Raw genomic sequence first — 287,098 nt, forward strand, 5'->3', positions numbered from 1 at the left:
TTTAGCCGAAAAAAACCGACCATGTATAGTAAGGCGTTTTTGGACGAATTTTTTAGCCGAAAAAACCGACCATGTGTAGTAAGGCGTTTTTAGACAAAAATAACGACCATGTATAGTAAGGCGTTTTAACCCGAAAAAAACGACCATGTATATATAGTAAGGCGTTATTAGCCCAAAAAAATGACCATGTACTGTATAGTAAGAGGTTTTAACCCGAAAATAACGACCATGTATAGCAAGGTGTTTTAACCCGAAAATAACGACCATGTATAGTAAGGCATTTTAACTCGAAAAAAACGACCATGTATAGGAAGGCGTTTTTAGCCGAAAAAAACGACCATGTATAGTAAGGAGTTTTTAGATGAAAACAACGAACATGTACAATAAGGCGTTTTTAGCCGAAAAAAAACAACCGTGTGTAGGAAGGTGTTTTTAGCCCAAAAAAACCCGACCATGTTTAGGAAGGAGTTTTTAGCCGAAAAAAAGCGACCATGTATATAAGGCGTTTTTAGCCGAAAAAAAGGACCATGTATAGTAAGGCGTTTTTAGGCGAAAACAACGACCATGTATAGTAAGGTGTTTTTAGCGAAAAAAAACGACCATGTATAGTAAGGCGTTTTTAGCCGAAAAAAAAGGACCATGTACAATAAGGCGTTTTTAGCCAAAAACAAAATAACCGTGTGTAGTAGGGTGTTTTTAGCCGAAAAGTAAACGACCATGTATAGTAAGGTGTTTTTAGCTGAAAAAGAAACGAACATGTATAGTAAGGCGTTTTTAGCCGAAAAAAAAGGACCATGTGTCGTTAGGCGTTTTTAGCCGGAAAAAAACGACCATGTATAGTAAGGTGTTTTTAGCCGAAAAACAAAAAGACCATGTATAGTAAGGCGTTTTTACCGAAAAAAAAGAAACGACAATGTACAGTAAGGCGTTTTTAGCCGAAAAAAACGACCATGTATAGTAAGGCGTTTTTAGCCGGAAAAAAAACGACCATGTATAGTAAGGCGGTTTTAGCCGAAAAAAAACGACCATGTATAGTAAGGCGTTTTTAGCCGAAAAAAACGACCATGTATAGTAAGGCGTTTTAACAAAAAAAAAAATGACCATGTAAACTAAGGTGTCTTGAGCCGAAAAAAACGACCATGTAAACTAAGGTGTCTTGAGCCGAAAAAAACGACCATGTATAGTAAGGCGTTTTTAGACGAAAACAACGAACATGTACAATAAGGCGTTTTTAGCCGAAAAAAAACAACCGTGTGTAGGAAGGTGTTTTTAGCCCAAAAAAAACGACCATGGTTAGGAAGGAGTTTTTAGCCGAAAAAAAGCGACCATGTATATAAGGCATTTTTAGCCGGAAAAAAGGACCATGTATAGTAAGGTGTTTTTAGCTGAAAAGTAAACGACCATGTATAGTAAGGTGTTTTTAGCTGAAAAAAAACGAACATGTATAGTAAGGCGTTTTTAGCCGAAAAAAAGGACCATGTATAGTAAGGTGTTTTTAGCCGAAAAACAAAAAGACCATGTATAGTAAGGCGTTTTTAGCCGGAAAAAAAAACGACCATGTGTAGTAAGGCGTTTTTAGACAAAAATAACGACCATGTATAGTAAGGCGTTTTAACCCGAAAAAAACGACCATACATATATAGTAAGGCGTTATTAGCCCAAAAAAATGACCATGTACTGTATAGTAAGAGGTTTTAACCCGAAAATAACGACCATGTATAGCAAGGCGTTTTTAGCCGAAAAAAACGACCATGTATAGTAAGGAGTTTTTAGACGAAAACAACGAACATGTACAATAAGGCGTTTTTAGCCGAAAAAAAACAACCGTGTGTAGGAAGGTGTTTTTAGCCCAAAAAACCCCGACCATGTTTAGGAAGGAGTTTTTAGCCGAAAAAAGCGACCATGTATATAAGGCGTTTTTAGCCGAAAAAAAGGACCATGTATAGTAAGGCGTTTTTAGGCGAAAACAACGACCATGTATAGTAAGGTGTTTTTAGCCGAAAAAAAACGACCATGTATAGTAAGGCGTTTTTAGCCGAAAAAAAAGGACCATGTACAATAAGGCGTTTTTTAGCCAAAAAAAACCCAACCGTGTGTAGTAGGGTGTTTTTAGCCGAAAAAAAAACGACCACGTATAGTAAGGTGTTTTGAGCCGAAAATAACGACCATGTATAGTAAGGTGTTTTTAGCCGAAAACCCCCCCGACAATGTACAGTAAGGTGTTTTTAGCCGAAAAAAACCAACCATGTATAGTAAGGCGGTTTTAGCCGAAAAAACCCCACCATGTATAGTAAGGCGGTTTTAGCCGAAAAAAACCGACCATGTATAGTAAGGCGTTTTTAGCCGAAAAAAACGACCATGTATAGTAAGGCGTTTTAACTAAAAAAAAACCGACCATGTATACTAAGGTGTCTTGAGCCGAAAAAAACGACCATGAACAGTAAGGCGTTTTAACTAAAAAAAAAGACCATGTATAGTAAGTTTTTTTTAGCCGAAAAAAACGACCATGTATAGTAAGGCGTTTTTAGCCGAAAAAAACAACCATGTATAGTAAGGCGGTTTTAGCCGAAAAAAAACGACCATGTATAGTAAGGCGTTTTTAGCCGAAAAAAACGACCATGTATAGTAAGGCGGTTTTAGCCGAAAAAAAACGACCATGTATAGTAAGGCGGTTTTAGCCGAAAAAAAACGACCATGTATAGTAAGGCGTTTTTAGACGAAAACAACGAACATGTACAATAAGGCGTTTTTAGCCGAAAAAAAAACCGTGTGTAGGAAGGTGTTTTGAGCCGAAAAAACCCCACCATGTATAGTAAGGCGGTTTTTGCCGAAAAAAACCGACCATGTATAGTAAGGCGGTTTTAGCCGAAAAAAAACGACCATGTATAGTAAGGCGTTTTAACAAAAAAAAAACGACCATGAACATTAAGGCGTTTTAACTAAAAAAAAAAAGACCATGTATAGTAAGTTTTTTTTAGCCGAAAAAAACCACCATGTATAGTAAGGCGTTTTTAGCCGAAAAAAACGACCATGTATAGTAAGGCGTTTTTAGACGAAAACAACGAACATGTACAATAAGGCGTTTTTAGCCGAAAAAAAACAACCGTGTGTAGGAAGGTGTTTTTAGCCGAAAAAACCCGACCATGTATAGTAAGGCGGTTTTAGCCGAAAAAAACCGACCATGTATAGTAAGGCGTTTTTAGCCGAAAAAAACCGACCATGTATAGTAAGGGGCGGCCCGGTAGTCCAGTGGTTAGCACGTCGGCTTCACAGTGCAGAGGTACCGGGTTCGATTCCAGCTCCGGCCTCCCTGTGTGGAGTTTGCATGTTCTCCCCGGGCCTGCGTGGGTTTCCTCCGGGTGCTCCGGTTTCCTCCCACATTCCAAAAACATGCATGTCAGGCTGATTGGACGCTCTAAATTGTCCCTAGGTGTGAGTGTGGGCGTGGATGGTTGTTCGTCTCTGTGTGCCCTGCGATTGGCTGGCAACTGATTCAGGGTGTCCCCCGCCTACTGCCCGGAGATGGCTGGGATAGGCTCCAGCACCCCCCGCGACCCTAGTGAGGATCAAGCGGTTCGGAAAATGGATGGATGTATAGTAAGGCGGTTTTTGCCGAAAAAAAACGACCATGTATAGTAAGGTGTTTTTAGCCGAAAAAACCCGACCATGTATATAGTAAGGCGGTTTTAGCCGAAAAAAACCGACCATGTATAGTAAGGCGTTTTAACTAAAAAAAAACGACCATGAACATTAAGGCGTTTTAACTAAAAAAAAAAAGACCATGTATAGTAAGTTTTTTTTAGCCGAAAAAAACCACCATGTATAGTAAGGCGTTTTTAGCCGAAAAAACCCGACCATGTATAGTAAGGTGGTTTTAGCTGAAAAAAACCGACCATGTATAGTAAGGCGTTTTTAGCCGAAAAAAACGACCATGTATAGTAAGGTGTTTTTAGCCGAAAAAAACCGACCATGTATAGTAAGGCGGTTTTAGCCGAAAAAAAAACGACCATGTATAGTAAGGCGTTTTAACAAAAAAAAAAACGACCATGTATACTAAGGTGTCTTGAGCCGAAAAAAACGACCATGTATAGTAAGGCGTTTTTAGACGAAAAAAACGACCATGTATAGTAAGGTGTTTTTAGCCGAAAAAACCCGACCATGTATATAGTAAGGCGGTTTTAGTCGAAAAAAACCGACCATGTATAGTAAGGCGTTTTTAGCCGAAAAAAAACAACCGTGTGTAGGAAGGTGTTTTTAGCCGAAAAAACCCGACCATGTATCGTAAGGCGGTTTTAGCCGAAAAAAACCGACCATGTATAGTAAGGCGTTTTTAGCCGAAAAAACCAACCATGTATATAGTAAGGCGGTTTTAGCCGAAAAAAACCGACCATGTATAGTAAGGCGTTTTAACTAAAAAAAAAAAGACCATGAACATTAAGGCGTTTTAACTAAAAAAAAAAAGACCATGTATAGGAAGTTTTTTTTAGCCGAAAAAAACCACCATGTATAGTAAGGCGTTTTTAGCCGAAAAAAACGACCATGTACAATAAGGCGTTTTTAGCCGAAAAAAACCAACCGTGTGTAGGAAGGTGTTTTTAGCCGAAAAAACCCGACCATGTATAGTAAGGCGGTTTTAGCTGAAAAAATCCGACCATGTATATAGTAAGGCGTTTTTAGCCGAAAAAAACGACCATGTATAGTAAGGTGTTTTTAGCCGAAAAAAACCGACCATGTATAGTAAGGCGGTTTTAGCCGAAAAAAAACGACCATGTATAGTAAGGTGTCTTGAGCCGAAAAAACGACCATGAACAGTAAGGCGTTTTAACAAAAAAAAAAAGACCATGTATAGTAAGTTTTTTTTAGCCGAAAAAAACGACCATGTATAGTAAGGCGTTTTTAGACGAAAAAAACGACCATGTATAGTAAGGTGTTTTTAGCCGAAAAAAACCGACCATGTATAGTAAGGCGGTTTTAGTCGAAAAAAACCGACCATGTATAGTAAGGCGTTTTTAGCCGAAAAAAAACAACCGTGTGTAGGAAGGTGTTTTTAGCCGAAAAAACCCGACCATGTATAGTAAGGCGGTTTTAGCCGAAAAAAACCGACCATGTATAGTAAGGCGTTTTTAGCCGAAAAAAACGACCATGTATAGTAAGGTGTTTTTAGCCGAAAAAAACCGACCATGTATAGTAAGGCAGTTTTTGCCGAAAAAACCCGACCATGTATATAGTAAGGCGGTTTTAGCCGAAAAAAACCGACCATGTATAGTAAGGCGTTTTAACTAAAAAAAAAAAGACCATGAACATTAAGGCGTTTTAACTAAAAAAAAAAAGACCATGTATAGTAAGTTTTTTTTAGCCGAAAAAAACCACCATGTATAGTAAGGCGTTTTTAGACGAAAACAACGAACATGTACAATAAGGCGTTTTTAGCCGAAAAAAAACAACCGTGTGTAGGAAGGTGTTTTTAGCCGAAAAACCCGACCATGTATAGTAAGGCGGTTTTAGCTGAAAAAAACCGACCATGTATAGTAAGGCGTTTTTAGCCGAAAAAAACGACCATGTATAGTAAGGTGTTTTTAGCCGAAAAAAACCGACCATGTATAGTAAGGCGGTTTTTGCCGAAAAAACCCGACCATGTATATAGTAAGGCGGTTTTAGCCGAAAAAAACCGACCATGTATAGTAAGGCGTTTTTAGACGAAAACAACGAACATGTACAATAAGGCGTTTTTAGCCGAAAAAAAACAACCGTGTGTAGGAAGGTGTTTTTAGCCGAAAAACCCGACCATGTATAGTAAGGCGGTTTTAGCTGAAAAAAACCGACCATGTATAGTAAGGCGTTTTTAGCCGAAAAAAACGACCATGTATAGTAAGGTGTTTTTAGCCGAAAACAACCGACCATGTATAGTAAGGCGGTTTTTGCCGAAAAAACCCGACCATGTATATAGTAAGGCGGTTTTAGCCGAAAAAAACCGACCATGTATAGTAAGGCGTTTTAACTAAAAAAAAAAAGACCATGAACATTAAGGCGTTTTAACTAAAAAAAAAAGACCATGTATAGTAAGTTTTTTTTAGCCGAAAAAAACCACCATGTATAGTAAGGCGTTTTTAGACGAAAACAACGAACATGTACAATAAGGCGTTTTTAGCCGAAAAAAAACAACCGTGTGTAGGAAGGTGTTTTTAGCCGAAAAAACCCGACCATGTATAGTAAGGCGGTTTTAGCTGAAAAAAACCACCATGTATACTAAGGTGTCTTGAGCCGAAAAAAACGACCATGAACAGTAAGGCGTTTTAACAAAAAAAAAAGACCATGTATAGTAAGTTTTTTTTAGCCGAAAAAAACGACCATGTATAGTAAGGCGTTTTTAGACGAAACCAATGACTATACATGGTCGAGGTGACTCCGCAATCAGATCAGCGTTCAATGTTAAGATTTATTCAACCAACCAGCTCCTCGTTACTGCATTACAATCATCGCGGCATCAAAAACATTTAATGAAACAAAACAAAACAAAAAAAGGCAGCAGCTCATCACATTCCAAACAATTCAAGGACACATTTTTGGGTTGGGAAGAGTTTTGCCCAAGATTCATTGTGACATCGAGTGCTGAATCGCGCGTACACACGCACGCTGCTACACACAAAACCTTCAAAAACACATCAACATCTTAGAGAGTTCATTCATTCTTAACCAACATGTTAGAAATCATCGAGTGTTCATTTAAAACTTCAAAAGTAATTTATTTACTACAGTTCACACTGCACATTCTTCATGTGAGATGTTTTTGTTGGGTAGTGTGCTGTGACATTTTTCGAATGTAAAACGTAACTCGGCTCAATAAAGGTTGAGTAAGTTGTATACTAAATAAAAGTTTCAGTGCCAAGGGGTCCAAGACAAAGCTGTGACGTAACAAGGACGAAAATAATTTGCCCTGGACAAGGTCAACTACGTTTGAATACATTCCTAATACTTGATCACAGCAACAAAAACAGCAAGAAAAAAGAAATAGTCACGACACTAAGAGCTGTGCATTAAGGCCACACTGAAAATTAAGAAATTACATGACAAGAAGCCTTAAGGGGCGCAGTACAAAATGCAGCCATCCACCTTTTAAACTGCATTTGTTGTTCAGCATGTCTGAGGACCCCAGACTGGTCGCCAGTCAATCACAAGGCACATTCTGTGGATAAACAAGAAATGACTCACCCATTCACACCTTTGTGCAATTTAGTGAAACCAACATGCATGTTTCCAACGACGGACCTCTGCGGCAGAGGCTGTATTCCTGTACATTGGTATTTGAATTTCACTTAATACAATACCATAATTGTCTGCCAAGACGCACAAGATGCTCTGCTCTATCACACAGCTGCAGTGTAGGATGACTTATTTGATGTCAGATTGTTTTGCCTTGAGTATCGTAGGCTGGTATCGGCAGCCTTCAGGAGACCCCGATACCTTGACATAAGGCCGGTATTGGCCCAATAATGATCCCTGGTGTCGTTAAAATTATTGCTCCGGTAAAACAGGTTGAATTTTGCCATTTTATTTCTTGGGAATAATTACATCTCTCACTGATTCTGAGAAGATAATAACTTTGATTTGAAAAATATATATATAATGGTGTATTAGGATGTTTTCATGTAAAGCGTATGAAAAATACATTCACGAGAGGGAAGTCAGCAAAGGTCGCACAGGGACATTGGCCCAAACATGCCGACATGTTTTCCACCCTAACCACTTTAATTTGCTTTCATGTGGCGTCTTCACACATTTCCCCCCCAAATAAACTCAGCCGTGATTTACATAACGTAATCGCACAATGCACAATGATTGCAGTTGTATGCATCCTAAATTTGGAATATGTGCTCAGCGCCCTCCTTTCAGCTGTGGCAATTCGGTACAATTGCCACTTCCTTTGTGTTACTATGACCAACGATGAGTCATCATGAGGCGAGGGGAAGAAAAAACCCCCAAAACGAAACGCCCTAATGTGCTGTGTGTTATCTGGACGACCGTGTCTCTCCCCTGTTTACATGACAACAGCGAAACATGGATGAGCTAGTGTGGCTAATGACACTTAATTGTGGCTAGGAGAATTTGATATGGTTTAGCCACATTGCTGAAAGGGTTTCATGACCCAGTAGAGGATGACAGAAAAAAAAAAAAAGACTGAATCAAAGTTCCATACAAAAATTTGGCCGTAATTTAAGTCGATTAAGTAGCAAAGGTGTCGGAAGAGTAGATTTATGAATGCACGTGTGCGGATGTCCTCAACTGTCCCAGTCTCCACTCTGTGCGTCCTCGTCTCCTTTGTCTTCGTCGTCGGAGTCGGCCGACACCTTCTTCATCCTCATCATGGCTGCTTTGATGCTGCGCTCCAGCTCGTTGTCTTGCCTGCCGCCGAGCATGTCGCAGGGAGCCGGAAGCACCTAAAAGTTGACAGCCAGTTAAATTTGAGAGAATTTTCTGAAGGGAATGCAAACCCGTATGAGCCCTCTCAGCTTCATTTCCTCCTTGCGCTGGTTTTCGGATGCATTTTGCTTTGAGTGTAACGTTTTGCAATGTTTTGCAATGTATTTCTATTTAGACTTCCCAGTAAACCGGAATGCGGCATCATCGGCTTCAAGCCGGATTTTAATTAAGACTCCGAGGTTCTCCAGCGGAGAACATCTGACCTTCTTCAAGGTGACCCCTTGTCGGATGGCCGACATCAGGCTGCTTCTCTGGTCCCCGAAGGCGGGAGGTATCGGGGGCGCGGGGGCCTTCCGAAGCCGGCTCTGTCCACGCCGCAGCGAGGCTAACACTTCATCCATGGGTCCTACAGCAACAATGCAGTTAGTCTTTTTGTTGACAAGCTTCATCCTCCACAACGGCAAAGACAAGAAGAAGCTGGAAGGCTGCGTTTTGGTGGTGGTGGTGAAATACCTCCTGTTTTCGAGATGAAAATGCTGTCATATTTTTGAGATACAAAGTCAACATTGAAGCCTTACCGATATTTTGTGTGAGTGTGTTCTTGGCTGCAAAAGGAGGTTCTTCTCGGTCACAGAGCGGCATGGGTTTATCCTCACGGGAAGTGCTGAATGATGATGGTGGTGGTGGTGGTGGACGAAGAGGAGGAAGGGGTGGTGGCGGTGGTGGTGGTGGGGGTGTAGAGGGTACAGTTGCGGTTTTTCCAGATAGAGGAGGTGGTGGTGAAGGGTAGATTTGGACTGGAACGTCTCGAGGCTGCGCTTTCACCGGAAGCGTTTTGCGCCTCGGTGCCGTGCGGATGGAGGGAAGCCCATCAGAGGAGGGAGGCGGGCCGAGGCTGATGATGGAGAGTGGCTGGGAGGGGCAAGACGACTCTGTGGGAGACCTCCGGGACTTTAGCACATACTGACCCGGTCGCTTCTTTGGGGAGAGGAGGAGAAGGACAAAGAGACAGATGGTGAAGACGGGAAGTTGCACAACTCTTTGTGTAGTTTTAACTTAGCTTCTAATTGCAGGAATGGATGAATTTAATTTGGCATCCACCAGCAAGTGAGATGTTTTGTGTTTTGAGTTAAGGGCATGAACCAAATTCAACTCTTAAGTCAAGGCACCGCTGTACCACAAGAATGACCACAGTGGGAAATGTCAAGTAAAATTGAAAAATAACAATGAAGCTGACGATTCAATTTTGATAATTTCTTACTCTCTACGACATTATGAACTAAGATAGCTGAAAGGGGGCGTGTCGTATCTACCCATTCATATCTGTGGTAATGACATCATGAGTAATCATAAGGTAGGTAGTAGCACAGTGCAATAGTTGATCTCTCTCTTTTATTGATTGTGCCAAAACCTAATTTTCTGAAACATGGGTCACTATGACTCATTTTGTGATGTCGGGTCGCATACAGTATCGAGTTTTTGTGCAAATGTTTGTGGAAGTGAGGCCATCCACATCAGAACTATTAATACACTTTTTGAATTGATAATGACAAACAACTGAAAGGCGGGTCTCTCCCTGATGCTTGCATCCAGAACATGAAATAAGGGATAACCTTCAAGAGGAAGCCTTGCAGAAGGGACAAAATAAGAGCAGGTTGAACCTCTTTGAAGGATCTTAATCTGTTGACAGTCTTCTCTCGCTCCTGGTCCACCCACTGCTTCCTCCTCTGCTCCTCCTCCTTCCTCTTCTCTCGTTTCTACAAACAACAGCAAGAGAGAGACAGAGAGAGAGAGAGAAGTTGAAGGCGACACTGCGGGGAGACAGACAGAATTCGATTGCGGCTCATTAGGAGCCTCTGCCGACGTGGGAGTATCTCTCTGACTGTCTCGTTGCCATGGCGACATACCAAGTGGACCTGATGATGCTGGGCGAAGACTCTGGATCTGTGCTCGGCTGTGAGCTGCTTCTGCTTGTGGGCCTCCACACATTGATCCTACATAAAACACACGCATCATGAAAAAAAAGTCTTTAGGTGCAGTTGTTGGAAGTCTTGTTTCATCACCGTTAGTTTGAACAGTGTGAATCAAGTCGACATGCGGTTTTCGCGAACGGCCTCAAAACGCTGTTCAGAACACTGCAGGACGTGTTTTTTCCATTGGGAGGTTGTTTACAAGTGCGAGGTTCAATCGCCTGATGTGTAGCAGGAAGTCACCAACTGTATTTTTATTTTTTGCGATTGTTCTGATTTAGTCGTTTTTGGCCACGGAGCTAGGTGGGCCACAGACAGGTAGGAAAAAAATTACAGGTAGCCGAGTGCCTCCTGCAATTTTTTTTCCTTTCCTTTTTATGATTGCCAGACCCAAACGTTTGCTGATTTTTTTTTTCTTTTAAATGCAGTAAGTTGTTATTATTTTAACATTACCACAGCAGATAAACATCATGACAACGTCACCCCCCCACCAAAAAGAAAACAAAACAAAACCAAAAAAAAGGGGTCAATTTTTTTCAGATTTTTCTCTCTGTTGTAATTTATATCACTATTGTTGAAAGCATTAAGAAATCAAAAAATAACTTATCATTGTTTAGGTTTTAATTAATCAACCAATTAATCAGTTATCAGAATTTGATTCTGCCAAATATCGGAATTGGACTTAAAAAAAAAAATCCTGATCTGCTGCGCCATATAAACTTTTATATATTGCGCCTCCCCCCAATTTTTTTTTTGGGGGGGATGCCAGAGGAGAGCGCAGTACCCGGCGAAAACCCACGCAGGCACCTCTCTACTGTGAGGCCGACGTGCTAACCAATCAACCATCGTGCGACCATGAAATATAAACAATTCCTTTTTTTTTCTTCTACAAAGTGGGTTGCGGGTTAGAAACTACAGAAAATTTGGAGGCATGCTGAGATGACAGTTGAGCACCAATGTCCTAGGTACCTATTACTACTTTTCTATTGGCCAGGGCTTCAGTGCCATCTTATGGAATTTTAGGATGTAACAGAAAGAGCCCCCCCCACCCCACACACACACACACCTCCAAAACAACCCGATGAGTACAACAAATAACTGTTTATCGGTTACACACACAAAAAAAAAAGGTTTCACTGAATAAAACATATGTGCTAAAAACATGACCACTTTATATAGTGAAAAAAACAAAATGCCCTTTCATGCCCAATGGTCATTTTAAAAAGTCAAAGCGATTCACTCGCGGCACCTTTTTGTTGCGCAGGTATGCTCGCCGAGCACAGATGTTGCCTCTCTTGGTCTCCAGGTTCTGGAGACGTTTTTTGAGCTGACGGATGGCTGGAGGCTCTGTGTGATGAAGTTCTGTGTGAATCATGCTGTGGAGCTCCTCTGGATCCTCGCAGACATCGTAATAGACCACCTCCTCCTTCAATTCTAAAACACATTCCAGGTCCAGTCAGCAATTTCCATCACAACCTTAGTTGACTAGAATCAACACGTGATTGCGAGGCTTGAGGTTGCTTTAAGCCCCGTTTCAGACTGTTGACAAAGGTAGCAAAATGTGCATTCTTGTGTCAGGGTTCGCCAAACGGTCGGCAGACGTTCGGCGGAAATTTTGCGACACGAAAAGTACAGGCAAACGTTTGGTGACCGTTGGCGACCTTGACCACACCCTGATGAACCTTGACAAGAACGCACTATTTGCTAACTTTGAAAACACCCACACTTGTTCGCAGCTCAGTAGGACGGGAGCTTCAGTCGAAGCAAGGCAGCCTCAATCTCATTTTCAAATCTATCATCTATCCAACCCACTTTTATGGAATAATTTGCACCTTAATATTGACACTTTTAATGAGGATACAGCACCAGAACTTATCCTCCATTCCTACTTTGGTCGTACTAAATGACAGTAGCTCACATTTTGACGTCCTCACATTATTCAAAGTATTTTCATTGACACAGTTTTCTGTTTGAATAAAATGTCATTTCAGTGCTGTCTCGTACAATAATGTATAATAATTTGCAAAAACATGAATGCTATATGCACTTTTTTCCAGGCACTGTATTTTTGCCGGGTGTGTTTTATAACAAATATGATAATTGTAAAACTCATCATGCAGATGAACCATTTCGGCTTTCAGGGGAGCAAAAATGCTTCTACACTTTAAGTGTTGGCAACAATGCAAAATAAATTAAGTCAAGTGATCGTGTCACTAATAACTAACTTTTTTTTTTTTTTTTTTTTTAACAGACGTTTGTGTGTTGAAATTGGGTTGAAGGGTCTGGCAGTTATGTCACTGGAGCATCTGGTACTATTATGCGCATTCAAATATGCGTTCTTGACTTCATCGTTTGACCTAAAAATGTGTCTGTTACTCATGTGCAGCACGAACACCTCTGATCTGACGCCGCAAGGTGTCTGTCTGAGTCACCAGCAGCTGCTCCTCGTTTTTCAGGATTTCAAACTTGGTGTTGTACAGTTCCAGTTGCGTTTCATAGAACTGCAACTCCAGCCGGTCTACGGTGTCCTGCTGTTGGTCTTGCTCGGGCGCTGAACCAGTGTCATCTGTCTGGCTCTGGTCTCTGCCATACAAGTTGACAAACTAGAACAAAACATAAAAGAAGGTAATGTCAGCTTCATGAATTATGCATGACCCATTCTGTTGATAAATGCATAAAAATCCCCTCCCCGCCAGTTGTCTGACCACTTTGCAAAAAAAAAAAGCGCAAGGATCTTTGTTTTCAAGTATTTTTTCCAGATTTCCTCAATCAGAAAAAGTTATAACACAGACGTTCGTAAATGAATATAGCTCTTGGATTGAACTCATTAGTCTGAATTTGATTCGTTTTTTTTCAGGCTTTTAAAAAAATAAGTATGTTTACATGGCAGCTCAATTCCGATTAAAATTTTTGGGGGCGGGGCGTAATGTTCGAGAGCCGACTGACATAATCCGTGAATCTGCAAAGTTGTTTTGACGAACAGTGTTGTGTCTATATTGGTCTTTTATTGAATCCCATTGGAAACGTGAATCATAAAGTTGACATACGTGGTGATGGTAATAATTCAACCACGCAGATGGCGTCATTTATTACGTGCGGTAATGATGTGATGTCATCCTAAGTAGACATCTCCATAAAATGAGGAGATTGAGGAGTGTCGTCTCATTTCGCCAAAATATTTCTATCTCCTCCCGCCTTGCTACTCTGGCAATATGACACACTTTCAAAGCGTGTTCATGTCGGCTGAGCTCTGCCACATACAAATGGAAACTGACTGGAAATCAGCCTCCAGCTTCGAGAGTGATTTGATTTGAGATGATGTGCTGCTCATTCCATGCACACGCACGCACACGGGCATCATGTTGTGAAATCAGCAGGTGCATTCAACAGAATCGCAATCGGTTATTTTGCCAGCGGTGATTGGGTGTAGGTGTTTTTCACTGATCTCATTAGCAAAAGAAAAAAACCCCCCACATACGCATAGTTGCAGACACAGCCAGCATCATCAAATTTGTAATTTAAAGAGTGTAGTGAGATGTTATGCAAGGTAAATGTGTGTACGCTCTGAATTTTTTTTCCTCAAACTCAGATTCAAACACCCAGCAGCAGCAGATAAGCTCTTTTTCAAAAATCTTTGATTATGGCATAACAAATACACAGCCATGTACTGAGACGACCGGTGCAGGCGCGCGCACACACACACACACACACACACACACACACACACACACACACACAAAGAGTCCTGAAGTCATATTTTGCCATACCAAAAACCTAAAAACGCAATACAGAGAGACACAAAAAAATGTACCCACAATCCAAAAACACACAAAAATTCTGTCTTACTCTCCCAGGCAGGTTTTGGAGATGCAGTAATGGGTTTTTTTGTGCTTCCGAGAGTCTTTTGTAAATAGATGAAAGGTCGTTTCATAACCGACGGGGACTATCAGGTGAAAGAGTGAGTGTGACCATCTCCAAAGCCTTGCCACAAGACAACAGAGCGGTGTTGATTCCACATGGACAGAATGTGCTAGAAATCCAGCCGCCCCACCCAAAATTTAGATCCATCGGCATGCTATTCATGCTAAACCAGTGAGCGTGATGTTCACCTCTTTTTTGATGCTGGCTTTCTTGCTGTTCAGACACATCTCAGTCGATCTCATGTGTTGCAGGGCTTCTTTGGCCAGGAGGAAGCGCAGTTTCTCCAGTCGGGGAGCTGCAGAAGCCCAGGCAGCGGCTCCAAAGCGATGCTTATCCTCCTCCATCTGCTTCACCATACCTGAACATGTACGGTATGTGCACGAGTCGGTTATGCATGTCTGCATCTGCACGACATCTCATTCCTCTACATTTGGTTGCGCTATACAAAATAATCGGCCTAATTTAATACAGTATAATATAATGAATACGGCCAAATCAGTAAGACTTGATAACATTGTAATGTTCCTTACATACTTGAATAAGGAGGCCAAACACTGATGAAAATTAAAACAAAAATAATATATATACACATATATAAAATTAAAAAATCTCTTTTGTTACCTACTTTATTTGTATGTGTTGCTGCTCCTTGTGTGTTTATAATTATTGTAACATTGATGCTGATTTCCATTAGCCTGCCGTCACTTGATTTTATGTTAGCAATGAAGATGCCTACTTTTTTTTGTCAGTTTTACAGCACACAAAGTGAAAAATAGCTTGAAGCAAGCACACTTTGTCTTGGTTGATTTCAAAAAGCCATTATGGAGCATCAAGTTGTAGGACATGACTGAATATTATGTGTATGAAGTTGCAATGGAACCAGGGACTGCAGTGATCTATTTGCTGCATGCGGCTGTAAAGTGAACAGAATTCAGCTTATTAATAATAAAGTGATTAAACACAATGAGTCACCAGCCAACGCCTTTGCAGTCTGCGCAAAGTAGGTGACTGTGATATCCTGAATGGACACGACTGCATCTTCCGCTTTGGCCCTCCACTCCTCCGCCTCCCCCTCCAGAGCTTCAATCCTCTTAGGACCCAAGTCATCAAACTCCAGGGACTTCTGCGGAAAACAGCAGTGTGGAACGTCAACTGTTCAAAGCTATTCTAACATGTATGAGAATGCGTTTTGGAAAACTGGTTTCAAACTGTCCGAGTGGCACAGTAGCTGCGGTGTAAGATAAAACTAGAAAATGGAGCTGCTGTTTCAATGAAATGCGATTTCCATAACATTCCAAGGCATTCCCAGTCCAGCCGGGAGACATAGTGTCTCCAGCATGACCTGGGCCATCCCCGGGGGCTCCTGCCGATGGGACATGCCCGGAACACCTCGACAGGGAAGGCATACAGGAGGCATCCTAACCAGATGCCCGAGCCACCTCATCTGGCTCCTCTCGACGTGGAGGAGCAGCGGCTTGATTCTGAGCCCCTCCCGGATGAGCAAGCTTTCTCACCGTATTTGTAAGGGAGAGCCTGGACCCCCTGCGAAGGAAACTCATTTTGGCCGATTGTCATTGGGATTTCCTTCTTTCAGTCACGACCCACAGCTCATGACCATAGGTTAGGGTAGAAACGTAGATCGCCTGGTAAATCGAGAGCTTCGCCTTTCACCTCAGCTCCTTCTTCACCGCGACAGACCAACAATATATCATTGCTTAATTGATGGATTTTAGCGTCTTTAATAAATGAAAGTGGAAGAATTAGGTCCTTCCATTTTTCTGAACGCAGCCCTCAAACTGAAAAATGTGGACACCCCCCTGGTCTTTTAACACCCTCCTTTGGTAGAAAGCAGATACTGCAGTCATGCAATGGAATAAGTCCTGTCAGTGGGTGCCACAGCACTAACGTCAACCCTTCAAGTGGCATGCTTTTATTTACCAGGATCTCCATTTTGTAGAGGCAAGCCAGCTCTCGCATGTCTCGAAAAGGCTGCAGCAGGTACTGAAAGAAGGCAGTGGCCTCAGTGAGCAGGTCCTGGTAGGCGTCATCCTCTTGTGCGTAGATAGCAAGCAGCGCGACCATCCGGTCCGCACCTCCGTGACTCTGCAGCAGCTGAGAGGGGACGCAATGTGTTGTTGAATTGTTGAATCATCCTATTTCACAAAGTTACAGTGCTATATGTCAATTATTACCTTTTGAATATGATGTTACATAATGACACTGGTGGATGCAGAGTGTGTGAGTAAGATTGGAAGGGAAGGAAGAGATCATACGTATAATTATTTAACCCTTATTTTACTCTTTTCTCAATCACTCTGCCTTGGTCAAACGCCACCCACAAGTGCGTGTGACGTCACGATCACCCAGTCAATAAAAGTTGTGAAAAGCGTGCTAAATCGAAGTTGTATGCATAATGAATGACTCTACCTGTCGTAGGTGACCCTTGGCCCTTGACATCTCGTCGTGCATGCTCTTTCTCTTCAACTCCTGGAGGTTCTCAAAGTAGTCATCCGAGTCGCGCTCATCCTGGTAGAATAGCGTGTCGAGCACTATTGTCCTCCCGCAAACGTCGATGGCGGTGCTGAAGTATTTTTCCAGCTTCCGACACGGCGCGTCCGACAGCCTCCGCTCGTCATCCGAACCGTACTTCCGACTCGGGAAAAGTAAATCCCATCCACTGCCGTCTTCGAACTCCGACAAGTCGGGAAAGCAAGGCGCCAAGACATCGCTGACACACATTAGCTGCTGATGGATGTGTTTTAAATTGCTCATCGAGAAGAGGCCGGCCCAGCTGCTTTGATGCTCCCCCGTCAAGCTAAATTCTTCTTTTCGCTTCCGCCGCTGTAATGTCCTGTTGTGGCAGGTGACCGCGAACTTACACTCGATTACGTTCCATTGGACGATAAAACCCAACTTAAACACCTCCGGTTCTTCGAAGATGTTACTTTTTATCGCCACCCATCCGTCCAAGCTGTCCGGGCGCTCACACTCAACGTTGCTCATCGTTGAAAATGTTTGGACACGGGCCTCCTCAAAACTGGGTCTCTGTTTACAACGTCCGCCATTTGCGTGACGTGAGATGCATTCAGAGACCACAAAGAAAATGGGATTTCACCAGCAAAGCTCATGGTCTCATCCAAGCGACTCGCAAACACAAAACGGCGTTGAAATAGCACTGCACATGAGTTTTCAGGACATAAATCATTAATGGTCATTTTTATCATTATTTGTAGTATTATTACTACGCCCACTTTTTGCCCTTCTAAATCTTCCACATTTCTCTACCCATTCAAAGTCAAAGCTACAAACTGTTAGGTCACATTTGACCCGTTTTGAACGTAATGTAATGCAATGTAATTTGCAGCAATCCCACACTTTGACCAATGTTACCCTCACATAAGATGAAATAAACCATTAATCACCGTTTTAAATCTCAGACTTATTACATTTGGGAAAAATCTGGAGCTAATAGCATGATATTCTGTGGCCAACTGTCACAATTGACTTTGAAGCTGGAAAATGGACAGCAGCCTATTTAAGTTTGGATTCATTCATTCATATGGGAGCTATTTATCAGATTTCCCAAACTAGAAATGACATATTCTACATACTCCACATCTCCTGATGGATTCAGACCCTGTCTAAATCCAAGTCTCACATGCTACTTTTCAACAATTCAATTATTAATTAATTAATTCAATAATTCACATGACCTGTCTACAATAAATGCATTCTCTATTTTGAAACTGAGATTAATGGAGGGAGGTGTCCAATTAGCAGCTATAATTTTTTTTTAAATTCTATATTTGTATTATATAGTGAGGCGGCCCGGTAGTCCAGTGGTTAGCACGTCGACTTCACAGTGCAGAGGTACCGGGTTCAATTCCGGCTCTGGCCTCCCTGTGTGGAGTTTGCATGTTCTCCCCGGGCCTGCGTGGGTTTTCTCCGGGTACTCCGGTTTCCTCCCACATTCCAAAAAAAAACATGCATGGCAGGCTGATTGAACTCTCTAAAATTGTCCCTAGGTGTGAATGTGAGCGTGGATGGTTGTTTGTCTCTGTGTGCCCTGCGATTGGCTGGCAACCGATTCAGGCTGTCCCCCGCCTACTGCCCGAAGACGGCTGGGATAGGCTCCAGCACCCCCCGCGACCCTAGTGAGGATTAAGCGGTTCGGAAAATGGATGGATATTATATAGTAGCAGGTATGCATGTTCAAGCAATATAGACACTAAGGATACGTTGTTAAGTTTCCGCATCTTGTTAACAGTTGTTGAAAAAGCACAAAAGGAATAACATGTGATATCAATAGATAAAAATGAGCCAGTGTAAGATTTTAGAAATTACGAGAGTCACTGAAGGCGTCATACCCCTCCAGTATTCGCGTTCAATTTTCAGTCACGTCTGGGGATTTCCACCTTGTGATGTCAGAATGAAACCGAATTTTAAAACCTTTAACCTCATTTTTTGTTGTAAATGTATACTGTATTCAATAAACAACATAGACGGTGTTGGCTTCTATTCTCAGGATGTTTGAGATATTTTTGACATTTGATCAGTGTGTGCCTGCTTCATCTATTTCCGTCACAGCTTCTGCGTGTGTTGCTGCTCTGCTCACAGTTAGTTTGTGCACGTTGGCCTGCAATGGTGGCGTAAAACCTGATTCCTAGCGGTGAATATTCCTCCATTTTTACATTCAGTCCGCATGCATTATCTTACTACAGTACTTTTGTTCAAAGTCTTATTCAGCATTTATTGCGTGTCACTCAGTGTTATAATGTCCTCCCACAGTCATTCGTCATGGATCTGTATGAGATCAGGGGAAGTAGATTGGATGTCATTGCAGAAGAAGCTGAATACCAGGAGTTGAATAGAGACATGGCCAGCCCTCTGAAGAAGTCCCCTGGAGTGAAGGATAGACATGATGATGTGTTTGGCAATGGTCGTATTGAGGTAGGAAGCTGAACTCATCTTCTAACTCTTCAGTTTAATGAGGCAGGAAAATGTTCCCAGTCAGATACAGTACAGGCATTGTAGTGTGCCGAACTGTCTTACTATCAGGCACAAAGAGTGTACTAGTAGCTACTCAAGCTGCTGGATATCAAATAAATGCTCAGGTGGCATTCCACACAATGTCACAAATTGAAAACACTGCTTTCTAGGATTAAAAGTCTGTCAGTCACTTTGTCGCACTGTTGACAGGTGTTGCCAGTCACAAACAGCAACACTTTTAAATGCCCATGTATTTCGAACTAATTAACTTGAATGAAGGAGTCATTTTAAGTTTGTTCAAACCCTTGTAGAGTGAAATCAACAGCACCAGGAATCAGTTGCAAGGGAAGGTGGCTGAGATGGAGAACTTTGCAGGACACCTGGAAGAAATTTTTCTCACTGTCGAGGTAAAATGTTTTCCTAAGAGCAAGAAAATCAGCCATCCATCCATCCATTTTCGAATCTGTTTATTCTCATGAGGGACGTGGGCGTGCTGGAGCCAATCCCAGCTGTCTTTGAGCTGTAGGCAGGGTACACCCTGAACCGGTGAGGCCGACGTGCTAACCAGTTGCCCACCGTGCCACCATGAAAATAATAAAAGATATGATTTCATTATATCTGTAAACAATAGGTGCCAAAGTACTTCGAGGTGGAAGAAAATTGATCAACAGTAGTCACAATTTGGGTTGTACTGCCAGATATAAACCCCAAAAGGTTTCATTTTTTTCAATTTCCTTACAAAATATAAATCCAGTGAAATTTGTAGGTGAATAAATAAATCCTGAGTGCATGACGTCAGGAGCTGTTGGTACGGAGAAGATAGCCAGACTGCTTCATCAGACAAAGCTGTGTCTTTTGCCACCCTGGAAGCATGTGTGACATCATGGTGAAAAGGTCTTGCCAAGTGTTAAAAGCTCTGCAAATGATACACCACGCAGGAGAATTTTGGCAGACGTGAGCAACACTTGGAGCATCACTACACAGATGTTCTTCAGACAATATCGCAGCGTTATGACGAGCGAGCAGCTAGATTGGAAGATGAAAAGAAGAGGAAGCTGGAGGCCCTTTACGCTCAGCTGCTGGCCTGTGGGCATGCGTTGGATGCCTCCAAGGAGCTCATAGAGGAGGCTAAGGAGGTTTATCGGAGCCAGGACAAAAGGGTTTTTCTCAAGGTATGAATCCATCCAGATTCAAATCTGTCTAGAGATTGCGCCACTAATCTTATCTATCCATGTTCATGTATTAACTCATCTCCATTTTCGTTTTATGACAGACAGTTGTTCCAACTCTTAAACGGTAAGCAAGACACCGCCCAGTGTAAATCCATTATCTGAAGTAGTCCGATTTGTATTTATTAATCGGGATAAATGGCAGAATTCAGCATTAGGTTTTTTTGGACTTCATCAGAATTGAGGAGTTTGCCAAAGAGGAGATGGACCTCACACTGGCAACAAATCTTGATTTTGAAACACCACTCGCTGATCTGTCAGATGTCAAAAGCATGATGGACTCCATCAACATCGTTCCAGGTTTGATTTACATTTTGGTTTTGCAGTTTCATAACTGTTAGGGATGTGGGCGGCATGGTGATTGACTGGTTAACATGTCCGCCTCACGGTGCAGAGGTCATGGGTTTGAATCCGGCCCAGGGGAGGGGACGCTAAACTGCACATAGGCTGATGGTCTCTGGCTGCAGGCTCCAAAGTACAAACTGCGGGGGATAATTTTTTTGTGGATCAGTAATGACTGAAATATTGTTGGCCGATCAAGTATTTTCCCATGGAAATTGGTGGCTGATCAATCGGCATGCCTCTAAATGTGTCATACTCGAAAAACACCGCAACCACTTAGCTGCACCCGTTTTGATTGCATGAGAGGGATAAATACAGTTCAGGAAATGCACCACACTTCTACGTCGCTGCATTCAGCCACAACACTAAACATAAACTTCAATCTAATCTTTGCTCATAAAGCACAATCAATACTAAACACTGTAGCCCAAAGCGGATATATACCGGTACTGTTAAAAAGTTATAGGTCAAATGAAGAAATAAACATCAGTCTAATATATCAATAATACTGAGAGGATGAAATAAATGCAATTTGCATGTCACGTGACTCATTAGTATAACAAGGTCTCAGATGTGAAACCTGCACCAATGGGTGGGCTCACTTTTGTTGCGTGTTATTTTGAGGAGACAGATAATGTACCCTCTTGTATCAGCTGAAAACTAACTACAGGTACACTACTTTACATTGTCGCAGAGTGTCATTTCTTCAGCATGGTCTAATGACAAGATATTTTGACAAACTTATGAGTGGGATTCATGTGAGATATTGTTTATAACTATGAAACACTGGCTGCCATGCCAAGTAAAGACCACGGGATGTCCACAGCTCCATCCGCCCCGGTCATCAACCCCCAAACGGCGAACTCGGCCACCCAGACATCCCTTCGTGTATGTTGGAGTCTGTTCTCCGACGACACAGTGGAGTTCTACGAGCTGTACTACAGACTGGTGCTGCAGAATGCGCCTCTGGACAGCACTACTGCCCCACAAGGTACGTCTGCATCTGTATCACAACACCATCTGCATTTGATGCCGTTTTTATTTTTCGAACCAGTTGTACCCATTGCTTTCGCGTCTAGTAAGGAAGGCAAAAGTGAAAGAGACCCACTGCACTGTGAAAGAGCTTCTGCCCGGTGCTCAATATGAGCTCTGGGTGACAGCCACCAACACAACAGGCATCAGCCCAGCCAGTGAGAAGGCCTTATACATGACAGGTAATTAACGAGAAGTCTGGTTCTGAAGTCATGAAGCACGATTACTATATTATTGTTGCTAAGTAGATTTTTATGGTATCTGTACTTGATATGAGTTCTGTATTTATTTTTCTTACATTTTACCGTTATTCCCGACATTTAAAATCAGATTATCTCCTGAAAATAGAATTTTTGTTTGTCCTCAGCCTTCCATGATTGATGCGGTCAGGGGGAATCAAAGCTAAATCTCTCATTTCTCCACAGTTCCATCTCCTCCAGTGATCAAGCAGAGACAGTGTTGCAGCAGCCCGGAGGCTGCTCTCATACGCTGGGAGTCGGGAAACCCCGACCCTGTTGACTCCTATACTGTGGAGCTGACCGAACTGAAAGGGTCAGACTGCAATGAGAAAGGGGTCACTGAGTAAGAGCACCTCATCACACTACATGATTTACAACAGAGCTTCCCAGTTGGGAGTTTTTATCTCCCATCTTTATCTTCAACTGGGATTTTTTTTTTTTTTTAAGCCTAGACTATTGCAGTATGTCAAGATAAAATTGTCGTAGTTTATTATTGGGAGTAACACCTCACAAAACTAATACACTTAAAGTCAGCCATGAATTTTTGATGCAACACACTACCATTAGGCAATATTTTTCTTAACATGCATCACATTGCATGTTAACTCCAGTGTGACCCGTGTTCTTACAGTACACCCAGTACACATGAAGTGGGACCTGAAAAATGTCCAGTCAGAACTCGCCAATTCTCCCTGACTCCCTAGGGCGGGGGTCGGCAACATGCGGCTCCAGAGCCACATGAGGCTCTTTAGCGACATCTAGTGGCTCCCTGGAGCTTTATAAAAATGTTTGAAAATGGAAAAAGATTTTGATAGTAGGCTAAAATAGCTCAAATAGATATAGATACATGTTGCAGCTCCGAAAAAGGAGAGCTGTGGTGTTAATTTTTTAAAACGTACACTTTATGCTTTTAAGTCTCGACAGACACGTCGGAATCCGACTCCGTGCCTTCTCTCTTCTCGTTCGACTTGAGAGGCGTTCAAAGACAGCCTCCAAAAAGGGGAATTTTTTATGATCACTTCACTGACACTAAGAAAAGCAAAAATAATGCACCAAAACAAAAAAATCAAGCGAGGAAATTACAAAATAAATTCTATGGGGGCGTTTGTGAACACACAACAAAGGAATGAATAACCTTCATTGTTTCCTTCATTGTAATTATAGAAGGCTTTTATTTTTTTTGCGGCTCCAGACATGTTTTTTTTGTCCTATATGGCTCTTTCAACATTTTGGGTTGCCGACCCCTGCCCTACGGTACAGTTCTTGAAGAACAGTTCCCCTGACTACAGAAATTAGCAGTATGTACCTGCTGTTAAATTTCTACTTTGGGCTTTTTTCTTCTTCTTCTTCAATGCTTTCATAAACACGGCAATGTTAGTGCTTGCAGAGGACACCAGAAGTCCCGTGGTTATTGGGTTGCTGAATCAAGATGCACTCTGTCCTAAAAAAAATCTATTCTTAGCCTCAGCTCTTATCCTCAACATTCTCCTTTGTTTATCTGGCGACTCCAGAGAAATTGCTACATATTTGACTGGTATCTATCTTTCATTGAGTCCAGAATGTTTTCTAGAGTGAAAAGTCGAATGCCAAGAAATGTTTTCAAACTGTGAGGTGGATATTTGATGAAAATGTCTGACCTATCCTATTGTCCTGATCAGGTCTGTAGTAGCAGTACCCACATGCCAGTGTTTGATTCAGCTTCAAGCAGGTCACTGTTACCTCATCTCAGTGAGAGCGGTCAATATCGGTGGGCCCAGCGACAGGAGTAAGGAAATGCGCATTTCCACCTCTGGTAAGAGGCAACACAGAGCGGTCTCTTCCTAATTGGTTCACTGTTCAGGCTACAGCCCAAGACTATCTGCAACTGTTTTGTTCTTCTGTTGGCAGGGACATTTTTCTATCTTCTCGAGGAGACTGCCCATCCGTGCCTGTCAATATCTGAGGATGGTTTCACTATTTTCTATGGAGATGAAGAGCTGCCAATCAGCGCTATGGCCTTAGATGATGACAACTTCACCAGGTAAACCAGAGAATGCAATTCTTGTCAAATGATGACAGGAACTGAAACTGAATTGAAATAATGCCAAATTAATTGAATTGTTGAAATATAGATGGGCAGACTTCAAATTGGATCTATCGGGAAATGTGGAAGGGCGAGATGAATTCACATCCCCATTGATTTGCGTCTGTCATTAAAATGTGGAAAAATTAAAGATGCACGAGTTTGCCAAATGTGTAATGTTCCCAAGATGTCCTCGATGAGCTCAACAGTTTGAAATTGTTTGAATTAGTGGAGAAATGCAAATAATGGTGGAAATGTTTGAAAAATCGATACAAATTTGGGAGCAGAACATGTGAATGCTCTTCAGCAGAACCATCAGATTTTTTTTAGATTTCCTTTTCAGTGATCATTCTTAACGTGTGTATCAGGTGTGTAGCAGTCCTTGGGGATCTGATTCCAGTGCGAGCTCGGCATTACTGGGAAGTGGAGGTGGATGACAGGACAGAGTTCAGGGTTGGAGTAGCATACGAGGACATTGAGAGAAATTCCTACCTGGGAGGCAACAACACCTCCTGGTGTATGAGACACATCCTCACTACTTCTAGGTACCAAGCGTATTAAATATCTAAGTGATGTTACAGGCTGTAAATAAATCAACCATCTTCTCTTTTTATTCCAGGCACAAGTACGAGTTTTTACACAATGGTCAGAGCCCTGACCTGAGGATCACAGTGAACCCAGTCCGAATAGGGTTGGCTTTGGACTATGACTGGGGCACTCTGTCCTTCTTCAATGTGGATCTGGAACAACACCTGCATACCTTCCAGTGTCAATTTCAGCGCTATGTCCAGCCGTGCTTTGGCCTGGACAGCCCAGGAGCTCTGACCATACACAATGGCATAGAGGCTCCAAAATATGCATTCGTAGAGCATCCTTAATCCCATTCAAAAAAATGACCCAGGTTAAATATAAGTCCTTTGTAGGCGTTTTTATTATAGTATTCCATGGGAACAGACATCCATCATTTTTCCGAGAGAAGAAAAAGCTCTAACGTCCATCTCTAAGTGAGCCGTATTCAATTCAGAACAAATAAAGCTGGCTGGTTTGTGGTCAACAAAAATAAAAATGCCACGCCGAATCAAAGTTCTGTTCATTTTAACACTTGTATGCACACATATTAAAAAAAAAGGAAAATCCACCAAAAGCACACTGTTAAAGTTGGTAGCCGGGGGATGCAATTTCCTTTGCTGGTACAGTAATTATGTTTTTTTTTTTTTTTAATTTCTCTGACGTTTGCTTCATCAAAATACCTACTTTCATATTGAATAAAATGCACTGCATTGTGTTTATGAAGTAGTCGGCGGAGATCTTCCACATTTCTCTGCTATTTGAAAATTCTTGAGTAATTGACAGTCCCCTCCAAAAACAGATGTTTTAATTGCCAATGTATGCCACATGATGGCGGCTTTGGCCCAAGCACAAAAACGGTGAATATGTGCGCGCTCAGCAAATTGCAGAGAATAGATTCCACAAAACTCTGCAAAGAGGTGAATTCGCAAGTAGCGAAACTTGCTATGGGGGATAAAACTGTCGATTTCTTTACTTTACATGACCTGCCTATATCAGGACTGAAAATATGCGTCTTCCATTCAAATGGAATCTGAAGAAACACATTGTCTCAAAGCAGTGTGTCAGAGTGTGAAAGTGGATTTTTCTTTTGGGGGAGATTCAAGTGCATCTCCGGAGGGGTCAAGAGTTACTGCTCTTACTGCTACGCGTCCTCTCCTCTTCCTCGTCAGAAGAGTCTCCGCCGTAGGGCACCAGCCCTGATGCATCCATCACCACTTTGGGCTTCTTCCCGCACACATCTCCAACAAGACCTGTTGGGGCACAGCATAAGAGGCAAACAGAAGGAAGGGGGGTGGGGGGAGAAGATGACCCAAAGGAAACCCATTGAAGAGCCCCATGTTAGCGGTGGTTTACAGTCGGTTTGATCCCCATTCAGCCAGGTCAGGACATTCATGCCAAGCAGGTCCGTGGACATGTGAAGAGAGAGAGAAAACAAGGGAAAGACAAAAAGACATATAGAAGAAGACAATGTTAGTGGCTTCCAAGCAACCGAGAAATATCTCACAGGTCTTCAACTCCTCCTCCATTCATCCACAGGGGTGTGGAGATGCCATTTCATTGAACAGATAATCTCTCAACAGACCAATTCATCAAGACGTCGCACATTCTTCTGGGTGGTAAAAGCACTCGTAAACAAATGCTGCATGTCATTTCGCCAAATTGAGTAAACAGCGGAAATCGAATGATTACACTGGCCAACAAATTTAAACAAAAAAGTCGACTTTCTAAAAAATATTTTTGCGCCGATTCCAGATCAACCCTCGTTTTTCCCTCTTGACCGCATCAGGCTTTCATATTACTACTACGAATAAGAATATTTTAAAGTACATAAGGATATTGTGAAATCAATATTATTGCAATTTTAACAATTCCGTAAAAAAATTCTCAGGAAATAAACATGATTTGAATTTGAAAAATGAACAGACTATTTATTGTGACCTAAACATTTCTAAGTGAGGCGCAAACATTTAAACTTAAGTGTTAGCATGAACTTGCTGAAACAAAAATAAAGCATTCTTCTTCTAACCAGTTATTTTACTCATGTGTAACCATACACGGCCGTGCCATTAATCCAAGCAACAGAAAGACCAATTCAGGCCCTCACCGATGATGTTTATGTTTTAATCAAAATCATGCTTATTTTGAAAGGAACTTGTTGAAATAAAAAAAAATGACGACCATCTCCCTTTCAAGGGATTTACCTCACACATCTTTTTGACTGACTTTTCAAACATTCAAAATTCAATGGTAGAGGCGACAGCTAGCCAGTTTTCTCAATTGGGCCACCTTGACATTCAAGAGTATACTAGGAATGCCACTGGAGAAAAGCGAAGGCTTTTGCCATCAGAAGTACGTGCAGCTTCAATGTGAAAAGGTCCATAAAGAGGTACGCTTCATCTCGCAGAATTGGGAGCAAAGAAACAGGTGCGTACCCGAAGATGCGTCACTGTTGGGCGGACTGCCTGGATCTTCGGTCGGCGTGTCACTCGTTCGCTTCAGCGGGCTAGAGGTGAGAGCAGCAAAGGGAGGCGGCGGGGGAGGCATGAGGATCCTAAAGAGTCGGACAGAAAATATGTTTTACAACCAGAGGTTGTTAAAGAGGAACTACGTGGAGAACTTAAAAAGGACAAACCTCTCTACTGCATTGTCTTGGATGACGGGGGAAGGAAATGTGGGCTGTCGAAGAGCAGGAGCCTCCTGAGAGTGGCTGGCAGGCTGAACAAAAGCCCAACATGTTTATCAAGGTCTATTTTGTCCATAGAAGCATACTTAAAAAAAAAAAAAATTACACCCCCCCAAAAAAATCTAATGTACGGTAACTCCTTAGAGCTAAAGTTTACTTAACCCAAATCTACGGTGAGGAATGGTGTGTCCTCTTCCTTATTTCAAGTGTACCTAGAATGGCCCATTTCGATTTATTGATCGAAGAAATGAAGCAATATTGTGAAGTTTGATGAATGTCCAGCGTTCCCATCTTTGTGTGTCGTCTTGCATTTCCCAGAACAGCATATCCGCAACCCCCCTGGTTAATTATAATGGCGACATGTTAAGGAATGGATGTGACATCACGTCATTGACTGGGCCGTCCCTGGCTTGCATCTACCAGTTCCTAATGAATGATACACCAGATCATTGCTGTCATATTGTCGTGGATAAAATGCGCATTCTGAGGAAAATCAAGAAGAAATGGACCAACAGGGATATACTGTATATTTGAGCCCAAAAGGTCCTTAGATTCAGAATCCATGAATGAAACAGAAAATCTATAAAGGCCAACTTTTAAATTCCCATCGAGTGGGATATGGACTTCCTGTAGCCGTTTCAAACATTGCTTGCCTGTGGAAGTAAATCTGTCTTGGTCATTTTTTTTCTTCTCGCACGGTGACCTTAATACACACCATAGTTGAAAAGGTATTCCCAACCTTAAAAGAAAATATAGTCTACTACCAGTAGGGGTCGCCCACTACGGCTTACTACACCTTCTCTGAGGCAGCTGTTGTGCACTGGCCTCATCTGACAGAGAGTCATGCTTCCTCACATTTTTTTTTGGGTGTTCAATGCATTTTAATGCCATTTAAGGCTTTCATTTTCACAAAATCAATTTATTGATACATGCATTTGGGTAATATGGTAAACAGGCTGTCACTTGTACAGCGCTTTTCTACCTCGGGTACTCAAAGCGCTTCACACTGTCTGTTGCCTCATTCATCTACTGATGATGCAACATCAGGAGCAATCGCGATTTGAGTATCTTGCTCAAGGACACTTGGACATGGTTGCAATGGCCAGGGATTCAACCAACAACCTCTGGGTTGGGAAACGACAGCTCTACCACTGAGCTGACATCAACGGAAATACAATACTTCTCGAATCATATTTTTATTTTTCACTAAGGGTTCGGTGGATCTGCAAATGAACTGGTGGGGTTCAGTAACTCTAACAAGGTTAAGAACCACTGGTGTAGATGTAACAGAATGGAAATGCAAGAAGCTTGAAATTCACATGGTCATGAAGGTCATTTTGTACATTTCGATCTCAAACTAAATAATCATGTTTTTTTTCCCCACAACCACCCAGCTCAGCTCTGCAACATCCATCATCCACATTCAGAGCGAGTGCAGGCATGACTCTTTACCTAACCTGTTTTTCCTCTGTGCCTTCATGGAGCTGCTGATTTGAACTTCCTGCGTCCGACTGAGCGTGTAAAGATCCTACAACGTCCACTGCATCACCGCCACCAACACCCTTTAACACAATATAATAACCCTTACATTTACATAATTCTTTCAAAGCTTTTGCCAAGAAAAGCTGGTGTTGTCATTTCAAAATCCTGACTATTAATAATGATACCTAATGACGTAGTTAACATCGGGCGTTGGCGTACTAAAAAACGCTTGCCTTAACCCATTTTGGGTAGCTGCTATACAAGTATACAATGGTTTGCAAAAGTATTTGGCCCCTTTGAACTTTGTGACCTTTTGCCACATATCAGGCTCCAAGCAAGGACATAAAATAGAATTTTGGTGGGGGGACACAGTTGTGAAGTGGAACGAAATTAATATATTTTTAACATTTTTTTAAGAAAAAAGAAACATTCTTAAAAGTGGACCGTGCAAAATATTTCAGCTCACCTGAGTTAATACTTTGTTGAAGCACCTTTTGCTGCGGTTACAGATGCAAGTCTTTTGGAGTGTGTCACTTTTGAGCATTTAGAGACTGAAATGTTTGCCCACTCTCCCTTGGAAAACAGCCCCAGCTCAGTAAGCTTTGACGATGAGCGTTTGTGCACAGCCGTTTTCTGCTCTTTCCGCAGATTCTCAATTGGATTCAGGTCTGGACTTTGACATGGCTTTTCCAACACCTGAGTATGTTTTTTTAAACCATTCGACTGTACATTTTGCTTTATGTTTAGGATCATTGTCTTGTTGCAAGGTAAACCTTTGTCTCAGATCTTTTACAGACTCCAATAGGTTTTCTTCCAAAACGGCCTTGTGCGGCTCGGTTCAACCTCCCATTAATTTTAATCTCCCCTGTCCCTGAAGAAAAGCAGCCACCATGGTTCAATTTTTGCGCACCTTTTGACTTATATCGACCAATAATTATTGGCCACCAATCAATTGGAGCATCCGTAGCAATTTACATGGTATTGTATTTATGAACAAATTTACAAAAAAGAATATAAAACTGCCATTAATTCAATGCAAACATAGAAAAAAATCTACATATATGGATACAGATCTTTCATTAAAATTAAATTATTGTGTTAGTAGAAATGATATATATCAAAAGTACTAGTGGTATTGGTTACTTGGTATCGGAGAGTATTCGAGAGTTGGGTATTCATACTGGCATCAGTCTGGAAAAAAAATAGCGAACATCCCTATTAAATATTAATAACAAAATGAAATAGTTAATGGTAACATGAGCAAATTTGTTATTTCATAAGTGGATGTCAAACCCGTAGCCCTTCCAAACAATCAGTACCAAAGAAGCAGCTCTCGATTTCAAAAAGGTCAGTGACCCCTGTTTTACGCACGACCAGTGCAGTTCAGTAGTGCTTTAAATGAACCGTTAGTTGATTGGGTTGATGACAGGCAAGTGTAAACAATGCACAGGAGTATTTTCAAAAATTGACCCATCAACAAGTATTCAAACTACCAAGGTTTGCACAAAAAAGCAGCGCTAACAACCAACTACAACATTTTGAATCGTTGTGATTACCTCCACAAGATATGGATTTGGCTTCCGTGGACACACCGGATACTGAACCATTGCCTGAGAAGATGGAGGGGTTGTCGACAAGTTAGAATGACTCTGGGGACCATTTGCATTACTCCAATAACCACCGGCTCCTGGGTAAGCTGAATAGGCTCCAGCATACCCATTGGCTGGGTAGTTATACCAGGAAGACTGGCTAGAGTAATTGCTATTAGGTGGAAATCCATGAGCTGCGTATGCTGAAAGGAAAGTATAGAATGTGGTGTTAACGGCATCCGTCACATACAGTACATCAGTAACAGGCTGTGACCAATCTAATGTTGGACCACTCACTAAAACACAGGATGTGGGAAGTGTCATGACAAGAGTGCAGCTATGGTAACGTCTAATATAGTTCTCAGTGTTCAGTCAAAACAGTGAAAGGAAACTCACGTTGAGTTGAGGCGGTGGCTGTGTAGGACGACTTTAACCGGGTGTGCTCGGCTCTCACCTGTAGGTGGAGGTCATAACAAGAGCAAATGAACAAACACTGCACAACACCAGAGTAAATGGACAGTTGAAATGTATTGTGGGTAGGTGCAGAGCACTCAGGACCTATCTCTGGAGATCAGGTGGTTCACACTACTACTGTTACTCTTGGAGGTATGTATCAGTGACAACTATATGCTTTGATAGCTTCACCTTCTTAAACCCCCGTACAGCTCTCATTCAGCTTCAGGCAAGTGGTCGACTTACAGTTTCCAACAGACTCTCTGCGAGTCGCTTGGCTGCCTCCAGTCCAGCTGCGTTTGGGTGGCTGTAACGTAAATGGCATCATTGTTAAAGCGCGACATTAGGCCAAAAAGGGACAATGTATCAAATGACTTGTTTTATATTGTTATGCGGTGGATAATGCGTTTTTGCAAACTTCACCCCCCCCCCAAAAAAGTAATAGCTATCCAAATGATATATTTCTAAGATGCCGCATTGCACCACGTGACCAACAAGTCAGTGACACATGCCGCACACGCATCCGAAATTGGTGCTGTGCGTAGATGCTGCGCGCATTCTCTTTCGAGATTGGTCTGTTTAATCACCTGCTACGGAGACATATTCAGCTTTCTTCAATTTTTACCAGCTTCTAAACAACAAGCGAAGCCACCAGTGGCATTCTTACCTTGCCCCTCGCTAAGCACACATACTCTAACTTGAATACCGGGTACATTGATTTCTTTGTGGCATTTCCATATAATTTTCTGTCTATGTTGAAAATGCCGCATTGCATGGCATACGGTTGTACCAATTAGCCTGGGAGCTGCTCTGAATGCACATTTCATCGGTAAAAATTTGATTATAGTTTTCTTCTGAGGTATCTCCCCAACTCTTCAATACCACTTTTTTTCCGACCCGTACCAGTATTCACTCTGAGTCATCACCAATACTGAGTACTGATACCTCTACTAATTTTGATAATTTAAGTAATTTAACAGAATGGCAAAATTTTTTTTGCAAAAACCTTACTTCTTGAAGACGATGATTCACCAATCTGCCAACTATTGCCAAGGGCGATTTACTCGATATCAGAGTTACATACATTATAGTTTTCTTCTGAGGTATCTCCCTAACTCTTCAATACCACTTTTTTTCCGACCCGTACCAGTATTCACTCTGAGTCATCACCAATACTGAGTACTGATACCTCTACTAATTTTGATAATTTAAGTAATTTAATTTAACAGAATGGCAAAATTTTTGTTTGCAAAAACCTTACTTCTAGAAGACGATGATTCACCAATCTGCCAACTATTGCCAAGGGCGATTTACTCGATATCAGAGTTACATACATTTTTGCCCCGGGTATCGGTGGCTGCTATCGGCAGCCTCCGCGAGGCCTTGATACCTTAAAATATGCCTGGCGTTGGCCCGATATCTGGTGTTTGTGCTCGCCCATCGCTAATAGAGGGCAAAAAAGTATATTACCTGATGTATACGTAAAGCGGTTCAAAAGACTCCCGTTTGGATGCTTGTTCAATGTAGCCGGAACCTTTGCCTCTGAGGAAGACTCGAGCTCCTGTTTCTGTCTGGATGTGACCCAAGTATGTTCCTCCGGGACCTTCGACCTTTTCATTTACGTTGAATGACGGCACAGACTGTTCCAGGCCCACAAAGATCTTTGTGTGAACAAAGTTCTATGAAGAAAGATTTTCATTGTCAATGCAGATTTTGGCCTGGTACAAGAATACATTTAACAAAATATGTTGTCGGCAGATGCAGTAACCCATGGCTCTCTTCTTTAGACCAAGGATCTTCTCTCTGCTATTTAATTTAGGAGGTGGGTATCAGAGAAGGCAACATAGTCTTCACTTGCCTCACTTTCTTTACCTCCATGCCTAAAGGAGAAGTCAAACCTATTTGTCTTTGTTTATTCCCAAAATATGTTCTGTGCTGCCCTAACACAGTCTTACGATTAATATTGCGATTGTGGGGTATGAGTTAATCAGGAAAATCCACCCCTACCTCAGGGGGCGACCACTGAAAATGACATCGCAGCTGCTGAGGGTTTGACCAATCACGGCTCAGCTTCAGAAAACAGGTGAGCCGTGATTGGTCATTTCCTGAATATTAACCAGAACGGCGCGTTTAGACTCGCGAAGGCACATAGAACATATTATTGTGAAGAAAATTTGTGTTGACTTCCCTGTGAAAGATCTTGACATTGAGCGAGAAAGGCCTTGCTCAATTCTGCCTACCCCTGGATGAGGAGCTGCTGGCCGATGCCCTTGACTCGGTGTTGAGTTGCTGTTGGCTGTTTGGATGATAGGGCGAGGAGGCTGAGGGTACAATGTGAGTGGGGGAATAATGGGCATTGGTTGACCTCCCGAAGCTGCAGATGCTCTCAACATATCCTCAGCGATGATCTCTTTGATTCTAGCGACAGCTTCTACGTTGGCAGAAAAATGATGGTAGAAATGTCACTTGCTAACAAACTTTGTGATATTTATTCTTTGAAGCTAAGAACCGAAGGGGAAAGGGTCCGGGGAATCGGCGCCACTTACTATTGACCTGCTCCTGTGTCTTTGCCTGGACATGCAAATACAAAGGTCTTTGTCTAAAAGGAGACAAATTAGACAGGTCATGGACAACGGGGAAGTTCTGTACCCTTCTGATCATTTTACATGACAGAACATAAGAATGTTGTGCTCAGGATGTCTCCGTGGGGACAGCTCAATTCTACTTCCTGCAAGATGCTGTTGTAACAACAGTCATTGTAAAGAGAAACAATGGCCGGACTAAATTGCGCAACGTACCTAGAAATCGAAGCAATGTTGGTTTAGCATGCTGCTTGTGATGACATCATTACTGTTAAATGTGGGCCACAACCACAGGTCGGTTCCTGTTTATCACCAGGGGATATTTTCCAGACCCGCTCGCAATAAGTGAAAATGCACCAAAGAGATGCGTTGGTGCGTTTGAATTTAGAAAACACACTTTTGAAACACAGTGTTTGAACACACAAAAGACTAATAAATCACATTGATAACATGTATAGTTCATATTGTCCGTATTGTTAAGTCTGTTGACAATAAATGTGAATCTGCAGCTGTGGCTCTCCATTCCCCACGTGCAAGAGCATTACATAGTCTCTCCAGCGTGTCCTGGGTCTTCCTCGGGGTCTCCTCCCGGTGGGACATGCCCGGAACACCTCACCAGGGAGGCGCTCAGGAGGCATCCGAATCAGATGCCCAAGCCACCTCATCTGGCTCCTCTCGATGTGGAGGAGAAGCGGCTCGACTCTGAGCCCCTCCCGGATGACCGAGCTTCTCACCTTATCTCTAAGGGAGAGCCCGGACACCCTGCGGAGAAATCTCATTTCAGCCGCTTGTATCCGGGATCTCGTTCTTTCGGTCACGACCCATAGCTCGTGACCATAGATGAGGGTTGGAACGTAGATCGACCGGTAAATTGAGAGCTTCGCCCTTTGGCTCAGCTCCTTCTTCACCACGACAGACCGATACAACGTCCGCATCACAGCAGACGCTGCACCGATCCGCCTGTCGATCTCCCGCTCCCTCCTGCCCCCACTCGTGAACAAGACCCCAAGATACTTAAACTCCTCCACTTGGGGCAAGATCTCCTCCCCGACCCGGAGGGGGCACTCCACCCTTTTCCGACTGAGGACCATGGTTTCAGATTTGGAGGTGCTGATTTTCATCCCAACCGCTTCACACTCGGCTGCGAAACGCTCCAGTGAGAGTTGGAGAGCCCTGCTTGAAGGAGCCAACAGTACCACATCATCTGCAAAAAGCAGAGAAGCAATACTGAGGGCACTAAAACGGACCCCCTCAACGCTTCGGCTGCGCCTAGAACTTCAGTCCATGAAAGTTATGAACAAAACCGGCGACAAAGGGCAGCCTTGGCGCAGTCCTACCCCTACTGGAAACGATTCCGACTTACTGCCGGCAATGCGAACCAAACTCTGACATCGGTGGTATAGTGACCGAACAGCCCGTATCAGGGGGTTCGGCACCCCATACCCACGAAGCACCCCCCACAGAACTCCCCGAGGGACACGGTCAAACGCCTTCTCCAAATCCACAAAACACATGTAGACTGGTTGGGCGAATTCCCACATACCCTCGAGGACCCTGCTAAGGGTGTAGAGCTGGTCCACTGTTCCACGGCCGGGACGAAAACCACACTGCTCCTCCTCAATCTGAGGCTCGACTTCCTGATGGACCCTCCTCTCCAGCACCCCTGAATAGACCTTACCAGGGAGGCTGAGGAGTGTGATCCCTCTGTAGTTGGAACACACCCTCCGGTCCCCCTTTTTAAAAAGAGGGACTACCACCCCGGTCTGCCAATCCAGAGGCACTCTCCCCGTTGACCACGCGATGTTGCAGAGGCGTGTCAACCAGGACAGCCCCACAACATCCAGAGCCTTGAGGAACTCCGGGCGGATCTCATCCACCCCCGGGGCCTTGCCACCGAGGAGCTTTTTAACCACATCGGTGACTTCAACCACAGAGATAGGAGAGCCCACCTCAGAGTCCCCAGGCTCTGCTTCCTCCAAGGAAGGCGTGTTGGTGGAGTTGAGGAGGTCTTCGAAGTACTCTGCCCACCGGTTCACAACGTCCCGAGTCGAAGTCAGCAGCGCCCCATCCCCACTGTACACAGTGTTAGTGGTGCACTGCTTCCCCCTCCCGAGACGTCGGATGGTGGACCAGAATTTCCTCGAAGCCGTCCGGAAGTCGGCTTCCATGGCCTCACCGAACTCTTCCCACGCTCTGGTTTTTGCCTCGGCGACCACCGAAGCTGCGTTCCGCTTGGCCAGTCGATACCCGCCAGCTGCCTCTGGGGTCCCACAGGCCATAAAAGCTCGATAGGACTCCTTCTTCAGCTTGACGGCATCCCTTACTGCTGGTGTCCACCAGCGAGTACGGGGGTTGCCGCCACGACAGGCACCAACCACCTTATGGCCACAACTCAGATTGGCCGCCTCAACAATAGAGGCACGGAAAAAGTATTTGTCCCATTCTATTCTAACGACCCAAAGTAGGGATGGGTGATTATGGAAAAAAAACTGTAATTGACACTTAATAAAATGATCGATTAAGGCCATATCTCACTGAGCAGCAAATGCTTGGGAGTGTTTATGGACGTAGGGGATGTTTTTTCGTCAGGGTTCTTTATAGGCTGCAAAGACATAAGCAAACAGTTTTTCTTGTCGGCATCAAATTTTGAACACATTCAAAATTTCCTCGCCTTACATAAAAAAAAAGTGCTGGCAGAGAAAAGTGAAATATATTTACAGGTATTTTTGTATTTATAGATAATTTCATAGTATGATTGCAATTCTGTAGGGTTTCTAGTTTTTGGTTCCATTTTAAAACACCACAGATTTACAGCTACATTTTTAGGTCACACCATCGCCTTCAATTGGAGTTGCTCCCTCATTGATAAACACATAAGGAATGCTGGTACAAGCTGCCAAGTTGAATGAATGCTGAATGTCCTATAATCTCAATTGTCTTTATTATCAAATTGTACATACCTTTAGGAGTTCAAGTTGTAAGTTGGGGATCATTATATAGAGGCACCTGTTTGCTGGTGTAATATGCTGCAGTTTACATATGATCTGATTTGTCCACTAAACGTGACTACTGTTGGTGATTGATCGACGAGCAAAATAATAAGTTTGTGGCAGCCTTTGTCGCCAGTGAATCACAGTTTTCAAAAGTAAGATTCTTTGGAAACTCTGCTTTGAATACAAAGATTGTGTATCTATATACATACCCGCCAGATTTTTCCCTTTCAACATCAGACATGAAATGTCCTCTGGTTGATACAACTGCCCCACTACACAGTCGAATCTGAAATCGTGAATCCAGAAATATATTAGCTCAAGTTAGAATCTATTTAAAGCATTTTCAAGTCCAATGCTTCCAATGTTCAACTTCCACAACCTCTGTTCACATACCTCCTCTTGGGTTTTGCCTTTCGTGAGAAGGTCTCTGCAATTTAGAGGCACATCATTTATGTCAACCTCAGTGACAACCAGCTCTTCTGTGGGGGGCAGCACGGGTGCACTTTGGGGTGTCTAGATGAGGTTTAAAAATAAATCATTCATGACTGGATGGAACCATGGCTTGCATTGTTTTGTTTTGTTTTTAAAATAAACAAGTACCAACCTTTGTCAACAACGGCGGGGGAGTCAAAAGTTTTCCTTTTGCCATCAACATGGCATTTATTTTAGCTGCCATGGCGGCAGCCATTTCAACCCCTCCCTGAGGCTCTGGCTTTTCCGCACCAGGCGCGATGCTTTCTTTTTGTTCTGTGAGAGGAAGTGAACTACTTAAACTGGATGCGCTGTTAACCGTTGAAACACAATGGGATATATTCCCACTGTCCCTTTGCTTTGATTGGGCTGGTTGATCCCATCGGCTGGTTAGACACCTGAAGAAGAGGAGGGGAAAAAACACACCCAGGGTCATATGGTTGCTTTTCCAGTTATCAAAGTTGGTTGAAGTGAGCCTGGCATGCAACATAAGCGTGGCACGGTCATGTTATTGATGTTGCCCCAATTTTGATGTTAAAATCTTGAATGTTCCGATCTCGATTTTGATACATTCATGAAATATCGCCCTGCCCTTTGAAATACCATTCCAAAATGGCTGTCTGACAGCTGTGAATCAATTTTCCTCGTTCACTCCTAAAGAGACGTTTAAAAGAATGACTCGTTTGTGCACGTCACAACACCAATGCAGCATCCTACCTGGATGTTGACATCTAAATTACTTACTTGCTAAGTAAATCAAGATGATGGAATACATCTTATTGACTTAGAGCTGGTGATGGGTTGGACAGAGGCCAAACTCCCATGCTACAACCCATGACATTGCCACAGCAAGTTTGACCTCCTCATCCATCCACCCAGCCATCCATTATCCTAGCCAATTATCCTCACAAGGGTCGCGGCCGTGCTGGAGTCTATCGCAGCTGTCTGCGGGAAGTAGGCCGGGTACACCCTGAACTTTTTTTATAGTCGGTGTCTTCAATTTGCCTGTTTTTTTCTATCAAAGCCCCATTTGAGTTGAGTATGATGTCTAATGAAAGAATCCGAAGTTTGAGCCTCCTAGCTCAAGCGGTTTTTGGGTTATGTCCCTTCAAAGTTAGATGCCATGTCCACTTTTGGGACCTGGTAATTGCACTACAAAATTTTGGACCATATTTGGAGGCCGCCCCGTTTTGTTTGACGGTAGTTACAGTCCAATAAATTGCTATATCAATGTATTGTGGCTCTTTCTATCAGAATATGCACTTAAAAATAGGTGTAGTATTTTTACATATACTACCCCTTAAAAAGTGGCTTTTTAAAATCACGCAAAACATTTTTTACATTTTGTTTTGTGTTGGTGGGGTTTATCATATTCACTGCCTCTGTATTTAGAGAGTTTCAAGGCACCCAGACCTCTGGTGTGGGTACAGGAGGTCTCAAAATATGGCTGTGAGACAAAATTAGCATTTTGGACCCCCTACTTCAGGCCACCGGAATGGTGTTTTATCTGTTAATACAGGGTTGGGCAAACTTTTTGGCTCGGGGGCCGACTTTTAAAATTTGACAGAAGGGCCAGGTCAGCACGAGCTATGGTACATTAATTTTTTTTTTTTAAAAACGCATTTGTTGACAGTCCATATCAAACATCAATAGAACAAAAGCATGAAAGTACTGTATTAATATACTTTTTTAAAATGACAACAGTGTTGTTGATGACCTATTATAGCCTGTGCATTGCTGCAGATTGGTTGTGATCAGACGAGTAGAAGTCGAGCGATACAGAGGTCCTAGGTGGTCGAAAAGACCCCCCCCCCAGTATTCTGCAACTTCAAGCCAATGCGCCACCTGGCGGTGAAATGCCTGTCATTACAAGTCCAATTGAAATGAACGCAATCATTCACATCAAACCTTAATTGTGGACCAACCTTCGGCGGGCCGGATTAAAAAGACCAACGGGCCGGATTCAGCCCGCGGGCGGTAATTTGCCCACCTCTGTGTTAATACCACCCACATATATTGACATAAAGGATGGACCATTTTCTATAAATGCGCTTTTACGATATATGACAGCTTTCCATGTATCTGACCCCAGCCACCTTAGTTGGATGATTTGAGTTACAGTTCAAATAGGAAAGAGAAAGGTTAAACCGAGACAATATTCCAAAGACGCATGCTGGTTGCTTTCCTATATATGCCTCAAACTCTAATATGGAAGTGTTTGTCTGCCCATCCATCCATCCATCCATGCATGTGTGAGAGACAGATCAATTTCATTAAAGCAAAGTACAAACAGTACAGAGAACAAGTAATACTTGACCCCTCAAAGGCACCAAATGCTTTATTTGAATGTAAAAATTGTGATACTCCACAAAAACTGGGGGTTAAAAAAGTGGATTTGCACCATCAAATTTTTTTGTTAGAAATCGGTCACACAGTTTCATACATATACTGCTGTTGCCCTGCAGTCAAGCAGAAAGTGATTGAGAACAACAACGATGACTTGCAAGTATTTAATTGCATCTTGTTTTGCATGTAAGGACTGCACGACTGTCCGTGTTTTATGTTATGTGTATTTATTTTACTTTATGTTAACTGTTTTGTTAAGCGCTTTGTTACAGCTGCCACTGTTATGAAAGCGCTATATAAATCAGCATGTATTGTATTGTAATATAATGGTTAAGTATTGGGCCTCTTTTGTGATCACATGGTCACATGATGGTAGCATTCATCTAAGACCTCATGAGACCATTTCTGTCACTTCCCGGTCGTAACTGACTTTTCCGGCAGCTGCCGTCAAACAGGCTGAGGCGGTGAAGGTGTGCCGGCAGCACGCAATGCTCTCGCGCTTTCGTTTACAAAGTTGGCAAAGAAACAAAGAAAAACTCAGTAATAGTAATATTCAGCATGACTAAGGGGATTTCAACTATGTTTGGTGCGTAGGTGCATGCAGCTGAGTGATGAAACTCAGCCAGGTGATTAAGGAGGAGCAGCAGACAAACAAATGGATACAGGCCAATCAGAAGTAGCTTAAGGCCCGACGAGCCAATGATCAGCACAGAGCCAAATAAAGCAGTGACAACGTCAGGCACGCCAGACAGCCAGACAGACAATGTAATGTCAAAACAGCTTCTGACTTCCAGATCAGAGTTCAGGGCAGTTACAGTCAAGCAACCAGGATGTTTGTCTTTGGAATATTGCCTCATTTTAGTCCTTCCCTTTCCTCTTTGAAAGATGCATTTGAACTGTAACTGAAAGAATTTAACTCAATTAGCTGGAGTTTGGTCAAATACAGGGAAGGGGTCATTTATCATAAAAATGGCATCGTGCAACAGCTGGGAAAGGGTTCGGCCTTTGTTATGTCAATATAACGGAGTGGTATTGGGTGTTAATATCACATTTAAATTTCTCAATTGATCATGGTAATTATGGGGATCTGTTTTTACTGCCAGAAACATAAATAGGCAGTCCAAACAACAGCTGATCTACTTTGTCATAAAATATCTAAAAATAGTACCAATATGCAAAGTTGAAGGAGGTGCATAATCAAACTTTTTATTGGCTCAAAATGTTAATTAAACATGACTGTTGATTGGGTAACATGATCATTCCCTTCATGTGCACGCATGATCAACTAGTAGCCTGAAGTAGGGGGTGCAAAAAGGTACCCCCACTTGCCTGAGGGCCCTGAAACTCTCTGAAGACATACCGGTATTAGAGTTCCTAATGATGATAAATTAGTTGCAACACCCCTTTTGAGCGAGGAGGCTCAAATTCCAGATTGTTTTAGAGGCTGGAAGTCCCGCAAGAGAGCAAGGCCAGCGCGCACTGTCCGGGCAGGGGCTCGAGCGGCAGACAATAAAGCCCGCGGGCCTCCCCGCGCACCAAACTTTTACCGGCCGACGTGGGGCCACCATTTAGGGTGATCCCGCCCGTTTCCCTCTTAACAGTTTCTTGCCCTGTCGCGAGTCTCTAAAGAACATTTAATGAGATTTTACGAGAATGACGAGACGGTACCTTACGAGCATTGCGCCCTAGAAGCCACTCTTCTGTGAAAACATCTACAAATAGCAATGGTGCTTTATCAATATTGTCGAAAGCTCGCTTTTATTTCGCTAAAAAATGTAACATAAAACCTTTGATCGTCGCAACCGGATATGTATTTTTAACCCCCACAAGGCAGTGAGAAGTAGAGGGAAGAAAAATAACTTTCCAGGATAACGCAAGCTTTTCCAAGACATTTGACTTTTTTCCCTTCATTTTCCAAGTGTTTTCTATGACTGGAAAATTGGTCAATCATTTTCCAGGACGCACGGGAACCCAGATTCATGTCTATTTCATTGTTTTGCGGGGAAGCGCGTGTAATCGTGTGTACTTTATTATGAGTCTCGGAAACAAACAACAGTAATAAAATCACCACCATAAATCCAAACGTACGAGAACCTGTATGGAAAAGTATTCTCAGTTTTATACGTCATGTTTTAAGAATGTGCAATTAAGTTACGTTATATTTTAGGCATCGTGGTTGTATCACACACGCAGCATGGGATTTCCTCAAATGCTAGCAGGCCACGAACACTCGTTAGCACTGCCGCGGGTCTAAACCATGATCATGATACATTAGCAAGTTGACTGACTTGGTTCATATTCCCTTTCCCTTCTATACGAAGGATAAAAGACACTTACGGTGTTTGCCCGGCCATTCCTGAAGACATAGCAGCACCACTACGTGAACCAGCATGAGAGTTATAAGAGTTTGCAACGATGCTGGACAACGGCCGCAGACATCGCAGACAACGTTGCCGGCGACTTGCTGTGACGTACTTCCTGTGACGCCAGCTTCATGAGCGTGAGCTGGCGGAAGTGAGATCCCTTAGGTTTTGTCATTACGTAACCTTCTCCAGTGGACCTCAACTTTTATTTACAAACCCTATGGTTGTGTTTGGAATCACCCCATATCCACGATAGACTGTAGTAGTGTCTCATATATTGTAGTGAGTTCACCATTTTTTCGTGCTGTTTAACTGTGCAGTCTGAATAGATTACCTATTTTTCCCGCCGTATCACAAAATGTATCTTGAAAAGTGATGAACAACCAATGGTCATTAGGAAAGCTCGTGTTAAGGATGAAGACAGGACCCTGCAGCAAACAGTGCCAACAGATGCCACAAGATGGCGGCAAAGCACTGCTAATGAGGCCCCTCAACTCACTTCAACTCAGTTCCTTGGCACCAAGATATCAAACGATGGAGCCAAAGCAAAACTTTGAGCAAATAGGTTCATTCATCCATCCATCCACACACACACACGCACACGCACTATGCGTCATGAATTGTGGAGATGCAGGGAACATTGCACCACTATGCATATGCGAAGTATTGCACCAATATAGAAAAAACCCCCAATATACGATACCGTACAGCAACACATCACACCACAGATGGACAGATTAATTAAAATATGTTATGTGTGTTCAGTTCTTTATGACAAAACAATATGTTACGTGTGTTCAGTTGTTATTTACAGAACTTTCACCAGCTGGCCTTGATCATGTATGTTTTAATTAGCAGACAGCGATACTGTACAATATTGTATCTGCAAACAGAAATCTAACATGGTAGAAATTTAGAGGATTGGTCCTGGCATTTCTCTTAACCTTGTTGCCTTGGGCAAACCGTTTTAAGTTCTATTTTGTTTGATGCTGTCTTTTTTGTTTGTTTTCAGAGCTTGTAACTATATTCCATTTTATTTACACATTGTATATACACGTTCAATTTTGTTTTCGAAGTAAATGGGGTATCCTATAAATCAAACACTTGAAGTGGTAGAGAAAACCCGAGCTCAGTTTTGGATTCTGCACCCAAAATTCAGTTTAAAACGGCTGTCAGATGTACCTCAACAAAAATTGTGCTGCCCAGTGTACTGATATTTTATTATTGATTGATATGAAGTCTTTTCCTTGTAGGCGCTCATTATAAAGATAAAGCTTTATGTTCATAATATTACCTATGTTGACCATATTACCAGTCAACATAAATTAAAGAAATCAAATTGTCCCACAGACTACAGACGGTTCTATTGGGAAAGCATTTTTACTTTCCGAGTATTGCATCACTTCACAATGGGACGCGAGTTGATCATGAATTCCAAGGCAACATCTGTGTTTCGTTCAACCAAGCTATTTGGAAAATCCCGTGGATGTGATCAAATCTTTTCCCATTAACATGAGATATGCCCACTCCTGTCTACCAGAGGGTATAAATATTAATGACTGGTGATTCTTAATTTAGCAGTGGTGCAGTTAGTTTACCAGCGGCAGATGTGCATTGGGCCATTCCTCTTTCACTGCAGATCTGGTGATCATCATTCAGTATTTAAAGTCTAAATCATGAGTGAAACATTTGTCCCATGTGTTTCAGCGGCAAAATTTGAGGTTTGCTTCCTGACAGCAACTTTGTCACAGAAATAACTTAGGGCAAATGATAACTGGAAAAGCAGTCACATGAGTGGGAAGAGGCACCGCCGTTGAATAATTACTTTTTATTTTTCATTGAACAGTTTCTATTTTTTTCCGTGCCCTCAGACCAAGATGTGAATCAGAAGGAAGAAACAAGACTTCTGATTGAGTGTACAGTTGTGTCATCAGAGAAAAAAAAAAAACTAACATACAAAGTAACCGCCTTCATACGACAAACAGTTATTTGTCGATGGCATTTATATACTGTTTAACAAGGAAATATTCTTCATCAGCAACAATCTTTTCAATGTATATCATTAGTAACCAAACTGAATCCACCTTTGAAGATGAATCTGCTCCCTGGGTCCGCGTGGAAGGATGCTGGAGACAAGTGGCCAGAATAGAATGACGTTGGGATTGAAATCAATGTGAGGCCGCTTCAAAACAGTGATAGACAGTTCTATGATGCACATCCTCCGTCATTAACCAACTCATTTTTCGATATACATGCTCTGTGTGACCACCAAATTCACAGGTATTCAGATCACTATAACGGTTGATCTCATTTGCTGCAAATCCAGTGTAAAAGTCTATAAAAATATTGAGATTTATTTGAACATAACCTGACTATGTTATAATAAAAACTCCAGATGTCTCTTGCAGTTGCACAGTGGGATGTACTGTATAAATATTGTATAAAATAAGGCAAGTCTTTTCAGTAGGATAAACCAGATACAAAAAAAATTATGTGAGGAAAAAAAAAATTTCAAGTCCAAATGGTTTTCACATATCTCTGCTGTTGTCAAATGTCAAGCAGTTTACAGCATGAAACCAGAGAGCCAGGCTTGTTGCAACAATGATTGCATCCACACGACAACTCCTGATGATCAAAAATAACAGCCTGTTCTCCAATGCAACAACCCAACCCGCCGACACGGAGACATTTTTAATATGGTTTACAGTGCAATACAAAAGTCTGGAACTGGTACTGTACTCTTGATAAGAAAATAAAATGGATAATAGTGAGTTCTATCTGAATTGATTAGCTTTGGCTTCCCCCCCCCCCCCCCCTCTCTATTTTCTTATTTCCCAACAAGTTCAATTAGGATATTTTAAATGGAAAATATGGTAAGTCTAAATAAGTGAGCATTCCAAATAGAATGTCATTGTTCAGCTATGATTGTTGCATTATTAGGGTTTTTGTCCACTCCCACATGCCAGTTACGGTATGCCACTTGGATGCATTTCTGTTGGGCACATGGAAATGCATGAGCAGTTATTGAGCAGAGAGGGGAAAAAAAAGTTCTTTCATATTTCAGCCTCCAGGAGCATAAGGAGCAGTCTTGCCTTACTGAGTGAATAAGGATGGAGGATGGAGGCGATTGTATGACCTGACTCGTATTGAACACCTTCATTTATTCGCACCACGTTTCCATTCTCTCCTCCAGTGTTGCTGGCTCATTCAGTAAACAAGCAGTTTCTCGTCAAACAGCAAGGCCAGTTTCACAGCCCCGTATGGTGCACACGGGACTGAAGCTTATCCACGAGGCCTGTCCGGGCCCCCCTTCTCATGTCATGACCAGCTACACTGCAAATGCCTGAGAGGCACGAGAAGTTCCAAAGGGTGCTGTCGTGTGTGCACGTCTGTTTTTTATTTCCACAGTTGTCCTCAGACAAGCTTGTAAGTGCCGGCGATATCAGCGCTGCAGCTGCCTGTCAGAACGTCACTGTGGAGGACTGTGTTTTCCGTACGCACCCACACAACACAAGCAGGGGGAATGCACCGCCTACTCTGGAGGCGGTCGCAGGCTATGCAGCTTTCGCTCATCTAGGCCTTTCCAGTACTTGAAGTTGTTGTCCAAGTGCTGCATAAGATTGGGGAAGTCTGCAAAAGCTGGAGACAGTTCAGAGAAATCGTTTATCATCAGTAATCAGATTTGCAGCTTTTCTTTCGAATTCATGTACAGTATTTCCCATCTGAAATTATTATCCAAGTATACAGTTCATCTCTGCATATTTGTGGTTTGGCATTTGCCAAACTCCCCTCTTTGTGATTTTGGGAGGGTGATGAAAACACACGTCTTCAATAATTGTGTTGTCAAGACAAAGCCCTGCACACAGTATGATACAACGGTCCCTTGAGATACAAGTTTAATTCCTTTGCAATTATCCTCATAATGAAAAACACATTTTTTCCAACTGAAATGAATGGAAATGCTAATCCAGTGAAGCCTCCGAAAAGTCCAGACAATTTTTTATGAGTTTTATTTCATGAGAAAAATATCACTCTATAATATTTGGACTTTATGGGAACATGCATTTTTACAGTTAAACAACAGGCATTTAGGGCCGTAATTTATGGACATTGTGCTGCTCCTTCCATTCATGGAGACAGCACTCCTTCGTAAAATGCAGCAAAATTAATAGTTCTCTACAGAGAATATTCATTATTTGTTAGTTAGCATACAGCAGTCAATCACAAGGTACACATAGACGCTATTCACACTCACACCTGGAGCAATTGAGAGCCTTCAACTGATAACATGTTTAGAACCAAATCACTTTACAGGGTCTTTACAAGTTTCCTCAATAATGGAAATGCACGCATTCCTCTCTTAATAAAGTCAACATGAATAATAGATTGTTCTAGTAATCACAGCCTTACCATCCCAAGCATCAAACATGTCCGTGATGAAGTAGTCTATAAAAGAAATCTGCGACTTTGGGATGCTACATGTGTTTCTGTCAAAGACAGGCATGACCACTGGAAGGCCTTGCCTCTTCTCTTCGTCTGTCTGTAACAAAGACGACAGTCATCATCCACCATCATCATCATCATCACACTGTTCTCACATGTTAAAATTATAACTCATCACACTTTCTTGGGATCATATTTTTCTCAGAAAACAGGGCAATTTCACAGTCCGGTTAAGACTACTGTAATTTTATGGCCAATTACAATGTCTATTCAATGAAACAAGGAATTAGAAAGGAGATGGAATCAAGTCACGCTTATGCAAGTCTTAAGTCGTAACCGCCGCGTCTCAAGCAAGTCACAAGGCAAGTCACGGAAAACTGTGCAGCGATTTCCAAGTATTTCGAAACTATTTCAACATTTACACAGAGCTTGAGCCAATGCCTGACTATCAGTTCCCCTGAACGTTGAATCATATCAGGCTAACTTGAGTCAACTACTGAATGCGTTCAAAAAAAGGCTAAGGAATTTACTGATCTTTACTGGACAGAGTAGTTCTTCAAACAAAAAAATTTGGTCAGCACACTTGTCATTTTTACAGATGAAAGTCCAAACAGCTCCCTCTGCGGGCGGACTTGATGATATGGTCACCGGTCAAACTGCACGAGAAAGCGTAGCAAGGGAGGTGTTTGACGGAGTGACAGACTAAGCCCCCAAAAGGGGCCATTCCTGGCATGAGTTTTTGTCAAGTGAAGTCACAAGTCATCAAAACAATGACTTGATTCGAACGAGTCCAAGTCATAATGACTAAAATTCCCATCCCTGTCTGAGAAACTCTGCATGAATTCAGGAGAGTATTGTTAACTCTCACAACAATATGTGAATAAAATGAGTTTCCTTCGAATGGTGCAAAAGATCATTCAAAATTGTTTGATATGGTCAGGGATATGAGATGAAAACGTAAAACAAAACAATGAAAATGGGAGAGATTTAAAAGGGAAGTCAACTCAAAAACTGTCTTTGCCATAATGCGTTCTAAGTGGGGCCACTAGTCTAAACATGTTATTCCGATTAATATTGTATTTGTGGAATATGAATTGAGCAGCGAAATCCACTACAGTGGACGTCCATTGTGTGCGTTGCTGTCGACAAAAACTGACATGACAGTTGCTCACCAATCACCTGTTTTCTGAAGATGAACCGTGATTGGTCATTACCTGAGCCCTGAGCAACTGCGATGACATTTTCAAATTTTCATCAAAATGGCCGCCCCCTGAGATGGATTAAAAAAAAAATGGTGAAATTTGTTGCTTAATTCATATTCCACAAAGGTAACATTAATCAGGATGCTGTGTTTACACTACTGGGACCGCATGGAAAATTTGGGAGTTGACTTCCCCTTTAACAAACTAAGAAATACAGTCAAACCAGATCACGGGTGCAGCTAACAGCAATCCCTCATTCAAAACATTGTCACACTACTGTTTATGTCACCTGTGCAAAATACTCCTCTGAAATGCGCCCAGCCCATTCTATACACAGCTCCAGAGGCCTGCATGGATTAGAGATGTCCGCACACTTAATCAGCATTCGCTTGACAAGGATGCGATTCTCGGGGGACGTCAAAATGCTTTTCACCGACTCTTCGTCATTATTACCCTGAAAACAGACAGATTATATGCATCAAATTAATGACAACATGTCACATGTACAAGATGTACACCCTCATTTGTTTCAACACTCACTGGTGCAAACCACATAGGCTTTGCGGTCTGACATCACAATTGCCCTACAAGGCTGAGTGTTCACACATAGAGCACAATCACCCTTTTGTCAAATCAGTTGAAAGGTCAAATCAAACAATGAAAAGTTTGATTTGCATTTGTTGCGTACATTTGAAAGAGAAAATAAGCCCTTTATCAGTTACCCGTATCATTCTTTCCTTAAAAAGACAAGACAAGCTTGAAAAGTCTGCGCAGGGCATTCCACACAAGGACGAGAAAGATGATACCAAGTTGTAGAATTCTCTCCTCGCACAGATATATGTGTCTATGGCGACACCAGATTACAAGTCAGATGAACCTCTATTTCTTAAACAGCATTATTTTAACTACTCGTGAGGTCATCTCACCCCGTTCTCCTCCAGGGCAGCCAGCGGCTTGTTGATGCTGTTGACAAATTTGTTGACATGTTCAAAGTGCTTGGTCATCTCGGTGGCAAGCACCATGTCAATGATTGCCTGGCGGAGTTGTCGATACTCATTCCTGGAGGTAGGGATAGGCAAAGATCACAGATTAGTATGGAAGTAACGCGGAAAGTGAGCAGTCCAATCTAACTTCAGTGACAGCGGCGATGAATGGATGCTTTGTTCACACGCCCTCCTTCCCCCTCTCACTGGGGAGTCGTGCACGTGAGCTATTATGCTTTGACTTGAATCATATTAAACCCGGATTAGGTATACAAACTCACAACACTTTAACAACCTGACAGCAGTACTGCATCAGAAAGTTTGGGTTGGAGCGGAATGAGCATATAGGCCATCACCTTATAATTTATTAACATCCAACATATTTGTATAATCCATTTCAAAAAGCTTAACTGAAAGTTAAAGCCATAAATTTACTATTTTTTTAATTCAATTGAACCCCAAATAAGGTTAAAATTTAAAGCACTTGTTTTGTATATCAATCCTGCATTTATTAACATAGAAAGTAATAAACATACTGGAATTGTTCCATCACTTCAACTTTCAAGTCAAAATGGATACCGCTCACCTCATTATAAGGCAGTCAAACCGTATGATTTCTCATGGGGTAAAAAATGAAACCTTTCATGATATAATGGGTTTTTGGAAAATAAACACCCGGGGTCACCATCTTTTTGAAAGCGAGAGGTACTTTGTGGTATTGATTAATGTGAAAGGCTAACATTTTGATGCCCAATAGCCCCAAATAACAAATTGCTCGAGTGACATAAGCATTATTGCGTAAATAATATAACCCCCTGGGTGTCCACTACATGCCTAAATACTGAGCTTCGGAAAAAAGAAATTAAAAAAAATCTACCCCTCCATGAGCCGTCACCCTACCATGGTGAAGGGGGTTGTGTGATGATCCTAGGAGCTAAGTTGTCTGGGGCTTTAAGCCACTGGCAGGGTCACCCATGGCAAACAGGTCCGAGGCAAGGGACCAGATAAAGCACGGCTCAAAAGACCCCTTATGATGAATACAATATACTGTATGGACATTGTTTCCCTTTGCCCCGACACAGGTCACCAGGGCCTCCCTCTGGAGCCAGGCCTGGAGGTGGGGCTCACTGGTGAGCACCTGGTGGCAGGGCCTCCACCCATGGGGCCCGGCCGGGCACAGCTTGAAAAAGCAACAGGGGTCTTCACCTGTGATAAGGGCCAAAAGGGTCGGTGCATAGCGAGCTGGGCAGCATCCAAAGACAGGGATCTTGGCAGTCCGATTTCTGGCTACAGAAACTAACTCGAGGGACTTGGAATGTCACTTCTCGGGGAGGGAAGGAGCCCTAGCATGTGCATGAGAGAGAGAATTCCGACTCGACATAGTTGGACTTGGCTCCACACACAGCTTGGGCTCTGGTACCAGACCTCTTGAGAGGAGTTGGACTCTGGTCCACTCTGGAGTTGCCCATGATGAGAGAGGTGCAGAGCGGGTGAGGGCATACTTCTTGCCCCCCGGCTGAGCAACTGTACATTGAGGGTCACAACAGTGGACGAAAGGGTAGACTCACTCTGCCTTCTGGTGGAGGGATGGGTCCTGACTATTGTTTGTGCCTATGCACCCACTCTTTTCACAAAAGAAGATTTCATATAAAGGTCAAGTTCATTGGGTGTTTTTTGTTGTTGTTTTTTTTTTTTTTGCAAAACCGAAATTAAACAAAAGGATATACAGTATGGGCGGCCCGGTAGTCCAGTGGTTAGCACGTCGGCTTCACAGTGCAGAGGTACCGGGTTCGATTCCAGCTCCGGCCTCCCTGTGTGGAGTTTGCATGTTCTCCCCGGGCCTGCGTGGGTTTTCTCCGGGTGCTCCGGTTTCCTCCCACATTCCAAAAACATGCATGTCAGGCTGATTGGACGCTCTAAATTGTCCCTAGGTGTGAGTGTGGGCGTGGATGGTTGTTCGTCTCTGTGTGCCCTGCGATTGGCTGGCAACTGATTCAGGGTGTCCCCCGCCTACTGCCCGGAGATGGCTGGGATAGGCTCCAGCACCCTCCGCGACCCTAGTGAGGATCAAGCGGTTCGGAAAATGGATGGATGGCTGGATATACAGTATGTGTACTAACCAGTGACAGTAACCACACGGTTACCCTCTGAAGGTGCTGTTATCTAACAACGTGACTAACCATGTTTTGAACAACGCATATTTAAATAGATAGTTTGCCAACAGTGGGTTAAGAATTGAACAGGCGGTTAGAGGTTTTACCAGTGGTTAAATTTAGAGAATTGAACAACTGGACGCAGATGTTAATTACCATATATTTTAATTTTGTGCTGTCAGTGTGCTCTGGCATACCTTTCAATGTTCTTAAATATGTTGCACTTATCATCTCGGGTTGTGATCTGGAAGGCGAGAGCTGCGTGGTGGCTCTCCAGTACAGCAGTGTCATTGTAGAGGATTGCCAGCTCGCTTCCCGCGTTGCACAGAAAGCTGTTCGTGCGGCCCGGGTGGTCCACGTCGTGTACGGTGGCAGCAATCAGGGCAGCCACTTCATCGATGGGATCTAAGCTTTGCTGTTACAGCAAGCCACATGAAAAGCAGAGGGAATATGAACACCGCATGTTACATTTGAGGAAATCCACTTGGCTGCTATCAAAACTAAAAGTGAACATGCAAATGTAATGCAAACATGCCACATCCTTCTATGAAGAGGCCACAGGTTGAATTGTTAACCAAGCATATCAATGGCGTCGGGCGGAATCCTTGTCGGCCTACCTCAAAAATCATCACTTTTCCCCAAAATGCCATGTTCACTCATTAACATTGTCTTGTCAAAAAGTGCAAATCATTTTCAACACATTAGATTGATCATTGATTTGTAAAAATAAAACCCACACGTATGAACTGACCAATAGTATATATTTATGAGAAAATTTGAAATGACCAAATTTCGATGTGATAAAACATGCTTATCGTGACATTTAATTATGGACTGCATTTGAAAGGAACACTGACCATCTTAAGAAAAAGGAGGTGATTCCTATTTCGCTTTCATTATGAATATTCATTCTGAATGTATAAAAAAAAAAAAAATCTGGTGTATATGAACCGATACAATCCATCCATTTTCCGATCCGCTTATTCTCACAAGGGTCGCGAGGGTGTGCTGAAGCCTATCTCAGGCGTCTTCGGGCAGTTGGCAGGGGGGACACCCTGCCAGCCAATCACATATATATATTTTATATTGTCCTGCAATGTTTTGGAAGAGCCCAAAGGGGGACTGGAGTTGAGAATTAGCATTAGTTATAGCCTTTGTATGCAACACACTAGCTGCAAGCTTGTAATTATGTTTGACTGCATTGTCCCTGTCGAATAAAGATTTATTATTCTCACTAATATTACCATACGGTGCTCATTTTGCAGGTTTGAGTCGAAGCAAAATAAGTACATAAATAAATACACTAATCAGTCGAATGACGGCTCATACCTCAAACACCTTGTAAATTGGGTCACTTGGACCTCAGGGCACCTCTGTAGAGTCAAAATGGATGCACGTATGGTTTTGAATGTTGATATTCTTTTGAACCATGATTTATCAAAAGTACTAAAAGAGTTGGGAATTAATTTATGACTTCAACCTGTAATGTTTGTGCAGCACCCACAGATCCAAGTTTTTAAAAACATCTGGTAAGGTAATTCTAGACTGTCATCTCGCCAAAGAAGGATCACATTAACGATCCTCGAGTGAATCAATTCAGTCAGAGCATGACCTCATAATGACCTCATCGCTTGGGCTAAACAGAAAGCTCACAAAGCTGCTTGCTTCACATTCCCTTAATAAGAAAACTCATCTTTCCCATTCCAATTTCAAACTCTTCACCTCAGTCAGAACATGTTAGAAACTATTTGCCATGTTCCAAGAATTCCCACATTGCCAATGCTCAACACTTTTCACAGTAAAATTCAAATATTTACATCACAGATTCCCAAATTTAAGACGCACTGTGTTTTACATGATGACCTTCCCCTTCACATTTCTTCACCAGTTGAAATCAGCCCGAACTTGAAAATGTTTGTTTCATTCAGGACATTTTAGGAAATGTTCCTATTCCTAATGTTTACCCATTTACCACCGACTTTCAAATTTCTAGACCGATTAGAACTTGCAGTAAATCTTTCAGTTAACTCATGACATACTGGTAACTATTGTATTCCTATTTTTCAAAAGACCCATTTAAAATAATAAAAGACATTGCCAACACATATTTTCCTTCTTCCACATTTCTTGACCAATTCCGACCATTCCAACTTCAAACTGTTTCGCTTTATTCGGGACATCTTTGAAAGTATTCTCACCAATACAATTCCCACATTTTCAAAATAAAACTCACAATCTTAGATGATTTTGTTTTTTAATTCACCTGCTCCTTTCACACTTGTTGACCATTTGAAAGCATTTCAAGTCTGATATTGATATATATTACCGGTACATTTCAATTCATTCCAGAGCATTTCAGTTCAGCCTCAGCTCTTCATCATTCAGAAACAATTCCCGCAGGAATTTAATTCTCTACTTTGCCGGGCATAACAAGGAGTGTTCGGTACCAGTTCTATTATGCCGTTAAAAATAGTGAACAAATATCTCAAACAAATGCTGTTCAGTTCTACACCAACTACCTAATGGTAAATATAAATGTGAAACCAACACTACGACTCTGACAGTGTCTGTGTCAAAAGTGAGCATTATCATTTTGGTCAAGACAGAATTCTAGATATCTGCTCTTGTACTGGAGCTCATGTGTGTTATGACTGTCGATCGTGCATTATCAATAATGGTCTCAGATTTGTGAATTTACCTTGACTCTCTCCTTGCACAGAAAATACGCGGTGGCGTGCAGGACATCGGCCGCATGGGAAGAGTTGTGGTAGGAGTTACTGGCGTGGTAGTTGGCTTCAATCACTTGTAGCCAGGAGCGCAAAGTGGCCTCCGGGCAGTTGAGGTACTCACAAACCCCAAAGCGGGAAAATATTTTCAAACCCAAGAAGGTCAAAGGCCTGGAAGGAGGAAATCCAGCATGGCAGTATTTGACCATTTCTCTGTATTCGAAACAAGGTCAGAAATAAAAACAGTTGTCTCACCGTTTCATGGTTGCAGCTTCTAAGTTGAAAATGTCAAAATCCCAAGAGTCCTCACTCTCCATGGTCTGAGCTATACGAGGGGGGATGTCGTTTAGGGAAAGAGGAGTGGCCAGGTGACTGGGGATGTGATGGGGCTCTAAATGACAAGGAAGATTTAAAAATAAATAAACAAACATATCGACTGCTCTTGTGTCCTGCCCAGGAAAACAGACTCAAATCAAATAATGAGCTCCCCTCGAAATGACATTGACTTATTTATTAATTGCAACTCACGTTTTGTGGAAAAGATGTATTCGTTTCCTGACAACCTCCGTAAACCATCCTGCAAATCGTGAAAAAGGAGATGGAATTAGCCAGAATGTACTCTACGCAGAATTAATAAAATACTTTCAATGGTAATTTTTCACTTTTTGGAGGGAAACTGGAACTTCTCAAATATACTGACCCATGGGAAAACATGTCATACTGCGACATAAATTACACAGAATACATAATGAATATTACCTCTATGATAACAAGCTCTATTAATGGAAAAGTGAAGCTAAAATATTTAAGGCATAAAGCTTTATTCTATAGTTTTGTATTTTTTGTTATTTATTATTATTATTATTTATTGTAGTTTATTCAAGCATATAAATGGTATCACTTGTCTTTATTGAAGTCCCTGTAAAGTGAAAAAAAATGTCTTAAAATTTGACACACATACGCACACCACAAAGAGGAATGTGGTGAACAACCTTAACAAAGTTGAATGATAAAGAAAACCATAAAGTATACAGAAAAAATGAGGCTTCAAAATTGTAAAAATTCAAGTAATTCTCTCCGCTCTTCAACGCTGTGTGGGCGTGTCTGCTGAATGCTTTGAAGCCACGCCCCACTCATCTGTCAGTCAAATGCTGCTGTTACAACCTGGAAAAATGGATGCTACTTTTTCGTATGCCGACACATAGCTATAAGTTTCAGACACAAAAATACTGTTTATCCGCTTAAAGCCTGTGGTGGCCGGATTATATCCCCACAACGAGGCGCTCTAAAGTGACCATGCCACTGCCAAGGCCCTGTCCACACTCTCGCTGCCTGAAATCTGTATGTCGCACTTGTGCCTGATAACCGCTGATGTCAACACACGTGCTGAATTTCTTGTACAGTGGGTGACTCATGCTCGGTCCCTGTTTTATCCACATTCCAAAAATCAGGAAAACTGAAATGCTGAAAACCACCTGAACGCTATAGCTCGACAACTAAGTACTGTACAAATCTCGGTGTTTGCGCATTTTTTCCGGCAATCATCTTCAAACATGTATAACGTATTTAGAAATAAATCTTTGAATTACCTTGACAGAGTCCTTAAATGTAACACACCCACTGTATGGCACTGCTATACTATGGCAATGTCGGACTTGAAATATCACTACGGTATCCAAGATATGTCCTCAAGCCATGTCATGACATCAAAACATATTCCACCTCATGTCACCTTTGTATTAAAAGACATAACAGCGACCCGCCAGACTTCTCGTTCCGTCTCCCCCATGTTCGTCTCGTCTTTGTCCTTCTGAACGGGTTGTAACTGGGAAGTAAATCCCTTGTGTGCTTCTTGCCTACATGGCCAATAAATCTGATTCTGACATACTGATATGCAGTCGGTATATTTTAGGCTAAGTACGTTGGCGAGAGAAATGTTTACTTGACAAGTGAAAAAGGAAGAGGAGACTAGCTCATCTTTGACCTGAGCATTGTCTCACGGTAGCCCTGCCTCCGAACACACTCGCTATTTTAAGACTTTCTCATCAGAAAGATGACAACTCCTCTCGAAATGTTTGCCGGGTCCTTTGAGTTCAGTGTCACCGGAACAAGGCCTACAGTTGAAATGACACCGGAGCACGACGTATTCTAATACAACCGCCCGGAAATAAGCATATCATATAAAACGTCCATCCATTCAAGACCATGAATTTATATTGGTTTTTATCAGCCGCTTTCACAGAACACATCTTTTACAGGGAGGGTGAAATGTATGTGTAACCCCTCCCATCCCCTTCTGAATCCACATTGTACATTTCCGAGTTAAGTCATGCTTATTCATCGGATGCGAAGAAGAACAGGATGTTTCCAAGCCTGCACGGGCGAGAGAAGCGAGGTACATGTGCAGCAGGGACAGAGAGAAAGGAGGGGGAGGATTTGGTGAGTGGAAGAGAGGGCGGGCTTTTCTCTTCAGCCTCCAGGAGCACAAAGGACAATCTAACGCTTCCTGGTGGGTTGTTGCCAAGACTGCCAATTTGGCACTTGGCCTACTTCTGAATTTCACCATCGCTTTCTCGTAATGTCACTCAGTGACTCTTTTTCCGGATCTTTCTGCGCCTCAACGGTGAAACTGTTTTTCTCCAACCTTGTCAAAACTATTCGCATGAAGTCAGATGTGCAAAAATGTTTGGAAATGCTGTCATTTGCATTGCAGCCCTGGAGTCGGCAAAGGCCCATTGCAAAGAAACACCAAAGGCTTGATTGACTCCACAAAACCTGCAAAATATGAGGAGAAATAGAAGTAAACACTGTAGATTAAACTAGCACATAAAATGTGATTTATCACAACTGAGAACAATTGCGGGTGTTGTTTTTGAATTTAAATACCGAATCGTAAAGGCAGATGGTTATTGTGGCATGGAGCAAGTGAAGGCAAAATGAGGGGCGATGGGAACAACCGATCATTTCGTCTCATTGAAAGAGTTTCGAAATGTCAGAAACCAAAATTATTTAGAAAGCAATCGTGGGGCTGACTTGCAGATTTGAATCACAGATTTGCACATTTGAAAAACAAAACATTGTAAGGTTCAATGGTAGGCAGAGACAAAAAAATCCCACGTTTTCGGGAGGCGTATATTCAAACAAAACCTGCCTTTTCTTTAATATCTGCCTTCGCATTGAAGAGATGATCAAATTCAACCTGTTCTTTATTCAAACAGGGAGTTGACAATCCGACATCATTAGCACCCACGTGCTTTAAACGTGCAGGTTGTGTGTTATTCAAAAGGGCTCATAACCATCGCGGCGCAATATCCAGTGTCAGTTTCCCAATCTCGCTAAAATCTCAATTTCCACCACTTCAAACTTCCTTTTGCACTCGCAGTGCTCTTCCAAAGTGGCCAAAGTGCAAAACAACAACAACAAAAAAAGGATGGTCTCCACCGTTGCAAATTGTTCCACAATCTTAGAAGCTCATCTGCAAGATTCCCACCAACAGCACATGCTATCTGTTCAGCGTGAACATCCAATTCAGCGCCCGCTATGTGGAATTTTGCTCAATCAGGCTCTTCTCGCCAGACTTGCGTCATACCCTGAATGGATCACCAGTAAAATGGTGAAAAGTCATTTCAAGAAAAGGTTTGCACACTCTAAAGCAGTGTATCCCAAACGGGTCCGTTCGGTCAAGTTGTACGCTATTTCACTGATTGTCAAACAGGCATACACTTTTTGTCAACTGGGTTTTTGTCATAAGTTTATGAATGTTACGTTCTATTGAACCATGTAGCGTACAGTTAAAGCAATTCTGTATAAAATGAAGACTTCTTGGTTTGAGAGCAAGCACATTCAGCATTTCGGTCTTGTTAGGCCTACAGGAGCAGCGCTTACAGTCATAAGTCCGCCAACAAGGTCATTCGTGTGAGGGTCTTCGTCTTTTGTGCCCAGCTGTGGGGAGTAGAGCTCCGTGGTCCTTAAGATCTCAAGTACCCGATCCAAGGCCTCTGCCACAGGCATGGGGCTGCTCTCCTGTGCTGCGTTGATGATGTTTATGACCTGGAGGATGAAATAAGTGTCATTAAAATGAAGAGAAATGTCATTCATCTCTTTCAGACATTTTTTGGAGCTCCATGCCTCCAAAAAAAAAAAAAAAGTGAAGTTCTTTCATAAAGAAAAGTATTGTAAATAAAAAAACAAAACAAAAGCCATAATAAATAGAATTTAAAGACAAACCGGTGTAATGAAGCATAACTGAGCTGAAAGTGACACGCATACTGGAATATTTGTATGGTGGCATGTGCCTTTGAGGGCTTAGTGAGGGACATGAGTTCTGACTCCAGCTCCGGTTGGCCATTTCCCATTGAGTTAGCCCAGTGTGAGCATCGTTTCCATGCTGCTTGTGAGTGTTTTGACTTTGGATTTGTGGCCTTGACTTGATGTCCTGCTTGAGAAACGAAAAAAAGTGCTTCGGCGACTGTCACTCTCCTTTTTTTTTTCCTCTTCACGTGGGCGACAGCATAACTGGAACTTCCTCGTAAATGAACATTTGTCGCACAACACAGCAAAAACAAACGAAAACAAGGTCATGGCTCACAACTTGAAAAACGTCAAATTTAAGGCACTCGTAAGTCTGGCTACTGCTGTAAATTTGCATAACTCAACCAATATTGCGGACAAAAGCTGGCAGTGGGAATTATCAGAGGTGTCTCTCGGGACACGGATCATCCTGGCCTCATGGATGACTACTTTAATTTGAAGTGGAGCAAAACAATGTAAAATGTAATCTTACATTGGTTTCCTATGGCAGGGCCTCCCGCGCACCCACGCACAGTAGTAGGCTACTATCTAACTGCGCTTTATTCTGGAGAGGATGATGCCCACAGGGACTGCCTACACAGTCAAACGATACAGCAGAGAAACTGTAGCATGTCATATGACCCATCTCTGGGGACTTTCTCTGTTTCCTTCCATCCTGCAGACTACATCAAGCACAGAAACAGCGGGTCAGCCCGGTGCGGCATGCTTTCGTGTGCATGAAATGTAGCATTTTATCACCATCCCCTCTTGACATGCTTGCCTGACCTCTAGAAAATTGGATCTATTTCTGGTGGATGTACAAAAAGGGCTCGTGGCGGTGATGGTGGTTTTTATAATCGCAGTGTTGTCATGAGATTCGAAGCATCTGCACACACTGCACACAGATGTCTGAGTCTGAGGCAGCACCTTAGTGATGGGAGCCTCGATCGTCATGGAGTGGATTCGGGCCATTGAGGAGTGCCTTCGCTGTGAGCTCCCTGTCAAATAAAGAAATACAGAAATCAAAATGAGTCATCATATAACCAACTTTTTTGATACCCATGCACTCGGGATGAGTCAAATCAAACAAAACTCGCCTTTTAAAAAAAATATCTGGCATCCCCCAAAGTATTGAAGAAATTCTCGAATAGAACTTTTTCTTTCGTCAAACAGGGAGTTGACAATCCGCCATCCATTGCACACAATTTATTTATGCAAGTGCAAGCTGTGTGTGACTCAAAAGGGCTCATAAACATTGCGGCGCAATATCCAGTGTGAGTTTGCCTCTTCCGCTAACACGTTCATTTCCATCACTTCAAACTTCATTTTGCACTCGCAGTGCTTTTCCAAAGTGTCGATGGCGGAAGTGCCAAAAATAGGGTCGTCTCCACCGTTGCCAATTGTGCCACAATCTTAGTAGCTCATCTGTAACATTCCCACCAACAACGCATGCCATCTGTTAAGAACGAACATGCAATTCAGCGCCCGCGATGTGGAATTTTGATAAATCAGGCCCTTTTAGCGAGAGCCTTCTAATGAGAGTGTTTATGTGCTCCTAATCAACACTTGATTCAAACAGACAACTGGGGAGCGTGTTAGCTTCCATCCATCACTCTCACCGTCGCTCCCCCGAGACGTCGTGGATCTCACGTCCAGAGAGCCTTTCCTCCGGTCTTTGTGCTTACTGGATTGGATGTCTAGGGAGAGAGAGAAAACAACATCTTAAGTAACGATGCACAACCAACTTTTATAAATCAAGCCATCCCCCACCCCTCCACTACAAAAAGGTGACTTTGATTGCGGTGACCCGTTGAAACCTTCTTAGTCAGTCATTCTGCATGTTATTAGTAAAATCTATGCATTCACTTATTTCATATCCAGTTCAAAGTGTGCGATATTTGACAATAAAGTCGTATTCAGTTCAATTCAATATTTTTTCTCATGGACTTCAATGACATCCACAAGTCCCAGGAAATCCCCTGCTCCATGATTTACAGTCAGCCTCAAAATTCAAAGAATCACGCCTCTCTGGTGCTTCTACACTTATTCCCAAGATACGCATGGTGGGTACGGCAGAAGTCAGAACTGCACAAAAAAAGACATGCGAACGAGAGGAAATAAGCCCGAAAAGAATCAGTCAAGCGTATTATTCAATGACATTGACTATTTTGTGTTTACTGGAACACTTATCCAACTAGACCCCGTGGCCACGGGCAGGCCTTAGGGGGCCGGGCCCGCCCACCAAGTTGCTTGTGCTGCCTCACTTGAGGCACAGATCCCTAAAAAGAAACACATTCTTAAAATTTAATTGTTCTCATTGTGCAAAAGGCTTTAAAGTCTTTTGTATGTTAAACTTTTTTAATGGTTACTAATTTGCATTACTTTGTGTCGTGAATTTTGGTGAAAAGCGAGTTCATGTGACCTACGAATGCGCAGCTTGAGGAGTCGGTCACACAGTTGGAAGTTTGGGGCTAGCGTGTCCACGGTGTTGTGAGTTCGTTTGGAAGAGTGCGTTGATGAGCAGTAAGTTGTAAGATTCTTACGCACATTGTTAGAACTGTCCATAGTCTGTTCCAACAAGATGTTTTGTTCAAGTGTTTTAGGCAATGTTTTTCATGTACCCACGTTACCGCGTAAAGATCATGAAATTGACATCTCGCTAAGTCAGGTACCGGAGGTGGCTCCAATTCAGTTTCACAATAACAGCACAAACCAGAAGTGCCCCTTGAATGTTGCTATCTTAACCAAATTTGGTTTCATTAAATTTGCTTAACTGTCTTAGCCTATGTTGTGCACGCTCATTTATTGGTCTATTTTGTATCTTTCTTGAGGAAAAGCACATACAGACATCCTTACCAAAACACTCATAGCCAACAATACCGTACCAATGTTATGTGAACACAGGAGTGAATTGAATGAGAAAAACCCGGAGGAGAGCAAGGAAAAAGAAACACTGGGATACTGGGAAAAATTCTCAGTCTGCCTCAAATGGTGTGAAGACAGCTCACTTACCCAAGTTAGTGATTGTTTCTATTTTTGTGTTAAGAAATGTTAGTGTTGAGTTGTTTATCACTCAGACACTAAAAATATATTTTTTAAATGGGGTTCTGTTTGATTGATGGGAATCTAATGTGCAACAGCCTATCATGTTGCAAAGTAGCGTCAAAGTGTGCGCGTGCGTGTGCATGTGCGTGTGCGCCCTTGCTGATGTCCCTCTGTTGACCTCTTAAGCCGCACCTGCTATCTGGTCATATTTGCTGTGTGGCTGAACGAGTTATTGTTATAGTAGCGATATCTAAATATGAACATTCAATGCATTCATATTTCAAAATCAGAAAAATAGGTTTTACCTGCTTGAAACTGCATGTACTGTACATTCCAATACAACACTAAGGCCAACCATTCAAAAGCCTCATTTCATCTGTGGGTGAAAACTATGGATGAAATTATGTGCATGCGATTCCCAGAATAATTTGAAAACAGCAATAATGATTGCACAAATTCTTGCCTTGATGTTTTTGCCTGTCCTTGCCTGTCTTGTTTTGCTTCACATATGGTAGTGTAAATCATGCCCTTTCTGGATGAGACATATTCTTAGCTTCAAATAATAACAGAAAAGTGCACATTATGGTTTTTGTTTTTAATTATTGCAATTATGTTTTATTTATTTATTTATTTATTCTTGCTATGTTTGTTTTTGTGCTTCCAAGAGGGCAGGCACAAGTCACCACCCTTGTATGATGCAAGACAAAAAAAAAAATGCATGTTGTAACCATATTGGTTTTCACCGATCTTGGCATAAACCTTATACACTAAAAACCAGTAAAAATAAAAAAAATCTAACATTTTACACTTTTCATTTTGTCATATGCTGCAGTGTTCATTACAAACAACACAAAACATAAGAAATGTGTACCTGATGCTGTGGGTGGTGTGCGTGTGTGTGTGTGTGTGTGTGTTCTTGGCATATGAATACAGAGCGGAAGAGGAATGAACTCTTCCAAGCCGTTATTTTATAGCCATGACATCATCTGATACAGTCAGTGACTGTGACTAGCATACAACATGAAAGGAAACGATAACAGTTGCAGAATGATGAAATGTTCCGTCGTGTTGGCGGGCCTTGCTCAATTCAATGCAAAAAGAAAACTTCCCACCCCCCCAGATATTAAATCCCCAACAATGGAAGCCAACGTTGCACTTCCTGCTGACAAACAAAATTCTGACGATGTTGACATGAAAAGAACGTCCCCCACTAATTGCTGATAATGGCCCATGGGAGAGAGCCTCAAACAGTGCAATCTGCACGACAGTCTTTTGAACTGTTGTGCGAAATCTCTCCTACGACTGCAGTTTTCCAACAGAGACAAGTCAACAGAAAAGTTATTTATTTCACGAGCATCTCAAGAAGATATTACCTGTTTGCGACTCTGCTTGCACTCGTTCACTTGATTTATCAGTCTGTATAGACACGTGGAAAAAGAAAGGTGGTACATCAGGTACTTTTCATTCATCAATGACTTGGCAAAACAGCAATCTCATCTCACCTTATTATTATCATTTAAAGGCCTGTTGATAGACACATAGTGTCTTATTTTTCTGCAAAGTGCAAAAGCTTATCGTCAGGACATAAAATCAACAAACATAATAGATATACAGGGTTGCCCAGTTTATCGCCATGAATCAATTGTGCCCCAGCTGCATCGCAGATTTTTTGAAGTCATTTATTACCGGTAAGTGCATTTCTACATGTTCCTGCTGTCACTCACCCTCCCTGTCCGATTACAGGTGTGATGTTCACATTTTGCTGGATGCTGTCTCCATTCTTCTTTTTGGCATAATAAACCCCCTGCCACTCCTAAGAAACATCCATACACAAGCATACACGCAATGAAAAATGCTGAAGTGGCTGCACACACAGGCAAAAACGATAAGCCTTTTCGACTGCATTCCAAGTTAGATCAGGTGAATAATATCTTTCCTCAAAGTGGGTAACAGCTACAGGGCAGTGATAACCGTGATCCAGGTGCAGTTAAACGGTAGGTCAAAATATTTCAGAGAGCACCAAGTTGCTTTTAACGTTCGCAGGAGCACTCCTGGGAGTCCTGACAGCATGTTTCATGTCCACCCTATCCTACCCTTCCCTTTCCTCCCCACCTACAGACTGCCGTGGCTTAAAAAGAGCCTTCCTGCTGTTTGCAGCTCTGAGGCTGACCTTTGCTCTCTGTGTAGTAAGATTACAGCACAGCACAGCTTTCAGCTGCTGCTCTTGGCTACATGAAAGACAGCAACTGCGTGGCCAAAAGTGCAGATTGTGCACACTGATGCGCGTGTACGGGGAAATTTCTCTCAATATAACAACAATCACACTGGATTCAAGTGTTCGTTCCAAAATTGGTGGACATTTTCTGACCCCCCGCTTCATGAAATTTCAAATGATCCATGCACAAATTGCAGAAACATGGGTTTCTTGTGCAAATTCGAGTGGCCCTGAGACAAAATGTAACTGTAGCTATTGTAAAAGTGATTCCTAAATATTATTTAAAATACCAAATACCGCTAAAGCACCCCCTAGCATTTTATTTTTACTCCTGTCCATTTCTCTTGATCAGCAGCGTCCAAATCAAGTACCAGGTCAAATTCATTTTAATCACCTTTTTTTGTATGATTGTGTCAATATGTCTTGCATGAAAGCGCTAAAGCATTTAGTTTGATGACAGACACATTGTAAATACTAGCTAGTAATGAAGCTATGAAGTTGTGTCTCACGGAGAAATAGCATTATTGAGGGAATTTTGCTGACCATGGGAAGACCTACTGGCAGATAGGTTCTCTCCCCCATTTTTCATGTTTTTATTTTATTTTATTTTATTTGCTGGAATGGACTGCATCAACCCTCCATATTATCAGAGAACTTAATTTAGCATGCAGCAAGTTTTTTCCTTGTTCAGTTAGCATAGCGTCTAACCCAGGCAGCATGTTGAGTGCTCTTGATCAAAACATCCGAAAATAGCATCAGTGTAGCATGACAATCAAATTAGCCTTCAAATAAGATTCGACTATTTGATTATAGAGGATTTATTGAGAACTATTTTTGAAATATATTTTCAAGGTGAGTTCCTGTGACAACAAAACATCTCTCAACTCAACTGTATTTATAGAGCACTTTCAGACAGCCATCGCTGCATACAAAGTGCTGTACATCTCATAAAACATGTATATATTTTATGATGTTTTTTCAATGAAAATGTTTGGAAGAAAATGCATAATAAATAGTCAATTTTTCCAACATTTTTCAAAAATGTTGACTGAAATGTCCTCCAATTCTGTTATGACCCATAAGAAAAGCGTCTCCACCATTTAAATACACTGTGCTAAGTATGGATGATTAGATGCTGATTACCTTTCCTTTCCGGATGCAGGAGTTTATTGTTTCAAGGAGATCAGGCTTATTCTTCTCACTTTTAGGCACTTCGATTATTTCCTTCCCTATGAGCTCACCTTGTTGGTAGCCCATAATGGACTCATAGGCAGGATTCACATACTGTGAAGGAAAAGTTCAGAATGAGGCTTGATCATGGAGGAATTCGGTAAACAGTATTTTAAAAATGACGATAGACACATATTTTTTTTTATTCGATAGTGCAGGAATATTAAAAGTCCAGTGAGTGTGTGAAATGCATAACTGAATGTGACAATTATTGAGAGTGTGCTAAGGGTTGAAACAACAAATCAACACTCCATAAGACATTTGCAAGCTGACTGTCTGCCCTGCTAACATGCTGATTTTGTAGAAGTGTTGTGACTTGAGTAGCTTTAATTGAAAGAAATAACAGCATATAGAGTGGATATAAAAAAGTCCACACATCCCTCTTCAATTATTTGTGGTAAAAAAATGAGAGCAAGACACCATTTCTTTTCACAATTAATTTGACCTGTAATCTGTACAACTCATTTGAATTAAAAAAAACTTTAAGAAAAAGAGTAAAAACAATTCGGGTACCGGTAATTTGTTTGCATAAGTGTGCACACCTTCTTATAACTGGGTTGTGGCTTTGCTGAGAATTAACCATTTCCATTCAAACTCATGATAAATGGGAGTCAACTCACACCGGGCAAATTATAAAAGGCCTTTGATTAACCCAAATAAATTTTAGCTGTTCAAGTGGGATGTTTTTTTTTCTTTCAAGCAGAATATAAATAATACAAACTAATCAAAAGGGACGACGGCGAATGCTCATGAGACAGTGACGGCGAGAGAATAACTGCATCACACAAAAGTTCAGCGAAATGCACCTGAATGACTTGATCTTCAGAAGTGATCTCAATGGCCTCTTGGCTTTGTTCTAGAGCTGTGAAAATAGCATTTCCAGCCCTTGTACAGGTGACAAGAGAAAACAATTGTTCATTGTTACCACGTGAACAAAATGACCTGCTGACATCCGAGTGGGAAATTGAATGCACCAAAAACATACCTCTTCAAATATTTATTTTGGATTGGATTTGGATTTGGATTTGGATACACTTTATTGTTGATTATCCAATTAGAGGTTACGCTCGACACTTTTGTCGCCAATCAATCTTATTTGCTTATTTTACCAAGATCTTTTTGAACTTTTTTTTTTCTTTTCAGTACATTGTTAAAGTGCAGCAAGTTGTACAAAAAGTATTGAAACACTGACAGATGTCCATGCAAAAATAGAGAAGGTCAATTTAAGGTTACCGGTACTTCTAATGTTTATAGTAAACTGTAGATAGTGTACACGCTGAAATTTTGCCCAAAAGTAAGAGTATCCCTGAGTTTTCAGTGCAGTAGAACAAGATATTCATGTCTTCCTCCCCCAGGAACGAGTAGTTTTGTGTAAACTAAATAAAAGACAAACATAAAGTTGCTCAACTCACCTTAGTTTGAACTGTGCGAGCACCTCTCCATGCTCCAGTTGCAGCAGCTCGTTATAGCAGGCCATCATATTGGCATTCTCTACATATCTCTGAGGGTCAGAGATCAACAGCAGCACAAATAAATGACCAGTGAAAGGCGACTAAAGTTCCCTTTTTAAACAAGACTCGTGGTATTGCCAGTATATATCTAATGGGACAGTTCACGCCACAAAGTCATGGTATCGGAATCTCTATGCATGCATCTCCTGAGCAAACAAAGATTTGCCATCTACATCACTGTCCTATATAGAGTGTTGAAAGAAGGACTATGAGAAGATTTCATAAGAGTAATACAAATATAGTGTAGGTAGAGGGCAAACACAAACGCACAATGCCTCTCACCCTATTAAAGCCAGCGTTGATCAGAGGCATCACAGAGGCTTCCTCCCTGTCTGGCCTTAAAAAAAAGAACACGGCAGCACATGAGCATCAGCCTGACCAGTGTGTTTCCGGACAGTTATTGTGCCAAGGAATCTATTTCACGGCACACCACCCGAAAAAATAAAAAATGAGAGAAATAGTACTCTATTGAACAAAAGCACGCATTGGTCATAGTGTTTTCAACGAAAAACAAAACAAGTTGTCAGTACCAATGGCAACATAAGATTGTTTGTCCATACATACATAAATCTAAGGCAACATCAGACATGCACACGACGGCCAAACCAGTATCACGCCTTCCCAAAACCAGATCATTACAAAAGCATTATTTGTATAAATGATATTCAATTATACAGTAATCCTCCCTATTTCGCAGTTCGTTTATCGTGGCTTCAGTGCATTGCGGATTTTTTCAAACATATTCATAAAATAAATAAATAAATAAAATATTTTTTAATATATACATGGAGTACAGTACTGTATATGTTGCTCTATGTGACTCGCTGTTGTTTTGCAGCTTCTTGCTGCAAAATAGAACATATAATTGAAAAGAGATTTGTGACCTACCGGTACATAAAATAGTTACTTTTACTGTATTTTAGCACACAGGTAATTTAAAGCATAATTAAGTGTCAATACAATTTGCATAAATATGGTCCCAAAAATTCCACTCAGAAATAATGGAAAACATGCCATTTATCCACCCAACCCTTTTCAACACTGCTTATCCTGAACCGAGGCGCTGCTGAAGCCTATCGCTGCTGACTTTGGGCGGAAGGTAAACGAAGCCTTGAACTGGTTGCAGGTCAGTCGCAGGGCCCATATAGAGACGAACAACCATTCACAGGCACATACACACCATCACTGAATGGGAACCGATCTCACACTGCCTGAACACAAGTCAGGCGAGTGTACCACTACACCGTCATTGACTTAAACATGCCGTTTAATAAAACACAAACTTTTCTTAGTTACCCGACTTCAAAAACGCAACCAAAAAATAAGCCTCATTTAAGGGGCTCAGAAATTACGTTTGGACTTCCTGAAGGGAGCGGTTTGTGTCTCGCCTCCAGCATCTTGTCAAGTGGTGAGTGTGAGTGTTTGTGTGTCAATGTATGCTATTAAAACAACTGAGTGTGCGCCTTCACTGTAATAAGGCAAGTAGGAATGGTGTGGTGTCCTGTTTGTAGATTCAATTGGGGTGGAAATGAAGGAATGAGTGTAGGAATGTAATGTGTGTGCATGGTCCACCTTAGCCTTGTGTTGGCCAGTCATCAATGACGGAGCCCCTCACACAGTGATTAAATATGGGTGTTTGCCATGCATTTCAGTCTTTTTTTGTGTCACATTTTTCTTTACAACTCTGTCAACAACATGTGCCAAATAACCTTTTCAATTCCTTTCTATGAGGAGAATATGCGGCGACGTTTGGATTTATTTCAATGCACTGCTTTCATTTGCTGTGCACCGAGAGGGTGAGAGCAGTGCACAACTGTTCACGTGGGAAGCTTCGAGAGAATATTGGTCTGCAGGGCTGAACTGTAGCACTTGGTGAAAATGTGGCTATTGAGCAGGGGTAGGTGAGTTGTACTTACCTCTTCACAACAGCTACTATCACAGTGTTTTCTGAAGAGCTGACCGCTCTCATTGACCTGAATGTAAACACAGAGAGCCCTTTAGCAAGCCAGCCAACTGTCGGAAAAGCCTGTAGCATCAAATCAATGTATTTTCCTTTTTTTTTTTTTTCACGCTCCGATTCTCCCAAGCAGCTCCAATGATGGAGCGCTGCAGGCCGGCCAAGGCCTCTGAAAGAATGCAGTGTACAGAGCCACTCATCCGCCTGTGGTTTCCCCCAGCCAGTGGTCATAAAGGCCCTTTAGTTCCCCCATGTGAGCCTGAGCGTGTACACTGAACATATGGAGCGGCCAAAATGAATGGAGTTAACATACACGGGCAGGGCAAATGAATGTTTGTAAATGTGCTTTTGGTTTGGGCAGATGCTAAAGATAGAAAAGTGGAATGGGCAGACACGGCTCATTTCTCATTCAGTTTACAGCACCAGTTCACGTGATTTAAAAAAAAAAAAAAAAAAGAGCCCAAACCGGGGAACCCGACATTGTATCGTGAATCCCCCAAACACTAGCAAATGTACTCAAATCCCAGCGGTGGGAGCTAACAAAGTTCAAACACTCTGTAACTCTACTGAAATAGATTTTTCAGGTATGTGTACTTTACTTGTTGAATCCGGACTTCTACTTTTACCAGTGTTTTATAGAAGTATCTGGACTTCGACAGCTTGTGAGAACGCCTGCCACCACTGTCAAATGCGTGCACATCTATTTTTTTTGTATGATCAAGATTTAGAGAACAGCAAACAGCAAAACTTCTAGACTGGCAAAAACAAGCATCCAAACAAAGAAACAAACAACAACAAAAAAAACAGATATCAGGTAAACTGAAGAACTATGTTGCATTATACACAGGTCAGTACTAATACTCATACTTTGGTTCAGCCACTACAGTATTTATTTAAATCTTATTGAGCTACATGAGAGTGTCAATATATTAGAGTTGCCTTTTAGTATGATGCAATGCAAAAAGTGCAACAATGATAAATAAATGGTGTACATCTCTATGGCAACATTATTATTGCAAGCACTTATATTTTTGAATATAATGCTATTTTTTGGAAACGTGGTTTGGGACGGATTACTATAATTTCAGTCCCTTTCAATGGATGAATTGAAAGAATTAAAGTTGTGAGTCACAGTACGTAATTGGTCAACTGACCGGCTCTGACATCTTAAATGTAAAGCGTAGCGGAGAAGTAAAACAGCATGGAGGATAAGGTGAGTGTCCTACCGGCATAGTGCTTCAGCGTCAAAGTGTCTGGAATGTCTGTGGTCAATGATGACGAGGTCGTGAAGCTTCTCGATGAAGCATTCGAGGGCCGACTCGGGCGTCCGCGCCATGCTGCACCTGTAGTTGGCCTTCTCACACGCCCAGCAGAAGCCATTACGCTGACCATCCTCTTTGGCAAAAACTAAAAGTACCTGCAACACAAGAGATGACTCAGCACATCGAGCCTTGTGACTCACTCACTGACTTATTCCTCTGACCTTATGCAATGTAACTACGCAATACTTTTGGCCATTATACGATGCATCCATTCATTATCTATAGAGCGTTTTTTACCCCCATCTTACGAAGGACACGGGTGTGCTTGTGCCGATCCCAGCTGACTTGGGGTGAGAGGCAGGCTATATTCTGGAATGGTCGCCAATCACAAGGCGCATAGCCTACTGACAACAACAACCATGTTGTAAATGAAATACTCACATTCACACGAATGCGTATAGTATTTGTTTGTTCACATGCATGCCCATTCAACAGTACATTTGGGTTGTGCTGTTTGGATGAGTGACTTTTGCACTGTAAGTAATTATTTTCTTTGAACAGTATTGATGACGCCTGAAGTAACAATCCAGTGATGAACAGCGTAACAATTCTTGGGGAGGAAGGGGAGAATTAAAAAAGCTACTGAACATGATTATGCGGAGGTGTTGTGTTGATGCCGGTGGGCAACAGTGAATGATAACAATAGAAGGAATAAAACAAACTTGAAGAATGCAATTGGTGACTAAGAAAATGGGTTTTTTTTAAATGTCATGAAAAGTAGTGATTTGACGATGCAAGGATTCTCCTTGACAGCCACAATATACGCCTGCGACAAATGTTTTACTGTACTGTTTTGTTGAACAGTTTAGTTTAAATATACCGTGTTTAATACTCTTTTTGTGTGTTGCTGTTGTCAAAATTTTTGTACCAAGTGCTACCAAAAAAACAAAAACAAAAAAAAACACCACTTTGCCTCTGCCGTTATGAATAACAGGCGCTGATGGTGTAGCGGTACACAGCGGGCAGCGTGGGATCACTTCCCACTCAGTGACGGTGTGAATGTGGGTGTGAATGGTCATTTGTCTCTTTGTCTCTATATGTGGCCTGCAACTGACTGGCGACCAGTTGAGGGTATAGTCTGCCTTCTGCCCGAAGTCAGCTGAGATAGGCTCCAGCAACTCCCAGCGACCTTATTCAGGATAAGCAATGCTGAAAATGGATGGATGGCATAACATCAGCAGTAATGTGCTACGCATTTAGGAATAGACGATCTCTATCCAAGAGTTCGTGGGCACCATTCTTTGAAAATCACTGACCTCCACGAATCAACCCATCTATGGTGTTTCACATTATGTTCGCATTAAAATAGCAGATTTGTGATAATATAAGATGTTGGTGTTTCAATATGAAATGTGTAAGTGTGTGGAAGGGGCAAAAGTCATGCTTTAAAAAAAAAAAAAGGTCTATGTCAGTGGTTCTTAACCTGGGTTCGATCGAACCCGAGGGGTTCAGTGCATGGGTCTCAGGGGTTCGACGGAGCCTCTGCCACGGAGGTTAAGACACACCCGACTCAAGATGTCAATTAGTTATGACACGCCCGCCTGGCCATTACTGGCTGCAGATGATCACATTACATTGCTTGTCCAATCAGTGCTGCGGGAAACTTAGTTTGCTCAGTAGTCAGTGTGTGACGTGTCGTGATCGTGCGTCATGCACGATTCATCTTGTGCACAATTTAAAAAAACTTATGCATACTTATGTCTAGAAATTTTATTTACTTTTTTTAATGAAAGCGTTTTTTACGTGTGGAATTCATTTTTTTAAAAATCATATTTTTATTTTTCACCAATGAAAGGTTCGATGAATGTGCATATGAACTGGTTGGGTTCAGTACCTCGAACAAGGTTAAGAACCACTGGTCTATATTTAATTTCTTTCATTTATTCCAGGTGTCTCTTTGCAGGTCCATCACAGGTTTGACCCGCTGCCACGATCGATGACACAATTAGTGAAGGTGCTCACGGCCGGCCGTGACCCCGTCGACCCCGTGACCCGAGTCGAAAGAGATGCCTATACGGCACCAAACCCGTCACTGAGAGCTCGCTTGGACTCTGGCAGCAGACTTCCATAGACCCTCTTAGTTGCGTAAATACTGGGCTAGCGATCTGGGCCCGCCTCCAAGAGCAGCGCAGCACTAAGAGTGGATTCATGACTCACCCCTTCAAACAGACGTCACCCCAACTCTTGGCAGGGATCAGACTCAATGCAGAGAGGGAAAAGTTTTGTTCCGCAATTTTACATCACGTTAAATCAAGTTAGGGTACAAAGAACCGATTTTATTGAAGAAGAAAAATAGAGCCACTTTTGTTTGCGCAAGCTTGAATGTTTTGACATGTTTGATTCATTTGGACAATTGGTTCAGGTCTGAAATAACAAAACACGGCTTAAAGTCTAAAGGCAGGCCGCTCTAAACCTGAGAGGAGTGTTACTAATGCAAACCATATTTTGCAATTGAACATTTTCATTACATGCACCACAAAGTGTCTTGCTCGTAAATGCATCACAACTGACAAGCAGTATACACGCAGATTTAGAACAGAATTCCACATTGCGATGTTTGTAGAAACAGTCAACATTCCAACTGCAGCAGGGCAACATATGCCGAGATAAGGTCTTCTTTTTTTTTTTTCCCTAATGTGCGCTGGGATTGGACACATCACAAAGCACTCGAACAAAAACTCACTCACAGAGTATGTTTAACATCAGAAAGCAGGCAGGATTAAAACCCAAGGGGTAAAATGTTAAAAAAAAAAAGAAAAGTCAGTAAAAGAAAGGACAAGACGAAAATGTTGCGGGGAGAAAAAAAGGGTGCAGGCCAAATTGTGTGAGCTACAAGAGGAGTAGGAGCAGAGATCAGCTGGGAGTGACAAAAACAGGAAGGCGTTATCTCTCCCTCGCTTTCCTACTGGAGCGCATCAGACAGTCAAAACTACTCTGTGCACTCCCATTTGAAATTACAGGATGTGTAATTCTTGGATTTTTTTGGATTGGATAAGCTTTAATGTCAAATGTACTGTATGTGTAACGTTACTTTCCATCTCGTCACACTGGCTTCATAGCACAGAAATATCAGACTCTGGTTCAGTTCTCTTTCATTACCGGTACATTGATTTTGGACTCAAATATCCATAATTCTGCGGCAACATGGCACTAAATCGTACAGCAGAAACCTCTGTCCTGAGATGTTGGTCCACCTCAGATTTGTGTTTTGCACACAAGGTGGTACCTTGATTTGTAAGTGCCCCAATTTACAACCTTCACTAGATGTTTGTTTTTTTTGGGCTTTATGCTGTGAGCTATAGAATTTGAGTTGAGCATGACCAAGCTTCAGAAAGGCTGCTGCTCGATATAAGTTGAAAAAAAGGAGAACTTTTGTCTGAAAGCTCCGCAACTCAACCTAAACTGGGTTTAAATGAAGGCGCCCTTACATTCCTATTAGAATGAAAGCATTGACAATGTTCCTTATACAAACACCTCGACTGGAATAAAGTGGACAAATAAGAATGGAAATTAATTTGGATTCACCGAGGTGTTATTTTCATTTTGCCATTCCAAGTGCAGTATGTCATCAAAATAGCCTGGCCGCATCCAATCTCTGCCAACACCGTCTTAATGTAAATGTGACGTTATCGTTCATGCACTTGAAATTTGGCGACTTCCAACCAGAGCTGATTTTCAACAGGGGAGCTTGTTTTTAACTACTTCAACTACTGTTGCTATGTGCGTGTAAAAACACTTGCTGTGCTGAATAGACGACTAACCCCCAGCTTGATTCATCAAGTGATCTTTATAATTTAACATGTTTTGATCTGCGCGTGTCACACGGCAGTTCTGATTAACGGAGTGGTGCATGCACACACCAGATCGGAATAGATCAAGTCAAATGTAAACAGTTGACCAGAGATCGTCAATCAGAATGATTTCTATCAGAATGACAAAAAAAAAAATTCTCCATGTAAATCTAGCTGTAGCTCCTAGGCACAAAGATGCCACACAATATGCCCATCACCCCCGCCAACCCCCCCAAAACCCCCAAACACAAGATGTGTCTCAATGAAGCTCTTCAGGTCACTTCTTGGGTACGAAGATGCCACAAGATGGTGACAAAACACAACTTTTGTTGAAGCTCCTCAACTTACTTCAACATAGGGCCTTCAAATCAAGATGCCAGATGTTTTTTTTAATGGCATTTCTAATCATTTCAATGGGGGAAAATGGATTTGCTAAAACAAGGAAATTGAACTACACGCTTGGTGACGGAACACATTAAACTCCATTGACTACAGGATTTGACATAATTCGTGTTCAAATTGTTGCGACCTCCACTTTTATTTTAGTAGTCATACAGGAGCAAAATTGCATTCGCCACTTTTAAGACAACGTACGGTAAACCGTGTATAATCTTCTCGAATTCATCTTCTCTTTTGAGGCTGATCCTTGTGCACATGCACAAAAGGAACGCGTTGTTTTGCTGTACTAAAATAAAGCGTAATTGCACAGCCACTGCAAGAGGTGGCGGTGGTGCTCTCATTGCCAGGAAGTAGCAACACAAAAGCTTTATTTATTTATTTGCATTCAACATGCGCTTATACAGCACACGGTAAGAGATGCAGTGAACTAACCATGAGAGGTACCAAAATATTTAACAGTGATGAAAAGACATGAGGAGAGAGCTGTTATTTGTCTTAAGTTGATCTATATTCATTGTTTGTTTTCTTTCATGTTAATTAGGATACATTCTTCTCCAGAGTTGTATTTACAACAAATTTATAGACAAATGATGCCATTTATAGTCGCAGCGGTGATTTGGCGCAGTGCAAAATAATTTTCTTCTTACAAGGGGCCGAGCACGAAAAAAGAAATTAATATACAAATACTGCTCTTAGAGACAAACTTGACGGGCATTCAACTTAAAATACAAATGTAAAATAGATCCTATGTTTTATTCCAAAAGGTGATGTTGTAAAACGGCAATTAGTTTTAAGTAGCTTTTTAAGTAACTTTTTAGTAGTCAGTCCGGGACTGAAAATTAGTCTTTTAATTTACCTTGAATCGTTTCATTTGATCATTTTGATCGCGCGTTGTTGGAAATGTTTGGTCTTGACCCAATCCCAGCTGAACTGGGTGCTTGCCAATCATGAGGCACACATAGAAAACCAGTATTCACACTCACATTGAGAACTACGGACAATTTAGAGGCTTCACTTAACCTAAACTTAGCCATTAAATAGCACAACACAGATCCGTCCGCTGATCCATGCTGAGACGGTCACATAACAAAACAAATGTAACTCGAGAAGTTTGTTAAGAGGGTCATTCGTAACTGGAGGTGATATGAAAAAAAAAGCCTCCAAATATTGACAGTGTTGCCAGGTTTAGCCTTGCAATTTTGTCAAAACCTCCCCAAACTTATGAACATCTATTTAATGAAGGCCATTGATCCACGGGAAGTAAAACGCATTCACTCACATGCTGTATGCGTCATTCAGACATTCAATAGGTTTTACAATACCTGAAGTGGGTCTTTAAATAACTTCATTGGTCCGAATTGCACCTCTGTTAATGTGGTCTGAAAGAACAAGAAAAACAGGATCATCAGACACAAATCATTCTAACAGTAACATTCATCCAGCCTTATAGTCCAACACGGCCTTTTGTTTTTGTATGGACCTACAGTACATACAGATGCTGTAAATTGGGAATTTCTCCATTGTTTTCTTATCTTATCAATATAATCATATACTGCACATATAAAACTATGTGGGGGGACGGGGGACGACACCACCCTTGTTTCTTCCGTTTCCTGATCATTTTAAATGCCTACTACAACTAAAAGATACAAAATGATACTTTTAATCCAACGTGCAGTGTGCTATGAATAAATAAAAGATTGCTCACTCAGCCTTTGTTCGCAAGAGAGTGTTGAAAGATAATGCAAAGATAATGACCAGAATATAGAATCATTACCTGTTGAGCTGAAAAATGTTGGAAAAAAACAAAACTCATCACAGTATCTGAAAAAGAATGGTGGAAATAAAACTTCAACTACAGGATACTCAGTTGATAGATATAGAAAATGTGAAAACTTCACATTTATGAGATTTCACTCAATACACTTAACACTATTAGAAGACAATTTTTGTCCGCACGAAATTTCACTTCCTTTCAACGAAATGGAACCCAGCTCAGGGGTTAGTAACCATAGCAAGCAAGCCCCTCGTGGACGGCCATCCCACTAGAATTCCTCTTCTCCGTAAACAATCTACACATGTGGAGCAGAATAGAGGGAGGAATTTCAGAGCATGCCGGGCAGCCGTAAATCAGTTCTTGCTGAACTGTAAGCCTTTTGCCGACTCAATGAGACAACAAAGGGGGAACAAAGCCGATTAGGCCTTGGTGTTGCACCTCTGACGTCATTCTGACACTGGGCCGTTTGTTGGCGTCCAAGTAGTAGCAGTAGTATGACGCTGTGTGATTAAAGTGATGCCCTGTGATCATCTGATCCCTGGCAGACACGAGGACACTGACCGCATGATCAAATCATGAACAGGAACAATGCGTGTGTGTCTCTCTGTACTGTTTTCTTGTTTTTGAGTTAAAATTGGGTCACCGTGGGCATGAAAGACCGACACTACAAGGCGACAGATATCAGAAAATTCAACGTGTACCCTTTGAAAAATTTATTTTCATTGCTTTTATTTTATGACTGAAAATGCCTGAAACTTTATCTTTTATGTCTTTAAATTGTATTTAGATTCATATCTCCAGTAAAATAGGTAGGCGACTGTGCCTCTTCTGCTTACTATATGCGGGATGCATTTATCATTTGATAAAAAGGTCTGTTAAATGTCACTTGAAAATAAAGTATGACAAGATAAGCAGTTGTAGTGCATCTTGAGTATATGTACAGTATATATACTGTACATATATACAAAAACAGACTAACGAAAATACCATTGATGTTGTGGTGTCACAACACTAAGCAAAAAAAAAAAAAAAAAAAAAAAAAGAAGAAATTTGGAGTACAGTGAACCCCCACATACTTATGGTTCATCACCTGCGGATTCATCTATTTGCAATTTTAAAAAAAATCACACACACACACACACAAGGCAAATCCATTTTTTCATGATAACACTTATTAGCAGAATATCCCTGTTTATTCAGGTTTAAAAAAATACCCCCTACGCAAATCAATGGACTTTTTGCATTTCCCTTATTCACCGGCGGGCCCATTCCTGTCCTCCACAAATAGCGGGGGTCCACTGAGCGGGGGTCCACTGGATATGTCATTTTGAGCATTTTTTAAAATTTCTGCAGAATGATACAAGAATTAATATAACAAAAAGTGGAAAACAGATTACAGACATTTTGATTCACCAATATTGTGTAATTTATAATTAGCATTTAATTCATAATATTAAAAACTACTAAATATGTAGAACAGTAGTTTGTTAAACCAAAGCATTTATTAACTATGGCATGAATTGACAAAATGTATTATATCAATCCAACAAACGTCGCTTCATGTCGCCAATTATTTGCTCACACATTTCAAACCTCCTAATCCCTTGTGCAGCCAAGACCACTTTACGCTGTTCATTGTGCTTACTTATAGAGGTCAGAATAGAGGCTGTACTTTCCCTGTTGTCACATCGGATTTCGATGATGTTGAACATGTGTGTCAGAACAAATAACTCGGCCAGCTTTATGAACGATGATTCACAGCAGTCATTCATTTTTCCTGGAGAAACAGAACATTTTCTCCTGTACATGCGACCACTGGTTATGTCCCGGATGGAAGACTAAATCACTCTCACTCTCTCGCTCACTTTCACTCTCACCAAATCAATTTTTTTCTCCCTGATGCCGATTGTTCAGGAATTAGCTGTGGCTCAGACCTTGACGTAAGGAGTTTGGCCACAGGGCCTCCAACTAGCTGAGGCCTAGCAGAGTGCAAGTGCTCTCTCTTCTCTCCATCCAATGAGAGCTCTCTCTCTCTAACACACACAGACATGCCCATTACAATTGCAGCTGCTGTGTGCCTCCACAAATCCCCCCTGACACACAGACATTGCGCACGAATGCAGTGTACACAAATGCTGTGTGTACTGCATCACTGTGCAATGAATCAGCCAAACATTTGCATCCCGTAAACGTCACACTGGCACTGAAGCAAAGACAAAAAAGGCACAGGAAGTGAGCGAGCTAGTGAGCGGCAGGCGGTCCAAACATGGCGTGTAGTGCCCCTGTACAAGCAATGGAGCATGTGACATCTGCTAGTGCACGGCCCAGAAATAATTGTATAATAAAACATATAAATAATAAAAGTCTACGAAGTTCTTACGCAGTCACTTTGTAAAGCGTATTCACAACTTCTGACTAAGACCAGATGGCTAAAGTACTCACACTCTGACCTTAGGTCAAAATAATTTAATTGGATGGAGGTGGAAAAAATACAATGGTTAAAAGTAGTTGTACTGTGTATTTTAATCAGAAAAAAGAGAAAAATAATAAATCAAGCAAGTCAAGTCGACTCGCCACCAAGTTTCAATTTCAAAGTCAAGTCATTTCTTGGCTCAAGCAAGTCATAAATCAAATCATATAATCTAGCTCAGTCACAAAATATGTTGGAGTGATAATAAAAATAAAAATAAACCCATTATCTCTAAAAATGAAATTTTAAAAAACAACATAAAATGAATGTCTACACTTAAATTATTTGGAATGCATGATATTTTTTCATACTAACATTTATGTGAGTTGCAAACCGTTTCGTGATATATACTGATATATTCTGAAACTTTCCCTGGGAGTTCCCCAGGTCATGGGAATCCTGCGGGAATCTCAGAGGATGGGGAGTCAACTTTATCTTTAATCACGGGATTGGGTTGTTAGGTTGGCGGGAATGAAACAAAACAAGAATTTTTTTCTTGCTTTCTTTCCTATAAAAGCAAACTGCGTTAAAATGCAGATTTCAAACTATAAACAACGCAAGTCACAAGTTCTAAAAAGTGACTCGAGTCCCCCATCTTTGGTTGCCGCACCATTTGTGTTCAATCCATTGCTTAAAAGGGCTATAGTGCTGCAACAGTGATGAGATTTTGCGTTAGCATTCAGCTAGTGGACTAATAGGCTAAGCTATGTGCTTGTTTTAAATACACAAGGTGTAACTGTCTTTGTTCTGTCTTTAGTTCGGCAGTAAACTTCAACTGAGGGAGGCAGTAAACAATTTGAAGAATCGTTCATTATCTGCCAAGTGCTGCTTATTGTGAAGTGAATTCACTGCCACCATACAGTGGTCGGATCTCATGGATGCGCTCGCAAGTCAAAGCAAAAAATTGACCGAGCAACGGCTCTTATCTTGAAAACTGAGTAAGTCAAGTCACTCAAATCTCAAGGCACCATTTGTATATTTAAAAACCCGTTTTGATAAGATGTAACAACAACAAAAAACTGTGCTCAAACAAAATAGTTCCCGCATTTATAATGCAGAAGAAGAAACAAATCATATATGGTACGTGTCACAGTATACGACCATTGGTCCTAAAGCAGTGTTCCAAATGAGGTGAAAAAAACATCCTTTCATTTTCTGTCGCACTTGCCCTCATTAGGCTCGCATGTGAGCTTTTGCCTGGGTGAGAGGCGGGTACACACTGGACTGTTCACCGATAGACAAACAACCGTTCACACACACGCACACGCACACACACACTACAGGACAACCTAGAGTGTTCAAGGAACCTAACATGCATGTTTTTGGAATGTGGAGAACCTGGTGAAAACCCACGTAAGTACACCAAAATTTATGAACTGTGAGCCAGACATGCTATGCACTAGAGCACAAGGCTGCCCTGTTAGAAAGTGAGATACAGTAATTAATTATTTTGGGTGACTCTCGGGCTGAAGGCAAGAAATGCTACTTGACGGTATCACAGTAAGTTTAAAAGATAAGAACTAATGCACAGCATGGGTGAAATTCAATTGCTGGAACTGTACCTTCTTTTAGTTATTTTAGGAAGCTCCTTTCTTTTTCTTTACTTTGCTTTGCACTCTCTTAAACTCTTTTGTTTGTCAATGCTTTCTACAAAGTAAGTGTACTTTTAATTATGTGAAGCGTGTTGCGTTACACTGTGTATGAAATGCGCTGCGTAAACTAAGCTGCCTTGCCTTGAAATTTCCTCTTTCAGATACCGTAAATTGAAATGCCTTTAATCTGTTCAACCCCCCGACCCCCAAATAAAAAAACAAAGCAACATCATTTTTATTTTGTTGTTTTGTTTTTAACTAAGGGAATTTCAATTGTAAAATATAAATATAATAACCCCAAAAACATTTTAGAGAAACAAGGATGAAAGGAATAAACTGTTTTTTTTATCAAATGTGATTAAGCTTAGGTCACACACGCTGCAGTATTCACCTTGAATAAAAGTTGTGGCCAAGTGAGTGACAGGATCTCAAACTGAGGCTCAGGTTGGCTAAATACCACACCGTTATATCAGTTCTTGCCTGTGCTCCATGCTCCTTGAGAGTGTATTCATTTTGCATTTGTCATTAACCGTTTTAATGAATTAATAGGCCAAGGTACACGTTTATTTATTTATTGATTGATTTTTTTGTTTGTTTTTACTGAAACGGCAGTTTATCAATCTTGACTTGAATTTTGGCTGCCAAATCCCCCCGCCCCCCCCAAAAAATAAAATAAAATCGGCAGAACATAAGTCAAAGTAATACGGCATACACATATGTGGACTGTACTTTCTCTTCCTCTCATGAGGTCATTTGAGCTGCCAAATAGCTGCAATCACCATCAAGATTTCTTCACGACCGTCTCCCACTATTTCTCACTGAATACTCTGACTGGATTTACATAGCATAGCTCCCTCTGACCCTATATCCTGCTCCCCGTGTATCCGGCCCTATGAATCGCCTCATGTTTCTCGTCTTCCTCATCCCTCTCCTCCTCATCTTAGTCTCGCCCTCACAGACGCACACTGTACCATACATTCTGGGAGAGTTGCTTTCCACTAAAGTGAAAAACAGGAAATTGGATGACATTGTTCGGTGCGCCAACGTCAGCAGTGAGAGATAGAATGAGTAAACAGCTTCCTCCAACCCAGAGCTGGGACCAGGATGCAGGGAATGTTGGGATACCCGCCCTGCTCGAGCGGGAAAATGTTATGTTGCCGCTTTATGAATGGGCCACCACAATATTCTACTATAGCACCAGCCCCAACTAGTAGGCATCTGTCACACACTAGTAGCCTCCTGAACCTTACCAGTAGTAGTTTGTTCTACTGGCGTGCGAAAATGTCATACAGAAGTTGAAGGGAGTAGTGGAAAAAACAATAGTAGTGAGACACACTTGTTCTCCAAGTGCACTGAGTTGTCCTCTAATCATAATTGTAAGAATAATAATAATGATGATCATGACAATAATAATTATAATGATAATAACGCTTAAATACATGCATATTGCATAGATGTCAACCAGTGCACAGTTTTGCCTCACTAGTAACATGCCATTGTCCTTCAAGTAGACCAAAGTGTACTACAGTAGTGTGCAGATATGTCATACAGTAGTGTAGGATAATAGTGGAAAAAAAACCATTAGCATACAGCCCCTTAAATAGTGCACCGTAGTTGTTAGTGCACTGAATTGCCTTTGCTGGAACTCGAGGTTTTTAATGAAATGCTCAAACGGCCTTTATAAAGCAGTTTGGGCATTTTTTCGATATTTTATTCGTACACTATTTGTACTAGTGCGAATCCTTACTAGTAGGACAACTTTAGCATACTATTTAGACAACTGCATGTTACAAAACTACAAAAGCCAGCATTAGTTGAAAATTGTGTGCTATTAGCAGTAATAGTTATAACATTTTACGACTTAACTTAAGCTTCTCTAGTGGTACTGACAGTGTGCAGACATAAACTAGTCCACAATTTTGCCTCACTAGGACCATGTAGTTGTACTACTAGCATGCCAAAGCTATCCAACTCGTGTGCAAAAATGTTACACACTACCAGTATGACAATTGTTAGACAAGTGCAGCGTAGTCATGTCACCAGTGGGCTGAGAATTGCCTTAATAGTGAGGCCAAAGTGAGTACTAGTACAAGGCTGTTCAGCTCCAGTAGATGTCAAATAAAAGCTTCAACAACTTTCCATCAGACCGCACTGTTATTGACTGACATCTCATTTGCTCCGTGCATTCATTGGGAGTCTACCTACCATCAAAGTATAATTGTGACAGTACAATCAGTATTGTCATCCACCCATTAGTTAATGGAATTCATGACCCATATAATATGACCAACAGGGAAGGGACCCCATAACAGAGCAGGCAACCTGGCCAAGTGCCTAGGGCCCAGAGCTAAATTGGACCCTGAGAGAGGGCTGACAATGGCCCATATCAGTGACAAAACAATGGCACCGCTCGAGACACCGCAACAACGAGGCAAGAAGGATGAAAAGTGTGAAACCAATATGAATGAATCAATGTTCCTTATTAGGCGTAATTAAGGGGAACAGTCCTGGCCACAGGTGCGAGCGTACACCATGTACCAGAAAGACAGACTGCTTGCTCACACCGTGCGCAGACAATACAAAAATCGAAATGGCACAATACGACACATCAACCTCATCACATGCTGAGCTACTTAGATCGCATAACACGCAGCCCATGGTGGTTTTGTGTATGTGTGTGTGTGTGTGTGTATGTGTGTGCGTGCGTTAGCTCAGACAGAATGATTCATTTTCGTGTGCAGCTACTTACAGTACATTTGCTCTGAAAGCATCCATCACAATGGCCGAGCAAACTTGTAACACCTCCCAAACATTCCAAGTCAAACATGCACACAAATACATGTAATTCTGCGCATTTGAAGTTCTTTCATCAAAACGGTATAAGGGTCAAGAGCACTGCAAATTCTCCCTAGAATTATACACTACTCACATAATGAGATTGATGTATCGGGTGAAATTGCATCAATCGAAAGTGCACTTTAAGCTTGAGTGGTGAACCCAATGGGACCTCTAAACCTTTGAAAGCATGTCCAACTGCTCAAAGTTTCAGTACTTTTTGCACTACTTGCTGTTCTCCAACAAGGAGCGGGAATGGCTAAATTTACAAAAGGTGTTTGATCCAACAGCTCTTTTCATCATGCTGTTCACGTTTGGACATCATGAGACCATGACGGCACCTCACAAATGATTGTTACCTCGCCATTGTGAGGCTTCAAACAGGATGTTCTCAGAGGGGGAGGGGATACTGAGCTTGGTGTGTTGTTAGCAAGTTACAACAGAGATATATTACTGGAAGAGTCACAGAAAGGCATAGAGGTGGGCATTCTTGGAAATCTTCATGAATGAACATTGAACAGTTGTACAAGTGCATTCAAAAGTTGAAAGAAAATCACCTTCCTCTATGTTGACTTGTCAAGGTTCTAGTGCATGAAATTGCACTCCAAAAGGTAAACGTTGCACACTTTTTGTAAGTACTGTAAATACAGACTATTAACATCAGAAAGTTGAACCCATTAGTCAAAAACTTGACCTTCTTACTCTGCATTGTCATTTAAAGCTGGAAGTTGATTAACCACTAATCCAGCTTCTTGTCTTCCTTTGTCATAACATTCCATTCTACTGTCAAATACCATATAAGAAAAAGTGAAAGTGAAACTGTGAAACAGAGTTATGTTTAATATCAAGTACCGGTAGTCTAACCACAATTTCCAGTCTTGAGATGACTGTCAGTCGAAATACTGTATGTCTTTAACGACTTTGTGGTGCAAAAAAAAACGCCGTGCTGAACAAACTTCAATGAAGTCATTGATACATTGAGTTTTACTCCACTTTCATCTCTCTACAGTCGATGACAACAACCAAAAAAAAAATGTTTCTCCTACACTGTTAGCATAAAGTAAATACAAAATGTACAGTATGTGGTTAAACATGTACAGTATAGATCTACTCAACTGGCCTGATTATTGACCTGATTATTTAATAAACAAAATCACACAGGTGACAATAACCACCTCCCTTGGCTATCAGGAGTTTTTCACCCTGTTTGTTTATGCTTGTTAGCAGGACACGAGGCCGTTATTAAATTAATAAAACACTTTGACTCCAAGTCTACATGACAAGCAGAACCCTACTAAAGTCCTTAAGAGCTAAGCATCCAGTTTGCAAACAGCAAAAAGGTGCTTGTCTCTTATACTGGCTATGCTCCAGCCCAGCTGAGAGCCAGCATACAGCCCTGACCATCGACCTCATCAATGGGCAGACTGCATTCTTCAGAACATGCTGCATGGATCGGAAAGAATTTAAAAAATGTGTAATATTGTTTCTAATTTAGACAGACAAGTAGAGTATACAGTTACTCTTTGTAGATTTGCATCTAACAACTTTGGCATATGCAGTTTGAGGGCAACAATGGACGTCGTTTACATGGCGACCTCCATGCAGCCAGGCAGAAGACTTGAGGTGAGTCACAGGCCTGGCTGAGGGGAAACTAGGTCACTGTGGCTCACTTAGTCCTTGGAATCTTTGTTGTTTTTTTTTTGGCTTTGTGTTTTTATGTCTACCCCTCTTACCAACGCTGCTTGACTGTAGAAGAGCGGAACAACAAGCCCACTGAAATGGTTTGTTACAGTACAAAAATGAAACCCCGCTTATCGTGTTAAAGATCCACCCACAATAGCTTGAAATACAAGTCCGTTTTAGACCAAAACCTTCAGGCATATGCTAGGGAAGAAAAAAAAGTCACGAAAAGCCTACTAGAACAGCTGAACTTTATTTGTGGCTAACCAGCAACACATTAACATAAATTTGAATGTGATACTGAACACAGTCACATCAGTTATTAGAGGGTGGGCACACTTATGCAACCACATCATCTCAATTGTTCATTTTTACTTCCCCTCTTTGAAATTAATATTTATTATTTTTCTTTTTCCAACTGAGCTGTAATAGTGGGAACATTTTTGAAATTAATTACCCTGGTCTCAATGTTTTAATATCACAATAACCAGTAGTTTAAATGGTTATGTGTCGACTTTTTTTAAATTTTTATGTCCACTGTTTATAAAACACCACCGCAAAAAGTTCTGGGGTCACCTAAGGATTTTTTTTTTTTTTAGAGAGACGTTTGTTTTGTTTTTTTCAATGAAGATAGCATTAAATTAATCATGTCTCTTGACATGGTTAATGTGGTTAAAAAAAACACAGATTTTTGTACATTGTGTTTTCACAGAAAACATGCAATAAGCTCGGTGACCACCCAAATTTTAAACAGTAGTATATGTATTAAAGTGCGACTGTTTTCCAGTGGCACGATTGTCTGTTCCCAGTATGGCAACAGCTAAGCAGTCACACAAAAGCAGACATGTTTACATACACATAGGGTGTATTTTGGGCAGAGCCAGCGATGACCTTTATTCTGTGTTTGGTGACATCGCTCTGCCCTCACCAGATAGCGGCCCATTTCAAGCATACATGAAGATAAACACACTTGCACAGAAGACTGAACTTGGCCAGGACTTCAATTCTGAATGACCTTGAATGACATCTGAAGCTTTAAAATACAAGCTTGCAGAAAATTGGCAAGTTTCCTCTCAGTGAATAGCTTCAGATCAGACAACTGTCTGATTAGTGCGGTTGCAATAGGTTGGGAACGTTTCGGGAAATTTCAGGAACTTTAAATTTATTGCAGTTGTAGTTTGTGGTGGTGTAGACATATTTTTCCGCCATCATGGAGCTAAAAGTAAGAAAAGATGTACTTGCTTTGTAATGGACTCATTGCAATGAAAATGATTTATATAAAAATTATTTTATATAAATAATTTATATAAAAAATATTATAAATAAAAATTATTGATATAATTGAACTCATCACATGAATGTTTTTTTAAATAAATTATGAATTGTTGCTGTATTTATTCGGGCCTGAGAAATGACCACTGCGAGATCCCTATTTCAACAGAAAAAAAAAAAGTAGCTCTATCGAGAGTGGAAAAACAATCCAAACAACTGTGAGGGCTGAAACATGCATGAAAGCTCATGAAAATTTGGACATTAGAATTTGCACATTAACGCATGTTGTACCACGTACACATGCACTATACAGTATATACGAACACACACACACACACACATGGAAAATTTACAACTCTGAAAATTTCAGCAATTTAGATTACAGACTGTTGATCTGACCGAATAAACGACAAGAAAAATGTCAAGCACCTGCATGTGGTTATCCTGAGTGCAAGAGTCTACGCACAGTGTTTGTGGTGTAATCTAAGCAGTGTGACTGCCTCTTGTATACATTGTCCGTGACATTAAAGTTCGCCCTGGGTTTGTGATACTGTCTATACGCCAGCCTGCATACCCTGTGCCCATAGTGGCGCCAGTGTGTATGTGAGCAGCTGAGGCCCGGGATATGGGCCGAGTATTGGGGGCTCAGAGACTGTGATCAGAGCCCCCACCCCCTAGCCTACAGGGACACGAGAAGCGCCACAGACGCTCCATGAACATGGAACACGGGAACACAAAAGCATGCGCGCTTGCTGCATTTGAGTACAAGTGAGGAGGAATTTTAGGGTGCTTTCAAGTGAATAATGAAGCATTAATGGGGTCACACACATGACTGCAATTTGGTTGTCCCAACTCGTCTGTGCTATTGGCTTTAATTCAACAACCATGTCCTGCAGGTACTAGTGTTGGTGAGAAAATGCGCCACTGCAATAATTGTTGCCAGGCTGGCAGGACAATCGAGTTCAATCAAGTTTTGGAAAGATTTGGAAAAACAGACAAACCAATATGAAACCACCATTCGGTGCTTCCATTGTTCAAATTTCTGTAATGCAATTTCCTTGAATAATTACTCAGATGCCCGTGGAATGTAATTCATATAATTTGGAAAGCCCCAAAAAGTTTACAAACAAGACCGACTACAAATACAAAGTAGGCGACAATAAATGCTTTAAAAGTGCTTTTAAAGTGAAAATAAACAGGTCTTCTAAATTTGGCAAAGCATGGAGAAGATTGTTGTTGTTCACGACCTTGCCAAATTTGAAATGTTAAAAACAACAACAACAAAAAACTAAACTAAAACACAAAAGTATGCAGAATAAAGCTTTAAAAAAATCATGAAAAATCAAGCCCTTGTCTGCATTCTTCAATGCTGTGAGCGTGTCTGCTAAATATGTGAAACCACACCCCACTGAAAACTGAATGCCAGACTGTCAAGCATTTTAGGCCTCCACTTCCCAACATGTTTGAGCTGAGAAAATGTATTCAGTGAAAGCCTATGTTGGAACATCTCCCATCGGGTCATCGCTGTGCTTTCCAACACACGAATAAAGGGCGTAGGTTATCTCCACTTGTGGGCTTGCTCTTAATTGGTGGTCTCAACTGCAGCATCACATCCTCACTTGGGAATTTAAATAAAAACAGGAAAACTGCAAAACAGTGACGCTAAAGCTATACAATTCAGAACGAAGTCCCCAGTATTTGCACGTCTTTAACAGTCATCTTCAGACATTTCAGAATTCACTTCACAGTAACGACGTGAAAGATTTTCCAAAAATGACTGTCTGTCAATTCGGAGTCTGTTAGGAATGGCCGCTTCAACCCGAGTACAAGGCATGAAGAATTTTGAAAAATTGGATGAGGAGAAATGTTTTTGGGGGGCATTTTTTGTTATTTTTTGAATGGCCTTTTGGGTTTTTGTCTGCTTTCGTCGAAACTAATTCTTTCAAACCTTCATGTAAAACAGTCCATCCTGATTATTTTACAACATATCCCCAGCGCCTTTTTGTTTTTTCTACCATGACATTCAATAAAGCCATTTATTTACATGCCATATACCCTAAAAACAAATGAAACCTAACAGTGTGCGTAGTAGATTTACCTTAGTAATCAATTGCTTTTCGGAAATGTATTTGTCATGAAGGATTTTAGAGTCATTTGAAGAAAATTCCACAAAGATGGTGACCACTTGTCACGGTGCTATTTACAGGGACTTAAAAGCAAATATGAGGATTCACTCGCAGAATCTGCGTTGTTAGCTGAACAGAAGACAGATGCACAAGAAGCAGAACACTTTCTCCAATGTTCACCTTCAAGGTATTTCCGTCCTTATCCAGATTACTGTGAAATCCCTGTAAGACCTGGACAAGCCTAAGCCATGCAGGGCTCGGGAGCAGCCCCTTACTAAAACCTCCTCTTCTACAGTAAATCTGCCCACAGCATCACCAGAGTCCAATTTTATGGACAGCTTCACTTTGCATTTCTTTCTCTTCACAACACAGCACATTTCTCTGGAAAAACAAAGCACAACTTTCGAGTGTTCCCTCTCAAAACCCAAATTTAGCATGTATTGCTAATTGAGCAAACATGCCAAATTTGTTCTTCTCCACCTCGAGACTGCAGGAAAGCGTCAATGGATTTTGCGAATCACAGACCACTCGAGCATCGGGCGCCTGCAATCAGCTTTCTCCTTCCTCGCATTCTATTTAAGGTCAAAGGTCAATCAATAACGCCAAAGGACAAGGTAAAGAAGCTTGACAACGTCTAAGTGGGGCGCTGGCCGACCCAGTGACACAAGACTTTACTGTAATCTTACCAGGAACCTTTCCATTGCAGCAGGCTCCTCCTCCTCCTGTCCACCATGTCATCAAGACTGCAAGCTTAAAAAAAAAGAGAATTCTTCACTGACTTTGATTGTGTTGCCAGAGTCATATCCAACTGTCTTTATTACCTCCCCTGGCACTGCGGGCTGAGGAGGGGATTAGCATTAACAATACGCCCACTTTGGTCACGCCAGCCCCCCCTCTATGTGCAACTTTACGTGGCTCCACCTCTCCAACTTGGTTGCTTTTGACAATATCAGAGGAGGGCTGAGCAAGAAAAAGCATTATATAATCTCTGGACTCTCCCCCCCTCTTGTTCACTGCTAAAACAGGGGCACTGATGTCACCGTTGCATGAGGGATCAGTGAGTGACATGAGCGGCGGTGCCGGCTCGGATCTTGGCACACAAACACACTTGACACACTCGCACCCAGGGATGCACACGCAGACATGTTGTGTCAGTCAAGTGACGGAGAAAAGTTCTGCCAATGCACACAGAGAAATTACACATCCGTTATGTATCCATTACAGCAGCGGTTCTTTAATTTTTGTTCACACCAAGTACCACTTCAAAAAAAAAAAAAAATAGTTATTTTCCAATTAGCAATTACCACCACCATGACCCACATGAAATTAAAATTCAATTAAAATGTACTCCGAGTTACATAAAAGTTTGTAGCTAAATAAATCATTGTAAACAAACAGCTCTTGAAGATTAAATGCGAATGTGTTGTGCTGAAAAGTGAAGTTAATCGGCGTTTTGGGAAGAATTAAAAAAATAATAATTCAAAGGGGCCACACAAAGTGAGGCGGCCAGTTGCCCATTCTTGCGGTAAGTATCAGTTCAGTGAAAATCAAAGTTCAAATAAAATTTGACCCAAAGTACGTTTTTATCTACGAACACTGACAGACCACTAAATAGAACAGAAATTTGATATTTTCGGTGCAAGCAAGCATTTCAAAGTCTGTTATTATTTGAGAGCATAAACTAAAAAGTTGATCCAAAAATAATAACTGATCAATCAGTCATCTATTTGGGTCAGTGCAAATAAGAGGCAGTTATTGAGAGCCTGAGTCTGTATTGAAATTAGCATTTTTCAAATTGGCAGGAAATCGGCTGATGCTTGCCATTATAGTATACATTTGTGAAAAAATAAAATATTCAGATTCAGTCCAATGTTCTGCATGCAATTCCTATCTTTGTTACTATGGGCGTGTTATTTTATTTCCGATATTAATCAGCAAATTAATCAGTGACTGGAATATTTTTCTGCCAATTACCAGAATCTGCATCAGCCTAATTGAAATACTTCCCGTACATTCAGTGAGACTTTTCCGACCATCTGAAGTTAAACAATATAAATAACGTGTATTGACAGTGTCGTACAAAAGATTACATTCTAGTATAGCTGGAAACAATCTTGCTGGAAAGATGCTGACATCGATGAAGTGAATGGGAAAGTAAAGTAAAACTAGCAACACAACAGGCCTTTGCTGAATATTTGGCAAACCGTATTTAGCAATGCAAATTGTGTTCGAGCACCGAGAAGGATCATGTGAATTGGCAGAAAAAGCAAAACTCAAAGAAAACAAGGTAACATGTACGTGGAGCTATTTGTTAGGTGGTTTTCTTTCATTTATTTTGTCAAACAACAAAGCTGAAAGAAGACAATGGAATGAATGGGGAGATGCTGTTTTAGTTTTGCCAAGGTTTTTTTTGTCTTGCTCGTTCTCATTTGTTGGTTGTTTTGGGACAAAGGTACAATAAAAACATGGGTTTCATCATAATTGTAGCATGAAGGATTGTTTGAAACAAATGATTCATTGCTACGCTTTCCTTTAAGCATGCTATATGTTTTCAAAAAACACCTGCAGATGCAGAGTTTCCACTGATCTGCTGTCTTAAAGTAGCCAATGGTTGAAATATGGTATCATACGTGTACGGTGTGCCTGCTAATGTGCAATTTATAATTCAATGCAAATGCTGGATGTGCCGATCATGTGATTCAGTAACTCTGATTGCGACATCTCATTTGTGGCAACTCAAGGTCCAAGACAGATGCTGTGTGCCACATTAAAATCCCACAAACATGCTTTCTGCCGACAAATCAAACTAATGTAGCCTAATGGCATACTTGCCTCAGTCACTTTATGCTGTTCCGAAAATGATGCTAATGAGCCATTATAAAAAAAAAATAATAATTTGAACACAGAAATACAAAATCAACCCTTTTGCAAAGGTTCGGGAACAATGACGGCTTTTACAACACTGTCTTGCCTGGGACTTTCAAACAGGAAATGAACAGCAGTCTCCCACACCGAAGTCCGGTGTTTGTGTGAGGCGTCCACATCCCCGACCCGCCTCCCCTCCCCTGTCCTTCTAGTCCCCACACGGACACTCTCACTACACAATGACATCATCGGATTGCAGACTCCCCTACGGCCAGGATTGCTACGGCTGAAAGATGCCACCGGTGACTTTGTCTATGCTTGTACTTATGACGTATCTGATCAGATCATTGCATTCACATACAATTTCTGAATAAGATCTTTTTTTTTCCGACAAGTATCTGTAATTTTACTCACTGTAAGTACACAACGTGAATACTTTTAGTTCCTCTGATCGTCGCCGTAGCCATTCACATAAGCAAGGAGACACCCACTCTCGGCTTAAGAAAAGCCCGAGAAGGTAATTGAGTGTCTTCAATTCAGCCAATAAGATGTGGGCCTGTTCACTTGCAGTGCATCCAGAAAGTATTCGCATTTTATGCTCAAGGCTCATTCAAAAAAAAAAAAAAAAAACTATTTTTTTTTTTTTTGCAAAATTCTACACAACACCCCATAGTGTCAACGTGAAAAAGGTTTGGGGGGCATTTTTTTTGCAAATGTATTTAAAAACAAACAAAACTGAGAAATCACATGTGCTGTACATAAATATTCGCAGCCTTTACCACCAAGCTCAAAATTTATACAGGTGCATGATGTTTCCACCGATCATCCTTGAGAGGTTCCCACAACATTAATTGTAGTCTAATTTCATCATGCTCAACACTCTTCTTAGATGGCATGGGAACCTTTGCATTTTTAACTGTGTTTGCAGAAAAAATTGCCTCTTTTTGTGATTACACTGCAAGTATCGAACAGAGTTCTATGTGGTGGCGTATGTGTCTGAAATTTTCCATCCGTCCATCCATTCATTCATTATCCAAACCATTTTATCCTCACAACGGGGATGCAGGAGCCTATCCCAGCCATCATCGGACAGTAGGCGGGGTGCACCCTGAACTGGTTGCCAGCCAATCGCAGGACACACAAAGACCATTCACACTTACAGTCACACCGAGGGACAATTTGGAGTGCTCCATTAAGCTACCATGCATGTTTTTGGAATATGGGAGGAAACTGGATTACCTGGAGAAAACCCACGCAGCCACGGGGAGTACATGCAAACTCCACACAGGAATTGAAACATGCACCTTTGCACTGTGAGGCGGATGAGCTTAGCAGTCAATCACTGTGCCACCCTCCGTAATTGTCTTCTTACAAAATTTGCAGCTTCATGTTTTGTTTTTTCTTTTTTTATTTTGAAGACATTGTGGCTGACTGATGCCAGTTCTCGATGGTTGGTAAAGCCAAATTGTATAAACCCGCTGTTGGCTGCTATGACACAACCGCCTGCTTTGATTTTGATGATGATCTAAAAAACTAGCTCAAGTTCCTTTTAAAGGACAACGTCATTTTGAGGAATAAAAACATAGTCGAGATGATGAGAATATTTTGCGAGTCCAATGGCCAAGTCGGAGTCAAGTCCAAGACAATAAAAAATGGGTTGAGTCAGGACTCGAGTGAGAGTCTGGAGTGTCCCGGACATCAGACTGGGCTAAAAGTTTACTTTCCAGCAGGACACCGACCCGAAGCACACAGCCAAAACAATGAAGGTGTGGCTTCAGGACAACTATGTGAGTGTCCCTGAGTGGTCCAGCTCGAGCCCCGACTTGAATCCGATCAAATATCTCTAGACTGGAGCGATCTGAAAATGGATGTCCACCGACACTCCCCATCCAACCTGATGGAGCTGGAGAGGTGCTGTAAAGAGGAATGGGCAAAACTGCCCAAAGATAGGTGGGCCAAGCTTCTGGCATCATATTCATAAAGACTTGAGGTTGTAATTACTGCCAACGGTGCATCAACAAAGTATGTGTTGTTTTTGGAATTGTTGATTCATTTGCAAAGGACTTTCTACACTTTGTCATTATGGGGTGTTGTGTGTCGAATTTGAGGGAAAAAAATGAATTTCTTCCATTTTAGGGGTGAGGCTGCAACATAAAATGTGGAAAAAGCAAAAGGATGTGAATACTTTCCGGATGCACTGCAGATCCAGTGACTGACATTCTTTTCTGCTTAGTTCCTATTTAAGTGGAGAAAGGCTGTAAAAATGAAGTTGAGTCCTCTGGAGTTTTTCCACGGCAAATTTGCCTCAGATCAGCTGCCAATTTTATTAATGAATGTCCATTGGATTCATGATGAAAAAACTAAATCTAAACGTGTAGAACTTTGAAAATCTTGCCAAGGAAAGTGTCATCCAAGATAAAGTGCTGTGTTGTACAAAGCTTTCCTTAGTGCTTTGGGGCTCCATGAAGGCATTTAGTCATGACCTCAACTTTTGTGCGTTTTTAGCAGTTCAACAGTGCCTTGAGAAACGAGTTTAATTCGATCCGTCACTTTGCTTGTAACTTAAAACACTCATATCTCCAAAAAAAAACTTTACCCATTAGTCTGTTCCAGCCTCTCAAAAAAATCTAGAATTTTGAAAGTTATTTTAATGAAAAACAAATAGCACTGCAAAATAAAATACATCATTAAATTTAAAAAAAACATACTGCAATGGAAATTAAAAACCATTTAAAAAGAATTAAACTATTTCTGTCACAATACACATTGTGCTCCATTCTCAGCTTCTTGGTATGGCAGGAATATTGATTGTTCTTTGCAGAGGATAAAGAGCACATGCCTGTGCGTATTATTATACGGTCTATCTACATCTTTCTGTGCCATTTTTGTTCGGATATGTTTAAAGTGTGGGCAATGCTGCCACCATAGCTACCAAGTATTAGCCCATATACCTATTGAGTTACCCATTGTATGCTAGCATTGAGGTAGCAGAGGCTATTTAGGTATTATATATATATATATATATATACACACACACGCACACACACACACACGCACGGCCTAGTGGTCGACTGGTTAGCGCGTCGAGCCTCATAGTGTAGAAGTGCAGGGTTCGATTCTGGCCTTCCTGTGTGGAGTTTGCATGTTCTCCCTGTGCCTGCGTGGGTTTTCTCCGGGTACTCTGGTTTCCTCCCACATTCCAAAAACATGCATGGCAGGTTAATGGAACATTCGAAATTGTCCCTAGGTTTGTGTGAGCGCAGATGGTTGTACGTAGATGTGTGCCCTGCGATTGGCTGACAACCAATTCAGGGTGTCCCCCGCCTACTGCCCAAAGACAGGTGGGATAGACTCCAGCACACCCCGCAACCTTTGTGAGGATAAACAAAGAAAATGGAAATCAGAAAATGGATAGATGGACACACGCGCACGCGCGCACACACACACACACACACACACACACACACACACACACACACACACACACACACACACACACACACACATATAACTAATCGGACGATCAACGGCCCGTAAAGTTCGGAATTTGGGGTTGGGACACCTGTATCTCAAGGCACAGTACCTGTAGTGGTTATGCCAAATGTGAAGTACAGTGGCGTAGGCATCCGGGTTTGAGACTGTGTTGCTAGCTCAGGACCAGAACGCAAACTCCCACATTTCCAAAAGAAATTTTGAAACAGAATTTAAAGGCATATATCCACTAATTGGAATTTAGACGGAAAATGGGTGATGCAACATGACAATGACCCAAATGGAAGAAGTAAATCGAATTAATGGCTTAAAGAGATGAAAATATGCCTTCTGGAGTGGACCAGTCTTGACCTAGCCCTATTTGAGATACTGCACTGTGACATTTCCATGTTGTGCCAAGTAAAAAATTGAAACGTATGAGTGTTTGTGCGGTATTCCTTAAGAAGTCTGTTTTGCTGGGAGTTGGATGAATATCAGATCACATTTTAGAACCAATTTAAACAGTTATCCAGGTTTCACGTAAGTTTTTCTTGCAACGGCATACAGTATATTCTGAATATTTTCATCAGACCATATAAGAGATGATTGTAGTTTTACTGGTATGTAGCCTCTCCTTACTCCATATGAAAACACTGCTGGAGGCATGTAATTAGGTAAATAATACAAATAGAAAAAGCGCTCCAGCAAGAGGATTGCATTCATGTGGCGGTTGCTTAAGCAATGTGTTACACATGCTCCCCTCATGTCAAGACTGAAAACGCACTTAACCCACCAACGGAGACACTGACATACTGTCATAATCCACGAGTGATCAATCTCAGATGAACTGGGACTTTGAAGCAACAGAGATGGCATGTTCTGTACATGCTGTACTTTTCAAAACCACTCAACAACCTTGAGGCATCTTAGCTGTGCTCGAGCACATGACTTCCCTGTCCCAATTACTAGGTCCATTCATATGAAACAAACAAACAAACAAAAGTGAAGTGTTTTGGTGCAACATTAAATATCTGTGATGCATACATTGCATCTGCATGCATTCTTGTCGACGTCAGTCCTGTCTAGCATGCAGCGACACAATGTGGTACTCGCAGTATAACCCCATACCAAAAAAAGATTTTCTGCGATGTATCGGGTAGCAAAAGAACTGCAGTACAGCATTGGTTGACTGTACTCTGGTTTTGTTGAGTTTATAGCATACTGGAAAAAACAGTACAACGCTATTTTCTTTGCATGAACACATCAAAGTACCAGGAGGAAGTCTTCAATTACTATTCTTTTCACTTATTCATTATGGTTGATCATCTTTGTTTAGATTTTCTTTGACTGGCATGAATGGCCCCTCCTAATGTGCTGCATCATGACTCATTGGTGCAGTCTCTTAAAACTTAGGTCATATGAGTTGACAAGAAATGCAATATGTTTGAAATTGTCCTTGATCATACCTGGCTGCCACGTCAGACACACCTTCATTGCAAAGGTGTCACAATTGGTCTTTGTCTGGAATAAATACCGGAAGTATTCATGAAAGGCAATTCTCACTATATAAAAAATGCAACTTTGAAATGAGCTAAGTCTTCTTTTCACAGAATCTAACCACACAGTAGGCATGTAGACCTTTGATGCATATGTTTTCTAAATCTAGGAAAGCTATCAAATGCTGAATTTATGACACAAACAAATTGTTTTCGAGGCGTTAACTGTGGCCTTCTTGGTAAAAGTTAGTCTCACTTGGGCTAACGTGCCATAAGAGAATATTCTCAGAAGGAAGAGCCCTTCTGTCTCTCTTGGAAAGGCTCCAAAAATAATGCACAAAGGTGCCTTGAGATACAATTTGTTCTGTCACCACGGTCTGAACTCCAACCATCTATTTCTGTTGAAATTAATGGAAACCTCACTAATCCGTTCAAGCACCCCCCCCCCCCCTGCCCCCCCCAAAAAAACTGCTGTTGAATTCAATGTGGAAAAAATCTCTCACTCCATAATTTTGTACTTTATGAAAACATACAGTCCTGACATAATTAAACTACCGGTAATGAAAAAGAATTAAACGGGGCGGCCCGGTAGTCCAGTGGTTAGCACGTCGACTTCACAGTGCAGAGGTACCAGGTTCAATTCCAGCTCCGGCCTCCCTGTGTGGAGTTTGCATGTTCTCCCTGGGCCTGCGTGGGTTTTCTCCGGGTACTCCGGTTTCCTCCCACGTTCCAAAAACATGCATGGCAGGCTGATTGAACACTCTAAATTGTCCCTAGGTGTGAGTGTAAGCGCGCATGGTTGTTCATCTCTGTGTGCCCTGCGATTGGCTGGCGACCGGTTCAGGGTGTCCCCCGCTTACTGCCCGTAGCTCCAGCGCCCCCCGCGACCCTAGTGAGGATAAAGCGGTTCGGAAGATGAATTAATTAATTAAACGGTTTCTGTCACGCTGTGTAAATTAAATTCTGCTCTTTTGGGTGTGCCTGCCTTGGCCACCTGAGGGCAATATAAAACAGACAGACGGAAATACTGTATGTTGTTATGAATCCTTGCCTCTTTTCAGCAACCAATCATATTGCAGTGGGGTATGTCCTGCCTAAAACACCAGTGGGATTCACAATAATATCTCAACCACTTTCTGATGTCATCATTACGGTCCAAACCGTCGTTCTTTGCAAAAAAATAAAGAAAATACGATTGGGAATGCTGCGTTGCTGAAGAATTTCAGTTCAATTCAATACATAGCCGTGTCCAAATCCGTAAATTGTGTCCTCCGAAGGACCATTCGCGGGCTGGGTCCTTCAAAGGTTCCTTCTTATGTAGCTTCCGAGTCTCATAAGTCTGTGTAACTTTACGTTACCTTACAAACGTACCTTTAATGCGAATTTCTCCATTGTGAGACAAATAAAGGTTTTCTTATCTTATCGTCTTATCTTATACTCGTAGATCGTTAAATATATGAAAACCCAACTTATATTTCCTGAAGGCTATTGGTCTTGAGGTTTTTGTAGCAAAAAATTGAACACAAAATCCAAGAAATACAGTACATGTGTTACATTTTTCACAAATGTTCAATATGCGAACCCTTGGGCTACACGGCATCTGTCAAAACGGTATTCCATTTCTTGCCAAACGCGAACAAGCAAATCGGGATCAGAGGGTGTCAGTTGTCCGAGTCTTTAGATCATCCATTCTTATCAAACTCTAAGACACAATGGGGATTCTCCTTTCCATTGAATGGCATTATCAGTAAACAACAATGAAATCAGTGCAAACCACGTTTTACGCAAAAAGTAAAAACAGTGATTGTGACAACATTCGCCTGACAAAACCAGCGCAGGAGAAAACTTAAGATTTCACCTTTCGAGCAAAAGAGGTTTTATGAAACACCCTCCAGTTCTCCTTTGTTGAGTTCACAGTCGCCATACAGCACATGTATCGCAAACGGTGGCTTGTATCTCAAACACTACGTAAGATGGGTCCACGTATCTCAAGGCACCATTGTATTATATTGCGTTACCACAATCAGCTTAAGTCTTAGTACACAAGTGTCAAAGTCAAGGCCCGGGGGCCAGATCCGGCCCGCCACATCATTTTATGTGGCCCGCGAAAGCAATTCACGCGCCTCAACTTCCATGATCCTTGCTAAAATTAGTACCGAAATGTCAAATTTTTATGTATAACAAATAATGTCGAGGATTTTGTGACAATTTTGTTACCCAGTTAACATTCACTCAAACAATAATTGAACAAACTATTATAGATGATTTGACTGATTTCAAAACTTCACCAATTTGTTGTTATTAATATACTGTTTCATCATTGTATTTGCGATATTTACTCCATGTACAGCACTTTGTGTACAGCGATGGTTGTTTAAAACGGTGCTCTGTAAATATAGTTGAGTTGTACAAGTGAAATTGAATTTCACCTTCATACCGGCCCACCGAGGGAAGATATAACCCCAAAGCGGCCCATGACAAAAAATGAGTTTGACACCCCTGTCTTAGTACATCAATAACATACAAGATTATAAAAATAAATAAATAAATAAATCATGAAATGCACTTCCACGTTCTTCATTCTCAGCGTCAACAGGTTGCCTTTGAGTACATCGCTTTCAGTGACAATGTCAGCAGTCACTGATCGTCATGCGCCATAACTAAGCCGACTTATTTCCTAAGACTCATTCAGCTGATGTGCCATGGATGATAAATGGCACGGCCAGTAGCCGGCTAGCGGACAGGAAGGGAGGATGGAGTCAAACTGTAGTTGACGATAATGTTTAAAATAAAACACAATGAGCCACTAAAGTCCTTCCTCAAGTAATAGTTTGACCTGATGGAAATGGTTCAGTAGAGAGGCAGAGATTTCACATTTCAGGCTGGATTTAGACTTTGTGGTTCGACTGACCCAATTTCAGTTTTTCTCTCCCATGTGGCTTCCTTTGTATATGCATCATGGGAGTGTAAGGAGGAGGAAAAAAAAATCAAGGAATGGGATACATTCAGATCCAAATCAGGCCCGTCACTCTGCCAATGTGACAGCAGTGTATGGTTGGCAGAGATAGACCGGATATATCCCTCCAAATGCATTGATACTGTAAATCAGAGATAACCTCTGAAAGAGAATGTGGCCTTAAGATCTGCTGTGTAAAACCAGCCTAATATGAAATGATTGTTTACCAGGGCAAGCAAACTTGGGCGGTGGCCTGACTGATGGCATGCAAGCTTTTTCAGACTCTGTTTGGGATTGGAGGTGCGTGTTAAACAAAGACTGACTTAATTTGAATCATTTAAACATTAAAAAAAAACTCATTAACCTCATTAAAATCGCTCTTTTTAAAGAGTTCCTTAGCACCTGTTCTCACGAAATGGGAGACAATCGAATGACATCATTTGGAATAAAATAAATTTTAAAAACTCATTCGCAGGCAAATTGTGCATGTAAAGATGCATGACGCGTGCTTGCTTCGAGCTGTATGTTACTCCCAAAATGTAGAATAGTGTATACTTTCAGGCAAAACGTTTCATCCAAAGTGCAGTATATTTATATTTATATTGATTTATGTTCACTGTTTTGTTAAGCGCTTTGTTACAGCTGCAGCTTGTAACCATTTCCAATAAAATGGCCGCCAACTACGCTGTATATTACAGTATGAACATTTATAGATGTAAAAACATGAACATGTAATACAGTATGAAAATGCCAATTACAACTACGTGCATATTAAGAAAAAATGATTTTATAATACATGAAACATACAACTGTAGCGTTCCTACTTCATCTCTGAAAACATTCAGTCAGCATTATTTCATAGAAATTACATCAACTATTTATTCATTTCTTTTGAATAATTTCAGAGGGATTTCTAGAGTGATAGAGGGATGCTTTACTTAATGGTGTCAAGGAAACAATAGTTTATATTGCTCAAGAACACAATGTTTGACAACCTATTGAGAGAAAGCAACACAAAAAAAAAAAAACCAACCTAATATCATCGCCGCTTCCTGCCTACGAGGAGCACAGTGGATTAATTCATCACCGTGATAAGCCTTTGCCCTCCCCTGGAATAAAATTACCCAGTGGCTCTCAACAGACTACAGATATGCACGCATGCAAACAATATGTATATTCAGAAAACGTGTGTTTTCTGTATATACACAAACGCGCACACAAAAGTGAAAGACAGCCAAGTGGAAAATTTCAGAAAACAACAATTGTGTCATTTCTTGCTGGATACTTTTTAATGTCAATCATTAAGAAGTTTCCCTAAAGATGATGTCACATCATTTACATGTGTTACATTTGGACCGTCTGCAAGTCACAATCATAACCATCACCACAAATGTCCACTTTATGCTTTATGTTTCAAGCAGGATTAAAGTCAAATATCCACACGGTTACTCTTCACAACTTTGCAGATGCAAAGCTGAGCGCGATTGTCCCAAGTGTGTCTTCCCCTCGATGTTTGTTTAACACAACTGGGATGCTACTTAATGGAGTGGCATGAGAACAACTTTACAACACAGACCACTTTAGCGGTTGCTCTATGTTCCTTGCTAGGCCTTTCGTTCTGTGCGTTTGACTGTTTGTCCCATTTTATAAAAAGCTGAAAGAGCATTGTGAACGTTGCGATCCGTGTTTTCCCCAATTTACTTGACCAGCAGAAGGCCTGGGCAATAATTGAATATTAATTTGAATTGTGATAGACACGTGATCGATATCACTATCACATTTGTTCAATGAAATGGTCGATAAAATATATAAATCAGGAGGAAAACCTTGACCCCCGCCCTGGGATTCTGCATGCTGTGGGCAATAGAATTATAATTCTTTACATGTAAAAAATATATTTGTGTACTGTGCATACAGGAACTGCATGACCCCATGTTGCACAACACAACTCATGTACAATTTCTGTCCTGACTTTACTGCGCTGAATGGAATCAGCCAAGGGATGGATTGCGGACACAAGTTGCTGACAGCGAGCCATGCGCACAATGAACTGAAAGTCATATTGGAATGGTACTTGGACCGAAAATGTTGCTCCACATTTCCTCCTTTTGCAGGCCAGCAAGTGCCCAGAGGTGGATCAAGTGGAGTGACGCATCGGTCAGCGAGAGATCCCAGTCTCCACCACCACTACAACCACCATCACCACACCAACCGGCTGCCGCGGCACGCAGTCGGATCGAAACCCAGCCTCGTGCCGGTGTTCAGGTGGAATTCTCCTCCAGTCATTCTCCAGCATTGGAGAAACCGCGGGTGTTTGCCCACCTGCTCCGCAGCAAGTCCGAGACGCCTTGCCATGGAGCCAACCGCAAAACAAAATCCTCCTCTCACTTTGTATGGAAATATTTGGCTTACTCGGTCCCGTAATCATTTTTATATTATATGATTCATTTCAGTGTCCAGAGTACAGTGATCTGTACCACTTCGCACTTCAAGTTTTTGCGGCTTCAATATTACATGTTTTTCTTTCAAAATTACCTTAAAAATATAATTTAAAAAAAAATAAAATACAGCCATATCAGCAGCCATATTGCATAAAGAAGACCAACATGCATGTTGTTGTTTTAAATAGCAAAAAAAATTATAAATAAAATAAAATTTAAAAATCAATATATATTGATATCGACAGCTATTATCCACTTCATACATACATTTTTCAGCCATATCGCCCAGCTTTAAGCTGCAGTGCAAAATAATACTAATTTAAAAAATAACCATAACAGCTCATATATTGAAAAGCGACTAAATTGTGGCACTGGTAACTTTCACTGCAGTTATCTACACAATCTACCAGCCTAAAGTACACCAGCAATTTGACAAGTTCGCTTCTAGGGACTCACGCCGTCCATTTTCCATTGCGATGGACACTGTTATTACGGTCGCGGGTGAGCTGGAGCTGATCCCAGCTGACTATGGATGAGAGACTGGGTAAACGCCCGACTGGTGGCCAGTCAGCCTTGAGCGCATGCAGATAATCAACTCTGCCTACTCACATTCATATTTATCAACAATTCAGAAACTGTTATTAATCCAACAAGCATAGGGAGAACAGTCAAACTCTACACAGGCCTGAGTTGAATTGTGAACCCAAAAACTCTTCACGGTGAGGCAAACATGCAAATCACTTCTTGATAAACTACAGTTTGTTTAAAGCAACATGTATACCTGGTTACGCACTGTATATGCGAGTGATTTAAAAAAGTTTATGGATAAATGTGTCATCACTTTTAGAAATGTGATGATTTCATGGTGGAAAGTCTACGTATGGGTGAGTGATTCTGCCACTTGCGTATAAGGACAGACGGCACATGATTCAATCAAATTTGATATCCTTGTGCGAGGCAGTGGTGGGAAGGAACAAAGTAGAAATATTACTGTGCTTTTTCTAATTTCCATGCGTCTGTGCTTCATTGTTATTTTTTCACTTGTACTTCCAAGATTTGGAAACGGGTACAGTTTCTGTACTTTCTACTCCTTTCTCAAGAGGCTCAAAAATTTGTCATCTAAGATGAAATCCCATCTTCAGGTGTCATTATTTGCTAATTTTGCATTTCAGTCAGCTCACAATGTTAGCAAAGCCATGGGAATGTGTTGTTTGTAGAGCATAAAAGTCACTCGCTAACTCTTAAACGTTAACATGCGACATGTAACGATTTTTTTTCTCTGTACAAGATAGTTGTAGTAGTACAACCTAGTTTGCAGGTTTCAAGCTATTAAAACAGGTATTGTACGTACCGGTAATTGATATTAACCATTCATTTTTCCTTTAGTACAATTCAGTCTACATGTTTTTATTTACACTTAAATGAGGAGTTTGCAATTCTATCCATCCATCCATTTTCCGATCCGCTTTATCTTCACAAGGGGGTCCTGGAGCCTATCCCAGCCGTCTTTGGGCAGTAGGCGGGGGACACCCTGAATCGGTTGCCAGCCAATCGCAGGGCACACAGGGACGAACAACCATCCATGGGCACACTCACACCAAGGGACATTTTAAAGTGTTCAATCACTGTTTTTGTTTTTGGAATGTGGGAGGAAAACGGATTACCCAAAGAAAACCCACGCAGGCCCGCGGAGAACATGCAAACTCCGCACAGGGAGGCCGGCGCTGGAATTGAACTCAGTACCTCTGCACTGTGAGGTCGACGCGCTAACCACTGGAGCACAAGACTGACAAAAAGAAACATAGTTAAGGACCTCAGGCAGACTGAGAAGTAATGCGGAAGTAGCCACAATTCTGCTTTACTGTTAAGTTTAGCACCTCTTTTAGATTTTTAATTGGTTGTACATCCGAAAATATTTTAAAAATTAACCTGCTAACATTTAGTCTTGCGGTAACACTTACAAATAAGTCACTCGAGCAAAATCGTAGACATGTGTAACACCGGCTTGTTTACATCACTAATGCTAGCTTCGTATTGCTTGTGCTGCTGCTGCTTTGTTGCAGCTGGACAGTGTTCCCTGTAACTACTTATCACCACGACGCACTTTCATTATCACATGCCGTTATGAATGGCCATGTTTGTGGATCAGTGAGGGACACGGCTTTTGAGTTGGGGGCGGGGATTACTGAAGTGAGGCCACATTCAAATCTTGTGGGTTTTGAAACTGCAAACTACCCCTTTAAGTACAAGACTTAAATCAGTACTTCTACTTCTCCACGCAATCGTCTGTACTTCTCAGTAAGTGCACAATGTGAGTACCTTTGCCACGCCTGGAGTGAGGGCAACCCGAAGGAAAAAGTCAAGGCTGGACAAATGGCGCCGTGTTTGGCCGAGGCTTGTGAATGTCTATTTGGATTTAGAAAATGCCCACTATCTCAGGACCTTGTACTTGAGCCTTATCATCCTCAGAACAGCCCAGATGGCACCATACCCTTGACAAAGACTCACGTCACGCTCCCAAAGCTCTATTGAATGTTTCTCACACTGCAGACGCCTGCACGCTGTCTCCTGGTCACCCGAGCTCCAAACACACAGCACGCATTTGTTTGACTGTGTTTTTGCAAGAGGCTAAACTTCACTGTGGCTACGACCAGCTGTGTGTGGCTGGAGAGGATAATTATCATCCTAACAGGGATAAATGTGTGCGCAATCTTCACAACCACAATGACACAAGGCAGGGAACACATGCACGTCGGGATGAGAAAAAACAACATTCAAAATGTTGCACTAAGACAACTGATTATTTCGCAGTTTACGATATTTCCTGAATTGGATTTTCATGGTCAGGGAGCCCGATTTCCACAGGAGAGGTACTGTACTGTGCCAAAAATCCTAGGCAACCATTAGAACTGTGAGTTATTTTAGCATTGCCAAAATTACCTCCCTCGTCTCTTGACTAGAATACAACCAAGAAACCATGAAAAAACAGCTCTGGAGGCTTAAGTTATTTACTGAAACCTATTCCTCCATCCACTGATGTTACAACAGCCCGGCAATGGCAAATTTGCTTGCAGTGGTGGGATGTACAATACATACTTCACTATTGTATATTATATTATAAAAACCTTCAAACTCCCTAGCCCCTAATTTTTGTTTTAGTGTTCAAAAATACTGAAAAAAAATTGGGAAAAAATAAATCCGCAACTAGGTGAAACCATGGGGGTTAAACTGCGATTAAGCAGGGATCCACTGTGCATACTTCTCAGTACTGTATTTGCACATTTTCAGCAAATGCCTTCAAGTGCTGAAAATGAATTAGAAAAAATGTGATAAATCTCTGAATTCACTTCACATGTTCTTCAAATATTGAGTGAGACCTCTTTCTCGATACTCTAATGTTACAATGATGCAGAAACATAGGATAAAAGATGTTAACAAATTTGGAAGGTCGTAGAAGTGTTTAAAAAAAAGCATCTAAAAAGTGAAAGAAAATTTGAAATGTGAAGAAATTCAAAAAGGCTGCCAATTCATTTCACCTACAGCAAAGAGTTGATCAATCAACTAATTGTTTCAGCTCTACTTACTACTGTCACCTACTGGGATTTGTAACTGCTGGTGTTCAATTAAAAAAAAAAAAAAGCAGCAGCTCCCTGGGCATGAAAGTTGTGTGTTCGTGTTTAAAAGGGGCTTTAAATGAGTGGCATGCACACAATTTCCAGCACAATCAATAGCGCTCATTGATCTCCTCTCTTGGCGGTAGAAACAAATCAAAAGTAGCAGCAACACATGACCTCCATCAGATGCTTAGCAATAATGTAACACAGAAAGCACACTTTTCTCTACGCCAACCGCCAACTGAACTCCGCCAGTCGCTGCCATGATCTAGAGAGGACAGCAAAGATGACACCTTTTAGATTCAGGATTAACCATTTCCAGCTGAAGGAGATTTGTGTACCATTAGTCTAACTCAATCAAGAGACTAATTCAATCAAAGGCACAGTGGCCGTCCTGACGTGGGGGCATCTGTCACGCTGCCTTCTCACTACATCCTACGCAGACATTTGGCCACAAAATTCAGCTTGACATGAGCCCTCAAATATAGCCTGTGGTCTGCCAAACAAAATGTACATACAGAAAACATGTGTGCACGCACGCACACACACACACACGAGCACACTCAGGCGCACAATGTGCAAGATTGTGCTTCAGCTCGATGTACAGTACATCGGTCATGACAGAAAAGGACATTTTTCTATGCCCCAACCTTGTGAAATTTGTAATAATCCATGTACTTGTTCTGCCAGTTTTACTTGTCCTAAGACAAAATGTAACTGTATCTGTGGTAAAAGTGATTTTCAAATACCATTGACCAAATAGCTCTTGGATAACACTAAATGGCCTTTTTTTTTTCTCTCGACGGTCCCTCTTAATGACCAACTTACACATCAATTCTAACAGATAAAATGTTAAATCATATTTTTTCTTATTTATGTATGTCTTATTTTTAATTGTTAATAGATTTAGTTTTATCACGGACACATTTCTAAAAGAAGTACCGGTAATTGTGCCGTCAAGTTGGGTTTACAAGAGCTACATGACTCAGCAGAAATGACATCAAGCTAATTGCTCTGGCCACACGTAGATGGTAAATCCTCTCTTGTAATGTTCATATTTTGCAGCCAAAATGGAGTCGGTCACTTTAAAAAAATGCAACCTTGTTGCTTGTAACATCAGGGTTCGAGTTCTGAACCAGCGTGCAATGGCATCTAACACAGCTAACATGTACACTCAATATTTAAATAAAATTAAATAAAATGGTAATAATAATAAAATATCATCAGCATTGATTTGCAACCCTCTTACTTGCATTCCTGTTACTGCATTTAGCATATTAGTAACATTACGTTTTGACTGAAATAAAATATAAACAATATTTTTAAGGTGCCTGAGTATCTGTAACGGAGTTGCGCCAAACATAGCAAAATATCATATGAAAAGAAAATAAGTATCTTATAAAAAGTGGACCACTGATGGTTGAGCTGGACCTATTGCATGTTTTTTTCCCGAAAAATACAAGAAATCTTAAAATGTTGGTATCTGTATTATCTTTCAATTAAACAGTGCATTGCAATCATCACAGCATGAGCGCTTGGCCTTAAATGGAATCGAAGACAGCTTAGACTTCTCAGACTAATATTCTTTTAACAACTCAACATTGATTCCCTTCTTGATTTGTGCCATAAACCAAATCCATCAGTCTTTCTCATCTCAGCCTTCTGCGCAGCAAACACACCAACGTGCATGTGTGAGCTCTTACACAACATGCAAATGAGAATGAAATTGATCATCCCCGAGATGGGAAGCAAATCTCTTTTCGAAGCGTCCAAGCAGCACATCTCATTATGCCACTCTTACTGTAATTATTCATGGTCCAAGAGACAAATGGGACTGTTAAATTTTGTGTTGATGCAACATAGAGTACACTTTACAGTATGCTAGCATCGATCCTTTTTCGGGCCTACTTGCTTTTGTCAGTTTTTCATTTATTGTATGATGACCTAACAAAAGAAGTCTTGGTCTTCTAATGAGAAGCAGTGGAAAGGTGAAGCAGAACCCAAATATGTCCAGTTTAAATTTTGACACGGATTTTAGCTCTGGTTTGTAACTCAACAAGAGACATTTGGCCTCGAAATGGAGTCAAGCACACTTTCCTAACAGTGCAAAAATAAGTGAACCAAACGTCCGAAGAGAGTGGACTGTGAAGATCAATGTCAAGGATAGCGAATTAATATTCGGACCCAGAGAGTGTCTAACCTATAACAGTAGTTCTTATGATTTTTAAAGTACACATCACGTTAGACTTTCCTACAATGAATATACTTATTAGGAAGAAAACAGAATATTCACCTCTGTAAAAAATTGTCAACAACTGGGCATAAGACAATGGAAGCAGAGTGAAGAGAACTCAGGCAGCTGAGAAGAATTAGCAATCATTCGGCTCAAATAAAAGCCAAATAAATGTTCTAAAACAAAGTTCTAGGGAAATTCATGCGAATGTACTGTGCCTAAAAGTTACATACAACTGAATTGGTCTTTCAAAAAATGCCCCATACTAGATAAAAAATACAGTTTACATATTTTAAACCACTGTAAAAAATGTTGAACCAAAATTCCGCCTTTTAAGGTTTTAAGAATTACCGATCTAGATCAAATTCTTCCACAGTAAAGTTGAGGTGAATGAGCTCACGGATTTCAAATTAAGTGCAATCAAATGAAAGTGGCCTTTCAACCTCAAACAAACATTTGATAGAAAACGTGCCTGTGTGTTGCCTCACCTTGCAGCTCAGGGGTTTGAGGGGTAGTCCCGAGACAGGATTTCCTTGATGCTGAGTAGTGTTTGTCTGCTGGGGCGAGTGGGAATCCTCAGACTCTTTTCCACTGTGGTAGACCACCCTATCAGAGATATGAATACTTGAAGCACAGCCCATGCTGCAACCCACTTCAGCCTTTTTTCTGTCCGTTTTTGTGCAAGTGTTTTTTTTTGTTGTTTTTTTTTTACTTTGAGGGCCACCAGGGTGTCATTTGCTCACTTGTCGTTTTCTTTTAGTGACGCAAAATGTCCATCCTCTCAGTTTAAATATATAAATAGATATATGTCATCTGGGCCACAACAAAGCCAGTTCTGTAATTGCTCTAAAAAGAGACATGAATAATGAATTTTCTCTCCCCCGCGGCCCTCAGGGAGACCAGGAAGCCGATGTCCTCTCTCTTGTTTCTCACATGAACTTAATTGGCGATCTTTAATCAAAGCAGCAGTGCTCCTTTGGCGGGTGGAAAGAAAAAAAAAGTTGGGTTATAGTTCAGCTGGACAGCTCAGATCCCCCCAAGTCTCCTCTTGTCACTCGTACCATATCACCATTTTTCATGTTGCTTCTTTGTGCTCAACTTCAGTCATCAAGTAGGCCTGAGCACACACTCTCACTCACACACGCACAAACGCACACACGCACCCACTCTCACACACGCAGTGCAGCCATCGTGCAACAGTTTTATCCATTCCTGCCGTGCAATCTTGCACCGGTAATCGTCCTTATCCACCCTGATGCCATCCAATAATAATTAGAATGCAGAACAGACTGTGTGGTTTTTGGAACAATCTGCCGGCCCACTTCAGCTGAGGACGGTCAAGGTACACGTTGTCACCGTGCTTTGCTCCAAGCCCGAGCCGACCAGCATCATCCTCCTCCTCATCAACAGGCTGGAATATTCACACTGCGCGACATTCATGTGGACACGAGGGTCAAAGCATTCCCAGTGGAGCACAACGCAACTCCCCATGTATCAGCTCCCAGAATTGGCCGACGGAGGACGCGGAGCAGCCAACCGGCGTTCAGGCATCCGCTACTCGCTTCAGGATGAGCCCAACCCGGGAGCTGTGTGTCCGGACTCCTCGGCGTTCCCTCATTCCGGTGGTGGTGGCGTTGGAGGAAAAAAAAAAAGGAGGAGGTATGTAGAGGCTGTCAAATTGTAAAAATGACGAACGTACCGCCTTCTGGAGAATGCCTCCCCCCCCTCACCCGCACCCCCCAAAAGGCAGTATTTGAAGACAAGTTCTCGGTGCAGGATGATTAAAGGTGGCGAGGGCGCGGGGACGAGCGAGAATGAAGCCGCGACATCGAGCTCGTTTTTTTTTGTTTTTTTTTTAGGCTTGTCTTTTCTCTGCCTTGCCTGGCGCTTGCCCTTCCATTTCTTCGTCGCTGCTTGACAGCGGCACATCCAATAAAAGCACCCGCAAGGATTGACCTACAGCCTTTACTGACGTTAATGCAAATGAGGTGCGCGCAGCTAATGGGCGCCGCGCTCCTGCAGCCGGTGGGTGGTCCTCCACGCGGCGTGGGAACTTTGAATACACTCACAAAGCTCCATGCACTTTTTACTCTTGGCGACGCGACAAAATGCCGGAAAAAAGAAATAAATGTTTTTCTTCCTACACCCAATGCCGTTTTATTCTATTGCACTGTAATCCAATGTTGATATCTAGTAGGAGATCTGTGTACGAGTCCACTCTTTGCCTTCACTAGACAATATAGTCCACTAGTAGAGCAAAGTAGTGTTACCTTAAGATCAATGTCAAGGATAGCGAATTAATATTCGGATGGATTTCCAAAAGTGGATGAACCGATGCGCATTTATTTAATATCTTTGATATGCATCTACATGCACAAATAGCAGAACGTTGGCATACACAAAGTAAGACAACTCCATGTTACTAGTGAGGCAAAACTCTGTGTACAAAATCCCAAGAAAATGCCAGATATTAATGGCGAGAAAGAAGTGTACAACGAGGCACGCATTTCAACATGGGAGCAAAGCAAAATGCAACAGCACAGAAAATGGTGAAGACAAATAAGCAATCTGGCATCTTCCTGGTGTGACCACAGAGCTTGAAACTGGCAGCTAATTACAGTTCCTTCCCCAGATGTGCGCCACAGACGAGAAACAAAGAACCCCCCCCCCCCCCACAAGGTACAGGCAAGTGACTGAAAAAGAAACACAACTCAGAGTGACTGCTGATAATTTACAGTATTAAAACCTGCATTCAACGTCAATTTAAAAATTAAACCATCACATTTATCCCACCAAAAATCGACTAATTCAATTTCACATTTTTTTCCCCCCAAAAGTGTGAGTTTGGAAGTTGGCAATATAACCACAATGCTAGGTGGGGGGAAAAAACAATTTAATGTTTCTTGAATAGAAAAGTTTTTTTTCACATAAGTAAATGTTTTTTGTCAAAATTCAATAGCACAGATTTTTCTTGGCTTTTCAATTTTTATTTTAGGGCTCTTTGTGGTATGCTTCTAGTGTGGGTGTCAGGTGAGTTAATTTTTGGTGGTAATTTATGTTGTGGATATTTTTCTTCAGCTTCTGCTAACTGCGATTAAGATTCAGCTTTTACTCGCAGTAAATTTCCAACCTAATCAATTTCAATTGTGATACAGTACTCTTTTTGGGTCACATTTTATGCTTTTCCTGTTCTCAGCATTGAATGCCGGCATGTTTCACACTAGAGGGAGCCAAAGAGTAATTTACATCCAACGTCCAAGCTGTTTATCTACACAAGGGTCACGGGGTGTGCTGGATGGAGCCTATCCCAGAGTTCTTCGGGCTTTAGGTAGGATAAACCCAGAACCGGTTGCCAGCCAATTGCAGGGCACACATAGACAAACAACCATTCACACTCACAATCACAATCACACCTAGAGTCAACATAGAGTTGCATGTTTTTGGAAAAGTGGGAGGAAACCGGAGTACTCTGAGAAAATTGCAAAACCCACGCAGGAAGGCCGCAGCCCAGAATTGAACCCCAAGCCGCTGAAATTAGTTTCTTTTGTTGGGTTTCCGGTCTCTCTCTTGGAGATAGGCAAAAAAAGCTCAGTGATCTGGGGGGGATTCAGAGTTGAGAGGCGCCAGATGAGGTGGCTCGGGCCTCTGATGAGGATGCCTTCTGGACCCTCGTGAGGTGCTCCGGTCATGTCCCACCGACAGGAGGCCCTGGGGGACGATGCAGGACACACTGGAGAGACGACGTCTTTCGGCTGGCCTGGGGACGCCTTTCGATCCCTCCGGAAGCCTTTGAAGAAGTAGCTGGGGAGAGGGAAGTGTGGGCCTCCCTGGTTCAGCTGCTGCCCCCTTGAGGATGCATAGATGGATGGATGTCATGATTGACGTGATGATGTGCATGAGTAAAAAAAGGAGTCCAAGTTGATGAAAACATAACATTGAAATCTGAACAAAAAAAGAAAAGATCATTGGGAATTTTTAGTTCATAATTATTCTGTAAATTATATCGATTCAATCAATAACTTTGGAACTTAAAATTATGTTGTGCTGATGTGTGGCCAGCACGAGTCAAGTGTCCAATGATGTAGCAAGATCGTGGGCCAGACACATCGAGATTTACGGATATATATAAGATATATATATATATATATATATATATATATAGTAGCCCAGTAGCCCATTTTTCATCAAGGTGCTCTGGTTCCCCAGCACCTGACGCAGACCTTGTTTGGCCGGGCGACGTCTACCTCATCATTGTATGAGGCAGGCATTAGCGTGAAGGATCTTGCCCAAGGACCCACACTGGGTGGTGTTATGTGCTCATTTTTTGCCCCAAACGGGATTCGAACCACCGTCTCCCGTATGCCAAATCGATGCCTTACCAGCTGAGCTATCCAGCCGCTTATACAGTGGATGTAGCGGTCCCAAGTGATGGAAACATCAGAAAGAAGGAACCCGAGAAACTCGAGAAATACCAAGGGCTCAGAGAGGAGCTGGAGAGAGCCTGGAAGGTAAAGGTGACAGTCGTGCCTGTGGTGGTCGGAACACTCGGGGCAGTGACCCCCAAACTAGGTGAGTGGTTGCAACAGATCCCGGGAACAACATCGGACATCTCAGTCCAGAAATGTGCAGTGCTGGGAACAGCAAGGATACTGCGCAGAACCCTCAAGCTTCCTGGCCTCTGGTAGAGGACCCGAGCTGAATGAGGGACGGACACCACCCGAGGGGGGGTGAGACGAGGAATTTATGTATACATACATACTGCACTATTTTCTCATATTGTTTGTTCAAACAAGCATTTCACTGTGTCCAAGGGGGCTGTGTTTCAATACGTCTAGACATAACACAGAAAATCTCAACTTTTAACACTGCAGCTATTGTCTTGTATCGTGTATTGTCTATATGCAACGTTCTTGTTTTATCTTTGTTTTTGTTTTACACGCAGTTCCAGGTCGTGACCAATCTGTTGTTCAGCTACAATAGGAACCTTTAACCCTTTCGTATACAAAGTTGCATGTGAAGCTTCTTCATCCTGTTTTTCACAACAATATATCACTTTATTTAATTTGGAGAAATCGCAGTAATGTTAGTTGTAATAAATATACATTCTTGGTTATGTATTTTTTTTTTTTTTTTGAAGTGAGCAAACCACTCTGTCCTGGAACATGTTGTCACAATTCAATCAGCTGACTGCAGTACAGAGGACTAATATAGATTCCATATAAGCTGCAGCAAAGTGAACACATGATTAAGTATACAACTCCTTCAAAGGACATTCTGTTATAAAAATACTTATTAGTACACCAACATCCACAAAAGATGTTAACTCGTCAAATTTTACAATGCCAGTAATAGTTCTATTATTGCACATTTGTCATCTAGGGCATCATTTTTCCTCAGTTAGTTCCTTGTCTTTATACATCAAAGGTTTCCTACTAGTGAGGACAAAGAGCATATTAGAACTTGGACCTTAAGATGGACTTCAAGAATACTGAATTCCAGTAAATGCTTCATAAGAATAATTCAGCACATATGACTGTTTTAGTTACATTTTTGCATTACTGACTTTCACTACTGTATGGCATTTCTGCACACTAGGATAACTTTGGCAAACTAGTTGGACAATGACTTTTTGCTCTGTTATGAGTGCGGGCGGCCCGATGGTGGATTGGTTAGCGCGTTGGCCTCACAGTGGAGAGGCGCAGGGTTTGATTCCAGCTCCGGCCTTCCTGTGTAGAGTTTGCATGTTCTCCCCGAGCCTACGTGGCTTTTCTCCGGGTACTCCGGTTACCGGTTTCCTTCCACATTCCAAAAACATGCGTGGCAGGTTATCGTTTTGCACAGACTCCGCAAATCAGGAGTTGTCAATGACCGATTGGCATACCTTCTGTCAGTATTGACTCTGGAAAATTGTGAAAATGACTAAGATTTGTCAGAATCTGACAAAGAAAATGCCCCCTTGAATTGGGGAGATGGCCACGACAAGACAGCTTTCAACACCACCACGTCACGGCTCTGGCTCTTGCAGGCAAGTATGGCTGTGTACTTTCTGCTAGCTAGCTTGCTTTAATTCAACAATTCATTCATTCATTTTCCGAACCGCTTTTATCCTCACTAGGGTCGCGGGGGGTGCTGGAGCCTATCCCAGCTGTCTTCGGGCAGTAGGCGGGGGACACCCTGAACCGGTTGCCAGCCAATCGCAGGGCACACAGAGACGAACAACCATCCACGCTCACACCTAGGGACAATTTTGAGTGTTCAATCAGCCTGCCATGCATGTCTTTGGAATGTGGGAGGAAACCGGAGTACCCGGAGAAAACCCACGCAGGCCCGGGGAGAACATGCAAACTCCACACAGGGAGGCCGGGGCCGGGATCGAACCCACGACCTCTGCACTGTGAGGTCGACGCGCTAACCACTGGATCACCGGGCCGCCCGTAATTCAACAATTGTAACCAAAAATGTGTTTGGACACAGTTTGTCCTGATAAAAGTCTATTGCTTCTGAGGTACATTTTAAAAACATTGCCCCACCCACCCACCCATACCCTTTTTTGAATTTCATTAAGTGTTGTGTTTGTAAATGCTTGCAAGCGTTGTTTGCGTGAAGCACATTGGGTTGCCTTGTGTATGAAATGTGGTATATAAATAAAGTTGCCTTGCCTAGTTGACCAAAAGTGGCATTATAAGCGAGAAAAACATGACTAGAAAGACAATGTTGTTTTGCTAGTGTGCTGAATCATCTTACTAGTTGTGAGAAGTGCACTAGCTTATGGACTTTAAGATGCATATGAAAGATATCGCATGAATTCTAAAACGGTTTTGCATAATATAGCCTTGATATCGATCTTAAGATACAGGTGCGAAGACAGCATTGTCAGAGTAGTGAGTGCAATTTTCCCAAATCCCAATAGATTGTCATGTCTGCAAACAGTTGCTGAATGCACCGTGCAGAAATGCAGTTGGGCAGCTGGATAAACAAATGAACAGTGCGCCAAAATGGCGGGAGAATCAGGTTCTTCTCAACAGCTTCGAACAACGGAGACTCTCAGCAACTTATTCTCCAACTTTGCTGACGCACGGCCACCCCTCCCAAGCCCAAAGTGTGACTGTGCAGTGGGATTAGGATATCCGGGCCTCGTCATAGCCCACCGGCTGCAACCTGATCGCATTCACCCCGTCGGCGGCTGATACAGGCCACATTGTGACGAAGAACGGGAGGTGCTCAAATAGGCAACGTGCTTGAGCACAATGTCACACACCCTGAAGGACTTGTGACTGGCAGTGTGGGACAAACATATATAGGAATTGTTTATTGGGCTGATTATGCCCTGTGGTGGAAAAGTAACAGAGTATAAGTACTTTACACATCTGCTTATGCAGATTTTTCAGGTATCATTACTTTACGTGAGTACAGTATTTATCCGCTAATAGCAAGAATCTGCATATAATTGACACCTTTATAATTCCCTACAAATGCCACGAGACAAAGACTACTGTACTTTTAGCTCACCAAAGCTACTCCACTCGCGACAGCATATAGTAGTTTCTTGGCACTAAAATGCCACAAGATGGTGGCAAATTGCTACATTTGTCTAAATCACAGGTGTCAAAGTCAAGGCCCGGGGGCCATATCTGGCCCGCCACATCATTTTATGTGGCCCTCGAAAGCAAATCAAGCATGTCAACTTCCAGGATACTTGTTTGAGTCTGAACCAAAATTTCAAATTGTCACATCCATCATAACTTGGAGATATTACAAGCATTTTATCGTTTCCAAACCTCTTATTACACTAACGATGTTTCAACAGTCATTATTTTTGACTTCTGATTTCAAAACTCGGTGTCCATCTATTTGTTGTGTGCTGTGTATGAAATATTTGGAGGTGATTAAAGATTTATATGGTTTCACAAAATTCACAGTCATAACGACGCTCCTTGAGAAACTGTAAGGACAACGTGGCCCACGACAAAAATGAGCTTGACACCCCTGGTCTAAATGAAACTCTCCAACACACTTCAACAAGATTGTGACAAAGCACTACTTTTGTCTCAATAAAGTTCCACAACTCACTTCAACATACCGGTAGTTCTTTGGCACCAAGCTGATACAAGATGGTGAAAAAGCACTACTTTTCCAAATGCAGCTCCTCAATTCACTTCAAAATAGTTCCTTGGCACCAAGACGCCACAAAATAATGCAATGTTTTTAATGATCGGTGAGATTTTCTGAGAATAATGGAGGGTAATTACAAATACATACATATCCGCAACAGGTGAATCTACAAATGCTGAACTGCAAATATGTGGGAGTTCGGATTACTTTTTACTTTAACTCTCTACGTTCGAAAATAGAAAAAAATTACTCTGTATATTTGAATACAGATATTTGCACTTTCTACAGCTACATTTGTTCAAAGATGTCCAGCTTTGAGTCATGATAAATGTGTTGTGTCTTGTGCAGACTCAAAACCACCAGCTTATTTTGTTCAAAACTGATCCATCCAATCTGAAAAGACATACAAGATGTATTTCTTTCAGTTATCATGAGCTAAATTTGAATTTTTTGTTACTCTGTTCTCAACTTTAGTTAAGCTATAGGAACAGAGTTTGATTGTGTAAAAGGTGAGACAACAACATGTACCTGTTTGTGATTTTTGTCTTCTTCTCAGGATGAGCATTAGGTGAGTAAATAAAAGAGGGAGACGGAACGGTGGTCGTCTGGTTAGCATGTCCTTTCACAGCACAGAGACGATGATTCCGGCTCCGGCCTTCCTCTGAGGAGGTGGCATTTTCTCCCTGCGTGGCTTTTTTTCAGGGTACTCTAGTTTCAACCCAAAATCCTAAAACATGCACGGCAGGTTAATGGAAGACTAAATTGTGCCTGGGTGTGATTGTGACCGCGAATGGTTGTTTGTCTATCTGTGCTCTGCGATTGGCTGGCAACCTATTCAGGGTGTTGGGATTAAAAATGGATGGATGAATGGATAAAAAGAGGGAAACTGTTTTGTGTACAGGGAAGGTATCCAAATGAGTCTTGTATATAACTGACAGGATAAAAAAATATACAGTATATATATAAACACGTGTCTTTTTCTTGTACTATTATTAAAAGTACAGGATTTTAATCAGTACCTCTATTATTACCAGTTCTTTTTAATTATTACACAAGTACCAGTATTTGTACTTTGGCCACCTCCTGAATTCCCTGTCTTTCAGGTTATCCTCTGCACTTTATTCAAAGCACTTTTGCACTTCTTGAAATCTTGAAAAGTAGGGGATACAGTTAACCACTAGATGTCAGCAATATACAACACTAAATGCCTGCATCATCATCATTATCATCATCCTTTCACTTTACAGTAATGTCTCCACTGTTCACCCATGCTGTATTATGTAATACTAGCACATGGCATTGGCCTTGTCTTTTATCCTGTAATAACTGTACTGGGAGTGTCAAAGTGCTTCAGAAATACTTAGAGCCTCTGCGTTTCTCTCTCCACCTTGTTGACCTTTCACCGCAGTAACAGTTTCAGAGTAAGACTTGTATGTCAACAGCTGAACTGTTGAAACGGTTCTTATACTCAGTGGTTCGCAAAAATGTAACACCAACTACCATGTAAAAAAAAAAAATTAAGTATCACCATCATGCACCTACAAAGTGGTGCATACAAACACCAAGCTATTTTTACACTTTAAGCTAGGGGTGTCCAAAGTCAGTCCTCAGGGGCCGCCGTCCTGCCTGTTTTCCAGCTCTCTCGGGAGAAACACACCTGATTCAAATAATCAGGGTCGTTCTAATGCTGCTTCAGGGCTGGCTGATGAGCCATCTGAATCAGGTGTGTTGCAGCCAGGAGAGCTCGAAAACAGGCAGGACGGCGGCCCCTGAGGACCGACTTTGGACACCCCTGCTTTAAGCAATAGGTATTTGAACACAAATAGTGGAGCAACATATATAGACAGCTAACACGGGTAAACAAAATTTTGCACTTTTGTTTTAAATCAAAGACGCAATTGAAATGTTCTAGATGAATTTCTTGCACTGGTTCCAAATCATCCCTCATTTTTTTTCTCTAATACATCAGGTTTTCAAAATAAATATAAAATCATGACAATTACACAATGTGTAATATAGTAATATATTTCGTAATATTTATGAATGGAAGGTTAGTTTCAGCAACAAGTGTTTGTTACAATTACAACACATGGTAAAATCATATAGCTCAATCATATCGTTTTTTCGGTCAAACTTAAAAACAAAAAATTTAAATCTGCATCAAATATATGTTTAGGGACACATAAAGCAATCTCTGATTAAAATATTCTGTTGACCATTGTAAAATAGCGACACTTACAGGCATATATTTTTTATCCTCTATGAAGAATGACTTATATTACTTTGGTTGACTGAGTGTACGTCTTGCTCTCTCCATGTACAGTATATCTGTATTAAACTAGCCAAGCCACACACATTAGGAACAGCACAATGTCCATTGAAGGAAAGAAAAAAAGTGGTGAATACTGTTGAATTCATTAAATTCTGTTTGCATATCCTACAAAATTATACTGTGCTATTTTTCTTCAACATTCAATGCAAAAGTAAAAGTAATATAAAAGGTAACCCCGACACCACCACCGGGCCACCACCTTTTGAGAATAACTGATGTAAATGGTAGTAAATTAAAAGTGTCCATTTAGTGGTGGAATATTCTGTGCTTACCTCAGAGTATTACATGGGATAATATTCAGGGCCAAACAGGGCTGTTGACAAACAGATGAGTGATTTGTGATGAGTGGGTTTCCACATCTGTGACAGCCAATGATGAAGATCAAACTGGCAAACAATCCATGGTAAGTCAGCTCACCTGCAAACCTCACGAGGACAAGCACGATAGAAAATGGATGGAAAACTGACTACATTTGACACATAAAACACAAATTGACACACGTGACGTTTTTAAATTCAATTTATTAATATTGCTCAATACAAAACAGCACATGCTTTCCACATTACTGCCCTCCAGTCGCAACAAACATACACACGCACACGCAGACGCACTCGCGCGCAAACTCGCGCGTGCACACACGTGCACGCACGTTCATGCACAGTGTACGCACGCACGCACGCACACACACACACACACACACTGTTTCCTTCTGTAAATGCAACACAAACATGACCAAACAAGCGCATTTCTTTCCTCATTCTGTTGGCATTTCTGCTGTGCAAACAAAAACAAGCGGTTCAGTGAAAATGACTTGCAGCATGTAACTGGCCCAGTTTTGCGACAAAAGAGAACAGCAGAGGCAAAAGGTATACAATATCTGATATGGATTGTAAATATATAAAAACATGAATTAGAGGGAAATCCAAATCAAGAGAAAAATGACAAAAATAAATAGAACTTTGTCCAATCAATTGAAATCTTTACAAAGTGATGTTCCAGTGAAAAGAAATTCATCACGTTTAATGACTTGCATAACAACTTTAACACATTCTTTAAATATAAAAATACTTTGGAAAACAACAGAAGTGTTGAGTGTTCAAAAGGAGGTAGTTCCCTTCCTCCTGTGCCCTAGTTTGATGGCATTCTCATACCAAACTGTACCTTGTCCTCACATTTATTACTTGAAGATGTCAAAGCCAGAAACAATAGCCAGGCCAGAAATGCAGTTAATATTGAGATATATGTTGAAGGAACGTGATAGTGCTCTTGAGCAAATACACCTAGTGGCCAATTTATTAGGTACACTTGACTAGTGCAATGCATCCGCCCTACCAATGGTTTCTAATGTCACAATGCCTTCTAATGAGCACCACAAAAAAACAACATTAAGGAAGGTTATATCTTTCTGACAGTTTTGGTGCCTTTAAAAAAAAAAAAAAAAGAAGAAAATAACACAAGCCAACAGCAAATTGTAATCAGAAATGCATTTGTGTCCCTCAATGTATTTTGGATGCTGATTTTAAAAATGTCTTGAATTTTTTAGAGCACATCAAGTTTTTGAAATTGTTTCATTTTCTGGATTTAAGTTTAACCTATACGAAATTGGATTTTAGCATGTGGTGTAATTTATGACCTTTCAGACTATTCTCTTTGCTGAATCCAACCCTAAATTCATAGATATTGCTAAACATAATCCGTTATTATATACAGTATTTAATAATTATTAGTCAGATGTATGTTTGGCACATCCACCTTACGACGATGCAGAGGTCGTGGCTTTGACTCCGCCACCGGCCTTCCCTAAACTTTAGAGAAACACTCTAAATTGTGATCGTGAGTGTGAATGGTTGCTCGTCTATGTGTGCCCTGCCATTGGTTGGCAACCGGTGCAGGGTGTCTCCTGCCTACTGCCTGAAGACAGCTGGGATAGGCGCCAGCACACCCCCGACCCCAGATTACAAAAATGGATGGATAAATTATTAATAGTAGTATCCTGAAAACCTGATGTGATAGAACATAGGTGTCAAACTCAGGTCCTGAAGGGCCGCTGTCCTGCATGTTTTCCAAGTCTACCTGTTACAACACACCTGATTCGAATGATCAGGTTCATGTCAGGCTTCCGCAGAGCTTGCTGATGATCTGATCATTTGAATCAGGTGTGTTGCAACAGGGAGACTTGGAAAACATGCAGGAAAGCGGCCCTCCAGGACCTGAGTTTGACACCCCAGTGCTAGAAAATCAAGGGCAGATTCGGGATCAGTGCCAAAAAAAAAAATCATCTCAAAGAATTTACTTGAGTCGCTTCATAAAAAAATATATCGACCGGTGTAATCTTTGTATTCGGCAGAATTTATGGTAGAGCTCTTGCATAAGATCAGTGTAACTAATAAAGTGGCTGGTGAGTGCAATGAACCCTCACTATTCGCAAGTAATTGATGACACCCAATTTGGATTGTAATTGCCAATAGACCCCACAAGAAGGTGGTAAAGCATTGTTTCCATTACATAAGGCGGTGGTGCGACTCAGGAGTGGGCAAGTGGCGGCCTGCATTCTGCACCCACACTCTGAGTGGCCCCTCGATTCAATTTTTTTTAAAAAAGGGGGTGAAGGTAAATTACAGTATACCCAAGTTTCCTCTACTATGGTTTTCAGTTGTAATATCACCATTCAGATGGCAGATATCACCAAATTGCATTTGCACGAGGCCTGATGCGCCACCCTATACTACAAGTGTAGTTTTATTTTTATATTGGATGAAATGCAGGACAAACTGAGTAAATAATGTTAAAATTTTGATGAAATGTAAAAAAAGATACATATAAATATATTTTGTCCATCTGGTTAGGAAGTTCGCGGTCACATGGAGCCGCCCAGAAGCGCTGAAAAATTGTAGCCCCCTCCATTATTTAAAGGGGAAGTAAACCCCCAAATTTTCTTTACAATAATAATTTCTTTGCAACCTTCCTTGTCTAAACACTGCATTCTGAATCGTGAATACGTGGGGGTTCACCGTATATTAAAAGAAAGCTGTTTGCACAGGCACTGTAATGCACAGCGACGTCAAATCAAAACAAAACATTCATATTCATTCAGGACATGAAGACCCAATCCGGAACAAGACTTTGGTGCCGACTGTTAGGACTAATTAATATATTTGTGTATCTGTTAGTACACTTTTAAAAATCATAATGGTCACTAGTTTGACACTCACACTCAAGGTGGAACAATTGACTTAATAAAAGCTTTAAAGCCTCCTTGTTAATCTTTGTGTTAAGCTTCGTTAGAGACACTAGGTAATAGATTCCAAATCGGCAATTGAATTAAAATACCATACGGAGGCTCTAATCTTTGAAAGCTCAATAAAAACTGCCTATTTCTGGCAAGGCTAGTGGAAGTAGGACTGCAGTGTACCACGGCGGCGGACGTCAGTAGTCCAGCAGTGGAAGCCGCCACCCAGCGAGTTGGCATGGCGAATGTTTACCTTTATGGTCTTTATACCTTCGGCACACAAAAATCAACCAAAATTGACGTATAACACTGCTCATCGGTAATTGGGATCAGCAATATATCCGTTAAACTCACCGAGGTTCTCGAACATTTTCTGAATGGTGGATTCATTGGCATCAACCATGACACGCTTCTCATCCAGCATCAGAACATTCATGGACAGCCATTTGGAGGACATCCAAAGAGGGTGATCTACACAAACATGCAACCAATGTATTCATGGAATAATGTGTTCAATAATTTTAAAAGTTCACCCTGGTCAGCCTGTCACAGTGAAATATTAATTGAAAATAAAACCTTGCATCAATTTGAAATGTAGCCTGTACTGTCCACCCCATCAGCAAGCTTGTATATTTTGCCGTTTGCATTTACCGGTAATCAATGAAAAAGAAGAATTATGTTCACTTTCAATAACAAAAATAATCATATCTGCTTTTTGTGATGAAATTGTCTGAAGAGCCCCTTATGGTGATATTCACTTGTGTAAGATAAGATGCATTCAACTACAGTCAGTACGCACCATCAGGAATCAGAGGTGTTGGAGGTTTTACAACAGTCCAGCCTGCTTTCTTGAACATGCCAATCTGGGAAAATAATAACAAAATGACTTAGACACCAGCTGTCATAACCTCTAACATTCAAAAACAAAACAAAAAAAAAAACCAAACCGATGAAGAACCCTCTTATCACACATACACAAGGAATATGTAAAGGTGGATGGGATTCAAAGTGGCAACGTGTTTTGTCCTAGCAGACACCGTGCGGATGAAAAATCAAGTCAGGCATATTAAAATGTTGTAGATCCAACTAAACCTGGAGGCGGTCTGTAGTTGGACAGGAAGCATGCAACACTTTGAAAGCTAAACCATGCGTTAAATTTACAAAAAAGAGAGAGAGAGAGAGCATTTTATGGCAATATGAGCACAGTGTGCAGTATGTATGTGAATAACGGGCTCTTTTGAATGTTCTGGTACAAGAGATGGATTACTGAATTGGTTGTTGACAGAAAACTAATATTATCGAGTGACAGAATACTGCATGTCCGCCCGCACAGAGCAGCTTCATTTGACCCTGCCGTGGCCACAAATGTGTCCAAAGCTGCGTGTTTTATTCGTAAAAAGTCTTGACAGAATGAAATAAAAGTGAGAGACCCCCATCAGGAAATGACAGTATGGAAGGGCACGTACTGGCAACCAAACTACAGTGGATCTTTGAGCCTTTGGGATTAGGGAGCCCTCAAAATCTGTCATGCATACCATAATTATAGACAGAAACTTTTTATTACAAAAAAAAAAAAAGTTTCTGTTTAGCCTTAGATAACAAAAAACTGCTTCAGCAGATTTTTCTGATTTACATACAGAAGATAGGAAATTCCAGTCTTACCTGGCGACATGGCCGATCAGGATTTGACAGGACGAGTCCTGGCCCGATGATGTTGAAAGTGGCATCAATGTGCATGGGGTTCGGGTCTTTGAATGAGATGATGTGGATGTTGTACTCCGGGGCCAGGTGACGGCGCATCCACTCGATTCCCATGTAATTTGTAACCTGCATGATGCAGACAGTCGACTAAGTGAGCTTCATTCAACATGGTTGCGCATTAGTAGAACTGAAGTCAAATGAAAATTAAATTAAAGTCTGAATGAGATTTGACGTGAGTTAGACTTCAACCAGATAAATCTGCCAGGAATCAGCAGAGAAAAAGTGTGGATTCCGCAGAGAACACTACTGTTTATGCGGCGAGCAAATCTTGATTCCGCAGTTTGAAAGTTGATTTTCCGTGGGCATTAAAAAAAAAAAAAGACCTAAGATTAACAGTTATAAAGCAAATTAGTGTACGAATGAAGTAAGAATTCTTTTAGAAAATTATGTGCAAAACTAAAACACCGTGGGAGATCCTGGTTTTGAATAAATCAACATCGGTGTGTTCTTTGTCCCTCTAGGGTAGATTTCAGTAATCCACCCATCCACCCATCCATCCATCCATCCATTTTCTGATCCGCTTATCCTGACAAGGGTCACGGGGCATGCTGGGGCAACGTCCAGCCGCGGGGATGAAAACGACATGTAAATCTTCTCCACCTCACTCCTATTTGCACAGGCTGCTTTTAATTCAGTGGAGAACTAACTTTAAAAATCCCCTGGCAAATTTCTGTGGGGACTACATAATACACGAAGAAGAGTTTCACAACTAAGTGACTCAGTAAATTGTAATAATATTTGCAGAGGATAAAGAATATATGCCATTAAGTATGATTATAGTGTTAAGTTTTTGCTGCACCTTTTGTCTTTAAATATCCATTGTGTAAAGCGTTGCAAATGCCACAGCATCAATGCTGGTATCACTAGCCTGTCTATGACATTTTGTATCCAGTGTTAGCATTAAGCTTTAGTAAATTATGGGAGTAGATTAAAAACGTGTAATTCTCTTTGTTGTATGTTTCAACTTTATCGAGGAATGGTAATAAATTGCTTTAAGCAATCACGTAAGAACTGCTAAATTTCTGCTGCTTATTGTGAAGCTCACTGTCACCATTTGGCACTAGTGCTCATTTCTCGTAAGTCGAGGTAGCCCTGTAGTACAGAGCAGAAATGTTTCAGTAGTTTCACTGTTGGAAGAGCACTTAGACTTATAAGTGCAATAAGAGAGTAATGTAGATTAGACTTGTATGTTGCCTCCCTAAAACGGCTGGTGCCCCCACCTTTTACCCACACCCTCATGCAATGACTTAACACACATCCTTTTCTTTTACATCTATTAACCCACCACAAACTGTCTGTGATTTCCTGTAAAGCAAAGGCTGAAGTCTCACAGTAGCAAATTGTCTTCAATCTAATCTTTCAATCTTCACGTTGCAGGCCCCGCTTGGAACGCACTCATATGACTCACAGTCAAGGCCAAGCTGTAGAGGAATAAAGTTACTTGAGTCGCCTCCCCCTGACTGTACCTGACTTCTCTGGACAAAAAGGTCCTTGCCAGCTCGAATGAAATCAGCAGCGTCAAAGCAGGGCTCGTGCTCAGTGGTCACAAATTTGCCCTGAGCAGCCAGCTTGTGTCTGTCCTCAACTGTGCGGATGGGATAGTCCTAAAGGGAGCCAAAACAAATCCAGTGTCATTTAGATTAAAAACACGGAAACATGGTTTGGGCCACCGCTATAAGGCATCACCTGATCGTACAGCTCATCGGCCATCGTGGGTTTGGGAGCAGTGGTCCATTTAGCGCCTCTTCTGAAGTACTCCTTGATCAAAGGCCGGTATGCTCGATATTCAAAGAAGCGAGCCCTCCACGCCATTGGAGCCTCGATTATCTCATTTCCTACAACCATTAGGATATCTCGGGGCATGGCTGCATACATGCCTACAAAACAACATACCATCCTTCATACCACATTTTCTCATCGGGTAATCCTCCCCGTATACGTGGCTTGAGAATTCTCCGATTTGATTGTATTGTACACTTTTTAATAGCAAAACTGGACGGTAAATTTCATGGCTCCTTTATTTCTTAGATTGTTTTGTCACAATTTATAGCGAATATCGAAAGTCTGCATGCTATTGATGTCTATTAAAATGCAATTTGGGAAACAAATGTTTTTTTCTTTGGAAAACGGGGGTAAAATCAAGGGAACTAGACTGCTCGTGTGTGGAGGTCCACTGTAACTGTATAGTTTTACCTCCTTTTGCGTAAAATTCCACTAGATGGCGGCACACTAGCTTTCTCTCATTCAATGTGTTTGTAGTACGTATTTTAAAAGTGTGTTTAAAGACCTTAAAGAAAATGAAGTGCCTTAAATGCAAGAAAAAATTGACAGAGGGAGGATTTGAATAGGGTATTTCTATATCGCAGATTTTACTTATCGTCAACACCAAATATTTAGGGAGGGTTATTTCACATCGGGGCCAAATATCTAAATTTATGTTTAAGTGAGACATCTTGACTGAGAGACAATCTTAGTATGTCGGGGAGGAGTTAAATTTAGCCCGGGTTGTTAGTGGGAAAGGTAATGAGAGAGGCTATGCTGCACACCGGGTGCATTTTTTCAAAATCATTTTGAGAGGATTGTTGTAAATTGAAATTATATGAAACTGTTGCAGGATCATAGAGGCATTTTTTTTGGAGGGGGGGGGGGGTTGAATTTTGCAACAGGGCTCTGTCCTTATGTGCATGGATAAATGTGAGATCTGATCTAATCATAGCCATGACTTGATAATGGGTCACAGTTTTATTTTAGAAATGAAATGCCTTGCATGCTACATTTAGTAAAGTAAGTAAAACCTGCAGTACGGAACAGACTATATATGCCACGTTAAAGAAACAGTTGTCTTTTGTGCTTTGGAATAATAATTGATTAAAATAAGATTAATTTTCATCACAATTGCAAGATGTGATGGCATTATCAAGTACCGGTATTGCATATGCGTGAGTACTCAAATATAAGACTTTTTATTCACACCCTATCTGAAAAAAGTCGGATTGGCGGATGCATAATTTTCACAATAAAAATAATTAGCGTTCAGATGCGTTTCGTGACATGACTCAGCCCTTAAATACATTTACATACATTTATATACATTTGAGATGAGACATTTTTCTTTATATACCTGTACCTCAATTCAACGTTATAGAATACTTTGTAAAAAAAAAAAAAAAAAAAGAAATCGCAACTGACACAGTGCTTTATAAAAATGACAAGAAAACAAAATAATTTCAACATAAAACAGCAATTAAAACCCATAGAACAAAAACATTGAAAAGAAACCTGATGATTGGAAGTCCGGAGTTTTGTATTCCATGGACCAGTCAATCGGCTCTGGTCTCCTCACATTCACACCCTCGTGATGGAGAATGTTGCACATTTCCTCAATCTCAGAAACTGCTTTTTTCAAGTGGTCCGCAGGAAAAGGTTGGCCCCCGTACTTCTGATAGAAGGACCAGTACTTCTCATATGTGTTTGCCTGGGAGGAAATTTCAGGGACAGAAATCAAATCAGTCATATTTTACACACTCGGATTACACAGGTGTAGTTCGGTGTCCTGTGAGTATAATTTGGCGTTATTTTACCAACAACAAACCCCCCTTACTTTCACTTCCACAGTGAAGGGAGGAACACGGGCATTTTCAGCACGGCCCACAATGACCTCCTCAAGAGGGTCCCATTCATTGTAACTGCTAACAGGACACTCCTGCTGTGCAGGCTCAGTAACATGGTCGTCTTCAACCGTCGGCTGTGTTTGAGCAGCTGCGGCGCTGGAGGTGCTCTGGAAGGCCCGCTGCACCCAACCAGTCGCTGCACGGCCCACCTGGGGACGGAGGGGTGTTATTGTGGATCATGTTAGCATGAGGTGAAAGGACTAGTCGTTTACTTTTCATACTGTGTATATCCCAAGGAATATTGACAGAGAGACTGAGAAGTGAAAAATCACACAGCGTCTCAAAAAATGGACATGATTTCCATAGGGCACATATGAGGAGTGACATGTCGCGAGGGCACATATGAGGAGCGACATGTCGCGAGGCCACTGGTTCTCAAGCAAGTAACACCAACTACAATCTTAAAATATCTTATGAAAATATTCAATACATTTGATCATGCCAGGAGAGAAATCTGAAAGTCCTGTCCTTGCCCACTCTTGGCCAAACAAGCTTTCCCGGAGTTAAGCGGATAACCGCTCACAATATAGCTCAATGGACTGCAATTGCTCATTCTGCAGAAGATTTTTGTTGGCCCACAAGGCAATGACACGGGTCGTTGGATACAGGATGGTCTTAAAGCACTCGGTTTCAAAAGTGATTCAAAGGGAATGGATAGTGACTGTTTTGGATCGTATTCACTGTAGGTCTTACTGGAATATTTCATGTATAACACATACCCGTGTATAATACGCCCCCACCCCCAAATATAAATAAATTTAAAAAACTTTAAAATATATTTTTCTCTATTTTTGGTTACAATACAGGGCCCCGATATACTGGTATCCTTTATTATCAGGGTGAATAATATGAATAAATAGATTCCACACAAAATTACTTGCAGATAGCGCATGCACGGAACACAAACCAATGTGAATTTCAGTGGAGATACTCTGATACACATTTATATACCCAAATATTCAGGTTAGAAAAGGGGTAACATTCCAAAACCATGCATATTCAGCAGCTCTAAGACAGAAAATATATGAATATGTATTGTACTGAAATGTATGTATGTCTTTTGTCTTTTTAAAACATATTTGCTTTGGAATAATCAAAAAGTAATTAAAAGTAATCAAGTTATACGATTATCAATTTTTTGGATTACCGGTACATTATTAACTACATATTTTTAAACAGTTAACTAGCAACTGTTTTGGAATCCATTTCTAAAGTAAGCCTCCCAACCTTGCAAGTAACATCCTGAATTTCCTTAAGTTGGCTGTCAAGGAACTTATGCAAAGCCATTTGAGTACTTATGTAGACAAGATCAAGAATATTTAATAAACGGTGAAACTACATGAAAAAAAGGTGTGTTGCATTTACTAAATTTTATTTTTTCGAGTGATTTTACATCACAAGTCATCTGGATTCAGATACATTTTTAAGTCAATGTACAGTCTACCTAAAAAATGTATGTGGATCCAGATGACTTGACATTGATTAAATTCAACAAAAACCTTTTTCAGTGCAGTTGAGAACTACGTGTTACTAATACCAGTGGTAACATTTTAAAATTCAAACAGTTAACATCTAGTGCTTCACTAGTCGTACTTATAATGCACAAATGTCAATTACTCTGCTCAGTTTTGTTTCTGTAATAGAATGTTGCTGTCTTACTATTATGCCAAAGTTGTCCAACTAGTGTGCAGAGATACGGTAGTCATTCTACTAGTATGCCCTAGTTGTCTCAACTTGTCAGGGCAAAGCGTCTACTAGTACACTCACCATAAACTAGATATTAAGTGTAGCATAGTTCAAATAATTCAAAAACATTCAAGGTAAATATATTGGACTTAAAATTTAAATACAACTGAACTGTACTTAAAGAATGCACTGCACTGGATTAAAAAAAAAGTTGAAGCCAGTGTTACTTTATGCACAGTTTGAACTTTTGATTCAGTGTTTCTTTTGTGTATCACTAAAGGGAGCCACATTTTGAGAATCACAATCCTAAGCAAATTAAATTGAAGAGGCAGGCTTCACGTTATTCTAGGCTTTCCATAGACTAAGGGGTTGACCCTTCGGACTGCCTATCGATGCAAAGAAACGTTGATCCCAAAGTACACGTGCGAGTGAGTTTCCTTATCTCCGTTCAGATAGACGCAATATCGTTTTGCTGGCTCAGAAGCAGCTCCGGTGTCACTGAGTTTGAGAGCGCATCTGTGCATCACAGCTGACATGTCAGTCAGGGACACTCTCCCAAAAGCAAACATACAAGTCCAATGAAAAGAAAATATAAAGTAGTGCGCTTACCTACGTGCAAATTAAAGAATAGCTGTTTTCTTTTCTTTTTTTTTTTAAGAAACAAAATACAAACCATGACTCCGATCAGATGGGCAGCCTCGGCCCCTCGGCTCCCTCCTCTCAAACACCTCACTCGCAGCATTATAGCCCAATGGTGATTTAGTGTGACTTCAAAGGTGGCTAGCGGTCCTCTAGGCTCCCTTTTTTAGAATGAAGACGCCTGGACTCTCCACAGGTTTTATAGCATCGTGTTTACGTGCCTGCAAAATCATTGGTCGGCTGCAGGTTGTGCGGCAACGTGACTTGAGGAAAGAAGCATTTCTGAAACACAATCCCTTACACCAGCAAATTCTTATCAACTGGCCGACTGGCGCTAAAGGTTTCCAGGGAGAGTGTCTGAAAATGTTGCAAGAATCATTACTTGGACGGGGATAAACAGCCCCTTTGAAACTGAATGTTTTTGTAAAGGATATCGAGTGAACAGCCCTATGAATGGGAGCTTTGTAATTTTCACATCATTTTTAAGTGTAACATTTTTTTACATATTATGCTCCCTCTTGACACTGTCAGGTGGTGCTGATTTTTTTTAAGATCAAATGGCTTTTCCCTGGGCAGTAGGATACATTATTGTACCCTTTAGACAGAGTACATATTGGTACTCTTACAATTTGTCCTATTTGTAGGCAAATGTGCGCAATAGGGTCCAAATAGTTCTGTATGTACCTTAGGGTGCCCTTCATAAGCAAATCTGTACCTAAAGGTTGTAAGATAACTGACTAGACCAGGGATGGTTAAAACTACATAAATATTCCACTTTCAAAGCAGATGTAAGATGCAATTACATCAGTCATACCAATTAGTAGCACTTGCACCAGTTTTTTTTCCATTAAAAAAGAAAATCAACTTGTCAACCCTGGCAACATACACAAGGAGGTGAAATATTTACAATGTATGGACCAAAATGTGTAGAACTGCATGTGCATGTAGCAGACCTACTTGATCATGAGCACTTGATCAATGGAAATAATAAGGGTGGAACGGCAGTCGAATGGTTAGCACACGGCAGAGGTGAAAGGTTCGATTCCGGCTCCAGCCTTCTTGTGTGGGGTTTGCATGTTCTTCCATGTTTCTGCGTGGGTTTTGTACCAAGTATCCGGGTTTCTTGCCGCATTCCAAGAACATGCATGGTAGGCCGATTGAATTGTCCCTTGGTGTGAGTGTGAGCGCGGATGGTTGTTCGTCTATGTGTGCCCTGCGATTGGCTGGCAGCCAGTTCGAGGCGTACCCCGCCTACTGCCCGAAGACAGCTGGGATAGACTCCAGCATGCCCATGCCCCTCCTGAGGATAAGGGGATTAGAAAATGGATGGATGGATTGAACTAATAGGGACTTTAACGTTTCCACTAGAAGTCAATGTCATGAATTCATATTTTAAAAAAAATTACTGGAAATGTAGCGCAACAGTTAATTAAGACACCAAAGAACTATTTGTAACATCCACAAATGATAATGATTAATATCCTATGATGGAAAAAAAATATCAATTTTACATTGCAATGCAGCCTGGGTGTCATGTTCTGTGTGTGTTTGTTTTGTTTCAGCTCCAGTTGGAGTGAAGGGCATTTCCCTCCAGCAGTCGCAAATGTCCCTTATTTGCAATCAAACCCTGCCATGTCATGGACTGCCAAGCTTCCTCGTCTCGCTGTGGAATTCTCGACTTTGTTTGCTGTTCCTGCTCAAGTGTTGTTTTCGAGACCTCTCAATCTTGTCGTCGTTGTTCTTGCTCCCTTAGTTCCTCATTTTGTAAGTCTAGTCATAGTTTAGTCATTTGAACTTGCTTTTGTTTGTGGTGTGAACTGAACTCATTTCGTTTGTATTCTCTGATGTTACGATTACTTTGCCCTTTGCAAGTGCTTTTTGTTTATGCCTTGTTTTTCCTGGCTCTATGTGACCAGCGATTTTGGTATGGGCATTGTCGGTTTTGTGTTTTTGAAAAGAGACATTTTGTTCGCATCTTGTTTGAGTCTGCATTTTGGGGATCCAAAACATAATCGGGCTCATTCTTGAACCTGATACTGGGAATTCAAAAGTGGCCAAAAAGTAAACAAACAGATTTTTTTTTCTTTTTTATAAGAACAGTTGGTTTAAAGTGTACTAAGTTTACCATCCCTGATCGAGACTACTATTCATGTCTGTTTATTACTTGTTACCCTTACATGCAAAAAAGATGGTGCAGAATGGTCCATTTACCTATGTACCGTTTCTAACCATGAACAAGGACATACAGTATTTGTACCTAGTAGGGCTGGATGATCATGGAAAAAATAGTGATCATGATTATTTTGATTGAGACTGAAATCATCATTCATAAAATTATACTTCAATTTATTTACAAACTTGGTGTTTACTTGACTACAAAAAGTCAACTACCGGTACTCAAAACGAACATCATAGCCTCATGCCAATTCATCCTTGCACATTTAACACTTTATTCTTGAACATGCTATCCTTTTTGTCAAGTAAAAAATAACATTGTAAATCTCATGTGAAATTCAAGTGTCTTGCATTTTTATTCTGATACATCCATCCCTTTCTCCTAAGCATATTTATTTAATCTTATGCTATAATTCTATCTTTATCTTCAAAAATCTTGGGACTTACTGGGCTGACCTGGCAGCCCGAAGATTATATTTTGTACCATTTCATGTCGAAACATGTGCTGGTATGACAACAACAACAACAACAACAAATCCTTGAATATTCAACTTTTAATATAACAAAAAGACAACAAGAACATACATTATTAAGAAAGTAAATATTAGCAAGCAAAAGTAATCGCAATTGTAAAAAAATGAGTACCAGCTGTTCCTGTGCATTTTGGCCCATTAGGGGCAGTGTGGTGCTGTGCATGGAGTACACACTTACTTAGAATTTGCGAATTAGCTCGATTAGTATCACTAGTTAGTTTTCCACGGATTAGGAAGAATTTGTAACTTTAAGTAGTTTTATCTTACGTGTGTTTGTCTTTTTACAGCTTTTGTGTGCCAATATTTGTTGTTTGAAAGAATATCACGCCCAAAGTTGATACTAATTTTCGGTTAACATGTCAGTGGGATATTAGGTTGACTTTAGCATGAGCACTAAGCGTGTTTTGCATTTGACTACTGTATACAATGTGTGAAATTCACAGGATCCTTCGGGCCAGCCAGTATCCAATCTTTGGATCAAGACTTTCACAGGAATTGCACACTTACATTGTCACCTTCAATGTGTGAAGCTGGAGACCTCAAAAGGTCGTGACAGATTGATGAGGCTCCTGCCAACATTGAGCGGAAAGAATTGAGAGAGAAAAATAAAAAGCACACCGCCAATTCTGGAGATATTCCTTTTCAAACTTTGCCTATACCAGCAATCACCTGCATTGTCACTAATTTTGCTGCATTTTACTGAGTCACTTGAATTTGTACTGAAACTCTTCTTGGTTTTTGTCTGAATGACTGTATCTCACTTTACCCCACAGCTACCATAATAAATAAATAAATAAAAGACTGCCCTTAGCAATTCAGGCTAATCATCAGCTTCATCAATCACTTGAAAAGAGAGCAACAAATGGTGGGAAAAGGGAATAGACATAATCAAAGAGGTGTATAGATAACCCAGCAGTGCAGGCGCTGTCACCACATGCTTGACTGGACTGTGCTCACTAGAGTTTCACAACCTCGGCACTGCTGATATTACGTTGGCCTCTAAAATAGGGAACATCTTTTGCTGATGTCCAAAGGTCAACAGAGGCACTGAGATCCCAATAGCATCATTTGGTCCAATGGTCACTTGGATTAACAAGTACGGCTCTCAGGAGAGCACACACGTGCAGCGTGGTTGAACTGTTTAAAGAAAAAAAAACAGTAATAATAATCATTGAAGGCAATGTTTCTATTTATCTGACCACATGTGTGACACGCCGTTTGAGCATTTACAGTACCTGTATATTGTATTAGGTCCTTATACTAGTACACTCTTTGCCATCACTCCGAAGAAGTTTCACTGCACAATAACAACTATGGTGGCCCAGTAATGTTTTTTCCACCACTATTGCCACTTGTGGCAGACTAGTATGACCTTAAACTGGATATCATGGAAACTGAATAAATGATCGGACTGCTTAAGGTCGAGGTACTACATGTAGTATGCTCTTTGTCCTCACAAGTAAGACAATTCAGCACAGAGTAGAATGCCTGTCTTAGCCTCATGTTTGCTCGCGCCTCTTTTTGCCTATTATTATGCAATACAGCCCTACTCGTAAATAAGTAATGACTTTTACGTCAACACTACTAGCCCAAGCACGTGGGCATGCGTCATGCAAGAGTAGCCTATTAGATGGACCCTACCAGTAGCAGCAAAATGCCCACTGGTAGTTTTGCCTCACCAGCTTCCCAACTGGTGATCATTCCATTTCATGTCACAATCAGGAATTTGCGATCATAAATATTTACACTTGTCAGCCTCAGCCATTTTCTGAAGTTCCGGTGCGAAATTCAATCTTAACACACCTCACACCAGGTCAGGATAATCATCCCGTCCCGTAATTGGGTCTTTGCTGACTTCGGAAGGGGTGGTGTGTGTGTGTGTGTGTGGGTATGCTCAACTTGGGTCGTATTATCAGCATGTGTCTACCATCCTGAACTTGGTAAACTTTGACATATTCACGATCATGACACCATCACTTGGTTGGAGCCATTGAATGCAATCCTGACTAATTATGAACAGCATGTGATTGCAGTATCTTTAACCATAATTATTTATCATGCATTGAATTTGTCTGGGGGAGGGTGTTTGTGCATTCTCAATATGAGGAAGGATCCTTTTTATGGGATGCTCAGCACTTTGATGTCTACACTTGCATACCTGTTTATTCTGAAACAGACAGTAAAATGCACTGTAATAATGAAATTGTGGATTGTTATGCATGATAAATCAGATTGTTGAATATCTTGTGTCCAGCCTATAGGATATTATATAATACAGACAAATCTGTTAAGCTTGAGGCCTGTTTAAGGTCATTATTGCTTTTGCCATGGAAAAACAGTGTAGGGCTAGCTTTTATGGTATGTGGGTTATCCTCTGTACAACATTTATGTCTTGTTATGTCGTGCTGCCCACCGCGCATGTTGAATTAAGTAGGAGCTGCCTATTTTTAAAAAGTGAAGTGACTTTTGGCTTATACATTTTATCAATATCAGATAAAGATAACCCAAGTAAACATGAAATGCAGTGAAATGATGATACTATTTATTTGCGGAAAAAAATTATCCAGCTATCGTTCGTGAAAAAAGTACTTGCGTGTCTTGTCAAATCATACATGCAAGTAAATTCACTGTGGCAAGTAAATTTTTTAGGGCCTAAAAAATGCGATTGTCAGTTTAAAAGGGTTTTCGCTGACCACACCCACTCTTTTTTTTTTGCGGTAGTATTTTTCAGCTGTCTGTACTTTAACTAAAGTACCAAGTATGAATAATTTTGCCTCTTCTGCTTTTGTACTAAAATCAATTTTATTATGTGCCTTTTTTCACTTTTATTTCAATAAAGTAATTTAATCAGTATTTCCACCGTGCAGCAGTATGTTTTCCAAGTATATGTACTTCTACGTAAGTAGAGAATGTGAGCACTTTGACGACCTATTATTATTTTAATATAAGTATCTTTACTTCTTACTTCCTACTCCTTTGAACATAATTGTGTTGTATGATGACTGTTTTCTCTTTCCTTTTTACTATTTTACTTACTTTCTGTCAATTTATTACTGTATATGTTTTTATGTTCAATAAACAACAACAACAACTTCTACGTAAGTACAGAATGTGAGTACTATTGCCTCCTCTGCTTTTGTAAATTCGTTTCAGAGTCTTGGGTAGACGAGTTGAATCACTACCACTTTTGTAAGTCAGTATTTGCACTTAATGTTAGGTACAGAATTCGATTACTTTTTCCCACCTCTGGTGATTTCGGAGTACTAAATGCTCCACCCCCTCCTCCACACAAAAAATATTTACCACATTCCCTACTTCGCTACGGGGCGAGGCACTTTTTTTGCCTGGAGCCGTCTTGCGCCTTTATCAAACCACCATGTGGACATATTTGTGTTCAGCTCTTGTTGCGGCTCTCCCCCTCGTAGCTTTGACTGTTAAACGACTTTCTCCGTATCTTTGGGCGGATATCTTATATATCGGAGATCTTGTGAGGATTCTGCTCAAGTTCGCGTGGAGGCGCAGGCGATCCGTCTTCTTCGCTTTGGACCGCTTTTTGGAGCAAACCGTGACGCGACCGGACAAACCGTTTGTGGTGTTCGAGAATGACGTCTACACGTTCGCGTCGACGGATCGGACGAGCAACCGGGTGGCGAACGCACTCCTCGCCCACCCGGGCTACACAGCCGGAGACGCCGTGGCCCTGTTTATGCCCAACGAGGCAGCCTTCATTTTTACCTGGCTGGCCCTGGCCAAGCTGGGCTCTCCGGTGGCCCTGCTAAACTACAACATCCGCACCAAGTCTCTGCTGCACTGCTTCAACTGCAGCAAGGCCAGGGTGCTCATTGCAGCTGCAGGTAAACTTGAAGCCACGAGTGTGTGGTCATGCACATTCCCCTTGCTTTAAGGGATTGAGAGGCCAGCAAGGCCTTCTTCCTGCTGACCTCTACTGTACATTTACAACCCAAGTTCTAATATTTACATGGTTAACATGTAACATAATAACTTAGTTAAATTGAATTGTATTAATTTCATTTCTTAGTATTACTCTTTACTGCACTGCTTGCAGTATCCACTCATATTCCAGCCTTCATGTGCTGCCATGTCAGTCATGTGCTCAGGGGTTTCGCATTGTTGGTGGGTCTGAAATTACACCTCTCACAAAACTTGCAATAAGCTTTTATTCAATTTCTGGTGGCTCAATTGACAGAATAACATCTTCTATAAATGTTCGATACCTGCAACTCCGGTCTCAAGACTTCAAAACGTGACGGCACGGTGGGCGACTGGTTAGCACATGACGGATGTCCAGGGTTCGATTCCGGGTTGCGGCCTTCTTGTGTAGAGTTCTCATGTTCTCCTCATGCCTGCTTTCCTCCCACATTCCAAAAGCATCCATGTCAGGTTAGTGGAACGCTCTAAATCACAGGTGTCAAACTCAAGGCCCGGGGTCCAGATCTGGCCCGCCGCATCATTTTATGTGGCCCGCGTAAGCAAATCAAACATGTCAACTTCCATGATGCTTGTTAAAATCGCTTCCAAAATTTAAAATTCCCATATCTAATAAACAAGAGATACATTGTGAACATTATCTTGTAAGCAAACCCCTCATTACAGTTACAATAATTGTTGAATAAACCGTTATTATTGACTTTTAACATTTTTGGTTTCTGTAATAACGGCCCTTCAAGGGAAACGGTAACTAAAATGTGTCCCACAACAAAAATTAGTCTGACACCCCTTCTCTAAATTGTCCCTAGGTGTGATTGTGTGTGTGAATGCTTGTTTGTCTATGTGTGCCATGTGATTGGCTGGCAACCAGTCAAACTCGCCAAACGCTGATTGGCTCCAAAATCCTAATTGTGCGAAATCTAATGGCGTATGTGTCCTGCAGGCCTGAAGGAAGCAGTCGAGGATGTTCTGCCATCTCTTCGAAAGCAAGGAGTCCTTGTGCTCCTGATGGTCCAAAGCTGTGATACACCTGGCATCCAAAGCTTCTCCGATAAAGTGGATCAAGCGTCAGACGCCGCCATTCCATGCTCACTCAGAGCACACATCACATACAAAAGTCCTGCCGTTTATATTTACACATCTGGGACCACAGGTACTGCAATAGTAGTTCTCATCCCCTGTATTCTAGACAACAGGGTGATTACCATACCCTTGAAGACAACCCTTAAAGGTAAATTGTTTATGTTGTGGGTTGCAGGCCTGCCCAAAGCAGCAGTGGTCAACCAGAACCGCCTTCTAATAGCTCTTGCTGTTTTATCTGCAAATGGTGTTTCGTCGAGTGACGTCATTTATCTCAACTTGCCTCTGTACCACACAGCAGGATTCATTATAGGCTTTATCGGCTCCATTGAAACAGGTGAGTGTACGCAAAGTCTACCTATCATAACACCTCAAGTTTTCACGTCAAATTCTGATTTGGTGCCTGAATCAGTCTTTCCCACTGAATGAAGCAGCTTGAAATTAAGCCTTTCGGTTGGCCTTCCCAAAGACTCGAACTGAACGCTACAGAAAATTCACGGTGAAAATATTTCATCTCATGCTCTCTCCCTCCCACACTAGCATACATAAAAAAAAAAAAACACTTTGGGTTTAAATCCAATCTGAGTGAAAATTCCCTGTATACCACATTCCTTGAAATAGTTCAACCCACTCTTGACCTCATAAGGGATGAACAGCTTTGTTCCCTGGCACGGGACACCAAAGAATCACACAATACTTCTGTCACAACTATTGTGCAAATGCTGTTTTGTTTTTGTTTTTTATCTGTTGTGAGAACAATAATGCCTTTGAAAAAGAAAATCATTGTTCATCAAATTTTCACCATGTTTCCAAGCTTTTCCAAGAGTTTGCAGGAGTATACTGTACTTACAAAAAAAAAAAAAAAAAAAACTACTCGACTCCAAAAAAAAGTTTTGGGTTGAAATTTCATGATGAACCTAAAATGCACGACAGGTGAATTTAATTTGACCTTTTGAAAACACATGTAAATGCCACTGATTTAGATGTTATGGTTACAATAGAGGCGGCCCGGTAGTCCAGTGGTTAGCACGTCGACTTCACAGTGCAGAGGTACCGGGTTCGATTCCAGCTCCGGCCTCCCTGTGTGGAGTTTGCATGTTCTCCCCGGGCCTGCGTGGGTTTTCTCCGGGTGCTCCGGTTTCCTCCCACATTCCAAAAACATGCATGGCAGGCTGATTGGATGCTCTAAATTGTCCCTAGGTGTGAGTGTGGGCGTGGATGGTTGTTCGTCTCTGTGTGCCCTGCGATTGGCTGGCAACTGATTCAGGGTGTCCCCCGCCTACTGCCCGGAGACGGCTGGGATAGGCTCCAGCACCCCCCGCGACCCTAGTGAGGATCAAGCGGTTCGGAAAATGGATGGATGGATGGTTACAATAGAAAACCATTTCAAGTAGCATATAGTTTTTGTTTTTTGGAGGTACGTTGGAGCCCCACGAGAAAAGCCGCCATGCCATGTGCAGCCCTACATATCGCACATAAAAACAACAGACACTGGTTGATCCATGGAGCAAATGCCTGTTGTGAATTTTGCTGTTTAGTTTCTAGTTAGAATCAAACAGCCTCAAGTAGCCTCCTGCAAAATGTAAAATGTACACATCTGGTTTCAACAATTTGGAGAAAGTCAAATACAGTTCTTTAAAGATTATGGTGCGTTTCGTGAAATTTCACACGAAAAAAACAATTTCGTAAAATTGTTGTCAAATTATGTGTATTTAAAATGGTTTGTCAGTGATTTCCTCGCAAATTGACATGCCCAGAATCAGTTTCGGTCAAGTTAGTGAAATCATGTACTTCCTGCCCTCCCAACTGATCATTCCTCCACAAAGTGTTCCGTTTTCTGCTACTGGAATCCAAATGAATGAGTCTTTTGACGTAGAGAAGAAATAATCTGAACAGATTTGATTTAGTCAACGGTGGATTACCTCGACCTTCAGAATTTTTTTTCTTAAAAGGCTAAAGATCACATTGCTATGTCAGAGGTACACGTGCGGTCTAACATACAGTTAAGTCATTTACAGTGGAATTACAGTCCATAGTAGAACACTGGTCAGGGTTGACGCTTCTTAACTAATGTGGCTAAACAGAATAAACAGATCAGAGCCACATTTGTTTGTAGCTAGCCACAACATCACATTTATGTTTTGCTGCTCTCTTGCGACCTGTGGTGCCCATGAGTGCATACGTCAGAGATAATGTGGCTGAAATAACACAAAACACTTCGGGCAAGATGTACTTTTTCAGGTTGTAGGCATAGCTTGATGGCTAATTGCATGTTGTAGTGGTATAAAATGGGTGGAGTAACAATAAGTATAAGTTATCCAGCTAACCTTGAACTTTTTTTTAACTTTCAACAAGCATCGTTGTTGCTTATTCAAGCTTTTAAAAAAAACTTTTTTTTTTCATTTCAGTTAGAATGACCGTCAATTATTCATGCATTTTCAGTATTTGCGACCCGACCTGGTGTCTATCCTCTGCGAATAACAGGGGTCCACTGTATTTCAAAATGATGGGAAGTCATTTAAGGACAATCAGTTCCTACAACCCGTATTTATTACAATGGCAACGTTTAAACCAAATTTTAACTAACACTCGACTAGCCTACACATACCGGTACACTGTATATGGAAGTTAACCACTGTTTAGTCAGATTTAGGAAGGCGATGGTATGATGAAACTATTTTAACACTTCATTGGCCCAATACCACCGTCATAGTTGGGGGGGGTTTGATGACTGATGTTTACGATCTTGTGTTTGGAGGGTCCACAATCATTCTGAAGAGAAAGTTTTCGACCTCTCAGTTCTGGGATGACTGCAGGAAATACAATGTTACAGTCATACAGTACATCGGAGAAGTGATGCGCTACCTCTGCAGCACACCCAAGGTAAAGTTTAAAGTGTTTTTACACTTTCTCAGAAAAGTTCAATTGGAAGTGGTTTGACTTGGTTATAGGAGCTGCCAACACAAAACAATGTCATCTTTTTAATACAATTGTGTATTTTCTCTCTCTCTCTCTCTCTCTCTCTCTCTACTAGCTTAACATTGTAACAATTGCAATATTTTTCACAATCAGAGATTCAAAATGTTTTTTTATAGAACACTATCTTATACCGGTAATAAGGTGAGTTTTGTTGGTCTTTACTGCTCAAAATCTGTATTAACCACAATGACTTTAATGTAAATGGGACATCTCACAGACACACGCACAACACACACAAACACACACACACACACACACACTCTCTAACTAAACAGTAGTAGTGTATAGATTCGGGTTTAACAGCTTGGCACAATATCGCTTGTTGATGGCATCGTCGAAGCTGCCTCAATGCGAAAATGAGGATGGCTCTCAAGCTCTTATTAAAAAATAAAAATAAAATCCGGCGCATCCATATCGAGCTGTGAAACTGGTTTCACCGCTGCTCAGGTAATGCTAAACTAACTTTCTCTGCACGAACTGTAGCTGGTTTGCTCTTGCGGCCTGACACTGTCCTACCACGGCTCCTCTTAAGTCACTAATCCTCACCTCCATACTTGTGACAAGTATCATTTTGTTATCTCTAAAGGGGGATGAGGAGTAGCTGCTCAAACACACTGTGCGAGAAGAGATAACAGGATAAGACAGAGAAAGCATGCTAACCGCTGAACTAATGAGAAATGTAGAGGAAGCGAAACACCAAAATAAGTCCTTAGGTAGTACAGTACACTTTTAACAGCAGTCTGAACCAACAACTGAGCACATAAATGTAGTGTCTCGAGTGGAAGTAATATGACCGCTAAATGTACAATGTTTGCATAAAAGACAAAAATAAATGGCAGAATTATATAGTATTTTTTTAATAAATGAACCCATGAAAAAATACTTTAATCATAATTATTTTTAAACGTTTATATCACAATAGTTATCGTGAAGGGATTCAATTTATATTGTGATCTGAATTTTGGGCCACAATAGCCAGCCCTACTAACTAGCAAACATGATCAAAACACAAACGCTCACCTCACATGCTTCCCACTTTGGTGGAAGTAAGAAGCTGACATGGATGGTATTTCATTGGCAGAGGTTTGTGGGCACCATGCCTCCACTCTGCTTGAAATACTGTATGACATTTTCATTCAGGACAAATTCACATCCAGAATACTGAAAAGTAACCTGCACCAAGCTGCCTTTTGTTACAAATCCTGTCGGAGATAAGTTTCCAAATCTGCACATTCCCACTCCCTCAACTTGTCACAGCTGGTTTACCAAAATAGAAATCGTTAAATCTCGCCTATCAGGTTCCAGCCTTTTGCGTCATAATCAGCAGGGGCATGAACTGTATGAGTTCTTATGGATACATAACCTGTAACTATTAGTTGTCTGTACAATCGTAACCCCTCTTCTGGATCATGTACTCATAGTTTATCTTCCTAAAAGAAATATACAGTATTCATGCATACTATAAGTTGGTCATGCACGGCCATTCAGAGTATCTAATTGCATCACATGCAAGGGAGCTTGAATTTAGCACATGACCCTACATCGGTTGTATCCGGTCACCACTCGGAATAGATGCTGGCCTTTACCCCTGGAAGACCATATAAAGGAAACATGGTTATTGGCTCTCAGAAGTAATGTGAGTGGTCAGATGCTTCAATATTTTTTGTGTGTACTTTCAGTCGATTCAGTGAAGTTGAAGTGTAATTGCTGGCTTGAATTTGGGCCTCACAAGATAGGTGACTACGCAAACAGCTGTTTACTGGCCAAAAAACATGCTTTCTTGTCGTCCAAGTTCCAAGTGATTGGGCCACATGACTGCATTTGCTCCTGAGGCAGCACATGCAAGCTTCTAATCCTCGTCTCCAGCTTTTGAGCATTAATGGCCTGTGTTTATCAGAAAGAAGCTTATTTTGAGCAATATCCTGCATCAAATTTGAAAATCATGACCGGGAGTGGCTAAAGTCAAAGGTCAGGATCCGTCAAGGACCGCTTTCAAATGGTGTTCTTCAAACTTTTGGGGATAAGTCTATATCGGTGATTCTTAAAGTGTGGTTTGTGAAATAAATCACTGCTCAGGCACCATTCGTTTGTATTTAACTTTTAATTTCAGTACGTTTTTATCCAATCTTCAATACCAATTACTACAACTTCCCATAATTGTAATAACAATAATATAACATGTGTTTTGCATAGCTCTTTTGTAGATATGCAAAGAATACAAACAACCTTTCTCAATTTGCAACTGGATATAAAATGCTGTTGAAACCTGTCTGAATTTCCATGCCGTCTCTGCTTGAAATACAGAAAGAAAATGACAAGGACCACAAAGTACGACTGGCCATTGGAAATGGAATCCGAGGGGAGATATGGCGGGAGTTTCTGGACCGCTTCGGGAACATTCAGGTCAAAGAGTTTTATGCCTCCACCGAGGGGAATGTAGGATTTGTCAACTATGCAGGGAAAATTGGAGCCCTCGGAAGGGTCAACTTTGTACACAGGGTAAGGAAACAACTGTGTTCTTTGTCTGCAAATATGTAGTGGAGTATATACTCGTGTGCAGTGTGTATAGTATTTAATAGGGAGTCTCAAAGTGGTTTGTGTACCAACAGCGGTACGCTTGCTCCCTCTACTGGTAGGTGAAAAAAAATCAGTTTGGTCCAGTTCTGCTGCTTAGGTTCACTGTACTTGTATTTAATCTTTATTGAGGTATAATTTTTACTTCATTTATATGTGCAATGCATTTTAATTAAATCACTCTTTGACTTTTTTTTTCTTTGAGCAAAGTGTTAAAGTTCAAACTGCATAATGTTACAGTGGCTTATAATAATATTAAATGTACAGTACTTTTTGGGGAACCCCCCAATCTGTCTCATGTTTGATGAACACTTAAGCCTACATTTTTGGAGGTCTTACTTGGTGTAAAAAGTTCCTGATCTACGCCCTCATAAGATACACAATTTATCGTCCCTTTTTTTCTAGATGATGTTTCCTTACAGTCTCATCAAGTATGATACAGAGCGTGATGAGGTGATTCGAGGTGCTGACGGTCTCTGCATCGAGGCACCCAAAGGTGAGCTAAAGTGCAAAAACGTAACTTTTACCTCAGAGAAGTCAGTATTTAACACTACTGTTTGTCATAATATTTTTGTGAAAGGGGAGACTGGACTGTTGGTATCCAAGATTACCAACATCGCTCCCTTTGTCGGCTATGCCCAGAACGAAGACCAAACGGAGCGCAAGAGACTCCGTGACGTTTTCAAAAAGGGAGATCTGTACTTCAACAGCGGAGACCTGATGAGGATTGACAAAGACAACTTCATTTACTTTCAGGATCGTGTAGGTGACACATTCAGGTACAGCAAAATTGTCATTTTCATGTTCCACTTTGCCAAGAAAAGTGGAATGTAAAAAGATAAGATAAGATAAGATATCCTTTATTTGTCCCACACTGGGGAAATTTACAGCCTCCAGCAGCAAGAATGTAGGCAGAAAGAAGAAACACCCTATTTAAAAGCAGCAGGAAGAAACTTTTCACACTGTTCTCTTTTTTTTTTTTTTTTTTAACTTTTCTGAGTTCATAGGTGGAAAGGTGAGAATGTGGCTACAACAGAGGTTTCTGACATCTTGACACTGACGGATTGTCTCAAAGAAGCCAATGTTTACGGGGTCCAAGTTCCAGGTACGCCAAAAATATCAGGAAGGAAAATTTCCTGCTGACGTCGCATGTGCTTACAGGGGGCAAAAGCGCCCATGGCACCACTCCCAAACAGTTATCTGAGCAATTACAAAAACAAGCTAAAAAGCTTAACAGGCTGAAGCTTTGCACATCAATGAAGAAGTCAGCTCATAGCCGTGAGAACTGATGTGAATTGCACAACGTGTCAGTGGTGGGCGCATCAGTAAAATTCTCCGGTCCGTCATTCGCCAGCAGGCTGCCCCACAGCAGTTCATCATCTGTCCGTCGTTATTTCAGGCCGGCTCAATCCTTCGGTCCGTGACTCAGGCATCGTTCTATTAACGTACCTCCGTCATCTCGAAATTACAGTTCGTCACTGCTATTTTCGCTATTCCCGTCAGTAAAAAAAAAAAAAGTTTAAAAGGCTAACGACACACAATTTTATTCATTCAGAAATAGTTCTGACTACTTTACACAAAAAATATACCATTTCTTATACGGTTACTGTTCCTCCTCCTGCTTCTCCTCCCCAAACAGCCATTTCTCGCTGGGGTATCCCAACAGGGACATGTTCCCCTTGAGGAACACCAGTTTGTAGAAGTTGGCGCCTGCCTGAGGATGTCGCCGGCTTTGAAGAACATCCTCACCATGGCAGCGGAGCTAGGGAGAGGCATGTACTTGGTGAACAAGTGTACCCACGCCTCCCTGTGCTCCTTGGGGAAGAGGGCCCAGGGAAATGGCTTCCCGTCCCGGATGCTGGCCCTCAGCACCACAGAAACGGAGCGCTTGCCACAGGCAAGCTTTCATTATGAAAGCCATCAGGTTACTGATATGATGCAGTGTGGTCACACTTAAATTTCTGTAGTGTGGACGTCTGCCACAAATATTTTGCCGGGGATAGCCGTGCCCCACGGTGAGGATCACCTGCCGAGATGACCCCACCGCGCAGACTGCACAAGCCCTTTCACACTGACCTGTTTGCTGATCAACGGTGTCTCGCCCTATCACAAATTTTGCAAGAAACTTTCATGAGTTTTTACGAGAATAATGAGATATCGCGAGACTGGATAGTTTGAGTATTATGCCTCAGAAATGAAACATTCTTCAATGGAAACATCTTAACGTCACAATTCTTCTTGGTCAAAATGATAGAAATATCACTTATTTTGCTAGAGAGGGAGTGGAAGTAAAACTAAAGTCCTCAGTCGCACTGGGGACCCTGCAGATTGTTTTTGTTTGATTCCTATTTGGAACGAATCATTGGGGTGTCAAGTTCCGTAACATTTGGCATCTCTGTGTTTTGTCACATTAATACCCATTCAGTTTTGCGTTTCAGTGTGTTTGATTTCGGCGAAAAAAATTTTGACTCGCACACTACGACGTGCATCCACTTATTTCGAGGCTTAATTTTTTTTCTGATTCATGGTAGTCAGTCACTTTTCTACCACCCAGAAGTACCATGCGGCCTATTGTTTGCAGACATTTGAGCTATACTTTCAAGTTTTTGAATGAATTTTAATGGTGTTTGTATGTTTTGTTCAGGGCACGAGGGACGCATAGGAATGGCCGCTGTCACTGTAAAGGAAGGTGCCCAGTTCGATGGAAGTAAAATCTATAATCATGTGGTTAGTTACCTCCCTGCGTATGCCAGGCCACGCTTTATTAGGATAAAGGTAAGGTTCATTCACTGTCACTGGCAGTTCTCGACAGTTTTACCTGGAGGGGCAAAGACATGCTTCATTTTGAAAACATTACCAGTGCTAATGCTTAAGTGACTGTGAAATCACATTGACATGCTACAAGATATTAGCATCGACTTTCGAGAGTGATACTCTTTCAATTAAAGAATATTCACACTCAAATGCTGTAGGAACAAACACACACACGAGTAATACAGCAATACTCAAAGGCAACTATTCTTCCTAAGCTGTGATAAACAGGTTACATTAATACAGCTCAATCACAGATTTCTTTTTCTACACTTCTTGTCTGATTGTAAGTATGTACTTCATGTATGCATGGCACCACGTTGCCCCTAAGACGCCAAGGCATGCAAAGCAGCAACAGCCAGTATTTATTTTTATCTGGTTTTCGTAGCTATTATTTCAATATATTCTTATTGTTCTGTGTTTTTGATTTATTTTCTGGTAGTTGCACATGCATGTCACGTCACAGATGTGTTCGGTTATAGGACGCGTTTATTTTGTGTTGAACTAAAACATATAAAGAGTGTATTTAACCAAAAAATTTGAATTGAGCATCATGCCCTGCACTATGAATGGAGCCTGTCTGACCGCGCCATCTACCTGCCGAGATGAAAACGACATGTAAATATAATATTCTCCAGCTCGTTCTTGTTTTAGCGAACTGCTATCAATTCCGCAGAGAGCTTTGAAATCCACAGCATTCCCGCGGGCACGAAATGAAGTGTTTAACATGCAGGGGTGAATTGGCACAAGTTTTGGTAGTTGTATTAATACAACGTTTTTAAATCCATGAATCATCTTTTTTATTGATTGTGATTTCATTTTGACCTCCTTGTAGGATGTGGTGGAGTTGACGGGGACGTTCAAGCAAATGAAAGTGAAGTTAGTGGAGGAGAATTTTGATCCAGGACGAATCCAGGACCCTCTGTACATTCTCGATGACAAGCACAAGAGTTACATACCTCTGACAGCTCAGATCCACAGCTCCATCATAACAGGAAGTACTAAGCTGTAGACCAATTCTCACTCGCACCGCTGGCTTTGCAGGGTGGCTGCAGAGGTCCTTATATTGAACATTCAGCTCAGGGATCCCTGCTTGCCTTTTAACAATCAAGGACCGTATAGAGTCCCGCTTATTAAGAGCAGAAGATGGGAAAAAGAAGTGACCCACTCTGGCAAGTAAAATGATGACACTATAATTTGTACATAACTTACAGCATGTACCAGCAAGTCCTCATGAATAGTCAAAGGTTTACATGAAAAGTAATGCCCAATGGTGTTTGCAGATTCAGTTTTGATAAATCTGCAAATTGTGTTGACCATGACGGTAACTAACAGAACATGGATCAGTGGAGTGTAATCAGATTAATTAGCATATCTGGACATGTCATCATTGTCAAGTGGTGCCTTAAGATACTAGTGACCCGACTTACCGGACGATATGTGTGTTTCGAGTTACGAGCATGGTCAAGAACAAATTCAGGTCGTATGTCAAGGCACCTCTGTACTTTTGACTAAACAGTTGCAGAGTAAAAAAAAAAGATCTGCACGTGGAAAATAATTGTTGGTGTCCCTCTGTTAATGAAAGAAAAGCCCACATCTGTCAATGAAATAACTTGAAACGGACAAAAGTCAGTGGCAGTTTGCCATATTGTTATTGACAAGCCAAAAAGCTCCTGGGAAAATGTCCTTTTGGACAGCTGAGCCAACACTGGAGTTTTTGGCAAGACGCAAAAATGAAGCAGGGCCAGAAAAAAAAAACTGTCTGACTGTGAAACTGGGCCTGCTTTGCTACAACTGGCACTGGGCGTTCTAAATATGTGCCGGATCATTTCTGAAAGCTTGGTCAAAACGCAGGACATGGGTCTTCCAATAGGACAATGACCTAATACAAACATTTTTTTTAAACTGCTTAGAGCAAACAATTGGACTAGTCAGAGGTGGCCTTCTATGATCTGAATTCGGTTGAAACAAACCCTTCAAAAACTGCAACTGGGCCAAAACACTCATTGACAGTCAAACAAATACTTTGCTTGCAGTGATTGCCTCAAACGTTTGTGCAAGAAAATATTAAGACAATTGTACCATTATAGACCATGTCTGTTCATTAATTTGATTTGATTTTAATTCTCTTGAAGCGTAATTCAAAAGCGATGCCTGAGTTTTAAGTTATTTCATTGTCAGAGGGGTACCAACAATTTTGTATATGTTTATACAGTATATTTATATTCTGAAAAAAAAGCATTAGTTTCTGAATGTATATTTTTTATTGTGTATTAAAATGGAACCAAGTAACCAATTAAATACATGGCATGTACTTTTCTTGACCTGGTTCAGTGTGTACTTTTGAAATGCTGAAGGGTAAATCACTACATTTTGACCAATACACAGTAAACGGCGTTAAGTAGCCTTCCTCGAGCGAGCGTTAGTTCTGACTAATTGCTTGGACTTTGCGATGAGGAAGAGCTTTGAATGAATGAACAAATGTTTATTGGTCACTCCACAAGTTAAAAACAAAGGACACAACTAAAGGGTGGGGAGGAAGTTTCAGCTTTTTTGTAGTCCCACCCGCATTATCAACACATTTAAACAAGACACAACTATTTGAAATACAGATAAAACAACAACTCAGATTTAAATAGAATCACTACACTTGATCTTGACATAATTCTTGGCTTTAAGTGAGCAAATGAACATGAGGTGTCAAAACTCATCGATTAATCGGCAATTGATCGATTCTCAGATTAATCTACAATTATTTTTAATCGTAGGTTAAATTTAATTAGTGACACTAAAGAATCCCAAATAAATGACAAAAATTGATTCATAATTAGTAATTGGGGTAAAATGGTTTTGTAATACACTTAACCCTGGAGAACCCACGGGGTCAAATTTGGCCCTAATCCTAAATTAGGATTAAAGCATTCAATATTTGAAAAAACATATATTTCGGTGTTCAGTGAACATATAGCAGTCATTAAATGTAAAATTCATCATTTTCCAAAGAAGAAAAGGGTTCTTGGGTTCTCCAGGGTTAAATGCAAAATCAAATCTTATTTTATCTTTTTTTTTTTTTTTGATTACTTGTTGGAATATTTGAGTCATTATCGTTACTACTCATATGCTATTTATTAACTGATATTATACTTATCCCTAATGTTCTATAGCTAATATGTGTATCAATGAACATGTTTTGAAATGTCATTGAAGTATAGGGGCGTAACATTGTCTTCAAATGGAAGGATATATAGCCAGTAAATGACAATGCAGTGTTTGATCCATGAATGGAGAAAAACATTTCCTGGTTGAATTGGAATTGTTATTTCAAGTCTTGCCGTTCACATTTTGACATCATAAGACAAAGATGATGCCAAACAATTGATCAACAGAGTGCCATCAGTAGGTTGCAACAGAAAGACTGGAAAATTCCCAGAAGTGAAATTTGGAAATAAAAAAAATCATGACATTTTCCCCGCCAGCTTCTTGTTGGAGAGCGCAAAAAAAGAAACAATGAACTGTTCAAATGTAGTTAAATTACAAGTATTACATTTGGATTAGGTGAAATTTCTCCTTACATTTTGTGCGCAGTATGTTTTTACCGAAACGGCCATTACATGCTTAATTGCTTATGAATCGCATGCAAGACAGGTATGACACCTATCAACAGTCAGCCAGGATAGAAGGAAAGGGAGGTGGAGTGGGGAGTAGTGCGAAAGTTCAATGGGCGTAAACAGTGCAGTTTTTTATGATCAAACTGCTCATCTATTGCTGCTCAAATAAACTCCTTCCATTTGATCATCATGCTTGCTTATATTTTGTACACCGCTTTGGCAGGCTTGGCCATCCTCCCGTTGCTCATTTACTGGCGAAAGCCGTACTTTTTGCATGATCTGCGGTATGCAATCACTGCCATTCAAATCGCAAGACAGCTCGTCAGATTCTCGACGAAGAAACCCTTCTACAGCATTCTCGACTGTTTCCTGGATAAGGTGTCCAAACAGCCGAACAAGAAGTTTCTAGTGTTCGAGGAGAGCAGTTACACGTACAGACAAGCAGACCAGGAGAGCAACCGTGTGGCCGTAGCCCTCTCGAGTATACTCAAGCCAGGTGACACGGCCGCTGTGTTTGTGGGCAACGAGCCCCTCTTCGTGTGGCTGTGGCTCGGACTCGCCAAGCTGGGATGTACCTGCGCTCTGCTCAACTACAACATTCGCTCCAAATCTCTGCTGCACTGCTTCTCGTGTTGTGACGCCAAGATTCTGCTCGCAGCGGCTGGTAAGCAGAAACAATGTGATATGAAACAAATGGCCATATATTTTATTTTTATATATATATACTGTATAGAGAGAGAGAGAGTTTTTCGCAAAATTAAAGGATTTATATTTTAATGCAACCATTTATTTTTTTATTTTAGTTTAATGTAAGTATTAGTGTAATAATTGTAACATGGTTATAGATTAAAGCTGATGTTAACAGTTTTTGCTCAAGGGTGCATGCAAACTGTTAGGTACTATGTGCTAAGTGGTCAATAGTTATATAATAAAACTAGGAAATATTTGAATGTGTGTTTTTTTCTGATCATATGAATGGTTTTGGGTAACACTATATTGTGTCTGAAGAAAAATTATGTGCATAGATTATTTGAAATTCACTGTGAGGGAACAAAAAACTATGTTTTACTGTGTTTTATACACATTCAAGTTATAGTGTATAGTATCTCTCTTTTTCCTTTTTTTTTTCTTTAACCAAGAGATACCTATTACTGGCCCAACATTCAAGTTAGGATGCAAGTTCAATCCCAGTGCCAAGATTCAAAGGTCACATACTGTATACATGCATTGTTACATTGGGCTCTTACTTCTTTGTATCGTCTCAGAACTACGAGAGGCCGTCGAGGAGGTGCTTCCGAGCCTGAAGCAGCAAGGGATCCGCGTGTTCATCCTCAGCGAGGGTGATGAATCAGACGGCATCGAATGTCTCTCGGAGAAGATTCGCCAGGCCTCTGACGAACCTCTGTCACCGCAGCTGAGGGCCGACATTAATATCAAGAGCCCTGCCCTCTACATTTACACCTCAGGCACCACAGGTCAACTGCTTATTCTGTCCAAGCTTCTCCCTCTGTGACTGTTCAATTTATAGAAAATGTGACTTAATTTGCTATCTCATAACGTAGGGCTTCCAAAGGCAGCGGTCATTAACCACGAGAGGTTATGGATGGCAAGTTTTCTTCAGTCAGTTGCTGGCGTACGCTCGGATGATATCATCTACATCAACCTGCCTCTCTACCACAGTTCTGGCTTTCTTATGGGATTGTGTGGAGCCATAGAAAAAGGTAACCAGTAGAACCGTAAAGGTTTGATCTCAAGCCGTAAGAGGATGATCATTTGTTTTTCACATTTTTTTTTATTTCACAAAGGGAACAATGAAATTTCAAATCATCTGTTCTGAGTCTCTTATCATGAACATAAAATGTTCTTTAACTCGCCGGGCATGTTATGAATAGCATTTTGATAATGTTAACTGTCATTGATTACTATGGTTGCTCAGGGATGACACTTACCAGTAAATTTCGATGGGGAGGATTGTCGGCTCAAAGCGATGGTTATTTATTTCTCTCACTTTCCCTGTGCTTGTACTTGCATAACATGTGGTTATTTTTTTGTCAAGATTCTGCTAAAAATAAAAATATTTTACTACGTTTATAGTCAATTTCATATTAAGGGATCAATCACCAATTTAGTCGATTCGTGATTTATTTCAGTTTTTTTTTTTATACATTTTAAAACTTTAAATGGGCACTTATCTTAATCTTTGTGCAACATGCGGCTGTCTTCTTTGCCGTCATGCAGAGTGTGCGACCCCCCAAGTTTTTGTAGTGTATTTTTCCTCCAGCTTTTTGTAGATTTCCGAATTGGACAGCCTTCAGGATGTTAAAACTCTGAGCTTCCACTGTACATCAATGGCATATTCTTGTGACAAAACACCTGCTAGATTCTAGCATTGACACTGAGTTTATTCGAGGATAAACCAACAAGTCTATCACCTCAAACAACAAGCAGTTTGCCCCTGTTTGTATTTCAAAGTCCTAACGTTCCTTAGTGTACATCCATACTTGACTTGTCAGTATGTTAATTCAACATGCACTTCTTCACCTCTAGGCATCACTGTTGTATTAAAACGTAAATTCTCTGCATCAAACTTCTGGAACGACTGCAGGAAGTACAATATTACGGTTATTCAGTACATAGGCGAGATTATGCGATACCTCTGCAACACACCACAGGTAACACTCCTAAAGAGTTGTTATTGTTGAGAATGTTACTTGTCTTAACAGGCCTGTGTTGTTTTCTCCCCTCTAGAGAGACAATGACAGAGATCACAAAGTCAGACTAGCTCTGGGAAACGGCATGCGAGCGGATATATGGGCCGATTTTCTGCAGCGGTTTGGGAATATTTGCATCTGCGAGTGCTACGGAGCCACCGAAGGAAATGTTGGCTTTGTCAACTACATTGGGAAAATTGGAGCTATTGGCAAGGAGCATTTCCTCCATAAAGTAAGATGTACATCACTTGTACTGAATCAGAGTCAGAAATCGTCATAAATACATGCTTAGTTTTTTCACCTGTTTGTTTTTTTTTTCCGTTTGTTTGTTTGTTTCCAGATGGGGTGCCCCTATGCACTCATAAGATATGACACGGAGAAAGAGGAACCAGTCAGAGATTCCAGAGGATTTTGCATTGAAGTGCCCAGAGGTTCATGCTTATGAAAATAGAAAGTCCTTCACACAGGTTCATATTTTTCTAAGAAATATTTCATTTTTAACTGAAGGAGAGACTGGTCTGTTGGTGTCAAAGATTGGCGCGAGAACCCCCTTCTCAGGCTACGCCAAGAACAAGCAGCAGACCGAGAAGAAGAAGCTGAAGGACGTGTTTGTGAAAGGGGATGTCTACTTCAACAGCGGCGATCTTCTCAGAATAGACCACGAGGGTTTTGTCTTCTTTCAAGACCGCATCGGAGACACTTTCAGGTCGGTGAATGAAATAAACTGTTCTTAAGGCTCAAATTTTGTTGGGTTTTGAAGTCAGAGCATGTCGTTGTTTTTGTTTCATATTTAGTTTGACGGTAAACAAACTGAGAGTGCCAATCAACAGCTTGAAGCCTCTTTTTTCCCTCTTTTTTTCTGCCTTTGCAAGTCACAGCAAAAAAGTGTCTGACTGACAGTGTGTATCTGGAAACGCTTGTAAGTCGGATCTCTTGTCTCGCAAGGCACCAATTTGTATCTTTGTTCTCATTAGATTCACCTTAAGTTGGCTTGTTACATTTTGCTCCTGTAGGGCAATCCCGTGAGCAAAACCAACCGTTTCTTACTCCCTGTACTCCCTACAATGTTGTTCAGTGTCTGTTTTACAATTAATCACAGATGGAAAGGAGAAAATGTGGCAACCACCGAGGTAGCTGATCATTTGCTCATGGTGGATTGCATCGAAGAGGTTAATGTCTATGGTGTGAAGGTACCAGGTAATATTACATCATCATTGTCTTGTAGAGAGGTCGCTAAAACATATCTGTTGGTTTTGTTTATTTTTATGCCAATGTTCTCAACAAGTCTCTGTTTTGTGGCATGGCCTCTTGAACCTCAACTCTTGCCTTCTATCAATCATTGATGAATGTAGCCATGAACCATGTCATACAGGGAATCGTGACTAGACAAAGATAACCTCAAATTCAAATGGAAACACATGGATTTATGTTACTTTGGTATGAATATGAGCTTATATCTTCACTATTAGGACACGAGGGAAGAATTGGAATGGCCGCTGTGACCCTGAAAGAATATATGGAGTTTGATGGGAAAGTTGTGTATCAGCATGTCAAAAGCTACCTTCCGAGCTATGCAAGACCACGCTTCATTCGCATTCAGGTAAATTACATCCTGCCTAAAGACAATACAATTACATACAGAGGTGGCAGAGGTACGCGCGGTCAACTTAAATAGAAGTAGTGTAAAAAAGAGTGGTAAAAGTATGCCTTCTGAAATGTACTGAAATACAGAAGTTTTTTTTTCACTTGTTTTGATAAATTGACAATCATACGATTGTTGGTTGAAGCACTTATAGATGAAAGACGACAGAATAAAAGTGTCCTTTCACCAGTGCATCAGACACATCATTTATACTTTGTTCCTTTGAATCTTCAAAGACATGAAAAAAACCAATAAATAATTATAAAATTGTTTGCAATCACAGTTTCATGATTTATTTTCATGTATTTCCCTGCAGAATGCACTGCAGGTGACCGGAACGTTTAAGCAGATGAAAGTGAAGTTGGCTGAGGAGGGCTTCGACCCCAACGTCATCCAGGATCGTTTGCTTTTTCTGGAGGACAATCAAGGCTACGTCCCCATGACTCAGCAGACGTTCAACTCCATAGCAGAGGGAAGAATCAAACTGTGAATCACTTTGGTCTCCACTACTCAAACAACTGTGAAATATATAGAATAAGCCACAAAGTGATTAGGAATCTTTGATGTTGCAAAGCATTCAAGAGCAATAATTTCTGGTGTTTTTTTCCCCTCGATGAACATTTTAAAATCAAATGCTTTTTTAAAATAAAACTCTCAAACTAAATTGATACCCAGTGTGACATTCCCTCACTTCGGCACCCTCAACTTTTTACACTACTTGGCTAAGTGCCACCATCTTGACCAAGGCAGAGATTTTCTTCCTAAAAATTACATACTGTAAGACACTGTAACATTTTGCACTGGTTGAACATTAACATTGCAGAGACAGTGCAATTATTTAATTAAAATGCATTGCACATAAGTTAAAGACCCTGCAAAGTGAATTCAGAGATGTGTTTCTAAATACAGTGCAAACATTAGCCATGTTTGAAGATAATTTCAGGAAACGTGAAAACGACTGAGAACAATGACACACTTGATTGTGGAGATGTACCGTTAAACTATTTTTCACCATTTCAACTTTCCTGATTTTTTGGGGCACTGCTCTAATTGTGCTGTGTGATGCACTTTGGAGTCTGGCATGAGTTGCCCCTCACTCAATATATAAGAACTTGAACATGTTTGTTTGCATTACTGATTAGCAAAAATGTGACTTGCAGTGGCTAGCTAGGCCTATAAATCTGACTTGATAGCTAGCGTGTGAACAAGGGCATTGAGCTTGTGTGGTAGCTGGAGAGCGCACTGTTTTGGTGTGGAAAAGCCACGCGACGACACAGTAGAATATATATACCAGCCACTGACGGTATGAAGCAGTTATATTTTAATGGCTCAAGCATGTCGTCATGTGTAGACGTGAGAAACCTCGTTGATGAAGTAGCATCCATTTTTCCAGGTTGTAGAAATGGTGTTAGGTGGTAGAAGAGTTGAGTGGGGTGTGGTTTCCGTGGCAATCAGTGGGCACGGTCACAGCATTGGAGAATGGGCCAATCAAGTTGAATTTTCGCAATTTTGCAACCCCATTATATATATATTTGGTGAATATTTAATCATTTAAATTTGGCAAGGTCATTAATAACACTCTTCTCTGTGTTGTGTCAAATTTACAAGACATAATTAGTTTCCCTTCACAGGGACTTTTAACGCTGGACTTAAATTTAGGAAAATTATAGACTATTTGAATAATAATTCAATTAAAATGTATTACACATAAGAAATGATGCCTTATTAAATGTTTGAAAAGAGTTCCCAAAATGTTGAATGCAAACATTGTACTTTATAAAGTTAGATACAACTGAATTGACCATGAAAAAATGTATTGGATTAAAACAAAAACAAAAAAAGCTGAAGCCATTGTATTACGATACACAGTTTGAACATTTAATTAAGTGAGCCTTTATCACACCACTAGAGGGAGCCTGCAAACCCCACTTTGCGAATTAGTTCCCTAACTCACTAAACCACATTTACAGGAGTTTGGGACCCGCAGTAGTTTCCATGGATGTAGGAGAGACAGCTGTGTGGGTAATGGGTGAAGACGGCATACAGTTAATTCTCCTGCAGGTGGAGATCAAATGTTTTGGCGCCTGAGAGACGTTTAGAGAACAGCATAGCTGGTGGTGACCACCCTGCGCCCACTGATTGCGAAAACTTGGAACACTGTTGACCTTTGTCAGCTTTTTCATGATTTGCTTTCCGACAATCTTAGAAGGCAACTCCGCCATCTTTGCTGTGGGGCCGCCCCCAGTTGTTGCTAACGTTGGCGAGACCACTTCATCTTGAGGGCTCAGCTTTATTTCAAAGGCGTAGCCAGTTCTTGGACCGAGATAGCTGTATGGCAGAGGCTCACTATTGCAGCTCAAAGAGCGCATGGGTCTCCTGGACTGATTCCAAGCCTTGTCAATCCAAAGCTCCACTTGGGCCTTGTCCATCCTTGGGGCAGTCTCTTCAGTCTCCTGTGGCCTGACAACGCTGTTATCTCCATCTCCTTTCGCATTGTCTCCTAACGTCTTCGAACTATCAAGAGCTCGTGTGTCAGCGAGGAGATTGGAAGCAATTTTGGAGATAATGCTCCAGTCTCTGCGGATGTCATCGGTTGTGGTGTGCTGTGACGTCACCGTGAATCGAATGATGCGTTTGGTGTGAATGTCAGCAGGAATGAGGTACATGGCACCAGAGCGTGTCAGCCTCCTCAGCAGCTCCTGGGTTGAAGCATTACCTTTCTACAAGACAAATGCAAAACAGCAGGGTTGCAAATAATTTAACAAAACAGATTCATTTTGTCCAAGGTTTCAGATCATAATCACGCTGTCCTTCACCTGTTGGTGATAAAAAGAACACATTGACTTACCTTTGAACAAGGTACGCCCTGGAAGTTGGTACATCTAAATAATCATTAGCCTTTCGAGAACATGGTGCTCCACAGAGAGGGCTTAATTTAGCTCTTCATGTTTATAGATTGCTGCTTTAATCCCAAAGTGGAACTCCCTACCTTCAGACAGAAAACAACCAGGCCGAGGTATCTCTTTGCAGGAACCTCAAAGTTTGGGTTACTTCTTATCAGAGACTCCAGGAGCTTTGCCATCTCAATACCCTGAGAGGGGGAAAAAAAGTTTGCCATTCAAAACCAGTGGAGACACAATGAAATGCTTCATCAAGACTGGTGTGTCTGTAGGATTTTTCATTGACAAGAGCATTTGTGAGTCAGAGTTCACTGAGAAAAAGTCAGTTTTATCTTGCCCATGCTATTGCTCTTTAATCATGTGGAAAACATTAACTTCAGCATACGTGTCTGATATGTCCCTGGAGATTTTTCAGTCCAAATGAACGCAAGACGAACCAGAGCTTGAGAGAGCGGAAACGACGACTGAGTGGAATCTGCCAGTGCTGCGCAAATAAAATAACAGACAAAACTGAGCACCACGAGACCTGAATGTAATTGTTCATAAAGCGGTCATACCATGAAGTCTGTGGCTGCTTGCGAGTTTTCGTGTCTGAGATAAACGGGGTCGACACTGAACGTCTGTTGGAGTTGGAGTTTGTCCTTGACCCTTGACCCAAACATGCAATAAATTTAGGATTAGGAGACACAATTTACAGACTATTGTGTCTCATAAGATTCTTTAAACAAATAATGAATTCAGTCCGGATGAAATATAGTCACCAAAAAGCCGTGCAGTCGAAATGGACCATCATCCATTTTGATGGGTTGAAGACAAACGAATGTGCAAATTCAATGCCTTCAAGGGACCAGCGTAGCTCTGGACAGAAGTAGGCTGACCCAGCATACGCAGCATCCACATGGAGCCATAGTCCCTCTTCTGCACCTGTAAAATGTTCCAAATCAAACAAACATAAGCAGCACATGTTGTTTGATTGTACAAAAATCATGATCAAAGAATGCCGGAGGATGACTACGAAGACGTACACACTGGTCCCAATTCCGAGAGAGTGTCAAAGGCGCACACCCCTGTGGTTCCCAAAGTGGCACATAGCTGAGGAAAATATAGAGTCAATTCGAGCGTGAATGTATGATAATGATGCAAGTCAATTAGATAAATCAAAATGAAGGAGCAAATGTCATGTACTACTATCCTGTAGTGTTGACATCACGACTGCACATTTTAATCTTGAAAGCCTTCGCAGATGAGGAGGGCAGCAACTCAAAATCTACAGTCTGATATCTGTATTCAGTGCGATCCAACTATTGTACTAGCAAAGCCGTGCTTCATTACCAGAAAAGGGACCAGTCCCCTGCTCCTGTCCTCTTGTATCGCCTGTTTCAATATCTCCCCTCTCAGAGACAGATGCTCATCTGTGGGAAGGAAGCGGATCTTCACGAGAGAGATCTGACCCGCTTTCTCCACTGAGGAGTGCGCCTGTGGACACAGTAAAACATCACTGTCTCGGATTGTTATTGAAAACAGTGGGTTTACTATCCAAGTACTGACCTGATCTGAAGCATAAGCCACCAGTGTTGAATTCAGGACAGAGTCATCCATGTCGTGGTCCAAATCGGCCCGCAGTTGCAGAATTTTGTCTTTCCTGGCTGCCAGAAGAGCCACTAGTGTGCTTTCGCTGACGGTGCTCTAGTCGGTGTCAACACAACAACCTGTCACTTGGGGACGCCTCACAATGTGAAAAGATGTGTAGTTGTAGTCTACCTGGATGATACCTCCTCCCCGGCTCTCACTGTGATAATGGAGGAAGAATTGGGGAAGTCCTAAAGCTTTACAAAGCCAGTCCATCACAGTGATTTCCAACTCTGTGCATGCAGGACTAGAGGCCTATGCAAAAAATAAAAGGCAACACCACAGATTTCATGCACTTTAACCAGACAATTTCTGTCCCATCTTCTGTAATTATGCTCTGAAGTTGAGTCACTCAACATACACGCAACCCTGAACTACTTTTTAACCATCTTGAGGAAGCAGGCTTTTTGACAATGACATTATCAAGCTAATTGCTCTGACCCTGACAACACCTAAATTACGCCGCCTCTTCTATTTTTAATTTCGTGTCTGCGCCTGTAGCGTGAATGGACGTTCAGTCACGGGAGAATCGTAAAACGGTGATGTTTCAAATGGACTCATACTCAGCCACCCTTTCTTCCACTCGTTTTCTGAGTGAGTTCTCATCGCCTTATCAGCACAATGGGTTGATGCATTCGTGCGCTGGGAGAGATACTATACATTTTACAGGAACAGGAAATTTACCCTCTTTTTCAATTTGATATCGACGGTCACATCTTGTTTTCTTTTCCCTTTTCATGTCATTCTTCAGTCCCTTTATTTATTTTCCATTTCTGGTCACTTTAACAAAACAGCGCATTTATTCTTTGTTTTGCAGGTTAAATGTTGTATGTGTGATAACCTTGATTCATGGTTTTGTGTGGATCCCCTGTTTGCTAAGTAGTGGCTATTCATAAGTGTTAATAGCAGTTTACAACAATTTGTCCCTGTTGATTGTCTCAACTAAACCCTTGAATATATTGAAACGAAATATTGAAACTGACGTTGGTACATTCAAGCCATCATTGCGAATGTTTGACTTTTATGCATGATATCGCAAGTACATAATCCAAAAACAGCATGGCAGATTGATTAGGCACTCAAAATTCTCCCGCAATGTGGATGTGAGGGTGAATGGTTGTTCTTCTATGTGTGCCCTGCCCTCGCCTACAGCCCAAAGACAGCAGTGATCGGCTCCACAGCATGCCCGCGACACTTGTGAGAATAAGCGGAATAGAAAATGGATGCATGGATGGATGGGTGGATAGAATGATGGATGTGTTTTTCTTTAAAGCCGATAACATTGGTGATCTAAATAGACCTCCAATTCTAGAATGACCCTAAAATGAGGGGTCTTTCTTTTTTTTCTTGCCTCACCCATGTGAAGCCAACACAGTTGATGGCATCAGCCAGCATGTCCCCCAGCATTGAGGGCCATGATGTCAGACTGGGGTAGTAGGCGTGCATGTGAGGACTCTGCCAGTGAACCACCTGCACAACGTGTCAAAACAATCCTGGGTTTATCACATGCATGAATTCCAAATGAATTAGATGACATGTTGAGGGCATCAAAACTTACTCCCGGCATGATAACCTTCTCAATGTCACCAAAGATTTTCTCCCAATCTTCGGGCTCTGTGGGTGCCGTGTCTGGTAGAAGTTCCCTCATGTAGCCTGGCTTTACATCTGGAATCACTCTTCTCTCCCGGATGGAGCCCAAATATTTTGTGATGTAGTCCACCAACTCCTTACCTAATTAGGGAAAAGATTTAGCGATTGGATAGACAGTAGAGTATTGACAAAGTGTGACTTGTCATTACCTCTGCGGTTGTATTCCTCAGCCTGCATATTTATTTGTGCCGGCGGCTCTTGAGTGGTTTGTTATGATGCTGCAGTGAAGCTGCCTGTGTGGAGTAGTCGGGATCACCTCCCATCTATATAGCCATTATTGGCAGGAGCACGCCCTAAACCAATGACGCATTTGAAACAGAACAAATGTTCTTTCATGATGTCAGTCACGGACTCCAATTTTATTCAAAATGTTAACCGAAACCTCTCTTGAGTAGTCGATCTTTATGAAACAGTATTGCTGTACTGGTCTACTCATTTTGTTGATCTATATAGTATTTAACAGAACACAATGGATTGTGTAGAGCAGGTGAAAATAACTAATAGTAATAGCTTACAGTTATATTGCAGACCGAACTTGGATTGGTAAAAATCTGTGATAGATCATATTAAAAACAAATTACATGTTAAACCTGAAAATTTCAACACGCAAAAATATGTTACAGTCCCTCTAATAATGTGCACTAGTCATTTTACTAATTCACTAAATTGTCTTATTGGTGAAGACAAAGGGTGTCCTAGTACTGTACATGGATCTCAAGCTGGATGTCAAGGATATCCAATCATGCCTCAGGGTTTCCAGAAGCAGAGTAATAATAGGCAGTTGACTCCTGGAGCTACACAACATCTTGTCAAGCCAAATTCAACAACACAAGTGATAACGAGTGGTACACGGAAGAGGATTAAAACCACTGAAGCCACTCTAAACTTTCCTTAAACTTCAGACTAGCCACAATTGTATTCAAAACAAAGAAATGAGACAAATGCCGATAATAAATGTAGGGTTTGATTCCGTCTCCGGCCTTCCTGTATGGCGTTTGCATGTTCTCCCCATGCCTGTGTGGGTTTTCTCCGGGTATTCTGATTTCCTCCCACATTCCAAAAACATGCACGATTACTGATTTTGTTGACCTGCATGTGTGCAGCATGTAAGCGTATAAATCTAATCAATACACATATTGCAGATTTTTAATCTCATTGAAGGCTGAATGTCTGTGAATGTCTATTGTGAGTGACACAAAATACATTAAACCTTCGGCTCACAATATGTTGGAGCAGAGCACAATGCAACCATTGTCCTCCACTTGAGCCCTCATGTCTGAAAGCCTGATGAAAGCTTTCATTTACGCAATTGTCCAATCTCGGCTCCATGTGCCCCCTTGTGACTTCAAAGTGAAAATGCTTCTTAGAGCAGTCGTTTTTTTTTGTTGTTGTTTTTTTTATTATTATGAAAAACCTAGAACTTCTATATTTTTATTACACTGGCTGTCATACAAAGAAAACATACAAAAAATCAGAAAGACTGTTTAACGCTGGAGCCAAGAGATTTTGAATGAAATGTATCCTAATGAGGTATCCCTGAAAGGTCATTATGGCGAATCATGGATTGGTTATCTCCGTTCTGATAAGCAAGAGCCCCAAGTATTCTGAAAAACGTCTTGGATTTTTAAAATATGTTTTAATGTAAATAGTAGGGATGATTGTGGACTTCCGGAAACATCCTTCACCAAAGCTTGCTTTATGCTGTCCAACTGCCCGGTGTCATCCGTAGAGAAAAGAGAGAGGCAAAGTCAACTGTGTTTGATGTCAGAACAGACTTGGAGAAGTAAGATATTCCCAATTGAAGCAAACACATGTTGCTTCTTAAGAGAACCGTGTTCTCGAGAGTCTTCTGTTGGTTTCTTCCAAGTGATGTTATACAATTGGCTCCTATTTACTGACAGCCAGAAAGTGAGAATGGGCCCTAAGGAATACTTTAAAAAGGCTGTTCTTTGTAATAAAAGTGTGTGGGAAGGGAGAAACTGTGCGTTTATAATGCCTCAACAAAATACTGTCATCTGCACATATACCTGTACTTTCTTATTTTGAGCCAGAGAGCTTGATCACAGCAGGTGCCTCCCTGCCAACAAGAGTGACACAGATCCTTACTGAAGCATAAACACAAGTATTTTATGAATGTACAGTATATATGTATGTACCGGTATGTATGTATGTATGTATGCCTGTATGTATTTATTTGTTGATAAAATAAGATAAGATAAACAGTTTATTTGTCTCACAATGGAGAAATTCCCAATTTGCAGCAGCAAAATTATTTCCAAATAGATCTAGAGATACTATTACAAATTGAGTTCCAAAATGGCACTAATGACACTGTACTCTGTTTCAAGACTTTTTTCCCCCTGCATCTAAAAATATTTTGCGCCGGTTTGAAGGTACTCAGTTGAAAAAAAAAATCGCAAGTTGAGAACTACTAGCAAGCATGCGTTGTCTCTGATTCGGAACAAAATTCATTACCTCAAGAGTCTGAAATTTCTCGACAGCGAGAGTGTGACAACAGAAACAATCTTAAAATTGTATTTTAGTATGTTCAAGTCTGTTTAAATACCGGTAAATTACGAAGGGAACAATATCTCCTTTAGGTGGCAGTGCAGCTTGAAAAGTGGCCCCGCCCACCAATCGTTGTTGACGAAGAAGACAAACAAGGACTCAGGAATCAGCTGACAAAAAGTAGCCCGTGTAAAATAAACCATCAAAAGAGGTACAGTGTTTCCCGAAAAAACAGCAAATAGTCACAATGTTTGCACGTGGTCTCCTCTGAATTAGAAGTTCTAGGGAATCATGCTTCTGTACGGTTACTTGGCAAGTGTCCGTGCCGAGTCGAGTCTTAAGTAGCTGACATTAGCTGCTATCTTCTAACTGCGCGAGCGGACAGTTTAGCTGGATAAACAACGTAGCTAAAGCTAGCTGGTTAGCTAACTTTGAAGCGTTGAAAGCAAAGCTCGGTCGTCGTTTCACGCCGCTTGCAGCAAACCTGTTCTTTCTCGCGTCACGCATTAAATAACCGCTTTAACGTGAATTTCGTTTTTACTTTGTATACATAAAGATACAGAGTCGAGCCAGGGCTAATCCCCATTTATTTGTTGCGTCAAGTCCTACCACAACAAAATCTAGTTAAAACATGTTCTACTGTATATAGAATCGATTAGATATACAGCTCAAGGTCCATGTACTAGTACGATCTGGGTCTTCACTAGGAAGACAATTTAGTGCACTAGCGGAACAAGTTTCTTTTCCCACAACTACTTCCCCGACTGTATGAGATTTCGACAGACTAGTAGGACACCGTTGGTATCCTTGTAAGAGTTACTAGTTACTAGTGAGGCAAAAGTGTTCACTAGTTGACAACTGGACGCTACTACTATTACTACTACTACTACTGAAACACTAGATATTGACTAGAATTCTATGTCTCACAAGTAGTAATAGTAGCACACAGAGCTGAACTACTACTGTTTTGCCTCACTAGTAACATGTAAGGTGGCCTATTAGTAATCTAGTGTGCACCTACATGTGATAAATACATACTAGTACATGGACCTTATGCTCGTTGGCAGGGCTGTCAAAGCCACTATCATGGATGTAACTGATGTGTTCGTGATTGATTGAAAATATGAAAGGTCTTTTAGATTTCTTGTGACGGCACACACCACCATATTCTAGGTCGCCTTGTCCAATGCATGGGTGTTTTAACAAGTTCAATCTCTAGCATGACAGAAAAGTACAAAAAAAATAGGGTTGATCAGGTTAATATTTGAAATAAATGCGATTGAAGTTACTGATTTTAGCTTGCTTCACCTATAACACCGGGTGGTAAAAGTACTCTTACAGTTACTTGTAGAGTACTTTTACACGGCTGGAACAAGAAGCTATACAAAAAAAACAACAACAAATGGTAAAAATAATAATAATAATAACAATAAGGTATTCCTTTACATTTAAAAAAAATCGAATCTTTACAAAGTCAGTTGTAAAAACCTCTGCAGTGCCTCCTCTGAACGACCAAAATGTCACAATCCTTATGCTGTTCCACCAGCGGACTGTTGGTGGTCTCAACTGGTGTCTCAACCTGTGGTCATATTCCCCAAGGAGGAAGAGAAGAGCCATTCTCCCTTCCTTCTCATTGGCATTCAAGAGATCCAGAATTTTCAATCCTTCTCATTTCACAGTCAGTCTCCATGAACAAAACTTAATCAAAGTCTTGCGGACTGCAAAAGTGAAAAGTAATCAGAAATCTAAGCGCAAGTACAAATACCTTAAAAATCTATTTAAGTAGAGTTAAAAACGACTCTGTACTTCCCCCATTAGTGATATATTGTATATTTATTAGCTGTTTTGTTGTTCTCAGGTATGGTTGAAGTGTGTGAAGTGCCCTGATTAACTGTGAGGTCTGAGTGAACACAGCCGCCAAGATGCCTGTGGTGTCCACCGGTGCCAAGGACCTCTATTTGTGCACATCGCTCGGTGACCTCAATAAAAAAACTGAAGTTAAGCAAGACAAGATAAGCACAAAAAAGTATGTGTTGATAATTTATGTACAGCTGATACAGCTTAACAAATTGACAATATTCAAACACAATGTTACTTTGCTGCAGCTATGTTCAGAGTGCCTGCAAAATCTTCCAGGCGGCAGAGGAGAGTCGTCTGGACAGAGATGAGGAGAGAGCTTATGTGCTTTACATGAAGTATCTAACAGTATATAAAATTGTCAAGGCAAGACCAGACTTCAAGCAGCAGTCGGTATGGTGACGCCCCAACCCTCCCCCACAATGTTTTGTTTTTTTTAAACAAATGTGTTTCATATACACACAAAAAGTTAGGGATATTTGGCTTCCGGGTGAAATTTCAGGATGCTCCGAAAATGCATTCCAACATTTACAGGTGAACTTTATGTGGCCTTTCTCTAAGCTTTTGAATGCACATGTCGAACTGTTAAATGTTTCAGTACTTTTTGCACAAGTTGCTGTTCTCTAACTTAAGATCTTAACTGCAAAATTCACAACAGGTGTTTGATTCTTGAATCGACCAATAAATGTCCTGGTTGGATCATGAAACCAAGATGACACCTAATAATAGATCAACAGTACCTTGGCATTGTGATGCTTCAAACAGGATGTCCTCAGACGGAAGTGGCCACTGAGCTTCTTGTGTAACAGAATGTTATCAGCAGGTTCCAACAGAGATACCGAGAGACTGGAAGAGTCACAGAAAGATGTAGAAGTGGACGTCCTTTGTCCATATCCCATGCTGAGGACCACTTTATTGTGAACAATGCCCAGAGAAACCGGATGATGAATGCCACTCAACTCCAGGCACGTTTAAGGGATATGAGAGGCACCCAAGTGTCTCGTCAGACCATTGAAACTGTTCACATCAGCGTGGTCTGCATGCCAGAGCATCCGCAAGCGTACCTGACTACATCACCAGGAACAGGTGTTGCATGGGCCAGGGAGCATTTACGGTTTCCATGAATTTCACCCAAAAGCCAAATAACCCTATTTTTCTTTTTGTGAGCAATGTATGATACGTATTCATTGGAGAAAAGTTGTAAAACACATTTGTAATGACTCCAATGTCTGCAGGAGTACCTGACCATGCTTGGGCCAAACAATGTGAAGAAAGCCATCGAAGAAGCCGAGATACTCGCTGAAAGCCTCAAACTCAGGTCAGAACGTTATTGGGAATGTTAAGTGGAAATATATTCTTTAAAAAAAAAAAGATCTCATTTAAACTGTGAACATTTTGAAAGGTATGAGGAAGTTGAGGTAAGGAAAAATCTGGAAGAGAAGGACAGAGAAGAAGAGAAAAAAAGGGCGCAGGAAATGGAGACGGAGAAAGATGACAATCAAAGCTCTCCCAAATCCTCAACGGTAAACAAGGACAGTAATAAGGTATAGCACTTCTCGACTGTTTTATGCGATAGAAGTTTAAATTAGATTGATAGAAGAACTCTTCTTTCCGAGAGTAATGTCAAAGAATAGTTGTAACAGATTTTAAATATACATTTGAATTGCTAACATGAGGCCAGTGCTGTCTCCAATAATGTGTTTGTGTAGTTGGTAGGGTGTAAAAAGCACTAAATCACACTGAGTGCTATGTGGCTAAGAGAGTGGTACGTTCACTACTAATTTTGATTTTAATCTGTTCTGTGACTGCATTCCCACTCTAAATTGTAAATGATTGGCAGGATGCTTTACTAAATCCAATTTCATATAATATACCAATGCTATTGAATTCATTCTGAGGTTTACGGTTGCATCTCGTAGTTACTGAGTTGTCTCACTTGAAATAGGACATTTACACACTTTTCCCATTTATTTCTTTTTGACTATGTCAGGTAAAAGGAGAAGTGAACGACATGAAGAATACCTCTTCAAAAAGTAAGCCGGGGACAAAAATGCTTCACAAAATGTTAGATACAGTAGACATGGTCTATCCTATGGCATGTGGTAATTCGGGATTGTCTGCATTCTTTATGCTGCGTGTCACTTAAATAACTTGACCTGATTGCAGCTGCGGTGGTGGGTGGAATCACAGCCGAGAAACTTTACCACATGATGGAAGACCAAATGATTACTACAATTGTCATGGATGCTCGAAGCCAGAGAGACTTTGTTGAGTCTCACATTCAGGTCCCATCTCAGGCCTGCATCAGCATACCCGAAGATGCCATCCGTCCAGGGTATGATACAAGAGGAATACATCACCTAATTGTAGTGAAAGTCCTGTCATAAACTAGTGTGGCCGCATAGAATATAATATTGTCAAGAACATTTTTGAGTTGACATCCCCTTTTACGGGACATCAATTATTTGTAGAATTTCACGATTCCTAGCAGGAGTTGGTCCCTGTCCCTTGCAAAGTGGGGGTTCCTCTGTATGTCCAGTCCAAAAAAATGTGACGTGATTTTTTTTTTTTGCCCCTTCAATAACTGCCTTATGTTTTCTCCCCCCACTTTTCAATGTTTTGATGTGAATCATCAATACTGGACTGTTTTGATTTTTTTTAGAATCACTGTGAATGAAATTGAAGAAAATCTCCCTGAGGAGTCGAAAGAGCAGTGGAAAAGGAGGGGATCCGTGGACTATTTAGTCCTGTTGGACTGGTTTAACTCCGTGACTGATCTGACCATGGGCATGACATTGCAGAGCCTCAAAGATGCTCTCTACAAGGTAATTATGTTCATGACTTTGGATGTAAAGGAATATACAATGTGACCTGGGATTCTGGTTAAGGTAAATCATTCTAAGAAAAAAGCTCTTTAAAATAGGTATTAAGCAGATGTTTTGTTCTCATGTGCTGTCCGAGGCAGAGTGTCCGCCGCCGCCTCCATTAATTTCTGAAAAGCAACAATTTACATTCCTTGTACTGCCTGCTCTGGGTTCTGTATTTTTGGGGGGACGCTTGGATAAAATCTGGAGTTTCTGAACGGTCTGAGTGAAGCAGTGCGCTGAGAGCAGATTTTCAAATGCATCCAAACTTATGTTAATGGTCTTGTTTTTTGTAAAACAAATTCCTCCAAAGGGAAAAAAATATAATAATATATTTTTTTGTCTGGTCCAACTTAGAAGGAAAAACAATTGCAAGAAACCCCGCAAAATAGCTAGGTAAAACTGCAAAAGACGAGGTTATGATCACAAAGGAAAACCCATGATAGTGAAGCCGTAATCAACGAACTGCAACGTCGCGAGGGAACACTTGTATTTACTAATTTACTCATAAATAATTTGGATACTCCACAGTGGGACAGTATGACCATCTTGCGCAGTGAGCCACTGGTGCTGGAGGGGGGCTATGAGAGCTGGTTGCTATATTACCCAATGTACACAACCAATGCAAAAGTCCGCTCCCCTCGGCACAACATCAACAGTGGGAATGCCTCCGTGTCTCAGTGTGAGTATCATCGCTTACACTACACTATGCGCAAAAAGCTAGCGATTTTTGGGCTTATGGTTGAAATTTCAGGATCAACCTAAAATGACCTATACAGGTGAATTTAATTTGACCTTCTCCAAACATTTTATTGCACATGTCAAACTGTTCACCATTTTAGTTTGGTTTTAGTCACTGACCATAACATTAGGTACCCCTACGCTGCCTGTTAAGATTCATTTTTAGAGCTGCATTAAAAAAATGCTGCCTTTACCGAGCTAATAATGTTTAGGTCTTTGTAGTTTCGTATGTTTTGCTGTTGTACCTCATAAAATGACTAGTGAGTCTAGTTTAAATATTTGTAGTAAATGTGTGTTCATGGAGTTTGATTCTATGGTGTATTAATTTGTATTTTTCTCCAGTAAACCTAAGTTACCCATCCCTCACGGAAATAAAACCTTCAGCACCACCTCAGCCAGAACCTGAGATTCAACCCGAGTCTGTAGAACCCTCTGCTCCCCCACTCATGAATGGAGTTGCTCCAACTGAACCCCGGCCGGCCACGCCACCCGTGAGCACAGAGAGAATGACAGACACCGTTGATGCTCTTTTCTCGAAGCTGGAAGTGAGTAAGAAAGGACCAGTGATAGACACGTCCAACCATCCCTCTTCCTCATCTAAGGCCCTCCCACAGGTATGACTCAACTGTAGACTGATCATCTTGAAGTATCAGGAAACTGCAACGGAACTTGATTGTCCTACCTCCTACGCTCCTTCTTTCTTTTTACCCTTTGTACTGTCCTGTCTCAGTTTGACCGCACCAAGAAGCCACCCAGCCGCCTCTCAGACGAGCCTAAAGCGAGCCTAAATGGACCAGACCAAGAATCCAGCAAGAACACTCCATATGTCCCCGACCGCTCAGCCAAACCAGCCTTCGCCACTACTTTGTCCGAAGAAGAACAAAGTCAGATACACTTGGAGGCAGTGGCGTCGATGGAGAAAGCCAGGCAAGAAAAGGAGAAACGCATTCAAGAGTGTTTGCTAGAAGAGGACAGGCGGAGGAAGGAGCTGAAAGAAAGGCAAGTAAAGGAACAGAGTGATAAGAAAAAGAAGGACGAAGAGGACAAAGGACATCAAGACAAAAAAAGACTAGAGAGACAGAAGGCAGAGGAAGAGGAAGACAAAGAGAACCATGGCTGCAAGGGAAGAGAACAGATCCCTGAAGCACCCTCAAAGAGTATGTCTCTCGACTCGCCTGCCCCTAATCTTATCATCAGCGAAGTAAAGGTAGGTTGTCCACATCAATGACGCTCAGACCATTGCTTCTGCTGAAAGTGAAAATGGAATGTGAAACTGTTGCCTTGAAATTGGATGTTGAGATTTGTTTTGTAGAGTTGAAATTTAGGGGCAACTAAAAGGTGTCGCCCAACCCCATAATCAACTGATTACACTTCATTAAATTTGTGCATTTTGCGTATTCACAAGTCACCTCTAGAACTTTGGTCACCCGCATTACTTTACTCAAAGAAAAAATGAGCGCATCTTAAGTCTACAGAACTAATGGTGGCTATTTGGTTTTCTAAATAGCCACCTTATTCCACTAGAATTACTCTCATCTATTTAAAGTTTAGTCAGTACAGTATATGTATTCCACAGAGGGAGCCACTGACAAGAGCTCGAAGTGAGGAAATGGGAAGGAGTGTCCCTGGTCTGCCAGTTGGTTGGATGAAGGTACCTCACTTTTGAATACATGACACTATGACAGACCAAAACCTGAAATATGTATACCGGTACATGTATCGCATTTATGAATCCCTGTTTCATGTCCAAAGGTTTACCCTTTGTAATGTCAACCTTCTCCTAGTTCCTTGACACTGTGACTGGAACCTTCCGATATTACCATTCCCCAACCAACCGTGTCCACCTATACCCGCCTGAGGTGACTGTTCCAACGGCACCAGCAGTGGAGCAGAAACGGCCGCAACCAGTAGTCCCACCTTCCAATGTAAAGAAAGAGCAGGAGCGGGAACAGTCCAAATTAAAACGCTCCTACTCATCCCCAGACATCAGCCAGGACCTAAGAGAGGAGGCCCAGAAGAAGAGCTCTGCCCCAGTGGCTGCTCCTACAATACCCACCTTCAATAGAGAAACCAAGTAAGGCACTCGGATGTTTACTGATACTCCAGAACAAAAGATAATCCCGGTCATGTGGGTACATGTTTGGTTGGTAGGTTACATGGCAAAAACACAAACTGGAGTGTGTGATATCTCTGAAAGCTGTCAATCCAGCTTACCCAATGATAACTTGTGGAAAGCTCTTCAACACCCCTTACAATGTTGAATACAGCATTTTTTTTGGGGGGGGGGGGGGGGGTCAAAATCCTTTGAATAAATGAAACACCTTCGGGTGAATTATGGCCTTAAGGAGCAGAATTCATGGCACGAAGCAAATGTTTAATATTCAACTTCTAATGGAAGGTGTCCCAAAAAGGTAACTCTCTCTATTTCATTTTAGGTGTCAATCAGAGATTAGAGCAGCGTTGCTAAATTGCTGCCTGGCAACAAGTTTTTCTGTCCTCAACTGCACTTCAAGGACTGTTTGAATTATGGCCATCACACTGTTCCAACATGTGGTATGATTCCGGGTGCCCGCAGCAAGTTTTTCGAAACAGGACGTGTGCTTCACTAACCACAAACCACTGATGAAAACACTGAAATTCCAAAGCACATCCTTATACAAAAAGCCTCTTCAAGGGGAAGATTATGATGCTCTATAGCTAAAAATTGATACAAGTGCATCTTTTTTTACACTCATGAACATCAGCTGAATTGAGCATTTGTGAACCCTGAGTTCCGGTGCATCCCTTCTGATAAGTTTCGCTGGCTTTGCACAAAAGCTTGCATTAGAAGTTGCGTGTGTTCATCAGCGGTGGTTTTAACAAGCCTTAATGTTGCCTGGTTTATTCAGAACAGATCATAATCGTGTAAATTGTTGGAACAGTGTGATAGCCATTACGCTTCTGAAATTAAAGTAGAATGCAACACAAATGATTTTATACCAACTCCTTAATTGTAACATTTGTCAGGAATTAACTTCTTTTCAACTAAAACTAATTATGTTGCCTGGAAAATAAAATGATTTAAAAAAAAAATAATTGAAAAATACCAAATAAAAATAAATAACAAACAGGCCTTTGTTATTCCAATAACATTTACTACAAAAAGCTGGAACTCACTATGTAAGTCCCCTGGAAATAGGCATTTAAACGTGAACAAAACACTTGTCTACCCAGGGAAACAATTTGTATCGCTCACATGCATAATATACATTTTACTGACGGCTCCACGAAATGACTGTAAATGTTAACTTGTCATCTTGGCAATTAAATTATTGACTCTTTTCACATACCCCCCTGCAATGTGCTCCCATCTCGCCGGATCGGAAACACCACCCTGAGCTGTCAAAAGCTGATGGCCTCATGTCTGTCCGAGAGAAAGCTGAGAACAGAATTGAGAAAAGGACGTGACTTTTGGGATGCCTTGTAAAATGTTCTAGTTTCCAAATTTGTGGTAATAAGTTTCCCCCCTCTTTTTTGTTCTTTCATCAGACCTCCCAGTGTTAAAGTGTATTCTAAAGTGGAGCTTGCACGACCTTCAGCAGCCAAAATCCGCAATTTGAATCCAGCTTTTGGAGGCATGGGTGCGAGTTTGACTGGCCTTCGCAATCTTGGCAACACTTGCTACATGAATTCCATCTTGCAGTGTCTGTGCAACACACCCGCCATGGCAGAGTACTTCAACAATAATTACTACCTGGAAGATATCAACAGGTGTGTGGTTCAAGTTCACTCTGTGGAGAAACATTACATCTACAGACACTTCAACAGTTTCTACTCTTCAACATTTTAGACCGTCGCCGAAACATATTTGTTCAAATGAAGAGTTTAGATCCAGAGACAACTAAATCCGTTCTCTATTCTTTCGTCTTTGGATTGACAAAAGGAATGCCTCTTCTCTTGTCCTCTGGGCAGGAGCAACATTCTTGGCCATAAAGGGGAAGTGGCGGAGGAATTTGGCGTGATCATGAAGGCGCTGTGGGCCGGGCTGTACAGGTGTATCAGTCCACGAGACTTTAAGATCACCATCGGAAAGATCAATGATCAATTTGCTGGCTATGACCAGCAGGACTCCCAAGAGTTGCTGCTCTTTCTCATGGACGGCCTCCATGAGGACCTCAATAAGGTAACATGCACACTCGATACAGAGCAAGCACGGGGACTCCAGCTTTCAGCAAAAATTCTGTCATGCAGACTGACATTTTTGAAAACATTACATGTATTTTTTTTCTTTTTTTTTTCACTGGGTTTCATTTTGATGGCAAATTAGAGAGTAAGTAAATTGTATGTGTGTGTGAGTGGATGTGTACCTGTTGCTCTCGTAACATCTGTCTGGTCTGATGCTCATCGGAACGTCTGTGCATGTCGACCCGAGACTTCATTGCTTGCATCAGCTGATCTCCTTTATCAGTTTCATGTGCATTTACATGTGGGGGCGACAGATGTACTGTACATATTGTGGTTCTTAAACTTTGTAACAAGTGTTACTCAAAATAATACGTGGCTCTCCATGTGCCACTGTCATGACCAACAATAAAACACACTAGCATACTTGACATAAGTGTTAGAAATGAGACACGGGTTTTGTTATTGTTATTGTATTGTATGTTATTGTATTGTTATTCAGTATATTCAATTTTATGATGCACCTTAACATGTGCAGTTTAAACTTTAACACAACATGAAAATAAAGAAACTCTGCTTGAATAATGATTGCAATAAATGTATTGATCTTAAAAGTTAAATACAGTCTTTCCTTGCCAAATTACAGCTCACTGTGGTCTCACTGCAGCGCACTTAAAAAAAAAAAAATCATACATACCTAGTTTTACATTGTGCATTATTTGTGGGATGTTGTGCTGATCAATTTTCCTCATAGACTTAATGTTACTGCAAACTTATGTGACAGTAAGCCTGAACCAGGATGACTGAGTTGCATAAAAGGCAGACTGTTCAAAGTTTGGAAGCTTACCATACTTAGTGTCCAGTGCAGAGTATAACAGACTTGCACAACTGCATGGTTACGTAAACATCATTTGCTAATTTAACATAGCCGACTGTACAACTAAACTCTACTTAAGGTCGACAGTGATTCTTTTGATTACCACTAGTGGTGTCGCCACACTTTTAGAACCACTGTTTAGAAAATTCTTTGGTGCACCATAGGACATACCATGCCCAATGGTTCCACCGAAGGCAAGTATGCGCACCTCTTGCCTCTTTCAAAGGTTGCGTCACATCGATGAATTGCATAATAGGTGATGTGCATTCCTCATGACATGTTTTCCGTCTCATCAAATCTTTCTGTATGATGTTCAGACATGTCTGCTATTCGGTGGGGGGCAGTTCCACTCCACAAAGTGTAAGCAACATTTCCACCAAGTGGTACAGTTGTGTTTAGCTCCGATTGGTGTATCCTGATCAGACTTTTGTTTTACTCATCAGCGGAAGTAGGCAGGATTGCAAAAGTTCAGCTACATAGCAGAGGTAATAAATGCATTAAAAGTCAGCATCATGCTGACATGATTGTAAGCAAACAAAGTTTAGCATGTCCTCTTTTTGAAATGCATGGTATTTTTTTAAAATTATTTTTCCTCATCTCGTTCCATTTATGCATTCCATTGCAGCACATCAAATATTTTGTTTTCTACCCGGCCAGTCAATTGACCCAACCCAGTAAGGATGCTGTTAAGTGGGACAGTAAGACATCAGAAATCAAATATGTTCTGACCTTTTCCTATGGAAAATGTGTACGACTGTACTGTATATCAAAAAGAACCAAACTGTACTGCTTGGAGGAAATTGCTTTTTGAACCACATTCAATATGTTCCCTTACATGTTACCATGTTACCATGGCTGCATGCAAATGAATCTGGGACTTTAAATAGGAGTAAAATACAAGTGTGCCTCTCAAGTATGTTTTAAGTTTTATCATTAATCCGTATTCAGCTTTTGAACTTTGCATATGTAAATTTGAGTTGGAGCAGTGTGTGGATAATGCAGTGCTTTGCTTCATGTTCGTTGCCGTGTTTACTCATGCCAGTTGTGTTTCCGTCTGTGTTGTCAGGCGGATAACAGAAAACGTTACAAAGAAGAGGAAAACGACCACCTGGATGATCAGATGGCGGCAGACCAGGCCTGGGGCAAACACAAGCTGCTGAATGAGTCCATCATTGTGGCACTCTTCCAGGGCCAGTTCAAGTCCACCGTGCAGTGTCAGACATGCCACCGTAAGTCTCGAACTTTTGAGACCTTCATGTACCTGTCGCTGCCTCTGGCTTCCACCAGCAAGTGCTCACTTCAGGTCAGTAACATCTAACATTTGTTTGAGGCAACGCGACAGTGCGGCCAATATGCTCACAAGTGCTCCCATTTTTTTTTTTTCAATGTATGCTGGTAAAAATTTGATCCGGTCGCACAGAACGAGTGCATGTTTTAATGCTGGTACCGGTACATACAGAGAAGGCAGAACACACGTCAGGTTAAAACCTTCCTGTATAAATTAAATAAATATCCAAGCCTGTATGTGTACTTTGCCGCGTTGATCTAACGTAACTAGCCCTGTTTGCTCTATAACGGAGGGCTTGCATTAACTTCGGCGCTCATGACCCGCTCTGCATTATGGTAGTGGAGACTGCGCCCTTATCTACTTTCAGTGGTACATGTGGAACTATATGTTAGGTACCAGGACTATTGTAAAACACAAATATGTATATGGCCGGTAGGGTCTCCCAATTATCAAGTGATCGCTAGTCTAAAATGAATGAATGTATGTGTTGTGGCTTGATCACTTGGATCAATCGTGTCATAAAACTGACAGATCCTTGTGATTGAATATTTGTATTATCATTGATAATGCACTCAACTTTAGTGATTCAAACAGATAGGATCATAATGGAAAAATACCATTCAACGTTGACACCTCTCATGTTCAGTCTGACATTTCAAACTCAAACAGAAAAAAAGTCCCACTATGCAGGTAACGTTAATTGCTCCAAATGTCTAAATAATGTGGGCTATCAATCTATAAAATCTGATATACATGTAGAACAACGATGGGGGTGAAATCACATTGCTATTTTACTTAATTACAATCACTGGACCATCGAGTCATTTACTGTATGTAGTAATACCTAATCAAATCACTTGGCTTCCATCCTTCAGTTTGGTTGGGATGTCAAACGTTAAATATTTAATGAGATGTTCTACTCCCCAGAGGCTAAATAATAAACAGCAAATATTTTGGTGCCCTGATAAGTCCTAAATATATATAAAAATAACAATGTGTTAAAAAAAAAAGTTAAATGTTTTTCGCGTTCATTCATCCATCCATCTCTTTTCCAAGCCACGTATCCTCACAAGGGTCGCGGGCGAGCTGGAGCTTGTCCCAGTTCTTGAAAGCATTCGAATTCGTATATCTTATAGTATTTTGTTGAAACCATATATTTATTTAAATTATTTATCTGTCAGACCTCTTCTCACTGCTTTTGACTGGTAGTGGTACTCACTCACTTTCTGCCACCTCGAAGTAAGCTGGCGCCTACACTGTTTACACACGTTAGGTTAAAACCTTCCTGTATAAATTGACGTGTCTTAAGGAAAGGAATATGTGCTCAAAAGTGGAACATCTGCTCTGCATCCCAGGATTGTCTGAGGCTGTTCTCCAAGGAGGAGAGGCTGACGGATAACAACAAGGTCTTCTGCAGACACTGCAAATCTCACAGAGATTCCACCAAGAAACTGGAGATCTGGAAGGTCCCTCCAATTCTTTTGGTGCACCTGAAGCGGTCCGTCATGACATGTGCATCGGTTTGCTGCGAATTACACGACATTGACTTACTTTTTCTTTGCATTACTCCTCATTGGTGCAGCTTCTCCTATGAGGGCAGATGGAAACAGAAGCTGCAGACATCTGTCGACTTCCCTCTAGACGCTCTGGACCTGACCCAGTATGTCATTGGACCTAAGCAGAACCTGAAGAGATATAATCTTTTTGGAGTATCTGTGAGTAGAGCTCAGATGAATAGCTACACCCAGGTGTCACGCAATCAATCAATGCAATCGTCGAATTGATGATACCAATGGGTGTTGATCTTTTTACCCGAAGTACTATGCCAAAAAATACTTACGTCTTCCAGTACCATATCTTTTCAAAAATGTTTTATTATATGAAAAGCAGTACTACTGTTCGACTGTATGAAACTTTATAAAAACATACTTAAATAACAAACTGTTTTTCAGTCAGTGTGCATAGTGCTGAAATAGGATTTGCCCCTTCCTGATTTGTGTTCTTTGCATATGTATCACATGCAAAGGTTTCAGTTCATCAAACCAATTTTAATGTCACACAGACTACCCAAGGAAAAAAAAATGCACCATCTATATGCCAAATGGGCGGCCCGGTAGTCCAGTGGTTAGCTCGTCGGCTTCACAGTGCAGAGGTACCGGGTTCGATTCCAGCTCCGGCCTCCCTGTGTGGAGTTTGCATGTTCTCCCCGGCCTGCGTGGGTTTTCTCCGGGTGCTTCGGTTTCCTCCCACATTCCAAAAACATGCATGGCAGGTTGATTGGACGCTCTAAATTGTCCCTAGGTGTGAGTGTGGGCGTGAATGGTTGTTCGTCTCTGTGTGCCCTGCGATTGGCTGGCAACCGATTCAGGGTGTCCCCCGCCTACTGCCCGAAGACGGCTGGGATAGGCTCCAGCACCCCCCGCGACCCTAGTGAGGATCAAGCGGTTCGGAAAATGGATGGATGGATATATGCCAAATTAATTTTTTATGGCACAGAAAAAAAATTCCCAAACTACCTGTCCCTATGTGAAAAAGTAATTGACCCCCCTTGTTAAATCACAAAGTAACTGTGACTAACGACAGTTTTGGGAAAGCTGAGTTCAATTTCATAGGCAGCACCCGAGCACCACATTTGTTGAATCAAGAAATCCCGTGAATAGAATCTGTCAGACAAAGCGGAGCAGGCTACAAGATCTCAAGAAACAAATGCCACGTCCGAAGAAATTCAAGAAGGAATTTGGTAAAAAAGTTATTTCCGGTCTGGAAAAGGTTACAATGCTATTTCCAAGACCCGGGGGCTTCACCACAGAGGGTAAACAATATGAGGACCTTTATTTGGGCACCTGTGAGCTAACTAATCATGTAGTATTGCTAACGCTTGGCTTGAATTTATTCGTGTGTGTGTGTGTGTGTTTACTTTTATTTTCTAGAACCACTATGGAGGTTTGGACGGTGGCCATTACACTGCCTACTGTAAGAATGCCTTCAAACAGCGTTGGTACAAGTTTGACGATCATGAGGTTTCTGATATCTCCACCTCCTCCGTCAAATCTTCTGCCGCCTACATTTTGTTTTACTCCACCCTGTGATGGAGCCGCGAGACCTGAAGAAGAACACTTAAAAAGGTTGTCTTCCCCCCCCCCCCCCTTTTTCTTCTACAAAGTGGCAGTTGTGGCCACCTGATGGAGGAACGCATGTGTCCATCCTAGAGCTCATAGCTGAAGGATGCCACTAGAGAACTGTGCAGCACAGGCACGCCGTGCAATGCTTCAGCCACTAGAGGACCCTATAGCTGTGAAAACATGCCGGCTGCCCATATTTCTGATCATCTATTCTAGAGACCATGAGAGATGCCGATTTAAGACCACCCTGCGCTGTTTTCATTGTAGGGCAGGCAGCTGCTTTGATACTCCTTACTCATCACTCGAGTGTGTAAACAGCAGGTTCGCACTTACATAGCTTGTACGTATTCAACAAAGCGGATGTTGCACTTGTCCAAATGTAAATATTGAAGATGTTGTGTGACCAATTTTTGTTGGATCTTGCACCGCGGTCGTTGCATTAGGGGTTGTAGTTGTCACTTTCTGATGTTTAACACGACCGGCAAAGGGGACCTCTCATGCTTTTTTTCCTCCCCATCTTCCCCATCATACACTTACAAGAAAAGGTATGTGAACCCTTTAGAATTATGCTGTTGCAGAATGTCATTTTAGGCTACTGGAAGAGGAAATTACAAGGTCTGTCAAGAAAGTTCCAGGACCGGTGACACACAAGCTTCAAAACCAAACTAGAACTGATGTAAAGCCGATACACTCCTGTTCAGATGCCAGGTTTTGGACTGCAAAAAAATTAGAACAAAATAGAACCATTAGAGTAGTGTGGCTTATAATTTTTCACCTTGATTTTTTTTTTTTTTTTCAAAAACAGCTTTTTGAGAGGGGAAGTAAAAAGAAACAATTGAAATCACGTGGTTGCACAAGGTGGTCGTCATCAAAAGAACACCGTACCTAAGACCATAAAGTATGGTGGTGGCGTCTGTGTTTTGGAGCTGATTTTCTTCACCTGGAAATGTGACCTTAGATGAGGTGGTGGGAATTTTCAACATTACTAAATAGCAGTCACTGTTAGGACAAAAACTTGGCTTCTGCTAGAAAGCAAAACAATTGTCAGGAAAGCCCTACTGCATCATCTGAATTTTATTTGGGGTTAATCAGAGACCATTTAAATGTTGGCCAGTATGTGCTGACTGGAGGCTGCTCACAATGCCCAAAGCATCTGACAATTCCTTTCCAAGTAAACCACCACGCTGGGGTAACCTCCCTAATCTCTTGAACTGGTTTAGTGATAATCATTTTTTTTCTTTTTCTTTTGGGTCTCCCACGTCCTCTTCCCCAAGCTGGGCTGTCATGCAGCGCTTCATTGTGAAAATGGAACGGGGGAAAATGTAGTTTGGGCATAAAATTCTTTTACAGTATTGTGACACCAGTCTTGGAATTTGTCTGACACGCCTAGTGCTTCAGAACTTTTAACATTCTTTTCCAGCAGTACACTAATGGGTTTCCACAATGTGGCAGCACAAGATAAATAGCGATCATTTCTCAACTGTGAATCATGCAAATATACACTCGTGGCCTCCCAGAATAGCTTGCTATGAGCGTAATAGGTCCTCTTTAATGTGATGGAAAAGACTGAGTATTCACACTTGTGTAGTATTGAAGAATAGATGGGAACTGTGATGGTTGCCTGTTCATATTAAGCATATTGTTGCTCTTCCACTGTATGCAATCAAAAGGATGCTTATCCATCCACATAGCTTATCCATGAATACTCAACGTTGAATGCTTTAAATTGGCACAGATTCAGAAACCTCTTCTGATTGATGCGGCCTTCTCCACCCCGATAACATTACTTGTGTGAAAGCTATTTGCCATTAAATATTACTGTCTGCATTATAACATCCATTTAGATGACACAGTCCTGGTATTATTGGTTGATATGATGTTTGTTTGTTTTTAAAGGTCACATTTGTAGATTGTGAAATTTAACACTCGTTTTTCATTAATTCTACCTTTAGTCCAGACCTGATTTGACTCCAAAGATGAAAATTTGCATTATTCCTTCGGTCAACACTAGCTCTCCCAATTTGGTGACAAGCACAAAGTATAAAATGGACCAGAGATCAGAGATGTGAAGGGGTTTGACTCGATAATCCTGAAAGTTGTGTCAGCTAGCATGAGATTCAAACTTTTATTTTCCTGGACGTGTTGGACTTTACTGTATGTCTCATTGATTTAAATGTTTGAGTATAACCGATGTAATAACCGACAAACGACTCTAGACTATTTATTAAAACGGCTTTGAATTTTTGGACGTGTGCATGGCTGTAGAGAGATGTTGCTTGAGGGATCCAGGAAGATTGAAACAAAACAGTAGTCATTTATTTCATTTTAAGTTACAGGCCAGGAATCTTTGGCTTTCGGAATGGCTTGCGACTGTAAAGCAGGACGTAGGCGTCTGGAGATTGCACGTGATTGTCATGTAGCTCCCGGACCGCTGAGTCATCGAAGCAGTGCCATGTCCGTGTCAGGGTGTTGTGGCACAGAGCAGTGTAGTGACCCATGTTTAGGTGACCTATGTGATTCTAAAGATAGAAAAATAAATCCTTTAAAGGACAGCGTCTTGACATTGATGTTTGTAGACTATCATGAACAATATTTCACAAATTCATATCTCACATTTTTCGTAAATATTTTACATGACACTTTCCTACAATGAGAAGCACCGTAGTCTGTGCAACATGCAACTCCTTCAAAATAACTCTGCCATCAATGTCCAAACTGCTGGCAACAAGAGTACATCCCTAAAGGAAAATGTCCAAATTGGGCACAAAGTGTCTTAGTTTTGATTGATGAGTTGATTTGTTTGTTTGTTTTTAACCAAAAATACAAGTAATACATTTGAATGATTTGAGATTCAGTGGTTAAATGGTTAACTTTACTGCCATCTAGTGGTAACAGAATGCAACGGCCTAAACTTGAAGCGCGTGCATGATGGTGCCTCAGAGAAACCACACTTCGCAAGCCTACCACCAGTTCAGCAAAATGTTATCCCAAACCACTTCCAGTATTCCCTCAAGCGATGGAGTAAGTGCATTGCATTTGTTACACATGCTGTGGTCATCATGTGTCAAGTTTGTCTCCCTCAGGTATCCGAGGCAGAAAGATGGCGGCAAAACATGGTTAGCCCCCTGTTGGTGAGGCATGTTCTTTGAAATATAATTGGCGATTAATTCACCCGCAATTATATAAACTTTTTTGCATATTATTGAAATTAATAGTGTTTTTTTCAAATGAACATTAAAAAATGATTTCACACACTGTTCCTTTAATAAACAGCGATCGCGGATTTGGAATAATAATCCAGCTCGTAAACAATCTTTGACAATACAGTATATGACAACGATCTGGCGTATCACCTAAAAGCAACTCGTAGGTGCAAGGGAAAGCTCAGTCAACGACTTGACTTCACATCGGTTTTACAGTATGGTGCCTTGCATTAAAATTAAACCAGTGGGATTGCACGAACGATATTTTGACGAATACAGTACAAGACTAGACACAAAGATGGGAAGTCCAGATATTTTTCAAACTTGACGATATTGCTCCCTTTCACCAGTAATACCTTAAAATGGGCGGACCGCGGTCCCATTTTAGCTGAATGTCAATTAAACGCTCAAACAGCTTTCTGTACAATACATTTGCAAATACAACACCTAAGATGCATTGAAAGAATCAACCGAGCCAATGAAATTAAGTTTTACTCACCACGACCGCATAGAGACGATAGGATGTGCAGGAAGTCTTCTGTGCTGAGCTGGACAGAAACAAACTGAGATCAAGCTCAGTGGTGAAGGTAACATTAGTTCTCAGTTTCACCTGGTTCTTTCCTTTACAACCAAACCTGCATAAAAACATCCAGTTGACAAAAGCTGTAATACTGTTACGTACTGTATATTATCTATAAAATCAAATGAGACCCAATCAGGGAGGCGCAAATGGAATTTGTGTGTGTGTATGTAAAAGCATCCAAAGATAACAGTACTGTATCGAGACCCACTCAGTGATTTGTTTGCACTAATTCAATTGATTGTTCGTAAATTATGCTTCCTCCTGACCGTTTAAGGTGCAGCACGAGGATTTCAGGGGGTTTGTCCAGACAAGTGACGAGAGCCGTTTCTTTCCTCAGTTCACAGGCTGAGCACAGCATCCTCTCTGCCCCCGTCAGCAGAGTCTGCTCAAAGAACAGAGACAAGCAGTCCTGCACAAGATGAACACATTGAAGGGATGAAAAGTCAAAAGAAATGTCAGGATCTTACTACCCATGTTGCAGTTTGTTTGTTTTTTGTCTGCACTGCACCTGCAATTGTGACCTAAATCCCAAAAATGTACCTGAATGGAGCACTTGCTGATATGTGTTGGGATGGGTAAGGAGAGCACAGTGAAGGTCTGTGTGTTGTGGGTCTGGTGGTTGCACCGCATACAGACAGTCACGTAACTGAGCGAGCCTTCAAACAACTTGGAAACAATGGTCGGCTCTCCCAGTCCAGTGGCGCACTTTCTATCCTGGTCTTGTATCGGATGCTTGGAGGAATGCGTCTTGCGCCTGCCAAACTGCGAAGGAAAGGCCACCATTGTAATATAATTGTAATTTCTTAGCATACAGTACAGTACACCCTATTGATTTTGCACCGGGACAGTGAGTGAGTCGATTTTGTATTTCTTAGGGGTACATCTTGTGCCAGTATCAAGGCACCTTCAGATCGCTGAATGAATTCTGTTCTTTTTGTGCACTATGATTATTCATATGCTGTTTTACTCTTTAATATTTTAGATTCCCCTATGAACCTGCGCAAAGGAGGTGGAAACAAGGACAGTTCTCCATAGTACCTTCTTTAAGTCGTCATGGAGTGCGTTGAAGAGGAGGAGAAGTAGTTCCTGAGCGTCCTGCTGCGAGTGGTTGTTGAACTGGGGCAGGATGGAACACAACAAAGACCTGGCCTCCACAGGGGCGCAGCTGGAGCTCCTCCCCAGCCACATCTGCTCCAGGAGGCGAACAAACACCTGGGCCACCTGACACTTGGCTCTGAAAGAACAGAGACTGGTACAAAAGACAGCCTGACCACTGTGCTCGTCACCGACACTATGGAAAGCCATTTGAGTATTGAGGTGACATTCTTAGACTGCAAATTTCCCCAATGTGGGACAAATAAAGGCTATCTTATCTTATCTTAGCCAGATAAGATGGATGGCCATGAAATGCTCAAATGGTTTCCCATACCTAAGTGGCCATCATATAATCAGCACATTAATTTCTCCACCCCATTAGTGAAGATTTACAAAGTACAGCAATCCCTCCTTTTTCCAGTTAATGGGGGCCAGAAACCTCCCGCAAACGCTGAAAACCGCGAGGTAGGATAGGTTTAAAGTTTCTATTTGATCAAACAATGGTCTGATTTTACTGAAGAAAAAAACGCATACCAAGCTGACCGTTTTGGCTGTCACTTCAGCCTTCGGCTTTGCTGTCACTGCTTCCTTGTGACATTTCTTATTAAAAAAAAAACAAACAAAACACCTGGGATACATTGCCTCAATGGCGGCAAAGGGCTGGCTTGCAGTTTAACTAATCAAAAACAGTTATCGCACACACAACACTAAGATATACTATGCGAGACAGTCAACAGCGTGACGAGACGCAAGGGAAGGTGGGGTGAGGATGCGATAATGCGCAGCCAATCAGCTCACGGGATAAATCTACTTGTGCTCTCATTGGTCGATGTCACGCCAGGAACCAATCACACGCCTTGAATGAGTGCCCATGGCAGTATACCGCAGTTGAGGCTTGTACAAAGCCTCTTCGTCGTTCGTCATGCATGGAAACCTTCTCTGTCGCACATCAACAGGAAACAATGCATCTTTCCGCAATATGGTTGTTGATATGGCTGTATTTTTCTTATTTTTGATTACTATCTTTTTTTTTAATGAATACAGCGTTTTGGAAAAACCTTGAAGCAGTGTAGCCGCAAATCATGAAGCGCGAAGTGGCGAGGGATTACTGTATATGAATTAGGAACGATTTGTGTATCGTTGAACGAAAAGATAACTCAAAAGCACACCAGACTGTAAGGGAGTGAGAATACTGAAAACTGCAGCATCTTAAAAACATCCACTGCTTACAGTGGCACTGTTTTCTCACCGTGCCAACTCTTTGCGCGTGTCCTGGTGAAGAAGATATTCCACCAGGGGCACCGTGGAACAAACACACTGCAACACGGCGTTGAAGTAGCAGAAGTTTCCAGAGTTGTCCAGACCACACACACCGGGTCGGTCCCACCCCTGGAGTCGCTTTTCCATCCCATGACCACTGCTGGTTGTGTTTTTTCTGCAGGAGCAGGAATAAAAAAAGCTTTAGAAACACATATTGGTGAATTCGTAAATAGTGAACCACGAGTAAGCGGGGAATGACGGTACGATGAAATGAAGATGCTGCAAATTCCTGAGAAAATCAATTGAGATTTTGGGAGAAAAAAAAGTCGTGCTGTCTGCGTCACCATCACATTTGCGCAGGTTACCACAGAACAGGCACCCGTTCGGCTTTGAACATTGTGGAGAAGTCTTAAAACAGTCTCACTCATTTAGATGTGTATTTTTATGGTGCGATGTTGGCTGGGGAGTTGGAAACATTCATTCATCCATCCATTTTCCGAACCGCTTAATCCTCACTAGGGTCGCGGGGGGTGCCGGAGCCCATCCCAGCCGTCTTCGGGCAGTAGGCGGGGGACACCCTGAACCGGTTGCCAGCCAATCGCAGGGCACACAGAGACGAACAACCATGACAGTCCCACCAAATTTAGACAGAGGTAAGGCTTTTTTAGGGACGTCCCTTGCTTATGTCAGCAAGCCCCATTCTAGACGTGTTACAACACCGTGGCTTCGTCAAGCCAGATTTATTTATATACCCCTTAGTCACAAAAGAGTCTCAAAGGGTTTCACGAGCCGCCAGCTAATTAACGACATCCCCTGATCTAAAACCCACAGGAGGGCAAGGAAAAACTCATCAACCCCCCATTTAGAGGAAAAAAAAGAAACATTGCTGTTTGTAGACCAACCTTTGCTTCAGGACATTTGTCAGACATTGCATTTCTTGGTACGATGTGCTGTTTAGCTGCGGCAGGACCGGCACTCCGGCACTGTTGTCCAAACCCAGCTGAGAAGCCAAAGTTCTGGTGAACTGGGTCAACTGGACCTGCCTGCCAGAGCTCTGCAGGGTGTGAAGCACGAACGTGTTGATGTAGATGGTGTGCAGTGTCACCCAGAGACCGGGGAGCAGCACGTCCGCCCGTGACCGTCTCGTGTCGGACGTTGGAAAAAGAAGAGCCGGTCCGGTCCAGCCTTTGAGATGCGCTGCAAGGAGGGATAGCGAGTAGAACTTGGACGCGGTTTCCGCAGGCGCAGACGGCGCCGTCCGAATCTCGACGCCCGAACGGGAGAAGATGTCGACGAGCTTGCCCTCCATCCTGACGCAGATGTCCAACCAGACCAGGTGGCGGTGGATACGGAGAGGTCTGATCAGCTGCTCGACCACCTGGACGACGACAGGCTTCCTCCTGCGTCTCTGAAGCTGCTCTGGGACGTACAGGTACATGTTGCAGATGAAGCCCGAGCTTATATCGTAGAGGAGGGCGAGGTGAAGCGAGCAAGGTGTCTGCTGGCACCACAGTTTGTATTTCTTCACCGCCAGGTTCTCGCCAGGCGTGTATAATCCTTGATAGCGCTTGGTCACGTGGCCGCAGAAGGCAGACAAGGCTTCCAGCTTTTCTCGGTCCTGCAGTCGGCTCAGATGCAAGAGGCAGCTCTGGAAGCAATTCCTCTTCAGGACCCCTTTCCATCCTTCTAAACCGAGGCTTAACTTACTCTCCCCCACGGAGAGACCGTCCTGCAGAACCGTGGAGAAGCAAGTTAGCATCTCCGTATAATCTTCCTCGGAAAAAAGGGCGCCTCGCTCCCTTTTTTGAGCGTTCGAAGGTCGAGGACGCCCGCATCTCAGCGCGGAGCCTCTCCTGATCAGCTCTTGCATGGCTCCTCGATCCAGCACCTCCAGAAGGAGCTCTCTGGCCGTGTAGTACACCTGGTAAGCCGGCCCCGTTGGCTGAGTCCTGCGGAAGGGCTTGACCTTCTTGGATCTGAAGATGTTAGGCAGGCACAGGGTTTCTCTGTGCGAGTCTCCGGGCGGATCACCCACTAGATGGCAATCCTCTGACACCCAGTCGCACTCCTTCACTGATAAAGCTTTCGCCTTCATTGTCTCTTCAGAAAAAGCGTCTCGTGAAAGCGATGCGCTGCGTTTTCCAGGATGGATGCCTTGGCGGTGTGAGAGGAGCTTGCATGGCCCGTTGTACGGTGCAAGGTAAGCAGGTACAATGCCCAGACGGCGAGGGGGGTGGTTGCCTTCTCCCGTAAAGATGTCTGCCAAAGTGTGTACTGTACAAATATCTCTTTGCGTGCTCTCGGTTGATCCATGTCCACTGACGCGCTGGAGAATGCGCTGGGGCAGGAGATCTCCAGGGACCCTCGTGTCCCGGCAACCTGCGAACATAACAATCTGTACGCGGGGTCGCTCCCATGACGCCATTTGTCCTTTTGTGGCTACCTCCTGGGTTTGCGTTCGCTTTTAGAAAGACATCTCAAACTCACACTCCTTTCCATTTTCATCCCCACGGTGAGATTATGATTAGACTTGGGCACTTGTCCCCCTGATCAATGTGATATTTGCAGTACACATCATTCAACATAACAAGTTGATGTGTTTGCAGCAATAGGAAGTCAAACATTTGGTTGATTTCTCCGGAATCTGTACTCAATGTGAGTCTTTTTCTGATGACGTTTTAGTTTCAGGCCCTACGTTTAAAAAAATGAGAACAAGACCAATCATTTCCACCATGAAAGTGACCGGTAATATTGTACAACTCAAATGGGGCTACAAACAAACAACTGAGACAAGTGTGCACACCCTCTTATAGCTCATATGTGGTTGTGCTTAGAATGAACCACGTCAACACACACCCGCCACCCTTTAAATTGCTTCTGATTTAACCCCAAATAAATTTCAGCTGTTCTAGTACGGTTTTCCTCACGCGCTTTAGTTTTATTTTTGTCTTTCTAATAGAAGCTTGACAGTTTTGTTTCTGCTCTTTGCAACGGTTAGTAACTACCTCTTTTTGGTAATCACCTGTGTTGTGTTTGCACCAAATGTAGCCTTTTGGATTTATGGCCAAAAAGTTCAATCTTGATTTCATCAGGACATATTATATTTTCCCACAAACGCGGGCCACATTTTAGTTACCATTTCACCTGGAGGGCGGTTATGACTGAAACCATATAAAGAAGTCAAGAATAACTGTTGATTCAACTATTGTTTAAGTTACTATCATGAGTGGTTTGGTAACAAGAAAATGCTTAGAATATATATCATGTGAGAATTAAAAATGTTGGTAAACATTTTAGAAGGGATCATGGAAGTTGACATGCTTGAGCTGCTTCCGCGGGCCACATAAAAGGATGTGGCGGGCCACATCTGGCCCCGGGCCTTGTGTTTGACACCTGTGGTTTAAGAGATTTTCTTATGGTACTGGACAGGGGAGTGCATCGCTCCACAAAAGACAATTCCGTGTGGTTTTTGATACCGTATATGAAATACTGTAAAAGCACAACTTTCAAAATAAAAGCACAGCATATTTGACATTTGACTTCAACCTCAGAATCACAGTGAGCGCCGAGTCAGAGACGCTGGGTGGGCCAGATGTTGACATCACTGTCATCATAACAAAAGCCTTGAGCCAACGACCAGATTTTATTGTGACTTCCACTGTAAACGACTGTTTATGTGAAATATCGTTTGCGCTGTATTGCCCGTCTGTTAATGTTGTACAAAAGAGATTAATAATTGCAAGGATTTTTTTTCCTCTCCTGGGTAAACTGTCAACACAGGTAGCGAAAGTACGACTCGCACTCTGTACTTAGGTAGAAATATGGTTTACTTGTGTCTTAAAAGACTTCTGTGGAAGTCTCAGGGTCAGACCTCTGGACATTGATTCAACTCTTTTTCTTGGGTAAAAGTAAAAAAGCACAGACACTTAATTAAATGTAATGAAGGGTAAAAAAAAATGTGGTTTTTTTTAACTGTCAATTATATACAAGACCTGTTTTGACAACTTGGTAACTCCCTTACCGAGTGCCCCCTTTGCTGCTTTTGAATGAGTTTGAATGACGCAGCAGTCACAACCACTCACGCTGTGACCTTACCGCTGGTTGAAGTCTTCAAATGTGAGAACCGATGTCCATTTATGAAAGCACTTTGTGTTCTAACTTTAGCGTCCACGCCTGCTGCCGTGCTCTCAATATGGACACGCGCTCTTGACCGATAACTACGTGCGGCCGTAGTTTTGACGCGTCATTCAGCCGCCCCCTCGTTCATTCAGCCGCCCCACTGACCTTGGCCTGCGGTTTATGCTTATGGAAGTATGCATGCTGTGCTAGTATCCGTGGCATCTGCGTTTGGATTTGGAACACAGAATTTTTATAAATGATAACAAAATTCACTGTGGTTATTTTGTGTCAAATGATCTTTTTTTTTTTTTTTTTTAACCATCACATTTTCTAATACTAAAAATTCGAACCATCCATTTCTAACGGAATCATTTTTTACCATTGAATAAAATGAAGTAAAAATCTTAAATTCAAATTCAGATGGCACAAAGATCTTTCACCAAATTTAAATTTAGGCGGCAAAGTTATATCTTGTGCCATCCGAATTTGAATTTAAGACAATGAATTCTTTACACTGACAATTTTTCAAGTTAAAATTTGAGGATAAAAATAAACATTTGTGTTAGAAATTCAAATTGAAACTTTGCAAAAATATGTGCAGGTATTGTGTACTTCCATACTTGAGCAAGGGTTGGAACGTTCTTGTAAAACATTGTATTTTTTTATTGGCCTTGCAGACGAGAGAGCTGCATTACTGACCTCGGTTAAGTAGTTCGTGTGAATTGAGGAAGTTGTCAGCTGATAATTGTGCAGGTGACCCGCATGGAGGGTGTTGCTGGATTTGATTTCAAATGTGACAAGGTTGAGAAAAGGCTCGTGAGTGCGTGGAACCATCTCGCCAGCCAGCACAATTAGGGTCAAGGCGAGAACTTATTAAATGTTTACGTCAGGGAGTCCGAACTCCAGCCTGCACGTTTTTCATTCGCCACATGCATCACAACGTTATGGGGAAAAGAGAAAAATGTAAACAAAACTGAATGTCATCAGACTTTTTTTTTTTGAAAAATCCTGCCACAATTTTTTCATTTTAAATTTTAGGTAAATTTGAATACAATGAGATACTTGTTTTAAAATAATTGATAGCTATCATGCAACTTTATATATTAATTTCACATTACACAGATAACATTTTGCTTTGTCACCAGTAAACTGAGATTTGGCCTTTTTTATTTTCTTTAAATATGTTACCTGCTTAGAGTATGTTGATCCCTTGCATGTTGAATTATTTTCTTTATGTTTGTTTATTCATATATGAGTGCGTTTCGGAAACACAAAGGTGAAGTCGTCCCCTTCTGCTTTCCATTTTGCTGTTTGGGGCCCGGAGCTTGGTAGGCAAAGTTTGGAGATCACTGGTGTTACATTTCAAGTATTTCACAAGGGAAAGTGGAATTGTCCCATCCAATAAATGCTCGTGTCAGGCGGTGCATTTGGCTTGATTTGAGTGTGCATAGCTCGAGGGGTCCTTTACATTAAAAGGGTCTTAAAGTTCAAATAAAATGTGCATCGTCAAATGATAAACTGTCAACATAATTATCAAACAAAATTATGGCTAAGTCAATCTGGGAAACCGCTATCCATCGTGGTCGGTGAGGAAAAACATGACTGTGAAGCCTAGCTTTTCAATTTGGGCTGCAACAGTTGCATGTTGTCTTATTTTTATTAACAGTTCTACCTTGACTGGTTGTCAGTTTTAAAAGTTTGTGTCAGCATTCTGGCCTTTCGTAAGGTGGCTGAACGCTGAAAGTGGCTGGGACCTTTTTGTCGTTCGTTTGAGGCTAAATTACGGATATATACTGTATATATATATTTTTTTTTTTCGGGATTGGATGAAAGGACAGCTTTACAGATGGCCTGGTTAGGGCGGCGCTCCTATTCGGGGCACCTTTCCTGAGAACTGTTTTGTTATGAACACGGCGCCAAAAAAACAACACCGGGCTGCCCTCATTTCTCTTGATAGTCAGCAGCAGCAGCAGTAAAGTAAGGACAAAAGCCCAGTCAAAGCTGATTAACTGAAAGCTCAGAAGCAACGTCAACCTTTGGAATGCGTTTCTTTTCCTGGGGACAGACCGTTGTATAAAATATTACGTCCCATAAATGTGGACTGTATTAACCCACTTTTTTTTTTCAGCTGGTTGGCCTCGTGATATAAAACATTTTTCAAATGGCCTACGGAAGGAAAATGTCAACTTCATGTTTCTTGCTAAATGTTTTTTTTAATTTTGGAAGAAAATCTGTGTCAAAACGTGAGCTTTTAATGGCTATTAAAAAGTACCCCTCAATTTCCTTGCTAAGGGGGACTTCAGAATGCTAAAACTGCAAGCAACATTTGAATGTGGTCTCACTTCACTAATATGCAATGGAACATTTTGCTATTTCTGGCTTAAAGCAGTAGTACCTCTGGGTATAAATTCTAAGAATACACACATTCTAGGTCTCATGTTGGGCAGCACACATTAAGCAGTATTATGAGCCGAGTCGCAGAGGATTGAAATATGAAACTTTCGGAAGCTTTTTAGTTTTGTTTTGAACTGGAGTATTCAGCAAGTCAAATGTGCTCTCATCAATATCTAAAATGGAGAGGATATGGGGGGGGGGGGACAACATAAAACCAATACGGATCTGATATTCATCCTCCCAGGAAAAAAAGGGCAGTTGAGTTTAATACACAAGACTACTTCAAAGAGAATGAACCAATCCACTTTTCATAAATAAACATGGTAAAACTTCAAACTTGGTCCTGGGGAAGGAAGCAGGTGTTTCCACATTTTAATCTAAAACGTCATCTCAAGTGCAACCTCCCAGGCAAATTATAGCGCGTGTGCGCATATCATGTTTCTACACTTGCTCGAGTGACACAACATGCGACACTCGAGAGGCGACATGTTGCAGCCCAAGTTGAAATGCTATATGTTGCTTATGTAATCCTGCTGGTTTCCCTGCAGCTTAGCTTCCATCAAGTGTGTTGATCCAGAGTAACTTTCTGCCCTTTAAATTATCATTATTAATTAAAAAACAACAACAATAGAACATGGAGCAATGAAGAGGCCACCCGAATGTTTGCCTGTAAGTTTATTTTGATATTTTTGTAGAACAAGAGAACCGATGATTACAAAAAAAGTCCATGTGTTCTACATGCTACACCTTAACCTAATTCAGCATGCTTGCCTGAAAAAAGTACATAGAAAAAAAAAGACAATTAAAACTGACGTACAATATACTCAACATTTAACTTTAAATGTACCATTCTCTTGCCTCCATGCACGCAATGTTGAATACACCACATTTAGATTAAAAAAAAAAAAAAAATTAAGACTTTTAGGTGCTGCTTGAAACCATAACTTTCTTCCACTACGAACAGAATGCACCTATAAATAAAAAATATCAATTTGGACAATATTGATGGAAAAATGGAAAGCCTCAACACAGATGAAATTTGCATCCTACCATAAAAACAAAAAGGAACACTTGGACGCCCAAATAGTGCTGAAATGAAAATGGTCTGCCCAATGCCTCGCTCTTCAATAATCACATTGAAATGACACAAATCTTCGATAAAATAAATATCGCACATCTGCTAGAAATAAATAATGATCACTGAAAAACACCTCACTATGTTAAACGCTAACGTGAGACAGAATTCATCGATGAGACCACTTCATTTCTTGGTATGAGGATGGTCGTGGTGTGTAAAGCACTAGTGCGGCTTCGAGTGTCTCTCGCGGCTGTTACCTTGAGGTAGATAACACATTACATTAACGCCTACGATAATGGTTGCTGCTGGCATCATGTGTCACATTTACAGTATGAAAGGGCTGTAAAGGAAGCTTTCGTTTATGTCGTCAAAATGAAACCAAAATCCATCATCGCATCTTCCCTCGGCACACCCCCCCCCCCCGACAGCCAAAATATGAATCCCCGAAACCTCGATCGCCATCCCACTGCCTATTTTCCGTTAGTCTACAGTACGCAAGTGTGCGAGTGACAAGCCAGTTTCAGCAATGAGGGCGTAGACGTAAACCCATGAAGGTCAAGGCTCAGAGTGACAGAAACTCCTTAAACGTAAGAAATCACCCATTTCCACTCTTAAAATTGACTTTAAAAAAAAAAAAAGTATGAAATGATTCAAGTAGAAGAACAAAAACAGGACAAACTAAACCGGCCGTCGAAAAGAGGATGCGTTGCTTTTTCTAGTTAAGATGTTTGAAGATGCTGCTGTAGGTTTTGTGGCTGATCTGAGGGGAGCATTTGACGGCACAGGGGGTGAGCGACGCCTGGATGGATTTCAGAGGCAGCTCGTCCGGGCCCAGGGAGTCCAGCTGCACGTTGAGCACGATCTCGGCGCTCCGGGTGAGGAAGGCCTCGCCCGACTCTCTCTCCCTGGCCTCCGGGGTCTCCGTCTCCGGGGCCGGGCACGACTCCGCGACGCACTCCTCCGTCCGGCCGAATAGGTGGTCCAGGTAGCTGGTGTACGTGCTCTCCTTCTGGAGGTGACCGTCCCAGCACGCCTCGTCGATCAAGCAGCCGTTCTCGGCCACTCGCTCCCCCGAGCCGAAGCCCTCCCAGGGGTGCGCGGGCCACGGGCCGTCGCTACCGACCACCGCCAAGCCGCCGCCGCCGCCCAGCTGGGCCAGGTTGACCAGGCACTTTTCCTCCTTCTCCTGACTAATGGACTTGGACATGGATCCGGAGCGAGGGGCCTCCAGCTGGGAGACGGAAGAGTTGAGCTCGTTGAGGAGGCCCACCTCGCTGAGGAGGCCCACCTCCTGACAGGCCTCCGGCTGCAGGCTCAGTTTGATGGTACTGGCGATGAAGGAGTCAAAGTCGAAGCCTTGCTGGCCGGGCGGCTGCGCCTGGTGTTTCTCCTGCTCGCGGTCCTTCTCTGCGACGCTCTGGGTCTTTTCGGCCTCCCGCATGGCGATCTGGGCCTTCACCAGCCCATTCTTCTCGCACTTGCTCTTGGCCTTGCGATCAGCCTTCTCCTTGCTCTGCTGCTCCTTCCAATTGGAGAGGTCGATGATGAGCTTGGGCTCGTAGTAGTGGTTGACTTCGCTGTCCCGCCAGATGAGGTTGTCCAGGTAGGAGGGGGACACGGCCTTGTAGTTGCATGTGTTGCTACACTGTAGGTCGCAGTATTTGTTCTCGTGATGCTCGTCCGGCCACGACCGCTCTGACGAGAATGGAGTGGAGTAGTCAAAGGAAGGCTCATCCAGGAGCTTCTCTCGATCTCTGTCGGCGTACTTCCGAGGGTCCACCTGCAACACGCAACAGGCACAACGCAAATGAGCAAAGCCAAGCACTCTCGCTGGTTGCTGGCTACCAACACCAATACTGCGAATACACTCCGTCATGAAATTCAACGCTGTGGGCTCCCCACGTGTGACTACTAGCATCGGACTGAAATCGCCACCACCGTTGCAAAAAGCACTCAGGTACTAAACTCCGGCCCCCACACAAACCTTTTTAATTCAAACAACGAAGGTCACCCGTAACACATTTTGGCAGCAATTAAGCGATAGATCGTAACTGGCAAACCTCGTGAATTGAGGCACGAGGAAGCCAAGGTACAGCTGCATAGAATCGCCAGGCTGGCTTTTGAACACTGTCACCATAGCACCAATATGAGAATGTTTGATCGGCGGTTAATATTCAAACTCGCGCACCTGTACCACTTCCTCATCCGTGACATCAGAGAGGGCCCTCGGGTCCACTTGGACTTCTTCTGGGTCATGAATGCTGTGCAAGTGCCAGTCAGCCTCCGACATCTGGCTCTCGTGATACCTGAAAAACAAGGCCAGGGCACAGTCATGAAAAACCGCCACCGTCCCACAGGCAAGGTACTTCCGACTTTCTAATCAACTGGCACTCAGCTAGTTGGAGAGAGAAGTCGACGTCTCAAGCACGCCCGCACCTGTCCCACGTGTGGCTGTGGCTCTGGTCCATGAGCAGGATATCGTCAACTTCATCTTCGATGTGGAAAGGGTGCAGCGAGATGGGCTCATCCAGGGGGAAGGAGTAGTCAGCCATGTAGGGGTGGGCCAGTGCCTCTTCCGCAGTTAAACGATCCATGGGGTTAAAGGTCAAGATCTTTTCTAGGAAATCCAGGGCTGCACATGAAGAGAATGGTGGAAAGACAACGGATACATGTGAGTGATGCAAACTCCATGGCGGTGTACCTCATGAGTGTGACAGTACAGTGAACTGCCAGCTGTATCAGGATTTGTTGTTCACAGATTTTAATTCCGCCTGAATTTAAAAGTTGTGCGCCCTCAGCGTAGTACCACAATATGCCAGGAAGCGCTGAGCTCTGCTGGAAGAGATGATGGGAAAGCTGAGCGGATCCCCAACGACTGTTGTTCCAACAGCGCAGAGAAAAGATGCCTGTGAGTGTGTGTTGTGTACTCTGAATGTGTTACTGCTCCATCCCATCCCATCCATTTTCCAATCCGCTTTATCATCACAGGGGTCGCGGGGGGTGCTGGAGCCCATCCCAGACGCCTTCTGGCAGTAGGCGGGGGACACCCTGAACCGGTTGCCAGCCAATCGCAGGGCACACACACACACTAACAACCATCCGCGCTCACACTCATACCTAGGGACAATTTAAATTGTTCCATTAACCTGCCATGCATGCTTTTGGAATGTGGGAGGAAACCAGAGTACCCGGAGAAAACCCACGCGGGCCCGGGGAGAACATGCAAACTCCACATAGGGAGGCCAGAGCTGCACTGTGAGGTCAACGCGCTAACCACTGGACCGCCGTGTTGCTGCCCCTTGTGTGCTAAAGAAGCAGTTCATCGAAGGCTCATAATTCCAGCAACATCTACGCTCGGTTCAATTCGCCAGTCTATGGCGTTTCACATCGTTAGAATTAAGCTAGCCGACTTTCGTTTGACTCAATTACATGGTTTGGTTGAACATACAATACGATGAAAAGTGTCATTTAAGAAGTCTGGTTTAACATGTTTAAAGCATGTGGTTGGGGTAAAACCATTTCAAAAATGATTGGCACCTTTCCCCAAGTGGGTCTGTAACGTACCCCCCTGTGGGGATTCAGTGCATTTGCAGTAGGTTACTACCTTGAGGACTGATGTCAGGTAGCAGCTTTGCCAGTGGTGTCTGAGGTTTGGACATGTCGTTGCGGATGAAGACGGGTATGACGCTGTGGAGCTCCTGGCGGTCTTCCTCTCGCAGTACCGGGATGGACTCCAAGATCAGCTGCATCTGCTCCAGTTCATGGGCCCCTGAGCGATCAGGCGGATGTTATTATGGAATATTCAACACTTGGCTCCATTTGTTCCAAGCGCAACGCAAGAGTTGTTTGCTTTCTGCTCAGCCCGGAGCGCTTTAAACAAGTGACAGTCGCTTGGCAAATGCAACATGACAAACTCCGTCAACATTTACCTGCAAAGAGAGTTTTACCACTGAGCATCTCGGCAAAGATGCACCCGCCAGCCCACATGTCGATGGCTTTGGTGTAGTTGTTTGGCGAGAGGAGCAGGCGGGGAGACCTGTACCACTTGGTGACTAGACCTTCAGACAGGTGACCCTGCAGCAGAGAGAGGACATGTGGGCACTGTTGATAGAAATCCAGAGTTTCAAAACAACAAAAGATTGGCCTGTAGTGCGTGCAGTGTCCCTCGAGTGTGCAGTTCATTGCAAAAGGCACGCCAACGGGACAAAGAGAGCATAGAGAAGAGACAGTTGAAAAGCTGGAGAACAGACACGTGGGGACCCTGTCAGCACTCTCAGAGCAGGATAATCTCTCACTGTCACACTCGCAGCAATCTACATGGAGGACAGTGAACACAAAAGGAAGTTGGCCCGTGAGGGGAAAACGACACTCGCGCTGGCCTCATGCTTCGGTAGTTTGTGGCGAGGCCAAAATGCTCAGCTCACCACTGAACGAGGCTCCTGTTTCTGCCCTAATTTAGCGCCAAATGCTCATTGCCACGCTATCCCGAGGCCCGCCCTGGCTCTACGACGCCTCTCGCCTTCTTCTAAGGCTGGCAACCAACCAACTGACAAACCAGTCGACCTTAAACGAGGATGCAGGCAGCAATTATGGGTTTTGTTCTGCCATGCTTGTTGGCCGTGTTAACACACAAAGCCGTCTGATGCCAAATGAAAAACATTAAAAATGTATTTTTTACGAAAGGGGGGGTCATCCATCCATTAGCTGAACCACTTCTCCTCACGAGGGTATCGGGCGTGCTGGAGCCTATTCCAGCTGTCATTGGACAGTAGGCGGGGTACACTCACAACTGTTTGCCAGCCAATCAAAAAGAAAATGTTGTGTTTATTTGCATTTACTTTTTTTTTTTGTCTCAGATCCACACGCAAGCTTTCATCACCCCACTTCCGTGATTTGCCATTGCTGTTATGCCAGTCATAAAACGGACTTTCTACAGATAGCTAATTGGATGAAATTACTTTGCATTAAGGGTTATAGAGCCACCTGACACTTTGGCATGCATAAAACAGCCTGCAAATGCTTTTTCACGTGGACAGAGACTACGTGACGACAACTCTATGCACAATAGACTAGAAATAAGCAGATACAACTTGTCAAACCTGTTGAAGATGAACGTGTCAGGTCCACTCGACACCCACATATTATATCGGAGCACTTTTGCCATAAAGCCAGACGGACTATTGAGAAGGTAGAACAGGTCTGGGCAGATCAGTGAGTCGAAGGAGGCACGTGCACAGGGAGATCATCCAAATCCCAGGATGACAGTAAAATTCAGTCAGAGGTGACCAAACCTCTAACATATTTCAATTCCTGCTCAATGTAGCACATCTGTGACCCCAATTAAAAATGCCATGTATCACTATAGTCTTACTGGCCATGTGACCATGATCCATCAGATAATCCAGTTCAGGAAGTCTATTACCGTACTCTAAAATGTTTACAAATACATACAGGCTCGAAAACTTTGGGGGGGGGGGGGGGTCATAAAAAAGCAAAAATCAACTCTGTTTCTGGCTGAAAAAGTGGGTCAAGTGTGTGTGGTTTTGGGTTGTCGATTGAGCTGGATTCTTGTGGCAATTCCCATGATCCCTTGAATGCCAAACCTTTGGGTGTGCCCAAGTAAAAATCCTCTTCATATAACGCTTTCACCATTATATTGCATGCTCAAATGCCCCCCCCCCCCAGAACTTTTTGCATAAAGCACAAGTTAAACTGTCTGAATGCAAAAGATAGAAATTATCAGCAAATACAAAATCAAGAGTCCAACTGAGTGGACATGGAACATGCAGCTTAGTTCAGTTTTGGGTGAAATGAAAGACCGAAGAAAGTCTATTTGGAGGAGGATCTGAGCAGTTCAGTTCAGATCAGATCAGCTGCACGTGAATTCGAGTCATTCTTGACGTTAAGCCGCCAAGAGGGCTGAACAGAAGCTTCACACACATGCACATAGCTTCCTTTCCCACGGCAAAAGGAGAGCTCCAACGCTCCCCGCCAAACCCAGGCAGGATTAATTCAAAGTCATCCTGAAGGGAATCAGAGATTATGATTGTCAGATTTAGTGACCCAAAGTAAATGTCTGTAAAAGTTTCGAATTATTTTTAACGGCAATGGAGGACCAAGGGTGGCGATGTTAAAGTGACTCTTTATGTTGATGAAGTTAGTCAAGTCATGTTTCGATTCACTCGGAAAAGCGAAAGGGTACAGGGCTGTGAAAGTGAACTTGCAAAGTGATCAAGTTCAACTGGCCAGCTGACACTAACACACACCCCTGCCCCTACAGGACGGCTTCATGCGGGGGGTGATGGGTTCATTTTCAAGCAAGCCTCGTGAGGTCTGAAACACGACACGTACTATCAAATGGCCACCGGTGCCATGTAAAGCAAAGTGAGTGGGTAGCAGCGATATCTCCCGACCAGCAGTAGACCACCATTGTTATCACTGAAGAGACAGACCAAACGCAGAAGCTTTGTTTGGAGAAGAGAGCAGACCAGTTAAAAAAAGTCAGCCTGACAACAGCGTTTGTGACGTTGGCAAAAAGTCAGCAGACAATGGCCCAGCACGAAACGGCTGACCTCGGCCAAGCGGCTTTTCAATTTCTTTGCGGCGCACATGCTTGGCATCAGGAAAAGTGCGTCTGTCGAGGCCAAACGCCCATGTGGAACAATGCCAAAAAAATAAATAAAATGCGGCGGGATTATAACAACAATTGTGGGAGAGACGCATTTGTTCCCAGCACACGTGAGTCGTCGTCTTTCTCTTACTACAGCGGAAGGACAAGTATGGTCCCTCCCGACAGCGTGACTCATGTGAGAAGAAATGAGTCAAGAGATGAACATTTATCACAGAAGTGGTAGTTGGCATGAAAACAATGAGTAGTTATAACAAACACCTTTGTGTGAGTCGGCACGATTAAAAAAAAAGAGAGAAAAAGGTGGTAGCAGCCAGGATTCTTTCTCACTGTGCGATGAATGAAAGCTCCAGCCAAAAGGGTTGAGTCACGTGAAGCCTTCAGACACACAGATGACTAATCTGTGTCATGTGCGATTTTCCCACTGCTATGAACGGTGAGAGCAAGTGAACCTCCTCAACCTACATTTCAACATCATGCCACCATATGGGCTTCAAATAGAACCCCCACCACTCCCTGCCATCTCTTTCAAACAATACACACAAGGCCAATAAAAAAAAAGCCTTTCATCTTTGGCATTCCATTCCCTTTCATACTAAAGATAAAGCAACCTGTTATACATCTATAGACAAGAGAAAACACACTCCTGGAGTTTTAATTTATAAACATAACCAGCATCTCATAAGAGAAGAGAGACATCCACGTAAGGAAAGGAACTGTTAGGAATCCACTGGACATCCATTTTGTTCTAGCTCAGGTATCTAAACAAGGTCACCCACATTTGATGCCCTTTTGCAAACCGCAACCACGGTAAACATATTTTGTGGTACGCCCTGAACCGGTTGCCACCCAATCACGGGCACACATAGACGAACAACCATTAGTGCTCACAATCACACCTAGGGACAATTTAGTGTGTTCTATGAACCTGCCATGCATGTTTTTGGAATGTGGGAGGAAACCGGAGTACCCAGAGAAAACCTACGCAGGCCCGGGGAGAACATGCAAACTCCACACAGGAAGGCCAGGGCCAGATTCAAACCCATGACCTGCATTGTGAGGCGGACGTGCTAACCAGTCGACCACCGTGCCACCCCAATACTTTCATATGTACGTTAAAATGTGTTAAGCACAAGTTGAATAAAATTGGACAAATGTTTGAAAACAGAAGGTAAGGTAAAGTAAGAGCTAAATACAAATGTAATTGACAAGTACTGGATTAATAATAAATATATGTATTATTCAAGCTACTTGATGAACATTATGCACTGAACATTTAATTCCGTGATTTTGCATACGCGTGCTATGCATGAACCACACCGGTCTCCATGATTGTGACAAGCACAACAAGCAGCATTCGTCTTATTTTTTTCCACACCTCAACTGTGATTCAGTTGCCAAAAATCCAAAGGCCTAAGACATCATTTAACATTTTGAAAAACAAGAACAAAACACAACATATTCAACTGACAACAAGAGCTCAGTTACTTGTGCATTTCCATGCACTGGGTAAATGATAAACCACATTGTTTTTGGTTTTTATAAATAGCGCGCGCGCGCGTGTGTGTGTGTGTGTGTGAGCGCGCGCGCGTTTATGTGTGTCAACTAAGATATGATTAGCAATGTGTTTTTCAAAAGCTTCACTTCTCTGAGAAGGGAAACTGAAGCGTTACCTCACGGAACCGCACCCCGTCTTGTTGACTTCCTGCTCTCAAACTGCGTCACCCTTGGGATGACCACATTACTGCGTGATAACAAAGACTGCACGGCAATGGGAAGCACTTTGCCTTTTGGTCTCACTGACTACACGCTTCTTCCTTACCTTGTGGGAGTAGTGAGGGTCCATGATGCGGGCCAGACCAAAGTCCCCGATCTTCAGCACCAGGTCCTCCGTGTTGACAAACAGGTTGGCGGGCTTGAGGTCGCGATGAAGAACGTTGGCAGAATGAATGTACTTGAGCCCCCTGAGGAGCTGGTACATGAAGAGTCTGGCGTGGCCCTCGGACAGAAGGCCGCGCTCCAGCAGTTGACAGAGGTCCGTCTCCATGTACTCCTGCACGATGTAGACCGAGTTGACCTCGGTCAGGGACACCACATCTTCGGTTAGCCTGCGACCACTGGGGCCCAACGTTTCGAAAACCTAGAAAAGGAGGCGAAAGAGGAAGTGGGTCATCAATGACATCATCTCTGCAACAAGTACAGTCGTAGCTCGAGACGGAAGATTAATTTGTTCCATGACCAAGCTTGAGTAATCACTGTATGCTGGGACAAGTTGCCACTCTGTGACACTATTCGATGCTTATTGCAGCTGTCTACTTTTAGCCTGTAATGTTTTGATTTTATATTAAATGTTCTGCAAAGCGCTCTGTTACAGCTGCAGCTGTTGTGAAAGCGCTGCATAAAGAAAGATGTATTGTATGATCTTCATCGTAATGTAGTGCTTATTTTCCACTGGAGCAGTTTCCAGCTGACTACCAGTAAAGCGTATCGGTCAGAAATACAGTTCTTGGATTGCGACTGTATGTTTTTACATATTCCACGACGCTAGCTCCCGTTTCATTGTGTGGATCTCACACTCCCGTCTATGTTTGCCTTTCAGGATTGTGTCCTAGTGACTGCCATCAAGAGGTGTGCTCATGCTGTTAGTTCAGCGTTAGCGTCTGCCCACAAATATTTGCAAGTATTGTCATTTTATGTGTATGTTCATTCCAGTGGCAGTGTACATGAATCTCACTCGGAACTCATAAAAACAAAACAAACACCTAGCAACGGGTATCTCCCGTAACTCGTAAATTGGAGTGGTTACAAGTCAAGGTACCACTATATCACACAAGTTTGAGAGCACACGCACGCACGCACACAAAAATACCTTGACAATGTTGTCGTGGTCCAAGCGCCTGATAATCTTAATTTCTCGCAGGGCATGCTTGACACTCTGGGGGTCAGTCAGGATAATCTTCTTCACCGCCACACGCTTGTCACAGTCAGTGTCAACCGCTGAGAAAACCAGGCCGTTCCCTCCGTAGCCAAGAGGCTTCAAGTCCATGTAACGAGAGCCCAGGTCAAAGCCGTGGATGTTCATCAGTGACTCAAACTTCTCGGCCATGATGACTACTTCTTAAGTGGCGCTCTGCTTATGTTGCCTCTCTTGCTGGCTTTACTATAACTTTTAACACCAACAAAGGACCCCACTTCAACCCTCCAAATACTACTGAGCTAATGCCCCCCCCCCCCCACAAATGCAGCCAACTACGTCACAGCTAACCGTCCTCCACCGCCTCCCCCGTGCAGCCGTCACTGTCAGACTAAGGTGTAGTTAACGTTTTTCATCTTGAGTGAGGACAATTTAAAAAGTCTAACACCACTCCTGGTGGGTGGCTCTACTTAACAGAGCAGCTTTTCCGCATAAAGAAATATATGGAATGAATGTTGAGGCCAATTAAAAATGCAATGTTAGGCTCTAAAAGCACATAGTTGCATCCTCACAGTGGTATACATTCAGTGTATAACTGGTCCTGAGCAGCTTCATGGCATATGTGCCAATTGGCACGTTTTTTCCTTAAGATTTTTTTTGTTTTGTTTTCTCCTTTCTGATTAAATTTCCTATGGCGTGACCTGATCAAAATAAATTTTAGAGAGCCTGGCCTTTAGATTGGGGAGTTAATTGTGAGCCTCAGTGATCAGGTGGCTCAAGTTCGCCACAGTCACAATCAAAACTATCCTCCATTTTACTTGGCTATAACCTGAAAGACAAGAGAAAACACAAAAGAAAAACGTAAACCACAAATTATAATATCAAAGCAACTGCTCAGTGTTAAAAACACATGACAGGTTCACACAAGACAATGGTAGGAAAAGTACTCTGTACTTAAGTAAAAATACAGACACTCAGGGAAGCACCAATGTGAGTAAGGTGTACTGTGCTACAGTAGTATATCGGCGATTAACTGATTTCAATTCAATTTCACTGAGGTCAACTACAAAAAAAAAACTGTCGATAAACCTCTGGAAAGTACAGATATGTATTCAAATGGGGGGTAAAAGTCACATTCAGTTACATAAATGCTCAAATACTGATATTTGAAAATCAGTTACATAAATGCTCAAATACTGACATTTGAAAAACCTACTTAAATACAGTAACGTAATGTATTTGTACTCAGGCAAAATAGTACACTTTATTAGAAGTATCCATTGACTACTTACTACAACATTGTTCATACTATAAACAATTTGCAGTACGTTTACCACAAACGAGCCCATTTTAACAGTATTTCAGAAAAGATATTTTATAGTTTTGTGTTCGTACTTCGTTACTAGCAGCTAACCGCACCCGCCCGCTTGGGCTTAGTCGCCTCTCTAAGGGTTTCCTTTGAACTGTTTGATAACCACCCGGCAACCTCTCATTAAATAATAATCATGGGCTCGTTGATCTACAAGAAGCTATTCAAGGATTCGATACCCGAAGTTTATATTGGCGGAGTAATAAGACCAACTGGCGAAAAAATGAAAGGTGAACATTAGCTCGTTTGATCGCAGACTGTGTGGAAATAATTGTCGAATTATGGCGATAAAAGACCCCCCCCCCCAGACCTAAAACACATTACTGATTTGAATGAATTATAGAGTGTCGTGTAAAGACGACGAGTTGAGTGTCATTTGAACGGAATAGCCCACAGCATAGACAAAGGGGCCGTTGTTGGCGAGGGGACTGACTACGTGGTACAAGCTGTCCCACCAGCACAAAGCCGACGTTGGAGGAGACTCTCAAGACGACCCATCGAAGATAACAGCAACATTCTGAATGAATGCGGAATACTCACAGTTCGTATTCGTCGCATTGGAATCAAGATGGATGGAATTAATCAGACCCGGCGGGAATTTTTGTGAGCTCCTACGCCGGAGCTGGGCCGACCTAATGCAATCGCCATTTAGCACCGCACAGACACCAACGGCGCCGTGACGTCACAATGATACCTTCACTAACTGTAGGATATATCAAAATCTCCGGTTCACCTCCGGGCATGAAGGGAAGCAATGTTTTTAAAACGGGGCTGTAAAATTGTGTGGCTGTTAAAAATTGGAAACTTTTCATGGGAATTGACAGATATCTATGGAAATTAACAGAAATACACGGGAATAAAAGGTAGTAAAACCTGAATTGATCAAATAGCCGGTTGCTTCTTCATATAAAATGTCTAGTTGCATAATCGCTTATGTTGTCATGTTGTTATTTTTTGTAATAATATTAAAACAAATTCCAACGTGTGTGCTTGCATGCTTGCGTGCACGTTAGTGCGTGAGCGCGTGTGTGCGCGTGGGTGTGTGCGCGTGTAGGTTTATAGCATTTTAACATTTGAATGTCTCTTCGTTGACACACGCACACACGCGCGCGCGCACACGTACTGTATTTAAGAACACTAGGAAGGCATCAGGATTTTTGAGTGAATTTGAACGCAACACTATGGATGGGCTTTGCGGCCACGTGACAACGCCTGATTCAAAATCCAATGAGATTTTCTTTTCACTACAAATTCTTGCAGATAAAAAAACTATTTTGTGGAATTTAACACTGAGTTCAAAACATAATACAACTGCCTCTGCCAGTATAATCTTGCTATACTATATTCAACTTCAGTCCCCTCTTGCTGAATACAGGCTTTTATTTAGAAAGCCAGAAGAAGATACTGATAGCTACTTAAACTTGTTCTTTTCTTCCTCCAGTGGATTGCTTTACATCAAATTTTGGTCGCATAAATACAGTAGTGAATGAAAAAAAAATTAACCCGACAATAATGTAAGCAGTGTCAAGTGTATTTAGTCATTTGGGGACACAAGGCAAACTTATTCATAGGGCCCGTCACAAAATTAACTGACAAAGTTTACATTTTCACCTCAATACAAAGTCTTCAATGAAGTCCTTAAAACACATTATCGAAATCATGAAACACTTTTACTGTAATTAATAAGCTAATCAATCATTAGCTAATGTAGTTTAACATTTTAACTGCTATAATACATAAAGATAAGTGTATTATTCACATGTTCAAAATAAAAAGTGTCACTTGTATCACTCTCCACTTCATCTTTACAGCCTCCTCCTTGGATGAGACTGACAGCAGTACTACTCTGTTACTGGCAAGATTGTTTGGCTGTTGCTGCTGTCAGTTACGTACCTGTACATCCAGGAATCAGTGTCACAATTTGTTATTTAGCATAAAAATTGTTTTCCTCTCGCTTTGTTTTATGTTGAGAGGGAAGACATTTCATCTGTGCTGTATGTTACACAAACGTACAGCGCATTTGACAATAAAGTTGTATTCAATTCAATTCAAATGATTTTTTTTTGCTTCTTCACTCGGGTAATTCTGCTTTTTAAGCATTTGGATGTGTTTTAAAGCATGTGAATTGTTGCTGCAAAATAATGTCGCAATGTGCTTCCTCTGCTGTTCCAAATGATTGAGGTCCCAAAAATATGTTTGTTTGCTTCCTGCTGGCTTATAATGTTGTCAGATTAAAATGAAGGAATATTGTATTAGCAGTGTGTCAAAGAGGAAAATCCCCCATGCAGGTCTCACACACACACACACACACACACACACACACACACACACACACACACACACACACACACACACACACACACACACACACACACACACAAACACTCACTGCAGTTGGCGGATTTACAAAATCCATCTGGCAGCATGCACGATGCACAGCCTCTTTCTCTTCAATCACCATCCAATCCAAAGGTTAGGTCCACCGAAAACAAATATGGCGAAAGCCAGCCTTGCGTTTGCTCTAATCATCTCTCATTTCATTCACGCTGCACTGGCGTCGGCGTGAACGCTGTGAATGGATGGATGGACATGAGCTGGGCGGGATGGAAGGGAGCACACATCACAGCTGCAGCATCAGCATCATCCGCAAGGCACACCATGTGAGCGAGCATGTGCTCCACAATGCAGATGCCTCAGCCTTACGCAGGCTGGGATGGGCTCAGCTTGATCATGCCCACTGGATTCTGCACAGGATGCGGCAAATATTATTGGTCCATTTTAGAGCAATGTTTAATACTGCATGGACAGCTGTTGAAAGCATTAGCATCTTATAGTTGTGTCTATAGTCACCTTGAGGTCTATGTACTAGTGTGCTCTTTTTCCTCACTATGTAAGACAGTTTGGTGCCTAATAGAACAACTAGGGTAACACTACCAGAAACTCATCCAACTAGAATTTTTTCCCACTAGTAGTGCCACTTTTGGCCTACTGGTAGGCAATTAAACCGAGTAAACTACTGTGGTGCATTAGCAACATTACTAGGTCTAAGTCAGTGGTGGGCAAACTACGGCCCGCGGGCCGAATCCGGCCCGTTGGTTTTTTTAATCCAGCCCACCGAAGGTTGGTCCACAATTAAGGTTCGATGTGAATGATTGCATTCATTTCAATTGGACTTGTAATGACAGGCATTTCGCCACCAGGTGGCGCATTGACTTGAAGTTGCAGAACACGGGGGGGGGGGCAATCTTTTCGACCACCTAGTACCTCTGTATCGCTCTACTTCTACTGGTCTGATCACAACCCATCTGCAGCGATGCACAGGCTAAAATAGGTCATCAACAACACTTTTGTCATTTAAAAAAAGTATATTAATACCGTACTTTCATGCTTTTGTTCTGTTGATGTTTGATATGGACTGTCAACAAATGCAGTTTTTTTTTAAATGTACCATAGCTCGTGCTGACCTGGCCCTTCTGTCAAATTTTAAAAGTCAATACGGCCCCCGAGCCAAAAAGTTTGCCCACCCCTGGTCTAAGTAGTACACCGGTGTCACACTTGGACCTCCTGGATTGTACTAGTCGCACCAAAATGTCCACTAGTTGTTGTGCCTCCCTGGTAACATGCAGTTGTCCAACTAGTATGCCATATTTGTTCTACTAGTGTGCGGAAATGTCATACAGTAGTTAAAGGCAGCAGTTGAGAAAACATTATGAGTAAGAAACAGTCATTCTACTAGTATGTTGTAGCTGAATTGTCCAGTAGGACACATTTGTGCAATGATTCTTTCTTACTAATGAAGTTTTTGCCACCACTAGTTCCACTTTTGGCTTACTAGTATGTAAATAATCCTTGCTAGCAAACTACTGTGCTGTGCTAATAACCCTACTAGGCTCACTGGAAGGCTGTCATGTGCAAAAGAACAAACAAACAAAAAAAAGCCCTATACATACATTCTCTCTACTAGCGCATTCTACCTGTACTAGTGTGCTGAATTGTCTTATATGGAAAGCTTTTTGAACATTTTTTCAATATCTTTCTTATCTAGCCTAAACTCCATGGACTAGTATCCTCCTTGTTCTCATTTGTATGACAAGTCCGTGCACTAGTTGAATGAATATGGCACGCGAGAAGAACAGCTGTCTTACACTAGTAACTTTTCCCATGACTATGCAATAGGACAGCAAAGGCATACTAGTAGGACAGATGCACTATTTGACTACTGTGTGTATACTAGTACTGCTAATGACATTACATTATAGAATTGTACAAGTTAACATTCGGCGCTTTGCTACTAGTTCCGAGTAGCTGTCAACTACTCTACAGAATTGCCCCACTAGTAACATGTAGTTGGGGTATGGTCCAGATATTGAGTAAACGCTCAAATAGTTTTCCAAAAAGCTGTTGGACAATTTATTTGACATCTTTGATAGTCAATGTAAAGGTTGTACTAGAAGGCCACAAGTGGTACTATCAGTTGGAAAATGTTACTAGTAAGACACCGTCGGCCGACATGTACGCTGATTTATGTTACCAGTGAGGATAAAAAAAAAACACACTCAAATGGACCTTAAGATGAATATCAAGGATATGTAATGAATGTTAAAACAGTGTTCCAGAATTAACCCTTTCATACACCCTGTAACCTGATAATATGATAAGCTGTAGTAACCGCTGTCCCTGAAAGGGTTAAAGGCATATCCAGCATGTCTAATTTGGCTGTTGAGGTGATGTTGACAGTATACAATATACTATAAGAAGGTGTTTTAACCTCATCATGCCTTATTTTCACTTGGGCGCATGGTTATGTAACAGACGCATGCATGCAGGCATGCTACGTGCAACGTTCAAATGACATGTAAATGCAATGCAGGTCACATTGCAAGAGCTGCACCGGATTCTGTCTGGAATAAACGCCTCTTACTCTTTATCCATCTACATGTCCACTCTCTCTCTCTCTCTCTCTCTCTCTCTCTCTCTCTCTCTCTCTCTCTCTCTCTCTCTCACACACACACTCTCTCACACACACCCTCTCTTGCTCATAATTTAATTTCGCATTTACTGTCAGTGTGAATGTGAGTTGGAAAGGCATTTGTCTTTATATGTGACCTGAAATTGATTGACCACCAGTCCAGGGTGAAATCTCCCTTTTGTTCTGAGTCGGCTGGGATAGGGTCTAGCTGTACATCACCCTGAATTGCATGAGCTGTATGGTAAAATGAATGGATGGATGGATAGATTGATAGATGGATATGCAGCTAGTGTTGTATGTTGGTATCACCTTCCACCAAGACATAAAATTGATTAACACAGTCATGTTTTTAGATTACATTTTTTTTTCCACCACCGAAAGTCAGTCCGATTTTTTTCTTTATCTTGAGGTCAAACAAGGCAAGGGGCCCCCTGCTTACCAACACGCTCCCAAGCCGAAACAAAAACTTTTCACCCATTTCCATTGCAGTTAATCAGATATCTCTCTTACGACAGTTGTTCTCGGTTGCTTTGGTACATTTCTCAGATCAGAATTGAATTTCTCAAAATTACTTGTTCATCACATCATTGTCTCATTTGTGTACATCAAAAAACAGCTTTTCATTTCTTTAAGCAAGTTGCAACTGCTTTGCTACCTCCAATGCAAAAGATTATGTACAATTTTCTGTCGTTTCTTACATCATCAGTTGCTTCTGTCCTGTTAATCAACATTTATTCTGTTGAATTGTTTCACACCCTACAACGTTTTGGCATTAGTTCATTGCATAAAAGTCTTTAAATGCAAAATGGATGAGCAATTTCTCATATGTCAAGCATGTTTCTGTGCATTTCCATTAGACTTGTTTTTTCTCTGAATCTTGACTTTTTAACAAAGGGAATCAGCCAATGATCAACCAGTTTTCTGAAACAGCTTATAGCAAGTGAAGCTAATTGTTGTAATGTGGATGAGAATTTGTGGCTCAAAGGAAGCAGGGAGACGACAGTGTAATTCGTAATGTGTTGTACTTACAATTTTCCCTGGGGAGATTATCTTAAATTCACATTTCTATACTTTTTGGTTATCCTTTTCTTTGTGCTTTGCAGTGTTGTTTTTTTTTCTTCCTTTTTGTGTCACGATGAGATGGTTTGTCAACAAATAAAGTGCAAACAATAAAAGGGAAAAGTGGATCTTGCCCAGTGTCTTGCAATCTTCCACACACACAAAAGGTATAACATTCAATTTAGAATACTGAATTTGTCGTCCAAACCTAAGCGGCGGTTTACATCTGAACATCCTTCCCCGAGTAAAGTGTTACATTGATAACATGACTAACCAAGCTGACTGTTTTATTTATACACAATGACACAAAGACTTGTCACTGACGTGTTCAATGACACAAATATTTCCTTTTGGGAGATGTAATAAAGATTTTGAGAAAGAAAATGATGTTTTGCGATTTGTATGGTCTATTTTGAGAAATGCACTTGCTGTTTTACAAATGACAATTCTGATCGGAGAAATGTACCAAAGCGACTGAGGAAAAACTATACAAGCTTGTAAAACGGCTGACATTTGTTACATAATGAATGCAGTGGATTGAAGACACTCTTAACTAAAAAGTCAGATTTAGAGTAAAGATGCCTTGGCACTGGAGTGCTTGCTGTAGATCATCGTTTCTTCGTGCGTGGTCGTGGTTTGCAAAGCAACTACTAAACTGGATGTTGAAATTGTGCACAATGTGACTGTGGCTTAATTTTTCCGTTATTTTTAATGAAGTATATCTCATTTGTTTAAGTGCAGTCCAGTTGTTTTTAACTGGACTGTACAATACAAGTATTGTACATTACATCTGCATTTAATACCTTTAAACAGCTTGCTTTAAAAATATTTATTTGGGTAAAACTTTTATTTTACTTTTAGGTGTAGGACATTTTTAATAAATCATACAAGTTTAAAAAAAACTGTATTTAAGGACAGGGGTAATGTTATCTGTTCTCCATCTAATAATTATCTAATGTTCATCTTTTTTATGTTATCCGGTAAAAACTTTTTTTTAGATTTGCATCGACAGTCCATTTTTTTAAATTTTCAAGTACAGTTCCCTTGTATTTAACTCTTTAGTATGATGCATTTTGCGGGCCTGTTTCTTCCTGCAGGTGCACTGATGCCCATACATGTGACAAAACATCAATACCCTCCTTTGACGTAGGGACGCAAATTGACCTTTTGTGTGACACTGCTGACCAACGCATCATCATTTGTCGACAGTGGCGCAGTCTTTCAAACACAAATATTGACACTCAAGGGGCACCTGAACCTTCCGCTTTATAGTGACACTCATTTCCTGAATAACTGATGTTGCATCACATTCATTCACGCCAGATATGGCCACTTACCGAGGTTGAGGCTCTCCCGATGTGACCGGCACAATAACATGGTCTCTCACTGATCGGTCCACCTAAATGAATCCATCCAACAGTGCAAGCAGGTAGTTAGACAGGTACAGAGCTGTCAGTTAAGTAGACATCCAGTAAATGTATGAAGGTACTGTCAGAGCATTGGCGATGTGTTATCCTACTCCATGTGTCTCTCTATTTGTGAGGTGGAGCTCAATGGAGACTTAATATAGGCCAGGCCAGAGAGGGGAGGAGACTGCTCTGTGTATGGCCTGGCCTGCCAGTGTGTCAGACCTACTGCCATTTGTGTTCAATGCTGCACTTTCACTATGCCAGTGTTTCACAACCTTTATTGAGTCAAGGCACATATTTTACAAGACAACAATCTGATGGCACACCACCATTGAAAAAAAATGTCACCAAAAGTATGACTGAGTAATGCCAGAATTGGAAGACAATTTAGGCACCGGCATTTTTGAAAACGGTCCTTTTATTTTGATCTTTTTTTTTTTTTTTACATAAATGTTGAAAAAAAACAAAATGGAAAAAATAGAAGAGGACTAAGCCTTGGGTCAGTCCAACTAGCTTGATGATGTCATTTCTGCTGAGTCGCATAGCTCACTTTTTTCTCTTCATTGAGATGGCTACAAGGTTTGAGTGGCAGGGTTGCGTTGACGTTGAGTGACACAACTTTCAGTCCTCACGACTATTATTCAAAATATGTCTAGGATAAATCAAAATGTTTACAATGAAGACACGAATAAAAAAAAAATGGAGACAAAAAAATGTACAACTTATTTGATCTGTCATATTTGATATTTAAGAGGGAGCGACAATGGAAAAAAAGCAATTTTAGAAGGTGTTCAAGACCTATTTGGAATCACTTTTATTGGGGCAAAAGTTAAATTTTTGGCCTAGGACAGCAGCAATTTATACGTGTGTATCTGTATTTTGTGCACTGATGTTTTGAAATGGAATGGGAACAGACAGCAGAAAATGTGCTCCATTTTGAGAATGACTGATATACTGAATTAATGATTTTGTCTCATAAATGTACTTACTGTGAAATCTGGGTTTAGTTTAGTTCACACAAACAGGATAGCCCACGATAGTACTTGGTGGCTCAGTTGTTCATTCAGGATGTCGTGGGAACTATTTATCACATTCCAATTCCTGATGTTAAAATTTCCCAATTAAAGCAAAAAATTGACATTCCATCCAAATGCAATTAATTCCACGGCATTTCAGTTGAGCATCAGCTCTTCAGCAGTCACACGTAACGTCTACAGAAAATGCAGTTACATTTTTGCCATATGAGCAGTTCAAAAGATTAGTAACAGCTCACAGAATGATACAGTGCATTTCTACAACACTCCAAGATAAACATAATGTAAAATGAATGCCCTCTTATAATATCAAGCAAATCAATCTATAATGGTTCCCATTACAATGATACAATGTTATCTTCTGCCTTTAATTAATACTGTATATATTGTATAAAGTTTGTTCTTTCTTTGGTTTCTTGCACAGCAGCTATTTGGTTGATCTGTTGATCCAAATCGCCATAGGTGTGTGCTCTACACCCTTTGATATTCATTTTCTTGATGCTTGTGTCAGTTTCGGTGTGGCATTTCTTACATTTCTATCATGCAAATGCTACTTGCAGACAGTCAGAGCAGAGGCCCGTGAAGAACGATGCATGTGGTCTCCCTACCCTCTCTACCAGTCCAGGTCACCCCCCTCTTGAAACCACTACTGTATCTGTCCTATTGCTCTTCCCCGTTGCATTTGACAGCAGCACAGTCTTCAGCACCCTGCTTGTGTGCAGGCAGTATTTGTTATATTATCAAACCAAACCACTGGAGGCATGGCACCGGTTGGCTGTTTTCAAAATATCTCAATTGGCATACATACTTTCCTTTATTTTGGTTGTTTCCCGGGCGGCATGGTGGTGACTGGTTAGCGTGTGTGCCTCATATTGCAGAGGTGCTGGGTTCGATTCTGGGCTTCGGCCTTCCTGTGTGGGGTTTGCATGTTCTCCCCGTGCCTGTGCGGGTTTTCTCCGGGTACTGCGGTTTCCTCCCATGTTCTAAAAATATGCATAGTAGGTTAATGTAACACTTTAAATTGTCCCTAATGGTGATTGTGAGAGGGAATGGTTGTTGGTCTATGCGTCTCCTGCGATTGGCTGGAAACCAGTTAGTTTGTCCCCCGCTCAGTGCCCGCAGATGGCTAGGATCGGCTCCAGCACACCCGCAACCCTCGTGAGGATAAGCGGCTCAGACAATGGACGGATGAATGATTCTTTCCCAAGTCGGCTTGTCACTGCCTACAATACATAGCAGGGGTTTCAAAGTCTTGGTAGTTCAGGGGTACCATGCAGCATAATATGATATGAAGTGAGTCGAACCACTAAAATAATAGCATAATTAATTAAAATAAATCAGGATGCATCAGTTTTTTCAGACCGTATAAGCATTTACATTTGAATACTCGACTTTGAATACTAAGTACCAATGCTTGTTAAGTCATTACTATACGTCATGAAATTGTGATGGCACTCACGGGGTGTCGGCCTCCATTGCTTGCTGAAGTCACAGGTGTTAGGAATGGCAACAAAAAAAAATCAACTCATAAAGATATAGGAATCATTTTCACTCCATTTGACTACACGTAGATAATTCTCCAAATCTAAATTGACTCAGAGATGACACAAACTAAAATAAGAACTATTTTGCGTGTATAAGAAAGAAATTGGTCACCTTCTCTGTCAACGAAATACAAAGTCTATACATTAAACATGCAATTGCAGGGCTGTTAAAGTAGTAATTCATTTATTTTATTGAACTTCAAATTTTTCCGCAGGCCAGATTTAACACAAGTGTGCCGGTTTTGGCCCATGGGCCACATGTTTGACACCAAGCTGATTTATGGGTCATATGGGAAGCCATAAAAAGTAGCCCCCATGAACTTGTTTGAATTATTGTTATTGACCTAATGCTGATTACCCCAATAAAGAGCAATGAGAGAACATTATGTAACAAAGTGTCAGTCAGAACGAGGCTCTGATCGATGGAGTTTTACCATCCAATGTCGGCTCTTATGTAACATCTCATCTGGGTGGATGAGGAGCCAAGGTGCGGAATGGACCAAGCGGGCATAGCATGACTTTTCCTCTTGATATCACTGCACACGCTCCTTGGTCATGGAAGATACCAACCACACAACTCAGGTATTTCACAATGTTGTGAAAGAAGCTCACTCAAAGCACATGTTGTTTCCCCACTCCGAGCAGAGGTGGCACAAGTACTCACACAGATAGATACCTGTGTTAAAAAAAGACTCTGGTAAAAGGAGATGTACTTACTGATTTGACTCCTTTACATAAGTGTAAAAAAAAAAAAAGCACAGACTCTGAAATGTATTTCCGTAACAAAGTGCACAAATGACATTGAGCAGAGATGGCAATAGCAGTTACTTTCTTTACCTAAGTAGAAGCACACATTCTTCGGTTAAAAAAAAGACTTCTTTAATTAAGTAAAAGTTGAAAGGTGCAGTTTGGAAATATACTTTTGTGAGCGGAGGTGGCAAAAGTACTCATCGACTGTACTTAATTTGTGGTACAGACAGACTTACACGTGTGTTAAAAAAACTGAAGTAGAAATACTTTCTGTACTTTGAGTAAAATTGATAAAATGCGTAATGTACGTAAGAGTACACGTGAATTTTTTTAGATTGTTCATCTTGATAACTTGGCACATCAGAATAGCAAATACTCACATACAGATACCTAAAAAAAATCAATTGAAGTACAATCACAAAGTATTTGTATTCAGTTACTTTCAACCACTGACCGTGAGTGACTCTCCACAGCAAGCAGCAAACAACATTCCTGTTATGGTTTTGCATTGGGGCTGATCTTTTAATGCCCTCATTATACTTGGTGACCCAAGCTGGATCACACCTCCTCTCTGTAATGCGTGCAGTCAGCGTGTCATTTTGGAACCTATTTTGCTCTTCACACAGAATTGGAAGATTCCTCCGCATTCAGTGGCTGTTTCATCCCACTCCTCTCCTGTTCCAAGATGCTTCTCTGATCTTGCGTCAGCACACTGCTATGTCACCACAACTTCTCAACATTTCCTCTTTTGAGAACCGCTTTTCAAAAGTTTGTGTTTGTACAGTATACCACACCAACCAATGATCCCTGTTGCAATAATCTACGCTTCCAGTAAATGTTGATGAATCACGCTTTGCCGTAATCGGGGAGTTCTCGTGACATGCTTGAGACAAGAAGGTGGGCTAAGCCTCAGTATTTACCTTGCACGTTCATATTTTTTCACTAATTGATGTAGTCCACCCCCGCTTGCTCACTGTTTGGCAAGTGCAAATTTGTATGTTTGTTGTTTTTATTTTTTCGCTTTTTCTCCATTTCACCATGATACAAAAGTCCACTGAATGGTTTTTTCGGCATTTTGTGAAGAATTTTCTGGGTTTATAAAATAAATAGAATTTTATTTTTAAATGACAATAGGTGTCAGTTATACGAAGATTTTCACAGGTGGGCTGCAATGCTTTGGTGCCGAAACAGCCACAAGTGTGTATAGATTCTTTTCTGCCTATCAAATTGTTCAGTCAGCTCATTGTTTTATTTATTGCTTGGCCTGTCTCAACCTGTCACAAATTTGTTTGGGAAGTTTTAGGTGAGGTAAGTTAATCCTGACAAACTTCCTGAAGCTTAGCTTGATGTCATTCAAACTGTCAGTGTGTGTCAAAGTCAGAACAAAAGTTTGTGTCTGGCGGCATGACAGACGAAGGATATGAAGCTTCTAATCCAGTCCTATCTAAACCGAGCACTGAAAAGCGCACTATTATTTTTGTAAGCATTCAGTTCACGTCGCTGTCCATGCATAGTACAGTCTGCAATGGTAACCTTAATACGGTCGATCCATATCCACTGTCACTGTGGCAAAAGGTGCCAAGAAAGAATCAACAGCTTCTACCGTTTCAAACAGACTGTAATGAATCCACCACCATTCCTATGACGAGTGTTTATCCCACCAAAATATCTGTATCCAAATAGGCACTTCTCAGTGGAATCTTTTCTCCCTCCATCAGTGCAAGAAACATAAATCACTGACTGAAAAAGATCATAAAACCCTGATAGCTATGACAAGAATATAAAATCTGTAATATAACAATGAGTTCACAGTATCAAATAAACAAAAGATGCCCGTCATAAATGGCATAGTCCCTGCCAGTTAATTGTGTGGTAATATCAACACAGCACCTTTTGTAATCTCTCTCTCTCTCTCTCTTTTTTTTTTTTTTTTTTTTTTTTTTACAACCCGCAAGACCGTGTTACTCATAATATTTGGGATTCAAATAAGATCATGGACGTCTTGTGTAATCATTATCAGCATTCTGCTGTCTGAGCATATTTCATAAGGTGTCATTTGTATGCTGTTGATACACCACCGGGTGTATTTTGTGTGATACATAGGACTCAAGGTCGAGGCACTGTCACCACCCAAAATTCCAAACCTCACTGGCCACGACATTAAGTACATCTGCACAAGTGAATGGAAAGTCTTAATAACAAATGCCTGACTTCACAAAAAAATAGATGTATTTTTCACTACTACGGTCAGCAGAACTTGTGTTCCATGGCTGGGGAAGCCCCAAATCCAAGCCAGTCCTTTACCACTGTATTTGATCACATTAGATTCTGAATTTGTATCTAATGGAGTGTGGGATGAGTATAATGTCTTAACTCTATTAAAGAGATGGAGAATGCAATGTTATTTTTTTGTTTGAAATTGCACAGTCATTTTGAAAAGCTGACACTGGGCTGAAATTGAAATATTCAAATTTGGAATGTAAGAGTTGAATTTGGAAGGGTTTGAATTGAGACACTGATGGTGTAATGGTACATATGCCTGATTTTGCTGCAGGCAGGGTGAGTTCATGTGCATAGTTGTTTTTCTCTACATGTGCCCTGTGACTGACTAGCATCTAGTCCAGTCCAGGATGTCTTGAAACGGTCAAGAAGGTGGAGGTAAACACTGTTTGTAAAATATTCAGTCACATGGGAATTTTATTGGGAACATGTAGGAATTTGGCGAATGTCATAAATAGTTGCAAAGAAGTTTGTACTCTTTCAACATATTTTGGTGCCAGAGTTTTTTTTCAATAAAAACATTCAGTATTTCAAAAATTTTTAGCTTGAAAATGATAAGGCATATTATAAATGTTCATCGGTCAAGAAATGTGGAAATATCGCTTCACTTGGAAATTTTATTGTCAATCGTGTGGCATTGTGTGAATGTGGAAAAAAAAATCAAGATGTCTTAAAATTTGTGAATCTTTTGAAGTTTAAATGATTTGAGAAATGAAGTGAGTACAGTGGTGCCCTTAAGCATTCACAGAATTACGTAACCTCTCCACTATCACTCCGCACATGTTTTCGCTCACCAATCTTTATCTGCTCTCTGCACTTAGTTTAGCATCAAACCTCTTACCCCACATCAAGTCACACGGTTTGTGCGTAACATTGATCGTCCTCCTCTGGCCCATAGGTGTTAAACATCAGCTTTTTCCGTTCACTCGCTGGAAACTTCCTGCTGAAGTGAAACTTGCAGTCTTTTGACCTCCATCCTCAGGTTCCATCACTAAAGATGCTACGGAGAGGTGAAGAGAAGCACATTTGACCGACATCATCATCAGGGAAACTATTCAGGATTACGTCTCACACACACTACTAAAACGCTCTCATACACACTAGTAAAATGCCCTCACATGCACTACTGAAATCTTTTCACACACAATGCTGAAATGCGCTCAAATAATATACTGAAATTAAAGTTGAATGAGAATGTTTACATAGCATGAAGGAGAGTGTCTTAGTCGTGTATGTGAGCAAAAATAAAAAAATCATCAATGCATGTGTGTGTTTTAGTAGTCTGTCTGTGAATGTCTTAGTCATGTGTGAGAAAGGGTTTCCGTAGTTGATATGATTGAAACAAATCTCGAGTGTGCGTGAGAGCATTTCAGCAGTGTGTGAGGGAGCATTTTAGTCGGGTTTCTGCTAGCATTTCAGTGGTGAGTCTGAAAGCAGTTCGGTGGGGTGCAAGAGAGCATTTCAGTCGTGCGCATGAGAATGTTTCGGTAGTTAGTGTTGGAGGATGATCAAACAGGGGGAAGTGTGTTGTTGTCGACACGGCGGGATCCCTTGACCGTTCTCCACTTCCCCAGGTCCTCCGCGTGTTCGTTTGATTCGGGCTGAGTTGATGTGCAAAAGTCAGAGGCTGGAAATGGAGAAGTTCTTGCAAGATGTTTTACTGAACGTTCAGGGCACAACACGAATCGATTCGGGCTCCTGTGAGTCTCAGATTTCATCAGGAAGCCCCGAGCAACTACAGTCACACGTACATATAGGCATAGTATGTTAATTATATTAATTAGGGGCGGGCAGTCCTTCCCCTCATGTAAAAATCGGAAACAAAGAAAGTCAAGCAAAGTTCGATTTTGGCATTTTGACAAAGTACAGACCATATCTGTTGGTCCACAAATCTTGAGATTAGGGTTCCTCTTCGAAGGCACTTGACAGCCTTCAGGGACTTTCCCAAGGTGGGAGACGCAAAAGAAAACACTTGGGGGGCTGTTAATCACTCAAGGGGAAATAGGAGCCCAGCTTCACACTACATTCTTTGTTTTAAGCAGCGGATGTTCAGGACAGAGACCCAACAGTCAAAGTCGACCTGTCTATGATACAAAGTTTTAAGCTAAACATATAACATAGGTGATATCTTCATTAGCAAACGCCTTCTGGTAGTTGTGTGAGAGCGTTTCAGTGGCTTGTGAGAGGTATTGGTGACTTATGTCTCGAGCAGCCCCTCACACCGACGACGGGAGCCCGTCGTTCACATGTGACAGCAGGCAATTAATGAGCCAAAATCAGGCTGCTCACTGCACCACTCACTTTGGCTTTTTCTGACTCAGTCGCTGTGGGTCGATCAGCGCACATTTTTCAGTCAGTCCCCAGAATGGCAGCCTTAATGGGGTGCCTGTCTGGCCAGTGAGGGGCCAACTCCGCCAAGTTGTCACTGTGTGCTGCCAACCATTGCATTCTAATGATTGAATGAAATGGTTTCGAAGCCTCTTTTTATTTTTGTTATCTTTGGACTGACACCACTGGCAACCTATTGCTGGGTTTTTGAGACATGTCAAGGTTCGGCGCTGGCAAAAGTACTCGCACTCTACTAAAGTAGGAATCTTTACTAAGTAAGTAAAAGTAAAAAGACTATAGTTAAGGACAAAAGTAAAAACTACATTTTTACTGTAAATCATATGCATATCGTCTGGAGCAGTTCATAATCCATATTTATCAAATAGCGTGACAAACCATAAAACAAAGGAAAGAAAATACATGACACCGGTACTCCCCAGATTTGCCACCTGTTTTTTTTTTTTTTCAGGTCGCGACATATGTCTTTTGCTAGTCCAACTTGGTTTGTTCTGACCAACCAATGATAAATAAGCAGATGGAGAAATGCTGACGTTATTGCGGGCCAGTACCAACATTTCGAGTCAGGCTTCATCAGAGATTGAAGCATTGGCTAAATTGATGTTTTGTTGATATTGAGATTGAGTGCAGCCCTTTTTGTGTCAAAAACAGATCATTTTCCAAGAAACTTGGATAGTGTAAGTTATACTATGTTTTGGAGCAATGTCACGGCCACAAACTGGCACTGCACTGCAGTCGGGGATAGAAAAACGTCTTGCCGTCTGGCAATTTTACAATGCAGCGTCATTTTAAAGACTTGCCTCATTATCCTCCAACATACCCGTAAACGAATGTGAATGAATCCGGAATTGGTCTGTTTGATCTTCCGATAGGCTCACACACCTTATAATTAAAATAAACCAACATGTCTACATGTCTAAAATGGATAAAGATGGAAGCAGGTCATGCCTAAGTCTCTTACGTCATCCGAAACACTTTCTCATCGCAACATGACGTTCGTATCTCCGTACGTGAACATGTAACAGTGGAATTCTTTGTACTTCTTATCACAAGAAAAGGTTGGGGATGGCTGAACTGTGCTGAAAAATATCAATGACATCATCGAAGATCCAACTTCAGCTCAACTTTCAACACTCCCCCCAAACAAATCATTTAAACCCCGGAACTCGATGTGACTGCTCGGTTTCCTGACGCAACCTTGACAAGAGGGATTTTCCAGCCACCCGAGTAGTTGGCCAGTCGTCAACTTTTGATTGTGCTTTGGAAAGCATCAATCATTAACTGGTTTTACTATAACACGACGCAACAGGAAAGGAAGTGGAAAAACACCTGACTGGGACAATGAACCCAGGTTTGTATTGCAAGAACATGTAATCCTCCACCGAAGAATGCTCCGTCCCTTGAACCGTGTGAGGTGCGTGTTCATTGCTCCATCCCATCCTGGAGGCTAGCGTGTGTGATTTAGGACCAGGCCGTGTTTGTTTTTCCAGCTGTACACCCTATGTGGGCTGATAGGCCACAGCATGCTTTTTCAGTCGTGGGTCAACCTAGTTCATCTGTGTCAGCATCATCTGTCCATTTGCTGTACTGAGAAAGATATTGCGTAATAACCAAAAAGCTTTAGTTTTTGGAATATTACTCAATACTACGTTGTATTCCTTTTATCTCAAAGAAATAATAGACTGGGGAGATTATAAAATATGAGTCATTCCAGAGATTGAGGACATTTTATGATTTTTTTTTGTGATAGTTTATGTTCTGAAGAAAATCATGTAAAAAAAACAACTGTATCATTTGAGTTGTCCAGTTCAGCCATTAACATTACAGAGATTTTTTTTTCATGTTCTATAAGTGGCAAAACTACTTTCTTCGTTGTACTTGTTGAGTATGAAAGGATAACGCGGAAGCACAGAAACACGACGATGCCCTAGTTGCCAGTGTGCCCATATTTGGAAGTGCCATTGTAGTACCCTCCCAAAAAGGAAAAATTGAGGATCAAATTCACAAAGAATAAATCGTGGCCACTGATAGCCATCGTCTTTGCTCCATCATCGCGTCAGATTCGCAAAGGGTATTGTGCTAAAGAGATAGCAGCGTAAACACAACGTTTGGCAAAGGAGAGCAATTTGTCCCCCTGGTTGCACACATGAAAATGTAATGCTGGATTTGCGCCAAGAACACCGTCGTGGAACAATGGCAGTTAGGAAGAGAAAGATGACATTTTCAGAACGCAAGCTTGGGGTCTTGACTGCGGAGGTGTGAATGAGCTGTCAGAAAACGTATCAATCGCCAGTTAAATTCACATGCAGATCTCGACTCATACCCACATTTGTGGAGATGTGCAGATGAATTTTGGTGACGAAAGGTTGTCGTTTTCTGACATGAACCGACATTGCGCTTTACAATAAGACTGTCCCAGTGTGAACCCGTTCCTCAGCACTCCAGGCAAGAAATAAAACTGCTTTTCCTTCTAAATATTTGCTCATGAGCACGGCAAACAGTCATTGCTACCATGATCAGGCTTCTGCCCAGTTTACACTCGTCCAAAGACGTTATTTGCTTCACTCAAACTGCATGGAGCTACTAGCAATGGTGTTAGTCAATTAGATGTTTATCAATGAGGCTCATTTGCATAGAGGAGGGTGATTTGTGATTTTAAAATCTCATTTAAATATGTACAAATAACACTGGACAACCTGGAAGACACAGTTGGCTCGACAGCGCAGTTAGTGAAGCATTTCACCTTCTGCACATGCTTTGTAAATGAGATGCTGTCCGTTTGCTCCATTTTTACCCGTTATTGCCACGAAAAAGCCATTCAATCCTTTCGTGAATTCGGTCCTGAGACCTCACTGATTTAGACGAGAAGTTACACCGCACAAGACGTCAAAGAGATACGTCGTTCATTGTTGCAAAAGAAAGCCAGGGGGTTTTGCTCATTTTAAGGAGGAAAAGGAGGAGATGAGTAACAGAAAAGAAGTTGCATTTATTTACACAAGTGCATGCCCCTGTATTTTTTTGCATTGATTATTTAAATTTTCACAGTGGGCAACAGGAAATGTCTTCCAATATTGGAATGAACCAAATGAAGGAAAATGACAGCATCTTCTGTCTTTTCACGTGGTAAACATTTCCGGTCATGAATGAGACAGACACAGAGATTGTAATCATTGCCCATGCATGCACGGATCTGTTCCATTTATGAATGACGGCGCATACAAATACTGTAATCTAGTACTGCCTGATTTCATCACCTTATTTTCTTTATTCTTCATTCAGACATTATGCAAAGTAAGACTGATTGTACCTTCTTGCATTTCTTTTTGTACAATCACAGCTCTCTATGTGTAAGCTCTACATAATTGGTTCTATTACCTAACAAAAAAAAAAAAAAAAAAACCAAGCTGCCAGTAAAAAAATTCCGGTGACAATCAACTTTGTTACATAACCAGTTCCAATTAGTGTGTATCAGGACACAACAAACAAATCAATGTTTTTTGTTATTGTTTTGTTTTTTCTTTAATTGCATTTTTTTTCTTTAATTGCATAACTTGCCTTAGTCATGCATGAGCAACCAAACCCTTGTAGGCTGTATCTGCAAAGGAGAGTTTCATGCGGAGAGAGCTCAGCTTGCCTTCCAAAGTACAAATAAACCAACGTCATGTCCAAGTGGGATGATCACTTGCACAACCATGTGTGCGGACTGTCCAAAACAATACCTTGGCACAAAGCTGTACCTTATAGCTAAACACCCTTGCTACGATTGTTATCAAGTCAGAATGATAATCAAATTCAATTTCTAATACAATATTTATGTGAGGGAAAGAAATGACTCTTTTGTGGTCCAGCCTGAAAGGTGAAGGAGCACAAATACACTTTAGATTGTTTCTAGTTGGGGGCTGTTACCCTGTTTACCCTCATTTGAACAATAATTGAACACTCTTTGGCTCTTAAAATGTATAATGAAAATACAAAGTCTACACAATGCCAGGTTTTGTGATGTCAAAAACATGAAACCAAGAAATACCGTAATTAATAAAGGTTTCCCCACTATTAATGTGACCTATAACTTGTACAAATCAATCAAGAATTAGCACATTCGAACTCACATTAAAGAGGACTCAGCAAACATCTGTCAACATTTAAAGTGCCTTTGATTGACAGCAAATAAATGTCAGATATTCGAATCAGCTTTTCCTGGCATTGAATTTGCTTTCTAGCATAAGCCTGAAGGTTTGGTAAGATCCAAAAAGTCCTCAAGGAAAGGTTATGCAATACACCTCCATAAATAGTCATGAATATCTGAAAAAGTTCAAATAGGATTATTGCACTAAGATAAAAAACATTCCAATAGCTAAATATGGTATATGATTTTGATTTGAATAGAATCTCAGTTTGCAACTGGTGACAGCTGGGATTGTAATGCGTCCCAGGACTCAGTAGATGGAATAATATTCCACAAATAAAACTCATTACCGTCATTATTACTGCACTGTCAAAGCTACATTTTTTTGCTGTTACACATTATTTCATGTTTAACATAAAAAATTTTATGAATGTTAGTAGTGTGGATGCATAAAGACACTTTGTTGGTGTTAAAATGAACACCTTCGGTGTTGCATCAACACAAGCAATGTAGTTGTCCTACAAGTTTACCAACATTGCCCTTCTAGTGCAAAGAAATGTTACACAGTACCGGTAGTAGAAAAAAGTAGGGTCTCACCAATATGGATTTTGGTGAGGCTGATACTAATATTTAGCAGCAAAAATCAGTCAATTATGAAAAATCCTTTTTCATCCTCTCACATATGCCCATTGAGACACAATGTATGTAAAAAAAATATATATATATACTGTATATATATACTGTATATATATATATATATTCATTTACTTATTTATTTTACATACATTGTGTCTCAATGGGCATATATGAGAGATGAAAAAGGATCTAATTCACCCAGAATAATATTCTGTCAGCCATGCATGTCCTTTACTTTCTGCCCATACTTACTGAACTGTGTTTACTGTTTCATGAGAAATCATAATGATATCAATGTTTAATCTGCAAAACTCTAGCCAAGTGACTGCTGTCAGGCTGATCAATAAACACACATGAAAACCTGGACACAACCCATCCAAACATTGAAAATAGCACAGCCACCTTACGCAGCATACATGCAGTTGCATATACGCTTATATCTATATTTTATCTACATTTTATTTTATATTGCATTCTGTACTGTGTGCAGTTCTTTTTTTCTGGAACATTTATTTTGTGCGTGCAATACTTTGTTTTTCTTTCTACACCCCCCCCCCCCCCCCTTCAATTCTGCTGCTGAAGATTGCAAATTTCCCCAGTGCGGGACAAATAAAGGTTTTCTTTTCGTATTGTTATCTTAATTAATGTTATTTTCAAGAGGCCTAATAACGTTCGAAATATTGGTCGGGTTCAAGAAAAAAAAATTACTAATGTCTTTTATGACTGTGCTGAATGGTTTTATTAGTGAGGATAAAGACTGTACTAGTACATGGACCTGAATATAGATACAAGGATATTGAATGAAGCTCAAACAGATTTCCATGTTAGAAGCCGTATTTACAAAAGAACACTGAATTACACTTGTTCAATATACTGGTAGGTAGACATTGTGCCTCTTTATGCAGTGCAGACAAAAGTGGAATGACGCTCTGAAGCTGCACGAAAGCCTCGAGTGATTACATAATGTAAACAAATCCAAATGAACATTTTCTCTTCTCATCTCTTTGAGCACAATGTCTCATTGTTATTGACAAGAGCAATAAAAGGGTGAAAAAAACCCTCCAAAAAAACTTGTGGATCAGACGTTGCATAAAGAATATTGACTGTATTATAATAGTGGAAAACTAACTTTACACACTTAGTGAATCATCTGTAAACTATTGTTATGGTTGTTTATGTCTTGTGACCTGTTGTAACTGGCATATGCTTGTGCAGGAGTTTTTTTTGCCTAACTCAAATTATCCTCAAAATGAGGATAGTTCGAGCGTGGGTTTTTTTTCTCCCCCTCTCCCTCCCTTGTGGTTTCTTTCTGACTTCCGGGTTGAGTGAACGCTGGCGCGTTTGGCTGCCGCTGCTCAACCCGTATTGTGTTTTATTGTTTTTGTTATTGTAAAGTGTCCTTGGGTTTCTTGAAAGGCGCTTATAAATAAAATGCATTATTATTATTATTATAAAAAAAAAAGAGATAACATGATTAATGCTGTGCTGTTGAGCGCTGCACTTCATTGTTTCCAGTATCTATATTATATTCCATGACTTCATCAATCAATCCATAATCTGCTATAGCACTTGTTTAGCCATTAAAAAAAAAATATATCTATATCTATATATATACATGTATATATCCATCCATCCATTTTCCGAACCGCTTGATCCTCACTAGGGTCGGGGGGGGGGGGGGGGGTGCTGGAGCCTATCCCAGCCATCTCCGGGCAGTAGGCGGGGGACACCCTGAATCAGTTGCCAGCCAATCGCAGGGCACACAGAGACGAACAACCATCCACGCCCACACTCACACCTAGGGACAATTTAGAGCGTCCAATCAGCCTGACATGCATGTTTTTGGAATGTGGGAGGAAACCGGAGGACCCGGAGAAAACCCACGCAGGCCCGGGGAGAACATGCAAACTCCACACAGGGAGGCCGAAGCTGGAATCGAACCCGGTACACATGTATATGTATCTATATATATATATATATATAGAGAGAGAGAGAGAGAGTCACAAATTTCCGGCAAAATTGCCATGTATTAAAAGAAAGACAGAATTGACATATGAATAAATAAATACATGCACTGAATCCATTGCAAATGGTAAATGGAGTGCAATGATATTGCGTTTGATCAACGCCACTCAAAACTTGAGCAGTGTATTTCTCAAAGAATAAAAAAAGTAAATTTCCCTCCTGATTGAATTTATTTTGTTCTCACCAGCAAGTGGCATCTCAATGCTCAAACTGCTGAGTCGAAACTTTGAGGTCTGGGAAATAATTGACAATAAATTATAGTATTGTATCATTCCCAAGAAGTGAATACCGGTACATATGAGGAGCGGTGGGCCAACAAAATAAATATACAGAATCAATTCCTTCTACCTAATTTAGCTTTGGGCCAATTAAAGGCTCTGATATGATTTTCAAGTTAAGGCAATACAGTTTTTTCTTGAAGTGAAAAAATACATGACTTGATGTTGAACTGCACCCACTCTTTATCTGTTCTGTTCATGTCCTATGGTATGAACAGCCAACTGTCACTTGGCATCATGTCAGTCACTCACAAACCGCACAATGTTTGTTGCCTACTCTCCAATAGAAAAGACTGCAAATGTTGCCAAAAGCGTTGACACAGCAAAATCTCCACTGTCCCCCTCCCGCAGCTACACTGTGTGTACTTTCGCCCGCCCTCCCCAACCTCCTATAGCTTCATCTACTGCAGCACTGCTTGACTCTCTTGGCAGACGCAGTGCACAGGACCTTTACAGTCCACATACAATGAGAACGAGGAGAGCCAAAGTTATTTGGAGGAATACATTTAGCACCATTACCTCTAGGCTGTCAGACAGGTTGGCGCGAACGACAGAAAGTCAGTGGTGAAGTGGCACTGAAAGGATTGCTGATGAGCGTTTCTCATGTGGAAGCAGTGCGGAAAACCCTTTGCACAGTTATTTGATATCCTTCATATCCAAGGTTCATCTACTAGTTTGATCTGTGTTCTCACGAGGAAGACAATTGAGCGTGCTTGTGGAACAACATTGGCGCAGGGCAACTTTCGTACTTGTTATTAGAGGCAGAACTGTGCACTAGTTGATATCTGCATGCTACTAGTATTACTAATTGTGGTTATTGCTGCTGTAAATTGGGAATTTCTCCGTTGTGAGACGAATAAAGGTTTTCTTATTCTTCGTCTTCTTATTCTTATTGCAATCTTCAGCTTGTCACATAAAATTTTACTTGCTAACACTGAGCGCTTCACCAGTAGCACTCATAGTGCCCAGTCGTGAACTAGTGCAGTTTGCCCACACTCGTAATGCAGTTCTCTAAAAGTGACAACAAAGTGTATATTAATACATGGACCTATTTGATAGCCTTGATATCCAGGTTATGGGCCATGTACTAGCAAACTCTTTGTTCTCACTGGTAAGACAATTCTGTTTACTAGATGAAATACTAGGAAACTCTAGTAGTATTGACATTGTCCTACTAATGGCATTCTTTCCACTAACGTATGACATTTCTGCAAACCAGTCGGACAGCATGCATGCTACGACTACCACTATTGTTGTTGCCACTTGGGAGTGCAATTTACGATATACTGTACCTCATGATATCACTGACTGTATCTTTAATTAGGTCCGAAATAGTCCACATATTGTCATGATTCATATGATTTTGTAAGACAACTCTTAATTAGTGCCGAATATCTTACATATTCTCATTTCAATGCCTGATTCATACAAATTCATATAATCTTGCAAGACAATCTATTTTAACCCTTCCTTGAACAGTGTATAGTCACAATTTTTAAAAATCCATGCCGTAATGTTGAATCTCAATTTTTAAACGTGTGTATGTGATTGTGTGGATGTCTCGGGGAGTGCAATGTATTTATATATTTCATGATACACATAGGGGTGGAGGGTCCTGCAAAATCTCATTGTAACAAGTGTGCAATGACAATAAATTCATTCATTCATTCACTTCTGAGTTTTCCCAAAACTAGTTCACAGTTTTTCCTCAATAGTAGCGCTGGATTGTCACCCCCAAAAAAAAAAATCAGCCCCGGCATTTTGGTTTTGACCGCCCTGCCCCCCGACTGCTTGTATTACAATATGAGAGTGTTGAGCATGTCCTGATCGTGTCCTGTTTGCTTTGTGTTTCAGTCTCAAGCTGGAGTGTGCGAATTCCCTCACCAGCCGCAACTGACACGAATCAGCCATCGTTACCCTCTGCCTTTAAAAAGCCATGCCACACCGACAACTGCTATCGGATTATTAGCCTTGCTCACGACTCTGTCTCAGAGTGCTTCATATTTCGAGACATTCTTGACGTTTTGCCTCACAGTTTCTCGCCACGATTGTTTCACATTGTTTTCGTTCTGTATTCTCTGTTTATGTTCTTCGTGTATTGGATTCTCTTGCCCTTTGAGTTGACAAGCAATTTACATTTTTTCATTCATGTTAATAACTATCTTTTTGATCAAAGTCTCCTATCTGTGTCTACATTCTCATTCTGTCCGGAATTCTTCCGGACATCGAACGGCGCCAGTTACAGTATTTCTAGGAAAATACAACACGAGTGAACGTTAAGCACAACTGCTCCCCCATGCCACTTTTCCTTATCTGCGGCAAAATGCTCACCACAGCCTACTGTGCGTTGTACGCTGATTGTTCATTAGATGTTGCAAGGGAAAAGTAGAAAGGTATGTAACCTCAGATATCAATCCTCTTAAACTGATTAAAGCCTTACCATGGATTGCACTCCATCACACCGGTCAGCATCACACTGGTCAGCTGCCTGCTGTTATGCAACAAACTGAGTTCAGCATATTTCGACAATTGACGCATTTAGATTCATTATGCTTCCATCAATCACTGAACACAGGAGAGATTTTTCGGGTGCATGCAAGTAAATGAAATGGAGTGTGATGATTTGTTAAAATGAGCAGCTGCAGTCACTCGCTTTACCTCGAAATTAAATTGGTTTAAATTTGCAGTCATCCATCTCTTTTTTTTTTTCTTTTGCCCTGGTGACAATAAGGTTTCCTGGTGGGTCAAAAAGAGCATGTGAGAGGCCCACATCACACTATTGTCCCCTCACCCCAGGTATGGCATTTGTCTGTTGTGTGCATGTAATGTCTCTCTAACGTGTCATCATGTAACGCTCTATTTGCGGAAGTATCCATGGTGATAATGATGTGAAGTCATGGAATAAGGACAGACAAACAACAAGTGGATGCCTCAGTGTGGCACAGATGAGTGTGAGCCGTGCTTTGACTGCCAGTCTATTTATTTGTCCACTGGAAGAGGATGAAGGGAGTGGGTGAGTACACAACACAAAATAGAAAGACCTGAGCCGAGATAGAAGAGTACATAGGAGATGTGCATTTATTACTGAGAAATAGAATCTGGGGTCGGATGTTGTAATCTGACTGGATTTCGGTTATTGGATGAGATCAAATCTTGAAAATGTGTTGTTCAAAAAGGAAAGAAGGATTCGGAAATTAGATGAGAACACGTAATCCAATCCTAGTTTTCACCTGCATCAAATGTTCAGTGTTGCTCAAAACATTGCTTGGAGGTGATATTTCAGGATGTCACCGAGTGCCACCCGCACGTTGCAATAGATACAGAGAGAGTGAAAGAGTCACAGAAAGGCATAGAATTGGATGGCCTTGGAAATGGAAAATAAAACACCTGTTGTGAATTTGGCCCTTCAGTTCCTTGTGAGAGAACAGCAAGTTGTACTGAACCATTGAAGAGTTGCATTCCAAACTTTACAGGATATAAATGTCTTCTAAATTTGACTAACCCCAGAGAAGAATGTTAACTTAGCCAAATTTGACTTACAGAATAAATTGTCAAATATATGAAATGAGGTTTATACACACCTTTCTCTCAGCACTTAAAAACCAATGAATGCGTTGAAATCATAGACTGGCTTGTTGCTGGGCTTTTCATGCCGTGACAGTGAAGCGTTCTAAATCGAACATGCCAGCACGAAGCCATCGTACACATGCTGGCTGTCACATAGGAGGTCCCCACATCCCATCGCCCCACACAACCAAACAACGACCAACAACGAAAGCGCTCATTCCAGGTGTTCAGTATATGCTGTTACATAACTGGCAGCCAACGACATGCACTGTTCCCAACAGTGTTTACACAAAAAAAAAAAAAAAAATCTACAGTGGAATGAGTTATCGCTCAAAAACTAATTGGAATAAACAAGTTGGCAGCAGAGACTTTTGTCAACAGATTTGTAATGTTGTTACAATATTCCGCCGTTACGTGATACATGTACAATGAAACTTTCTCACAGGCCTCCACCAAGACCATTCATTCATTTTACGATCCGTTTAATCCTCACAAGGGTCGCGGGGGGTGCTGGAGCCCATCCCAGCCGTCTTCAGGCAGTAGGCGGGGGACACCCTGAACCGGTTGCCAGCCAATCGCAGGGCATACACAGACGAACAACCATCCATGCTCACACTTACACCTCGGGACAATTTAGAGTGTTCAATGAGCCTGCCATGCATGTTTTTGGAATGTGGGAGGAAACCGGAGTATCCGGAGAAAACCCACGCAAGCGAACATGCAAACTCCACACAGGGAGGCCAGAGCTGGAATTGAACCCGATACCTCTGTACTGTGAGGTCGACGTGCTAACCACTGGACCACCGGGCCACCCTCACCAAGACCACACAATCCTTATTTGGATCAAAATCACCAAAGGTGCATATACTGCAAGTGAAAACATGGCATGCTTACAACCTATCAAATGCAAAGATGACTCCCTATGCGCATTAGTGATCCTGCTGTGTGGATTACCCAAGTAAGCAGAGTAATAACAATGTATGTGTGACACAGCCATGGACATGGACATGAGATAATGGCAAAGAGAGAGAGAGAGAGAGAGAGAGAGAGAGGTGGGAGATAGTTTGGCTTGGTGTTGGCAGGCTGGTTAAATAACAAAATAATGAGGTCAGGAGCACTGTGAACTGTCTCGGCGGGCTCTGAAATACTGCAGGTTGGGGAGAGGGGACGAGTTCTCAGGCCACACCAGATTTGATACCTTTCCCTCTCTCCACCACAACACTCTGCACCGCTTTGTATCAACCATGAGCTCATTTTCCCTTCGTACTGCCTCATAGATACAGTGGTGGAAGGTAATGAAGAAGAAATACTTTAGTGCCATTTGGACATTTCTACTTCGGGGTGTACTCACTTTTGTTGCGAGTGCTTGAGATATTTCATGTTATTTTGAGGGGACAGCTCATTCACATGCAGCACACTGACTCCGTTGAGACTCTTGAACAAATGAAATCGCAATCTGTGAACCACACACTGCAATATTTTTGTTTTTGTAATCCTGCTCACTTGAATGTTTACACTGCGCAATACTTGGAACACTTCATTCAACATCACCATTCATAGATATTTTGCATAAATTAAACAATTCCTACTGCTGAACCAAATGTGCTTTTGTTCAAATTGTCATTGTTTTAAATGTATTCCTAAACCCCCTTGCATTCAATTTATCTTTTGTATAATATCATATAATTCTTTTTTTTTTTATCTTGATGTGTTCTGTTTCGTGTCACAGTTGTGTTTTTACTGTGCAGACAATGAATCTTGTAGAAAAGCATCATTTATAAAGTGCTTTCTCATGAAAATGTATACTGTATTTACAAAAATATGAGGTGTGTACAGTTCTCACTTTTGTGATTAAAATAAACAATACTAAAAAATTTGCTCACCGGTGGAATTGCACCATAGATTAGAGGTGATTATAATTTGTGTGGAAGAAGTTGCCAAAAAATAACAGCAACAGGCCACATAAAAAGATATCAAGGGCCAGACCTCGCCCACAGGCCTTGAGTTTGACGCCGGTGCAAAATGGATAGCCCCAATGTGCATGGTAAACATTGATTTAGAACACTTTGCGCCTTAATTCTCGGCCCCTACAGCGGTGCCTCTTGTTTGTTTTTGTGGCGTAAAAAGCACTCAGAACAGCTCCTTACCGGTGGTCGCCAACTGTTTACCGATTAATCTCCACATTTTGAGCTGAACAGGCTGACCCAATTTGCGAAGGGTCAGCAGTTGAGGAAACAGACGAGACGCAATTGTTATAAATGTGTTTATTATGATCACCTGCTTGTACGTAAGGGAAAATGTTTTCACACTGGGGCCAGCTTGCATTCTGTGGATCTGTGTCATGTGTGTTTGAGCTTTGAGGAGTAGAGTATTGTGTTTCTCTTTTATTTATTAGCCTCTTATATAAGCATCAGCAGGGAGAAGAGCCATGCTGAGGGAAGTGACAAAGGCCACCGAGACGGCACATGTTGTACATATTACATTTGATTAAGCTTGAAATTAACCACCGGGAGTTGTTGTTTGAATCGTTGCCGCGATTACATTGTCATCGGAGTGCGTTTCAGGCCTACTAAAAGGACAATTACAAGTGAGGCATAATTGAACTAGTAGAAAACTGCACGGTACTAGTACCGTTCATGAAATAAAATAAGTACTCATTACTGTTAGCACTAGTTGTGTGCAGATTTCAACAAGCCCACACTAGTAACATGTGTAACACAATTGGACTTCTTGTATGCCAAAGATCCCCTACTGGTGGGCTAAAATATCAGACGATAGTACAAAGGTGTCTAACCCAAGGCCAGATCCAGCCCGCCACATCATTTTATTTGGCCCACAAGGGAAAATCATGTGTGTTAACTTTGTTTCTTGCTAAAATACAGAAGTTGCAAATTGTCTTCACTTTAAATAACGTTGAGATATTGCAAGCATTTAATATTTATACACACACACACACACACACACTCATATATTTATATACAGTATATGTAACTAGTTATCCATCAATTTGTTGTGTACTCATCTATATGTGATATTATGAGGCGATCATACATTTATATGGCTTCACGGTCATAATGGCCCACTGAGGGGAATCATAATTACAAAGTGGCCTGTGTCAAAAATGAGATTGACATCCCTGCAGTAGCGGAATAAATGTTACTAGTAAGACACAGCCGTTCTACAAGTGTGTGTAATTGTCTTACTATTGAAAACAAGAAAAATTAAGTGGATATCAAGAATATGGAATAAATGCTCAACAGCGTTCCCTACACTCACGTACGCACTGTGGTGCAGAGAGAGGGGGAAAAAAAGAGTGGAAACAAATGTGTATTTACAGTACGGTAGTTGAAGGACCACCTGGTGTCACACGCAGCCAGCCAGCCAGTCACTATGTCTCAATCGCTGTTGTACCTACGGGGTACCTACAGCATAGAAAACAAACTGTCTTCCTTTGCAGAAAAGATTATGTAACATAGCCAGCCGAGCTTTCCACGGGCCTGTGGGAAGACGGAGGTAGTGATACGGAGAGAAAAATGAGCGGGGGGGGGGGGGGTAAAGCGAGGGCAAAATGCTGCAGCCCTCCCCTCTACCTCATTCACCATCTGTACTGACAGTGGAGCGCTAGCCCCCTCCTTCACTGCCTTTTACCCACCACCACCCTTCCCTTCGCAATGCTGTGTGGAACGGGGTTTACATAACCCACTGCAGTCTGAGCTAGTGCAATCCTAACTAGTATGCCACAATCATTCTACAAGTGGTAGCTGTTCTATCCGAATTGTCCTACAGTTGAGGACAAAGCTGTAAATTTCCCCAGTGTGGGACAAATAAAGGATATCTTAAAGAGTCTACTAGTACAGTCGATGAACCTTAAACTGGATATCAAGGATATCGAATAAATGCTCAAACAGCTTTATGGAAAACTACCAGCATGCTCCGAGCTACTCACATGTTTCAAGAGGTTGCTGTTGCATGACACATTGCTACTTGTTGTTCCTCGTAGTGTTACTAGTGCAGCACAGTAATTTACTTGTAAGGTTTAATTACACTCGAATATGGCACATGAGGCACTAGTAGTGGAAAAACCTTCACTAGTAAGGAACAATCATTCTACTAGTGTGCTGAATTGTCTTACTAGTGAGGATAAAGCACATACTACTACGTTGGCCTTAAGCTGGATGTCAAGGATATGGAAAAAATGCTCAGGTTTCGACCCACTTGCAATCAGATGCGCAGAGAAGACACAGGCAGGCCTAAAATTTAATTTGCTGTCAACGAATAGGAACAATTTACCCTGAACCATTCGCCTTTTTTATAGACTACCCTGACAGCTTTATTACAAATGCTCAACATTTTCAGGAAACCCAATGAGCTCCTTTGTAGATTCAATCTTGAAGCCTTAACCGAGCGAACAGCACTCAGGAGGTCTCAAAGTTGTGTGTGGGCGCCAATGTGGTTGTGTATGTATGAGTGTGTGCGCGTGTGTGTAGCACAAAGACCAGGTTGTCTGGAGGGAGACTGCAGGCATTTTATGCTACTCTTGCCTCATCACATAGTGTTATACCGGTTTTGGTAGTCAGGGTGCTTGTCGTCATTGCTGGAGTGTATATCAGCTGACTATTGGCAAGTGGCGGAGTACACCTGTTAGTGGTTGCCAACCAGTTCAGGCTAGGGCCAAAGTTAAAGGCCGTGGTACAGTTTTGTGGAAGATTTCCTTTTTATTTATTTGTATACAAACACATGCTATATGGTTGATTGTGAAGTGATGTTTTCATGTTTTTTTACAGTACGGTATGTGGGCCAAATTGCCTGAATGTCGTATAATGTTGTACCATGTCGTGCTGCAATATGCCAGGCGGCACTGAGACCTACTGAAAGGGATACATCATGTACTTGAGAACATTTGTATGTGTTGCTTATTCGTGCGTGTTAGAGTGGCACCGTCCCAAAAACCGCCAGATTCTGTGATTAACGATGCTAAGGGGGGTAATAAGTATCTCTTGAAAGTCTTACAAAACTGTTCAGTGCAACAAAACAGACAACTTGTGTGGTTAACCCGCTTCCTGGCAAACTCATTAAAGATCTGTTTACGATCTTAGGACCGTCCATCTTAAATATTATTAATTCATCACTCTCCTCTGGCACTGTAGCAGCAGTGTTGAAGACTGCTCTTATTCGACCCCTTTTTAAGTGGCCAAATCTCGAGCCAGAGAGTTTCTGTAACTATAGACCTGTTTCAAATCTCAAGTATATTGCGAAAATTCTTAAAAAAGTCACAGCACAACAGCTGAACGGCTACATGGCCGCTAACAACAATTTGAACTGTTTCAGTCAGTGATTAAGACCCACCATTCTACTAAAAACGGCATTTGCTAAAGTGACCAATGATCTTCTCCTAACTATGGACTCCGACACCTCATCAATATTATTATTATTACACATGTAGGAAAAGGCCATGGGAATGCTGAGTTACACAAGTCAACTGTTTATTTCTCACTTGGGCTGTACACAATATAATTGAGCAATCACACAATTGTACACACCTACACAGAATTCTCCTTAAAAAAATATACAAAAAAAAATGTATGACTGTTCATCAGCCACGTGGGCCCATAGACTGATGTTCGGTGAAAGAAATTTAAAAAAAAAAAAAAGTTTCATTCATCATCGTCGTCGTCTTCTTCCTCCTCCACTTCTCCCCCCTCCTCCTCTTCATCTTCTTCATCACTAATTACGTATTTCTTGGCCTTCTTTGTAGCCATTTCCTCATCATCCTCTGCCTTTCGTTTGCCTGACCCCTCACCCTCCTGCAATAAACAAATACACATTCCCATCAGGAGCGCCACAATGAATTGAACTGAAGCATTGGGCCTAAATTAGGATGCACAACTATTTCATTAATTACATCCTATTTATCTTTTACCCAGGTTTCGTTTATGCAACTATGGTAAATAAATCAAAAACAGGGCAGACGTTGAATACTTTCACTGTTAACTAGTAGTTGCACATTTCCTGCAGATGGAAAACATGAGTCTGCACTTTTTCTCTGCTTGTTTTTTTCCCTTACTCTCATGCAGGCATGTGGAAAATCTGGATTTTCAGATTGGCAACACACTGCCACCTGTGTGCAGAGTGGCATATGACACTCACCTCATCACTGTCCAGCTTTTTGGCCTTCATCAGCCTCTGGGCCTTGTCGTCATCTGAGCCTTCATCGCTGTCTGATGAGTAGATTCTTGCTCGTTCCTCTGGATTGAGTGAGACAGCGCACACCAGTGGGTGATTCAATAAAATCAATATTCTTAAATTCAAAAAATAAGAAGAATTTGACATTGCGCGAACATGAACCAAAAAAGAAAAAATTGCTAAATTACACCGACAACTGAAAACAACACACCTTACCTGTATATTTTATTCAGAGGAGACTTTTTTTTTTCAAAACCATATGCTTATAGTGTTTGGATACCGAATAGCTTCTCTCAATCTTTTGTGTCATTGTTCTGAACGCTCCTTGGTTTACATTCATCCATGTCGCTGATGTCCCTGTTTTTCTGCCTTATAAGACCCCAAGATTTCAATTAAAAATTTCAACTGCTGTTGACTTAACCTCTCTCCAGTTACATCACACAGTCATACGCCAAGGTTTAAAAAAAAAAAAAAAAAGATCAGCGAATGACAAAAAGTGACAAAGTTAGTGTTAGAAAGTACAGACATCTGCTTTCGAATGTGACGAGCAAAAGTACAAAGTCGTCACAAAAATACTTACTCAACTTAATTAAAGATAACAGAAAAATGTACTTCAGTACTATCACTTTTTTACCTCCCACGAATGATTAGTGCTCACCTCTCAGGCCGCCTCCTCCTTTGTATTTGCCCTTGATGGCCGCCAAGCTAATGGACTCCTCCCCCTCCTCTTCATCATCGTAGCGATCGGGCTCCAGGTAGCTACTGCTCAGGCCTCTCTGATGCTGCTTCTCCCTCATTCTCCTCTGCTGCGACTCTCTGCGGATAGACGCTCGCAGGCGCTCCTCCTCTTTCTACATTGACAGACACCAATTGGAAGCTAAATAGAATCTTTTCAAATGTATTACGTCACTGTTAATGGGTTACTATGGACCCAACATGGAATTGGTGCTGATGAGTTGACGCTCAATGACAAAAATACTTATCATATTACATCATTTCGTAGTCTAACAACACAGCTAGGTGATTCCCAGCGACTGTGCTGCAGCACATCTGTGAGTGAAATATATGAGCGTAAAGCGCCATGTTTAGCTTTGGATATCGTTAGCCTAATAGCGTAATTGTCCAAGTAATTTTTAACTTACCGTGACAATATTAGTAACAAATAACAAAGGTGCTTGCTAAAAATTGTGCTTTTCTTTGTCTGTGCAGACGCTCATTCAGGTATCATCAGGGTAATATGCAAAGCTCGAATGGAGGCAACCGGACACTTCTTGTTTGTTGTACTTTTCTGAAAAGGTTCAAATGATATTAGTCTAACAATAAAGCCATGCCAATGAGAGGCAGCTCAAGTTCTTGGTTTTGTGTATGATGGACGCGATCAGCAGCGTCCTTTGTTTGGGTTGGCTGCACATACATAAACAGAATGTCAGTGTTGCTGACCACAGCCCAACATTATTATGTAAGCGTGCCACAATGTGTCTTTATGTGTAAGCAGCTGGAACGTGCGTATACGCGACACCACTAGCCATTTGGATGGTTTTTTTTCTAGTGGTGTTGAGCGTTCTCAAAACATCAACGGAACAGAATGTGAATCACCTTAATCATTTCATTACGATGAGACTCTGGATCTCGTCCAGCCATCGGGAGGATGCGGATCTTCTGTGTCTTTGAACAACGGTCAGCCAGAGACAAGGTCATCTTCCTGTGTGTGGCGCTGTCGGTGGAGTGAGGCCTGGTGAAGAAAATGGACGCATGGCATTAAGATTAAAACACAGAAAACTCCGGTATTGTTCAAACATTAATTTTATCGCAGATTTGTTGCACGTCATTCTTGTGAAATATAGTTTCTGAAGAGTTCAGAAAAGCCACTAAATATCAGTTAAAGGTGGCTAATTTGGCAAAACTGACCATGCACATGTTTAAAATTGTGAAAAATTGCATGCCTCCTTTGAGAATTAAGTGTTAAGGCAGCAATTAGTACACAAAATCTCCTTGATCCACTAAGGGAAAAAATTAACAATATCTTTGATGAGATCTTAACTTTTTTCAAAAGCAAGTTATGAATCCACTGCGCCTCTGCTGGTGGCAATCAAAAATAGTGCAGTTGTGAAGTAAACTTGGCTAACCATTTTTGAGTCATACTTCGGGCTAAAACTATTTCAAGCATACTTTCATTAGTTTTTTTAAATGCAATCCACCCAGGTTCATAGTTAGACCCATAGCAAAGTGCTGAACACAAAAACGCTTTTGATCGGCACTCTCCAGCGAGTGACGTCATTTACAGAATGCAGAGTTGCGAGTCCGTCATTATAATGCATTGTTGAGTGTCCTGTTAACTGCTCTTTGCCATTGTTATCAAGTTATTCATCGAAATGCCTCAGCGCTGTGTAGCAATGCACTGTTCATATTCAGGCAAACAGTTTGAATGGCCAAAAGAAAAGAATAGGGCCTGTAAATGGACCAGAAAATTGGAAGGATACATTTTCATTCTCACAAAGCGAATGAATTTCACGCTGATGTCAACAAGCATTCTTTGCCCCATCAAAACAAAAGGCAAAATCTAATCTGGCAGGGTACAGCGCTGTTATGCATTCAATTGGCTTTGGATGGCATCCTACTAGTCCCATGGGTTTGACAAAACAGAACATCCAGGTGGACAAGTGGCAGCTGAGAGGATTACACAGACCTGGGCAGCTTGTATAAACTCATTCAAAGACTTGGAACAAATTTCTCAGTGAAGCGTGACTAGAAGCTTCTTCTTGGTGCTTGGAAATAGATTCAATTTGTGTTTTATTAATTAGATCATTACATAGCAGAGGAACCGGAATTAGCGTATTTTCAAGGCCTTTATTTATCATTGATAGCCTAGAGAAGGGGATGCAAGTACCTGAATGTGAGCTTGGTTTTGAACACGGCCTGTCCCTGCAACCCAGTACCCTGACGGATGAACAGGTGGTTGTGGTCTCCCTGGAGAGGTGCTTTGTAAACGTCAAACACTTCATTCCCCAAGTGGAGAGACATGCTGCAGCACAAGCAAAAGCAAAAGCGCAGAGAGTTGAGAGGGGCCAGCAATCAGACGAAGGAAGAGGTTGACAATTAGGACGTACCTCCCATCGGACCATTTGACGATGCGCGCGTTGCTTTCACGTGTTTCGTTTCCTTCCTCGTCACGCTTGACACGCCACCGAATGGTGTTCTCCACCTGGGAAAGGAAATGATTTACTGTCAGACAGAGTTGAGTCAATTTCACAGCATCAAGTCTAAATTTATCTGACTTCAAGGCTCTTTTCAAATCTACCAGGTTACATTTTTACATTTAAAAAAAATCCAAAAGATGCTTACATGAGAAACCAAATTGGCTGGATTTACACTATGGGTTCAAGTGTCCAATTCAGATATAATGTGAGTATTCAATGTTACATTGTGTTTAGTTGGCCGGTCTGACTAAACTATTCATTGGAAAGTGTGCGGCATGTTACCTATAGCATAAAAATAACACAGCATTTGATAACAAACAACATTATGCCTACAGTCGAACATGGTGATGGCAGGGACTAGGTAACAGGATATAGTTTTCTTCCACTTGGCATCACTTCAGAATTATGTTTCACTGAAAGCTATCATGTCATACTAGCCCATAGGCGATTAAAAAAAAAGAAGAAAACAAGCACAGCAATAAGACGGCAAAAAAGGAGGCAACCACACTAACTTTCAACTTTGATGTCAAGTAGGTGGCTGCAAATGGCCCCTGGTTTTCCAGTTTCAGACCACTGTTATACCAAGTTTGATGCTATCAATGTTATTGCCATGCATTCAACTGTTAGCACGCCATCCTAGCCCAAATGCAGAAAAGATGCGTGCATCATGTCCATTCTGCAGTGTCTAGTAGAAAATGCCCTCGGGATCAAATGCTCTTGGTTTATGCAACAGGAGAACAATATGACATACAACACCAAGTCCACATCCGAGTGGCTCAAACAAGCCAAAAATAAAGGTATGTGAGGGCCAGATCAAAATTTGATTCAACTGAAATGCTGCAGTATGACCTTAATTGCAGTTCACAGTGGAAAACTCTCCAATATGATGACAAAGTTACAAACAATCCAGTGAAGAAGAGACGGCCAAAATTCCTCCACAGCATTGCAGGAGACTCATCAGAAGTGATCGCAAACGCTTCATTTCAGTTATTGTGGCAATGACTGACCACTCTCGAACACAATTAGCTAGAGTAGACAACACACACCTTCAACTTCAGCCTGGTGCGTCCTTCTTCATCCAGCATTTCCTCATCCTCAAATTCATCCTCATAGTACTGTGGGTCAAAAGGTCTACGAAGGGGGAATTCAAATGAACTTCGATTCAACATTCAGAAGTTATACTGAAACATATTTTAAGTTAGTGTGAGTACAACGTGTGCCTATTAAGTTTAATTGGCTCTAACCTGGGCTCCACAGAGAGAAAGTTGGGCAGCTTAACAAAGTAAAGGTCAGAGCCAAGGTCGGTGCTGACTTTGGGGATCTCGACTTCGATACGAGTCTCAGGCACAGGCTCCTCCTCTGCCTGCTCCCCTTCCAAACCATCTTCTGTATCCTAAAGAGAAAAGCTCATCAAACTCCGCTTCACTGAGCCATGATAAAAGGGATTAGCCAAACGAGTTTTAGCCAGACGCTCTGAAGGCAAAACAGATTGGTCATTCTCATTAAAGATGACAGAGACGGTAATGAAAAAGTTTAGGTGGATACCATGGGCTGTCCCGGGGTGGGAGGCTTTTCTGCATCACTGTCAGAAGAGATGTCGTCAGCCTCGCCGAACAGGTCATCTGCTACAGACTTCTTGTCTGTGTGTGAGCACAGAATGAACAATCTTTTATCCTCTGACAGGGAAAAAAAATGAGCTGAGAAGTGTGAACACTCATCAGGGTTGTCTTACTCTCATTTGCACCAATGTCACTGTCAGAGTCGGAATCTGAAGCGGCTTTTGCTTTGGCTCTTCTATGGATGAACTCATCTTCACTATCACTTCCTTTTAGAGATTCTGCAAAATACAAAACAACAATTTAAGGTAAGACACAGCAGGATCGATATCAGAGAGTGGAAGAGCTTGTCATTCGGACTAATCGGAAATGAAAGTCATTCAACATTTTCTTGATCAGTGTCTTAGTGACAACTTTGAAAAGCACCTTCCGTTTCTGCATCTAAAATAACGATAAAGATTTGTGAATGAGCGGTAACAATGATCAGCTGTCTCAGTGTTACTAACATGAGGTCACATCGTCTTGATTATAATTCTGGCCACTCTTCTTAACATGCAAATTGTCTTCTAAATACACTATCTGGTGTAGCTTTTTTGCTTGCCTTGAAGAAACACGAGCTCACCAGTCACAGACCGGTAGGGACGTAACAAAATCCGAACGTCTCGATAGGATATATTATAATGATATGAATCTCATGATATGATAATCTGCATGATATAGTGGGGATGTGGGCAAAATAAAAAAAGCTCATGATACGGTCTAAAAACAAAACTCATATTGGAAGAAAAAAAAAGCACCGTTTTTTGTACAGCAACAAACCAGAAACAGCAGTGACAACAACTCAAATGTGTTACATTCCCCTTCATCTGGCGATTAGCGTGGGCTTGCAGCTGGCCAAAACATGCCAAATGCACATGAAACTCCTACCAGACTTTGTGTTCCTGGGCCCTTCATCGTCAGAGTTCTCTCTTTCTTCATCCGAGTATTGCCGCTTCTCCTCTTCATCCTCTGATTGGTCACTCTTAGCCCCACCTTCCCACTTCTCGTCATCTGAATGGTTCTCACGGCCTGACCCTTCTCCGTCAGAGTGAGGGGTTCCCCCACCCGACTGCGGGGTTCCGAGGTCGGTGTGAATGCTTCAACAGAATAAAATGAAGATCCACCCACATTATTAGCTACACCGGTAGAAATGAAGAGGTTTTACAAAGATCAGAATCACTCTCAAAAGTCATAACATCACAAATTGTTGATTTAACATGATGTTTCTGTGATTAAGATTCTTTGTTTGCAGGCAAAAAGGTAACGGAACCATTTCTGTCAATTAAAGCACAATAGGGCTATCTATGCAAAGACAGAACATCTCCTGAGAGTCCATGTGCTGCTGACCTTCTGTCAGAGCGGACACTACCCCTCTCAGAGCGCGGACTTCCCCCTCCCGACATGCCACTGCCTGCCGGGCTTCCGCCATCTGACCGGCGGCCTCCATCTTCCTCGTCCTCTTCGTCGTCTCGATGGCCACGCTCTGAGCCGCTGTGCTGCTCTGCATCGGAGTGTTGGTTCTCAGCCTGATCCGAGTGCACGCTGGCGTCAGACTGATTGCCCGACCGCTCAGACTGGTTGTCGCTGCGCCCGCTGCCACTGTGTTGACTGTGCTCTTCTTCCTCACTGTCGTCTCCGAACAGTTCCTAGGAATAAAAGGATGTACAAGGACTCCTGTCATGGAGAATTGAGCCGCAATACAGCAAGAATTACCCATAAATATAAGCCCCATCCTTTCTTCAAGCTAGTGTTTGACTAGCACTCGTCTATTACAATATTAGTTAAGTATGCGATTATTTCTGAGACTCATTCTAGTCAACTGTCAAACAAAGGTACGCACTTTATTCATACTGGGTTTTCCACCTTCATGGCCCTCCTCTTCATCATCATCATCTCGTTCTCTCTCACTGTCACTGCCACTGCCAGATACATTACTGGCAGAGCGAGGTTGCTCTTGCTCAGAGTCAGATCCAGAGCCTGAAGCAGATTCTGGAGAACATCGGTCATAACATTAGGCACACCTGCACATTCAAATGATATCCAATAGTAATAACTGCTTTAGGAGGAGTCTGTCATTTACTTTTTATGTTTATCACAGTCATTGTAATCACACAATGACAAATTCACAAAACGTCACTCTCCTGTGCCATGTTCAAGGACACCCCGACAGGAAGCAGACTAGCATTTCTCTAAAAGTAAGTTACCTTTTTTTGTCTGCAGCAAGATTAACTGTTCCAATGCTCAGGTGAGCTATTGCTGCTGGTTGAGTTACTACAGAAGATAACTAGCACTTAACGTTTATGTAGATCAAAGAAAGGATCAGGATATTAAACTCATACATCAGCCTCAATGAGCATGACCTCTGCATTTAATTTAAGCAACGTCAAATGTCATAAACAATTGTAGTGTGCTGAAAGTAGGCTAACGCTAAATGTGAGAGACTAATGGCTAAGAAAATTTTATATTTTATCATCTTAGCTTATTGCAGCCCATGTTGTTAAAGTGTTCTCAGAAGGGCTAACAATCACTGCTGTTATTATTAGCCGTGCAAAAATAAATCTTTGACTGGGTGAGCTTTCTCACGTCTTATAAGTAGCGGACGTAAGACAGCTCCATACCTCGTTGGTCATTGTCGCTCTCTCCATCACTACCGAACAATTCATCCATATCCGCCATTTTTCTAAAACTGTGTGAAATGTGACCTACCGGAAGTACCTGTGAAGACTGTCATTAGAAAGATTCAACTTCCAGGGTCACGCCGGAGACGACACCATGCTGAAGTGAGTTCAAAACAACACGTGGGGGCGGTAAAACGCAGGGAATTGATGTTCTTAATATCCAACATTAGGACCATGTACATGTACTAGGCTTTACCCACACTATCCATCCATCCATTTTCCGAACCGCTTAATCCTCACTAGGGTCGCGGGGGGTGCTGGAGCCTATCCCAGCTGTCTTCGGGCAGTAGGCGGGGGACACCCTGAATCGGTTGCCAGCCAATCGCAGGGCACACAGAGACAAACAACCATCCACGCTCACATTCACACCTAGGGACAATTTTAGAGAGTTCAATCAGCCTGCCATGCATGGGTTTTTTTTTGGAATGTGGGAGGAAACCGGAGTACCCGGAGAAAACCCACGCAGGCCCGGGGAGAACATGCAAACTCCTTACCCACACTAGTAATTTACAATTTAGTTCAATAGTCGGTCTGCCATATTACTGGCAACGTTTTTTTTCCACGACTGTATGACATTTCTGAAAATTTGGCACACTACTAGTTAAATCATGTGGTACTAGTGATGCCCTTTGAGCATTTAGTCGGCATCCTAATAGTACAAGTGCGCTCTTTGTGTATGACATTGCTGCACAGTTGTAGGAGAACCTTGGCATAAAAGTAGGACTATTTGTTACAAGTAAGGTAAACTCGTGCACTCGTTGACAACCACATATTACGAGTACAGTGAAGCGCTGGTTAACTAATAAAATGTTATGATGTTACGAGTAGAACATGTTGTCAACTTATGTTGCCTCACTGGTAGTAATACGTGGTTTTTGTAGTAGAAGGCCAAAGTTGTCCTGCTTGCTAAGACACATAGGATACTAGTACATTCTCACATTGTCTTATGTGTTGTGTTGTATTATTTTGTCATTTTATGTTAACTGTTCTGTTGATGGTGGCGCGGGTACCTGCAGCGGCTCCTCTCTCTCCTGTGGTTGAGAGGAAAGAAATTTCATCTGTGCTGTATGTTGCACATAGAGCACATTTGACAATAAAGTTGACTTGACTTGACTTGACGGGGACTTCAATGTTTTTATCAACAAGAATGTCACATGCCTATTAATTGGGCCTCATAGTGTTGCTAGTGCAGCACATTTGTTGACTATCGAGGTACGGTTGTTTACTAGTTGACTGAAGTAGAGAATCCATCCATCCATCCATCCACCAAACCATTATCTGATCCGCGGTCATCAGGTAGTAGGAGGGGTACACCCTGAATGGTTGCCAGCCAATCACAGGGCACACATAGACATAGACATAACATGCAAACTCCACATAGTAAGGATTCGAACCCTGCACCTCTGCACTGCGAGCCGGACGTGCCAACCAGTCGTTCACCATGCCATGAATATTTTATTAAGCGCAAAATACAGAAGTCATTCTGTTATTTCATTCAGCTCAGTTCCACCCGACTTTCAGTTTTTTCCCCTTTAAGGGGCGGGATCTTTCCAAACATTGGTTAAAACACATGTAACTGCGGTGTCGATTGGGTGAATCGTACGTCAGTCAGTAAACCTGCGGCACTCTCTTTTCCCTGTTGTTCCACCCTTGGGCTGAGTCGAGAAATCAAGACACCGTCCTCACAAGGAAGTCCGCTCATCACTCCACCTCGTTTCATTTTCCCCAGGTAAGACCGGCGCGAATGCGTGTGTTTCTCGCTGAATTTGCGGGAATAATCGGAGTAATGTGACACAAACTGCCGCTTGAACGTGTGCCCTCGAGTTGGATGAGCTAGCTTCAATCATTAGCACCGTTAAGCAAATGTTAGCCTGCTAGCTGGCTGCTGTCAGGCTATTTCTATCACATGCCAACTTTCAGGGAATAAAATAGTCTCCGTATAACTGCAGAGTTGTTTATTCCAAGGTAATGTAGATTATGACAGATTCTAATTGTCGTCAAGACTGTCATAATAAACATGTCATGACGAGCTAAACGTAGACGATGAATGAAATTCTTTCGGTTGCATTTACGGAAACTTCTCCACAGAAAACAATTTACGTGTTGCCAGTCATTGGGCGTGCTGTTGCTCACAATACAAGAACATTCGGTTATTATACCTGGCAGAAGTGCTCCATCTAGTTAATTAGCTAAATCGTTTAATATTTATTATTGCTCGTTTCCAGGGATCTGATTAAATTTCAGTTTCAGGCAAACGCAGTAACACGTCGTTTGTCCTATAGTTTCAGTGATTAAGGGTGACTCCCATCATCATTGAGAGCACGGAAGGGCGAAGTGTAAAATACCACATCCAGTCACTAATAAGTTGCAAAATCATATCGCTGTGTTCAGGAATCCATGCACACTTTGCTGTTCGCATTCTACATCTGAGTTCACTCTAGGTGTTATCTGTCTGGTCGTCATGGTGAATGCAGGGTGTGGCCCTTATGTTATGGTGCATGGTTGCTCAGGGAAAGTGAGCTTTCAGCTTATCATCTTACAAGCTGTGAGTTAGCTGCTGTTTGTACCTGCATGGAATCCGCACGCTGACATGACATTCGTAGTGAAACCCGATACCCGATGCAGTGTTGTATTGCAGATAAACAGGCTCTGCAGATTGGATTTGGTTGCATAAAGAGAAAGCAACCTGCTCAGAAATGTTGTGCACAGTGTAAACCAAAGCAGTTATACCGAAATACATGTCTGAAAACAAGCAGTCTTAAAAGATTCAATGCAAATTTATTACATTTAAAATTTAAATATAACAAAACGTTATTGAACAATCCAGATATAAGCAAATGTTTAAGCCACGGTAACGATGCACAATTTAACCATTAAATCAGGGAGTCTCTTGCATTCCACTAGAAGGACCCCATGTAAAACTAGTGGTAGTAACTTTAGACTGTTCGGAGAAATATACACAGCACAGGCAAAGGTTTTGCTTCGCATTTTTTTGTTGCACAAAAAATTCTTTATATGTCAGATTTTTGACTGCTGTACAATTGTAAAAATAAGTGAACTGCTACATATTAAGACTTAAAGAACAGATCATTACCATTAATCATAAACTAAACTTTCTTTAACCCAGGGGTCTCACAGAATTGTCAGAACAGAAGAGACATTAATTCTTGGCTTGTCATAGGCACAATGACAGTTCCATCTTAAAGTTGTTGTGTGACTTTTGTAAATCGGCTTCAAATTGTACTACTTTGAGGTGAGATTATTCGGATTTGGAAGTCCTTTTGTCAAGATGTGGTTTATTCTAAAGTGGTCTCTCTGATAGAACTTGTTATTCTTATGCTTTCACTTTTAGTCTTGGCCAAGCTGAAAGACCAGGAGTTCCATAAAAGCTTCTCTTATATACATAGTACAGTAATAAAGTAGTATGTGTCTTGAGTGCGCAGCTTGAAAGGGGGTATGCGATCATGTTTGTTATTTTGAGGAACACCACACTTCCTGCCTAGTCATTTTTTTAGGAAAGGCTATTATTTGAATTTGTAAATTCTTATTTCGGAGAAGACACACTTCAGATAGCAGTCTTTTCACCTCTGTGTTTGGCCGAGTTAGACTTTATGTATTTGCGTGCTACCTGTGCAGTGTAGTGGAGGATGAACAAGACAGAGACCTTGTGGGAATATAATAAGAGCAACGTGTGGGATGAGGAAGCTGGGCAATTCTAACTATAGTCTTATGTTAGGGCGGTCTACTATAACAAGGGACTAAAGCAAACTTCCTGTTCATCTCTCTGATGTATCTCCAACTAAACACACACACACACACACACACACACACAGACACATACACACATAGTCGTTGGATCTCGATCTACAGATTTGTTAAATCATTTCATTGCTCTACTGTGCCCTCTCCTAAGAATAGATACATTTAAGTGCCAATTAGTGCGGGTAAGGTCAGTGTCAGGAAGGCCAAGGTGACAAATTGAGTTGTGTCGACAGGTTTGCAGTATTATTGGCTTACGGTACTGTTTGCGTCGTAGGATTAGCAGAGATGAGAAGGAGAATTGAATTAATCAGACTGGACTAATGGGTCCTCTTGTTGCGGCGTCTTCACCGTTCATCTATTATCGCTGTCTGCATGCACTAAGATTTTTCTATTTTACTCGGACTTTGTGGTTGCTGTTTGAGAAAAGAGGATAATATCCTGAACGGTATTATTTCAAGCTCATCTTGTCAAAAGAGCATTACATGTGTGTGACTTGTGTTCATCCTGGCTGCCTTATCCTGCACTTTCTCCAAATCCTGAATAGAAATATCATCACACTTTTACCCCAATGTGCTTTTCAGCATGTAGTAACTGACATTTTTTGAGTAGGGATGCATCAATGCCACTTTTTTCAGATGGGACATTTTTGTAGTCCCTTTTTAACCGAAAAAGGAAACAAAAATTGTCATTTTGGCAGTCCATTCATATGAGTGAATCCTAAATCTAGAATCTCGTTCATGCAAAGTTGATGCGTTTCTCCGCAGAAAGATGAACAAAATCTGGTGGACAAACAGGTGATCTGGATAAATGCAGTTTAGGTATGCGCATTACAGCGTTCTCAGTCTATTTTGTAGAGCCGTATGAATGGGGATAATTTTGACAACACTATCATGAGTGGACTAAAACATCCAACACTCATAATACTGTGATTTTGACGATTAATTCACAAACAGTTATTGATTTGAGTTCAAAGCTCTACACCTGCACATCCTGCAGTGCAAATGCAAGCCAGATCGGAATACCATTAAACCCCACGGTGGACTCATTCACTGTATCACTTTGTGAAACAGTTTAAAGCAGTGATCCCCATCCATGATGTTGTGGCCCATTACTGTGCCCGTGACTTTATTGGTCTGAAAATTATGAGCTACAAATATTGTATCATTATAAATGTTAATATTCAAACACTCGTCCTACTGCAGGGGTGCCCAAACGTTTTGGACCGAAAATCGACTTTTCGATTAATCAACTTTTCACAATCGACCCGTTACCGCGCACGCACATACACACGCACGTTATGATGAGCAACAGCCTGACACGGAGGCATGCGACGCTCTTTTGCAGCCTCTTAACTATCATAGCTCATGCGTACCATTTTAAAGTGCTTACCTCCTTACCTTACCTCGGCCCTCTAGATTCCTATTCTTTGCCCGTGCCCTCGGTGAATTGTACACGAAACAAACTCTGAATGAGAATAATGAAAAATAAAAGATAGAGCGCAACACCTCTGATCACAAGCTGCAATTGCAAACTGCTGAGCCCTAACAACTTTCGGTGATACAGGTCACGCGCCACCGTAGGTGAAAGATTTAACTGCTTTATTTTATTTAATTAAAAAAATATACTTTTTGTGAAAATGAGACTGATTGGATGATTAGGGTGCAGTGTACATAAACACAAAAAATACATTACTAACATACACAAAGACACACAAATGGTTGTTTGTTTGTTTTTTTTCTCCTCTACACCCCTCGCGATCGACTTGGGACCAGTCCGCGATCTACCAGTCGATCGCGATCGACATAATGGGCACCCCTGTCCTACTGTATATACAATAAGCACTGTGTGGCAAGTTGACATATTTGAGTGAATATTATCTTGAGTGGTATTATTGCTGTTGAGTAAAGCCATCAGCGTTGACTTTTCAGTTCAGAGCTCAGACTGGTTGGTAAATGCCCCTGCCGTGACTCTTAACATTTCTCCCTAATGTGTTTGTTGTGGTGGTTTAATGGAGCAGGCAAAAGAAAAAGTTCAAGATGGACAGAGGTTGAATTGTGGAGGTGAGTGAGGAACTGAACAGTGCACATCGCTCCAGCTTGTTCAGGAAACTCCTCAAGTGGAGAAATCCCTGACTTGAGAAGTTTCGGGTAAACTGAAAGAATCTTTTGCTCAAACTCACAGTTGAGGATTTTTTTTTTTAAACTGCTGCCAAAGTGTTTATAATGTTGATTTATTTAAGTCGAGGGGCATGTCTTATGTAATCGAGAGGCAGTAAGACGTGATTAATGTTCTCTTTCTAGTGTGATAAAATAGTCCAAGACAACCACGAAGGAAAGTTTAGAGTTAAATATCTTGATACTTTTTGGGAGGGGTTAGGGCTAATGTCAAATGTGGACCAGTGTGGAAATGATGAGGTCATGTTACGTTCCAACTGTGGCGTGGGAGAGTGAGCAGAAAACTGAGGTCTCATCACCGAGTCCCACAGGACAGGCTCTCTTTCCGAAATGTCTTCACCATGCTGCTTTCATTATTCACGCACATTCCGTTCGTTCAAATCTTCCCGTGACAGCACATATGGATTTAAGATTATACGTCACGGTATAAAATATGATACAATAGAGAGAGCCTTTAGCCTGTAGGGTTCACCGAACGAGAGGTAGGCTTCTTCAAAGGAGTGGTCTGTCTGTCGATGTTCTGAGAATGTTGCTTCTTTGTTCCAGCTGTGTGTGTTGCGTCATTGCAAAGCTTAAATGTGCAGCGCCGGCAGCTGTGATCAACTATTGTTTCACAAGGATGAGCTCAACATTGGCCTGTTTTACGAAAGACTTGATTAAATTTGCTGGCATTTTTTAATAAAGGAGTAAGGAATCCACTTAGATATGAGTCTAGGCTAGGCACTACTAGTATAACTCCAGAAATAATGGCCCTTCAAACGGCGATGTTTGGATAATGATAACGATTTATTAGAAAAGTGTCCTATCTGTGTAGAACGGCGGACGTATGAGTTCCATGTCTGCTTCACAGTTCCAAGATTCGGGTTTCACATCTCCATTTCGCCCATCCAGTGTAGAGCTTGTAAGCTTTCCTCGTCACCCCTGCTTGTGTAGGTCTCCCACATTCAAAAACACGCATGTGAGGTTTATTCACTTTGAAGACTGTAAATAGTTCGTAGGTGTAGATGTGAATAGTTGTGTCTATATTTACCCTGTGATTAGCTGGCGACCGGTCCAAGGTGTACCCCACCTCTCATCCAAAGTCAGCTTGGATAGGCTTCAGCTCGCCTCTGACCCTAAAACCAATAAACGGTATCGAAGATGAATGGGAGGGATGGTGTCGTAACTGAAATATTTTTAATGTTGCATCACTTAACCGTTTTTTTCCAGATCACATCACACAATTGTCCTACGAGTTGCTAGGCAGAATTCAGAGTGCTCAGTCATTACTGAACCTAGGGCAAAAAAAACATACAAACAAACAAAAATACAAATTTTACTCCTATTCCGTCTGACAAAAACAGCAAGTTTTATTTCAGTATATGTGCCCTTTTTCTGTTCATCTTCAGGTAGCCTTTTTTCTGTTGTGGAGCGACAAGACGGAGACATTGAAAGAGGGCCTGCAGTCTTCTGTTCAGCGTGGTCGGGAAAGCAGCAGCAAGCATCATGACGTTGTCATTCAAAAAGGACCTGGACAAGTACAAGGATCTGGATGAAGATGAGATCCTTAACAATTTGTCGGTGGATGAGCTCAAACAGCTAGAGACGGCCCTGGAGGAGATGGACCCAGAGGTCGGAGCTGGGTGACAATTGGAGGAGGGGCCCATTGCTGATATAGCATTTATTGTATTTTAATCTACACATCTACTAATGTGTGTCATTGGTCCCCCTCAGAATGCACTTCTTCCGGCGGGTTTACGTCAAAAGAACCAAACTGCAAAGCAAGCCACGGGAAGGTTTGACAGAGAGCGCCTCCTCAAATACCTGGAGAAGGAAGCCCTGGAGTACAAGGACAGAGAGGATTTTGTACCCTTCACAGGGGAGAAGAAAGGTGCGTGAAGCTGAGCAGCATGAATCCTTCTTTCGCTGTACAGTATGGTGATGAAAAAAAGCTGCACAGTTATGATATTTTTATGTTATATTTTATGATATTTATATACTTTTTGTCTTCTACTTTCTCCCTTTCACAATTTTGCTGCCGTAAATTGGGAATTTCTCCCATTGAGAGGCAAATAAAGGTTTTCTTATCTTATATTAAGGATGTGTCAGTATAAAATACGCTTATATGTAATACAATTAATTAGTCAGTGTAAGTATTTCCGAATCCCCGAAAACAACTGTGACAGTTGCTTCTGGAGGCATCAACCTTGTCCCGATGACCTTGAAATTAAAAATCAAGAGAGAGATGTTAACTCCATTGCGTTATTTGTCACGTGAACTGGGATGGAGAGCTGGTGTGTATTCGTGGGTTTGTGGCTGTAGCAGTAATGCAGTTGAGACACACAGCGGTAATTACTCTGCTGCTGTCTGTGTAAGTATTACAAATGCTTGTGCCCTCTTATGCAACATGAAGGCGGGAGTGCGGGGGAGCACCACCATTGTGTGTGGGGTGAGCTGACAGAAGGGATGTAAAGCAGTATACCCATGAACAGTATTTTGCACTCAATTCTCGGTCTTGGCACAGTGATATCTAGACTCAAGAATTTGATTCGTTTCGTCAAAACCGTTATATCTCAAATCGTATTTCCCTATTGAAATGAATGGAAATGCCAGTCATCCGTTACAACCCCACACTGTGCTCCTTCTGCTGTAGGAGCTTTGGCTACCAGGGGGTAGTAGAAACACAGACACAAACAATTACTTTCAAAACTGAGTGACCCAGTAAGCTGCACGAATATTAAAATATGCCTGTGAATATTGTTATATATTCCATCTTCATATGTTGCTGCAGTGTTTGTGTTCAAAGAGCCTTCGGTAAAAGGTTATTACCACCCACATGTTGGCATGAAAAATAAACAAACCTCTGCCTCATTTCAGTCACCCAGTAGAATAAAAAAAAAGGTTTAACAGGACACCAAAGTGGGAAAACAGTAAAGCCGAAGAGGGAGTGGCGGCAAACTATGTAACAGATTTCCACAACTCAATTCAACTGTATTTATAGAGCACTTTAAAACAACCACCGCTGTATACAAAGTGCTGTACATGGAGCAAAAATAATTCATACAACAACAATAAATCAATAACAAAGACAGGAGAAAGCACAAAAATAGTCAAACTAAAACTAACGTCTCATGCTGAGTCATGATTCCACGGTTCCATTTATCATCCCTAGCGCAGTAGTGTCATAATAACGAGTCGACAGGAATTCCCCATTGTCGGAATCTTTTAAAGATTAAAATATTCTCTCAGCTAATGTAGAGGAAATGTGCAGCTGACATCTTGACATCCACGCTGAATCCGCACTGCCTAGTTAGCTATAATGCATCCCATATGTGTATGTGTGCAAGTCCTATGATGACATGGAAAAGTTGAATCATTGCAGTAATTACGTGGAATGTTGCAGTTTCCCTTCCCCTTCTTTGTTTCACCCCAGCTGATAAATTAAAACAAACAGCCTCCTTACGTGCCCCGGAAACCACTGCAAAGGATATTAGGCCTTTACAATTTAACGTACCGGTAATTCTTTTATAATCTATTCATTTTTTTGTTGTTCTTCTTCTCTTTTGAGTTTTCGATTCCCAATTCCATTTTCAATCTCAAAGGTTTGAGGTTCGTTTGCCGCGATTAACATTGTACACATTTTAACTTGAATAGCTGGCAATACAATGTCAATAATTTGCTTCACCTACTGGAAGACATACGCCATTTTTTCCCCATGTCTAGCATTAGGATTCATTGTGATGCGAATTGTGTTTTTGCGGTTTCCTTTGTTAATTTCATACTTGAATCAATGATGTACATGAAATTGGCATTTTTGGGATTGTGGGACCACAAGCCACATTTCGATCTATTGCTCCAAATGAGCAGGCACAGGAAGGAGCCTGATGAGTGTATTTACTGTTTTGTTGGCTCCAGGAAGTGCCAGAACCCCCCACCAGGGACCAGTATGAGCAATTTGATTGGATTGACTGACTTTAAAGGGAGTTTAAAAAGTTAGAAGCGCCTATTTCTTGCAGGCATGTAGCGCTGGCATCCACAGGCTGTCACACAGCAGCAGCGCAGTCAAGATTACAGTTGACTTTTTGTTCATGACTTCCTTCCCTTTCCTCCCTCAGAGTGGTTACCATGGCACCACCATGCTCGCCTGACTGTTCGTCTTAGTTCAGGTCAACTGAGTATTGTGGTGTGGAATGTTATAGCAGAACAACACTGCATGGAGCCCAACCTTTTTTATTTGGCATTTTAAATGGAAACAGCCCAATGAGCCTTATCAATTACATTGTCTCTGATGACCGGAAATGATCCTAAATGAATGAATTCACAACCGTTTGTGAGATTCCTGTGCATTTCAGTCAAGCACAACACATTGTTAGTGTTGCAATATGATGCCATATTGTTGCTGAGAGCACCAGAAGGAGTCGGTTGGTGACGGTCTCAGTCTGCTGCTGTTACTCATATGCTGTGTGTTGGAGGCAATTGAAAACAAACGGGATTTTGAATGATTTTGATGAAGTCATGCAAATGCCATTATAGTAGCACAAAGGAAGAGTTTCTGAGGGTCGGATTTAAACTGAACTGGAATGCTAAATAGATTGATGAATACATACAATTGATAATATTATAACAGTGTGGAGAATGTTTTGTTCATTTGCATTAGATTGATTTTATGTACATACTGTATGTGTAGCATGGAAATGTGTTCAATAGTGAATAGTATGAAATAAGACCTAAATAAGAAAGATAATTTAGATGGATACTTTTCAGATACTTTATTCATCCTATGAGGGAAATTAAATTTAATACAATAAAGATGATCAAGATTAAGCTCCTCTGCTGGTGAAGAGTGTCGTGAGAGGGTGGTGAAAAATGATATCAAACTTTGACTTTAACCTGCTTGTATCACCTTATTAGTTCATTTTATTTTCTTGTCTGTTGTCGGATGGAATCACCTCCTCGTTGACGTGCCATTTCCTCAATTCTTTTTCATTTTCTCTCCCCAGGCAAAGCCTTTATTCCTAAACAGAAACCAGTAGAAACAGGACAGGAGAATGTCACAACCCTTGACCCGGAATTGGAGGAGGCCCTGTCCAGTGCCACGGATACGGAACTCTGTGATCTTGCATGTAAATTGCATTACAGTACTTCTTTACATATACTGGCTCCAGGTCCAAAACACCCATAGAGTCTGCCTCTAAGAGCACAGCTGCACACACTCCCATTGCCACTCATAACTCTTATTTTATATTGTGTTCTACTAGTCCAAATCATACCACAATGTCTTCCAAGACCTCCAGCCCCAGAATGCCTTCCAAGTATACTTTTATTTTAGGTTACATGTCTGTGCATGTAGAGTCATATATGCCTGCCTTTGTTTGCAGCAATCTTGGGTGTTCACACTCTTGTAACCAGCAATCAGACGTATGACGCAACTGGAGCGAAAGACGGCTACAACAGTATGTAAAAATACAAGAAGAATAATGACAACACTATTGATATTCACTCTGTGCAGTACTAGAGGGTAAATAATCCACTGTTTGTTTTTCTCAAGATGTGGTTAAAGGGGAGAAGATGAACCCTGTGTTCGACGAGCCCCCCAATCCAACGAACGTGGAAGAAACACTGGACAGGATCAAGCGCAACGATGCCTCCTTAACTGAGGTCAACCTGAACAACATTAAGGTGCAACACTCACTCAGAATCAACAAGCTTTAAAGCTCAACAAGCATCATCCAACAAGTATGCTACTTCCTTTTTGCAGAACATCCCCGTCCCCACTCTCAAAGACTTTGCCAAAGCCATGGAGAAGAACACACACGTAACCAAGTTCAGCATGGCAGCCACACGGAGTAACGACCCCATTGCTGTGGTGAGGGACGCTGGTCATCCGGGCTCTTATCGCACAGAGTTGCTCTGTGTTCACCTTTTTCCATGTTGCCCTTCCAGGCCTTCAGCGACACGCTGAGGGAGAACAAGACACTGCGAAGTTTGAACTTGGAATCCAACTTCATCACCAGCGCCGGAATGCAGTCGCTGATTGACTCCTTGCGAGATAATGACACACTCACGGAGATCAAGATAGACAACCAGGTAAATACACGTCAGCGCTATCTTAAGTGGCATATTGCAGCTCTGAATATTTTGCAGTCATCTTTCAACACTACATTGTCACTGAATAAATGCCAAGCAAATATACCAAAGTGAAACACATTAGATTATGCATGTTATGCAGTCGTAGTTTAGTGGTCATTAATTTACCTGACTGTTCCAATGATTTGCTGGCTTTAGCTGAAGTACTCGACAATATTTTAACTTTGCCTTATTTAGATGCCTGACAATGGAAACAGCAACTGGCAAAACAGCAGCTTCCAAAACATTTACTTCCTCGTCATATTTTCCACTAGTCAGCCCAACCACGTCATGCTGGCTTCTGTAAAGTGAACCGTAGTCTGATGTGCAGACCTTTTTAAGCTCTTGGAATTGTATTTCAGAGGCAACAGCTGGGTACCAATGTAGAAATGGAAATCGCTAAAATGTTGGAGGAGAACAACAGCATCGTGAAGTTTGGCTACCACTTCACCAAGCAGGGGCCTCGCTCTCGAGCAGCCGCCGCCATCACCAAGAACAATGACCTAGGTATGCCGCAAGCATGCATGTGCACAACACTTGAGATCCTGTTGCAACCTGCGCAGAATCACCCCATGATAGCAAGTCGGGGGGGCGTGGGGGGGGGGTGGATCATGCCATGACAAATAAGTGTGACGTACATGGAGAAATTCTTACTTTCTTTGATACGTTTTAAAATAATCGTAACTTTATTGCAAGTGAAAATTAAATAGTAATAAGAAATGCATAGCACCACAGAGTTCTTCGCATTTCTGTGATATGCTTTGAGAGTGCTTGTCCTCACGCCAGCATGCAAACGATGTCTCTATTTTTATTCCTCCACATCACTTTGCTGTTCTCGATTTGTATCCACTCTTGGAGATTCAGGATAGAGCGTCTTAGATGTTGCTAAAATGATCGTAAGCAAGTGTTTGTACTCTCTTGAAACGGAATTGTGATCAATACTTTGTAATACATGACCGCACATTCTGTGATGTGCACCCCTCACATTTCTGTATGTATTTTAATTCTGTATATGTTTTAAAAAGACAGCACTGAAGAAATGACTCTTGACTGTAATGTCAACTAGTCAGTATAAAATTTGTTTAAGTGTGTAAATTTACAGTTCTCTCAAAACAACATACAGCCATTATTGTCTTAACTACTGGCTACAAAAGTAAATACCCCTAGGTGAAGCTCAGAAACAAACAAAATAACTACAACTAAAATTAAACAAAAATACCCTTTTTCTTAACTGAATCAAATTAAATTCAGAGTGCTTAAAAAATGATTACAAATTGCCCATCCCTGGTCGAGATATGAATGGCTGTGTATTGAGTTATTACACTTATACAAGCTATGCACTAACATTGTACATTATATTGTTGAAAAGTGTTTTCACAAAATATACAATAAGTCAATATTGCAATATTCACATTGAGTTTTACTTTCTATTCCTGTTGACATTAATTTTCCCTTTGGTTTCCGGATACGATTTAGGATGTTCTTGACTTCGAGGCACCAATGATCTGCTCTCTCTTTTAGTTCCTCCTGTTGTCAGAGCTGCAGTAGCACAGGTCTGATGCATGGGGTGTGCTCAGTGCAAGTTAATAGTGACTCCTCTTCACAGTGTTCATGGGACCATTCAGTGCATTGAGTGGCGCCGGCTTAGTTTGTTCTGTACTCACTCACCCACGCTCTTGAAATGGGTGTGAACTTTGACCACGTGCTGACTCACACATTGTTACCATAACTAACAAGTTGCAGTTGAGCATGTAATCTTTTGTTTTTGTTTCATTTAGCATTTGCAGGAGGAATAAGATTTTTTTTTAAAGTTTTACTTTCCCTGCAGTTCGCAGGAGGCGAGTGGAAGGGGACCAGTAGAAGTGTTCACCTGCCCTTCTCCCAGCCAATCACGTCACTTCATCTCGCCATGTGGAATCATTTCCACCAATGCCCTGATCTCATCTCGTGTGGAACAAGTCTTGTGCCAAACTGGGGGGGCAAGGCGCAGCAAAAACATACATCTGAGAAGAAGAGAAATAACTGGAATGAAATGCCCTCCTCTCCTATATATGCGTTTATCATTATTATTATTATTATTTTTATGCTGTTGTTGAAGGTGTACATCGAGTTAGTTTTTAGTCTTTCCATTCCAGCTGCTCCCTGGTTTCAGCCTTGAACTAGTCTGTCCTGACTTTTTACTTTTCTTCTTTTATAATGATATCACATGAAATAACAGTTAACATTACATCGCGGAATCGAAATAAACGTTTACGTTCAGGATCACCTCATGGAACACCAGGGTCATACAAGCAGCTCACACAGCAGGACCACCGCCTGCCCAAAAAAACCCCTCCACAGCTCTTACAAATCCACGCTGCCCTCCGTCACTGTGTACAAACTTCGTCGTAACCGCAAGTGAAGGCACATGTAGGCTCTGTTTTTCTTTTTATTGGCGCTATCTTGTAAAACCTCACAGCTGCTGCGTGTTTTTGAGCAAAGCTTGTTTAGGTAAATCAGTGCCGACCTTGTGCTGCAGTGAGTCTAATAAATGAATGCTTACTCGTCCCCTCTCGTGAAATCCTGTACCCACTTAAACGTACCACCGCATCATGTTTTATAACTCTCTATTGTTATATTTTAACCATTTTGTGTTTTCCCGTTCCTCTTGTAACATGGCAGTTGGAACGATAAAGTGAACAGGATATCAATGTCATTCTGGAGTGAAAAGGTTTAACAGAAAAAGCCATAAATTTGTACTCGGATGTTAAACCATGCCAAAGACCCAACACATGCATTGCTTAATTTGTCTCATTTTGGGTTATGTGTTTATGTTAGACTAGGTTTTGGCTGAAATAGTCTGTTTCTCATGGTGTAATTTGCGAAACATTCCTTGTGTATGTCTTTTTTTTCTTTTCGGTCTATAATCTGTAGCTAAAACGGTCAATGAAGTAACACATCAATGGAGGCGAGTGACATGACGACATGAAATCTTCCCCACAATTTCCTTGAACAGGATGGCCCATCTTTTTGAGCAACTAGCGCAAAAAGGGCAACCGGTGATAAAAACATGTGAAGTAACACGTTTGCTCAAATTACATGATGCGATGACACTGATCATGCTAAGATTTCTCACAATAGTGAACAATGATTAAATATCAACATGCAACACTTTAAGACGAGTCAAAAGGAATGTGAGAACATTGGGCACAACAGTAGTTATATCATCAACATTTATAATAATATTTCTATAAATATCTGCAAGTATTCACATTTTTCAATGATCATTTCTACAACAAAAAAAAAGGAAATGTCAATGTCCATCACAGGTGAGCTGTTTTTAGAACCGGCCTGTGAACACCAGGGTCGTGAGTCCCTCCACAAGAACATACGCAAGTAATTGACTATTGCCAAAGCAAAGCTCTTGAATTCACTTCAAAATTGTTCCTTGGCACCAAAATGATGATGAAATACTACTTTTTTTTTCCAACATTCCACGATTGTCTTGAGCACAAAACCCACACTTGAATGAATTTGCAAATGCAGAACTGCGAACGTGCGCGGGTTCACTGTATAATGTATGAATTAAAGTTTCAGCCTAAGGTACACCCCCCCCCCTCACACACACACCGCACACACACTTTCACTTGACACTCAGCAAGTTCTACCATGAACATACCATTCATTTCTTAACATTCTGTGTGCCCCAAGTGTGTCTCAAGGTGCACTAATCTGCAATTCACACGGCTTAAATGAGCTACTTGAATCTTGTAAATTAATACTGTTTTAGTGTCAGGATCTCAATTCTGGGATGGCATCTTGCTTAAATGTTTCTATCGACCAACATTTTTTTCAACTTGAAATGCCACATTCCTTCAACATGATTTGCATCTGGGTCATGTTGGGTTCTTAGCATGCTCACATCCTCTTGCCTTTTCACAGAAGACACACAGGTGGCCGGCTAATACGCAGCTTCTTTGTTGGGCTTTCTTGGTTGTCTGTGACTCATGTATATGAATTTTGAAACGGCATCTCAAATGCTATGTGCATACACTTAAAATGTGTGTTCAACGCAGAGCTGCACAACTACTGTGGCAATCTTTTTGTACATTATGTTAAAAATAACAGGTGCCGACGGAACATAAAAGACAAATGAAAAAAAGACTGGTGAAACTCACTGCTGAATATATCTTCCAACAATAAATGTTTTTACATTCAGTCCATTTGCTATTGTCTGCTTTTGAGACTTATAACCACTTTGCAATGATAGGAATTCATTTCATGCACGTCTTTTGGTGGGCCTTGTGGTTTGGGAGATGTCCTTGCTGGTGTTCCTTTGCACCCTTTAATCAAATCCAGTTTCTGTGATTGTTTGCATATGCCTGGGAGATGATGTCATTCATATGTATGACTTCATCCTCATTGGCTTTCACTGGGCCTGTGAGGTGCGCTGAGCTGTTGTCAGAGTGGAGGTGAAGGACTTGGGTTGCTAGATCACAAAGAGAACTAAATCATTCAAGAGGTCAACAGATAATGTGTTGATTTGATGTGTAAATCCTAAACAGCACACTCAGACATCGAACATGGCCTTGAATGGCACACAAAGTTTAACAAAAGAGGGAAGAGGGACTAAAAAGGACATTTAGGAAACAATAACTAACACTACATCACACAACATTGTCACATACCGCACTATAACTGTGGAGGGGAAACTCAAAAGTATAAAGCAGTATCGTGTGTGTCTCAACTGAGGCCGATTGGATTAGGAGTTGTAGATTTTGTTGTAAATGTGGCTGTAAGGTCGTGTTCAAGGGTCATTGGGCGACAGTCGAACGCGCTCAATCTGCGTGTCAAGAAAACTTTCATGTGGCTTATTATTAGAAAACTACGACCATTAATTACCACCAAAATTCACATACTGTACACAGCGCAAACTATGGCCACTTCAACCTCTGAAAACAAAATTGCCGCAATATTTTGGATGTTATGGGCATTAAGCATTTTCCTCCCGAGAGACGTTCACTATAGAGCAGTGGTTCTTAACCTTAGAGGTACCGAACCCATCCATCCATCCATTTTCCCAACCCAACCAGTTAATATGCACATTAAGTGAACCCTTCATTAGTGAAAGAAATTCTATATACAGTATATATACTGTATATATATATACAAATTCAAGATATAAAACCCGCATTTATTAAACCTAAGATGTAAAAGTAAATAAAACGTCAAGAGATAAGTACAGTATACTTTTTTTTGTACGACGTACTATCACGACAGTGACATGTTGACTACTGTACGAATCGAACAAGATTTCTCACAGCACTGATTGAACAAGCAATGTAATGTGATCATCTGCAGCTAATTGACATCTTGAGATGGGTGTGTCTTAACCCCCATGGCAGAAGTCGAACCCCTGAGAGCGATTCACCGAACCCCTAGCGTTCGATCGAACCCAGGTTAAGAACCACTGCTATAGAGACAACGTTTTAAAACCTGGCTCAATGTTAGAAAACTATGACCAATCACCGCAAAAAAATCATTTGTATATCTCTAAGCATGCCCACACCAATCTCTGAAAATGTCAAAACAATATTTTGGATTTCATGGACATTAAGCGTTTTCCTCATTAAGCTTGAGTGCGCACATAGGAAGACACGTAATGTCCATAAAAATATTGGTGCGATCGTTTTGATATTTTCAGACATTGATGTGGCGGTTATTGGTCGTGGTTTTCTAAAATTAAGACACGTTAATCTTTTTCTCTAAAGTTAATCTCGATTGGGACGAAAAATCTGCCTATAACTGTACAGTATATCCAAACTACTGTGGCGATTGTTTTCATATTTTCAGAGGTTGAAGGGGGCAGACGTTGAGATGCGCATGTAGTATTTTTGTTTTTATAACGAGTTATTGTAATTTTCTGACATTCAGCCACGTTAAGCTTTTTTTACGACAAGCGTTTTAGACTGTCTCTGATATATATTTTTCGAATAGGGGGAATAAATCAGGGTAATTCCTTTCCAAAGTGGAAGAATTTAAATTGGAATTCCCTTACGTGCGTACTAAAAAGTAATCCCCGATGTGAACTACCTTTGCCTTGCCATTCCAACTACAGAATGTTATAACAAAATAATATAACAAATGCTTCATAGTCAAGATAATTGAAAAAAAAAAGATTAATTGCGCCATCTAGTGCTCGAAATAATGTGACAATTAGCTCAAGTGTAGTACCGCAGTATTCCCGTGGGAGTCAGAAGAGACCAAATGTTGATCAGACGACTGGACAGGACGGTCTGGAACTTAATTGCACCAGAAACGCACGATCGTTCAAATTTCCATCCATCCATTCTCTGTACCGCTTATCTATAAAGTTTAGGTCGGAATCCATCCATCCATTTTCCGAACCGCTTGATCCTCACTAGGGTCGCGGGGGGTGCTGGAGCCTATCCCAGCCATCTCCGGGCAGTAGGCGGGGGACACCCTGAATCAGTTGCCAGCCAATCGCAGGGCACACAGAGACGAACAACCATCCACGCCCACACTCACACCTAGGGACAATTTAGAGCGTCCAATCAGCCTGACATGCATGTTTTTGGAATGTGGGAGGAAACCGGAGCACCCGGAGAAAACCCACGCAGGCCCGGGGAGAACATGCAAACTCCACACAGGGAGGCCGGAGCTGGAATCGAACCTGGTACCTCTGCACTGTGAAGCCGACGTGCTAACCACTGGACTACCGGGCCGCCCTTAGGCCGGAATAAGATTGTAAATTTATTTTGTCATGTAATTAATCTCCCCTAAAACTAAGATATCCCAACACTATTTATTATCTGGCAGTGATGGGGATACTGTATACGGCTTTTTTAAAAATGTGTCCCTAAACGTATTTTTTACGCTGCTTAAAAAAAAAAGTCATAATTTTGTTTTCTACCATACCAGTTTTTGGGATATTTTAGGTTTTTTTGTTTTTAAGTTTGACCCATAAAATCGTGTGCAATACAGATTTTACCGTGGGTTGTAATTTATAGTTGTGATGTTTCAGAAAAAATCCAATTGTTGCTGAACCTAACCCTTCATTTATAAGTGTTACTAGGTATTTTACTATATTAGATATTGTTTGATCATTATTATGAAACGTTTATATGCTGGAGACAAAAAACAAAGGCCGGAATCCATCCATCCATCCATTTTCCGAACCGCTTGATCCTCACTAGGGTCGCGGGGGGTGCTGGAGCCTATCCCAGCCATCTCCGGGCAATAGGCGGGGGACACCCTGAATCAGTTGGAATCATCACAAAAAATTAATTTGGAAAGGTTTACTTGCATTTCTGATGAAAGCAGCCAGAGCAGCTTGAAGGGTCAATAAATGGTTATAGTCAGACATGTTTGTTTACTTCCCTGTACAGGCACATGTATGTGTCATAAACACATACATAACATGAGCAGATATAAGCATTTTGAGTTTTGGGCCTTGTACATGGGAACAAAATAGGGGAGCATATTCAACTTTTCCACTCTGGAGGGTGGTTTAAAATGTTTGCGTATTCAAGCCCCCAAAACGCCGTTACCGTCTAAAGAAAGTCACTTCCGAATTCTGAGCATCCTCATATAAACAGGCCCTTGGACAAAGAGATGGAAAAATTGTTTATTGAGACCTCTCAACTCTTCTCAGCCAATCAGTACAGCACTAATATCAGTCGTTCTTTGCAGGGGATGAAGAATATATGATGTGTGAGTACTGTTATATTGGTACCGCTGTCCTGTTTGTTCGAGCCGTTGGGTTATACAGTAGCACTGCAACATAGATGCTAGTTATGTAGCTGTGGTTATATTTTACAGCGCTCTATAAATAAAGTTGAGTTGAAATAATCAAAACTACATGGATCGTATGGATAAGAATAATGGGCCAGTATGTGCTCCAATAGTTTCATCCCACCATCATAAATTATGAATCAGTCACAGTTGTGTCCCTTGGTCTCTTTGTACTTGGATGCGCAATAGCTGATTTCCATTTGAAAATGAGGTTTTTCATATGTTCTTATGTCCAAACTAATAGAGTCACCATTTGACCATCATGAATGTTGTATCCCAATACTGCCCTCCACAGCAAATTAGACTTCATTGTGTACATCCCAAAGCAGCACCTGCCCTCTTTGTGCTCCAGGTGAATAACACATTAGCACATTTCATCAGCACCATCCAGTGCAGTCGGATCACTATTGTTTACAATCCCTCTGAGTGAATAAAGGATTCTATAACTACTGACTACATTAATTCACGAGGTAAAGCTAATTAAGTGAATTTGGTGATTCTTTTGTGCTCTAAATATTCATGGGGCAGACAAAGCTGAAACAAGGACAAGAGGCAATCGAAATCTTGATATAATTAATAAAAAGACAAGGAGAACATTTAGATATTTAGAGACTTTCCCATCATGGGTTCGCAGTGTTCCCGTAACAATTTCATTATCTACAGTTCAATGATGGGTCTCAGGCCTGCAGTTCTACAATGATTAACTGACTGTTACAACCCCTCCACCTGGGTCTAACATAAGTGTGGGAGTTGGGGAGGAGCAAAATAGTGGTGCACTACAATGTTTCGGGCTTTCTAAAATAAACTAGTACTCTCAGTGTGTGTGTGTGTGTGGGGGGGGGGGGCAAGCGAGTGGTATCACTGGGAGGACATACAGCACAATCGGACAAGATTATACACCCCCAAATACCTACTGCCTTAGTGCAGCCCGAATAAATACTGGAATTGAATGAACCAGAACGAATTATGGCGAAGTTCCCTAACACACCAACGAATCGTGGATACGAATGAATATAGAGTAACTTCCAAAAGTCCACTATCTGAATGCTAACACGCAAGGCAAAATGCCATAGATAGGCCAATGGATCAAGCAACGATGTGTAGTGATATAATGTGTGCACTTTCTGGTGTTTTTGGTGGGGCTAGAATGGATTAATGGCATTTTCGTTCATTTCAATAGGGAAAGATGATTTGAGATACAGTGCCAATATTTTGAGTTACAAGCAAATTAAACTTCTAAGTCAAGGCACCACTGTAAGTACGGTAAGTAGGTGAGGAATAAGTATGCACATTCAATTTATACAGTATGATTCACTTTGTAAGTGATTCATATAGTTATATAGTATACAGTCATACATATACAAATTACAGATAAAACTCAAAAATGAAAAGTTAGCGCAGTTTAAGATGCATGGACTAAGGATGTCAATAAAATGCATTTTTAAAAGTATTATTGATTACCTTTATTTGCCATTGTGTAAAAGTCGGAATGACTGTGCTATAAAATTAAATGTAAAATAATAATTATTACATTGAAAATGAGTAAGAGAAAACAAATCTCAATGCTATATAAAATGATAACAAAACGTGAACTGTTGAAACACTTCCTAAAAATAAAAATAAAAAATCCGATTCGAGCGATGTGATTTTATTTTCAGAGCGTACCGGAAGTGAATTAAAAGTCTTGTCGCTGATTGGACACATGCCGCTTGCACGTCGGTACGTCGACGTGACGGCCAATGACGAAAGCGAATTTTGAGGTAGTGCTCCCCGAAACATGTTTATCCTCTGGGGCTAGCATGCAGAATTCTACCGGGAATGGCAACCTTTGAGTACCCCGACGCTGTCATTTTTATATCCCGGCCGCGGAAGTCGATCGCTAACATTCACTGAGGTCACAAATTCCATATTATATCCAAAGAAGATGGCGGAGTTCTCGCCCGTATTACCGATGCGGGATGGAGGAGCAGGGGGACGATTCGGACAACCTATCTTCCCTCGGTCCAGGTCCGGTTCCGAGTCAGAGAGCGAACTCTCCCAAAGCCTGGCTCGGACTAAGATACGTTCTTACGGAAGCACGGCGAGCGTCACGGCCTCTCTGGGGGAGAAATTCATAGAGCATCGTGTTACAGACAGCGATACTCTGCAGGGAATAGCTCTCAAATATGGTGTAACGGTGAGTTAACTTTGGATCTCCATCAATATTCTGAGGCACAAATGTACTCCCACCCTGCACACAAGTACAAGTGCAGATGCTTGTGTAAATAAAGGACTGCCAAGACTGGAAGACTGATTCAGCATTCTACTTAATTTAAAAAAAAAAAAAAGGTGTTTTAAAAAGTGCTTGACCACAAATGTAAAATGAGTTTTTATTGACGAATTCCATACAATAGGACATTTAACCATATCTCAAAATTTGAGATATGGTTAAGATATATTTGAGACTCAAATGTACTTCCGAGTGGCATCACTTGGAAACAAACCCTTTCGAGTCAGGTGGTTGACCAAGGCAGAGCGATTGAAACAAATGGATAAATAGCTTGGGTGATGATTTACACCATCTTTTCTGACACCAGACTTTGAGTGTGTGAAGTAAAGAAAAGATGTGCGTGGTAAATAGCTTGAAGGTAAACAGCTTGAAGGGGAAAGGGAACGCTGGTTGCATATTATATTTCAGTTGGTAAATTGATTAAAAATAGACTACAGTACGTAACGTAATCTCCGAGGGACTGGGCGATGAATTCAGTAGATAGGAACAAATGTTCTTTTGACGTTGACGTAGAGATGATGGTAGCAATTGGGCTAACATTGTTGTTTTGCAAAATTACTCAATAACAACCCAAACAAACATTTTATACATTTGAGAGAAAATAATAGCGGTAGGTATCGGAGCGGATACTGTCAAGCTGTACTCATACTCATACAAATACTCCAATAGTGCGACACTGATACCACTTCATCAGCCTGACATATATATTACCACTGTTGGGTGGGGTGGAATCCTCGTACCTTCAAAAGTCATCTTTCTTGAGTTACCAAACACAAAGGTTTATTATTCCTTTATATACCGTTGCACACTCATAGCAACATAAAATCACCCCAAAAATTAAGTTCAGTCACGAATTTCACTTGCTAGAAAAAAAACTCATTATTTTGTTTTGCAGTTAATGAAAAAAAATGCAAATGAGCGGACCAACCCTGTTTATTAGGCAGATACTGTATGAATCAGCACATAGATGTACCTGCATGGCTCACGAGGGTCCTTCTACAGTGAAACATCGCAGCGATCCATTTTAACAGACTTTCAAAATAGAATGTACAGTAGGTGACGATTTTGCCAAACAGCTTCCTCAGAATGAGGAAATGGTCAGTTATGTAACACTTTGAAGATATTTTCAAGTTGCAAGAGTGCCAAACGATTTGTTCTCTAGCTATTTCCACCACTTTAAATTGGTAAACATTGTGTAAAAATAACAAAGTGGGGACAGACCAATAAGACCTATTCATGAAAAAATATAAATGTGACCACATTTGGGCGTACAGGATTTCTGCCTGACAGCGACGATATACTGAACATGACATATCAGCGGGATAGAACTACTTTAAGACTCACACGGATGACAACACTTTTAGCCAACTTGAAATTCTGCTGTGCAAGATGCAAAACTCAAATGTCAGTAATAACAAGTTCATACTCTAAAACGTATTTTAGCTGAGTGAAACCGATGCCTTCTTCAATACAAGTTTACATTTTGTTTTTGAACAAAATTCGAGGAAGATATAACAAATTGTCATCACGGTTGCAAGACGTAATGGCATTATCTAGTATCAGTACTTGGTATTGTAATAAACTGAAATGTACCGTAAGTAGTTGTACTCGTTCTCTATAAGAGTAAACCATCAATTTTGAAAATTCCTGTTCATTCCCATGGGAAGTTTCCAATTTTGAAAACTCCCACAATTTTGCAACCCCAGCTTGTAGGTTTTAATATGCAAAGGGAAGTATAATTTCCAGAATGTCCAAGGTAACGTCAGATTAAGTGCATTTGGAAATGATGTGATTTCCCTGTCCTCCTTGCAATGAACACACATTAAGACATTTCCTTCTTCTTTGTCTTTGCCATCACCCAATCTTCCAGATGGAGCAAATCAAAAGAGCCAACAAGTTGTTCAGCAACGACTGCATCTTCCTCAAGAACAGCCTCAACATCCCCGTGGCAGTGCCCAAGCGCTCCATTTTTAACGGACTCTCTCCGGAGTCTCCTGACGGGGACGGCGAAGCGGCATGTCAGGATACGGCGACCGCCTGTGTCGTGTCGCAGGAAGTTGAGGGACCTTCGACCCCGCCCACACCGCCGCCCGAAGACTCCACGACCCCCCTGGCCCAAGTGGAGGAGCTCTCTGCCAAAGACTTCTTACAAAGACTGGACTTGCAAATCAAACAGTCAAAGCAGGCAGCACGCAGGCTGAAAGAAGAGGAAGTAAGGTGAGGTCCACTTACCAGAACCACTGGAATCGTTATTACAATGTACACAATTACAGTAAGACCATCATAATAAGACGCAGTACAAGCATTTGCAAAAACAATTTTGCCGAATATTGCTCCCATTTTATGAGAATTATTAGAAACATCTACAGTATTTGAAGACTGCAATTCAGTTCGATCCTAATATGGTAACTGGGCTGTCACTTGGTTAGCGCTTTTCTACCTCGGGTACTCAATGCGCTTCACACTTGTAAACCTCATTTCCCGACTGATGACGCAGCATTAGGAGCAACTTGGGGTTCGGTATCTTGCTCAAGGACACTTGGACACAGTCGCAATGGCTGGGGATTGGATCCCCAACCTCTGGGTTGGCAGACGACCGCTCTACCACTCAGTCATGCTGCCCCCCTGGAATAACTATGAGCACAATAATAAACATGAAAACCGAAATTAATATATGTAGAGTCTGACAGAAATGGATTCTTGGAGGCCAGTTTTGATATTTGACAGACTAAAATGCCAATAATCATCCAATTATTTAAAAAAAATATATATATACTGTATATACTGTATATATAATGAATCAACCCCTTCGTCCAGTGGTTAGCGCGTTGACCTCACAGTGCAGAGGTACCGGGTTCAATTCCAGCTCCGGCCTCCCTGTGTGGAGTTTGCATGTTCTCCCTGGGTCTGCGTGAGTTTTCTCCGGGTACTCTGGTTTCCTCCCACATTCCAAAACATGCATGGCAGGCTGATTGAACACTCTAAATTGTCCCTAGGTGTGAGTGTGGGCGCGGATGGTTGTTCATCTGTGTTGCCCTGCGATTGGCTGGCAACCGGTTCAGGGTGTCCCCTGCCTACTGCCTGGAGACGGCTGGGATAGGCTCCATAACCCCCCCGTGACCCTTGTAAGGATAAGCGGATCAGAAAATGGATGGAATGGATAATGAATCAGATAACTTTAGTTTCCCTTCACGCTTACAACAAAGGTATGAATTAAAGGAAGAACGTTTGATTGTTTTACAATACTTCCTCCTTTAGTATTTGTTCAACTTAATAACCGAGAGGAATTTTCAAGTTCAAAAACATGTAAAAAAAAAAAAACATGAACTAATGACTTAAGCTTTAGGAATTACTGGCAAAACACGATGCCGTTTCACCTCAAATGACATTTCTTCTACTCCAATGTTTGCTTTGCCATGAAGCGATGACTTCAAAATAAAAAAATAAAAAAAACAGGGATGCCTTTATGACATGTCAAAACACGCCACCTTTGACAGAGTTGCATTTGCGATGGCGTATAGGCTACATTCATTCGTGCGCGTGAATATTTAGTCTACTACAGAGCATTAAATTCAACTGCTAAGCAGTATTGACTGCCCACTGGACGGTTTATTAACACATTTTCTTTGTTACTTAATTGCTTGCCTCACACCTTTGCAGCGGCAGACCAAGGGAGTTTGGCTGCTTGCACATGAGTGCGTATGTAAACTCCATATGTTAAAAAAAAAAAGTGAATTTCAGGCTTAGCAAAGTGCTTTGGACAAGATATGGTTTCGAAATGTAGAAGAAGCACGATTAAGGTGCACTTCGTGGACCATTATGATAACATTCAATGTTACATTTTCTTGGACTGTCAATGACCTGTTTTTCAGCAAAAGTGCAGCTGGGATGGGCTCCAGCACGTTCCGCGACCCTTGTGAGGATCAGGGAATCAGAAAATGGATGGATGGATGGATGGATGGATTGATTTTAACTGCCAACTGAAAATTAAAAGCACAAAAGATACCTACATTCATTTCCTGGTTACTTGAGCTCTGGAGCTGAGCCTGAGACCAAGACAGTTGTTCGATTAGCCTCATACATAATTTACATAAGACGCACGCGCGCACACACAAAAGACCTTGTGACCAGTTCAGAGGCTGATGTGTGTTCCCACAGTGGAAAATTTCCATGAAACCTTGTTTGTCTTCCTCATTTGCAGGAGCAGTGAGGGGAACTACACGGCACCCACCACGTCATACCAGGAAATATGATGGACCGTTGTGTTTACCCGGAACCTTGCTTGTTTGTTTACCTTCCAGCTTGTTACATTTGCCTTTTATTTATTAAGGGTATGCAAGTGTTACACGTCGTGTATGATTGTTTTCTTTGTACAGTTGCGCTTGGAGACAGACAGCATAAGTGGAACATCTTGTATCCAGGTACTATCAATCGATTTATTCACTGCTGCTGTATTAGACCGCCCCCAGCTACACATTCGCTCATCCGTATTTAACCCCCAGTAAAAAATAAATAAAAAAATCAGGTAATAGAATACAGTGTTTCAACTCATTCTATTAGCTCCCTTAAAGCATTTTCCTCAAGATCAGAAGGGAAGCCTCTATTTTTGGAGTGCATTATTTATGTGTGTGGAGATGTTTTTATGTGCTTCAATATTTTATTTTTTATTGTTTGGCCAGAATAAAGATGTACACTGAACAAAAATATAATTGCAATCCTTTCTTTTTGCTCATGTTGTTCATGAGCTGAACTCAAATAGCTGAGTTTTAGGGTTTAATTTTTTCTTTTTTACATATACTGTATAAACAAAAACACACACATCAAATATTGTTCACAAATCTGTCTATATCTGCGTGAGCACTTCTTCTTTGCCGATATAATCAGTCCACATCACAGGTATGGCGAATCAAGATGATAATTTGCCAGCATGGTTATTGCATAGGGAAGCCTTGAGGTGCCCACAATAAAATGCACAGTCAAGTCAACCGGAAGCCAAGCGTTTACTGCCACAATGTATCCATTGTCAAGTGCATTTTTAATGGGTACGTCATGAAGCGGGTCTGGCCCAGAGGTGGGCAAACTACGGCCCGCCGAAGGTTGGTCCACAATTAAGGATCGATGTGATGACTTGAAGTTGCAAAACACGGGGGGGGGGGGGGGGGCAATCTTTTCGACCACCTAGTACCTCTGTATCGCTGTACTTCTACTGGTCTGATCACAACCCATCTGCAGCAATGCACAGGCTAAAATAGGTCATCAACAACACTTTTGTCATTTTAAAAAAGTATATTAATACAGTACTTTCATGCTTTTGTTCTGTTGATGTTTGATATGGACTGTCAACAAATGCAGTTTTTTTTTTTTAAATGTACCATAGCTCGTGCTGACCTGGCCCTTCTGTCAAATTTTAAAAGTCAATGCGGCCCCCGAGCCAAAAAGTTTGCCCACCCCTGGTCTGGCCCCTTTTCTGTGAAATTCAGGTTTGTAAACTACTGTAATGATAAACAGATCCTTGCCGATGGCGACGTTAGAAGAAAGTGTGTGTTGCGATTGTGCACAGTTTATGGCATGAATAAAGAATGTTGTGGCTGACAGTTAATTAAATGTTGCAATTGTAATTTATTTGAGGCATTGCGGGGGAAGGGAGGTGGAGCAGTGTTGTCATGTTGACAGCAAATCACTCAGCCACACAATGCCGTACATGCTGTCTACCATCTGCCTGGTCCAGTCAAAATTGGGACTGTGAAGAGAGTGCCTCTGCAAAGTGGCAGACATCGATTGTGACCATTTGTCCACTCAAGTCTGCTTCTGCTATGACAACAAACTGGAGACAGCTTATGTTAGAGAAACGGGGCTCTCCCAAAAGTGACTTTTGGCTGTGTTATAAAATTGCACATTTTTGAGTGACCTTTTACCGTGGGCAGCCTAAGGCATAACTGCAATAATCATGCTATCTCATCAACTTTGTAATGTGGCACACCAGTGAGCTGGATCTCGGCAAAAGAAAAGTGCTCACCAAACTCAAGACAGATTTGCATTTGAGTTCAGCTTATGTAAAATGGGCGCAAAAACAAAAGTGTTGCATTTATATTTTTGTGCAGTGTATTCAAACCTGTTGTGTTGTCATTACAATGTACGTCATTGCGTGTGTAATAGTTTGAGTTAACTTGGATTGCCATTACTGCATTATTGGGCCTATTAAGCACACTTGCAAAGAAAAGACCGTGTTTTAATTGCTGTCACACAGAAAAGGGAAAAGTCACATATTTACAGTTTGAAATACCTCATCTTGTGTGTCTACTTGGATGAAAATGTTAATTTACAGACCCGTGAAGAGGAATGATTGGTGCGCTGCCTCCTTGTGGGCTCCAGAGTTATTACAGCAGTTAACAAAATTTTAATGCACAAATATATTTTTGTTAATGAAAAGCAGGAAGAGAATAAGATGTCACATATACAGCAAAAACAGAAAAAAAGCGGACATACGCGCATATATGTGTGTGTGTGTATATATATATATATATATATATATATATATATATATATATACAGTATATATATATATATTAGTCAGAGTTAAGAATTAATTTAAGTTAGTTTCAGCATTACAAAAAAAAACCCTCAGTTGATCGCAGTTTTATTTGGCGGCCTATAATCTCTGTTCACATGCAGCCAAATTTCGAGGAGTCACTGACACGAAGGTGGACATACCCACGTTATAGGTAGTTTTACTTACAGTTTTACTTGTGTGACACTTGTTGGATAAATCTAAAGTAACTTGGGTACGTTGCAAAGCCAAATTCAAATATCATATAAATTGTATCTTTGCTCGATCATCGCGGAGCAAAATACCCTGCTCAAATTAACCTCCACAGAGCCTCGCAAATCAACACAGCTGGAGTGTGGTGCTCATGAACAGGACTAAACCTGTAAATTAGGCGTTTTTAAATTGTTTTTGTGAGAAGAATATAAGAAAGATGGCTGTAAAATGTTTTGATTGTTTTCTTCAACAGTTATCTTTGACAGAATTGCAATCAAGGTTCAAAGAAAGCTCTCCGAACAGCCTTTGACTCTAAATATGCTTTCTATTTGATGATTGCACATTAACTGCATGTTTTACTGAGTGAATAGCTGTAACAAGCTTTGTAGAAAATAGAAGTAGAAAAATGTGATTCTTTACGGAAAATTGTTTGACTATTTAGATCATGGTCATTGCTACACAGCACTAATAGCTAGCCAGATAGATAGATAGATAGACAGATAAATAGATAGAATTAAAAGACCACTGCAAAATTATCAGCTATTTGTCTCCTAATATTTTTCAGCACTATACAGTATATAGTATGTTGTTTTAAAAATAGAATAGAAATGACAATGACAAAGCTGGGGATTATTATTCTTCAATCTTGCGGTGTAAATATGGATGACATTATTTTAGTGCCTTGTTTAATAGTTTTATTACATCCTTTCCCTCCCCGCGGTTGTAGCATGTATGAGAAAGTAAGCAGTTATTATGAGTACACTTTACCATGCCATGGGGATCAAGTGTAAGTAAGAAATGAATGTTCTCTTAGTATCTTGATTCAGTTCTAGAGGATAGAGGAGGATGTCACAGGCTGCTGTAGATCCTTTTGATGGTGTCCCCCTCATCTCTGGCTATGATGCCTTTCTCGATGTAAGAGTCAACCTGCTGGTCCATGAAGTCCTTCAGTTTGGACAGGTCATAGTCTGGCACACAAACACAACACAGTGATCGCATTACCTTATTTGGCTTCGATGAGAGGGTCAACAATTCTCAGTATGATGAAGTGCATCGATCAGAAACTAATAATTAAATGGAACTAATTTTAGTGGGAATTTGAAAATTAATGGTATACTTGTTGAAATTGTCAAAAATGATTCGTACCAATGTTTGAGTAGTAGTTAGTATCTACCTGAGAGTTTTGTGTTCAGAGATATTTATTCCTTAAAAGTGAATCATACTCAATTTTCTTTTACATTTTGACAAAAGGTTTGTGAGAATACATTATCAAGGGAGCCTACTGCTTTGCACCTTTGCTTAATAATGTCTTTCAGGCTCAATCAATTGTTGCCTTTTGCCAGTCATTATATCATCACAGATTTCCCAGAAGAGATGTTAACGGTAGCTTGTCAAATAGTGAGCCCACAATGATGAAAAATTCCAAAAGTCAATTGGTTTTAGAAGAGCATATTTGAAAACAATGAATTGGCCTTTATCGTATGTAACTGAGTGTCAAACACAGCATTATTGTCTTAGTACAAGCCGACTTGTTGATGGACTGTTGTTCTGGGCAGGTGCACCTCATGTTGTGGCTCATGAGTGGATCTATGGCCAGTGAGCAGAGATGGAAAACTCACAGGGACTTGTACGGAGGATAGGTCAGTCATTACGACACCCAAACAAGATGTAATCTGTGCTGTATTTATCATTACAGGGGATTGAGGTCAGTCTCAGCATGCACGGTGGCAAAACAAAACATAAGGGAGCCTAAAGCAGATGTTAGACTTCTCGCTAGTAGGGTCATTCCAGAATCAAAGAACATTTTCTATCCTACCTGAGAAATTTCCAATGACCAATGTGCAAAATACAGAAACATGCACGAGTATAAATGATAGTTTTCCTGAAGTAAAAAAACTGCAGCAGCAGCTGTAGTGAAATTGATTCCAAAATATACATTGTACTTTTAACGACCAAATAGCTCTTAAGCACACTCTAGAAGTGGGGGTTTTTGTCCCTCCCTCTCATGACCAACTTACAAATGAAGTATAACATACGAAATAAGGGTTAAATCAGCTGTATTTGTATGACTTTTTTTTTTTTTTTTTTTTTACATTTTTCTCAATTTACATGTGACCTTGTTTCTAAAACCTTTTAGCCATCAGGAAGAAGAGGGAAAGAAAGTCAGCTCAGTCATAATGACATCATCAAGCTAATAGCTTTGACCACTGGTAAACTAACTCTTTTCTTCATATTTTTTTTCAAAGGTTTTCAGCCCCAATGGATTGTTACTCAAACACCCTACCTAAACCCTTTTACTCATTATCTGAAAAAGACATGAATATGATTAAACTAATTATATCACTACATTTGTTCTTGACCAGTGAGCATAACAGTTAACAGAGCTAGCATGTACTCCTGAATCATTGGCATTGATATGGAACCCTGCTTTTATGATTACAACACTCCTAAAATTAAATCAGTCTGCTCATTAAATGTATCGGTATTTAATTGTAAAGGATATATTCTGCACATTTTGAACGTTTTTATTCAGATTCCTGAGTATCTGTAACAGCCAGTGGCGTTCCGTCAGGGCCAGCAAGGCCTTCTCTGCTGGCCTAAACATTCTCAGAAAAGTAAATTTAATAAATTTACTTTTCTGAGAATAACATAAATTTAATTTATTTTATTTTCATAAATATGTAAACAAAATTATTCTCTGTATTCTTTACATTATATTATTTCCACTTAGTCGAGTGGCTTTCAATGTTATTTAAAAAATAACATTGAAAGCCACTCGATAAATAACTTATTTATTATGGTAGAGTTTTTAACCAATCATATTTCAGCTAGCTTGTGTTGTCAGGTAAATTAAACTTGCTCTGGGCCTTCAGATTAAACAGAGCAGGCCCCCGTGCGCTGTAAGTGAACGGGCACAATCAGGTTGCAATAGCCAATCAGATCACGAGTCTCAGACTCGTGGTCTGACTCGTCTGCATACTCGGGCCAGCTAGAAGGCCTTACTTCGAGACTGGCCGTGCGCGTTCGGTAACAGCGTTGCACCAAACACAGCATAATATGATCTGAAAAATAAAATATTAAAGTGTTTGCCCTTGATGACTGAGCTTTACAATGCAATTTTTATGATGGTTTGTTTATATTGCATGGTTTTCCTGAATACATCCAAGATTGTCAAATAAGTGATCATTATTTTGGTGCCTAAAGTATTCTACAATTCTCAAATGACCCATATATATACACAGAGAGAGGGAGAGAGAGAGAGAGAGAGAGAGAGAGAGAGAGAGTAATTCAAACAGGTCAATCAATTCCTACTGATTCTCGACATATCTTTCACCCTTGTATCAATGACAGTTTTAATTTCCTTTGCCCTTTTATTCATCCCCATATTGTCACAGCCATAACCGGTTAGCTTCAGAAATGAGCTGATTGTTATCAGTCCTAGGAATAAAATAAACAATGTTATGATGTCACTAATTAAAGGGCCAGATGACCTACAAAGTAATGAATTTCAAGAAGGAAAACCCCTGTTAATGACGCGCCTCCATTCACGATGCAGCTGCCAGGACACTGTTTGCTGATAACAAACATGACGTGTGTCAGGGATTTGAATACAACATGATTAGATTCTTTCAATCTTGACTGTGCGGAGCCAAGATCCAATAGCAGTATGTGGCCTGTGCGTCCATCTGCTCTTCTGCCTAATCTGTGTGATGTGTAGGCGTAAACAAACACACGCACGCATGCATGCACACACGTGTACACATTTTCAAACAACCTGCCAGCTGAGATTGTCCTAATGGGTGCGTCTGATGGAGTGAACACAATAAATGGTCAGTTAGCTCTGTTTCTATGACACTGGCTGAGGTCAAGGAGACCTTTGCTTTCCGTCTGCTCTTCTTTTCCGACAACAGAGAACATTCAACATAATTACTGGACACTTAATTAGGTACACTTGCACAGTTTTATGACCTCAGCCTTTTGACGTATTTATATGATATCCCTCAGGTTAAGGACCATGGACTTGTACCCTCTTTGGGGAAAAACTGTACTTGTAAACTAATCCACGCTTCTAGTACTACTCTTGACATAAAATTCCACTCCTTAACATAGATATAGAAATAGATATATACGGAACCAACTCCCGTTTTTCATGTAGAATGATTATAGGCAGTATATCCTCGCTTATTCTAGAATGTTGGGGGTAAAAAAGATGTATGGTTAAGTTGGCTGTCTACATGTGTTGCTCCACTATTTGTGTTTCATAACATGGCCACATTGCTGCTATTTGTTACCCCGTTTTATGTGTAAGCATGAACCAACCAAACTTTAAAGACAATTTATGTGGTTGTTTGAAATACACAACGTGTAATTTTCTTAGTTGTGTGTTTAGTTTGACAGTCAATTTAAAATGGGAGTGGTGACAAACAGCTTGAAGTCTTCCTTTAGAACTGTTTACTCTTTGCCAAACTGCAGCTGCTTGTGAAGTGAGATGAGCCACGGCACAGCGCTTGTATCTCGAATTTTGGATCATGAGTCAAAGCAAAACAACTGACCAAATTGCCGTTGATATCTTGAAGTTGGGTCACTTGTACTGTATGTCAAGACACTGCTGTACGAGACTGTACACCATAAGATAGATAACAAGGATATTGGAATAACTCTTTGTAACTGCTTTTCATAGGTTGACATGATGAGTGATTGCACCACTTTGAGAAAACTGGATGTACTCTTTAACTGTGAATGTGTTCAGTGTATTTTCTCCTATTATCAATTGTGTGTCTTCTTTGGCCGAACGGTAGACAGGCAGGCGGGGAGACGGCTGTTGTCCCAGACAACCATCCCACACTAGAATACTAATGAGATGTCCCACATACAAGCTCAAAGATGATCCACAGATAAAACCTTCCTGCCGGTCTTTGAACGTCCTGTAAATCAAGGCTTGTCAAATTTTGTTTCTTTTAAAAGATACCCTGGCTTTTTGTTGGACAGCACCTGCTTCTCCACACACGCTGAATAAAGCCACGGAACGGCCACAGTAAAATCCTTTCTTCATGCAGCTTTCACATTCTACTGTTTGTGGCCTGCACAGCTCGAGCTCATTAACATTTCATTTCCTGCTGTCAAATGAAATACCGCTGGGCATTGATTTTTACAGCAGCAGGGAGACTTCTGTGTGCCAATTAGTTTTCAAGATCAACAGTCACTACCAAAGAAACAACAGCCTTTGCCAAATAACAGAAATAATAGATCTTTGAAGAAAAAGACAGTTTCCTCTTTGTTCAAGTGGAAAGTTCAATTTAGTCTCATCGTTGTTTCCCACTTTCTGGTGTGCAATTTAAATGTATGCAGTTTAGACTCAAGAGTAGGGCACCCTAACATGACTGCACTGTCAGGATGGGTGAAAATGAAAGAAAATATGCTTCTCAAAGTGTTTCATGATTTTGACACCTCATTTTATGTACTTGATTTTTTTTTTTTAATCATTCCAATTTTGCAGCCTTTTTAACAACAGTTTTTTGCAGTGTGCCAAATGTAGAAGATACTGTGTAATGTATGTGGTTTCACTTTACAGGGAATTTAGGTGATTAAAAGATGTGTCCCAAGACTTTTGTCCGTGGAGTTACACACGTCATTAATGTAGAGGAACAAGTGGGAGGAGTTTACTGAATAGACCTTTGTTTCTGAAGATGACAGTCGAAAAAGCGGTAATTGGGACAAACTCATCAAGAGTTTATATTCATTAGCTGTGGCGCAAGCGTCAAGCATCCCTCCAGCGCTCATTTCAAATGCAGATTAGGGACAACAAAAAGGGTTTTACAGGTTTGAGCTCTTCTGTGCCTTTGACCTGCTTGTGACCCGCCGCAACTCTCGGGATCGAGGGGCCGCCCACATGAGACCCTTTATACAACTCACCGTTTTTGCCTTCTTCCTTGTTGTGTTTCTTCAGCCACTCGATGTTCTTCCTGATGGCCTCCAGATACGTCTCGGACTTGCCAGGCCGATCTGTTGATCATGAGCAAAAGAGGCCAATCTAAAAATTTGCTTTTGCTCGTCAAAAATACCATATCCTAATGTACAGTAACTGTGTTGATCAATGAAGTTGTCACGGACATGTTCCCAATCGAACAAAGAGAAATGCCTTTCATCTGATATTTACTGCACAGCATACTCCTGTTTTACTATTGAGCGAGTACAGTGCAGCATTGAGGGACAGCAAATAACGGCAACTGTGATTAGACTTTTGGCCGTCTCTTATTGGACTGGCCTAGTTCTGGGCCAAACACAGACACTGTGCTACGATTGGCTGGGCTGTACGGTCTTATTTATTTATTTATCGACTGCTCTGGCTCTGCTGAGCGGAAAGAAAAGGAGATATTCTGTTTGACTGAAATGACGTCATTTCCAGGTACCGGTAGTTACAGTTAAAGTAGAATGTGCATGTCTTTTTACGTATTGTTCATTTTCTATGCACTCATAGTGTAGTTTGCTCTGGGCCAAGAATATCCTCAATTGTCAACATCAAATTATGATCGACAGATATTTTTCAAATCTATGAAGAGCCCGTTGGACAAAAAGAAATTGTTGCTTAATCCTTAATGCTTCAGAGAAAAGGCAAGTCTCTATTTTTCAGATGTACAGTTTGTGAACCTCTGACTGCTGTTTGACATCTGTTTCGTTTGGATGACAATTGCATGCTGTTGTCCTCTTTTACTGTTTTGAGATTTCCCTCCTTTAACCTCCAGAGATCAACAAGTACATGTTTCTGCGGGAATCTGCTCAAATGTGGTTGCAACGCAGACAGTTCTTGTTATTGTTGTAAACTCCTTTTTGAACAGTCAACACTGTCCCATAAAAGAATGCGTGCACATAATTTGTGGCATGTGCAGGTTCAGGATTCCCACCATTTTCCTTGATTTAACACGACATGTTAAGTCTAAAATCAATTGTAATAGACATGGGTCAAATATAATCTGAAACCTCAGTGCACACAAACTTTGTAGGACCTGTACAAAAGAATTATGTATTTCAAATATTTGTGTACTTTGGCTTAGTAAAAGTCATCCGATTTCAGGGTGAAGAAATGACAATTAGTGGATTTTTATTTCTGTCAAATGTCAAACCGCGTCCAGTTCGTCTTGAACACGATGTAAAGAGTTAAAACATACCATTAAGAATGACGTTATTTAGCATAAATAATGAAAAAAGCCAATGGTTTCAATAGCTATACGGGTTCACATCTAAAGTCTGAAGACAATGTGCATTCTGTTCTCAGCTGCTTTGTGGACTGACTGGTTGATGGCTGATCCTGCTTGGTGGAGTCCTTCAGGCTCTCAGACTCCTTCTGCATCTTGGCAGTCTCGGCCTTGGTGTTGTCATCCTCATCCAAATTCTTTCCCACTGCCCAAAAACACAACACTCATTTAACCCCCAGGCTTTGCTCGAGTTAACTATCCTGTCAACTTAGGCATGACAAAATGCTGTATACACTTGGCCTATCCCAGCTGTCTTCGGGCAGTAGGTGGGGGACACCCCAAACTGTTAGCCAAACGCAGGGCACACATAGATGAACAACCATTCACGCTCACAATCACATCTAGGGACAATTTAGAGTGTTCCATTAACCTGACATGCATGTTTTTGGAATGTGGGAGGAAATTGGAGTACCCGGAGAAAACCCACACAGGCACGGGGGAGAACCTGCAAACTCCACACAGGAAGGCCGGAGCCAGAATTGAACCCTGCACCGCACTGTGAGGCCGACATGCTAACCAGTCGACCACCAGGCCGCCGCTGCTATTCATGCAACAAAATATTAGCTTTCTGCTCTCTTAAACAGGCCCAGATTTCACACTTGGTAACACCAACCATCTAACCAGCAACTAATGAATGCCCGCTGACAAATTTGGACGTTTATTTACCGTTAGGTCCTGTAAAGTCTGGCGGTCCGAGAGCCTTTCCGAGCTTGTTCTTGGTCTGTATCGCAATCATAGCGTCCAGGTTTTCTACAGGCGAGAGAAAAGAAAATTGCATGATGACACCTCACTCATCCCCCCAATGAATTAGAGCAGGGGTGTCAAACTCCTTTTTTTCCGTAAGCCACTTTGGAGTTACATCTTCATTCAGAGGGCCATTATCACAATGAAACAAAATTAATCGTCTAATTATATTATTAATGGTGCACAACAGATTGATGGATTACTAGTTTTGAAATCAATCAACTATAATAGCTTGTTCAATTATGGTCGAAGTGGGTGTAAACATGGTAACAAAATATTGCAAAATGTTATTTATTACCCATGACAATTTACCAGATTTCAGCATGGATCATGGAAGTTAACACATGATTTGTTTCCGCAATCTACATAAAATTACGTGGCAGGCCGGATCTAGCCCTCGGGCCTTGAGTTTGACACCAGTGAGTTAGAGCCTAGCAGGCTCCCTCTACCACTACGTGAAAAAAAAATCACTGAAATAAATGTTCAAACTGTGCATAATGTTACAGAAGCTTGAATTAAAAAAAAAAAAATCCAATACAGTACATTTTCAAGTCCAGTCTTTTATGAGGGTTTGTTTTCAAACATTTTTGGTACAATATTTATGTAACTTGTCCATAAGATGCTTTGATGAAATTTAAAAACAGAATTATATTGAAATACAGTTTTTGATTTTCGTATACATGAAGTGTTAAAATTCAAACTGCGCATAGAGTTGCAGTGGTTTACATTTTTGATATTCACGTTGGTGCTTTTTTTTAAAATTCAAAGTTCTTTGCTAAGTGCATTTAAAGCACAATCTTAATTTTCCTGCTTGAGTCACTCCTCCACAAAGGCACAGTAAATGTAGGTTAATGTTCCTCTTATTTTGCATAAAGACGTGAGACAATTTACTACTACTTCTTCCGATCTCACATTCTCTTAGCAAGTTGCGTTTGCATTCACACCGCCCACTACCACCTGTCGTGTGATTTTCATTTTTTTTTTTTTACATTCTCCTCCTCAGCCCAACATACAAAAACATTGCTTTTTCCTTCTGTGTGTTTTGCTTGTTCTCTCTAATTTAAAAAATATTTTTTTGCTGGGTGCTCAGTGGGTGATGCACCTCGCTGACTCCATGAGAAACGAGGTCAGCTGGGGGCGAGGGCAGCTCGAGTTAACATGTTGCTAGGTGATTGTGAAATACTTAGCAATTATCCCCAGTACCAACCTATGACAACCATATGGCCAAGGCCATCAGGTTGCCAAGGAAACTCCCATCATGTGTAATGGCTGTTTTGTTCGGCTCTACATGGTCATTAATGGCCAGCTGCTCCTCAGGTTTGGCCTCCGTGTATTTCTGTGTTGTGATGATGAACAACCTGAGAGATCTACTTCTGGAGAACTTTTCATGCTCACTTAACAACAAGATAAATCCTCAGCCCGTCAAATGAGTCTATTGATTTTTTTTTTACTCACATAATTCCCTGAGTTGTCTGCTGGCCAGATTTCCTTTAAAGTAACACAACATTATAACTCTACATTAGACTGGACCATAAACACACTCGCACACACACTTACATGCATTCACACATGCTCACACAAAACAGTCACACACACTCAAATATGCCTGCACACTCTCGCACATCACATCATACATTCACGCACACTCGCGCACATTCAGTCTCACACATACATATGCTCATGCAGTCACATCCTTCTAAAATGAAAACAGGTCAGGTTTAAGTGATTCAATTATTAATTTACAAATTATGAGATTAATTTATTTATCAGAATCAGAATCAACTTTATTGGCCAAGCATGTAGAACACAAAATTCAAATTATTATTATTATTATCAATGGATTTCATTTTTTTCTTTCTTTTTTTGTGTTACAGTTCATCAAAACATGGTTTCCTTTTTTGTTGTTTGTGTTGACAACATTTTCACATTACAATTTCATGTTCGTCTTAAATAAAAAAGACAAATGACTGAAACAAAATTTAAAAAGAAAGTTTGAGGAAGAAGAAACGTGATGATGAGCCATGAAAGCAGGTTGGCTATTGACTGAACCCTTGACACTTCAAGTTTTACCCTCAGCTGCACCGACTCATAAGGGAAAGTGTCTTAACACACACAAAAAGCAGAAAAATGCAAACCAAACAAAATATGGTGAAAGGACAAGAACATATAAAATCTTTCCTTTTACTGGATCATGTAATATTTTTAATAATAACTTAAAGGGGTATAATATAAATCTATAGTGTTGTATAGTCAATTACTGGCAACAAATAATCTGCATTAACAGTAAAGATGTTTTTCTTTTGTTCCAAGGCCTCCCCAGTAATTGTCGTTTCAGTAAAGTGGTCTTACCCAGATAGGAGACGCCCTCCTCGGGTGTGATGGTGCCATATTTGACCATCATCTTCACAAAGTCAATCAGCGTCTTCATGATGGCGATGAGCGTCTCTCGTTCCTGAGCGTCTTGACCTGACGCAATCACAAAGCAATCAGGAGCAGAGATGGGCAGTAACCAATTATTGTAGTGAAGTTGAATTGACTTGATTATGTATTTATTTCTTTTAAACTCACTGGTGTGAATGAGAGCATTTCAATTGTGTGTGAATTATTTGCCTGGATGCACTTTATGCATGTTATTTTGAGAATTCTGGATAAACCGACTGACACAATACAGTGCTTGATTACTTTTACTCAAGTAAAGGAGATGAACCAGTCCTCACTTGTACATTTACTTAAGTACAGAATGTGAGTACAGAATGTGAGTACCTTTGCCACCTCTGCACAGAGGAGATACATTGTCGTGCGTTGGCAGTAACAGGTTGCCATAGTGTCGGTATTGTAATGTGGTGTTTGGCTGCAGGGGTCTGGATGATGGGATTATGAATAATTAGGGCTGTTTGTGTGTGTGTGTGTGTGTGTGTGTGTGTGTGTGTGTGTGTGTGTGTGTGTATGTACCTAGATGACAATTTACAAGGGCAGACTAAACAGTGACTCATCCCAGAACACATCATTGCCATGGCAACAACATGTCCAGGTCTTTGTCCTGGCTTGGAGGCAGTGTGTGTGTGTGCGTGTGTGTGTGTGTGTGTGTGTGTGTGTGTGTGTGTGTGTGTGTGTGTGTGTGTGTGTGTGTGTGTGTGTGTGTGTGTGTGTGTGTGTGTGTGTGTGTGTGTGTTTGATGTAAGATGACCCTTTGTGCTCACCGGAATTGAGGCTCCTGAGCAGACGGTAGAAATTGGGAAAGTACTGGAGATCTTGAAGGCCGTCTTCTGGGTTCACTTCATTGTCATCCTCAGCGTCGTCTTTGCCCCAAGTGTTCACTAGCATCTTATCGTCGTCTTCAGCATCCCTGTCCACATCATCCGTAACCTCATCGTCCTCCTCTTCCTCCTCGTCATCGTAGCGGCTCCTGGGCTTCTCCCATTTATCCTGCTGATGCAAAGAGCATTTCTTTTTTAATTAATTGAAATCATCTTAATTTTACCGCCTTCACTTCTTAATTGTGAATTAACGATTACCAAGTTTGCTGCCTGGGTGTCCTGCACACCCGTGACTTCCTCTTCATTGCTGTCCTCGATCTCGTTTTTGGCATTTTTGGTAATGAGATCCTGCAGGGCCTCGGCCACCTGATACTCCAGTGTGTCAGCCTGACTTTCCGTTATCTAAGGAGAAAACAAACAACAAGACTGAATGCAACTGTAGATTGTAAAACATTGATCCAAGCTCGTGAAAGGCTGACTGAGAGAAACAGAGGACTTGAGGTGTCATAACAGTTATAGACAGGTGAACAAAATCCAATTCACACATCTTATTTTATTGCATTTTCATGAGCTGAATTGAACCCTTTCATGCAGCCTGTAACCTGATAACATGAAAAGCCGTCCACTGTCGTCCACGCTGTCCCTGAAAGGGTTAAAGCCGGAAGACTTTTTCTATGTATACATTGTAAGGTCTCTTTTTCTCAAATATTGTTCGCTAATCTGTACAAATCTGTTTTAGGGAGCACCTCTTGTTTGCTGAGATAATCCATCTACCTCACAGGTAAAGTGGATAGAAAGCAGGGTCCCACCTATCTTGATTTTTTTTTCAGCTGTATTTGGCAGAATAAAATACTGATCACCAATTTATTTAAATATATTTTAAAAATACTTTTTTTGGTCCCTTAATGCTTACAATACAGGTATGAATTACAAACTGAAGATTTTGCTGTTTTACAAGACTTTGTCCTTGGGTACTTGCTTAACTTTACAACAGAGAGAAAAAAATTGGGAGGATGGAAGGGAATTTTTGCCTAAGTGAAAAAAGTGAAAAAAACAAGCGAAAAAAACCCCTAGGCCTATATGTACCGATTTAAAAAGAGCTAAAAGAAGCGGATTAAACCGGTGGCTGATAATCGGTCGGCCCCGACTACAAAGTACTGACCTCTGTTTACAAACGGAGTAAACGTAAAAAGAATAGTCAGAATCATCTTATCTATTGAAATGAATGTAAATGCCATGAATCCATTCTAGCCTCCGTCCAAAAAAACAACACTATTTTTGTAATGTGTTCTGAAGAAGCAAAATAGCACTGTATAGCAGTGTACTTCATAAAAACAGAGTAATGGCACTATTAAATTAAATCAAAAGAATTAAGCTGTAAGCTGTCACTCGATTTGCTTCACTTCAATGAATATTGTGCTGTTCCTTCTGGTATGCGGACCTTGGCCACTTGGCGGCAGTTAAATACAGACGGGTCAGTCATATCGCAAGTCACCGCTGTATCTGAGAATCCACTAAATGATAGAAGCGACATATTTGTGCTTGATTACATCCTACCGCTGTTACTGCAAAAGAGAAAGTTCAAGCCTCATGATGTGTATGTGGTGTCTATTCATGTCAAACCTACCAGACCCAGTTTGAGCAGCTTGGACACAATCCGGTCAAAGACGCCCCTGTCGTCCTCCTCGTAGATCTTGTTTGCGATCTTCTGAACGATGTCTTCGGCCGTCAACGGAGTGCCATCCACCTGACGAAACGTGTCTGTCTCATCTGAGAGAGGAAGGGACATAATTTGTGTTAGCTAATTGTGTCGCACTGCGTTCATTTGACAGAACATACTGCAGCTGATTCATTACCGTCGTCTTCCAGCCATCCTCAATTTCTTCAATTAATTTAGCAATCAGGGGTGGACTTTTTCCACTGAGAGCCACAAATTACACTTAATGTAATGAATTGGTACAATTAAACAATATTTAAATGTACAAAAAAATATATTTCTACACTCGCATTGGGCTCAACCACACCAAGTATTCAGTGAGTGCGTTGCCCAGCCACACGTTTAGCTAGATTTTGGTCTGTTTTACTGCCCCTTCTCTTCTCTTTTCTTCTCATCTCTCCACTTTGAAAAGGGGGCTAGGTGTCGATAAATTGAAGTGAGGCTGCAGCTGTAGATTCTGCATCAAACTGACCCCCGGTATGAGCCCCAAACCTAAGTGTGTGAGGCACATGTCGTAACCACTTTTTTTTAACACCATTTAACGTCAGTTACATTTTGACAAATTTAAAAAAACAGAGTGCTATCTTTAAACATCTTTCTTTGACAACTTTTTCTCGTAACCTTGTGATGCTGACCATGTTTAATTTAATTATTAGAAGATGTGGTGGGCCAATAAAAAATATGCAGATGGTGGGAAAGTTCTACATTTACAATATATAAGATATAATTTCATAATGTCATAAAATATAGCCTGTCTCTGCCTTCAACTCATAATAGTTAGCTTCTTTTGTGCCAAGTACTTTTTCTATTAGATAGGACTATGGCCTGAGTACAAAAATTGCAAATGAGTGAGCAAATAAATGAGGCTAGATCAGAAAACATCAAGAGTGAATTGCAACATTGTTCAGATTTTCTTCCATTTTTGCTTCAAGTAGGTGTTTTGGCCAATGTCCCAGTACTTTACCACCGCATGGATATTTTCTTCCTCTTGCTTAGAAGAGAGATGTTATTCATACAGCTCAACTCTTTTATCACTCCCATGCCTCCCACAAAGAGCAAACGTGTGCTGACTTAATGGATCATCTTCAAGCTATTGTTGTCGCACTTCGAGGAACAAAAAAAAGAACATCCAAAGTGTACTTTGCTGTATTGTGATGTAACAGAAGCTGAAGAGAAGCTCACAGATGCTGGGCCATATGCAGGAATTCATTTGTGTCTGAGTCATCGCACTTCAGAGATTCTATTTCACTGAATCATACGTCGGGACGTTTGTATTTTATGAAGTTTTATCCCTTGATGAAATCTGATGTCACAAGCATTTACTATGTGCTTTTTTTAGCCGGACTGGAATCCTCCTCCAATCATCTGGCAAATATGTTTTTTACATTATGTTTTTACATCCTCATTTTTAAGACACTGTCATGTGTTATTTTATAGTACTTCAGGAGGCATTTTGCACCATAAAAATAGATTTACTTTCTTTTCAGATTTTTTCAAAAAATTTAAAATGTCAACATTAGGCTTATTTCTACGCTCTTGCATTTGGTTAAAGCAGTCGTCCCCCGTACCGGTACATGAACCATTTGGGACTGAACTGTACCACTGGACTGCAAAATACTTTTTTTCCCCTTGGAGCTGAGCATACCTGTTCTGATTATGGGTCTAATAGTTGGGAATTTTTCATTGTAGTTACGGATGGAAACTTAAAACCGGTTGAACTGTGTACCATTTTTTAATATATATGAAACAAAAAAGGAGAATACTTGTCACTTAGCGTCACGTTTTGGGCTGAGTTAAAAGTAGGTGAGCCATAGTTTTTGTTATTTCATTTATTTTCATAAAGTTTATTAACCTCTGCTCTGTTTGGAGGTATACAACAACACTGCCGCACACCACTTGCAATCAGTTTCTAATCAGGAATCCCTGTCAGCAACAATCATCAATGAATGGTTTTGAAATAGTCAGTGACAAAAAAAAATGGTATTACCATTAATTGGTCCCTGGTAGAAAAAAGCTTGGGGACCACTGGCTGTAACCACAACTAGTCTCACCCTCGTTCACATCCTGATATCTGGATTTTGGTCTGTTTTATTGGCGTATCTCCTCTTCTTTTTTTCTTTCTTTTCTTTATTTTAACTGCATATTTTTGGAACCTTGAGGAGGTTGAATGAAGCAATTTAATTGAATACAACAGCACAGAGATAAGCTTGTATGAAGAGAAGAATAGAAAGTAATATCAATAAATTGCAAGTCTATTTTAGTTAAGAAAAAACAGTTTTGTTTACAAAATAAAATAAAAATACAATTGATTTGAAACAAATTAAAAACAAACTGAAACTACTTCTTTAGTTTATCCAACTAATGATAGCAAAGATGTTCTTTGTTTTCATCTTTGTTAATAAATATCATATACAGTATATGCTTTCACGCCCGGTAGTCCAGTGGTTAGCTCGTCGGCTTCACAGTGCAGAGGTACCGGGTTCGATTCCAGCTCCGGCCTCCCTGTGTGGAGTTTGCATGTTCTCCCCGGGCCTGCGTGGGTTTTCTCCGGGTGCTCCGGTTTCCTCCCACATTCCAAAAACATGCATGGCAGGCTAATTGGACGCTCTAAATTGTCCCTAGGTGTGAGTGTGAGCGTGGTTGGTTGTTCGTCTCTGTGTGCCCTGCGATTGGCTGGCAACTGATTCAGGGTGTCCCCCGCCTACTGCCCGAAGATGGCTGGGATAGGCTCCAGCACCCCCCGCGACCCTAGTGAGGGTCAAGCGGTTCGGAAATTGGATGGATGGATATGCTTTCACGGTTCATTTTAAATGTACTGCTTTTGGTATTGCTGTATATCTAAAGCTACAGAAGAACAAAGGTCAGTTTTTGGAGAGTTGGAATTTTGCATTATTTTATTGCATAATACACTAAGCATAATGTATGATAATGAGTTTTTTTTGTTGTTGTTGGGTTTTTTATCTCACACTCGACAGATACTCCAAATATATACAACTAAGAAAACAAAAATTGCAAGCTCATCAAAACTAACCAAATTAAATAATAAAATAAAAGTAAAAACTAAATAAAATTAACTTTAATAATCAAAACAGTTCTAATCCAGATTGGTAAAATATTGACTTTTGTGGAGTCTTTTCAAGTCGTGGTATTAAAAAAAAAATACAGAAGAAAGATTTTAAAGCGAGTGCTTTTGAGGGCTAGCACAAGAGCATTGGGAGATAATCCCACTGACATCCACGTGTTCTCTTTTAAGTCTGCCTGCAGATGCACGTGGAATGTTCAAAGGTCACCCACGAGCAGACAAGATCACGACTGGATGAACCTCAGTTGTACTTGGGTAGAGCCCATGAGTATAAATGCTTTGATCAGTACTTCAATCGATTCTTCAGGCACCGGTCCGATACTTGAGAATTTATTCTTTTTGATGATTTAAATGAAGAGAGGTAAAGTCAGCAGCGACATTGAAGCAAGTTCTTTTTTCCGTCAAATTCTTGAAACAGGTAATACAGTATACATAAATGTAACAATTGTGACTTTTTTTTGCACGTTTCACAGTGTACTTTTTTTACTTTTTCAAAAGAAAATGAGATTAACAAATATGACTTTCAGGAGAGTTTTTTTTAAACTCAATTACCTGTATTTGTATTCAAGTACAGAATGTGAGTACTCTGCTTGGTACTTGCCGTGCTCCATCCCGTTCTTGGTCGAGTCATATTCTTCAGCCAGACGTCGACTCTTGGTGGAATCCGATTCATCTGGAAGGTACTCATCTTTCTTCTCTACCTCATCAGTGGTCTCCTTGAATTTGTGGCTCTGGTCTAATGACTTCAGCACAGTCGAGTCATCGACTGGCTCCTCGGAGACGGCTGGTCGCTTGCTCTCTGATAGGGAGAACAAATGAAAATCATTCATCATTGTGGCCCCCGTGTGTGGTGCCTTGAAATTAGGTTTCAAAATTGACGCAATTTTGGAAGCTTTTCATGGAATGAATTTTTCCCCCAATGCTTTTGACATGCAATTAATTCCCCAAATATTTCCCCAATTCCCCATTTGAACTTCCCATATAAATTCACCAACAACATTTTTGGATATTTATTGAAAATTTCCCACCCCCTATGTAACCTTACCCTTGAGTAAAGCCCTGAAATTTGACTAGCAATCAGCTCATTTTAGGTTCTCCATGACTTGACGAGACATTTTCTTACTGGCAATGTTGAAATCTGAACTCGGGCTGTCTCATTAATTGATTAGCAAAACGATTTCCTCTTACCAGCCGACTGCACTGCAGCCTTCACGCTGTCTGCCTCGGCGATCTGTGGAAATAACAACCATTCTGTTAAAAAAATGTCATTCTTGATATAAGGTTTTTGATTATTCCTGTGTGTCTGAGACGAGAAAGCCTCACCTGCTCTTGGAGTGGTCTTTCTTCTGTCAGCTGTCGATTGTAAACAGATTTATCTGCAACAATAATAGACCAAAGACAGTAAACATCATACACGCTTACAGGTACGTTTCTTTACATCTTAATGAGGATTTGGCAAAACTAATCATTTCTTCCTACATATATTTCCACATCTGTAACTTCTTTTCCAACAGAATTTTCTTCCGTTTTAGCTTCCAGACATAGGAAAACTGATGCTCCCTCCCACCTCTCTCTTGGTCAAACCTTAATCGGATTATCAAACAAAAGATTAAACTGAGTCGAAAATAGACCGCAGGCCTCAACAGCTGCTGCTGAGCTGCAGCTCAATTTGCTGTATTCTCTTAATGAGCAGATTTACAGCTAAATTGACATAGAACTGCTGGAAACTGCTACAAAGAACCACAAACCTGACTCTAATCTGAGCCTGAATTAGTCTATAGTTATCAGTTGTTCATTGTAAGCACTTCTCACCCTAAAGGATGTATTTTATTCTATTGTTTAGAGAGATTCTGTGGTATAGTCTGTTACAAGTCAGTATGTGTCACTCAAGTTTGTTCCCCTGCAGTTAATAATTGTGTTTTATGATAACTCTCTTGTCATTGGTAGTAAAAATTCGAAAAGACTCTGCTATACATTGAATGTGAGTCAGTTAGAATGCCCTTTCAAAGGCTAACTCACCCTCGCTGGATGCTGTCGGTGTAGGAAAGGCACATATTTGGTTTAGTAGACTGAAAACAATAAAATGGAACACGATGCAAAGATGTTTTGGCGCCATCCTAAACTAATAATTTTTAAAAAGTGGTTGATCGGTCTCCAACCGCCGCCGTGGAGTCTGCGAGATTGCTAGCCGCTTGAGTGAAGCCTTCGGTGGGGGAACGGCTGACTTGATCTCCGCTTGTCCGTGGAGAGAATTGGAGCTGTCTGCCGGCTCGAGTGCTGAAAGCAGGTCACGTAAACGCTTTGCTTCTGCGAAGGATGGGCAAGGAAGGGTGAGCAAAGCCCCGTGTGAGCTACAGCATCACTGGCCGGAGGATGTAACACAGCTCAGCGCACAACAGGACCTGCCCCCTCACTGTGGAGGAGGAGGAGAACACTGTAAAAAGTGTACACATTGCCAGAGCCCTGACTGCACGCGACGTGATGTTTTCGGAATGAAACACCACAAAATTCTGCATTTAGTTATTGTGCATGTTTTATTACATTTACAAATTCACAAATTCTGTGTTTTGGAACAAATTTCATCCAATCTGGTTTTGTGCTAAAGCCAAAGCAATAAAATGTGACTTTGGCACCACCGTGTGGCATGTGGGTGCCAAGGAACTGTGGTGACGTAAATTCTGAAATATTTTTAGAACAAAGTAGTGGGTTGCCATCTTGGTGCCAAGGAACTATGCTGAAGTGAGTTGAGAAGCTTCATTTAAATGCAATGCTTTGCAACAACAGCACCCTACTAATACTACTAGTGGCATTACAAAATTCTAACCGTTAACATCTAATGTAGCACTACTACACCATTACTAGTATTCCTATTATGTCTAAAACATTGTACTACCACTTGGAGAAGCTAATCTTTGGTTTTTTAGTTTCTCCTTAGTTTCGTTTTT

General features: G+C 41.3%; 15 protein-coding genes and 1 long non-coding RNA gene across 26 annotated transcripts; 7 read left to right on the plus strand and 9 right to left on the minus strand.

Annotated features, from left to right (window-relative positions):
- Window positions 1-6,416: 6,416 nt before the first annotated feature.
- whamm (WASP homolog associated with actin, golgi membranes and microtubules) lies at window positions 6,417-17,382 on the minus strand. 2 transcript variants are annotated; one of them, XM_086106985.1, is made up of 11 exons: window positions 16,737-17,382; window positions 16,248-16,421; window positions 15,282-15,432; window positions 14,498-14,667; window positions 12,784-12,991; window positions 11,638-11,822; window positions 10,326-10,412; window positions 10,080-10,175; window positions 8,997-9,396; window positions 8,682-8,824; window positions 6,417-8,435 (listed from the first exon to the last, which is right to left on the minus strand). In XM_086106985.1, the coding sequence occupies exons 1-11, from the start codon at window positions 17,310-17,312 to the stop codon at window positions 8,277-8,279; spliced, it is 2,349 nt and encodes a 782-aa protein (XP_085963111.1). In that variant the 5' UTR covers window positions 17,313-17,382; the 3' UTR covers window positions 6,417-8,276. The 2 variants fall into 2 exon arrangements, with proteins under 2 accessions (XP_085963111.1, XP_085963112.1); XM_086106986.1 differs by lacking the exon at window positions 6,417-8,435 and having other exon boundaries at window positions 8,802-8,934.
- Window positions 17,383-18,709: 1,327 nt separating this feature from the next.
- Window positions 18,710-25,080, plus strand: fsd2 (fibronectin type III and SPRY domain containing 2). Its single transcript, XM_086106739.1, has 13 exons — window positions 18,710-18,978; window positions 19,098-19,259; window positions 19,610-19,705; window positions 20,237-20,470; window positions 20,572-20,594; window positions 20,706-20,827; window positions 21,696-21,860; window positions 21,949-22,083; window positions 22,327-22,483; window positions 23,799-23,932; window positions 24,028-24,160; window positions 24,571-24,747; window positions 24,822-25,080. Exons 2-13 carry the CDS (start codon window positions 19,107-19,109, stop codon window positions 25,078-25,080), a joined length of 1,788 nt encoding a protein of 595 aa, XP_085962865.1. The 5' UTR covers window positions 18,710-18,978; window positions 19,098-19,106.
- Window positions 25,081-25,104: 24 nt separating this feature from the next.
- Window positions 25,105-41,836, minus strand: LOC147207482 (KH homology domain-containing protein 4-like). Of its 2 annotated transcripts, XM_086106741.1 has the most exons (15): window positions 41,709-41,836; window positions 37,159-37,423; window positions 36,948-37,067; window positions 36,764-36,840; window positions 33,526-33,578; window positions 33,220-33,410; window positions 32,450-32,658; window positions 31,226-31,286; window positions 30,923-30,980; window positions 30,494-30,729; window positions 30,081-30,128; window positions 28,913-29,017; window positions 27,405-27,487; window positions 27,205-27,323; window positions 25,105-26,022 (listed from the first exon to the last, which is right to left on the minus strand). In XM_086106741.1, the coding sequence occupies exons 1-15, from the start codon at window positions 41,735-41,737 to the stop codon at window positions 25,892-25,894; spliced, it is 1,785 nt and encodes a 594-aa protein (XP_085962867.1). In that variant the 5' UTR covers window positions 41,738-41,836; the 3' UTR covers window positions 25,105-25,891. The 2 variants fall into 2 exon arrangements, with proteins under 2 accessions (XP_085962867.1, XP_085962868.1); XM_086106742.1 differs by lacking the exon at window positions 30,081-30,128.
- Window positions 41,837-44,535: 2,699 nt separating this feature from the next.
- Window positions 44,536-107,033, minus strand: pde8a (phosphodiesterase 8A). 4 transcript variants are annotated; one of them, XM_086106747.1, is made up of 23 exons: window positions 87,440-87,541; window positions 74,779-74,825; window positions 74,324-74,380; window positions 68,716-68,906; window positions 67,449-67,505; window positions 65,815-65,869; window positions 65,434-65,522; window positions 64,828-64,906; window positions 63,935-64,075; window positions 62,301-62,389; window positions 62,079-62,130; window positions 61,950-61,992; window positions 59,151-59,228; window positions 58,459-58,529; window positions 57,127-57,291; window positions 53,770-53,818; window positions 53,497-53,632; window positions 53,214-53,412; window positions 50,713-50,930; window positions 48,306-48,438; window positions 47,669-47,833; window positions 46,145-46,274; window positions 44,536-45,373 (listed from the first exon to the last, which is right to left on the minus strand). In XM_086106747.1, exons 1-23 carry the CDS (start codon window positions 87,489-87,491, stop codon window positions 45,267-45,269), a joined length of 2,403 nt encoding a protein of 800 aa, XP_085962873.1. In that variant the 5' UTR covers window positions 87,492-87,541; the 3' UTR covers window positions 44,536-45,266. The 4 variants fall into 4 exon arrangements, with proteins under 4 accessions (XP_085962873.1, XP_085962872.1, XP_085962874.1 ...); XM_086106746.1 differs by lacking the exons at window positions 74,779-74,825; window positions 87,440-87,541 and adding an exon at window positions 106,318-107,033; XM_086106748.1 differs by lacking the exon at window positions 74,779-74,825 and having other exon boundaries at window positions 87,440-87,556.
- Window positions 107,034-107,059: 26 nt separating this feature from the next.
- LOC147207484 (uncharacterized) lies at window positions 107,060-113,946 on the plus strand. The gene is made up of 3 exons (XR_015100414.1): window positions 107,060-107,171; window positions 107,240-107,488; window positions 108,462-113,946. It is a non-coding gene; the product is annotated as an uncharacterized LOC147207484 (long non-coding RNA).
- A 2,830-nt stretch (window positions 113,947-116,776) lies between these two features.
- On the minus strand, window positions 116,777-127,415 carry gatm (glycine amidinotransferase (L-arginine:glycine amidinotransferase)). The gene is made up of 9 exons (XM_086107512.1): window positions 127,294-127,415; window positions 124,865-125,083; window positions 124,543-124,738; window positions 122,950-123,140; window positions 122,730-122,867; window positions 121,165-121,329; window positions 120,302-120,365; window positions 119,857-119,973; window positions 116,777-119,772 (listed from the first exon to the last, which is right to left on the minus strand). Exons 1-9 carry the CDS (start codon window positions 127,360-127,362, stop codon window positions 119,660-119,662), a joined length of 1,272 nt encoding a protein of 423 aa, XP_085963638.1. The 5' UTR covers window positions 127,363-127,415; the 3' UTR covers window positions 116,777-119,659.
- Window positions 127,416-133,271: 5,856 nt separating this feature from the next.
- On the plus strand, window positions 133,272-145,673 carry LOC147207486 (long-chain fatty acid transport protein 2-like). Of its 2 annotated transcripts, XM_086106753.1 has the most exons (10): window positions 133,272-133,821; window positions 134,859-135,068; window positions 135,174-135,332; window positions 137,754-137,878; window positions 140,279-140,473; window positions 140,954-141,044; window positions 141,129-141,327; window positions 141,556-141,653; window positions 143,193-143,323; window positions 144,195-145,673. In XM_086106753.1, the coding sequence occupies exons 1-10, from the start codon at window positions 133,344-133,346 to the stop codon at window positions 144,369-144,371; spliced, it is 1,863 nt and encodes a 620-aa protein (XP_085962879.1). In that variant the 5' UTR covers window positions 133,272-133,343; the 3' UTR covers window positions 144,372-145,673. The 2 variants fall into 2 exon arrangements, with proteins under 2 accessions (XP_085962879.1, XP_085962880.1); XM_086106754.1 differs by lacking the exons at window positions 143,193-143,323; window positions 144,195-145,673 and adding an exon at window positions 142,188-143,182.
- Window positions 145,674-147,122: 1,449 nt separating this feature from the next.
- LOC147207487 (long-chain fatty acid transport protein 2-like) lies at window positions 147,123-151,984 on the plus strand. The gene is made up of 10 exons (XM_086107034.1): window positions 147,123-147,631; window positions 148,233-148,442; window positions 148,530-148,688; window positions 149,515-149,639; window positions 149,716-149,910; window positions 150,019-150,109; window positions 150,186-150,384; window positions 150,778-150,875; window positions 151,148-151,278; window positions 151,637-151,984. Exons 1-10 carry the CDS (start codon window positions 147,157-147,159, stop codon window positions 151,808-151,810), a joined length of 1,857 nt encoding a protein of 618 aa, XP_085963160.1. The 5' UTR covers window positions 147,123-147,156; the 3' UTR covers window positions 151,811-151,984.
- A 1,300-nt stretch (window positions 151,985-153,284) lies between these two features.
- Window positions 153,285-157,676, minus strand: hdc (histidine decarboxylase). The gene is made up of 12 exons (XM_086106465.1): window positions 157,649-157,676; window positions 157,408-157,580; window positions 157,206-157,319; window positions 155,982-156,104; window positions 155,769-155,906; window positions 155,553-155,696; window positions 155,246-155,312; window positions 154,982-155,144; window positions 154,778-154,868; window positions 154,606-154,704; window positions 154,310-154,411; window positions 153,285-154,040 (listed from the first exon to the last, which is right to left on the minus strand). The coding sequence occupies exons 1-12, from the start codon at window positions 157,674-157,676 to the stop codon at window positions 153,285-153,287; spliced, it is 1,998 nt and encodes a 665-aa protein (XP_085962591.1).
- A 2,451-nt stretch (window positions 157,677-160,127) lies between these two features.
- usp8 (ubiquitin specific peptidase 8) lies at window positions 160,128-176,756 on the plus strand. Of its 2 annotated transcripts, none has more exons than XM_086106759.1 (19): window positions 160,128-160,218; window positions 161,866-162,033; window positions 162,113-162,257; window positions 163,100-163,182; window positions 163,267-163,408; window positions 163,855-163,897; window positions 164,031-164,199; window positions 164,527-164,689; window positions 165,260-165,410; window positions 165,812-166,083; window positions 166,200-166,676; window positions 167,046-167,120; window positions 167,254-167,543; window positions 168,998-169,219; window positions 169,421-169,631; window positions 171,574-171,810; window positions 173,151-173,293; window positions 173,378-173,510; window positions 174,726-176,756. In XM_086106759.1, exons 2-19 carry the CDS (start codon window positions 161,930-161,932, stop codon window positions 174,882-174,884), a joined length of 3,219 nt encoding a protein of 1,072 aa, XP_085962885.1. In that variant the 5' UTR covers window positions 160,128-160,218; window positions 161,866-161,929; the 3' UTR covers window positions 174,885-176,756. The 2 variants fall into 2 exon arrangements, with proteins under 2 accessions (XP_085962885.1, XP_085962883.1); XM_086106757.1 differs by having other exon boundaries at window positions 173,378-173,455.
- A 329-nt stretch (window positions 176,757-177,085) lies between these two features.
- On the minus strand, window positions 177,086-181,220 carry LOC147207490 (ubiquitin carboxyl-terminal hydrolase 50-like). Its single transcript, XM_086106760.1, has 6 exons — window positions 181,048-181,220; window positions 179,742-179,937; window positions 179,244-179,465; window positions 178,970-179,112; window positions 178,620-178,755; window positions 177,086-177,436 (listed from the first exon to the last, which is right to left on the minus strand). The coding sequence occupies exons 1-6, from the start codon at window positions 181,203-181,205 to the stop codon at window positions 177,248-177,250; spliced, it is 1,044 nt and encodes a 347-aa protein (XP_085962886.1). The 5' UTR covers window positions 181,206-181,220; the 3' UTR covers window positions 177,086-177,247.
- Window positions 181,221-188,229: 7,009 nt separating this feature from the next.
- On the minus strand, window positions 188,230-207,108 carry mapk6 (mitogen-activated protein kinase 6). Of its 3 annotated transcripts, none has more exons than XM_086106762.1 (8): window positions 206,926-207,108; window positions 198,147-199,020; window positions 197,100-197,417; window positions 192,579-192,723; window positions 192,254-192,418; window positions 191,086-191,281; window positions 190,838-190,955; window positions 188,230-190,429 (listed from the first exon to the last, which is right to left on the minus strand). In XM_086106762.1, the coding sequence occupies exons 2-8, from the start codon at window positions 198,381-198,383 to the stop codon at window positions 189,365-189,367; spliced, it is 2,244 nt and encodes a 747-aa protein (XP_085962888.1). In that variant the 5' UTR covers window positions 198,384-199,020; window positions 206,926-207,108; the 3' UTR covers window positions 188,230-189,364. The 3 variants fall into 3 exon arrangements, with proteins under 3 accessions (XP_085962888.1, XP_085962889.1, XP_085962887.1); XM_086106763.1 differs by lacking the exon at window positions 206,926-207,108 and adding an exon at window positions 201,950-202,204; XM_086106761.1 differs by lacking the exon at window positions 206,926-207,108 and adding an exon at window positions 200,101-200,255.
- A 23,941-nt stretch (window positions 207,109-231,049) lies between these two features.
- Window positions 231,050-239,243, minus strand: leo1 (LEO1 homolog, Paf1/RNA polymerase II complex component). The gene is made up of 14 exons (XM_086107944.1): window positions 239,177-239,243; window positions 238,399-238,547; window positions 237,906-238,204; window positions 237,447-237,655; window positions 236,696-236,800; window positions 236,509-236,603; window positions 236,208-236,356; window positions 236,010-236,094; window positions 234,874-234,968; window positions 234,654-234,788; window positions 233,363-233,498; window positions 232,425-232,617; window positions 231,731-231,828; window positions 231,050-231,387 (listed from the first exon to the last, which is right to left on the minus strand). Exons 1-14 carry the CDS (start codon window positions 239,232-239,234, stop codon window positions 231,238-231,240), a joined length of 1,956 nt encoding a protein of 651 aa, XP_085964070.1. The 5' UTR covers window positions 239,235-239,243; the 3' UTR covers window positions 231,050-231,237.
- A 1,581-nt stretch (window positions 239,244-240,824) lies between these two features.
- On the plus strand, window positions 240,825-255,474 carry tmod2 (tropomodulin 2). The gene is made up of 10 exons (XM_086106856.1): window positions 240,825-240,965; window positions 246,561-246,783; window positions 246,886-247,042; window positions 250,152-250,274; window positions 250,530-250,604; window positions 250,700-250,830; window positions 250,910-251,017; window positions 251,095-251,238; window positions 251,640-251,784; window positions 253,106-255,474. The coding sequence occupies exons 2-10, from the start codon at window positions 246,658-246,660 to the stop codon at window positions 253,135-253,137; spliced, it is 1,041 nt and encodes a 346-aa protein (XP_085962982.1). The 5' UTR covers window positions 240,825-240,965; window positions 246,561-246,657; the 3' UTR covers window positions 253,138-255,474.
- Window positions 255,475-260,798: 5,324 nt separating this feature from the next.
- On the plus strand, window positions 260,799-266,486 carry lysmd2 (LysM, putative peptidoglycan-binding, domain containing 2). Its single transcript, XM_086106772.1, has 3 exons — window positions 260,799-261,247; window positions 263,211-263,557; window positions 265,542-266,486. Exons 1-3 carry the CDS (start codon window positions 260,996-260,998, stop codon window positions 265,591-265,593), a joined length of 651 nt encoding a protein of 216 aa, XP_085962898.1. The 5' UTR covers window positions 260,799-260,995; the 3' UTR covers window positions 265,594-266,486.
- A 1,062-nt stretch (window positions 266,487-267,548) lies between these two features.
- On the minus strand, window positions 267,549-286,545 carry scg3 (secretogranin III). Of its 2 annotated transcripts, none has more exons than XM_086106771.1 (12): window positions 286,173-286,545; window positions 285,477-285,529; window positions 285,342-285,384; window positions 284,755-284,952; window positions 280,982-281,124; window positions 279,613-279,756; window positions 279,298-279,523; window positions 278,447-278,563; window positions 276,020-276,103; window positions 275,391-275,498; window positions 274,014-274,103; window positions 267,549-269,068 (listed from the first exon to the last, which is right to left on the minus strand). In XM_086106771.1, the coding sequence occupies exons 1-12, from the start codon at window positions 286,267-286,269 to the stop codon at window positions 268,950-268,952; spliced, it is 1,422 nt and encodes a 473-aa protein (XP_085962897.1). In that variant the 5' UTR covers window positions 286,270-286,545; the 3' UTR covers window positions 267,549-268,949. The 2 variants fall into 2 exon arrangements, with proteins under 2 accessions (XP_085962897.1, XP_085962896.1); XM_086106770.1 differs by having other exon boundaries at window positions 279,298-279,526; window positions 286,173-286,543.
- Between the last annotated feature and the right edge of the window lie 553 nt (window positions 286,546-287,098).

Source organism: Hippocampus guttulatus, chromosome 3 (genome assembly GCF_054856545.1).
Source record: "Hippocampus guttulatus isolate MCC_2025c chromosome 3, RoL_Hgut_1.0, whole genome shotgun sequence".
NCBI lineage: Eukaryota > Metazoa > Chordata > Actinopteri > Syngnathiformes > Syngnathidae > Hippocampus > Hippocampus guttulatus.

Excerpts from the sequence above, each read along its gene's own strand:
- tmod2 (XM_086106856.1), top strand. The coding sequence starts at position 246,658 with ATGACGTTGTCATTCAAAAAGGACCTGGACAAGTACAAGGATCTGGAT. Across the intron at positions 247,043-250,151 it reads CTTCACAGGGGAGAAGAAAG|GCAAAGCCTTTATTCCTAAA; the intron begins GTGCGTGAAGCT and ends TTCTCTCCCCAG. Across the intron at positions 251,018-251,094 it reads GTAACGACCCCATTGCTGTG|GCCTTCAGCGACACGCTGAG; the intron begins GTGAGGGACGCT and ends TTGCCCTTCCAG.
- whamm (XM_086106985.1), bottom strand. The coding sequence starts at position 17,312 with ATGAGCAACGTTGAGTGTGAGCGCCCGGACAGCTTGGACGGATGGGTG. Across the intron at positions 12,992-14,497 it reads AAGCCAGCATCAAAAAAGAG|TTTGTCAACTTGTATGGCAG; the intron begins GTGAACATCACG and ends GTTTTGTTCTAG. Across the intron at positions 8,436-8,681 it reads AAGGGGTCACCTTGAAGAAG|GTGCTTCCGGCTCCCTGCGA; the intron begins GTCAGATGTTCT and ends GTCAACTTTTAG.
- mapk6 (XM_086106762.1), bottom strand. The coding sequence starts at position 198,383 with ATGGCCGAGAAGTTTGAGTCACTGATGAACATCCACGGCTTTGACCTG. Across the intron at positions 197,418-198,146 it reads ACCACGACAACATTGTCAAG|GTTTTCGAAACGTTGGGCCC; the intron begins GTATTTTTGTGT and ends CTCCTTTTCTAG. Across the intron at positions 192,724-197,099 it reads ACCCTCACTACTCCCACAAG|GGTCACCTGTCTGAAGGTCT; the intron begins GTAAGGAAGAAG and ends TCTCTGCTGCAG.
- gatm (XM_086107512.1), bottom strand. The coding sequence starts at position 127,362 with ATGCTGCGAGTGAGGTGTTTGAGAGGAGGGAGCCGAGGGGCCGAGGCT. Across the intron at positions 124,739-124,864 it reads CCTTCACTGTGGAAGTGAAA|GCAAACACATATGAGAAGTA; the intron begins GTAAGGGGGGTT and ends ATTTCCTCCCAG. Across the intron at positions 119,773-119,856 it reads GAAAATGTTCGAGAACCTCG|GTATAAAGACCATAAAGGTA; the intron begins GTGAGTTTAACG and ends TGTGTGCCGAAG.
- LOC147207487 (XM_086107034.1), top strand. The coding sequence starts at position 147,157 with ATGCTTGCTTATATTTTGTACACCGCTTTGGCAGGCTTGGCCATCCTC. Across the intron at positions 147,632-148,232 it reads GATTCTGCTCGCAGCGGCTG|AACTACGAGAGGCCGTCGAG; the intron begins GTAAGCAGAAAC and ends GTATCGTCTCAG. Across the intron at positions 148,443-148,529 it reads TTACACCTCAGGCACCACAG|GGCTTCCAAAGGCAGCGGTC; the intron begins GTCAACTGCTTA and ends CTCATAACGTAG.
- scg3 (XM_086106770.1), bottom strand. The coding sequence starts at position 286,269 with ATGGCGCCAAAACATCTTTGCATCGTGTTCCATTTTATTGTTTTCAGT. Across the intron at positions 285,530-286,172 it reads ACCGACAGCATCCAGCGAGG|ATAAATCTGTTTACAATCGA; the intron begins GTGAGTTAGCCT and ends TTATTGTTGCAG. Across the intron at positions 285,385-285,476 it reads AAAGACCACTCCAAGAGCAG|ATCGCCGAGGCAGACAGCGT; the intron begins GTGAGGCTTTCT and ends TTATTTCCACAG.
- hdc (XM_086106465.1), bottom strand. The coding sequence starts at position 157,676 with ATGCAGGCTGAGGAATACAACCGCAGAG. Across the intron at positions 157,581-157,648 it reads TGAGGAATACAACCGCAGAG|GTAAGGAGTTGGTGGACTAC; the intron begins GTAATGACAAGT and ends TTCCCTAATTAG. Across the intron at positions 154,705-154,777 it reads AAGCAGCCACAGACTTCATG|CACTGGCAGATTCCACTCAG; the intron begins GTATGACCGCTT and ends TTATTTGCGCAG.
- LOC147207486 (XM_086106753.1), top strand. The coding sequence starts at position 133,344 with ATGTGGACATATTTGTGTTCAGCTCTTGTTGCGGCTCTCCCCCTCGTA. Across the intron at positions 140,474-140,953 it reads GGGTCAACTTTGTACACAGG|ATGATGTTTCCTTACAGTCT; the intron begins GTAAGGAAACAA and ends CTTTTTTTCTAG. Across the intron at positions 141,654-143,192 it reads TTACGGGGTCCAAGTTCCAG|GGCACGAGGGACGCATAGGA; the intron begins GTACGCCAAAAA and ends TGTTTTGTTCAG.
- usp8 (XM_086106757.1), top strand. The coding sequence starts at position 161,930 with ATGCCTGTGGTGTCCACCGGTGCCAAGGACCTCTATTTGTGCACATCG. Across the intron at positions 171,811-173,150 it reads CCAGCAAGTGCTCACTTCAG|GATTGTCTGAGGCTGTTCTC; the intron begins GTCAGTAACATC and ends TCTGCATCCCAG. Across the intron at positions 173,294-173,377 it reads CTTTTGGTGCACCTGAAGCG|CTTCTCCTATGAGGGCAGAT; the intron begins GTCCGTCATGAC and ends TCATTGGTGCAG.
- LOC147207482 (XM_086106741.1), bottom strand. The coding sequence starts at position 41,737 with ATGTCTTCAGGAATGGCCGGGCAAACACC. Across the intron at positions 30,981-31,225 it reads CAGAGAGTCTGTTGGAAACT|GTGAGAGCCGAGCACACCCG; the intron begins GTAAGTCGACCA and ends CTCCACCTACAG. Across the intron at positions 27,488-28,912 it reads AAGGCACAGAGGAAAAACAG|CCTGCCAGCCACTCTCAGGA; the intron begins GTTAGGTAAAGA and ends GCTTTTGTTCAG.
- pde8a (XM_086106746.1), bottom strand. The coding sequence starts at position 106,470 with ATGGGCTGTGCTTCAAGTATTCATATCTCTGATAGGGTGGTCTACCAC. Across the intron at positions 53,633-53,769 it reads ATACATCTTTTCCACAAAAC|AGCCCCATCACATCCCCAGT; the intron begins GTGAGTTGCAAT and ends CTTGTCATTTAG. Across the intron at positions 53,413-53,496 it reads GAAGCTGCAACCATGAAACG|GCCTTTGACCTTCTTGGGTT; the intron begins GTGAGACAACTG and ends TCCTCCTTCCAG.
- LOC147207490 (XM_086106760.1), bottom strand. The coding sequence starts at position 181,205 with ATGGAAAAGCGACTCCAGGGGTGGGACCGACCCGGTGTGTGTGGTCTG. Across the intron at positions 179,938-181,047 it reads ACGCGCAAAGAGTTGGCACG|AGCCAAGTGTCAGGTGGCCC; the intron begins GTGAGAAAACAG and ends CTGTTCTTTCAG. Across the intron at positions 179,113-179,243 it reads TCAGCAAGTGCTCCATTCAG|GACTGCTTGTCTCTGTTCTT; the intron begins GTACATTTTTGG and ends CATCTTGTGCAG.
- leo1 (XM_086107944.1), bottom strand. The coding sequence starts at position 239,234 with ATGGCGGATATGGATGAATTGTTCGGTAGTGATGGAGAGAGCGACAAT. Across the intron at positions 232,618-233,362 it reads ATCGTAATGAAATGATTAAG|AAAGAGGAGGAGCGCCTGCG; the intron begins GTGATTCACATT and ends CTGTCAATGTAG. Across the intron at positions 231,388-231,730 it reads AAAAGCTGGACAGTGATGAG|GAGGGTGAGGGGTCAGGCAA; the intron begins GTGAGTGTCATA and ends TGTTTATTGCAG.
- fsd2 (XM_086106739.1), top strand. The coding sequence starts at position 19,107 with ATGGATCTGTATGAGATCAGGGGAAGTAGATTGGATGTCATTGCAGAA. Across the intron at positions 22,484-23,798 it reads AATGAGAAAGGGGTCACTGA|GTCTGTAGTAGCAGTACCCA; the intron begins GTAAGAGCACCT and ends TGTCCTGATCAG. Across the intron at positions 24,748-24,821 it reads CACATCCTCACTACTTCTAG|GCACAAGTACGAGTTTTTAC; the intron begins GTACCAAGCGTA and ends TTTTTATTCCAG.
- lysmd2 (XM_086106772.1), top strand. The coding sequence starts at position 260,996 with ATGGCGGAGTTCTCGCCCGTATTACCGATGCGGGATGGAGGAGCAGGG. Across the intron at positions 261,248-263,210 it reads CTCTCAAATATGGTGTAACG|ATGGAGCAAATCAAAAGAGC; the intron begins GTGAGTTAACTT and ends CCAATCTTCCAG. Across the intron at positions 263,558-265,541 it reads CTGAAAGAAGAGGAAGTAAG|GAGCAGTGAGGGGAACTACA; the intron begins GTGAGGTCCACT and ends CCTCATTTGCAG.